Source organism: Myxocyprinus asiaticus, chromosome 7 (assembly GCF_019703515.2).
Source record: "Myxocyprinus asiaticus isolate MX2 ecotype Aquarium Trade chromosome 7, UBuf_Myxa_2, whole genome shotgun sequence".
NCBI lineage: Eukaryota > Metazoa > Chordata > Actinopteri > Cypriniformes > Catostomidae > Myxocyprinus > Myxocyprinus asiaticus.
In genome coordinates, this window is record NC_059350.1 from 5,230,850 (window position 1) to 5,465,929 (window position 235,080).

At 37.0% G+C, this 235,080-nt stretch overlaps 5 protein-coding genes across 11 annotated transcripts; 1 reads left to right on the forward strand and 4 right to left on the reverse strand.

Moving 5' to 3' along the window:
- Nucleotides 1-6,201: 6,201 nt before the first annotated feature.
- On the reverse strand, nt 6,202-38,137 carry LOC127443790 (homeobox protein Meis1-like). Of its 4 annotated transcripts, none has more exons than XM_051702694.1 (13): nt 37,656-38,137; nt 36,249-36,448; nt 35,467-35,605; nt 35,252-35,302; nt 35,042-35,092; nt 34,534-34,662; nt 31,401-31,500; nt 29,886-30,031; nt 21,277-21,353; nt 14,006-14,064; nt 12,537-12,623; nt 9,792-9,891; nt 6,202-8,232 (listed from the first exon to the last, which is right to left on the reverse strand). In XM_051702694.1, exons 1-12 carry the CDS (start codon nt 37,665-37,667, stop codon nt 9,833-9,835), a joined length of 1,110 nt encoding a protein of 369 aa, XP_051558654.1. In that variant the 5' UTR covers nt 37,668-38,137; the 3' UTR covers nt 6,202-8,232; nt 9,792-9,832. The 4 variants fall into 4 exon arrangements, with proteins under 4 accessions (XP_051558654.1, XP_051558653.1, XP_051558652.1 ...); XM_051702693.1 differs by having other exon boundaries at nt 9,792-9,894; nt 37,656-38,135; XM_051702692.1 differs by having other exon boundaries at nt 12,537-12,626; nt 37,656-38,123.
- A 6,278-nt stretch (nt 38,138-44,415) lies between these two features.
- Nucleotides 44,416-66,695, forward strand: LOC127443786 (sprouty-related, EVH1 domain-containing protein 2-like). Its single transcript, XM_051702687.1, has 6 exons — nt 44,416-44,822; nt 56,199-56,382; nt 58,128-58,296; nt 61,384-61,448; nt 64,110-64,259; nt 64,388-66,695. The coding sequence occupies exons 1-6, from the start codon at nt 44,797-44,799 to the stop codon at nt 65,075-65,077; spliced, it is 1,284 nt and encodes a 427-aa protein (XP_051558647.1). The 5' UTR covers nt 44,416-44,796; the 3' UTR covers nt 65,078-66,695.
- A 6,284-nt stretch (nt 66,696-72,979) lies between these two features.
- LOC127443787 (actin-related protein 2-A) lies at nt 72,980-87,391 on the reverse strand. Its single transcript, XM_051702688.1, has 9 exons — nt 87,258-87,391; nt 84,700-84,810; nt 82,815-83,030; nt 82,649-82,721; nt 79,972-80,108; nt 79,740-79,889; nt 78,283-78,428; nt 76,451-76,583; nt 72,980-76,077 (listed from the first exon to the last, which is right to left on the reverse strand). The coding sequence occupies exons 1-9, from the start codon at nt 87,303-87,305 to the stop codon at nt 75,907-75,909; spliced, it is 1,185 nt and encodes a 394-aa protein (XP_051558648.1). The 5' UTR covers nt 87,306-87,391; the 3' UTR covers nt 72,980-75,906.
- Nucleotides 87,392-94,444: 7,053 nt separating this feature from the next.
- Nucleotides 94,445-108,533, reverse strand: LOC127444055 (cysteine protease atg4da-like). 2 transcript variants are annotated; one of them, XM_051703219.1, is made up of 11 exons: nt 108,238-108,533; nt 106,086-106,301; nt 103,480-103,563; nt 102,825-102,998; nt 100,127-100,484; nt 99,824-99,888; nt 99,352-99,503; nt 97,505-97,583; nt 97,342-97,418; nt 95,123-95,242; nt 94,445-94,926 (listed from the first exon to the last, which is right to left on the reverse strand). In XM_051703219.1, the coding sequence occupies exons 2-11, from the start codon at nt 106,258-106,260 to the stop codon at nt 94,747-94,749; spliced, it is 1,464 nt and encodes a 487-aa protein (XP_051559179.1). In that variant the 5' UTR covers nt 106,261-106,301; nt 108,238-108,533; the 3' UTR covers nt 94,445-94,746. The 2 variants fall into 2 exon arrangements, with proteins under 2 accessions (XP_051559179.1, XP_051559180.1); XM_051703220.1 differs by having other exon boundaries at nt 108,149-108,533.
- A 4,151-nt stretch (nt 108,534-112,684) lies between these two features.
- Nucleotides 112,685-219,576, reverse strand: LOC127444044 (microtubule-associated serine/threonine-protein kinase 1-like). 3 transcript variants are annotated; one of them, XM_051703188.1, is made up of 28 exons: nt 218,727-219,576; nt 204,388-204,416; nt 159,714-159,802; nt 159,547-159,622; nt 149,598-149,670; nt 146,384-146,518; nt 145,181-145,338; nt 144,585-144,660; nt 143,329-143,538; nt 142,931-143,032; nt 140,109-140,241; nt 136,192-136,259; nt 135,561-135,637; nt 134,967-135,175; nt 134,308-134,446; nt 130,968-131,100; nt 130,699-130,864; nt 130,241-130,342; nt 128,491-128,613; nt 128,295-128,404; nt 124,000-124,160; nt 120,172-120,431; nt 119,507-119,740; nt 117,674-117,903; nt 117,435-117,557; nt 117,048-117,181; nt 116,714-116,901; nt 112,685-115,204 (listed from the first exon to the last, which is right to left on the reverse strand). In XM_051703188.1, the coding sequence occupies exons 1-28, from the start codon at nt 218,775-218,777 to the stop codon at nt 113,451-113,453; spliced, it is 5,343 nt and encodes a 1,780-aa protein (XP_051559148.1). In that variant the 5' UTR covers nt 218,778-219,576; the 3' UTR covers nt 112,685-113,450. The 3 variants fall into 3 exon arrangements, with proteins under 3 accessions (XP_051559148.1, XP_051559147.1, XP_051559149.1); XM_051703187.1 differs by having other exon boundaries at nt 204,388-204,419; XM_051703189.1 differs by lacking the exon at nt 146,384-146,518 and having other exon boundaries at nt 204,388-204,419.
- Nucleotides 219,577-235,080: the final 15,504 nt, after the last annotated feature.

Here is a 235,080-nt window from a genome sequence, read left to right on the forward strand (position 1 = left end):
ACGATACTGAACTCACGGTTCGGTTTGTTTCATGATTCTTTAAACTAAGTCTGAATCAAGAAAAGTTCAGATTGAAAGTTTTTTTTTAATTATTATTATTACTTTATAGACATATGCAAAACAGTTTGTTTCCTTAGAAATTTTGCTAAAAGCGCTGCATGATCCATCAGAGATGTACTGGGACTAAAAACAGCCCAGAACCAGGCAATGGTGACACCAAATGTAAATATTAGCTAATAATTCTGCTTACTGAAAATACAGAATTATGTTAGATACATATGCTGCTTACACACTGTCACTGATTACATCTAAATATTCTCTTCAAAAATACATATTTAATGGAAGTGCATGCTTATCTATTATTATACATAATTATACATAATATTCAGCATTATATATACAGTAATAGATTAATATGGCACTCTCATTAAATCTCTGTAAACTTTAATTTTCTCTCGCGCTGTCAGAGCAGATCACTCGCGTGCTTCATACGGACATTCGATCGCTTGCGCTGAAAAGGCGCGTCTCTCTCCCGCTGCTGAATTGGTTTCACTTTCAGTTTCAGCTGAACTCATCGTACAACACCTGTGGCTGCTAGTGTGCAATCGTATTTTAGAGCTCCTTGTGTCCATTGAAGCGATTTCCATTTGTATGCCCGCATTACGCAGAAGTAGGACGTCGCGTCTGTTGGATATATATTTTAAATATTAAAAACCGTCCCATCTCCTAAGACACCCCTAATTGTTACATATTGTTTTGTTTTCTTTCCTAAAAAGGAAATAAATGCATTTTGATAAGAAAAGAATATATATACAGTAGAGTCAAATTTCAGCACTTTCCAAATCTGTGATTAATCGCGATTAACTGGTAAAATTATGCGATTAATTGCAATTAAATCGACTGACAGCACTAGTTCTTACGACACGTGGGAAACAATGGCATTTTGCTGTCAACATTGAGTCATTTTTTAATCTGAACACATCCTTTTGCATTACACAGGAAAAAAAATAACAGTATTTGGGGGTACGTATGGCATGTTGTGAGTAAATTATGACAGTATTTTCATTTTTGGTTGAAATGAAGACGTCTGAAGATCTCTTATCAGACATAAAGGTGCTTTCTAAAATCACTGTAGCTGTTCACCCATATGATAAATAAAGAACATCTCATCGAATTATCAAAAAATGATATATTGTGGTTCAGCAATTTAGCTCAGTTTCCTGTGCACTCAGCCTATGTCAGAATGGGCCTCCCGGGTTAGGCTTATCAGTAAAGCCAAGTCAAACTAAACAAGAGCAGACTGGGGATATATTATTTGACCTGACCCGTAGCTAATAAATCTCTAGTGAACAGTTAAAGCATCAGGCTGACATGTAGACAGAGGCCTGATTGACTCCGCTGTCACTGCTAAAGCTACCTCTACAGATCACTTATTTTTATGTTGTAGCCTGGGCTGGGTGCGTATACACACACACACACACACACACACACACACACACACACACACACTGCTTTGCTAGGCCTATTATTTGATGGATAGCTCTTCACTGAACAGCCAGTTACTGGGACACTCCATGACTGAGTGCTGGTACAGCTCAAATTACCGGCAGCACTATGATGATGTCATCAGAAAAGGTACATAACGACCCCTAGTTGGCCTTTCTTGTGGTTGGTCCCTGATTAGAGGAGCTGATTGAATGTGCGAGTTTGTGTATGTGTGTTTGAAATTGCATAATCATTCACAGTCCTGTCTTTGGTGTGGTTTTGGTGCAGGTCACACATGGGTGGGATGGTAACTGCTTGTGCAACTAGGGTTGGGATTTAAAAAACAGTTATATATATATATATATATATATATATATATATATATATATATATATATATTTTTATATAGCACCAGAAACAATTAATTTTCACATGTTTCCGTTCCGTTAATGGTTCTTGAATGTCAGCATTTTTCCACCAAAGTGGACTGAATAGTAAAATACTCTGTAGTTTCACGTATTTGTAGTTCTGCACCTCAGCTGTCAAATTTTTCCACTAATACAGACAGTATTAACCAATGTGAGCCCAGGTGGAACATTCCATCTATTGATTAGCCACCATTCTTTATCATCTGATACACCATTACTTTGCCAAATTAGCTCAGTCAATTTTTGTACTGTGTATAAATGAGAGGAAACACTGATTTTTATTAGCTACAGCTAAGAAAAATATACACTTCAACTTCAGTGTTATTCTCTGCAAGCAATTACTACTCATCTGTAAGGTAATGGATGATCTGTTTCATGTGATTAATTGTGGCACTCAAGTAAATTTTAACTGACTGTTTAACATTTAACCTTTAAATGCCTGTTTTCAAATCATTTTCAAACACTCCACCTATCTTCCATTACTCAGACAAACAGGTAGTCCTGCCCCAAACTCAAGGTTTTGATTGAAACAATGTTGTTATGTTGTGTCCAGCCTACAGAATCCAATTCCACATGGTGCAACTAGGGGTGCAGAAATTACACACTTCACCTTTAACATGGGTTTTGTTGTTTTTCCATGTTTTGTGCTGTTCATATTTTATCCTTGGTTAGTAATTAAAGGAATTAATTAAAAAATAATTTCGACTGGTCCCTCCAAATTTTGGTGACAATGAGGCACTTACAATGGAAGTCAATGCGGCCAATCCGTAAATGTTAAAATACTCACTGTTTCAAAAGTATAGACACAAGACATAAACAATATGCGTGTTAACATGATTTTAGTGACAAAATCCCTAACTAACCTTTTATGTGTGAATTTTTGTTTTGTTTTTTTTTGTCAATTTTAAAGCTTTGTTGCCATGATGACCCTGTAATCCTGCAAAAATGATGATTTAACCCCTTAAACTATGGGGCATTTTTGGGCTGGCACCCTCAATTTTTCACACTCAAAAGCTCACCATTCACACATACTGTGGACTAATTGGTCTAATTTTTCAGAGAAGTATTGACGTTGACTACCACCCCTGGAGTCATGAGTTCGAATCCAGGGCATGCTGAGTGACTCCAGCCAGGTTTCCTAAGCAACCAAATTGGCCCGGTTGCTAGGGAGGGTAGAGTCACATGGGGTAACCTCCTCATGGTCGCGATTAGTGGTTCTCGCTCTCGATGGGGCACGTGGTAAGTTGTGCGTGGATCGCGGAGAGTAGCATGAGCCTCCACATGCTTTGAGTCTCCATGATGTCATGCACGACGAGCCACGTGATAAGATGCGTGGATTGACGTCTCAGAAGTGGAGGCAACTGAGACTTGTACTCCGCCACCCGGATTGAGGTGAGTAACCGCGCCACCATGAGGACCTACTAAGTAGTGGGAATTGGCATTCCAAAATTGGGAGAAAAGAGGAAAAATAATAAAATAAAAAAAAAAGATTATCAAGTATAAACAACTGTGATTGGTCCATCCTTTTCAGTGCTGAGAAAGGAACATGTATCACGTGACAGCGCAATCTCGCGCTGTTTCGGCTATAAAATCTTACAGCGTTTTATATCTCATTGGAGACATTTATACACTGGATAGTAATTTTTTAATAAAAACTGATAATTGCAAGGATTAATACCTATGAATGTACATCCGCCTTAGCAGGATCTATAAAAGCATTAATAAAATCCCCTTCCATTAATAAACGACTGTGATTGGCCCATCCTTTCCAGCACTGACAAATGGAACATGTACCATGTGATACCGCCATCTACGCTCTGTTTTGGAAGCGGTCTGAACCTCTGGATAATAATTTACACCTGATTAATGATACTGAAAAACTTTAATAACCATTAAATTAAAAACGGACCTTATAAAATTTTACAAATGCCGTCGCGTGGTGCCCCCTTGGACATGGTGCCCCTGGGCACATCCCCAATTGCCCATATGGTTAATTCTGCCCTGCTTGACAGCGAAAACCCTACAGAAGCGGACAGTACACACCAGTGTCCACAATAGCGCCTCTTGCGGCAGTGTTGAGAATGTGACGCATACTTGTGTTGCGTTATGAATTGTGGTCTGTCACATTTTGGAACACAACGACGCACAAAATCGATCTTGAGTAGCTAAGCATCTGTGTTCACTTACTTGTGTAGAGTATGTTTCAAACTTGAAAAAGACGTTAACCCAGCACAGCCTTTTAGAGTCACAGTTTACAGACTTCACCATGAAAAACATGATGTGGCCAATTAATATTCATGATCCCAAATTATGTCCTTCACTGTGTTCCATTAAAGCCCAACAGATAATCAAAACTCATGGCCGGGTTCACTGAAGTCTGTGTTTTTGGTAAATGAACCCAGTGTCTGCTTTAAACAAGATCAACTTCCTGTCCAGTTACATGCTTTCACAGGACAACCCGACACCAGTCTGTGTATGTGTTGTGTCTCTCTCTCTCTTTTCGTTTCATTTTTTGCCCTCGAACTGAAAGAGATCCAGAGAGATATTCAATCCCCTCGTTTCCTGTAGATTGTGGACAACCCTCATTATATGCATGATTTAAATAGTTAAAACTACATAGTATGGTGCATGTGTTTATAATGCATAGCTGCCTTATAAAGCTGAGGATCAAGGATGTCACTTTACATTTAAATTTACATTACTCTTAATCCTTAAAAACAGCCAACTCAAGGACATGATTAGTGCGTGGGTCATATTTCACCACGAAATAAGAATGTGTATATTTGCTTAAAGGAATATTCCAGGTTCAATACAAGTTAAGCTCAATCGACAACATTTGTCACGAAATGTTGATTGCCACAACAAAACTTTTTTTTTCTTTAATCCAGGTTACAGTGAGGCACTCACAATGGAAAAGAATGGAGCCAGTTCGTAAACATTAAAATACTCTCTGTTTAAAAGTAGCAAAAAGACGTAAACAATATACATGTTAAAGGGATAGTTCACCCCAAAAATGAAAATTCTCTTATCATTTACTCAACCTCATGCCATCCCAGATGTGTATGACTTTCTTTCTTCTGCAGAACTCAAATTATGATTTTTAGAAGAATATCTCAGCTCTGTAGGTCCATACAATGGAAGTGAATGGGGTCCAAAACTTTGATGCTTCAAAAAGCTCATAAAGGTAATCTACACAACTCCAGTGGTTTAATCCATGTCTTCTGAAGCGATCTTATCGGTTTTGAGGTAAAAATATTTTGTCATCAAAATAATGTCACAATGCATAAAAATGTAATAGTCCAAAAACTGGCTTAATTTCCCTCATGCAAAATATAATTTCTGATTCACCCGCACTGTGAAAATGAGAATACTGTACTTGTACACTCTTGGTAAGTTGAAGGTCTGTAGGAACTGTATAACCTTTGCAAAGAACTGATCTAAAACATACACCCATAATGCAAACAGAAAAGCTGCTGCAGTCTTACTGGAAGAGTAAAATATCTCAACATAAAACAGTTTGCCAGAATTGTAAACACGGTTTTGGATTAGCTTCAAAATTCTCCTCTGGTGAGATGTTGCTGGATTTGTTTTGGTTTTGGCTTTAAACAGGAAAGTGAATTAAGACAAAAATCAAGTATTAAAACTAAGAGTGCAGACGTTTTAACTACTGACCATCACTCTTGTGCCTTGTGGTTTATTGCCTAACAACCCATGTTCATAAACCGCTTTCTCTCTGTCATACTTATTTTCTGTGCTAATTCTTATCCCCTTCAATCCACGGAAATATAGATCCAATTCATTTTTTTATTTTTTTTTAATAGATAATTTCAGACGAGACATCACTTGATGTTTAGATACGTCTGTAATTATGTTTGGAAATGGACTAGACATTAGTTTATGCCAGCTGTTGAGGAAATTTCCAGTTTAACCACATGATCCAAACATGTATATACAGCCAGAGCCAGCAGTACCTCTTGTGTCCTATAAAGGGCGATGCATACCATCTCAGACAGCATGGGCTATATTCGTTCAGACTTGCATAGGATACTCCCATACTACTTGTACTATGTCTGCAGTATATAATATATACAGTATACTGTGCACTAAAAAAATTCTGAATGGATGAAATGACTGAATACATTTGCCTGAACACAAATGTGCAGTATAAACCAGAGCATCCTCCACACATGCAGTCGCTCCAGAAGTAATATAAACGGTGATTTTTTAACACATTATTTGATTGGATTTCCAAGAGTTAAGATGTTTAGTCACAAAACTTGATTCAAAATGAAAAAGAAACATATTTATTTGGGTGATGATAACTGGATGCCACTTGATTACTAAGCCTGCAAATTAGTTAGGTTAAGTGACAACATTGTAACATACTACTGTTTGAAATGTTTAATGTTGCATATTGCATACTGTGCCGCATACTATCTTAAACAAGTATGCAGTAAGTGAGTAATCCATTCTGAACATAACAAAGGAATCAGAGCAGATCTTCACAAAACCACCTATACACAACAATAATGATACACACACACACACACACACACACACACACACACATAGTGTGAAAATACATCTCAGCTCAAGTCAGTCAAATCCAGAACATGAACAATTATTAGTACCTTTCAAAGTCTCGTCATCTCCAGACTGTCCAAATGAATCTGAGCGCATTTATACTGCAGTAAATCAATGGAGTATGAGAAACATTTAGTTGTATTCACTGGGCAAAACCAAAGTTTATGAGCCTTGTATCATGTTTGACACATACAGCAGCATTATATACATTTACTGAGTTTGTATGCACTGCCAAAAAAAGAAGAAGAAAAAAAAAAGCATCTTAATCAGTATTTGTGTCTTGTTTTTCAGTAATAATATGTAAACATTCTTAAAACAAGACACATTTTGACTTCAAACAATATTTTAGCCTATTTTTGAGATTTATGCATTTCAAAATTCCATCAAATTCAATACATTTTTATCCAAATTAAATGAATAAAATTGAAAATATTTAGTTTGTTTTATTTTATTTAGTCAAAGATTACGCAATTTAATTTGATGCGAAATTGTTATGAAATTGAAATGCGTGAATCTTAAAACTATTTTTTGGGTGTACTTAAGAAGCTAAATTGTGTAAGATAATAAAACTAAATTTTGCAGACAATATATCTTGAATTAAGTGAATTTTTCATATGTGTTTTCTTGTTTTAAGCATTTAAATCAAACTAAATTTTGAGAGGTTTATACTTAAAACAAGAAAAAACTCTGCCAACTTTACAAATGGGGTAAGAAAAATAATTCAAGAGACATTCTCTGAAAACAAGTCTTACAATATCTCACAATTTTGCATCTTAAAAATATCCAAAATATAATATCTTACACAACAATTTACCTAAGAAGCAAAATTGACAAGAAACTCTAAAGTTTATTTTCTTGCCCCATTGGCAAATTGTGATTTCTTGTTTTAAGCATAAATCTAACAAAAGTTAGTGAGTGTTATGCTTAAAACAAGGGGGGAAAAAGCTTTGCCAGTGTTGCCAATGGGGTAAAAAAAAAAAAAAAAAAAAAAAACTTTATTCAAGGAATTACAGTAATTCAAGATACATTTTTTATTCTACAGTATAATAATTTAGCTTCTCAAGTAAATGTATCTTGGGGGGTATTTAGATATTTTTACTGAAAAATAAGTCAGAAATACTGATTAAGAAATATTTGCAGTGTATTCAATTTCTTTGCACAGACATTCAACAAAGATCTTGACGATCCTCCCTCTTTAGATCGCAAACTGTCGTAGATGTCTGCAAGTGACGTAGATGTTTGCTGGTGTGACGCCTACAGCAGAAAAACACGTCTTTTGTGTTTCTGAATAAATGACTCTTCATTTCAGGTGGCACTTTAGTTGAAACACAAGACTTTTGTTTTGACCTTTAAGGCCACTGGAACAATCACCTGGTTCCAGGTGAGAGGTCACATTAAAGAACCTCCTGGCCCAGAGGAGGTATGTCCAGGTGTTGAGGCATTTGTTTTCTATATCATTGTTTCTCTTCACTGATACGGTTGATCTGCCCATCACATGAAACACGAGTCCAGGCTGTCATGTTGAATGAGAGGGCTCTCGAAGCGTGCTGAAACTGTCTGTGTTGCGAGGACGGCGCCTCTAGGAATTTCCGAGAGTAAAGCTGTAGGAGTTTCTTGAGGGTGTTTGTACCGTTGACGATAGGCAATTTACTGTATAGTGGTGCAAGTAGTTCCCAATCCATCGGAAACTCATGAGCGGAGGACCAATCCTTTCAAAGGACCAAAACGCCTGACGCTGTAATCAAAAAGAGGTTAAATCATGTATGAGGAAAACACTAGTGGCGACAGTGTATAGTCACAAATCAATTCTGTTGACGTTTCTGCCAAAACAGGCCCTTTCATCTTTATCTTTTCCTATGAGTTGAGACATTAACTAATTCCGATGTCATAAACTGTCTCCACTGAGTAATCAGAGTGACTAATTAATCAGAGCCGCTCTGCGGTGCCTCATGAAGTCTTTTGCAGTAATGAGAACTGTTATTGTGAGCTATTAAACCATGAAGAACATTTTTAAAAAGAGACTAAAGTTGAACAAATGCAAAGAAATGAAAGAATGAAGGATGTCAATCTGCTGGAGGGGGCGTTCACACAGGATGCATAAAGAACAGCTAGGCGGAACAAAACGGTAGCCATGTTTATTGGTGCCTAAAATAAATATTCCAGGTTCAATTGACAGCATTAGTAGCATAATGTTAATTATCACAAAAATTATTTTCAATTGGTTATTTAAAAAAAGCAAAAACGGCGGTTACAATAAGGCGTTTGCAATGAAAGTGAATGGGGAGAGTCTGTAAACATTAAAATACTCACTGTTTCAAAAGTATTGCCATAAAGACTTACTATCCTTATATGCCTATCCAATAACTTTTGTGCAGGACGACGCAACCTTATAATAGATTTTATCATACTAAAATCATGTTAACACATATAATGTTTATGCAGTGTTTGGTGTAATCCAATTAAAAATTAATTACTGTAATCTAATTACTTTTAAGTCAAAATGTACTGTAATACATTACATTTTAAATTCTTGTAATCAGATTACAGTTACTGACAACAAGTAATTAGTAAAGTAATCTGATTACAATTTTAGAGAAATAATTAGTCATTTGTAGTGGATTAGTATTTTTAAGTAACTCCAGCACTGTTTAAGCCTTACTGTAACGCCGATGTTTGCTTATTTTTAAATGATTGAGGGGCGAGTCAGAAATATTTTTGAGGGTAATCAACATTATGCTACAAAAGCTGTCGATTGAGCTTAACTTGTTTTGAACACGGAATATTCCTTTAACTCCCAAACACGACTAATATAAACACTTGATGCACGTGTTCATAGGTAAATATGTTTATTCTGCCCCCAGAATGATCTGATTGGCCCATTGCTTTAAAACTGATATTGATCCGTTGTGCTGCATGTTGAAAGTTAAACTACTTTGAATTGACACAGTGTTGTCAAAAACTCGCTGGACACATCGTAACAGCCAAAGATGTCCGTTGGCACGTTCACCTAGACCAACAATTCAAATATATGCAAGAACTGTCCTTTGTGAACAGCCCCTAAGAGTTGTTTTCACATGGGTGGTGAAGATAGTGTTGGCATAAGCAGCACTTCATGACATGACAGTTGTATTGTTTCTGTGGACACCAGAGCTGGTGTAATATCAGAGCGAGAGAGTTCCTACCGAAAGACTAACAAACCAATGACTGGCAATGCCCTTGTCCAGTCTCTCTCTCTGTATGTCATACACACACACATGCCTCTGTCTCTGCTCTCGTCCTTGTGCAGAAACGTACCTCTTGTTTGCTGTGTTCAGCAGGATGGCAGGAGAGATTGTTTACATGTAGTGCCACTGACTCTCCAGCCCCATATTCACTCCCCCAAGACCACCCAGAGCTGCTGAGAAAAAGAGACTTTAATGAAACTCATGTATTACCTCAGAATTTGCGTGAATCTCATAAAGACATTGAAAAAAATATTTTACATACAGAAAATGAAGCCTTTATTTAGGACAATCAAGATTGTTAGCATTGTCACATTATTTTCATGACAATTATGAAAATAATGTCCTGAAACAAATGCTGTAATTGACTTTTTAAGTCTTTTTATTCTGATTACAGTTATTTTTTTACTTTATCAAATTAAAAATGATCAGAATAATTTTTATTTCCAAATCAGAATACATTACAGGCAGTATGACAAATACTACCATAATATATAAAAAAATTTCAATTCAAATTATATAATAGTTTTTTGGTTTACCGTAATGAGAATTGAGGGGAAAAATGTGCTTAAAGGAATGTTCCGGGTTTAATACAAAGTTAGCTTAGTCGACAGTATTTGTGGCGTAATGTTCGACTTGCCCCTCATTTATTTATTTATTTTTTAAAAAGAAAAAAAAAAGCAAATACCGCGGCTACAGTACACCGAAAACCCAAATAAGTTGAGTTTACTCGTTCCCTCAATTGAACTGAGTAATGGCGTCTCCAAAACTTGTGTAATTAAGTTCACGTAACTTGGTGTTTATATAGAATGAACTTAACTATTTAAGTTAAGGTAATTAAATGCAAGTAGACTAAACTAAAATTCGCTATTGAAATATTGTTGTTTCTACTTAATTTTAGTTAAATGGACTCAAAATATAAGTCATACAATAACACCGCTTAAATAAAGATTATTATAACTGATTCTTGTTGAATCATAAAATAAACTTAATTCTACACAGAAATGCATATATGTCTGCACTTCAGTTGTACATGGACAAGGAGAACTGAGATAGAGTTTACAGAGTCTTGACCAAATGGAACACAAATCACCCTAATGGTGACATCACACGAAACAACTACAGGATTTGCAACAAAACAACATAAATTATACTGCAAAAGAGCTAAAACCTCTATGAATTCTTATTAACAACTATTTAATGCCTCCACAAGTTTACTTTTACAAAGGAAACTAAGTTAAATAATTCAAGCGCAAAGGATTTTGGGTATTCCACACAGCCTCATTTTTGTACTCAATCCTTTGAGTTATTAACACTTAAAATCTTAGTCTATTTGTTTTTATTTTTATTTATTTTTTATATCCACTTTTCTCCCCAATTTTGCATGCCCAATTCCCACTACTTAGTAGGTCCTCGTGGTGGTGCGGTTACTCACCTCAATCCGGGTGGCGGAGGACAAGTCTCAGTTGCCTCCGCTTCTGAGACCGTCAATCCACACATTTTATCACGTGGCTCATTGTGCATGACACCGCGGAGACTCACAGCATGTGGAGGCTCATGCTACTCTCCGCGATCCACGTGCAACTTACCACATGCCCCATTGAGAGCGAGAACCACTAATCGTGACCACAAGGAGGTTACCCCATGTGACTCTACCCTCCCTAGCAACCGGGCCAATTTGGTTGCTTAGGAGACCTGGCTGGAGTCACTCAGCACACCCTGGGTTCGAACTCGCAACTCCAGGGGTTGTAGTCAGCCCCCACGCTGAGCTACCCAGGCCCCCAAGTATATGGGTTTTTAAGAAAAATAAGTTCAATGAACATAGATATTTGAGTTATGAGCCCAAAACTTGACATTTCAAGTAAATGAAATTAAGACAACTTAATTTTTCCAGTAATGACAACATTAGGGTTTACAGTGAGGCAGTCACAACAGAAGTGAATGGGGCCAGTCCATAAACGTAAAAATACACATTGTTTCAAAAGTATAGCCATGAAACAAAACATTTGACGTGTTAACATGATTTTAGTGTGATAAAACCGCTTACAATCCTTATCTGTGTAAGGGTATATCCAATGCCAACATGCCATTAACATGCCAAAAGTGCGCTTGACTACACCGCGCATCTGGATATATGCCATGTTATAACGCTCTTCTCTATTATTTGATAATTATTTGATGAATTACTGCTAATATGATCAACAGAAAATGTACACTAACCTCTCTTTTAGATCAAATTCATTTTACTGCCTACTTTCATCTGGCGGTAATAGCGCGATGTAAACTGCGTCAGGCATTTTTGTTGAATAAAGCGCAATCTATAACAGGCCTAATATACATAGAAAGGAGGCGTGTTTGCACGGAAAGGACAGATTTAAGACGCAGCACAATTTGTTTATGTCTTATAGCTATGCTTTTGAAGCTGTGTGTGTTTTAGTGTTTAATGATTAGCCCCATTCACTCCCATTGTAAGAGCCTTACTATAACTGCTATTTTTGCTTTGTTTTTGTTTTAATAAATAAAAAAATTAAAAAAAAAATGTGGTAATCAACATTATGCCACAAATGCTGTCGACTGACCTTAACTTGTATTGAACCCAGAACATTCCTTTAAAGTTCACGCCAATAACAATGCAAAACATCTTAATGATATGATAATAAACATCATTTAAAGTAAAAGTTAAAATAAATTTTATTAATTCTTTTGTTTTGGGGGTCAAATATGACCCAGACAAGTTCTTGACAGGTTCTGTGAGAATCCTGTTTTTGTTTTTCTTCTACCTCATACATGTAAACACTCAGACAGGGGGTTGATATACCTGGTGGTCTGATGCCCATGTGTGACTGTCCATCCATAACGAAACCTCCCATTGGCTGACCATCAGGAGTGTATGGGCCACCATGACCTACTGCACACACATATAAACATATATACATATATTACGCAAGAGACAGTTAAGAATGACACCCATAACTACATGGAATAGCCCATAGCTTCCCCATGAAAATGTGTAAATAGAAACAGCGCTACATGAGTATCCTCAGAAGATTTCACATAATTCAAAGTCTAGTGGACTAGGTAGGTATGCAGAATGTAGCTAATCATAATAGAGACTGTTTACAAATAGAAGTCTTAAAGGTACAGTACCAAAAACAGCCTGTTTGCATGCTGTAGTGTTGCTGGGGAAATTCTAAAACACGTGCTAGCATCCGTTTGTACTCAACAATTGTCTTTGAGTCCCACTGCGAACTTCAACCCTTTAATCGCACCAGACCTGCACGCCTCACACTTCATACTAAGCTCAGAGGGGTGTGTGTGTGATGGATAAGGCTGAGTTTGAGTAATTCATCCTGAAACCCTTTTTAGGGGGGCGTTCACACAGTATGCGTTATTGCATTTAAAAATAGCAAGACGGAACACAGTGAAACCAAACAGAAAACATATATGTACTTGTACTGATAATTTGGTTGCAAAACTATTTTCCCATAAATGTTTTACTATAATTTTTTCCCCCAGCAAATAGTTCTATAGAGAACTTTTAGTTCTATAGAGAAATATCAGTAATAGTTTGCTTTCACAAAAAAAACAATAAACTGTACCACAAGGTGTGAAGTCTGTCAGTGTACTTTTTTTTTTTTTTTTTTTTTTTATACAATTATGATTGTGTGTACCTACATTTTTTTTTTATACATTGGTACAACATAAAATTTTTTATTTAACTTAATTAAATAAATAAAAAATAAAAATTTACTTTTTATTTAAATTAATTGATTTGTAAGTATAATTGAAGTACATTGAAGTATAAAATTCAATATATTTGAAGTTTTTTGCAAATTATTCAGATATAAACAAGAATGTAAGTTGTTGCAAAGTGTAGGGAGACTTAAATATGTCTATTTCTTCAAATTAATGAGATTTTAACTTCCGTAACCAGTGCACAACACTTGAGATTTTTATCCCGCCCCCAGATTCATCTGATTGGTCCATTGTTTTACAACTGACATTGATTCATTGTGCTGCATGTGCAACATTGTGACACACTATCTTAAAAATGCAGTGCTCATGGCACAAGATGCTGAAAAAACTGCAAGATGCAAAGCAAAAAGGTCTAAAGGCATCGTCTGACACATCTTTACGTAGACAAATATAATCAAACAATTAAAAAAGAATGCAGAAGAATGCAGGAATACGTTCTGTGTGAACGGCCCCTTGCTGATCGATACTGCTTAGTGTGTAAGTTCTCAGAGTTCAACAAAAATGATCTCAGTACGTTTACAAGGCACTTGCCTGCACGGTTTGACTGGTCGATCATTGGTTGGACAATCCTTCTCCTGGCATTGATAAACCTGAAGTAGCAGAGGACAGAATAGAGATGAAAATAGTACAAAAAATATAAACATTAAAAAAATAAAAGCAAACAATTCCTTATTAGTGGTGCTTGCTACAGTAACTTTGGGTTAGAGGTTTGTACAAACCCCTAACCTTAAGTACTGAACTGTATAAAATTAACTCTGGGGTATTTTTGGGCTACCGTCTGCAGTTTTTCACACTCAAATGTTAAAGCTCACCCTTTACACATACCGTGGGCTAATTGCCAAAAATTTGTCTATTTTTTTCAGAAACCTCTAACTTTGTAAGCATGTAATTCTGGTTCTGTTCACTCCATCTCCCTCCAAAAAGTCTTATTTTATTCTATTAGATGGCAGCAAGTATTTTTCCTCTATCACATGCCATCACAAAATGCCGATTGGAAATGTAGGTGGTGCTCTAATGCATTTTAGCCCTCACAGATGTGCTCGTCCATAGACATTCAGTCTAATTTTCAGTTCATGCACCACCACCATTGTTTCATTGAATATCTCGGCCTCTGAGTGGACTAGAAGCTCAGTCTAGGTGTCATTAGAAAGCTGAGACCCTCCCCGATGATAGAAAATTGTATCCTCAATAGTCGATAACATATATTTTCAATGTTTGTTTAGCATGCTTCACCTGCTGGACTGCTGTGATGAGGAGGAGGGCATGGCTGGGCCGTGAGGATGCACACCCGGCCCTGAATTATTCTAATCAGCCGGGAGGGGGATAAAGATGAGCCGGAGGTGCCAATTCGAGAGAGAGATAGACACATGTGGCCACTGTGTGTTTAAGTTGATTTAAGTTTATTTATGTCATTAAAAGTTTCGTTGCATGCTCAGCCGGTTCCCGCCGCCTCCTTGCCCATGATTACCCGTTACATTGGTGCCGAAACCCAGAAAGGAGGAGGGATGCACTGTCATGGAGGCCTCGACACTGCTGTCCTCCAGGGTAGGAGTCACGGCCATCCACCAGGGGACGGAGGAGTCGCTGCCGGCCGGCAGGAGTCAGAGGAACCGTTGCTGTCCGCCAGGAAGGGGAGGAACCGTTCTATCCGCCAGGAATTGGAGGACTCGCTGTCATTCACCAGGGAAGGAGCGGCTGTCGTCTGCCAGAGGGTGGAGGAGTAGCTGAGGACCAGGTGACAGTGTGTCCAGGGACCGGCGAGCGAGTTTTTCTCTCTCTCTCTCCTCTCTCTCTCTCTGTCTCTCCCCTCGCTCTTTCCCTCTCCCTCCCCTCGTCTCTCCCAGGGCTCCAGAGAGGCAGGGAAGACCTGCCGGCAGAAGGAAGACTGGAAGGGAAATACCTCCCTTCCAGGAAGGGTGGGGAGGGAAGTATGTCATGCTGGAGGTTTCCCCAGCCTGAGTCGGATGGTGGAGGAATGTGACGAGGAGGAGGGCGTGGCTGGGCCATGAGGACACACGGCCGGTCCTGATTGTTCTAATCAGCCAGGAGTGGAATAAAGACCAGCCGGATGCACCAGTTTGAGAGAGAGAGAGAGAGAGAGAGAGAGAGAGAGAGAGAGAGAGAGAGAGACACGTGGCCGCTGTGTGTGTGTTTGTCTGTGTGTTTAAGTTGATTTAAGTCATTAAAAGTTTTGCTGATTGCTCAGCCGGTTCCCGCCCATCCTTACCCGTTACAACTGCATATTTTGTTCTGGACATCTAAGATATAATATTGGATTATTCAGACAAGCAAGCTCACAGACAAGTAAAAAATGGCTAATTTTTTAAAAAAATGCCTTAGGTAAAAGCAGATATAAAGTTTTTAGCTATTTGGGGCTTACAGCAGCAGTGATCGGCGCAGAAAAGAGACGTTTGTATTTGATGTCTTACAGAAATCATATTTCAATTTGTGATTCTTTTGAAAATCTTTCGAACTGTGGTATTAGAGCAACAGAATAAACTGTATTGTAACCTAATATTAGCTTTCATTTGATATTTGACTTGTCTATTTACATGCTATTTGAAAAACGTTTTTATTCATATTAATATTTCTACCACATGACCTCTAGGTGGCACTGATTTGCGAAGCGAATTTTTTCAGGCCATATTTTGTCATTTTTATGTAGCATGCAGAAGTGATGGTTATATATGAAAAGTTCAGATTCTAAGCTTTCAAACGATACCGCATACTCCTGATTTAAGTATTTGGAGACTTGAACATTTTAAGCTTAAACTTTTTTTGCGACATAGCATCCCCTTTTAGATCCACAGAGTTGAAGAGGTTAAAAATGAAAAATTATCCATATGGACTAGAATTTCATAGAGACTTGGAAGTGAGCTTTTTTGACATGGGCTAGTAAGCAACAACCTAGCAACCATCTAGAACACCCTAGCAACCGCGTTGCAACATTCTAGCTTCGTGGCTCAGACAAGCACTACTCACATTTTCTTCAGAAAATGTACAAATCGAGTTTATTTTTATCACAGAACATATATAAACCTTTTCCACAGTTCACAAGAACTTCAGTGCTTTCTGCTTTTATTCCCATGCAATGCTTGACCTTTCACCCCCTGACTCAGTGACCTCACACCCCGGGCAGCAACGCAGCTCTGCTCTTTCTCAGCCTAAAAAATTCCCCGTGACCTCTGACCGCTGAGTGCCAGGGCACAAGTCAGCACATGATTAATGACTGCTCTGCGACACCCCAGGTGCTTTGCTTCCATTTTAACCTTCACAAAGCAGGGGATGTTCCACTTTTAATTTATAGGAAGTGAATTATACATACAGCAAGAGGTGCCAGGATCTGAAACGTTGAAGAACATATGATGGTTCTTTACATTAGAAAAGTGGTTCTCAATTACCACTTTTGATCAAATCAGAACAATAATTTTTAAAATAATTATCTCTTTGACATCAATCAATTTTTAAAATAAGGGTTCCCACAGTCATGGAAAATCTGGAAATATCAAGAAATATCAATTTTAAAATTGTATTTTTCAAGCCTGGAAAGTCAAGAAAATGTATAAAATACTAAAAGTCATAGAAAAGTCATTGAAATGTGTGAATACGCAATTTTTCTAGTTACATTTTGCTCTGAAATATTTTGCTTTATACTGTATATATCTTGTGTAGAATAAAACTTGCTCGCAAGCCATAGTAATGTCTGGTATGTTAGTGAATCACTCTTTGAGTCAGTTCCACAAATCACTTCACAAACTGATCTGAATGATTCATTAGCCAATCTGTCTTACAATGTTTGTTTGTTTTTTAAATACTTTTCTATAATCACAAACAACTGAAAAGTTCATGGAATTCTTTTCAATGAATCAGACGAATCAGTCTAAAAATGAATCCTTATCAAGTCGTCTGAATTAAAATTATTTTTTAAAAACCTTTTCCAGTAATCACAAGCGACTGGAAACATCATGGAAAGTCAAAAAGAGTGGGAACTGGTATTCTGGCACAAATTCATCTATCATTTAGTAGAAGCCAGTCAAATTACATAGACTCTAACAAGGACTAAATCATACTCGAAAACCATGAACAAAACTATGACCCAGACTACATTAAATACGGGTTCACTTGCAACAAGGATAAACATGGTTTGTGCCGACCACAATGTGTTTTGTGTGGTGAATTATTGGCTGCTGAGAGCATGAAAACAGAGACATTTGAAACATCTAGAAATCAAATTTGTCAAATTTCCTATTCAGTGTGTCAGATGAAATAATTTTTTAACAGAATTTGTTTTTTTCCAATTTTCCAGTAAAACAATTATATATTAATTTAAGAAAACAATACAGATACACTGAAAAAATTACTAGTAAAATATAATAATTATTATTTTTTAAATAAAAATTACGTTTTTGCACACAGTTTTTCTAAGTAAATCTTAATGGTATAAAATTAAGTAAAATCTATTTAACCTCATGACATAATATTAATTAAAATGAGTAAGTTAAACATTTCAGTTAATATTGTAACTTTGACTTACAATCTGATGTACATGGTACGTAAATAAACTTAATAACCTTTAAATAAGCATTTTATTAAAACATTTGACATTTTGTTCTTTCCTTATAAAGACTTGTTTAATCTTGTACCACATGACATACAGAAGCTTTCCACGGGCTTTTTGATCTTGAATGGGTAATTTTGAGCAGAAAATGAATTCGTTACGAAACAAGCCGTGTAGATAAACTTGCAAACAGTGAAACCATGTAAGCTCATTAATTATTCAAACTCAGTGCATGCTGTGAACACCGGCTTCGAAAAGTTAAGTAACATTTACTTATTTTATTTATTTGTTTATTTGCTGTGAAATGTACTTAAATTAGAAAATGAATATGACAAGGTTTTCTACTTTAGGGTTGATACATGACAATGCATTGTAAATATAATAAGAAATCATAAATAATATTTACTTATTAGGTAGAGCATTCATGTTTGAATTGAGTACAAATATAGAATTTACTTCATATTTTCAAGTTTACGCTTTAACTTATTCAATGTACTGTAGAAAGAACTTAATCTTTTTTTGCTATTGTTACTTCACCACAAAATATATTTTTCAGTGTAATTTTACTGTAAAATATTAATTTTAACATGTTTGAATTGAGTACAAATATAGAATTTACTTAATATTTTCAAGTTTACACTTTAACTTATTCAACGTACTGCAGAAAGTACTTAATCTTTTTTTTGCTATTGTTACTTCACCACAAAATATATTTTTCAGTGCAATTTTACTGTAAAATATTAATTTTAACATGTTTGAATTGAGTACAAATATAGAATTTACTTAATATTTTCAAGTTCATGCTTAAACTTATTCAACTTACTGTGGAAAGTACTTAATCTTTTTTTGCTATTGTTACTTCACCACAAAATATATTTTTCAGTGTAATTTTACTGTAAAATATTAATTTGAACATGTTTGAATTGAGTACAAATATAGAATTTACTTAATATTTTCAAGTTCATGCTTTAACTTATTCAACGTACTGTAGAAAGTACTTAATCGTTTTTTGCTATTGTTACTTCACCACAAAATCTTTTTTTCCAGTGTAATTTTACTGTAAAATATTAATTTGAACATGTTTGAATTGAGTACAAATATAGAATTTACTTAATATTTTCAAGGTCCCACTTTAACTTATTAAATGTAGACAGTACTTAATCTTAAAAAAATGGGTTGAAAACAATATGAACATTCAGATCAGGTATTATTGTAAATGCTTTTTTGAGGTTGTTGAAGGGTAGCATCCCTCTCAACTCCGCCTGTTAGGTGACCAATCAGAGATAAGAGCCGTATCCTCTAGTGAGGAAGAGCCCGTCCCACTCTTTAAGGGGGTTAAAAGCTGACCCCTCACTGAACCCCCCCTTCTCACCACGAAACCGAGTTTACGAGCTTCATGCCTCGGCCTGTTCACTACAAACACACACACACGCACACACACTCTTTACTCAACCCAACATGCGCGCCAAACACATAACAAATCTACGCAGCAAGTAAAATATTTTGGGGCCCTTTCTCATGCACAAGGGAGCAAAGAAACTCATAGTACCTTTACTCTACAATGCAGCAGTGAATAAACCTGCTGTGCCATTGAGGTTGCTTATATATAGTGTACTGTATATATTCGCATATAGTGGAGTCCAAAAGTCTAAAGCGGTGACACTCAAAAATCGTATTTTTGGGAATAGATGTACTCACATGACACGAAACCCAAAGGGACAACAAACAGAAAAAAATACAGTATTAATACTCCAATAAAAAGCAAATATTAAGACATTAATTTTCCGTTTTTACTCATTGCTTCATACTGGTGCACCTGGTTATGGCCAATGAACATTGTTTTGCATTGTCCCAATGCAAATGGATTAAGTTAAATTCATTTTACAAATTTAAATTGATCGCACACAGTGAAATTAAGTTGTAACAAAAACTTCAAGAACTGTGTTACATTAGCTCGTTTTAAGTAGGAGTGTTGTACCTTTTTAACATTAAAAGTTATATATGTTTACATTAGTTAATGCAATATAAACTAACATTAAATAATGAATGCATGGAAGTTTAAATGTATAAATTGACATTAACAAAGATGAATAAACTCTGTAAAAAATATTGTGCATTATTAGTGCATGATACCTAATGCATGGACTAATGATAATAAATAGAATCTTATTGTAAAGTGTTTTAACTGAAGATCTTATTGACTGGATAAAAAAATCTTGTGTGCTTTAATGAAAGCAAGTAAATCTGAACTTTTGTACAAAGCAGTTAACATGGAACTGTCATTAGTGGCCTAGAAATAGTGCAAAATGTTTTTCATGTCATATTCCAGATTTTCAGTGTTGTCTTTTGGACTACAATGTACATCCAATAGATCTGATAGTTTATATTTATTCACCATATGATATTTGTAGCCAGTTGAACGTGAAACTCGCACACAAATGCCATAGACATAAAATGTTCCTTTAGAACTGTATTGTGAGGTCATTCAGAGGACAGTGTTCCTCTTTATGAGTGTGTATGTCTCCATGTTTAAATAAACCAGTCCAGCTGTTGCCTGTGATAATTTCTGTTTAATTTGACAGCAGCTCGTTTTCACCCCTGGCTCTCCCTCACCTGTTTCCTCTGTGCTCTGGAAATGTGGACATACACACCGCACATTCTGTGCTCTGTTTGTGTTGGGCTTTGAAGAGCACCTAATGTACTTTCACTCTGGTAATTAAGATGCTAATTAGTTGTGCTTTGATTATGAATGGCTCCGGAGGTCTAGATATTGTTTACAGTGATTGGCAAAATGTACATTTTAAAATGTTCTTCATGTATTAACTGGGTTTTATTCAAGCCAAAGACATTAATTGACATGACTGTATCAACCTGACTACATTGATGAATGAAAGTCAGTTTTATGGGTCAGATCAGGTATATATACTTTTTCAGCACAGCTGATTTTTCCAGTACGGTAATTAGAAGATAACTATCCTCCTGGGACCCAGCTAAAACTTTTTGGGATTTTTCTCCCCCCATGTCATTATAGTGTTTGAACCATAAGAAGCATTGTTATATGGAAAATATCTTCTTTAAGATTCTTCAAAACTTTAAAATTAACAGTATATGGATTTGGAAACGACATGAAGGTGAGCAAATAATGACAAAATTGTCATTTAATATATACTTCACATTAGATTAGCTGGTAGAGTTCGACTTGTGAAAGAAGTGAGATGCAGTTAGTCAAGTCTAGTCAGCTTACCAGTTGTTGACCTGGAGGATGGTGAGCCCTGTGTCCTGAGACAGCTGCCTCTTCTGTTCCTCAGAGGGGTATGGGTGCTATAAGCCACAAACATCAACAATTACGTTATAGATAAAAGCAAACATATGGGACATTTAGGAGGTGAAGTATGAAATTTTTATGTTCTAAGATTTTTTTCCTATCCTAGATTAATATGAAAAGCTCTATGGCGCTTTCAAAACATTGCTCTGTTTGTTTGAGCATCCTGACCAGCCCAACACAGCAACATTGGCTCAACCAATGGCATGAGTTTGGGGTGGGACTACTGTTTGGCTGACCAATAGAGACTGGTGTGGTGTTCAGGAGACCTGTTTGGAAACAGAGCCAAATTCTCAACATTAAATGATTAAATAATTTTTTTAATTTTTAAATTAACGCATTAATGCATGTGATTTATTTCAAAAGTTTAACTCGATAATTTTTCTTAATTGCGATTAACTTTGCGATGTGTTCGCCTGGAGTCATTACACTGACGCACACACCACAAACACACACAACAGTGATTCAGTGTCAGTGATAAAGTGATAGAAATCAAGGATATTTCAGCCTATGTAAGGCACAATTTAATTACCACAGAATCACCTCAAGTCTTAACTATCACAAAAGTACAGAATGAGACGTTTTTGTCTTCAAGCGCTTTTCATGTGGAGTTTATAGTGGCACTTGGTGCTGACGCCCGACGTGAATCATGAACGCGGCTTCATGATTCATGATGTAGGAAAGTGGATAGCCACAATCTGCCGGTATATTAATATTGTAGAGGATGAGAATTTAAGAGATTTAATGCCCATTACAATGAAAATGCAACCTATTTGGAGAAGTTTTTTTCTATTAGTCAAACTCCCACTTAGACTTTGGGAAATGTTTAATGTAACTTCAGTTGGTGCTATTTTAGAGCATTTCTATCTTTATACAGTGGAAGGCTTTGTTTGGAAAATTTTCATAAAGCATTATATTGTTACATTTGTTTTGTTTTATTTTCTAAGACGGAAATAAATGCATTATGACAGTAAAATAAGTATATATAGTGTCAAATTTCAACACTTTCAAAATCTCCAATTAATCGCGATTAACTACAAAAATGATGCGATTAATCGCGTTAAAGTTTTAATCGACTGACAGCACTAGTTTAAATAAATTGTTAAATACATAATTAAAAACATTATAAACTAATACAAAATGAAATCCATCCATTTTTAATTGACCAATCCTCACGTCTTTTCATTTTCAGGGTTACAGCGATCGGCACGTCAATTAACACAAGTGGCTGTCACTTTTCAAAATCGATTTCTAAGGGACATTTACACAGGACATGTCAAACATCCGTCTGCTGTGTTTTGGATCTGTTTTTCTTTGTCAACAAGTACTTGAAGAACATCTTTGAAGTCCGTTGCATCACGTCTTACTGATTTTAGCATCTTGTGCCATGAGCCCAGCATTTTTAAGACTTCATGTCAAGTTAAGACTTTTTTTAACTTTAAAAACGCATCTCGAGACACCTACATGCTGTGCCATTCATTGTGCTGCGTCTAGCTTTTTTAATGCAAGAACACGTTCTGTGTGAACGGACTCTTAGTGAGTCAAATTTAGAAAATTAGCAAAAGAGCAAAGCTTGTGTATGAATGAAAATCAACCTAGTTGATTTTATTAATCAGCTAGTAAAATTGAATACATGGAACACATTTAATGATTTAATGATTAATTTAATGATTTAATAGTTTGAAACTATTTAATTATGATTTATTTAAATGTACTATTTATTTATTTAATTTGGAGATTTTTGAAACTTTTAATGCTGCAATTTCAAATTACTGTAAAAGACACCTCTTACAAAAACAAAGTAATGTGGCGACACCATGGTATTGACATGGTATTCCAAGGTGCTTCAAAGAATACCATGGCATTACCATGGTACATGCCTACAAAAACATGGCATTACCATGGCACATTTTTGTAAGTGACTTTTGTTCAAATTTGCAGGCAGCAGCACCACAACAAAACAACAGGGTATTAGCAACAATGCCTCGTATATCTTATAACTGGCGAACAAAGCTGTAAAATCTAAAGGAAACCCCATGCACTAAGCAGAGAGTTGCCAGCTGGGATTAAGACACCAAGCCACAAAGTCATTACAAATTGCTATCCTGTAACCAGGGGTGACGACTCTAGCAACCACAAAAGCCTTTTTCTAAACCTAGAGGATATACATACAGAGACAGGGGAGGTCTTAACCTGTAATTAGGCAACAACTGATCCTAGTTCAGCTGTATATACCTCAACTAGATCCATAAATAAAGAGGGATGTGTATTAAAACTGATCCTGGAGCAGCAGTTTTACAGCAGCGACTATAAACACCTCACCCATGACCGACTCCTCTTAACACCTGTTGCACGCCGAGAGCTCTGGTAGCAAATGGTGGGTAACTTTACGAGCGAGCGAGCCATGCTGGCTGGAGGTATGTGTGTTCTGTGAAACTCAATGAAGAGTTAAAGGTGTGTGTGGGGTCATTATGCTGTTTACAGACGCAGTAAAACTGTTAAGGCTCTAATGACCGCTAATTCAGAGTGAACGGCACTTAAAAAGAGCTGAAAACACACCCAGCCTCACCCGCCACTGCAGCTGTGTGTGTGTGTGTGATGATCTCTGTATTGTACTCAAAAGAGGTGTCTAAACTTTAGATTGTACCAACATGATCAAGCGGGAAATTGTCATGCTGCTACAGAATGTGCATGTACCCTGAAAGCAACCACATTCTGCCAAATTACTGACAAGCGTCATCCCCGATTAGACATTTTTTAATAAATTCAAATGTGTTCACCTTTCCCTGTAGTGCTACTGACTGTGCAAGCAATCTCCGAGACATGGTTTCTTGTCTCATGGAAACCAGGGAGTAATCACGTTCACATGAACAATGGTTGCAATGGTTGCAATTCGGAGGTTGCATTTTCGCACTACTTCACTGACGGTTAGGTTTAGGGTTGGGGTTTGGGTTAGGCCACAAATGACGCATACCTGTTGACTGTATTACATCAACTCGCTTTTGGCGCCACCCTTTGGACATTTCAACAACACTTCCAGCTTCGGCCACCAAGGACTGCAGTTTTTATGCAAAAACTGGTCTATAAATATGATTAATATTTTTATGATTATTAATACAATTTAAAGATGAATTAGCAGAATATACCATAACGTTTGATTTTGATGTCAACAAAATAAGAGGTTTTTTTTAAGTTGATAAGCCTATTTACTTTGCTATGCTAATAATGCATGATTAGATGCTTAGTTGCATTTTATTATTATTTAATATTTTATACCCTATCAACACAGACCTGTGAAGAACTTAATGAGTAGAAACGCTACTAATTTAACTACACTTTTCAGTAGCATGACAGCTAAGCTGTTTCTTGTTTTTGTTTGAGGGTTTATTTATCAAAAAGTTTAAGATGTGTCAATCTTTTATTATTAGTAGTAGTATTAGAATATTTATTACATTGTAATTAACTTTTGTTTTCAAAGTGGTGTCACTTTTCCAGAAACAAGCTACCTTTTCCAATGAGTAGAGAGGTAAATTATGCTTTTTTTAGACTTTAGTAGAATTTAGTGTAAATGTATCTATTCAAATGCTCTTTAATGTTGTCTTTAAAGAGCTTTTAATTAGTAACTTTTGATTACTACTTTTTATTAGCATTTTGTTAAAAGTGGTAACCTGCAGTTGTTACCTTAAGAAGCTATTTCTACCGGATCTCACCCTTAAAATCTGTTTTGTTGGTGTAACCTAATACAGTAAGGTTGATTCAGTGTTGCTAAATAATATTTTTGACTTGAATAAAACCAGTTAATTTAGATGTTCCCACATGAAGCACATTTTTAGGTTAATTTATTTTATTTTATTGTAGCATGTAGTGTAGCCAACTACTTTTTCAAAAGGTTAGCTTGACTGTACTTGAACTCATTAAAATTCTAAATAACTTGTAGCTTGACAAGCCACAGTTTCAAAGTAGCTTCCCCAATGCGGTGTAATGCAGAAAAATCTAACAAAAAACAGATTTTCATTTTAGGAGAGATGTTCCCACAGCAGGCCTACTGTGATTTTCATTAAGTTTTCAGCTACAGTCTTGAGTGCATCGCAAAGTGAGGCCTGACTTTTCTGTCCAACGGTTCTCAGTTTCATCTCTGTATCTCCTCACCGCCCCCCTCTTCTCCGTTTACGAAAAAAAAAAAAGCCTGGCCGTGATGAATCACCTCGCCTCTCTTTCATTCTCTCCAGCATTTTTCTTTCTGCATCCCTTTCTTTTCACGGGCAAGAACGGAAATTCCCTGTAGGTCTAGGAGAACCCAGGTCTCCAGAAGGAGCTGTCAGAGGTGTAATGGATGGTGTTTTGATAACAGTGAGTTCGACCCTGGAGAGACCCCTGGGGTGGGGGGGTGGGGGGGTGGTCAGGAGCCCCATCAGATCCATCCTCACAGAACATGCCCGTGCAGTCGGGATAAATGAACTCCATCGTGCCCCCCCAGCCCACTCCCATGAAAACCCCTCTGCTTCTCATTTCTTAAGACTGACGCTAATTGCGCCTCCCTCATTACAACCAAATGCTCCGACACTTCAAAGAAAAGTATGCCTGCAGAGAAATCGGCTAAAAACAGTAGCATGAAAAGCCCAGAAAGTATAAATAAAGCCCTAAACAAAAGGCAATTTTGTGGGTGGCTGTTAAATCAGAGTTCTCCTTGTGTAGTCCCAGCTGTCTTATATCCTGAGTATAGACTGAAAATGAAAGTGAATTCAAAAAGTGTTTTTTTTGTCCATTATTTACTCACCTTCATGTTGTTTCAAACCTATAAGCTGTTACTTTTCTTTCTTTCTTTCTTTTTGGAACCAAAAAAGGAGACATTTTGAAAAATATTTACGCAGCTCTTTTCCCTGCAGCACAAATACAGCTGTCAAGTTCCCAATAAAAGTATCATAAATGTAGTCTAGACTTGTGCGCTGTACTCCAAGTCTTCTAAATACATATGAAAGCCTTGTGTGAGGAACAGACCGAAATCGTTATTCACTGATAATCTTCCCCTGCGGTAAAGCTCTTTAATGTAATTTACGATCAGATTCAGAGTCAAAAATGTCTTTGATGTATATGCTGAATTGTGCCACGTTTGATGTCATTGACACAAGTTCTTGCGTGTGTTGAAACTGAACATGACAAGCCACTTCCAATAAGATTTGAAAGCTGCAATGGAGAGGAAGATTTTCAGTGAATAATGACCTACATTTCAGTCTGTTCCTCAGACAAAGCTATCGTATGGCTTCAGAAGACTCATATGGACTACTTTTATGGTGTTTTTGGTCCTTTTTTGGGGACTTGACAGCTGTAGTCACCATAAAGTGTTGTTTTATGGAAAAGAGCTGTGTAAAAATTCTTCACAAGTTCTCTTTTTGGATTGCACAGAAAAATATTGTACAGCATACATTATTCGGAACGACATGACGGTGAGTAAATAATGACAGAAAATTCATTTTTGGATGAACTATCCCTTGAATTCGATTAAAGGGAGGACTGATGGGGGCAGGGGTATTCTTTTACACCCATGACCTTTGACACCCTAACGATCTCAGGGAATGTCATACTGTGATCTGTTTGCATGCTGACCACCTTGATCCACGCCTGAAGGAAAACCGTCACACTAAAAGTCTAAACGTCTCAAATTCACATTCTGTCTTCAATGTTTACATCCAAATCCCTACAAAGTATGTTCAGGAGTTTACAAGGTTATGCCATTCCAAAAAACTCATATCTGAACGCTATTCAAACATTACTTATGTGATGTTCATGTTCCTTCTAGAGTTTATTCTTGCTTCATACTTCCAAAAACACCACAGTATGTTAGTGTCAGTCACCATTCACTTTCATGACATCTTTTTTCCATAGTTGTGTGGTTGACATCTGCTATCAAGAAGGGATCAAACTATTCTAATTACCTAATCCAAATCCTGACCTTAATGTGGGATGTACAATATATGAACAAGTGTTTAGGAGTTCTGAGCTGTGCCCGCCCTCTTTACTATGGTAATAATTATCACACCGTACACATGACAACAGTAAGGAAACCCTGCCTGTGTTTCATCCCAATATAATGTTACATCAGTCATTAGTGTTTGTGTGAGAGTGTGTGTGTGTGTGTGTGTGTGTGTGTGTGTGTGTGTGTGTGTTCACTAACTAGCCTCTGGGTACTCTGGCATCACTGAGCTTTAAACAATATGGGTGTGCAGGTACAGACACGCCTGAGCTTCTTTAGCGATTCACCTAAAATAATGAAAACATCTATACATCACTGTGCCTGTTTCAGCAGTTCAATATGAAATATACATTGATTACTACTGCAGCCGACAGCTTATTACAATAACAAACAGCAGCATTTAAATAATGTTACACTACCATGTAAAATCGTGCCTTCAAAGACCTCAAGAAAATACTTGACGAAAACAAGTATTGTTGATGTATTTCGTATTGAAATAGGAAGTTGGGACGGGGCATATCAAAGGGCCAATAGGATTTACTTTACATCATAATCCTACACCATGCTTGATTACTTTGGAGGGACATTCTAATTCTAGACAGCATTTGACTGGACAACAACTTGGTTCCTGAGTGTGAGATGCATCATCAAATATTTTGGTCCATTTTAACAGAAGAGAACAACTGTACATTTTAAATGCATATATGCCTATCTACACTGTAAACCCTAATACTGTCAATACTGGAAAAATCAAGTTGTTTTAATTAAACATTACTTGAAATGTCAAGTTTTGGGTTCATAACTCAAATATATTTGTTCATTGAACTGATCTTTTTTTTAGTATTAGTCCCTTTTTTCTCCCAATCTGGAATGCCCAATTCCCACTACTTAGTAGGTCCTCGTGGTGGCGCGGTTACTCACCTCAATCCGGGTGGCGGAGGACAAGTCTCAGTTGCCTCCGCTTCTGAGACCGTCAATCCGCGCATCTTATCACGTGACTCGTTGTGCATGACACCGCGGAGACCCACAGCATGTGGAGGCTCATGCTACTCTCCGCGATCCACGCACAACTTACCACATGCCCCATTGAGAGCGAGAACCACTAATCACGACCACAAGGAGGTTACCCCATGTGACTCTACCCTCCCTAGCAACCGGGCCAATTTGGTTGCTTAGGAGACCTGATTGGAGTCACTCAGTACACCCTGGATTCGAACTCGCGACTCCAGGGGTGGTAGTCAGCGTCAATACTTGCTGAGCTTCCAAGGCCCCCAAACTGATCTTTTCTTAAAAATCCATAGACTTAAGATTTTAAGTGTTAATAACTCAAACGATTGAGTACAAAATTGAAGCAATGTGTAATACCCATAATCTTTTGCACTTGAATTATTTATTTATGTTTCTTGGTCAAAAGTAACATATGGGGACATTTAAATGGTTGTTATTGAGAATTCTTAAAAGTTTTAGCTCTTTTGTTATATTATTTATGTTGTTTTCTTGCAAATAGTTGTTTTGTGTGATGTCACCATTAGGGTGATCTGTGTCCCCAAGTCGTTCAGTTTGGACCCTCTCAGTTTTCCTTGTGCATGTGCAAATGAAGTACAGCTGTCTATCTAATTCTGGGGAGAAATACTTTTATTCAATGATTGACCTAGAATCAGTTATAATTCTCATTATTTAAAGCTGTTATTATATGATATAAATTTGAGTCCATTCAATTAAAATTATTAAGTAGAAACAACAACATTTAAATAGCAAATCTGTGTTAAGTCTACTTGCATCTAGTTAGCTTAACTTAAATAGGTAAATTCATTCTATATGAACACCAAATTAAGTGAACTTAATTGCCAAAGTTTTGGAGACACCATTACTCAATTCAGTCGAGGGAACGAGTTTACTCAATCAATTTAATCAATTTTCAGTCTACTAAAAGTTAATTTTGTGCACCTTTTTTATTAACTGTTTCTTTTTATGCTAATACACATGGGTTATAAGCCGGAGCAGACCAATTTGGATTTTATGGGGTCTTTAAAGCATAATAAAATACATAAATAGTGCGAGTCGCAAGAATTTCTTTAGTACACATTAAGTCCATATCAAAAGACAGATTTTCTGATGCACTAAGAAGAACATAAGGCATGTTTCTGAAAAGCATCGTTATCTGAGTAGTACGTTAAAACTTTTGTAAATCAACAAGATTTAGAACACTCATAAGTCCATTGCAAGCAGCTTACACATATCTTTATCATTGCATTTATTGTTTAGTGGGACAAAAGGACACAAAGTAAATGATAATAATGCAAATGTAATGTATGATATACCTGACAATGTTGGGGAAGAAAAAAATCTTTTTTTAAAAGAGTTCAACTTCGGCAGTATTTTCACACAATTTCGACAAACTCCTGGAGATACTGGCAAAAGATTTGGCTTAAGTTCAGCACTTTGGGCCTGACATATAATAATGAGCGATCTACAGGTCCGTGCTAGTGTGGGAAACAGGTATTACTCCATTGTAAAATAATTTAAGATAATCTTAAGAGCGAGAATTGTTTTTCTTTACCGTGAGGTGCTGAAACAGCCATGCCCTCATGATGTTGGTTGCCACTTTGGGAAAGATCCCTCTTTTTTTGTTGTTCTTCCGTTCTTTATCAGGGTCCTCCTCTTCTCCTGTGCTTGGAGAGGCAACACTCTGATCCAAAAAATCCCCTGAAAACAAGAAATAGATTACACAACATTAAAAGTCTTTCAAATTAATAGACTTGAATGCCAAGTATTTCAATATTACATGTATAATATTTTAGTAATTTTTATTAGTATTTTATATAATTTTATTATAATTTAATACATTCAAAAATAATATTTGTAAAATTAAATAATAAAAATTACAAATATAATATTTACTATATAATGTGATCATTTATTAACTTTTATAAAATGTTTTTTTCAATCCTCTAAACATTGCAAATGCACATTAAGTATTTCCCAAATTAAAGTACATCAAAAGTACATTTCTCTCTTTCCATTTTTATAAACATCATCCAAGAATGATCTCACAATTATGATTACACTCTCATTACGTCGTCAGTACATCTATGATTATCTGCACTCCTTTGATTTTGTACCAACATGACCAGAAATATATAAATATATATATATATATATATATATCGCAAAAAGTACAATAAAATAAAATTAACAACTGGACCTCAAGCTGAAAAAAAAAAAAAAACTATAAAATGGGAAAGTACAGCCAAAAGTTTAAATTCTGTCATTATTTAATCACCCCAATGTCATTCCAAAACCGTATGACTTTCTTTTTTGCATCGAACACAATAGGAGATATTTATCCGAATGTCCAAGCTGCTCTTTTCCATTGAATGAATGTGAGCTGTCCCTGGTCGCCATCCACTTTTATTTTATGGAACAGAGCAGCTTGAATATTTTACTAAATATCTCCTTTTGTATTCCACGGATGAAAGTAAGTCTTGGAACAACATGAGGGTGAGTAAATTATGTCAGAATTGAGTTTGAGCTCAAACAATTCTTTACGGTACATCTAACACTCAAGGACAGACGCTGTTGTTCTTTCAGGTAGTGAAATATTCTGTCAGAGCCAGACTCACAGCTGCTGAGCTGAGGCAGAGCGCACAAAACACACACACACACACACACACACACACACACACACACAGATGCAGTGCTTGGGGAAGTATGTACTCTGGTTTTTATTGGCCATGGTTGGTGCTCAGAGCTGAGGAGCAGAGAAGAGTCTTTATATCCACCATGCACCATTTCCTGTCCAACACACAACCACACACACATGTTTGTGCATATACAAATACACACACACACGTATGCACACAGAGCGGCTGCAGTGTTTTAGGAGCAGTCTGCTGGCTGGACCTGGTGTCTGTGTATGTGTGTGTTTGCGTTTGTGAGTATTTGCGTGTGTGCAGTAGGAGACCCCCGTGGTGGTGCTAAAGTGTAAATGTATGCTAGAGATGACAAACCTGCTGCAGCTCTGTTTCACTTGGCACACACACAGCATGTGTGTGTGTGTATGTGAGTGTGTTACCGTGCTCGCTGCTGTTGTCTCCATTGTGTGAGTGTCTTCCACAGGGAGCTGGAGCTTCAGAAGAATGAACAGATGCAGCATCATCCTCCCTCCAGCACACCTAGAGAGAGAGAGAGACAGGCAGAAAGAAAGAGAGAGAGCAAGAGAGAGTAATAAGCTGTGTTTGGTGTAATATATTATTGGATAAATACAGTATAGAGGCACATACCAGAGCAGTGCTGTAAGCAGTAATATGGAACACATGCTCCAAGAGCAAACAGTTTAAAAAAGGTAGAGACATGAGCTTTGACACAAACACGCATCTGTATATAAACACACACATGCATGCACGCACAAACATTTGTACATGAATGAACAGACAAACAAACACATACATGCACAGGACATTTTGAAAAGCATCAGGTTACTAAAATAAAAACACAAAAAAAAACAAGCATTAAGCGTTCTCAGACAATGGAATGTTTCTTTGTATAAAACTGATATTTCCGGTCCCGGATGTTGGTCAATATGGCGTTCTAGCTGTGCTAAAATACAAAATACAGTAACGGCTATGACGCAAAACACCTGTTCACTTAGCTACTCTGCAGCACCCATAGAATAACATTGTGTTATTCTATGGTGCTTACGGTGGTGTTCGATTAATTTTCTTAATAAAACAGACACTTAAAGTGATAGTTCACCCAAAAATAAAAAATAAAATTATCATTTACTCACACTCATGCCATCCCAGATATGTATGACTTTCTGTCTTCTGCTGAACACAAACAGAGATTTTTAGAAGAATATCTCAGCTCTGTAGGTCCATACAATGGAAGTGAATGGTGACCAGAAAATTGAAGCTCCAAAAAGCACATAAAGGCAGCATAAAAGTAATCTATACGCCTTCAGTAGTTTAATATATGTCTTCTGAAGTGATGCAATCACTTTGGGTGAAAAACAGATCAATATTTTTATCCTTTTTTACTATAAATCTCCACTTTCACTTTCAGATTGGGAAAGTGAAAGTGGAGATTTGTAGTAAAAAAGGACTTAAATTTTGATCTGTTTCTCACCCACACCTATCATATCGCTTCTGGAGACATGGATTTAACCACTGGAGTTGTATGGATTACTTTTATGCTGCCTTTATGTGCTTTTCTGAGCTTCAAAGTTCTGGTCACCATTCACTTGCATTGTATGGACCTACAGAGCTGAGATATTCTTCTAAAAATCTTTGTTTGTGTTCTGCAGAAAAAAAGAAAGTCATACACATCTGGGATGGCGTGAGGGTGAGTAAATGATGAGAGAATTTTCATTTTTGTGTGAACGGTCCTTTGAACCACCTTGAGAGAAATGTCTAATCCAGGAGTTAATCTTGTAGCAATACGTCCTTATCCTCATGCTGAAACCAAACATCCCGAAAAGTGACTAAGAGACACTTGGTCTGCTTTTTAAATGCATTTTGCTCTCTGAGAATAAACAGTGCTTTGTATAGATGAGGAAATGTTACCGCAAGCAATGTTTTAAAATGAGGATCTCTGCAGAATTAGGAGACGACATCTGGCGATACGCATATAATAATAAGTCAAGATTTTCAACACAGTCCTTAACATTCCATACAAAAAACACAATGATGGTGACACTCAAAATCACATCATTAAAGTTATCACCACCCCTGCCAGCGAGACAACCAGCCTAAAATGGTTGGCTTGTATTTAAGCTAGTCTTAGCTTGTTTAAAATGGTCTGCTAGCCTGGCCAAGCTGTTGTTCAAGTGGTTTAGCTGGTCGGCAAGCAGCCTGATCAGCTAAAAAGTGCCCCAAACCCCTCTAAAACCAGACAAATGACTAACATGGTCAGCTTATGCTGGTTTTAGGTGTTTTTCTGTTGTTGTTTTTTCAGCAGGGAAAAGACAACATCATTTCAAATAATGAATCAAACCATAAACAGTAAAAAACAAGGGGGAACTTCATGTGAATATGAAACGGTCAGTCTAAACTGATCTATGGCGACGGCAGTATGCTGTTTGTCACCAACAGTCAGGCAGGACACCAGTCTGTTATCTCAAACACTTTGTTTACCCTTCTCCTCCAGGCACCAAATATAATCAGAAATGCAGGAGCCCCGAGCCTGGAATAATAATCTTTTTCTTAGATCCAATAAACCTATCTTTCAGTGAAACATTTAGTCACACCTCACTCAGTATGCAAGATATGCAATAACTTTCTTCTTCTAAAAAAAAGAAAGAAATCTCAGTGTATTCTCTACTTGCGCTTCTCTGAGCAATTTGCAACTTTGTATTACAGCACTTCTTTTATTACTTCCTCCTTAGATGAATCGCTTCTGTTGTATTCCTCATTTGTAAGCCGCTTTACATAAAAGCATCTGCTAAATGAATAAATGTACTGAGTACTTAAAATGAACAGCATACACTATGTAATTATTTTGCTCATTTAAAAATGACAGAGCAGTGATTATCTGCTGTTATTTAATATAGACGGATGGGACAGATAGCCTGTGGCTGTATTGTCTCGCATGAAATAAGAGTTTCAGGCCTCCCCACAAAAACAAACTCTCCGCCATAGTGTTTCCAGTTTGCTTTGCAACTGTATTTGACAGATAGCTGATAAATAACATGATCTTATTTAAAACTGCGCATTTAGATTTTGTTAAAATTCATTATTATTTTATATCTTTCTTTGTCATTTTTAATAATCTTTTAGCTTTTTGCAGTTCATTTAAATGGCCCTGGATGTGACACATTATTACAATTATTAAAAGTTCAGATTGTGTCAAGTAAAGTGAGGTCATAAAAACTGAATGTATAATAATTATACAACAACTTGCAAAAAAATACTATTTTTTTGCAAGTTGTTGTATAATTATTATACAGGTTTTAAATGACGTACACCATGTTCACCACTGTCAATGCATGACATTTCATGTCAACTATGCCCATTTGCTGGTAAAATTGTGAGTCTTCTCATTGCAAGTGGTTAACTCTGTTCTTTTATCTTTTCTTTTCTTCTTTTTTTTTTCACCTTTACTCTGCAAAATGTTGCTGCATTATAGTTCCGTGCATGAATATTCAACTCGATCCATAAAAGGCATTCAAGTGAATTAATAAAAGCAGAAAGATAAAACTAAAGACTTGCCTGCTGTGTAAATTCCTCGCCATCAGATCTGGATCCCCCCTCTTTATCATCGACCACCAGATCAATGGGCATCTTTCCCTTCAGACAGCTGATGTAGCGGTGACAGAAATTATCACACAGCTCGTGCACCTATGATAGGAAAGTACAAATACATTTAACATTGATAATAATAATAGTAATAATAATAATAATAATAATAATAATAATATTATTATTGTTATTATTATTATTATTATGAATAATAATAATGATGATGATAATAGTAATAATAATAATAAATAATTATAATAATAATAATAATAATAATAAATGTTATTATTATGAAATAAAATAATAATAATAAATATTATTAGGGACAATAATAAAATAATAATAATAAATATTATTATTATGAACAACAACAACAATAATAATAAATATTATTATGAACAATAATAATAATAATAATAATAATAAATATTATTATTATGAATAATAATAATAATAATAATAATATACAAAACCCAACCTTCTCTAATTCGAGCAGATGAAATCGTAACACTTGAATGGCTTGAATCATCTAAAACGAAGGGAGCACTCATGTCACAAAATTTCTTGGTTATTTCATTTTATCAACAACAACAAACAAAACTAAAAAGTGTTGAATGGCATATAAAGTAAAAACAAAATTGACTTTGAAATAAAATTGTCTTTAAAATAAAAATGTGCTTCGACCTACCAAATTATCTAAGTCTGGATTCGACGAGAAGAAGGGTTTTTCCGCTCTTATCTGAAACAGAAAATAAATAACGCACAAAATCATATATCGTTACACCGGAACACAACTTTCAGATGCATAACAATAACTTGGGCTGTGTAGTTGATTTCTATCCTGCTATTAAAATTCTCCTTCATTTTAATAAAGCGTTTGAGAGAAAAGTGGGCTTGTTTGACCTGTTTTGAGAATACTGTAATATCTTCATCAAATGACTCCGACGAGCAGACATCACCGGTAACCCCGGTCTCTCTCGGCGTACAAGTCGCCAATTCACATTTTTCGAAAACTAGTGCAAGCAGAGGGAAAAGGGGGTGTCTGAAAAAGAAAACATATAGATTGGAGTTTATATCTGTAGTAAAAATAAGGTTTTGCCTCCTCACTCAGGCTCAAGGCCCTGTATTCTTCCGCACAATCTTTTTATTTATTTATTTATTTATTTTTCTCCAAGAATGTAAAAAAAAAAAAAATCAAATTAAATATTGAGAGAAACCAAAGCTAAAAAAACTTTTTTAATTAGTTAAAACCCCATATTAATCGACCACTAGGCTGATCTGACTATTGGGTCCCCCCTACGGCCTCCTACAACTTTAATCCCTTTCAATAAAGGGGGTCATAAAAAACACTGATGTCAGGCAAGTAACCAATACAAAATATTTTCAGTAGGCTATTTATAACTATAACAATACTTCATAAAATACAGCCTACTTCCTCCCATAAGAACCAAATGGATCTTTCTATCCTGATGTTGATCTTAAGGACATATAATGTAACTTTCCATCTCAGGCCTAAAGCGAAAATAGTTCTTCATGAAAAGAGGGTTCTTTTTAAAACTATAGGTGCCTCTAACATACTGAATAAACTATTTTTATGAGTCTATATATCCTATTTGAAAAGCCTAATGAAGTTCTGCCCCCCCTGTCTAACTTATTGTCATTATATACCTCGTAAGGACACATACCCGTAAATGGCGTCTTTGTCCCGTTTTAGTGCGTCGTTAACGGGCGACGGGACACCGGGAGCCGCGGGGTGCGGGTACTGGTGCAGCGGCGGGCCGTGACTCACATGCACCGCCTGCATCGCTCTGGCAGCGTGAGGATCCCCGTACATCGGGGACGGGATCCCGACGGCATCCATACCGTAATGGACCAGATCCTGGTACTGAGGGAATTCAAAACGTGGAAATTAAAAATCGTATTTGTACTTTGGTGTACACACATGAAATAAATCGTATCGTACGAATGTCGATATAACTAAAGTTGACGCAAGAGAAACGATCGAAAGAAAATGAATTGCGTATTAAAAACGTAATTACCGAATTAGCTACACGTCAGTAGTTTTATAGCTACTTATAACAAATTAATTAGAAGACCAGCTTTAATTTTAGGCCCTCATAAACGTCAACAGACAATTTGGCCCAAACATACATCTTGGACTATTAATCGAAATGTCGGCTAATTAGTTTAATTTTAGCATTTTAATATCGCGTTTGTCTTTGAAAACATTTTTGGACGAACTTTTAATTTCGATAAGTCTAACACATGAAAACTTTCACTGGCAGCTGACATCCAATTTAAACTATTTTTATCTTATTTAAACTTTTTTGTTATCTGCTGTTTTATTTATTATTATTATTATTATTATTAATTTTATGTATTTGTATTTATTTTATTATTTAAAGTTTTTGCAGTTTCGCTGATTTCTAGTTTGTGGTAGCCGAGTTTCTAAATACAAAATAAAATGTAATAGGCTAAAAAAGTATAGGCTAATTGCACCCATTAGGATTTAAATGTGCATAATTACTGAATTAGTCTTAAATTGTGTAGCTTTAGTAGGCTAATTTTAATGTTTTGGATGTTTTTAATTTACCGCGTTGAAATGTCGGTAAAACGGTCTCGCACAACAATCCGATAGAAATATGAGTTATGAAAAAAGTGTAAGCATCAAGTTAATGTTTTGGCTGTCGAATAATTAAGGAATTATTTTACTGAAAAATGCTAAATAAAATACAATTATCCACACATCTTAATTTGACAGTGGATAAAATCAGGAGTGATTTTTAAAAGTGAATAAAAAGTCTAAATAATAATAATAATAATAATAATAATAATAATAATAATAATAATAATAATAATAATAATAAATAGGTCAAAGTTTCACTTGTTGCTGTGTGTATTCCAAAACCTCCAGAATCGTGTGTAAACACACACACACACACACACACACACACACACACACACGCATAATTAAATTAAGGAATTAAAGGACATCTGACTGTAATGACTTCCTTTATATTATCAGCGTTTGAGCAGAATTAGTCTTGTCGGTCACGTTTGAGGTCTTTTTGTATTCTGAGGTTTTTACGCACCCGTTGCGCCATGAGTACTCCGTGTCACCGACTCCCTGTTCTCAACACGTCCCGATCTCAGTGCTGCGAGCCCGGGGAGCACGACTCCACACCGCACATTAAAAAAAACACTCTCCAGAAAACTCAACTCAAGTGCCCGTGATGAACAATAACATTGTAATCCACCCAGATACTCCTGGTCAACTCCTCCTATTTTTAACAAACGCAAAGATATCAGTAAATTACAAATCCAGTTCTCGACGTTCCACCAGGTATAAATCAATAACCAGTGTGTTCTGGTGTTTGCTTCTGTTTTCAGCCGAAGATTTTGTAGCCAAAAGGTGACGCGACATTAAGAGGAAACTCCATTCGACTCTTTGATCGCTTGCCTGGTTTATTCTCAATGCAATAACACCTCTATGAGATGCGAGGAGCGTGGAGAGTGAGGTGGAGGAGAGGGGGCATCTGGACTTCTTAAAGGAGACGTAGAGAGTTCAAGCAAACCCGTGCGTAAAAGGGCACGAAACTGTGTTCTTAAAGGAATATTTCGAGTTCAGTACAAGTTGAGCTCAATCGACAGCATTTGTGGCATAATATTGATCACCACAAAAAATATTTTTGACTTGCCCCTCCTTTTCTTTAAAAAAAAAAAAAGCAAATATCTGAGTTACATTTAGGCACTTACAATGGAAGTGAATGGGGCCAATTTTTGAACTTTAAATTATACTCATCTTTTCAAAAATTTAGCAGCAAGATATAAACAATATGCATGTGAACATGAGTTTTGTGCGATATAATCGCTTACTAACCTTCTCTGTGTAAAGTTATAGCCAAATTTACAACTTCTTTGCCATGACGATGTAGTCAACAAACCCTAAACCCCTAAAATGACCGTAAAAATGACGATTTAAGTAACTTTTAAGCTCAAATAATACACACGTTTTAACAGAAGAATTAATGTAAGTGCTTTTATTACATTATAAGCTTCACATTTCTGCTGTTAAACACTCCAAAAATTGGCCCCATAGACTTCCATTGTAAGTTCCTCACTGTAACCTTTTATTTATTTATTTATTAAGGAAAAGGACGTTATGTGGTTATCAACATTATTGTCGATTGAGCTTAACATGTACTGAACCTGGAATATTCCTTTAAGCAGAGCAAGCCATTGGAACCAAGTTGATTGTTTTTGATTCACCATACAGGAAAAGAGACAACTAGTCGATAAATTGTTCATAACGAACAATATGCATACCTTTTTCACTAGTTTGTTTGGGAAATGCCACTGTTTGCAATAAAGGCAAGCTTTGAGACCACCATACGACTTGAAAGATGATCATTTACACAGTTATCATTATTATAATGTTACATGACATCACAAAATTTCAATACAATCAGGTTAATCTGGAAAGCTGATCGAAAATGTCTATTGGTAATGTAGATACTTCATTTTTTAAATAATCAAACGTGCGACTCTGTGAGGCTCATTGGATCCAGTGATTTTCCCCTCTGTGCTTTTACTGTATTAACTCTATGAAACAGAGAAACACTTGAAAGACAGATGAATGAAACAAAGGAAGAAAGAAATAGGCCCGAAAGGCCTTTTTGTTCAAACTTATAATGGCGCTTTTGGTTTTGTTAAAAAAATAAACCAGTCGTTAAAGGGTATAGTTTAGACTTTGAAAAGTTTTATATGTGTTATAAATATGATATTAATAGTTTTTCATTTAAAAAATGACAATATAGTTCATTATGTCATGGCTTTAGATTAAAATGCTCTCAGTGGTGATTTTATTAACTTATGCTAGACCTACTGCTATAGAAATTCTTCTTAAAAAGAAAAAAAGGAAAGTAAAAAAGGGGTAAACAACAGTAGTCATGTAGGCTGTTATAAGGTATACATTTTAACAATCCACTTGGTGCCATCTGCTGGCCAATGTAGGTCATTAACAAATAGGCTCGCTGAATTGGCACTGATTTGGGACTGTGCAAAAGTCTTAGGCACATAAGATTGCTTCATAAAAACATTTGTCTTAATATGGTTATTTACATCTTCAGCTTTAGTGTGTCAATAGGAAAAATACATTTTAGACTCACAAACATTAATTTTGCAAATAGAAAAGATGAGAATAGAAGAACAGGGAGCCCTGCAACAGATATCATGGCCCCCACAGAGCCCCCCACTGAACATCGAGTCAGTCTGAGATTACAAGAAGAGACAGAAGCAATTGAGACAGCAGAAATATATAGAAGAACTGTGGTGAATTCTCCAAGAATCTTGGAACATCCTATCAACCAACAACCAAGAAAAACTGTGTCCAGGTGTATCTAGGAGAATTGGGGCTGTTTTAAAGGCAAAGGTGGTCACACCAAATATTGATTTAGCTTTTTTATGTTTACTGGACTTTGTATGACATTAATTGATAAATGAAAACTATTTATGGCATTATTTTTGAAGACATCCTCACTATGCAACATTTTTCACAAGTGCCGAAAACATCTGCACAGTATTGTAAATATATATATATATATATATATATATATATATATATATATATATATATATAAATGTACCGTGTAAATTTTATAATTTGTCATTATAATTTTATAAATGACTATTATAACATCTATCAAATGTGTTTAAGATGTTTCCATAAATCTATCTATAAATCTATAAATATTGACGTCTGTTTGATTTAGATATTTGTTGTTGCACACATTTTTGCAAGATGTAAAATTACTCGAACGTGATTCGTTTTTCCATCTGCTATCAATTCCACGTCAAAATGTTATTAACGTGACCGCTTTATTTTGCCACAAGGTGGCAGGATTGAAAAGGATTTGACTCAATAGAGCACGAATTGAGTTTGGGTTTGGCACTCAGTTCACTTCAAAATGCTTCACTCTCTCGACCATAGTTTTACCGATTATTTTTTACCGATTTTGTTTAAGTGAAACTTTGGCCTGTAAGTTACATGCAATAACAGAGGTTTCAATTTCCCTAGTTATGTTTTTAGTGATTTTTTCAAACAGAACTTACGGATGTACTTGGTTCATTGACAAATAAGGTTGTCTGAGGTGATAAAAATGAGAAAAAAAAAAAAATTATATATATATATATATATATATCAAGTTCGTAGATATATAATCTTTGAGTTCATGTTGTTTTTACAAATTTTTTGAAAAACATTTATTGCATTTTGTACCAAAAAAAATGTATTTAATGACTTTAAAATTGTCATGTGGCGCAACTATCAAGGTATTAAAATAGTTTCCTTGCACCTCGAATACATGAGAGTATACGCAACTTAATAATTAATTTCAAAAAAGTTTTCAAAATATTTTTTACAAATATCATGAATTTTTGTCAAGAATGTCAAGAAGTTTTCTCGTGGTTGCCCCAAATGACATGAACCAAATGTGCCTTTTGTAGTGGACAAAAGTTTTTCAAATATTAATTATATTTTAAAATAAAATAGTTTCACTGCATTTAAAAAAAAAAGAAAAAAATTTATTCAGCACAACTCGTGCCAATTTTTTTTTTTTTTTAAATTTGAATTTCAGCTTTTAATAAGACTTATTTTTACTGTCTGTGGACGGTTACACATGACATTTTTTTTTATTATTCAAATTTTTTTTATATATATAATTTTGCATGCCCAATTCCCACTACTTACTAGATCCTCCTGGTGGCGTGGTTACTCGCCTCAATCCGGGTGGCGGAGGACAAGTCTCAGTTGCCTCCACTTCTGAGATCGTCAATCTGCGCATCTTATCACGTGGCTTGTTTTGCATGACACCACGGAGACTCACAGCATGTGGAGACTCATGCTACTCTCCGCGATCCACGCACAACTCACCACGTGCCCCATCAAGAGCGAGAACCACTAATCACAACCACGAGGAGATTACCCCATGTGACTCTACCCTCCCTAGCAACTGGGCCAATTTGGTTGCTTAGGAGACCTGGCTGGAGTCACTCAGTACACCCTGGATTCGAACTCGCAACTCAAGGGGTGGTAGTCAGCCCCCACGCTGAGCTACCCAGGCCCCCACATGACATTTTTTACTTTAAACCCAAGAAAAAATATCAAAATAACTTTGAATTTTGTCGTTTAAAACATGTTCATCATAGCAGAGGTATATTCAAGTAATTGTCATATGTGAATATAATTTGTAATGTATGTTTGAATAATTAATTAGATGGGGACAAAAACAATTAGCGTCATGTCACTGACCCACTGTTGTTGTTTCAGAAATGATCTTTCTATATACCAGAGGTACCAGCAGTAACAATTTAAGGCTTTTGTGTCAGGCTGTACTTTTACTCTGCTGAAAGTTTGGAAACTGTAACCACATTTTAGCAACTTCTTTTTTGTCAGGTGTGTTTTGTGGTTTAGCATGAACATTTGTTTTTTCTTCAATTTTTCAATAAAACAAAAGTTGTTGAAGGTATTTGTTGAATTCAAATGAACAATATTATGTCAGTTTAATGTAGCATTTCAATAAATGTATATTTTTATAATGTAACAAAGTAATTTTAAGTAATCTTGCAGTCCCTTAAGATTATTGAGGCCCCCTAGTGGATAGATAAATCAAAAATTAATAAATTACATGCATATATAAATGTAATTCAACTGGGGGTGATTAGTTTATTTAAATAATTGTAATTGTAATTCATTATTTCATTTCCATTTCTGGCATGCACCTGCTAATAAGGTACGTAGTGTAGTGGACTGGCATGGCTATGGCTTCGAAGAAAATCTACTGTACCTGTCAGGAGCAGAAAAAAGGAGGAAGAAACCAGAAACTTCAAATGAGAGAGCAAGAAGAAGGTATGTACTTTGATCATATTTAATATTATTATTTAATCTTTACATACTCATTAGAAAGATCATACTTCAGTTCTCCAGCATGCAAAATCAAAATGCATTTTATAATGTAATAAAGAAGCGCATACCTGTTCATTCATGCAAGCTCTGCTGAATATGTCATGTCAATGCTTCAATAAACAATATCCATTAGAACCTTTAGTCTAAAGTTTGCACATTTAGAGAAATATTGATGGATTGTCATATGCTACTTCAGATTTCTTGAGGAAAATATATGCTGTATATAGTATATCTTTGATGTTTTCCGGTAAATATGAGGTTGGATTATTTCATTCAGCATTGAAAGCTAGATGGTTATTTTTGGCAAGCATTTAGCTGTCAAACAAAATTGTATTTCATTTTTTTTTTTTTTTCATTTGTCTCACTGACATTTTAATATGTTTCTATCTGTCTTTCAATCTTCATTCAGTTACTCTTATTCAATGTTTTATCATAGTTAACCTCTTTTATGTTTAAGAAATATCTAGAAGCCTAATTCTTGTATCAACTGTACTTGTTGCTTTTAACCTGCTATAAATATTTAATTTGACTTAATTAAAAAAATCTAAATTAAATGCAAAAACTTTGTCATTAATGTAAATGCTGACATGCACTGTGTAATGGCTTTTTAAATGAAGACTCAAATAGTTTTTTATCTGCCATTAGGGACAATTCTTAAAGGGATAGTTCACCCAAAAAATGACAGTTCTCTCATAATTTTCTCACCCTCACGCCATCCCAAATGTGTATGACTTTCTATCTTCAGCAGAACACAAACAAAGTTTTTCAGTAGAATATTTCAGCTTTGTAGGTCCATACAATGCAAGTGAATGGTGGCCAGAAATATGAAGCTCCAAAAAGAACATAAAGGCAGCATAAAAGTAATCCATACAACTCCAGTGTTTAAATCAATTTGCTCAGAAGAGATATGATAAGTGTGAGTGAAAAAACAGATCAATATTTAAGTCCTTTTTCACTATAAATCTCCACTTTCACTTTCACATTATTTTTCTTTTTTGTTTGCCTGATTCACATTTTTTGTGCATACCGCCACCTACTAGGTAGGGAGGAGATTTAATAGTAAGAAAAAGGATTTAAATATTGATCTGTTTCTCACCCACACCTATCATATCACTTCTGAACATATTGATTTAACCACTGGAGTCTTATGGATTACTTTTATGCTGCCTTTATGTGCTTTTTGGAGCTTCAAAGTTCCGCCCACTAATCACTTGCATTGTACGGACCTACAGAGATGACATTATGTTCATTTTCCTTTTATTTATTGAAATTTGACACCTTATTTACCGCTGACCTATTGTCAGTTTAATTATTGTTCATTATAAAATAAATAAATAAAATAAATAAAATTAAGAATTACTAATGTTCCTTAAAATTAACTCAAGTTTTGCTTAGGGACTGGTGTTGTACCGAAATCTGACTGCCCGCCAGATTCTGACTCCCCGCTACCTGATTGGCCCTTATCCCTAAAGCCCAACCCCACACCTAACTCTAATCATAAGGATACTAGGGAGTCAAAATTCGGCACTGCCACCGTATTCCAGGAGTTCCCATGTAGGCTATGCAGGACGCTTGTTGGCTTGCAACTTCACTAATCAATCATTTAAATCTTACTTTTCTAAAGGAATTCATGCTTAGACACAGTTTATACTTGTCTACCAAACTTCAGTTCAAAAGGATTTTAAGATCACCAAAAACACCGACTTGAAACGGGCAGTGTGCATCCATTAGAATTCCACTGCATTTGAGTTTAGAGGAGACACTAGGCGGCGGGCCGTTGGCACATCCCGACAAGCGGAGATCCCTTCGTCCAAAACGGGCTGCAGTCGTTCCAATGTGACGTCATTGCTTCCGCAACCCCCTCACCACCCTCCACCTCCAGTGTCGGCGGCGCTCGCCTGCTGCTGAGTACACAATCCAACATGGAGTAACGAGAGAAGGGGCTCCTCACCGAGATCAGCGCGCAGTCTTCAGCCACGGCGAGCGACGCGAGGAGAAAAAGCATCGATGCAACCACTGGCATGATGCATAAAGGCTGGATTTCAGGCTCTTTAACAAGATGCATTGCAACTAGTGAGGAATAAAATGCACTGCGCGGAGAAAGAACGAAAATAAGGCTACGCTGAAACGGATTTGGGGTGAAACCCGTCGCTGCGCTGGACTTTTAAAAAAAAAAAGAGGCGAGGTGGAAAACCGAGACGACATGAAGCCTGAACGCCGCGCGCCCGCTGTGGGATATTATTACTACTGTAGGTGAAACGAGGGGGAAAATGACTGAGGAATCGCACCCAGACGAGTGAGTATTGTATATCCCCCTTCACTTTTCTCGAAAAGGACGCTTTCCGCGCATGTGGTGGACACGAATGGAAATCTCACGCCGTGTCCGAGAATGCGCTCCCGAGCTATTTGACGGGTCATTTCAATGCAGGGAATCCGTGCATTTGTGTCGCAGACAGCCTTTGGAGATGTTAATACTGAGAAACAATGCAGTGTCAAAGAGATTTGAGTGCTGGGCCCCTGCTGCAGGGCTCTGGTCTCAAACCGAGAGGGGAGGGGAGGAGGGGCCGGAGCGGAAACATTTTGTGAAGGGATCCTTCACTGAACACTTTGTAACATGTCGACCCTAAAGACGAATTGCCGCTCCGAGGAAGCAAATAGACGGCAGCAAAGTTTCAAAGCACGCAAAGCTTGAGCACTGAGCTTGTGTAGGCTCTCAAAGCGGGCTACTGTGGTCGTTCTTGGTCTCTTTCTTTGTGGTGGTCTGACATGCCATATCCGCCATTTCTTTTTCTTGAATCGCTCTGATTTGCATACTGTCCTTCATTCATAAAAATACAGACGGGGGCGCGCGCCGCAGAGAAAGAGAGCGCCTCGGAACTATGCTGATGTTAAAAGAAGGCCTATAAGGCATTTCATGTTCTGTAGCCTATGTGCTTTAAAATGCAGATGTATATAATCATCATTCCAAACAAAAAACGCGAATATATACACGCGACGATGCATTGTACAGTAGCAGTATGGTCTCGTGCATCAGCTGGTTTTCATAACCTCATATTGTATTGTTTAGTGTGCAAACACCTTTTGACCAATCAGTTCTCATGACTTTCGAGTCGCTCATAAGTACTGGATAAGGATTTAAAAAAATAAAGGTAATCATTTACAATAAGGTTGCATTAGTTAACCTGAACTAACAATGAACAACACTTTTACAGCATTTATTAATAGTGGTTAATGTCATTTTCAACATATATAGGCTAATAATACAGTACATTTTTAAAATCAAAAGTTATATATGTTAACACTTAACCGTAGTTAATGCACTATGTACTAACATCAACCAACAATTGCATTTTTATGAACTAACATTAACAAAGGTTAATAAAAAAATAGCCAATATTGTTCATTGTTAGTTCATTATTCCCAGTGCATTAACTAATGTTAACAAATGAAACCTTTATTGTAAAGTTTTACCAAAATTCATCATTTTATAGGGCTTTCACTCACATCGGATGACTTTTACGCAATTTATTCATTTGACTATTTTGTTTATTTCCATGACTTTTCCAGATCTGGAAATCGCTTTAATTTAACTTCCTGATGTATCCATGTTTTCCATGACCCCCTATGAATCATGTAGCCTACTATAGATTCTGTCTTTGGCTTTCAAGGGCGTAGCCAGGAAATTACTTTTGGGTGGGCCTCAAATAAAAATGACATTTTATTTTGTACCAAATTTTCCTTAACAGCAGCGAAGCGGCGCATTCAAGCAGTTCGTTCACACTTTCAGAAATCAGAATTTATGCATTTTTTTAAACTGTTTTATAAATATATATTTGAAGTCAAAGAATAATCTAAATTCTAGGTCTTATTTGGGTGGGACCAGGCCCACCCCGGCCCACCCTTGGCTACGCCACTGTTATGTAGAAATACTTTTTATTTCAGCACAATCTGCTGTATTAGCCTACATAAATATCCATGTTTTTGCTCACAGAATTTTGACTCTCTAAAGCCGATCAAAGTCCCTCGCTAATAGCATTAGGATCGAGTTAAATGGCCCGTATACTTAGTGAGCTCTTTAGGGGGCTTACAGTTAATTTCTGTAATATATAGTCTGCTCTAAACCTGTATTAACATTGGCCAATGCAATTGGATCAAACGACTAAATTGTCTTGTCAATGCATGTTATTAGTTATAATAAACATTATTGAGGAAATATTATGTCAGGCTAAAAAAACTGATTCAGTTTAACATCTATTTCCTCTGCTTGAGATGTTTTGCAAGAGCAATGATGGTGGGGTCATTTCTCTTATTTTAATTTATGGTGCACACACACCCGTTTGAGTAAACACGTCTGTCAGACTGGGATGTAAAGGCTCATATAATAGCCCGAGGTTGTGAAATGTTGACTTTTATCAGTGCAGAGGAGGGTGACGGACCACTCCAAATTGGGAGGACGTTTCTGAGAAGGCGCTCCCGAAATGATTGTGAAGGGAAACAATGGTGAGAGGATTAAACAAAGATCCGGCGGAAGTGGAAGAGGTCGCTGGAGCGGTGAAGCTTAACTCCTCTGTCACGCCCCCCGATTGTTTGATTCTCTAGTAGTCTATGGTGTGCCAATAATGAATGGAATATTATTCCGCGAAATTAGTTTCTTAGAGAGGGAATCGCTCTCTCTTTTACTTTATATCTCTGATTTAATGTAGTGTAAACTGTTTTGGCCCATTGTAGCTATTCACAAATTGGAGTTTTTTTTAACACCTTGTGGCATTAAAACATACAGTGTTCCCAAAAAGGAATAGTTTACCCAAAAATGAAAAATCTCTCATCATTTACTCGCCTTCATGCCATCCCAGATGTGTATGACTTTCTTTCTTCTGCTGAACACAGATTAATATTTTTAGAATAATAGTTTAGCTTTGTAGGTCCACACAATGCAAGGCAACAGGGTCTGAAACTTTATAGCTCCAAAAAGCATATAAAGACAGTATTTAAGTAATCCATATGACTCCAGTGGTTAAATCTAAACCTTCAGAAGTGATATGATAGATGTGGGTGAGAAACAGATCAATATTTAAGTCCTTTTTACTATAAAATCTCCTCCATGTCCAGTAGGTGACGATATGCATGAAGAATACGAATCACCAAAAACAAAAACGGCCTCTTAAGCCCGCAATACACTGTAGGATTTTTACAGTCCTTTAAGAATGTTACTTGTCAGACTGTACGATATGAACACATTGAAATCGCCATGGCACACTGTGCGACTTTGTCAGACTGTACGATATACATCGGTGGTCCCAATCATCCCGATCAGTGATCGTTAATAAAATAGATGTATATAGATCGTTAATAATGAATAGAAGCGAAACGGCAGGATTTGCCCGGAGGAACATTTTTTTTTGTTTGTTTGTTTTTTTTTGTTTCTTTCTGAAAGTCAGAACATCAGCATTTCTGTTGCTCCAATACCACTTCATCACCTGTCAAACAGGCCTTTAATAAGACATCCTGATCACAAATACGAAAAATTACAGATGTTGAGAATGAACGCGAGTGTGGGAGGTAGCCTACAATAATAAATATCTATCGCAAGCAAAGACTCATTGTGGAAAAAAAAAGACATGTGGCCTGAAAAATGACAAAGTTCTGCGTTCACTTTGGGAAAACAAAAATGGTGGGTTGTAGTACCTCTTTCTCCTCTTTTAGATTAGTAAACAATAGGACACGCAAAATTTTGAAAATTCATGTAGACTAATAATATATATCGTGCTTGTAAATTCCCTATGGATAACACACAAACATAACATAGATTTCTATAATTGTATCCAGTTGAATCTGCTGATTTGGATTAAAACATCCCATAAATACTTAACAATATACATTTTTCAATTTTATTTTTTGCCACTGGAGTGGTGTGAAGTTTACAGATGCTTAAAGTAAATTTATTAAAAGTAAAATAGTAATTAAAATAAAGTTGCAAAGAAAATGCATGATAAATGTAAAGAAAAAAACGTGGGGCTGGGGTAACTCAGTGAGTATTGATGCTGACTACCACCCTTGGAGTCGCGAGTTCGAATCCAGGGCGTGCTGAGTGACTCCAGCCAGGTCTCCTAAGCAACCAAATTGGCTCGGTTGCTAGGGAGGGTAGAGTCACATGGGGTAACCTCCTCGTGGTTGTGATTAGTGGTTCTCGCTCTCAATGGAGCGCGTGGTAAGTTGTGCGTGGATCGCGGAGAGTAACATGAGCCTCCACATGCTGTGAGTCTCCGCGGTGTCATGCACAGCGAGACACGTGATAAGATGCGCGGATTGACGGTCTCAGAAGCGGAGGCAGCTGAGACTTGTCCCCCGCCACCCGGATTGAGGTGAGTAACCGCACCACCACGAGAACCTACTAAGTAGCGGGAATTGGGCATTCCAAATTGGGAGAATAGGGGATACATTTTTTAAAAAGAAAAGAAAAAAACGTGTTAAGAAAATGCAGTCATTTATTTATTTTCGTTTTGTAAGCTCTGTATTTAATTTGGAGAATAATGCTTTCATATTGCTAAAGTGTAACTTACACGTTTCTCCAAGTATTTTCTGCTTATTTATTCATTAAAACTTTTTATATAAAATGAAAAGAAGAAAAAACATTGAAAGAGCTTGAGTAGAGTGATAACTGGGCACAAATGTTGCTATGGTGCAGACACGGAGCAGGTTTCTTTCCAAGGAGCATATCAGAGGGTTTCTCTGAAGACAGTGAATTGGGGTGCGAGAGAGGAGTGGACTATCCCATCTGGCCGTCGTAATAGCAGTCACACTATACACAATGCAATGCTAAATTTCTGACACTGCCAGAACTTCGTCAGAGGCTAAAGATCATCGCAAAGGCTATTAATCGGCGTCGGTAAGCATGTCACACTAAACGTTGTAAGATTGCCGATATTGCCATACGACGACAGAAATCATTTAGGATTCCAGAAATTTGTCTAAGACGGCAGAATCGTGGCCAAAATCGTACAGTGTGCTTTAGGAGAGAAGATCGCTTGGGCGGGCTGTTTGAAAGTGGAGATTTATAGTAAGAAAATGACTTAAATATTGGTCTGTTTCTCACCCTCACCTATCATCTATCGAGTCATGTGGACCACCAGGATATTCTTAAAAATCATTTTTTGTATGCCAAGTGGAATCTGCAAACACCTAATGCTAAACCTTTCCTCATAGTTCTAGCTAACTTCACCTTTCTGAGCCATTTTTGCAAGGACTTTAAACCAGGTGATTTTTAATGGATGTATAAAGCCAGTTCCCCTCAAGTTCATACAGGTGTCATTGCAGAGTAACCTCAGGTGTAGTTCAGCAAATAAACTATGGACATGTTCCATTAACAGTGTCCAAATGCTTTTCGTCTTAATTTTGTTTAGTATATCTCTTGCCTTATAATTTAAAACTTAACAAACCTCTATTTGTTAAATGTTTTGCCTTGAAAATGCTGCTATCTTTCCTTTATATATATATATATATATATAATATTTTTTTTTTTTTTTTTTTTTGTGGTATCTAATGCAATGACATTAACTTGACTTGAGTTTTCTTGCAATGCATACATAATTTAATTTCTGTCACAAAAACTTTGTTGTTTTGGGACATTGGATCGTATACCTAACACTTTTACCATAATAATCTTTAGACAGTACCTTCACACTCGACACCATTGGTGGCCATTGCCTGTTTTATATGTTTTGAGTTTGTTTCACCGATATTTCTTAAATAGGTCACCGTCCTTATTACTTGGACACAGTTTTGCCCTCGGTACTTCCTGTGTGTTACTCCAAATGACCTCTGGGCCATTAGGCATTTTGTGTCATCACAGAGTATATCTGTACTGACTGTCACACAAAATAAACTGGAGGTGCGTCCCAAACCACACACATCTGCACTAATCTACGGCATTTTGTAGTGTAAGTAGTGCGAGTAGTACATTTACACTGAAAATGCAGCAAAAAGAAGTGTACTTTAAGTACCCGGATGATGCACTTTTTCAACCGTCAAAATGGAGTGTGGAATGTTGGACACTTCATGCAGTCAGCGCACGCGGCGTGCCGTACGTGACGGAAGTGAACTGACAAAACAGTTGTAAATAATGAAGAATGTAGCTACTGATGAACTTCAGTGTATACAGCACCTTACAAATGTGAGCTGAATGCTTTACTTCTGTTAGCTGTTAAACGCAGAACACTTCCGTGTAGTAAAAACCGTTAAGTGTTCCATTTGGGACGATTCTACACTTTGAAAAATTCATACAATACATGGCTGAGTGTATAGTATATTTTATATGTGCGTAGTATATAGTGTGTCATTTGGGACACAGCTTGGATCATTGTGAGTAGCTCGTTCTGAATTTTAAAACTTTTTTTTAGAGATAAAAGTATTTGGAATGGGGAATATTAGGAGAAAGATAATAATAATGTTAAAGACAAAAATAATTATGTTGTCATGTTGTTTCAACCCTGTAATTTGTTTACTTTTGTGAAGCACAAAGATGATGTTAGGGGAAATGTCCAAGCCTCTGTTTTCCATACAATGAAAGTGAAATGGGGGAAGACCGCTTATCCTTTGGAGCCTGAAATAGTTGAAATAGTTTTGCATGCCCTAGCAATAAATTTACTATGGTTTTACTACAGTTACCATATTTTAACCTTGATATTTATAGTAAAACCATAGTAATAATACAGGAAATCGAAAACTAATAAGTCGTAATTTTGTGATTATTATGGTTTTACTACAAATACCATTTATTTGTAGTAAAACCATAGTAACCACAAGATTAACCTGCTAGTCTATAATAAAACCATGGTTACTATATGGATACAGTATACTCTATTAAAACCATGGTTTCTGCCAAAAAAAACATGGTTAACGTAAAAAAAATCACGGTTACTACAGTATTATTATAGTAAAACCACAGTTTCTGCCAAATAACTATTGAAACTACATCCTACAGTGAGGGAGTTTACATGCACACTCTTACACCGATTATGCTTAATAAGCCGTCAATGTGTGTGGTCATGTTATCAAATTTTTTCCACAGTAACATTATACCTTTATCAGTGTAAGGTCATAAACAGTGTAAGAATAAACCGATCAACACGGGTAGAATTTTGCCCATTACCCCGATTTCGTGTTGCATGTAAACACCTTTACAGGCATTCTCACTTGCTTATCCAATCTGTGCACGTGTTGAGAGCATGCCTCTTCGCGGTTTGACATCAAAAGCAGAGAATAACGCAATTATTTAAAATGTCATGTAAACGCAGACTTCTTAATTAAGATGTTTTTTGGGAGTAAAAAGCCTATTGGTGTGCATGTAAACATGCTCAATATTACTATAGAAAAAACATGTTTTCCGCAAAAAAAAAAAAAAAAAAGGAACTGTCATGGTTACTACTATAGTAAAGACAGGGCTTTACTACAGTAACCATAGTTAAACTATGGTATTTGTATAGTTAACCATAATAACCACAATAGTATGATTTTTATTACAATAGTTTTTGTTTTCCTGTATGGTCACACTACGAATATCATGGTTGTTGCTATAGTAAAACCACGATAAATTTATTGCGATGGGACACGAAGCTATTGCAAGGGCACGTAAGACTTAAGGCCCAGGTATATTTTGTTTTTGCGTGTTCCGGATCGGCTCGCGCCTGGTCAACCGCGTTGTCTTTGAGTATACTCTTCTGACCGCGAGCGAATATGAATGCGTTTGACCAAGGGTGTAGATTTGGCTTGAACTTTGGGGGGGTTGCAACGTGAAGAATTTACATGTTTCCATTTATCATGGTATAAATATTGGGGGGGTTGTACTTGCTTGTTTTGATTATTGGGGGTGGGGGGTTACCTCCCCCCTGAAAAGTACGCATGCCCACTACAACTTTTATGTGATATTCTTTAAATACAGTCATTAGCAGGCACATGCATCAGCGACAGAGTGCGCGGGTCAAGAAAATCTAGGCGGCTCGCGGTCAAGCCGCGCGGCTGTGCTGATGATGCAATTTGTGTCACACATACAGTGGGCGGAGCGATCCGCAACATGGCTTTCAATTGGTTTTGGGCTAAAACATATGAAAGTGTTACTCCTTTTTCACTGTACATCTTGCCATTGCAGTCTTTTGGCACAATCATAATTTCAGGCTCGATTACACTTCCTAGTGCTTGATGCATGCGCAGAGCGCTAGATGGCGCTAGGAAGTGTTATCGAGCTTGAAATCATGTTTGCCAAAGAGACTGCTGATGTGAAGATGTACAGTGGAAAAGGAGTTATATTTTGGTCTGTTCTTACCCAAAACCATTTCTAAAGACATGGATTAAACCACAGGAGTCATATGGATTACTTTTATGCTGCCTTTATGTGCTTTTTGGAGCTTCAACGTTTTGGACCCCACTCACTTGCATTGTATGAACCTACAGAGCTTAAATGTTCTTCGAAAAAAAAATTTGTGTTCTGCTGAAGAAAGAAAGTCACACACATCTGGGAAGGCATGAGGGTGAGTAAATGATGAGAGAATTTTCATTTATGGGTGAACTTTTATTGTGCAGCCTTCCTTTCATGGTGTTTTGCTGTCCTTTTTGGAGCTTGGCAATATAAATCCCCATCCACTTTCATTGTATGGAAAAGAGCTGCTCAGATTTTCTGCCAAAGATCTCCTTTTGTGTTTCACAGATGTAAATAAGGTAATACAATTTTTGAAATGACATGAGGATGAGTAAATGATGACAGAATGTTCATTTTGCATATTTTGGTTGAACTATCACTAAGATGATCGATTTAGGGTGCTCTGCTTCCTCTAGAATTCTGGTGTGTTAGTTTGACTGTTTTGGAATGGAATGTGAGTTGCTCAAAAACGTGCTGAGCAAACCAGTGGCTCCCCATGAGTAATGACAGTTGCCTGAAGGTGAGTGTACGTGCTCACGTGAACTGGCTGGTGCCCAGACCTCACACCCGGATGCCCTCTCCTGCCTCTGGAGGGGAGGAACGTGATCTATATTGATCAAACCAGCATGACCTACATGCAACACCATTACGGGTCAATAATATCTGAGAGAGGGAGTGACATTAAGTTAGGTCAGTCCAGCTAAACTTTACGCTGGTTCCTCTCATGGACTTAGAGGAGAGATATTGATCTTTAGACCAGCCACTGCTGGTTCCATTTTACAGTTTTCTGAAACATAGAATGGAGAGAATGCAACATTGACCAGTTTAAAAGAGTCAAAGAAGATCAGATTGAAACAAGTCATTTTGTTTCTTTGTGTGTTGTTCAGTTTGTGTGGGTGACAGTGGTTGCTATGGCAGCTGCATATGTCATTGCATAATGTACACAGTGAGTTAGTTGCTTTCACTTTCACATTGATATTCACATTTTATATTTAATCATTTAGCAACTTGAGGAGTACAACAAAAGCATTACAAAATATTTTGTTTTCTAGTAACAGATTGACCAAAATCGGATATTACAGCACGAGTAAATTTATATCACAGGTTTATCATGATATAGTTATGTTTTTGCTGAGAGTTCAAAGAAAAATGGTTTCAGAAACTAACTGTAACGCAGATGTGTGAAAATCTTATGCACCACCACAGTCATTATGTAAATTACATTCTGAGCAATCCTCATCACAGGTTTTGAATTTGTTACATGGCATGTCATATTTTGCACATAAAATAGGTTAAAATTGTTTGAATGGTATTAGCATATGTCCTTGTAAGAATCGCTATCTTTAAATAATGACAAAAATTCAATTTGCATACAGAACATCATCCTCTTTAAAATTTCAGTTGAAACCTCATTTGCAGTTTGTCAGCTCGGGCATTTAAAAGAATGTATTATGATGTCATCAGACTGGGCCCAATCACACTGCTTGGGTTAGATGCTCATGCATTAGCATAAGCTTTGGCACCGTCACTAGATCTAAAATTGACAAATTTGATATAAATGTCTGCACAGAATATGTCAACACCAGATGCGTAGCAGTTATAAATGCACGTACAAATACATATGCGTGTATGTATGTTTTCTTTGTATAAGTTTGTTTTTAATATGTGCCAGTCCAAAGAGGTCACCTTTGGCTTGCTCACTGGGGGTAAAGCACTACTTCTTGTAAAGCTGCTTTTTAACAATATGTAATGCAGAAAGCACTATCCAAATAAATTGAATTGAAAAAATTTAATGATGGAGCTTAATCCATTCACGTTTTCATTATATTCCCATTCCTTAAAATAAGTCCCTTTTATTAGTGGTCAACTGATATGTTGATGGTAGGGCTGCGGTTGGAAAAATATTTTATATAAGTGATATAATGTAATTTCATTAAAGCAAATGAGATCTTTATGTAAAATTGCTGAAATTAATTGAACACTAATTTTATGCAATGCAATTTACTAAAAATTCATTCAAACTGTTTGTCGAGATCAGAAAGTGGCATGGCAAGCTTAGTTTAGGTTGTCAAATAAAATAACCCTAAGAAGACCTTGTGAAAATCATTGTGATATTGATAAAAAATTGATGGCATGTGTAATAAAATCAAATGTTTTTAACTTGAAAAATGTGTGTAAAAACTGTTCACTGATGTGCATTCAAGGTGTAAGAAAAAGTGATATTACTTCTTACTAGAATTGTTAAAACATGTTAACGCATCCGATTAGTTTAAAAAGTTTAACGCGTTAATTTTTGTGATTAACGCATTTACCGTTAATAAAGCGTAAATCAGCATAAACACTTGTTGGAAGGACGAAACCTTTGAGATGTGTCCGCCCGAAATCATTACACTGACGCACACACCACAAACACACACAACAGCAATGGGAAAGGACCTCTTCATGCTATTTGTATGTACAAAACAAGCCCAGATGGGACTTGTGACAGAAAGCAAGAACTTTGCAGCCTCTGTAAGGCACAATCTAATTACCACAGAAGCACATCAAGTCTTAACTGTCACCAAAACGCAGAATGAAGCGTTTTTGTCTTCAAGCGCTTTTCATGTGAAGTTTAAAGCAGCACTTCACACTGGCGTTGACATCTTGACGCAAATCATGAATGTGGTTTATGATTGCCATAACAAAGAGGACAGCCACAGTCTGCTGGCATATTAAAATTGTGGAGGATGAGAGTTTAAGAGATTTAATGCCCATTGCAATGAAAATGCAACCTATGTGGGGACTAGTTCTTTTAATTAATCAAACTCCCACTTTGACTTTGGGAAACGTTTAATGTTACTTGAATTGGTGCTATTTTAGTGCATTTCTATCTTTATACTGTGGAAGGCTTTGTTTGGAAATGTTATAAAGTATTATAATGTTACATTTTGTTTTGTTTTCTTTCCTAAGATGGAAATAAATGCAGTTTGACAGAAAAAGAAGTATATATAGTGTCAAATTTCAGCATTTTCAAAATCGTGATTAACTATGAAAAATTATCCGATTAATCGTGATTAAAATGTATCGACTGACAGCACAAATTTTTACTTAATGGTTACACCATTTGACAATTTCAGTCTTTAAAAATTGTGTATTATTGAAATGGTACTGACAGTGCTATAATTTGTTTTTCAAAATTGCATAAAACCAACATAAATACAAAGGTTACATTTATAAGAATTTGATACATGCATTTTAATCTAGATATCTCTCCCCATGCAGTGACAGTTATATAGTGCGAGTGAAAGCAGTGGTTATGACGCGGGATGAGTCTAGCGGGGGCTGGCTGGCTCAGGAGGGCGGTGGTCTCAGTCGAGTGGGCGTCTGTAAGGTGGTCCCGGCTGATCTGGAGCTTCTGGGACGGAACGGCTTCCTCATCTATGGAGAGAGACTCAAAGATAAGCAGGTGAGAGAGCTGTGTGTGGGATGTGCCTGTATGTTAATATGTGTGTTTGTACAGAAAAAAAATGCCTTACTCTTACTCTATGTATTACACTCCAATAAGGGGCCACTTAGACCGAACACGTAGCTAGGTGCAGCGAAAAGAACAGAACGCATGCGTCACAAGAAGTTGACTTAAAAGTTGACTTTAATCTGACAGGGCATTTAAAAACATGGCACTCGTGCTCAAGATGTTGATAAAACAAGACACACTGCAATGGTCAAAGACGTCCATCTAGTGCATGTTTATATAGAAAAACAACTGAAAAACAGTGCAGATGGACACAAAAGTGACAAGTTCCTCTATGACTATTATTTGTGAATAATGACACTAATATTGGATTTCTCCACATTTCTTTTTGCTTTTACATGTAAATAATATAAAGCAATCCTGCTCACTACTAGCCTCACATCAATGTTTACCACAGATGTACAGATTACAGAATACATGCTGTAAAATGTCATTTGTAATGTATTCCGTTAGATTACTCAAGGCCAGTAATGTAATCTAAATACTTTGGATTACTTCTTCAGCACTGGCAACTTTTTTCACTTGTTTTGACTATAACTAAAGTAAATAAAGAAATTTTACTTGCATAAAAAAAACATTCTCTCAAAAAAAGCCTAAATATCTAATGCAGTTTTTTTTACTCAAGTAAATGTATCTTGTTTTAAGGATTTTTAGATATTTTTACAGAAATGTTTTTTTAAGTTCATATTAAGAATAATATTTTTGCAGTACATCTTTGATCTAAAATCAAAGGTCCTACTAGAGTAAAAAAAATGCCCCAACGTGCATTTTCATCATAGAATAATATAATCGCGACTGGTAACAGATGCATGTAAAGCAAGAAATAGCATTTTAGCTTAGCATAAAGCTAAATGTTCACATGACAATTTACACAAGATTAACTATTTTTGCTGCTCCAAACTTTAAAACCAAACAGTGTGCACAACGACATCCTTCTCTGATCGTATGTGGATTCTGTTCATATAATGAGGCAGAAAATATATTATTTGTGGCTTTCTATACAATGTTAAAGGCTACATTGATTAGCGTTTCTTGTAAAAATACTCTAACTGCATAAAAAACATTGACAAGTCATGTAATCGTGAATTTATTGGATTTATGTTTCATCTGTCAAAGCGTTTCTAACTGTTTTTTGTTAAGCTGTAGAAACATTATGTAGCTCATCTATTAATCTCCCAAGAGAATGTTCCTCAATGACGTCATATTTCACTCGCAACAGTGTGAATGCACTCGTATAAATGAAACAAATCATAAGAAAGTGTTTCACCGCTGTTCAAATGCACTTTGGTTCGCATCATTTATATGTATAAATGTTTTCCATCTGATAGGACTAAATATTAAATGAAACAAATGACAATAAAATGCAAAGTAATCTCTTCAGTAATCCAAATACTTTTTGAATGTAACTGTATTCTAATTACCAATGATTTAAATTGTAACTGTAGTGGAATACAGTTACTTATATTTTGTATTTTAAATACGTAATCCCGTTACATGTATTCCGTTACTCCCCAACCCTGACCACGGTATGAAATGGATAGCAAAATCTCTACTGGTTCACATTTCTACCATCGCACAAAATATACTATCATACTGTCCTGCACTTGGTTGTGCATATCTTCTTGTCTGTCTGTATATTTGTGTAACAGCCCTAATATCTCTCTCACTGTGCTGTGCAGGTGATCCTGCAGTGCTTTCTGAAGAAGGATCTGGTGTACACTAAAGCCACGCCCACTTTCCATCATTGGAGAGTTGACAACAGGAAGTGTGGACTGTCGTTCCAGAGTCCTGCAGACGCGCGAGCGTTTGATCGCGGTGTGAGGAAGGCAGTCGAGGACCTCACAGAGGGTGAGTAAATCCTTGAGCATTTTAAACATATTTTTGATGTTTTTCACTAATCTAGGAACACACTTTAAATACGTTTATTTTTTTTAAACTACATCTACCAAAATCAGGACAGACCACGAGCCCTTTGCAACAGCCAGTGTTGGGGAGTAACGGAATACATGTAACGGGATTACGTATTTAAAATACAAAATATAAGTAACTGTATTCCACTACAGTTACAATTTAAATCATTGGTAATTAGAATACAGTTACATTCAAAAAGTATTTTGATTACTGAAGAGATTACTTTGCATTTTATTGTCATTTGTTTCATTTCATATTTAGTCCTTTCAGATGGAAAACATTTATACATATAAATGATGTGATCCGAGGGGCGTTTAAACAGCGGTGAAACACTTTGGTTTCATAAATACGAGTGCATTCACACTGTTGCGAGTGAAATATGACGTCATTGAGGAACATTCTCTTGGGAGATTAATAGATGAGCTACATAATGTTTCTACAGCTTAACAAAAAACAGTTAGAAACGCTTTGACAGATGAAACATAAATCCAATAAATACACGATTACATGACTTGTCAATGTTTTTTATGCAGTTAGAGGATTTTAACAAGAAATGCTAACCAATGTAGCCTTTAACATTGTGTAAAATGCTATTTCTTGCTTTAATATGCATCTGTTACCAGCGTGATTTTATTTTATAATGAATTCTATGAAGAAAATTCACGTTATAACTTTTTTCTCTAGTAAGACCTTTGATATTAGGGCAAAGATATACTGCAAAAGTAAGAAAGTAAAGTGAAAAAAATCTACCAGTGCTGAAGAAGTAATCCAAAGTATTTAGAATATGTTACTGACCTTGAGTAATCTAACAGAATACATTACAAACGACATTTTACAGCATGTATTCTGTAATCTGTAGTGGAATATATTTCAAAAGTAACCCTCCCAAACCTGGCAACCACTCAGAGCACCTTAGCAACTGCTTTGCAGCACTTAACAAACAAATAGTTTGTCTTGATGAAACTTCCATTTTAATTCTAATTTTGTTTGCCATTTTTAATGTATAGTTGTGCTCAAAAGTTTGCATACCCTGGAAGAAACTGTGAAATTTTGGCATTGATTTTGAAAATATGACTGATCATGCAAAAAAAACTGTCTTTTATTTAAGGATAGTGATCATATGAAGCCATTTATTATTACATGGTTGTTTGGCTTCTTTTTAAATCATAATGATAGCAGAAATCACATAAATGGCCCTGATCAAAAGTTTACATACCCTTGAATGTTTGGCCTTGTTACAGACACACAAGGTGACACACATAGGTTTAAATGGCAATTAAAGTTTAATTTCCCACACCTGTGGCTTTTTAAATTGCAATTAGTGTCTGTGTATAAATAGTCAATGAGTTTGTTAGCTCTCACGTGGATGCACTGAGCAGGCTAGATACTGAGCCATGGGGAGCAGAAAAGAATTGTCAAAAGACCTGTGTAACAAGGTAATGGAACTTTATAAAGATGGAAAAGGATATAAAAAGATATCCAAAGCCTTGAAAATACCAGTCAGTACTGTTCAATCGCTTATTAAGAAGTGGAAAATTCAGGGATCTCTTGATACCAAGCCAAGATCAGGTAGACCAAGAAAGATTTCAGCCACAACTGCCAGAAGAATTGTTTGGGATACAAAGAAAAACCCACAGGTAACCTCAGGAGAAATACAGGCTGCTCTGGAAAAAGACGATGTGGTTGTTTCAAGGAGCATGTTGAGTATGTCGTATATAACCAGGGTTGGGGAGAAGTGGAATAGTCCACTGTCCACATTTGTATCATTTAATTTTTAGTCTGCTTTGTTGGAAAACATCCATATAAAAGATGTGATCCGATGAATGTTTGAACAGCCATGAAACACTTTATGATGTTTAACATTCATACGAGCAAAAAAGAGGGCGCTTTCACACTGTTATCAGGAGATGATGTCGTTGTGTACACTCTGGGGTTTTGAAGTAAGTTTGGAGCAGCAGAAATAGTTAACCCGTTATGCTAAGTTAAAATGCTATTTCTAGCCCTTTTTTCTTTTCTTTTTTTTTTCTCCCTTTTTCTCCCCAATTTGGAATGGCCAATTCCCAAAGGCCTCGTGGTGGCGTAGTGACTCGCCTCAATCCGGGTGGTGGAGGACGAATCTCAGTTGCCTCCACGTCTGAGACCATCAATCCGTGCATCTTATCACGTGGCTTGTTGAGCGCGTTACCACAGAGACTCGGCGCGTGTGGAGGCTTCACGTCATCCACTGCGGCATCCACGCACAACTCACCGAGCGCGAACCACATTATAGCGACCACGAGGAGGTTACCCCATGTGACTCTACCCTCCCTAGCAACCGGGCCAATTTGGTTGCTTAGGAGACCTGGCTGGAGTCACTCAGTACGCCCTGGATTCGAACTCACGACTCCAGGGGTGGTAGTCAGCGTCAATACTCGCTGAGCTACCCAGGCCCCCTTTCTAGCCCTTTTACATGCACCTGTTATCAAGCACGATTATTTTTTTTTTCTATCAAGAAAATCCACAATAGATGATACATTTTTTTTTCTCTATTAAGATAATTAAAATTAGGGCAAAGTTATACTGCAAAAATCTTATTTTTGATGAGAATTGTTGGTATTGTTTTCCTGTAAAACTATCTAAAAATCCTTAAAACAAAATACATTTACCGTGTTTTATAAGCAATGCTGTATGAGATGTTTAGGATTTTTTTTTTAGAGAATTAATTTTTAATATAAGTGTATTTTGTCGTATTTTTTTTTTTTTACTTTACAGATTTCTTGTCACTTATAAACTTTTTTTTATATATATATATATATATATATATATATATATATATATATATATATATATGCCAAAGTATTTAGAATACGTTACTGACCTTGAGTAATCTAACGGAATATGTTACAATTACATTTTACTGCATGTATTCTTTAGTGGAATACATTCTAAAAGTAACCCTCCCAACCCTGTATATAACACAAATTTTATATTTATGTGTGTAACACTGAAAACATGACTAATGTTTATAACAATTTTTTTGACCAGGCTCCACTACTTCTTCGTCTACGCTGCAGAATGAGGCCGAGCTTGGTGATGACGACGTTTTCACTGTAAGTTTCTTTTCACTATGTCTATGACTGGCTGAATCAATTCAATGAAATTAAGAGTTTGAACTCTCTAATGAGAATAGATGCTGTTAAAGGGACAGTCGCTGTTTCTGATGGCTGGTTTTAAGTGTGTTTGTGTGTGTGAGAGAGAAAGCTGTGTTCAGGAAGTGACCTACACTCTTTTTCATCTTACTATTCCTCTTAATTCAACACAACAATACCGCACAAAAGTCTTCTGACAGAAGAACCTGCTCACAACACACAAACTCAAGGTTATCCACGAAACACTGAAAAACACTGAATATGTGAGCAAACCCTTAAAAATACATTCCTGAGGGCAAATATATAAAATAGTTCATTTCTGACACTGGTGTGAACACTGTTTCTTTCAGTTTCAGGTGTTCAGTGTTTGTCAGAGTCTCTCAGCAGTGCTGTTTCTCTAATCGCTAACTTTAGAAGTTTATGACTCACAGCTATTCATAAAAGCCCAGCCAGACACTGATTATTACTAATCAGAGTAGTCAGTTACTCCTAAGTTTAGAGAGGGAGAGCTGGGATGTGTGAGGTAGGTTTAGAATGGGCAGCAGCTGTTGGTTGTCTGATTCTAAAATCTAAAGTGATAATTAGAACAGCCACAAATACATTTCCATCCAGACATTACACACACTCACTCAACTCTGTATACATGTGTTTACACACAAGACACTTTCATATCTATGTAAACACTTGGTCTTGAAATGCACAAATAGTTAAATGTTCATTTACGCTGTCTTAAAATTTTCTTTCTTTTTTTCTAGCTTTCTTTCTGCTGTGTTGTACACTAAACATTATTCGTTTTTAGCTGAAAAACTAAAAATGCTACAGTAAAAATGTATTAATAGGTTAACAGTATGTTACCATACACGGTGAAACATTTTATAATTGTAAACAAGACAATCCATGTACTTTTACTGTAAAAGTTTGTAAAAATTATGTTTTAGCAGTAAAATGTATAAACGACCTGATTTTGTGTTATTTCATTTAACAAGACAGAATATGTACTTGTACAGTGAAATATTGTCGAAAGTATGGTTTTTAAAGGTAAAAAGAATAACTTTTATTAATATAATATAACAAAAAAAATTATGTTTGAAAAATGCTACAGGAAAAACCTACTGTACATTACCTCAACAAATATGGTGAAGGTTGTATTATTTTTAACAAGATATTCCATGTACTTTTAATGTAAAACTTTGTTAGTAAATATGTTTTTAGCAGTAAATATACCTGATTTTGTTTTAATACATTTAACAAGACATTATATGTACTTGTACGGTGAAATATTGCCAAAGTATGGATTTTAAAAGTAAAAATAATACATTAACTTATTGTTATGAAATTGTAATTAGAAAAAATTGAAGAAAAAAAATGCTACAGGAAAAACCTACTGTACATTTCCACACCAAATGCAGTGAAAATGTTATTATTTTTAACAATCCATGTACTTTTACTGTAAAATGTAGTAAAAATTATGTTTTAGCAGTAAAATGTAGGAATTATCTGATTTTGTTTTATTACATTTAACAAGACAGAATATGTATTGTACAGTAAAATATTGCCAAAGTATAGATTTTAAAAGTAAAAATAATAAATTAACTAATTGTTGTGAAAATTTTAATTGAAAAAAAAAAAAAGCAATGCTACAGGAAAAACCTACTGTTCATTACCTCCCCAAATGTGGTGAATGTTGTATTTATTTTTAACATGACAGTCAATGTACTTTTACTGTAAAACTTTGTAAAAAGTATGTTTTAGAGTAAAATGTATGAATTACCTGATTTGTTTTAATGATATTTAACGAGACAGTATATGTACTTGTACAGTACGTTATTGTCAAAACTATATTTTTTAGAGGTAAAAAGAATAAATTATGTAATAATTTTGTATTTTACTGTAATTTCTTTTGTTTTCAAATGTTTTAAAAGTAAAATGTATTACCTTATTATTTTCAGTGAAATTGTACAAATTATATAAAAAATTAATTATATTTAACCACACAATCTATGCAGTTTTACAGTAAAATAATATTACAATTTTGTGTGCTACCATGCAACTAAAAATATTGCTACCATAATATCAAAACTGACCAATTTTTACTGTAAATTTAAGAAAACAATTTTTTTTACAGTGTAGTGTAGCCTTAGTCTTAGCAAGAGAAAGGAATCAGTTGAGTTGGAAGAGACGAGCTGTGTTTGTAATCATCCCATACACACAAACACACACTCATGAGTTATTGATGGCCATGTGGCTCTGTGTCAACTCTTAAAGCAGATGCTCACACACACATTGCTGGCTCTCGATTCAGTTTTAGGAAGAGCCACAGGAAGGAGACGGTGTGGATTTCAGGGGTTGAAGGTCACAGATAATAGTGATGATGATAGTGCTCAAGCACTTCATTTGCACACTAGGACAGACCTCACGCACTCAGAATCAGGGGTCAAATGTCAAGCAGAGGGGCTTGTGCAGTGTTGTTGTGGGGCTAGATGTTTTTTACAGACCAGAGAGGACTTTTTTGTAAATAACAGTATGAGTAGGGGTGTAGATCTGATGTCATTTAGTTTGTGCCAGGTCAACATGCTCAAATTGGAAAACAATTTCTATTCTTGCTCTCTGTTTGTCCGTCAGAATGCCACCGACAGCTCGTCCAACTCTTCTCAGAAGAGAGAACCATCAATGCAGACGCTTGCACCAATCAGCTTCTCCGAGCCCCATCATTGCATTCTGGGACATTTATATGACCATCACAGACACTCTGACCGTTACTATCTGGACCAGGTATGTGTTTGAATAATTTGTGTGCCCAACAATACTCATTACTGCAGTATAACTGGCATTCCATTCCATTCTTCAGTTACTGTGTCCAGCTGATGTAACTCCATGGTCTCTTTGTCTCTGTCGTGCAGACGGTGCCCATATTCCCGTGTCCACGTCATGTGCGATTCCATGAGGAGGAGGAGGAGATCGTGCGGATTAACCCACGTGAGCGCTCTTGGCTAACGGGCTATGAGGACTACCGCCATGCTACCACGACGACACGTGGCAAACCTCTGCGACCCGACTCCACGGACGCTTACGTTCACCTCGCTAAGAGCGAACCAGCAAAACACGACTACACTTACACTTACCCACTCAGTGGGGATGGACACACAACCCGCGACGGCAAAACGGGCATCGGCGGTGGCGTAGTCACTGGGCAGCCACGGGCGCTAACGACAAAATGGCTGCCACGCCGTGTGGAGGACAGCAGAGAGCGCTTGCGGTGCGTTTACTGCCAGAACATGTTCAGTCCCATTGAAAACAGGCGCGGTCGCTGTCAGGAAGCTCCAGACCCCGTGCAAACATGCATTCGGCGGGTTAGCTTCATGTGGTGCGCGGACAGCTTGCTCTACCATTGTATGTCTGACCCTGAGGGCGACTACTCGGACCCGTGCTCCTGCGACGCCAGCGAAGAGCGGTTCTGCCTGCGCTGGCTAGCACTCCTGGGACTGTCGCTGCTAGCACCCTGCATGTGCTGTTACGCGCCGCTGCGAGCGTGCTACCACTGTGGCGTCGCGTGCCACTGCTGCGGCGGCAAGCACAAAGCCGTGGGGTGAACGGCAGGACACAAACATACCAGCAGCTGGGAAAAATGTGCAAAATTCAAATCAGACGCAGCAAATTAACTTGTGACTGCGTTTGTTTTTTTGCGCTATCTTTGTCCCCTTCCCGCTGAATTTCAGAGGGTTGGTCCATTTATATATTTTTTTTCTCAATTTAATTGTGCTGGACAGCTGTCCTGGTTTTTGTTAAATTCAGTTTTTACTTTATTTGTTTTTAAAAGAGTAACCCTCAGCTTCCATTTAAAAGACTACACGATAAATATTCATTTATATATGAAAAGTATATATAAATATATGTAGATATAAATATATAAATCCAGGTACTTTATATTTTTATGCTTATGTGCTTTGAAGGTTTGAGTTATCTTCCCTTTCATCTTGTCTGTGCTTTTGTTTGTCTTATATTATTTTCGTTTTCCTGTCCAACATCGTTATGTCTCTCCAATCAGAGGCGTCTCTTCTACTGTGATCCTGTCCCTCTAGACAAGACAAACCCAGAGGAATCCAAAATAACTGACCTGTAGGGTGGTATATCGTGTGTGTGTTTGTGCGTGTGTGTGAGTCAGTGAGTGAGTGATATTATTATTATTTTTTTTTTTTTGGCCCTATTTGCTAATATTAATTTTATGTGTGGAAGATGGCAAACAAATTACTGCCCAAATGTAAAGGTTTTTTTTTCCCGTAAGGATAATGATGCGTATTTTTTGCATTGTGACATTATTTTCATGACAATTAAGCACATTTCCCCCTAAAATTCTCATTATTGTAATGTGTCTTGATGAAGATTTTTTTATTTGTAGTTTGACAATAATTGTAAAATGTATAAAAAAAATAATGATTTAAAAAAGCCTAGCTTTTAAGCAGTACAAAAATAGTACCATGATGTATTAATAATAAATAAATAAAAAAGCAATATTATTTTTTCACGTTATAGTAGTTAGAATGAGTTTTTGGTGATATGGTAATAAGAATTAGGGGGGCAATTTGCATAATTTGATTATAATGTGAAATATTGGTTATAAAAATTTGTAATTTTTTTATTTAAGTAAAATACTTAAAATATGACCTGGACATGTTCTTGACAGGTTTTGAGAGATTCACCCATGTGTTATGTAGAATGAATGTGTCTCTTATCGATATTTTGAAACGAAAACCAGCCTCAAAATTGATGTACTCTTCCTACAGGATGATAAAAAAAGATGTCTTTTTCTCTGCCTTTGTCTTAAGCACAACACAAACTTGTAAAACTAACAAACATCCATCTGAACACTGTGCAAGTTGTTGTGAAGTTCTTGAAATATTTCCAGTTGTTGGCCTATCAGTATCATCCTTCAAGAAATCATCGAGCCAATCGGTGGACTTTGACAGCATTGTCATGAAGACTGTGATCCTGTTTGTCAGCTGATGTTTTATGTCCTCTTTCTCTCTCTCTCTCTCTCTCTGTCTATATCCTTTCCCTCTCTTCCTGTGAAAAGCTTTTGCAGTAGTACTATCTATCTGATGTGTGAAAAAAGAGGAGCAGTTTTATTTTTGTATCAATGTGCAGGAGAGAGAGTTGTCTGTCTGTCTGATGCTCCTGAACACATTCTGAGATTAAAGGAAAGTGCCTGAATCAGCCATTGCGGTTTCACTCCTTCTGTGCATCTCAGAATCACTGCCATTACTGTTACCTTTATGCACTTATTTCTTCAGCGTGATGCCAAGAACAGGGTTCCCATAGGGATGGAAAATTAGGAATTATCAGGGCATGTTTTAAATTGTGTTTTCCAGCCATGGAAAAAGTCATGGAGTTTGATAAAATCTTAAATGTTATGGAAATTTCTGTAGTGTAATAGTGTAATACTTAATCAGCTAAATATTGAGTTTGTGTAGTGTAAAACTGGCAAGATATATTGATGTCTGGCTTGTGATTGAATCGTTCTTTTGTTCTTTGATTTGGTTGAAACAATTCTCAAATCAGTCTAAAGGATTCATTACTGAATCAATTTGAATCAAAATAATTTTTCAAAATCTGTATCCAGTAACCACAAATGACTGAAAAGTTAATTGTAAAGTCATCAAATTTCATTGGTCAAAAAGCGTGTGAACTGTGAAAGAAGCATTTGGGACTCATGTCTGGGACATGGATGTCTTAATTACAAACAGTACAATTTTGTCATACTACGCAATGAAATGACAATCGTTAAATCCCACTTTTTCATGTTAATCAACAAGTTTTTACTCTATGACTCGTCAAGATTATCTGTCGATCTAAAAATCTCATACATTGTCTTGATAGAGAAATTGATTTTTAGCAGTAAAATATAAAAGCCCTGAGGTTGTCCAGAAATTCTATATGCTTAATCGTGTTAAATAGCCAAATTACAAAGAACGACACCACCCAGAATCCTAAAGAGTGTTCCACCAATCAGGGAAATCACAGTTCCTATGGTAATGTGAATCATTGACTTCCTGCCTCCTGTGTGTGTGCGCCCACATGCTCAAAGTCCTGCATCTGCTGCCATGATACCATGTCCCATTTTCCAACACCAGTGATCCACTGTTACTCTGACTGTGCATTATCTAATATATCTATCCAATGCACAACCATTGTAATGCAAAGTCATAAACATTTAATGGTGAGCTTTTGAATGAATAACAGCTTGAGTGAGACACATAGTGAGATAGAGAGACAGGGAGGGTGTCCCAAAGGCCTTGTCCAGCTTTGGAACTGTACCTACAAATAGCATAAAATTTCAGCATGCGCAGACATTTAGACTGCACTGGAATCAACAGGAGTCCTTCTTTGTCCTCTTCCCACTGTTAAAGCTGAGGAATCAGGTAACACCACACTAATGCATATACCATAACAGAGTGTTACACCATGTCTACACTGCAAGCGAGCTATACAACGAAACTAGAAAGCTTCCATTGTAATCAACAAAGTCACCTTCTATCATTGCTGTTTTGTCTGTTTACAACTTTGCTGATTATATTTGGAGTGTTCTAGTTTTGTTGTTTTGTCTGCAGACAGCTTTGTTGATTATATTTGGTGTGTTCTAGTTTTGTCTGCTGACAGCTTTGTTGATAACAATGGGAGTGTACTAATTTTGTTCAACTTTTGTCTAATTTTGTTAACTGAAAGCTTCTTTGATAATAATGGAAGCATACTAGTTTGTTCATTCTAGTTTTGTCTGCTGACAGCTTTGTTGATGATAACGGACGCATGCTAGATTAGACAAAAGTAGAATGCACAATCTAGTATTTGTCCGTTATCATCAACAAAGCTGTCAGTAGACAAAACTAGACAAACGTAGAATGAACAAACTAGTATGCTTCCATTATCATCAAAGAAGCTTCCAGTTAACAAAATTAGACAAAAGTAGATTGAACGGTTTTGTCTGTTGACAACCTCATGACGATAATGGGAATATACAAGTTTGTTGTTCTTTTGTCTAGTTCTGTCTGCTGACAGCTATGTTGATGATGAACATACTAATTTGTTCATTCTACTTTTGTCTAGTTTTGTCATCTGAGAGCTTTGTTGATAATAGGAGCATTCTAGTTTGTTCTATTTTTGTCTAGATTTGTCTGCTGAAAGCTTAATAATGGGAGAGTACTAGATGATTCATTGTTCTTCTTTATTCCTTCTACTTTTGTCTAGTTTTGTCACATGACAGCTTAATTGATAATAACGAGAGTGTACTAGTTTATTCACTCTAGTTTTGTCTGCTGACAGCTTCATTTATACAATTGGGAGTGTACTAGTTTATTCATTCTAGTTTAGTATTGTCTTTTCATCTACTGAAAACTTAGTTGATAATGGGAGCATACTTTTGTTGTTCTACTTTTGTCTGCTGACAGCTTTGTTGATAATAATGAGAGCATACTAGTTTGTTCGTTCTACTTTTGTGTAGTTTTGTCTGCTGACAGTTTTGTTGATAATGGAAGTGTTCTAGTTTGTTCTACTTTTGTCTAGTTTTGTCTGGGACAGCTTTGTCAATGATAATGGGAGCGCACTAAATTGTTCATTGTAGTTTTGTTTAGTTTTGTCTGCAGACAGCTTAATTGGTAATGGGAGAGTACTAGTTTATTTGTTCTATTTTCGTTTAGATTTGTCTGCTGACAGCTTAATTGATAATAATGGGAGTGTACTAGTTTATTTGTTCTAGTTTTGTCTCCTGACAGCTTCATTTATAATATTGGGAGTGTACTAGTTATTCGTTCTAGTTTAGTATTGTCATTTCGTCCACTGACACCTTTGTTGATAATGGGAGCATACTTGTGTTGTTGTTCTGCTTTTGTCTAGTTTTGTCTGCTGACAGCTTTGTTGATAATGAGAGCATACTAATTTGTTAGTTCTACTTTTGTCTAGTTTTGAAATTTCCTCCACTGATTCCTTTGTTGATTTTAATGCAAGCATACTAGTTATGGTAATTTTTTCTGCAGACAGTTTTTTTGGATTTTAATGAGAGTGTTCTGGTTTTGACGCATTGCTCGTTTGCAGTGCAGAAGGGGAGTTAGCTGTCAGCAGCTTAGTTGCAAAAACGTACGTTTTTCTGCATTATTGTCCGAATAGCCTGTGCAGCTGAATCGAGATGACCCCCTGCCTTCATTCATTTAGGATCCTCTTGTGCTATCACACAGATTTGCAAACGAGTGTTTGTGCAACACAGCTTCCTCCCAGTAGGGAACACACAGATACACACACCAGGATGTTATTGTGTGTGACACACAAACTAGGGGTTTGAAGTGTGTGTGTGAGTGAGAAAGCGTGAGACACATCAAGGTCAAAAAGGATTAAAAGGACATCAATATCAACATGTAAAGCTCGACACAAAAGAAAAAGAAAGAGGGAGGAAAGAGATTTTCAGAGAGAGGGGAGTGAAAGCACCATCCAGGTTCTCTGTAGAAGTCTTCCCACACTAAGCAGGGACCTCGGAAGGATTTGTGCGTGCATGCATGTGTTTGCAGGAAAGAGAGGGCCGGGTCAGCATTGTCTCTTTCCCCGTGTACACCCTTGTTTGTTTACTTTCAGCAGCAGTTATCTGGCAACCTGTCTGTAGGGCAGGGGAGTTCACTTTACTGAATTGACTACTCAGACTAATTGATTAGTCTGGGGGTCAGTTGGAAGTCTTTGTGACTGAGTGTGTGTCTCTGTGGAGGGATGCGGCACTTCAAATCTGATTCCAGGGAATTTTACTAGTCCACGTCTGGAGTCTTTGGTAGTCTCTGGATCCCTCAACCTAAAGTACTGAAAGAGACACAGTAAAAATGGTCTCAATAGGGTCGTGGGAGCAGTTTCTTAGGAGCCGACATGATGGGAAACAGATCCCGATTTGAGCAACTGAGCTGTTGGAGGAAGAGGATAAAAAGATGTTGCATGTTAAAGTTTAAACTTTGCGTAGTTAACATGAAATCAAATTGGACCGTATTTTCTTAGCTAATAATTAAAACAGTTATTTAATTATGGTTAACGGTAAAATATATATATATATTTTTACTGCAATAATTGGCTTGTGCTCTGGATGTGATGGATGTGTTCAATTGAACAGAATTTTACCTATAAGAGCGGTTCAATCCATACTGTGCAGTACAGTGGAATTGTGGAAGATGTAGTATGTGGATAACAATGTTTTCTGTAGGTTGTAGCATGAATTACGTTCTGTTACTTAAGCAAATGATTTATCAAAATGGCTAACGGCACACAAACCGCAAGTATTTTGAAGAAATAGTTGCACACAAACATGAAAAGTCTGACATTTTCACTCATGCCATTACAAACCTCTGACGTTCTGTCTATAGTAAACATCGAAAGGACGATTGTTCTGAAGAATGTTCAAGCTTCTCTTTTCAATTAAATGAAAGCAATACCAGAGGCTAAAAAAAAGCACCATACAACTCATTCACACTTGCATATTCAAACTTCTCACATTACAAATTGGTTATTCGACAAGCAAAAACCAATTGCATTTGACATGATTGACGTCAAACCATTGAATATGTGTAAGCATAAATGAGATTTGAGAGCTACAACAGAGAGGAAGATTTTTTTGTTAATCGCTGCTTAAATTTTGGACTTTTTCTCACACAATGCTATCAAAGGACTTCAGAAGACCTGGGTAATGGCGCACAAATCATATGGACTACTGTTATCGTGCTTTTTTGGAGCTTGACAGCCCTGGTTTCAGTCAATATTTTACTAAATTTATAATGTTCCATTTGTGTTTGGAACAGCATGAGGGGGAGTAAATAAAATAATTTGTATTTTTGGGTGAACTATCCCTTTAATAAAGGTCACAACAGTGACAAAGGGTTGTGATTTCTGTAACTCATCATTTCCAAAGCTTTGACCGAATCTGCAGGTTTGGTTTCCTTTTTGCGAATATATCAGCAATCTCAACAGTGCAAACTGTGTAGTATGCAGCATGTAACATACAGCAAGTGAGTTGCTGTGTGCAGAACAGCCTGGCCTTAATTTCAACAGGCCCCACAGAGTCTGACAGCCCCCCTGTTTACATGAATAAATCGGAAACAAATGTGAACACAATCACCCCCCTTCCTTTCCTCCACACACACACACCCTCATCAGGCCACAGCTCTGTACTGCTATGCAAGATGATTGTATCACTCAGACCTCGAATAAGCAAGAACATTAGACTAGCATTGTCCACAAACTAACTGATATAAAGATATAAAGAAAACTCCTGATTAGCTTGACAAAAGATGTGGAAAGTATTTCATATTTCAAAAATATTTTATTTATTTATTTTTTGGTGCAAATTATATTATTTGCATATTTTTTTATTTTAAATGTTAATTAAAATCATTTGTATTAAAATTGACATGAACTTCTCAATTTCTAATAGACTGATAAAAAGATAGATAGATATAAATTTGTATGTGTGTGTGTTTTAGTACATTTTTATATATTTATATATATATATACATATATAGCTCCAAAAGTTGAACTGAGAGAAAAACACTACTTGTTTACAGCACATCTCCATGGTAACCAAGATGGTCAGTCATTTCTTGTGTGCTTCCATAGTTAAATGTCATCTTATAAAACACCCGTCTTTCACATTACAGCGCTGGTTCAAAAAACTCAATTTAACCACTGAGTTATAAATCAACTTGCTTTATTTAAAACAGTGATCTGGCAGTATGCTACAAACAAAACAAAAACAAAAAATGCAGAAAACAAACAAACAAATACTGTCTGATCCAACTACAATACCCAAACATGGCACTGGAAGAATGCATGTGAGTGAAGTCAACAGTCATTAATTACATGTGTGAAGAGTTTGTGTGTATAAACCCAAAGTTAAACACACAAACATCTCTGATCCACCTTCCAAACAACTGTCATGAGTACAAACATGAAAATGATTTTTATTAGTATCGTAATTATGTCATTCTTATTAAATCATTACACAGCGGCTGCCTTTGGGTCTGGGAATGAAGCGTCTGACCGAGTGTCTGAGCCTCTCTGACACTCTCTGGCCATTTGCTGGAGCTCAACTAGAATGTGAAAACTTGCTTCCCGACAACCAACAGAAAAGAAACAAACATGAATGCAAAAATGTAAAACATACAAAAAATAAGACAATGTGAACAATCGTGAGCTTCCTCTGGGGAATAGAGCAACACTGAGACTCATTAGAAGACTAAATAAACGAGTTGTGCATGATGAGAAGAATGCAGGGTTATTGTGATTGAATGCCGACACGCTAATTAAAGCCGCAGTCAAGAACAGCAGCTCAGCCGTTGCAGGCATGAAGGTGTATTGGGGTAACAGATGCATGCATGAGCTGCAAAAGGTTGCACTTTACCCCAGAATTTAAAGAAATAAAAATAAGAAAATATATTTTAAATAAGAAACCTATTTTTAGGACCATCAAGACTTTTTTGCAATGTGTCATTTTTTTCATGACAATTAAGCACATTTCCATTCCCATAATTTTAATTACCCTAAATTGTCCAGATATTTTATGTTTTTTTTGTAATTATTACTCTTAATGGTGATTCTCATTTGCTTCTCATTACTCTATTAATATGTTTTTAACTAATATTTTTTACTGTATTGCAATAAAAGATTATGTATTGAACTTTTTTCACTTTACAGTAATAAGAATTTTTTTTAAGTATCGGTAATGAAAATGCCTTTTTTTCATTATGATAATCAGAATAGCATTTTTTCCCAAATTATGGCAATAAAAATGGCATTTTTGCTACATTACAGTAATTAAAATATAATTTTTTTTTCTCATTACGTTAATGAAAATGGTATTTTTCCACATTATGGTAATGACAATTGCATTTTTGCAACATTACAGTAATGAATTTTTTTTTCTCATTACTGTAATGACAATTGCATTTTTCCCTACATTACGATAATGACAATTTCATTTTTCCCAGCATTACGGTAATGACAATTGCGTTTTTGCTGACAGTAATGAAAATTGCATTCTTTTCTCATTATGGTAATGAATATGGCATTTTTCCCGCATTATGGTAATGACAATTGTATTTTTGGCACATACAGTAATGGCAATTGCATTTTTTCTCATTATGGTAATGCAAATGTATTTTTTCCGCATTATGGTAATGACAATTGGATTTTTGCTGCATTGCAGTCATGAAAATTGCATTCTTTTCTCATTACGGTAATGAAAATTAAAAAAATATCCCTGCATTATGGTAATGACAATTGCACTTTTGGTACATTACAGTAATGAAATTTTTTTTCTCATTACGCTAATGACAGTTGCATTTTTCCCTGCATTATGGTAATGAAAATTGCATTTTTGCAACATTACAGTAATTAATTTTTGTTTTTCTCATTGCGATAATAACAATTGCATTTTTCCCTGCATTATGGTAATGGAAATAGAATTTTTTCTCATTACGGTAATGACAATTTCTTTTTTTCCCACATTATGGTAATGACAATTGCATTTTTTGCTACATTACAGTAATTAATTTTTTTTCTCTCATTACAATAATGACAATTGCATTTTCCCCTGCATTATGGTAATGACAATTGCATTTTTACAACATTACAGTAATGAAAATGTAAAAAAGAATTCTCATTACGATAATGGCAACTGCATTTTTGGTACATTAAAGTAATGAAAATTTTTTTTTTTTTCACATTACAGTAATGGCAATTGCATTTTTTCCTCATAACGGTAATGAAAATGTAATTTTCTTCCACATTATGGTAATGACAATTGCATTTTTGCTACATTACAGTCATGAAAATTGCATTCTTTTCTCATTACGGTAATGAAAATTGAATTTCCCCCCCATATTATGGTAATGACAATTGCATTTTTGCTACAATACAGTAATGAAAATTGCATTTTTTCTCATTACGGTAATGACAATTGAATTTTTCCCCCAAATTATGGTAATGACAATTACGTTGTTTACTACATTACAGTAATGAGAATTGCATTTTTTTGCATTATGGTAATGAGAAATGCATTTTTTGCATTACCGTATTGAGAGCTGGGAGGGGAGAATGTGCTTAATTGTCATGAAAATAACGTTGCTATGAAAAACTCTTGTTTAAAAATTTTATTATTTCTTTTGGTGAGATTTACACAGCTAGTGAGGCAGCTTTAATGGTGAAAAATTCACAGAAAACATATGCCAGCATGTTATCCCTTCCCTTTCAAATAAAGTGTGAAATTGATACAATTGTTTATGAAGCTCCTTTAAATTTCAAGGAAAAACTGTTCCAGGATAAGCAGGAATGACATTAATAGAAAGTCTATATGTTAGACATTCTCTACCAAAATAAGGTCGACTAACACTGCTCATCATGAATTTGGACTTGAGTGCTTTTAAAGTGAATCAAATTACATGAGAGCACTCTTAATTTTCCATTAAATGCTGTATGGGGAAATTTGGTCCCAGTTGCTCCTGCATTTTCTGTCAAGCACCCCAAACACAACAATTAAAGATATAGAAAGACATTACCTTAAGTTAAAGAAAGGAGGTAGACATTTCAACAAAAGTAGTTTGCTTTCAGATCAATGTCTGTTTGATACCATCGGCCACAAATATTTTTAATTTTTTTTAATTTTTTTTAAAGGGATAGTTCACCCAAAAGTTAACTAAAAAATCTATCATCATTTACTCGCCCTCATGTTGTACCAAACCCATATGACTTGAGAATGTCCAAGCTGCTCTGTCCCTGGTCATCATTCACTTTCATTGCACTCCTTTTGCGTTCCACACAGAGAAAGTCATACTGGTTTGAAATGACATGAAGGTGAGTAAATAAAGACAATCATTTCATTTTTTGGTGAACTATCACTTTAATAGTAAGCTGGCTGCATTGATTTGAATTATTACAAAAACAATGTTTTACCAAAGCAAATTTTTTTATTCTTAAAAATACCTTTTTGTATTGTTTTACCCCTCTACTCCCACCCCACCCCACAATCCTTATGATTCTTGCCAAGTTTTGAGCGATATTTCTCTTCATGAGGGTCAGTGTTAATTGATGAGCAAACTAAAAATGATGATGCATGAGGATTAATTTTGGCAGCATAAATGGATAGTTTCGTTATTAACTTGTTTTTTCATAAAATTTTTGTTTTCTGTTCTCAGGTGGCGATTATGATCCGTTATATTTGGAATGTCGTACAAACACTGATCACTTTTTTTGGATTGCGAAGGAAGTTCAAGTATTTTATTGATATCACCAAGTATATTTTCATATCTACCTGCCAAACAACCTCTGCTTGTTTACGCTGCCAAAATGCCACCCTGCATGACTGCGAGTGTGAGTTCAAGTACATGACGTTGTGCGTGTATGCGAGTGTGATTTATCTAACGGTGACCCCCAGCTTCTCCAGAACACGCATTCCCTTCTCCTGGTACTCCTCTCTGGTCAACCAAAAATTGTCTTTGTCCTTCATGATGTCAGCTAGCACGGCACCACCCAAAAACACCATGTGTTTACGACGAGGAGGATCTTCAATACGGATCTTAAATTTCTACAGAAAGAGAAACAAAAGTTTCAGTAAAATAGCAATGCTAGGTATGTGAGCAGCAATTACCAAAATAATTGTTATGGAAAAACAAGGAAAAAATTTCCTCAAAAAGGTCAAATAATGTCCCTGAAAATCAATTCTGGGGGAATATATTGAGCCTTCATAAAATAAGTTACTATCTGAGACTGCACTTCCATAACAGTTGATAAAAAAAACTCTAACAAACTGCTGAATGATTGCAATACTGCCACCTTATGGACAAGAGAAGTTCTTCCTTGTAATTTCTAGATAAGTGGAAATTTACAGGCAATTTCAAAACTTGAACTCTGTATCATGTGCTGATTGTGTTTATAGATGTTTGTTGTGTCGTCTGTACCGAGAGTTTGTCGACGTCTCCCTTCAGCACTCTCTCCAGATAGAGCTGCTTCAGTTCACGCTCCAAACGAGACGGCAGACCAGGATACATCGTTGAGCCACCCGACAACACGATGTGTTTGTAAAACTCAGCCCTGAAACAAACACACAGAAAAATGAATAATATAAAGTATATGCAAAAATATAATGGTAACTTATATACAGTTAATTACGGTTTTGGGATCTTCTGATGTAACATACTATACTCGATCTATATCTATTTTAAAGGAATAGTCCGGGTTCAAGTTAAGCTCAATCGACAGCATTTGTAGCATAATGTTGATTACCACAAAAATTATTATTAGTTTTTTTAATTAAACTCTTAAAAAAAAAAAAAAAAAAAAAGAAGCAAAAATAGTTACAGTGAGGCACTAACAATGGAAGTGAATGGGGCCAATTTTCGGCAGGTTTAAAAGCAGAAATTTGAAGCTTATAATTTTATAAAATGTTATTTTTTCTTCTGTTAAAATCTGTCCATTATTTGAGCTGTAAAGTTGTTTAAATCATAATTTTTACGGTCGTTTTATTGTTATGTCATAATGGCAATAAAGCTGAAATTGTAAAATTGGCTTTAACTTTACACAGAAAACTTTAGTAAGTAATTTTATTACACTAAAATCATCTTAACACACAAATTGTTTATGTCTTGTGGCTATACTTTTGAAACACAGTATTTTAACGTTTACAGATTGGCCCCATTGACTTCCATTAAAAGTGCCTCACTGGAACCCAGATGTTTGCTTTTTTTTAAGAAAAGGAGGGACGAGTCAAATTTTTTTTTTGTTGTGGTGGTGATCAATATTATGCCACAAATGCTGTCGATTAGGGCTGATACAGATTTCCCGATTCAATTTTACTAATATTTTATTAGTATTTTGGTCATATTTTGGCTTTTTAAAATGAACAAATTCATATATTCAATCAATAAATAAGATATTCTATTTCCTATATTATTTTTTGTTACTTGTTTATTGTTTAATAGCTTAATTTGTACTATTTACAAGTATTTACATTTGTTGTGCTAAAAACGGTACTGTCTCTTTAAGAAAACTGGCATTTCTGTAAAGAGTGTCTGTTGATGAGCTTATATTAACAAGAGAGGGCTCAATTGGCTTTATCTCATCTGTGCCATGCATGATTAGAATTAAATGTTTATATTTTTTTGTTGTTCAACAGCTGACTGTGGAGAACAGAAATGGTATTAAATGAGACTTATGAGAAATGAGATTATTCAATGAAAAATGGGTCACGTGTATCTTGTCTTTTGGACACGCAAAACAACTTTTTTTTGTATTGAACACGGAATATTCCTTTAAACAGAAGCTTGCTAATTCTTTTAAAAACAATAGGAATGTAGTTTTATGACCACATATAAAAAAAACATCATGTACAAATTATTTTGGAGGACTATTTAAAATGAACTAAGGTGGAAATGGTGAAAATCACAGCATCTAAAATACACACTTTCATACAATATAAATTTATACAGTGTATACTGTAAGCTAAAATCTTTATGTTGCTACAAATCAAGTTCATGGACTTATGGCACAAAATCAGCTTCCCTCATATTAGGAGAAAAAACTACATATTAAAAAAAAATTTATTTTGTAGACGGTCTCTATATGTTTGATTATCGATTATGTCACTTATAACAGAGTAACGTTTCAGTTCCTAATATAGTTACTGACCACTGGTGAATAATAATAAAGATGGATGTAATGTTTTCTTGCATTCAGTGCTTGGCACGTGTTCATTTTTTGCCACTAGCGTCTCTCGCTGTATGAAAACACTGACCTGGTGTCGATGTCAGCTGCCTGGATGGTGTTGAAGAGCAGTTCGGCCACGCCCACTCCCTCAACGTTAATGAGGTGAGGCTGAAACAGAGCCTCCGGCGCCTCGAACCGCTCTCCGCCCACTTTAATCACCCTCCCGTCAGGCAGCTGCAAACAAACACACACACACACACACACACACAGTTAGAAACAAGCTAGAATTCAAATTTTCTTATCAATGGAATGTTCCTGGTTCAATACAAGTTAAAGGGATAGTTCACCAATAAAATGAAAATTATCTCATCATTTACTCACCCTCATGCCATCCCAAGAGTTTCTTTCTTCTGCTGAACACAAATAAAGATTTTTAGAAGAATATTTCAGCTCTGTAGGTCTATACAATGCAAGATAATGGTGACCAGCACTTTGAAGCTCCAAAAAGCACATAAAGGCAGAATAAAAGTAATCCATAAGAATACAGTGGTTTAATCCAAGTCTTCAGAAGTGATATGATAGGTGTGGGTGAGAAACATATCAATATTTAAGTAATTTTTTTTTACTATAAATCATTCACTTTCACATTCTTCTTCTTTGTTTTTGTCGATTCACGGTTTTTTGTGCATATCGCCACCTACTGGACAGGGAGGGACCTAAATACTGATCTGTTTCTCAACCACAACTATCATATCACTTCAGAAGACATGGATTTAACCACTGGAGTTGTATGGATTACTTTTATGCTGCCTTTATGTGCATTTTTGAGCTTCAAATTTCTGGCCACCATTCACTTGCATTGTATGGACCTACAGAGCTGAAATATTCTTCTAAAAATCTTTGTTTGTGCTCTGCAGAAGAAAGAAAGTCATACATGTCTGGGATGGCATGAGGGTGAGTAAATGATGAAAGATTTTCATTTTTGGGTCAACTATCCCTTTAAGTTCAAACAAAAGTACTTGTGGCATAAAGTTGATAACCCAAAAAAATTATTCTGACTTGATTTTCGTGTGAGAAAATCGCTTACTAACCTTATATATGTAAAGTTATATCCATTATTACAACTTTGTCGCCAAGACGATGTAACACTGGTAAACCCTGCAATCTGGTGAACGCTATAACTGGTATAAACCCTGATTTTATCACACTAAAATCATATTAACAAGTATATTGTTTACGTCTTGTAGCTATACTCTTAAAACAATGCTTATTTTAACATGTATTGACTGGCCCCATTCATTTCCATTGTAAACGCCTTAATGTAACTGCAATTTTTTTGTTTAACAAAACGTTTATTAACATTCTCCGTGAAGGATACATGTTATGTGATTCACCCAAAATGAGGTACCTAAGAAGGCAACATCATCTCGCCTACCTTTTGGAACAGCCTTCACATCGGGAGCACTCCAGTCTTAAAATGCTGCCTACAAAGGAAGCAAACTAGGTTTTGGAACAGAGCACGTGTGTAGAGTAGTCCGAACTCACTGTGTAAGACTCCACCAGCACTGTGGTCTCCAGCGCCAGCTTCTGCTCCTGCTCGATGTTATAACCCACGTAACACAGCTTCTCCTTCATCATCCTCACTGTCTCGAAGTCTGCCGAGTGATTGAAGGCGTAACCCCTCAACAACAACAGCTAGAGAGACAGAGAGAATGTGTGTTAAGGTTCATTTTTCTCTTGATACAGTAACGAGTGTGTGTGCATTTATGGCTTGTACCTTGATGAGGTAGCGTGTGATGTCTCTTCCTGCGATGTCCAGTCGGCGTGTGAGATGAGGGAGAGAAAAGCCTTCGTACACTGGACAAATATGAGTGACACCATCGCCAGAGTCCACCACCACACCTGTCAGCAAACCTGCAAATGCACACACAACCAAAGGGTTGATTTATTTTATTTTTATTAAAACTAACAGATTTCAACATTTTTCTTTATGTTATATAAAGGCCACGTTAAAACTAAACTGGAAACTTTTTACCAGGCCATCATCATTTATTTTTGGTACTTTTCAAATGCTTTTTATGTGTAGATTTGACTGTTTTAGCCTTGTCCCAGACACAGACAAATTACAAAATACAAATTATTACGTTTAAAGCTGAGATAATCTCAACAAAGAGCGAAATAAACATAAACCATAAAAAAAAAAATAATAAATTAAATCGCAGAATTTTGCACTTCAATAATCACACTGTGTCATATAACCAATGTATTATCCGGAAGTGTGAAACTACCGACCTCACGTCAAAACAAAAGTTTCAAAATAAAAGCTTGACGCGCGAAATTTACGAAATTTACGAAAATTGCAAAATAAATAAATTACTAATGTTTAGTTAAATGTATTTTATTATTATTATTATAATTATTATTATGTGGAAAATATATCTCACAAGCAAGTGTGCCGTGTTGTGCAGCACTTTATTTGACAGAAATAATGTTGTGAGGATCTTTACCAAAGATTATTTAGCAGAGACGGGCCACTTCTATTAAAATGAATGGGAGAAATTGGAACGCCTAATGGCAGCCAACGGTCAATGGATGTAGAAAGGAAGTCCCGCCTTACTGGTAAAAGAGCCAATCACCTTTTAGATACAGACACCACCTGCCAATCAACTCGACAATGCGCATGCGCATTAGCTATACAAACCGAGAAAATTACGTGTTTTAGCGTAATATGAGGTAAAGCAGCACAATTTATGATTCCAATATTATCAAATTGAATTGCTGATTTGAAATATGGTCTTTGATCGTAATTTTGACCAACCGTTTTGGAGATTTTGGTCTTTTCTCCTTTCAGACAGATAGGAGCTGCACTGGCATGATTGGAAATAGCCTCCCGAGAGCGTCCCAAAGATGGCCGACAGTGGACTGACTCTCTAGAAAGACTTTGTCTTTACTAAAGCACTTTGTTTTGTTTTTTTAAAGTAACTGTTCTGTTTTTATTTGACTGAAGTTTTGATTAATTTAATTAGACACATTCTGATTATGAAATTAAGTAACATTTAAATTATGGAATTCAGGAAAAAAAAAAAAAGGAAAATGTGGAATTTGTGGATATTTTAAATTGAATTTAGAAAAAAGATAAGGTCCTACTAAAAAAAAAACAAAAAAAACTTTGTTTGGGGGCGCTGACTACCACCCCTGGAGTCATGAGTTCGAATCCAGGGCGTGCTGAGTGACTCCAGACAGGTCTCCTAAGCAACCAAATTGGCCCGGTTGCTAGGGAGGGTAGAGTCACATGGGGTAACCTCCTTGTGGTCGCTATAATGTGGTTCGCTCTCGGTGGGGCGCGTGGTGAGTTGTGCGTGGATGCCACGGTAGATGGCGTGAAGCCTCCACACGCGTCAAGTCTCTGTGGTAACACGCTCAACAAGCCACGTGATAAGATGCGCAGATTGACGGTCTCAGACTGAGATTCGTCCTCCGCCACCCGGATTGAGGCGAGTCACTACGCGACCACGAGGACTTAAGAGCGCATTGGGAATTCCAAATTGGGGAGAAAAAGGGAGAAAAATCCAAAAAACTTTTGTTTACACAATGTTTACTTAAGAATTGAGAATGGTTTTAGGCCACGTTCACACAGCAGCAGAATACGGTTGTCAGACCTGTTTTGATTGCTAAATACGGTTGCGTTCACACACAGGACGGTTATTTACGAGAGTAACAACCACATTCTATAACCGAACTGAAATAACCGACCCGCAAATTTTCAGGTCCAAGATCCAACCGCTGTCTTTCACAGAAGCTGCTCGCAAAAGCTGCGCTCTGCACCCGGTTAAAATGCATTCAAAGCTGCTGTCGGCTAATTATGATCTGATGAATGAACTTGTGCCTCATTTGGACTTGTCTATTCAATAACGCGGCGTTATTTATGCCGGTGTTACGGACGTCGCCATCTTTAATATTTACTTCAGTCACTGTCACAATGGTTATAGGTGTTAGAATACGGTTGTGAATTCATACAGACAGTATTCAAGCCGCTACTGTAAGCTGTTGTATGAATGGGACATCAAGACTCACACCTGTAAATAAATGTGGTTGTCAATCCCAAACACTGACTGTGTGAACGTAGCCTTAAAGTATTACTTACATTGAAATGTAAAATTTTAATAGGCTACAGGAGTGTGTTCAATAGCAAATTAAAAAAAAATTCTGTGGTATCCAAATTGGTACCGAGAATCATGAAATTTTACTGGTATCGGTACCGACTACTGACATTTTGGTAACGTGACAACGCTAATCCAAGATATCACTTGCATATCACTGCCAACTGTTCACAATCCAATCAAATGCTGATGGATACAATTAAATCCCATCCTACATTTAATCATTTAATGTGAAAGTTTTACATGGAAAAACATCAAAAAAAGGTGTTTAATCTTCATTAAGTGGTTAATTACCTTGAGCGTAGAGAGTGAGCACAGCCTGAATGGCGATATAAACCCCTGAGAACTGATAGGTCTCAAACATCACCTACAGGGAGACAAGAAGATCAAAATTCAAATAAACACAAACCTTATTGAGACAGCAAAGTCAACAGAATGCACCAAATAGGAGCACACACACCTCAATGATCTTCTCGCGGTTCTTGGTGGGGTTCATGGGCGGTTCTGTGAGCAGGATCTTGCAGTTTCTCGAGTCGATGTTGAGTTTCTCGGGGCCAAAGGTGTAATCCCACAGGTGCTTCATATCGTCCCAGTTTCTCACGATGCCGTTCTCCATCGGGTAGTTCACCTCCAGCATGGAGCGCAGCTCGCTCGCCTCGTCTCCCACCATCAGGTCCTAGAGGTCAGAGGGGCAGAGTTCAAAGGTCAGCAGACTCAATGACAAATGTTATCTTTTATTTCGAACTGAGCTGAGGCTGTTTATGTCGATAGAGGATTTCTTTTTTTCCTGATTTTCTCCCCTTTTCTCCCCAATTTGGAATGCCCAATTCCCAATGCGTTCCAAGTCCTCGTGTTGGCGTAGTGACTCGCCTCAATCCGGGTGGCGGAGGACGAATCTCAGTTGCCTCCGCGTCTGAGACCATCAATCCACGCATCTTATCACGTGGCTTGTTGAGCGCGTTACCGCGGAGACCTAGCACGTGTGGAGGCTTCACGCTATTCTCCGCGGCATCCACGCACAACTCACCACGCACCCCACCGAGAGTGAACCACATTATAGTGACCACGAGGAGGTTACCCCATGTGACTCTACCCTCCCTAGCAACCGGGCCAATTTGGTTGCTTAGGAGACCTGGCTGGGGTCACTCAGCACGCCCTGGATTTGAACTTGCGACTCCAGGGGTGGTAGTCAGCGTCAATACTCGTTGAGCAACCCAGGCCCCCATCGATAGAGAATTTAAAGGAATATTCCGGGTTCAAAACAAGTTAAGCTCAAATAACAGCATTGTGATTTCCACAAACAATTATTGACTCATCCCTCCTTTGTTTACAAGAAGAAAAAAAGCTGTAACATGAAGGCACACAGTGTACAATGGAAATGAATGGAGCCAGTCCACGAATACTAAAATATACATAATTGCAAACGTATAGCCACAAGACGTAAACATTATACGTGTTAACATGACTTTAGTGTAAATCGAAATTATTTTTTGTTGTAATCATTGAGCCTGTTTACATGCACATAAATACACTGATTACTCTCCGAAATCAGCTCATTTTAAAAATCTTACAAGGCAAGAAATCCGTGTTTACATGAAATTTGAAATAATCGCATTATTCTCTACTTTTGACATCAAACCGTGAAAAGGCATGCACTCAACACGTGCATACATTGGATGAGCCGGTAAGAACACCGGTAAGGTGTTTACATGGCCCGTGAAATCGGCGTAATGGGCAAAAATCTACCCGTGTTGATCGGGTTATTCATAGGCCGTTTATAGCCTTTATGTCGATAAAGGAACACGGTTTAATGCTTTTACATGACCGCACGTGTTTGGAGATTTGCAGTTAATTAGTCTCACAACCACACACACACACATGCACACACATTCCCCACTTACCATCCTTCTATAATCCAACAGCACCTCCAAATTGTAACACAGAAGACAAAGCCAAATATGGAGAAAACAGGAATAACAGGGTTTTCAAGCCTCTGCGAACTGAGAGTGAAATTCAGCTGTACTCAAAAGTAAAAACTGATCCAGGATCAACGCTCCCATCCAAATCATCTCTTTTGTTTATGCTTATAACAGATCTAGGATCAACAACTTAAGTAACATCAAGCCAAACTCTATTGAAATTGTGAGTCAAGCCTTCTGTGTGCTATTTGTATGACGCACAGTGTTGACGCACAGTCACTTATGAGGTTCCATCTCTGTCAGGGTGCTGCCTTAGAAGGCAGCTGCCTATGTAGGGAGTAGACAGCATGACAGATAGGACACTAGGTTTTGGAACAGAGTGGTCTCTGTGGGGAAAGGTGTAGGATGCTGTTTTTAACAAAATACCTTGATCTCAATGTTTCCCACTTTGGCAGTGGAACGGATGATGGGTCTCCCGACCAGAGCCGGAAAAATGTGTTCCGGGAAATTAGAGCCGGCATACCCACACTTTACAAACTGAAAAAAAAGAGAAAGAGTTGAATGACATAATCAGAATTTTACAACGACAATGTTACCATCCTAAAAATGTCACCAATAGTAATCCTTGTTATAGATTTTGGACTGAAAATACATGATGCACATCAAGACATTAAATATGAGGGAAAACAAGTGTTCAGTTGAGAAAGTAAATTAAACAAACTAAAGTACTGCATTATTTGCATGTGTCTGAATCTGTTGTGTAAAGTGTGATTTGATAACTAATCCACTTCCTGTATGTTTAGCACTTAGTTTGGTGTGAAAACACCAGGCCTACATAGTGATTCATTCATACAACTTATGACTTTTTTATTATAAGAAAATACCATTGTATTGTGTGTGTTTTGTGTGTGTGTGGATTTTTATTTTTTTACATGTACAATAGTAATAACGTGTTTTCAGACATTTATCATAGTAATGTTTTCTTGGACATATACCACGGTAATACAATGTTTTGTATTATGCAGTATTACAAATGTAAATGTAGTAATATTTTTTAATATTTAAAAAAAATTGTTTTTTTTTTGTTTTTTTTTTACATTTACCGCGATAATATCATGTTTGTCTTGGATATACAACGTAGTACAAGTTTTTTTTTTTTATGTAGTAATATTTAGTAGTAAAGTAATATTTTTTTCATATTTACAATTTTTTCAGACATGTACCATAGAAAAACAAAACTATTAAATATATATATATATGTATGTACCATGGTAATACTATGTTTTTTAGACATTTACTGCAGTAATGCACAATTTTTTTTTGTTTTGTATGTACTATCTAGTAGTAATGTTACATATATATATGTATATATATATATATTTTATTCAGGCATGTACAAAGGAAATATAATATTTGCTTGTTTTTGGATGTAGTAATATTTAGTTGTAATAGTAATATTTTTTTAAAATATTTTTTTCATATTTAAGTTTTTTTTTTAGACATGTACTATGGTAAAACCATGATTTAAAAAGAATTTACCTTGGTAATACTATGGTTTTTAGACATTTACTGCAGTCCTAATGTTTTTCTTGGATATACAAGGTAATACAGTATTTTTTTTTTTTTTTTTTTTTTTTTGGATGTAGTAATATCAAGTAGTAATAGTAATATTTTTTCATATTTTATTATTATATTCGGACATGTACCATTGTAAAACCAAAATTTTTTAAATATGTACCATGGTAATACCATGTTTTTTTTTTTTTTTTTTTTAGATTTACAGCGGTAATATCATGTTTTTCTTAGATATACAAGGTAATATAATGTTGTTTTTTTGATGTAGTGATATATTTTTTTAAATATTTTTTTTTATCATGTTTACATTTTTGTTCAGACATTGTACATTTTTTTATTTATTATTGTTATTATTATTATTATTTTCTTTATTTACTGCAGCAATATTTTGTTTTTTCTTGGATATACAAAGTAATAAAATATTTCTTTGGATGTAGTAATATCTAGTAGTAACAGTAATATGAAGTATTAGTAGAATTAGTAATATTTGTTTCATATTTCAATATTTTATTCAAACATGTACCATGGTAAAACCATACTTGTTCAGTATGTACCATGCTAATACCATGTTTCTTGTGACAACCATAATAATACATTTTCAGACATGTCCTGTGGCCAGGGGTGTAGATTCCGAGGGGGAGGTAACCACCCCAATAATCAAAACAAGCAAGTACAACAAAGTGGACACAATGACATGGCAATACCATGTTTTTGGGGACATTTACCATGGTAAATATTTTTAAAGACATGGTCAAATTGTGTTTTGTAAACATGTACCACAGTAAACCCATCAAATTCTTTGAATTATCCTATAGTACCGTGTAAATACCACAATACATGAATATATCTTTCTGCACCATGGTACTAAAATATTACATGGGAGAAAGGTGAAGAAATGTGTTTCTATGGTTTAGCATGTCACTTCCTCTCTCGGCCAGATGTGAGATTGCAAACTCGGAAGTTAGTCTGACATTATCTTTACCTTATCTTTTTATAGACACAAATGCACATGCATCATTGATCTAAATGTGCAGAAACATATAAGATTATCAATAATGCACAATCTGCCAGTGACCTAATTAAAAAAAATAACTGAAACCACTTAAAAATATCAATCATATCAAAACGAATAGATAGATCGGTACAGTTCATGCAAATGACATTCATTTATAACCTATCCTGGTCTATATTTTCAATGCACATGATCATATGTGTTGTACTGTATGTTTTGCATACTTCAGGTCGTGTTTAAATCACAGATAATCACAGTGTAAAATAAGGTGCCATCAGAACACACTTCCTGTTCCGCGCATCTCTCTCATACAATCCCTTATAAAAACACGAACAGCCTCCAGATAAAGCATAATCCGGGCGGGATAGACCCGTGTGAGGTCCCGCGACAGACTCACCCCGGTCCCGTTGTCACAGACCACCACTTTCCTGCCCTGACTGTCCATGATTCCTCAGTGTCGGTGAATCCGCCCTGATATCAGCGCTGATGCTGCTGTCTTTGAGCAGGCGGAAGTCAGCGCCCAGCCCTTCCCACCACGCAAAAATAAAAGTCCTCGACGCAACTTCATAATAAAAGTCGCTACAAAATAAAAGTTTCCCATACGGCTACGGCACAAAAAATAAAAGTCCTACAACTCTCACATACCTCCTCTGCCAAAGAAAATTCACACGCTGTTTATTTTGTTTATACCCTACACCTACCCCTAAACCTAAATCTAACCTGACCACTAAATCTAACCCCTAACCTGGGGTTGCCACCTGTCCCGTAAAATACGGGATCCTCCCGCATTTGAAGATAAAATTATATTGAATCAATTCGGGACGCGATTTGTCCCGTATTTAAGCTGGTCAGATGGATGAAATCGTTCCAGATCGCCAATTTAACATTAATATAAGTTGGAAAATTTGCCTAGGGTGTGTCAGGGACCGTCTGAAAAGTCCACAAATGGTGGTAAAACTGTGTAGTTTTTTTCTATATAAATGTTCAATGAGATCAAACAATGTGTGAATACAATCATAAAGACAAGTACAGGTGAAGAAAAAAATAAAATAAAATTATAAAAAAATTTAAAAAATATGTATACATAAGATAAAGAAGACAAATATTCGAAAAAAATGTAAATAAATATATTTTTAACGTATAAATGATGTATTTTTTTTTTTTAAGTCATGGGTCAGGAAAGTTCTCATTTTAGCATATAAGACAGAATATAATTTTTTTTATTAATAACGCATATTAACTCAACGCATTTATTGCTAAAACTGTGGAGGATGTGGTTAGTGTCCCTTATTTTAAAACTTCAAAAGTGGCAACCCTACACTAATGAGACTCTTGCAAGACTTTTATTGCCTAGACACAATCTTCAACATTATGTTTTACACTTAACAATCTTAACACTTTAACACTTTTCACATCTGGGATGCCACGAGCGTGAGTAAATGAGGAGAACATTTTCTTTTTTTGGATGAACAACCCATTTTAAAAAAATCTCTGCCTTCAAATCACATTAAAATAAAAGCCTTTCACGGCTACAAAATAAAAGCTCAAATCAATTCAAAGTAAAAGTTTCTCATACTTCTATAAAAGCAGATTCTTCCACACAAGTCTTCCAAATACCACATCCACATGAAATGATGAGCACAGTTATGGTTTCATATATTGGTTTAGAGCAGCGGTTCTCAACTCAGGGCCCATCAAAACGTTTACCATACATACACTGGCGGCCAAAAGTTTGGAATAATGTACAGATTTTGCTATTTTGGAAGGAAATTGGTACTTTAATTCACCAAAGTGTCATTCAGCTGATCACAAAGTATAGTCAGGACATTACTGATGTAAAAAACAGCACCATCACTATTTGAAAAAAATAAAATAAAATTCCAGCAGCCATCACTCCAACACCTTATCCTTGAGTAATCATGCTAAATTGCTAATTTGGTACTAGAAAATCACTTGCCATTACAGTGCATCCGGAAAGTATTCACAGCGCTTCACTTTTTCCACATTTTGTTATGTTACAGCCTTATTCCAAAAAAAAAACAAAAAAAACACCCCACACACAACAACATGTACATAAGTATTCACAGCCTTTGCTCAATACTTTGTTGAAGCACCTCTGGCACCAATTACAGCCTCAAGTCTTTCGGAGTATGATGCTACAAGCTTGGCACACCTACGTATTTTTGGGCAGTTTCTCCCATTCTTCTTTGCAGGACCTCTCAAGCTCCATCAGGCTGGATGGGGAGCGTCGGTGCACAGCCATTTTCAGATCTCTCCAGAGATGTTCAATCGGGTTCATGTCTGGGCTCTGGCTGGGCCACTCAAGGACATTCACAGAGTTGTCCCAGAGCCACTCCTTTGTTATCTTGGCTGTGTGCTTAGGGTCGTTGTCCTGTTGGAAGATGAACCTTCGCCCCAGTCTGAGGTCCAGAGCACTCTGGAGCAGGTTTTCATCAAGGATGTCTCTGTACATTGCTGCATTCATCTTTCCCTCAATCCTGACTAGTCTCCCAGTTCCTGCCGCTGAAAAACATCCCCACAGCATGATGCTGCCACCACCATGCTTCACTGTAGGGATGGTATTGGCCATGTGATCAGCGGTGCCTGGTTTCCTCCAGACATGATGCTTGCCATTCAGGCCAAAGAGTTCAATCTTTGTTTCTCATGGTCTGAGAGTCCTTCGGGTGCCTTTTGGCAAACTCCAGGCGGGCTGTCATGTGCCTTTTACTGAGGAGTGGCTTCCGTCTGGCCACTCTACCATACAGGCCTGATTGGTGGAGTGCTGCAGAGATGGTTGTTCTTCTGGAAGGTTCTCCTCTATCCACAGAGAAATGCTGGAGCTCTGTCAGAGTGACCATCGTGTTCTTGGTCACCTCCCTGACTAAGGCCCTTCTCCCCTGATCGCTCAGTTTGGGCGGGCGGCCAGCTCTAGGAAGAGTCCTGGTGGTTCCAAACTTCTTCCATTTACGGATGATGGAGGCCACTGTGCTCATTGGGACCTTCAATGCTGCAGACATTTTTCTGTACCCTTCCCCAGATCTGTGCCTCGATACAATCCTGTCTCGGAGGTCTACAGACAATTCCTTGGACTTCATGGCTTGGTTTGTGCTCTGACATGCACTGTTAACTGTGGGACCTTATATAGACAGGCGTGTGCCTATCCAAATCATGTCCAATCAACTGAATTTACCACAGGTGGACTCCAATCAAGTTGTAGAAACATCTCAAGGATGATCAGTGGAAACAGGATGCACCTGAGCTCAATTTTGAGTGTCATGGCAAAGGCTGTGAATACTTATGTACCTGTGATTTTTTTTTTTTTTCGTTTTTTTATTTTTAATAAATTTGCAAAGATTTCAAACAAACTTCTTCCACGTTGTCATTATGGGGTATTGTTTGTAGAATTTTGAGGAAAATAATGAATTTAATCCATTTTGGAATAAGGCTGTAACATAACAAAATGTGGAAAAAGTGAAGCGCTGTGAATACTTTCCGGATGCACTGTAATATCAAAAAAGCTGAAAGCTATTTGGTTCATTAAATGAAGCTTAACATTGTCATTGTGTTTGTTTTTGAGTTGTCACAGTATGCAATAGACTGACATGTCTTAAGGTCAATATTAGGTCAAAAATGGCAAAAAAGAAACAGCTTTCTCTAGAAACTCATCAGTCAATCATTGTTTTGAGGAATGAAGGCTATACAATGCTTGAAATGGCCAAAAAACTGAAGATTTCATCCAAAGGTGTACACTACAGTCTTCAAAGACAAAGAACAACTGACTCTAACAAGGACAGAAAGAGATGTGGAAGACCAGATGTACAACTAAACAAGAGGATGATTACATCAGAGTCTCTAGTTCGAGAAATAGACGCCTCACATGTCCTCAGCTGACAGCTTCATTGAATTCTACCCGCTCAACACCAGTTTCATGTACAACAGTAAAGAGAAGACTCAGGGGTGCAGGCCTTATGGGAAGAATTGCAAAGAAAAAGCCACTTTTGAAACAGAAAAACAAAAAGAAAATGTTAGAGTGGGCAAAGAAACACAGACATTGGACAACAGATAATTGGAAAAGAGTGTTCTGGATCTTAACCCCATTGAGATTTTGTGGGATCAGCTAGACTGTAGGTGCGTGAGAAGTGCCTGACAAGACAGTCACATCTATGGCAAGTGCTACAGGAAGTGTGGGGTGAAATGTCACCTGAGTATCTGAATATATGCGTATCAAAATATGTACATTATTCCAGATATATATATATATATATATATATATAATTGATTTATTATTATTTATATATTTTTTCCTCTCCTGTCTGCAAATCACCAGTTGAGAACCACTGGTTTAGGTACTATTTTAAAGTATTTAAAGTGCAGATATTCCACAAAATAAAGAGGTGATGAAAATTCAGAAAACAATCATACCTCGTAATATTATTAACAGGACCTAAAGCAAGCTTAACTTTAATTTATCTATTTGCTTGTTCTAATCTTAAGACAATTTTGTAACATAATACTTAAAACCAGCCAGCCAGTTCACTGGTCCTATATTGCATGCATGCTCAGGGGCGAAATGCAAAAGACAGCTTTTTGAATTACTCAATTTAAAAACAGAACATACAGTATTCAAATGTACATTTAAATACTAATTATAAGGTATTTTAAAGGGGTCATGACACGAGGAACCAAATTTTCCTTGATTTTTTGACATATAAGAGGTCGTTGTACTATAAAAACATACTGTAAGTTTCAGAACTGAAAATTTCCTTCTTAATAGAAAAAGAGTATTTATTTGAACCAAGCTGTAAAAATGGCTCATTTGGAATTTGTGGAACTTGTGACATCACAAGGACAAAATACATCTGCATATGCAATGCCTATTTTTCCATCATTGCACCCTTGGCCCCGCCCACTGGTCACACAAATGAAGAGAGAGATTGGGCCTGTCATGGGAGATTCATCCAAAGTGGATTTACACAGCACACATTCATGTGCCTGTCTGGATTTAAATGTTTTTCTACATAAACGTGCACTAGATGAATGGCTTTGACCACTATCATCTTGCACCACTTTTAAAAGATGCAATGTCAAGTTATAACTCTAAAATGGAGACCCCCATTGTGTTTCATTCAACTGCACTGTCTTGCTGTTTGGAAGGTGTCCTGGACCGTTTTTGCACCCATCTGTGCTATTTTTAATTGTTGGTCTTTTGTAAATATACACTCGATGGATGTCTTGGATCGTTTTAACATTTTTCCGGCAATATGCACCACATTTTAAAAGAGGCAAAAAACACGACTCATTCTGCTGCTGCCACTGACCGTGAGAAACACATGCCCTTCTGTGTGTTAACAAACCAGGAAAATTTGAGGTGTGAAGACCAGCGTCTCTGCTTTGGCCTGTTGAAGCCGGTTGAAGCGCTCAACATCACTGAATTATGTTTGTGTATTCAGAAGATTTCAGTGTGAATTGATTGTGAAACAGTCACAGTATGATTCAAGCTTTGCAAAGGAACTGTTATTGAAAGATGAGGCAGTTAAAATTGGACTATTGGATGAAAAACTGGAATGAATTTTGATAGTTTATGGTGCTTCTTGAGTGAACAGTTTGATACATTCAGATAAAATGTGTTGAGTGTACATTATGTGTTAACCCTGAAATGTAGTTTTAATGTTGTGTGAAGTTGGAAACTTTTCATATATGCCTGTATTGGCTGCACGCTGTTAGCCAATCACAACAGTGGGCGTATACATTGAAGTCTTAAAGGGCCAGGCAGCTTAAAAACGAGCATTTCAGACAGAGGGCCAGAGACAGGGTGGGAAATTATTATATATGACTAAATTATGACTGTTTTGTGCAACAACAAAAAAAAAAACTTTAATAACATTCTAAGTGGACCTCAGGGAAGATAATAAAATTATATATATATAAAAAATAAATAAAATTAAAATTAAAATAAAAAATGTATGGAGTATGTCATGACCCCTTTAAGGGCAGCTACTGTACTAAGTGTGGACAATTAAGAACTTACAATCAAATTCACTTCTCATATTGCAATATTTCTTAAATAAAGCTTACATTTAGTTTATTTGTTTTTATGTTTTAATTCTGAAAAAAAACAAAAAACAAAAAACAATAATCCACAAAGACAGGCAAATTGCCCTCATGTTCACTGGTCCCACAGTGCAAACATGTTTAGATGGCAAACACAAATAAATATCTACAACTTCTCAGTTCAAAAACATTTGTTCAAATGGTGACAGCAGTTCAGCTTTATCAGTTGCATCCTCAGACAGATTAGTGCTATAAACATAAAATAAACTGCTTTAATTTAAAAGTAACAGCTCATACTGTTGACCTGAAAGAAAAAAAAATCTGAAAATCAAACATTTACACAGATTCCGGCATCAAAAATCGCTGACACACGATCTTCAGAGTTTGAGGAGGTACTAAGGCTGTGATTCCCATTAAAAGACAGAATTAAATGCAAGACAAATTCAAATACAGCACACTTTTTGTTTTAAAACAAAAACACTCAGTTCAAGCACACAGCTGTGAGAACTTACACAACTTTACAAAACTATGCATATCATACAGCAACATGGAGGTTTACCCAGACCAGAGGTCTTATTCAGTGTCATAACTACACACATTATCCACCAGTTCTAAACAAGGTCTCAGAGCAAAATACTTAAAATACCCGTTTACCTTCAAAAAGACAGCAACACAACAGCAGGATAAGTGTGAGAAAGAATAAGCATTTAGTATGTGTGTGGATTTATGCATAAATTTGGCCAAATCAGTTTAAAAATGGAAATTTTTACAAATTGTCTATAAATGGAGATGATTTAGTACTGTGGGTACTCTCCCTAGAAGTGGCCATCCAGCCAAGATGACTCAAAGGGTACACCGCAGAATGATCAATGAGGTAAAAAAGAACCCTAGAGTGACAGCATAATGACTTGAAGGAATCACTGGAACTGGTTAACATCTCTGTTCATGAGTCTACTATACAGAAACCATTAAACAGTCATGATGTCCATGGCAGGACACCATGAAGGAAGCCATTGCTTTCCAACTAAAACATTGTTGCATGCCTGACATTTGCCAAAGACCACCTTGACACTCCACAACGTTACTGGTAAAATGTTTAGTGGACTGATTTTATTGGGAAGAACACGCAGATGTATTTATGTGTTAATGTGGCTGAATCAGTTTAAAAATTGCAATGACACAGAATGTTCCACATATATTTGGGGATCAATGCCACAATTATGGGTGACTCTCACAAAGAAATGGGATATTTAACCCCCCCCCCCCCCCCACTTTTTATATATAAATAAATAAAAAATGGTTTTAGGACCATTAAGTTTTAGGCACTGTGATATGTACATTCCCCACTCAAACTCTCATTACTGTAATGTTCAAAGAATTTCATTCTTATTACCGTAATACATAAATGTAAATCATTCAGTCTGGACACGATGAGTTTTTACAATTTAAATCAGCATATGCACAATTGTATAAATACTTAACTTCAATAATATTTAATAGCTTTTGCATAGTTTTGCATTACGGTAATGACAATTTGGAGTGGAAATGTGCTTAATTAACATGAAATGAATGTCACAATGCAAAAAATCTTAATGGACTTAAAGATAGGCTTTGCTTACTTTATGCAAAATATAATGTCTTCTTTTTGTCCTTTGAATTTGGGGTGTAATATGACCTGGACATGTTCTGGCAGGTTTCTTGAGATTCACCCTTACACAAGTCAACTTTGCATGAGGCAATGTTTGTAAGCAGCCATCATGTTTTGCAGTGCACAAACATCAGGAACAGTAGTTTCATTTATTTCAGTGCAGCAGCATTTGGGGGTTATATGCTCCTCACAAGAGCACAAACTCATCTGTGCTTCCCCTATTTGTATTCCTGCTCAGTCTGTTGCATGAGAAAATGTTTACTGGATCATCCACGGCCCCCCCGCTCTGCTCCTCCAGCCCATAGTTCTGCCCCCTGCCCTCCACAAATGTGAAGATAGGATACTTCTCTTTCGAGGACAACAAAGCCTGCAAAACAGAGAAAAAACACATGCTATTATGAGTAGAGTGCCACTGCGAAGATCTTATATTGCACATCCTGTATATTCAGCGCTGTATATTTAGAATAAAAAAGGTAAAAGAATGTGAAAGAGAACCAAAATAAAAATAAAATGGGGAACCACAATGCACTTCAAAGTTTCTTACTGGTTAACAGGACACTCACTTCACTGACCACTGAGCACAAAGACTGAAAATCTTCCTTAGTTCGTGCGTAGAAGCCAATCGTACAGCTGGGATCCATGCGGCTGAAGTTCATCTTCCTGGGCGAGTTACAGTGAAATGACTACAAGGAGAGAAGAACAATGAAGATTCAGTTTCTCACCGTTATACATAGTCAAACTTATAGTTAAAGATGATAATGCAACAATAACAAAGTCCCTTTATAGAAGAATCAATGTAAATGTGCTACTTTTATGTTTCAAACTTGTTTAATTGTCAAATAGTACTTATTATCCAGAACTTTTGATTTATCTAGAATCATTTCCTGGATTTTTCAGTCATATTTCACCCCCAAATCAAAAGGAAATACAACATTTTATTTTGCTATAGAAAATGAATCATATTTTCTGCTAAAAATGCCCGATTTTTTGTAAAAATTGTATATATCATGGTAATATTTGTTGTGGTAACTTTGGTAATAATGGTAATATTACTGCCTTTAATTTATGCTGATTTTAAAAATCTAATCAGAATTACAGTGGCAAGAAAAAATATGTGAACCTTTTGGACTTAGCTGGCTTTCTGCATTAATTGGTCATAAAATTAATCAAATTATATTCATTTCACTTAAAGTATAGACAAACACAATGTGCTTAAGCTAACAACACACAATCAGTTATAATTTTTCATGTTTTTATTTAACACATCCCATTAAACATTCACAGTGCTGTGGAAAAAGTAAGTGAGCTCCAAGGCTAAAGATGACAAAAAAGTGAATTAGAGTCAGGTTAAAGTTTAGAGTCAGTTAAGTTCGCCATTCACAAGAAGCATCTGCTGACGTGGGCCATGCCTCACAAAAAAAGATTTCAGAAGAATCGTTGCTTTGCATTAAGCTGGAAAGGGCTACAAAGTTATCTCAAAGAGCTCAGATATTCATCTGTCCACAGTTAGACAAATTGTCTATAAATAGAGATGATTTAGTACTGTAGCTACTCTCACTAGAAGAGGCCGTCCAACCAAGATGAGTCAAAGGGCACACTGCAGAATGCTCAATGAGGTAAAAACGGACCATAGAGCGACAGCTAAAGACTTGAAGGAATCACTGGAACTGGTTAACATCTCTGTTCATGAAAATACCACACTAAAAAACATTAAACAGGCAGGACACCACGAAGGAAGCCGCTGCTTTCCAACAAAAACATTACTGCACGCCTGAAGTTTGCAAAGACCATCTTGACACTCCACAATGCTACTCTGAAAATGTTTTGTGGACTGATGAATCTAAGGTTGAATTGCTTGGGAAGAACATGCAGCACTACGTATGGCGTAAAAAGGGCACCACATACCAACATAAAACCATCATCCCAACGGTGAACTACGGGTGGAGGGAGCATCGTGATTTGGGGCTGCTTTGCTGCTTCAGGGCCTGGACCACTTGCCATCAGAGGAAAAAATGAATTCCCAAGTTTACCAAGATATCCTACAGGATAATGTCAGGGTGGCTGTGCACCAGCTGAAGATCAGTAGGAGTTGGCTGATGCAGCAGGACAATGACCCTAAACAATAGAGATGCTCTGCAATGACCTCAAGAGAGCCGTTCACACCAGACATCGCTGGGCTGAATCAGTTCTGTAAGGAAGAATGGTCCAAATGTCCTTCTGAACGTTGTGCAGGTCTAATTCGGAAATTACCAGAAACGTTTGGTTGAGGTTTTTGCTGCCAAAGCAGGATCGACCAGTTATTAAATCTGATGGTTCACTTTCTTTTTCCACAGCGCTGTGAATGTTTAATGGGATGTGTTCAATACAGACATGAAAGATTATAATTGTTTGTGTGTTGTTAGCTTAAGCACATTGTGTTTGTCTATACTTGTGATGAGATCACATTTTATGACCAATTAATGCAGAAAAACAGCTCATTCCAAAGGGTTCACATACTTTTTCTTGACACTGTAATAAAAAATCAAAGTAAAAAAAACCAGGACACATTATGGTAATGAGAATTTGGGGATACATGTGCATAAAATGTTAAAAATCAATTTCCTATTTTTTCTTTTGATTTTGGGGTGATTATTTTTGTGAGATTCACCCTTTAACCCACACACAAAACATCACATTTCCTTCTTGGATGATTCAGTGACAATTCAATTAGAGTTTCTGATGTAACCGAAACTTCAGGTTTGATCTTTTTCTTTATGAATAAAAAGGTTGTTTTCAGCCATACCTCCAGAGAGAAGTTGCCCTGGGTGACATCCACCACCGGCTGACAGTAGTGCGGGTCTAGATACAATAGCTGCTCATCTGGAAGACAAGTAGAACCAATCAGACAGCAGATAGGAATGCAATGTCAAATCAACAAGTAGTGCTTAACAGACCTTTTTACTAACCTTGAAAGCCAATAAAAAAGAGGGAATGCTTGGGTTTCCCTCCAATAATTCCTATACAGCATTTCATTTTGAGAATGTTCTAGAAAACAACAGATCTTTCATAATCAACAAATGTCAACGAGACCACTATAACAGAACACATATAACATAATGGTAACACTTTACAATAAGTTTATATTCATTAACATTAGTAAATTAATTAGACTTCATGAACTATAAGTGAACAATCATTTTTTACAGCATTTATTAATCTTGGTTAATGTTAATGTCTAAATATACTTTTGTTCATTGTTAGTTTATGTTTGTTGATAATGCATTAACTAAGGAAAACATACAGAACTTTTAATGTTAAAAATGTATTAGTATAAGTTGAAATGAACCTTAAACAAGATTAATAACTGCTGTAAAAGTATTGTTCATAGTTAATGTTAGCTAATGTAGGTAATTAATGTGAATTAAATTGAACCTCTTAGTAAAGTGTTACCAAGATAATATACTGTTTACATTGTGATATTAACACAGTTAGAAAAAGTTATAAAGTTATAAGAAACTGCATGTAATAGGGTATGGAAGACTAGGAGTGCTTCTTACAAAATTAAGATATAAAGTCAAAGCTAATGGCAAATGCTTTTTAAAATTATCTACTTATTATTTAATTAATAGTTATACTTAACTACATTTGTAAACATTACTTAAATATTTCTAATATAAAAAGTAGCAATTTTAAAATAAAATAATATTGAACTTTATTTGTAAACACAAACAGAGTACATTATTTTAATATAAAAAGCATTATAAATTTATTATAAAATAATGTCTATTTGTCAGTTTAAAAAGTGAAAAATGTTGAATGACATTTGCCTTAAATTAATTTAGTTATTTTTTAATTATTTAATTATTTGTAAACATTACTTAAATACTTCTAATACAAAGAATAGCCATTTAAAAAATAATAATATTGTACAACATTTGTAAACTAACTGAATACACAATTTTAATATAACAATCAATATAAAGTTAATATAAAATAATGTATATTTATTTGTCAGTTTAAAAAGTGAAAAATGTTGAACTACATTTGCCTTTAAAAATTATTATTATTTTTAATAATTTAATTAACAAATATACTGTAACTACATTTGTAAACATTACGTAAATATTTCTAATACAAAGAATAGCAATTTTAAAATAAATATTGTACTACATTTGTAAACATTAACCAAAGACATAATTTTAATATAAAAATCTATATACATTTATTATAAAAAATGTCTATTTGTCAAATTGAAAAGTGAAAAATGTTGCATTTAAAAAAACTAATATTTCTTTTAATTATCTAATTAATAAATATACTTAACTACTTTTGTAAAAATAACTTAAATATTTCTAATTCAAAGAACAGCAATTTTAAAATAAATAATATTGTACAACATTAGTAAACATTAATTGAATACATAAGTTTAATATAAAAATCAATATAAATGTCATATAAAATAAATGTCTACTTGTCAATTTGAAAAGTGATTTAAAATGAAAGATGTTGAACTACATTTGTAAACATTAAATTAATACATAATTTAAATATTAAAGCTATGTAAATTAAATAAATCAATACAATAATAATATTATTTTAATATTGTAAACTAATAAAATGTGTTGATTTGAACAGGGATTTATTCATTTACACTTATTAAAAATAATTGATACACATTATAATTTATTTTTATTTTGTAAAATTTTTTTTTTTTTAAGTAGCACACATTGTCCTCCACACTAAGGTACTGTTTTTTTTTTTTTTAAGCACAGATTTGAGGGAACACATTTAAAGTATATGTTTGTACTTGTACCTTAACACACTCAATGTATGATGGGTTTAATGATTCTCCACCCAGCCGTACTGGCACTAGAATGATGACTGATTTCCACGCTGTACCACTGGACTCTGGCAGCTCTTGTATCAGTGACGAGTCACACAACCGCATGACATCTCCTTTATATACTGCACAAAACAACACAAAAACAGAAGTGTAAAATAACAGTCTTTTACAAACATGCACAAGATAAACGTGCAAAATCAAAGCAGAATGCAAAAGCCATAAGAATAATTCAATAAACATTTAACTATGGCTACATTTGGATTTGATCCTACCATACTACTCTGTCTGCTGTAATAATAAACTGCAGAATTAGTAAGAGATATAGAATGCAATCTCTACGATAAATGGGTCATATGAGTTCTCCTACTATGCCACTATGGGAAACTGAACTGTTTCTATGATGATCTTTGCAAGTTATCATAAATGCTATTTTCAAACGTACCAGTGCAGTCCTGAGCCACGTATACAGCAAGGTTGTGAAACTCTGTGGTTCTAGCCACTGCTTTTCTGAAAACACACATACAACCACACTCATAAAGGTCATTAATCCCTCAAAAGAAATTACAAGTTAATAAAAAGTGAAAGTCATCCAGGTTTGGAATAAAATGAAGGTGAGTAAATGAAGAGAGAATTTGCATTTTTGTGAATTTCGTGAAGAATTTCTTTGAAAAGAAGAATTAAAAACATAATTTCAAGAGAATGAGATTACCAAAGGTTTTATTATCTGCACAGAACTCTCTCTCACCTCAGCATATGTGCCACGACTGATGGGCCGTACCAGTCCCCTGCTCTCTTCCCGGACTCTTTTCCCAGCTCCACCAGCTGGTGTACGCCAAACGGAGCTGAAGGCTGGTCCCCAAACCAGGACACCACCTTCCGGTGCAGAGCTTCCACCTGAGGGTCATGGCTGGTTGCAGGGCATTGCCCGTATGCCTGTCTGAGACCCTCACTGATGCCAGAGGAGGGGTCCTGCTGGGAAATAGGGCTGCTCCAGGATGAAGTGAAGGAGGGCAGGGACATGCCTGCAGGACGGGACGGTGATCGGGGCTTCAGCACCTCAAAGTCAACATCTGTCAGCGGGTGACAGTCGGGCCACCTCCAGTCTGGATTACACAGAGAAACAGAAAGAATTCTTGTGTAAGATTTTCACACTGGCATTACTGTTTTAAGATCTGTACTTAACAAAATATCAGTGTCCACTGAATTTCTTTGTTATCCAGATTAAAAGGCAATTTAATAAATTGGATTGTTACGGAAGTCCTGTAGTGGTCAACCTATATGGGTTTTTTAATGACAAATGCAGATACCAATCTAGAAAGCAGGGTGGACGATATTTTTTATTTACAGCTAATTTTCTAATTATATATATATATATATATATATATATATATATATATATATATATATATATATATATATATATATATATATATACACAGTACTGTGCAAAAGTTTTAGGCACTTGTGAAAAATGTTGCATAGTGAGGATGTCTTAAAAATAATGCCATAAAAAGTTTTCATTAATCAATTAACGTCATACAAAGTCAAGTAAAATTAAAAAAGGCTAAATCAATATTTGGTGTGACCACCTTTGCTTTTAAAACAGCACCAATTCTCCTAGATACACCTGGACACAGTTTGTCTTGGTTGTTGGCAGATAGGATGTTCCAAGATTCTTGGAGAATTCACCACAGTTCTTCTGTCTATTTCTGCTGTCTCAATTGCTTCTGTCTCTTTATGTAATCTCAGACTGACTCAATATTCAGTGGGGGGCACTGTGGGGGCCATGACATCTGTTGCAGAGCGCCCTGTTCTTCTGTTCTCATCTTTTCTATTTGCAAAAGAAATGTTTGGGAGTCTAACATTTATATTTCCTACTGACACACTAAAGCTGAAGATATAAATAACTGTCTTAAGACAAATGCTTTTGTGAAACATCTTATGTGCCTAAAACTTTTGCACAGTACTGTAAATATATATATATATATATATATACACACACAAACACACACACAGTATATATACATACAGTATAAATAAAGAATAAAAAAAACAACTCTAAATAAAAAAAAGAATTAATATTAAAAAAGAAGATAAAAAAATAATTTCTTAAAATTATATATATATATATATATATATATATATACACACACACACAATAAAAACATGAATAGCTGTACAAAAAAAAAAAAAAACATATTCAGACACCTGTGACCGCACATCAAGAAAATTCTTTAGTAAAAAGCTAAGTTGCTACATACCATTAAAACACCATAAACAGCTGACAGTTATGCTAACAGAATACATTACTTGGTGGAATAATGTTTATTGTGATTATTTATGGTAAATAAATGTAAATATCTTTAGAACATTGGTGTATTTTATCATATTGCTGTTGCTACTGTTTTATCAAGTAATAAGCAGTGTTGGGTAAATTACTCAAAAAGTAATCCACTACAAATTACTAATGACTTCTCTAAAATTGTAAGCGGATTACTGACTTTACAGATAGCTTCACTGAAAAAGTAATCATATTACTAATTATTTTTATGTTACTTTTTTTTTCTCCCCTTTTCTCCTCAATTTTGGAATGCCCAATTCCCAATGCACTCTAAGTCCTCGTGGTGGCGTAGTGACTCGTCTCAATCCGGGTGGCGGAGGACGAATCCCAGTTGCCTCCGCATCTGAGACCGTCAATCCACGCATCTTATCACTTGGCTTGTGGAGCGTGTTACCGCGGAGATGTAGCGTGTGTGGAGGCTTCACGCTATCCACCGTGGCATCCACGCTCAACTCACCACGCGCCCCACCGAGAGCGAGAACCACATTATAGCGACCACGAGGAGGTTACCCCATGTGACTCTACCGTCCCTAGCAACCGGGCCAATTTGGTTGCTTAGGAGACCTGGCTGGAGTCACTCAGCACACCCTGGGATTCGAACTCGCGACTCCAGCGTCTTTACTTGCTGAGCTACCCGGGCCCCTTATGTTACTTTGTAAAACTCTTTCATAGAATTGTCTGTTTTTCCGCTTAACGAATTTAAAGTATATTTCCTCCTTGACCATTGATGTACTCAAGACATACACTCAGCACGACACATTGTATGAACATAATTCATGTTTTAAATGTATTGTACATTATTATTTTAGAAATATGGGTAAACTAAGTAATGTATTTTAAAGTAATTAACTTAACTGAAAATCAGTAACTGTAATCTGATCACAAGAATTTAAAATGTAATGTTACACTACTTTTTGTACAGAGATTAAAATAATTAATTATTTTTAATCAGATTACACCCAACACTGGTAATAGGCCACTCGTGTCTGTGTGTTACAGAGATTTTAGCATGATTAGCAGGAAGGTTACAGGAACTTTGACACATATTGCTTTATTATATCTGCAATTATGTCCCAGAAAACAATTTAAAGGTAGATTACACCTGAAGGCATGTGGTGCTGCATTAATCCCTGCGCCAGTAGCATTTGTCCACTGCGCAGCATGCAGCCCCAGCCGCAGTCTGTGGTGAAGCCGGACCCGTCCAGCTGAGGAAACTCCCTCCTGTATGTGAGCCACACACAGGACACGAAAGCACGCCGGAAACGATCCACCTCATCTGTCCAAGAGAGAACCCATCATACAACCTTCTCAAGACAACAGTATCACATTCCTATTTTTATTTATCAATTAATTAGAGGTGAAGTGTTCAATTTTTCTATGTTAAAATATCCTATTAGTTTAATGTGCAGATAACTATAAGCCATTAGATAACTGAGTCCCCCGAAAACTTGTTTAAGCAGCCCGACTCAATCAATTACAGAATGTAACACCCACTTTTCATGATCCAATCAATTCTGATGGATAAAGTCAAATTCCGCCCTATATTTTTCTCATTGAATATCCTGTTTCACTCAGAAACACATCAGAATACAAAAGGACAGTGGGTTGCGTATGGTGTTTCTTGTTGACACAACTATCTTGTCACAGGTTGGGCATGATACCATCACCATCTAATTTACAGTCATAAAGAAAGTTACAGTATATCAGCTGTGGAAAGAGTCTTCCAGTGTGCCTGTGACAGAGATCACATGACTTACCTTCACTATTGAACAGATACGACTGGCCCATGAGTGTCAGAGGAGACGTCTTGTTGAAGGTAGTTTTAGATTTAACAGACCATCCTGGGTAAACACAAGAAAACACAGGAACTTGATAATTATTCACTACTACTACTAAAAATTTTCTTCATTAGTATTATTGTCTTATTTTCCATAAAAATAACTAAACATCCTTCAGACAAGCTAAACTTATTTAAGAAGCAATATTGTAAGATAAGACTTTTTCAGAGAATATATTTTGAATTAAGGTTATTTTCCTTAACATTTTAGATTTTTTTTTAAGGAACACAAACAAAGATATTTTGATGGAGATAGGGTATAAATATATATCAGTACAATGCAAGTCAATGGGGTCCAACACATCCAAGCTCCAAAAAGGACATAATGGGAGCATAAAGGTAATCCATTATTGAGCTTCAATTCATGTCCGCACCAAGGAGAATGCAGATGTCAAAATTTATTATGAAAAAGTGGTTCGATTTTCGTCTATTCTCCCCAAAACCGATCATGGAGACTGTTTTGATGGAGCTCGAAAGTTTGGTCCCCACCAACTTGTATTGTTTGTATATATTCACAATATAACTCCAAAATTTTACTTTATTCTTATTTTTCTGATTTGACATTATATATCTCTGGGTGTAAATAAGGTGGCTCAGAAAAACTGATTTTGATTTGTTCCCAATCATATCAACTGCAAATGAGTAAAATTTTGTGTTGCTTCAACAAAGCAATCAAAAGTTACAGCATTACAAAAATTATTTATCTTAGTGTCCAAAAATGTCTCCAAACAAATAAACATAATCATTGTACATAAAAACTAATTACACATGCAAACATAACAATGCCTAAAAGTATGCATAGCATGGAGACATGATTTTAGTAATGAGATTTCACAGAATGATTTTCATTCTGTGTCATTTGAGTCATTATTGAGTCAGTGTCATGCACTTGGCACCATCTCCTGGTGGCCATATGTAACCGGCACCAATCAAATGTCTTTCTGCCCAAATATGTATGACTTTTTGCACCAATCTGAACCCAATCCGATTGGTTTAGCATTCCATGATGCTACATCATTTCTGATGATGTCATCTGATCCAGGAAATCTAACGTATTTTCAGCCAGATTGCAATTCGTGTCAATTATCTATTGATCTGTGCATCTGATTACCTTGTGTGTGAGCTTGTTTGAAAGATAATTCGCCTCTTCTAAGTAATGTTATGAGATATTTAATGTTCTCTTTAATTTTCGTGAAGTTATAAGCAAAAACGTGGGTTATAAGCAACACCTTTTTACATGTAACATGTAAAAGACATAGGGCCCTATTTTAAGAGCACAAGCATATGCGCAACGCAATGCCTTAAGTCATAAGCACAAAGTCAATGGGCAGGGCCATGAAGTTTTGGTATTTTCTTTAAGTCTAGCTGTACAATGCGCAAAAGGCTGGACCAAGTCCAATTGAATTATGATTGAATTATGATTGACATCTGTGTCCTATCATACAGTCCATTCCCTCAAGCACCAACGATTAAAAAAAAAAGGCAGAACATTAATAAGTTGGTCGTGTAAATGGACTGTATGAAATGAATTAGAAGAATTGAAAATTACGTTCTTCTGTGCATTAACTGCATCCTTGATTTTTTTAGACACATTTCTATGACAGCGACAAGCTCCTTTTATATACATGGAAAATGTTATTCTCGTCAGAATTTATGAATGTATGCTCCGTTAAATTAAGTAATTATTATAAATCATTTTCATCCACTGACACACAAATCATGGCTAGTATTAACATTGATTGGATCGGCACGCACTTCACTTCTACCGGTCGATCTTGATTTTGAAAACTTAAATTCATTTATTGAAACAAGAAAAAAATTAAACCAAAAATATTTTGAAAATATAATCAATATAACGAAGTGGTCCATTTTTTTTATTTAAATCCAAACATTTGATTCTGTCCAACTTGTTCCACCGGCTCCTTTTACAGTGACTTAAAAATCACTCTACGACAACAGGTGGAAAATTACTAATAAAAATTAAATCATAAATACAAATGTAAATACACAAGAATAATAATACATATAAACATAACAATAAACATAATAATTGAAAAAATAAAACATGACCTCAAGAAAGTTTAACACAAATCTCCTAAGTTTTTGTTTGAACAAACGGCTTCAACAGCGATTGAAGGGACATTATTTGATGTTCTGTACTTTCACAATTTGGACATGAACTTTATTACCACCTGCTGGTGAAATCTCTAAACTGCAAATGCAGGAACTGAAATTGGACTTTGCACTGAGATAAGATGTGGTATTGAAAGTCTTAGCGCAACGACCAAATATGGTCGTAGCACGTTATGCAGCACTTGAGTCCATATACTTAGCTATTACTTGCTATAGTTTCTTCTGTAAGTAAAACAAATAGTCTGGTTGTATTCTACTCTATGAGAGCTTTCCAATGACATATGACACATGGCTGTTTGATGAGTTTGATGTTTTTACTGATTACAATAATATGTACAGTGCAAAAACTGGTTACTAAACCACAATAATCCTGATCATGTGCATAAAACCAACCATATTTGACATTGTTCCATGCTGACATGAACTTGACTTTGAGACGATCCACTTCAACGGGTTCTGCAGGCGCTGAGCCATGGCCAATGTGGCGTCTGGACTGTGGTGCAGGCTTGTCCTCATGTGCTCCGGCACCTACTATATACTGAACGGCACTTGGAGACACGGAGTTCATGCTTCAGGCTGTATTCAACAGCACTACAGAACAACTCCAGTCTGAAAGAGAAAAAGAGAAGGTGTGCTATGAGGACATGAGATGAAAGTGTGAGGGAGACACTGAACATAAGACCAGGTTCATCCATGGCATTACATCTGCTATACATCTGACAGCATCACTGTAGCACACTACAGCCACAGTACTTTTTCTAACAGTCACGAAACTTTAATTGCTCACTGCATGATGATGTCGTTATATGCACTTTTCAAACTTCAAAACATTCCACCTGTGTGTTGTGTAAACAAACAAGCAGTCTGGAGAAAATGAGCCTATCACATGAGACCTGACTGAAGGCAGGTGTGGTGACTACCATGAGATTTTTAAGCACATATTAAATAGGTCATATTATGACTTCCCTTTTCCTTGTAAAAGTAAAGCTCTATTTTTTCTCAAGGAAGTTTGAGCTTATGGTCAAATAGAAGGAAACGAGACATGTGACTAGTTTAGAATAGGAGAGAACTTTATTACGCAACAATGCAAATTCTGAGCTGCCAACCAAATAAATAATAATTGGGTTCATCCTCGTGCACTATGACTGCTTAGTAAAAGTGGATGCACATGGAGAATTTTAAACCATGTGACTACTGATTACTCAACAAATAAAGTGAACATCCAAGTTCATTACAATGGCTATGTTTTGAATAGAACACTACCGTAGGTATTGTACTAGTCCTGTAGTATGCAGTACGTGTATTGTGGAATAAGCATACTGTTTCACTTACTATTAAAAAAATGTAATAGTAGGCAGTACACAGTAGTACATACTGTGTGCAGAATTCAGTAAGTAGTAAACTAATATTCCATTCGGAATGGCATACTACCTAGTATATATGGCAGAAATATTAGATCAGTCAGCTATTCTATGCATACAGAACATTTGCACCCTGTGCACAGTATGCATACTACATACTGCAGCAATAGTCAGTTTTTACCTTGACTCATTATTTGATTGGACCGCCAAAACTAAAGACACATTTATGCAAAATGTAATAATTTTTTTTTTAAATAAACGTTTTTATTTCAGAGATATTAACTAAACACCATTTGCTGAATTAAGCATGCAGCACAGCGAGGTCATGTGACAATGTAGCGACGTATATCGTTACATACTACTGTTTTGCATACTATTTATAACTCGACAAATAAAGTGAACACCCAAGTTCATTGCAATGGCTATGTTTGGAATAGAACACTACTGTAAAAAAATATATATAGTAGGCAGTATACAGTAGTACATACTGTGTGCAGCATTCAGTAAGTAGTAAGTTAATATTCCATTCGGAATGGCATACTACCTATCTAGTATATATGGCAGAAATAGCAGTAGCATGGTAAAAATAGTAGATCATTCAGTTATTCTATGCATATAGAAAATTTGCACCCTGTGCACAGTATACATAATACATACTGCAGCAATAGTAAGAATAGTATGGTAGTATGCTATTTCGAACACAAACTGAAGTCATATGCACCACGATTTTCACCTTGATTCATTATTTGATTGGACCGCCAAAACTAAAGACACATTTATGCAAAATGTATTTAAATAAACGTTTTTATTTCAGAGATAATAACTAAACACAATTTGCTAAATTAAGCATGCAGCGCAGACGTATATCGTTACATACTACTGTTTTGCATACTATTTTTAAAAAGTAGTAGGCAGGATACTGTCCGTACTGCACAGAATGTAGTACAATGAATAGTAGTAATCCAGTGTGAACACAATCAGTGAGAGGAAAATTGTGTGGCAGAATGTGCAATAATTTAACTGGAAATCTGCATACTATACTGTCGCCTATTTTCCCATCATAATACCTTTAATGGGTTACACCCCAAAAATTACCTCATAAATGGAAATTGAAGACCTCCATGGTAGCAAAAAGCCTTTATAAAACATTTGGTCCAGCAAGACTAAACTATTTAAGGTGTTACCTTCACGTTAAACCCGGCATTTCTGTATTTCCTCTAGATATTTCCCCATTTTTCCAATAGATAGTACGAGATGTCCAGTGCCGAGCTGCCCAAGCGGTTGTCTGGATGTCTGGCAAGGACAAGCGCAATGTGAGACCGATTTCAGGCCTCGTCAGACACCGTCATCTGGTCGAGTATCGATAAAAGCTGAAGTCATGGGATTTAGGCCTCTTTATAATCTCGCACGGCGGTTGGGCTGTCAGCTGAAATAAACAGTGCGTAAAACAGTGAGCGATTAAGAAGTACACAGCCGCTTCCTGTTGTCATTGAGTATACACTCCCTCGGCCCGCCCACCAAGCGACGTGATTGGTCAGATTTGACAGTGGCCGTTTGATGATTGGAGGACTTTGCCATCGATCCACACTTACGAGACACTGTGATCAATGAATTGAGTTTTTTTGTGTGTGACGTCAAGCACATAGAACAGGATCAAATTTCAATTAAAGAGAAATATAAGCAAAACAATAATTTGCGAATCAAAAAATAAATAAATCATACATATGGAAAATTATCAAACATTTACCAGTTCAAATACTTTTTAGTTTGTTTTTCCTCAGTTCTACAGTCATAAAAATGTGGTTAATATGATATTTTTTTTTAATTTTATTTATTTATTTTTTTTAATAAAGAATATAAAAATTATCTTATAAACAATGTATTGGTTATGTGTCAGACCATGCTTGAATTTGTTAACTTTTTCATTTTAGTTTATTTGTTTGATAATTTTACATTATTAAGAAATCTTATTCACAATATTCATAATAATTTAAAAACACCAATTTTATTGAATCCTTTCAAATATATATATATATATATATATATATATATATATATATATATATATTTTTTTTTTTTTTTTTTTTTCTACAATACAAATATTTTATGGTTGTATGGAAGTATGGTACAATGCAATTTTGTTGTATTTTGCAGTATTATGTAAATTTTTACTCTGACATTATACTTAATGGGAAAATACTGTAAGTAATGTGTCAGTCATTTACTAATGCACACCTGAATAAATACACAGTAGTAATCAATAGTCAATAAAGCGTTGTGGCAGTGTAATGCTTTATTTACACTCGAGTAATTCTGTTTGCAGAGCACTAGTAACATCATCATTTTTTTTTTTCATGGAAACAATGTCTACTTCACTCAGTATGATAACAGCAGCATCTAACCTGTTTTTGCAAAAGCTCAGTCCAGTACTGTGAACTAATAATCAATAACTCATAGTGTGATAAGGGAGGTCAAAGGGTCAAATCAATTAACATCTTATTTTCCAAAAGCAAAAGGAAAGAAACATGTAGTTTTATACAATCTCTTTATTAATAACTTCACCATGCACCTCAGGTTATGGTTTGATTGATATTTGCTGCAAGTAAAAGTGGTGTACAGAACAAAATAAATAGAATAAATAGATTCATATTGACACAGTCTGTCCAAAATGCCACATGAGTGAAATACTGTAGATATTACGATTCAAGACTCCTCTGAAGGACATTCACATTAGAACAGAAATCTGTATGTCTTTACCTCTATGTACATTACTGTACTGAATTTTGGACAGTTATGTAATACAACACAGAACGTATACAGTATATACTATATAAAAACAAATCTGACACAAAATAAAGTGCATTCTCAAAAAATAATAAATATCTTAAATATGACCTCAAAAACGGAATTATAACACAAACACATACAAGTGGAGAACATACTTTTTATGTGTGGATTCTTGTTTTCCATTGAACACAGTTCACTCTGATAATGTTTTCTGCCGTTTTAAATCAAATTATTCACAACAGAATAAGACACAGGTTTTATAGTAGCTTAACTGAATATTTTAAAACATTAGTTGCGCTTGTTTTCAATAAACTATACTGTTAGACATAGTATAGAGTGGAAACATTCAGGCCAGTGAAGTGTTAGCTTTCTGAAACCACAAATGAGAATTTGTGAACGTAAAGGAGCCAAATATGTAGAGAACGAAAGCATAAAACCAGATTAGCATTGAATAAACATAGTCAAAATGACTTGAGTTTGTCTGTCTGGGTCAAACATTCAATCATAACATTAAACATGTTAACACAATCACCCGAAGAGTAATCTTTACATTTTTGTGCATATGTAATTGTCACTACTCCATTTCACTGATATGTATATACCTATTTGTTTCTGTATAATACAATATACTGTAAACCTATTGTGATTTTAATAGATATAAAGAAATATACACAAACACTGAAACAAGATACAAAATGGCAAAACATATCTGAGAGAACTGTTTGAGAGATACAGTGTGGAAATACATTTACGGAAGAATTAATAGATCCCAAAGGCATTATCATGATACTGTAAATCCATATCTATGTATGGTATTATGAATTACAAATTAATAAAGCACTCTTGGTAACATAAGATGTAAAATAACGACAGTGTCAATGTTAGCCATCAGATGGCAGTATAATCCAATCTATTCCTGCCATGCCTTAAATATCTTGAAGTTACATTTGTATTCTTAACCAATATGTTTATATATACAGCTCTGGAAAAAATTAAGAGACCACTGCAAAATGATCAGTTTCTCTGGATTTACTATTTGTAGGTTTGTGTTTGAGTAAAATGAACATTTTTGTTTTATTCTATGAACTACTGACAACATTTCTCCCAAATTCCAAATAAAAATATTGTCATTTAGAGCATTTATTTGCAGAAAATGTCATTGGTCAAAATAACCAAAAAGATGCAGTGTTTACAGACCTCGAGTAATGCAAAGAAAACAAGTTCATATAAATTGTTAAACAACACAATACTAATGTTTTAACTTAGGAAGAGTTCAGACATCAATATTTGGTGGAATAACCCTGATTTTCAATCACAGCTTTCATGCGTCTTGGCATGCTCTCCACCAGTCTTTCACATTGCTGTTGGGTGACTTTATGCCACTCCTGGCGCAAACGTTCAAGCAGCTTGGCTTTGTTTGATGGCCTGTGGCCATCCATCTTCCTCTTGATCACATTGTAGAGGTTTTCAATGGGGTTCAGGTCTGGAGATTGGGCTGACCATGACAGGGTCTTGATCAGGTGGTCCTCCATCCTCCCCTTGATTGACCTGGCTGTGTGGCATGGAGCATTGTCCTGCTGTTAAAAAACAGTCCTCAGAGTTGGGGAACATTGTCAGAGCAGAAGGAAGCAAGTTTTCTTCCAGGATAACCTTGTACGTGGCTTGATTCATGCGTCCTTCACAAAGACGAATCTGCCCGAATCCAGCCTTGCTGAAGCACCCCCAGATCATCACCGATCCTCCACCAAATTTCACAGTGGGTGCGAGACACTGTAGCTTGAAGGCCTCTCCAGGTCTCTGTCTAACCATAAGACGACCAGGTGGAGGATTGGTGATGATCTGGGGGTGCTTATCCAACTTGATATCTTTGCATTATTCTAGGTCTGTAAACACTGCATCTTTTTTGTTATTTTGACCAGTTGACATTTTCTGCAAATAAATGCTGTAAATGACAATATTTTTCTTTGGAATTTGGGAGAAATGTTCTCAGTAATTTATAGAATAAAACAAAAATGTTAATTTTACTCAAACACAAACCTATAAAAGTAAATCCACAGAAACTGATAATTTTGCAGTGGTCTCTTCATTTTTTCCAGAGCTGTGTGTATATATATATATATATATATATACAATTACATAAACTGTTAAACCAAGAATAATAATGTCCTTATGTTTTGAGTTAAATAAATAATTTTGATTAAGTGTAAATTACTATTCTGTAATTTTGTTCTTGAAGCTGATTTGTTTCTGATCTTGTATAGTAGTGATAGACCGATATATTGGCCAGGCCGATTAATTTGCCTGTACTTGGCCATTCTGAGATTATCGTATGGTAGGCCTAAAAAGTCGCATTTTGCTTGAACAGTTCCAAAATTCACCAAAAGCTCTGTCAATGGATAATGAACATCTTTTTTCTCATATGTTTTGACAGTCATGAGTAAATATGTGAAAAATGATTGTTTAAGCAATTGCATTTCTCATTTAGGCGATATATCAGCATTACATCGTCCATCAGTTGCCATGCTCTAGTCATTTGTATTTTTATTGTCAGATTTTTTAAAATTAGATGCTTATTGGTAGTTATTAGCATGTTGCATGTAAATGCGCTCAATGTTATCATCCACAAACACGTATCCTAAATTTAAACAAAGGTAAAGCTTTCATATGCTTGTATATTAACTGGTCGTCTTGCCTTCACAACATTTTGCTAGTTCTAGTGGTGATGTTTCAGTGATTTTGGAATGGATCTTGAAAAATAACAAAAGCTGAAATACTGTACAAACACTTATGCTTTTCATAAAGGGCGCATATGACTCAGTGTTATGAAAACAGACAGTGTGGAAATTGCTTTAAAAACAAATGTTTACTGATATTTTCTTTGCTTGTTAGTGAACAATAATCAGATAACACAGAGTAACGCCAACAGACTGCAGGCTATACTGAGCCCAAATTGCCATATCAGCATTGACATTTACTGATGCTTGAATAAATAGTGTATATATTTTCACTCCACAGATCCCTAAAACCAACATAAATGTGCTGTTTAAACAATCTCTGCGATGTTTATAACACAATACTCATGTAGGATGTAATCTAAAATCGTTCCGATATGTATCACTTAAATCCTTGTGATTTTTCTTTAATGATCTCATCCGTTAATAGTCATAGTTCTATAGACATACCCAGAGCCTTGCAAAGGTATTTAATGTATTTGAATATTTCTGTTTGATTGTTTAAGGAAATAGTGTGTTTTGTCACCTTAGAAAATGGAGGGACATTGTTTTGGTGTTCACAGTATTCAGCATCCTTTGATCTGTTAAAGCACTTTGACCCTGCCTTTATACCTTGATACCACACCAGGCACCACAAAACATGCACACATTCACTCTCTTATACAGTATACAAACACCCAACACACATTCATATACAATACATCTGTCATCATTTTCAGCTCTGAATGTACAGTAAATAACAGCCTTGTAGTCATTTTCTTTTGTTCAACGTACTTGTCTTCACTGGCTGGAATGTTCCTAAATGTTTAAGTGCTTGAAAATACAGAATTTTGCTAAACCACTCAATAAAGGCATTTATTTCCAAGACTACTATGAGATCAAGAGCCATTCTTAGGAGTGCTGGCAGTCTTCACATGCAGAGAGGTGCAAGCAGGGCTTTGATCGAACCCTTTGGAGCTCAGCCGACTCCCAGAAGCGGCCTCAGTTTTTCCTGGTGCACACGCTTGGGTCATCTCCAATGTAATGGTGGCATCTTTGGCCATAGACCCCTCCTGAGTTCCAACCTTAAACGGGCCTATGGATTTCCCAGGGCTCGTCAACTGTGTGGGCCATCCAGATCTTTCACCAGGAAACTGAGGTTGAGATTTGGCAATATCTGGAGACAATCCGGTTGGAGAAGGTGTAGGAGATGGAGAATGCTCCTCAACAACCTCCAAGAGACATTTGTCCTCCCAATCAAATGTTCCACGGTAGCAGCTGACTGGAGCGAGACCCTTTTCCTGCCTCAGTTTGCCCAAAGCAGAGCACTGCACCTGGGGTGGATGAGATGGTACAACCCCTTTGGCTGGAGATAAGGCAGTTCTCACCCTTACATCTGAAGTTCTGGAATGAGGATCTAATGTACCCTTTTTAAGACTCTCACTATCAAATGGTCCTTTACTTGCTTTGGTTACCTCGTTGCCTGTTGTCTTTCCAGAAGCAGAACATGGTGCAGTTTGCTTGATTGAGGTTGATGTCTTCCCAACTTCTTGTTTCACTTCATTCTTGCCAGCATCCATTCCCAATTCTTTTTCCAATGAGTCTTTGATTATGGCACTTGACGTACTCACAGAGGTTGAAGGTGTATTGGTTCCTACTTGTTGGCTTTGGGTCGTCTTACTTGGAATCTTTGAAAGACTTCCTTGTTCATCATTGCCTGTTTGCTTGATGATCCTTGGATCAGTAGTTTTGGCAGAAGACACTGTGGTCAGGGGTGATGGAATAGTGGAAACTACACTAGGTTTGGATTCTGATGCTACTGGAGAAGATTTGATGAAAGAAGGCTGTCCAGTCTGGGGTTTGACCAGGCAACCTTCTTGTAGAGTGTAAGAAACTTCTGCACTTGGAGATTTCCCTACTTCATCAATTCCAGGTGGACTAATTCCACCAGAGGGAAACTTCTCTTTGACCAACCCAAGTTTAGGATCACTAGCTTGGCTTGGTTCACCAGTCCTCTCCTTGTCTCGTTCCTTTTCTCTCCCAGCAAGCAAAACATCTCGACTCAAAGGCGACTCCTGTCTGCCCAACTTCCTCACTGGCTTAAACATGCCCGTTTCAGGTGGTGATGGAGAAGTTGCCGGGGCAGATACCAGATTCTCACCTTCGATTTCCATCAGACTCTGCAGGCCCAGCTCGCAGTGGAACCCATCCTTACGGTAATCCGAATGTCCAACCTCCAAGCTATGCTTCCTCATCACCCCAATACCTTTCTTCTCAGATGACGCTGAAAGAGGTGACACAAGTTTCTCTGCTGACTGCACTCTTTTGAGAAGTGGTGACCTGGGTGGCTCAGCACTCTTGGGTCTGGGCCGAATGATCGGTGGGGATGAGTGAAGTTTGGCTGGGAAGGTTTGGGTGGTATTGGAACTCCCGATTGTGTGCCCGGGCAAAGGAGGTGGAGAAGACTGAGTGGGTGATGGTGTATGAGCCAGCGGAGAAAGAGGGATGTTGCCGGCAGACTTGCAGCGGGCTGACCGATATTGGCGGTGTAGTTTAGGGGAAAGTCCATGCAGGGAGCTGGGCCGCATGTGCTGGGTTGTTGCAGGGGAGTTTGGGGTACTTGAGGCTGGAGAGCTGCTCGGAGAGGAGGCACCTTGGATAAAAACACCAAAAGCCAATTATACTGATTCTAAAATTACATTTGAAATGTATTTGTATATTTAACTTTTTTTTTCTTGTGAATGAGCTCTACTTCTTATTCACCCATTACGTTTCCTAAACACAGCAACCAATGAGCATGAGAGCGCTAAGACAGAGGTATTATAACAGCATCTCTGATTTAAACCTCAATACATTTCTATCAATCAGTTCTTTCAAACTATTCATTTACATCATCATTCAATAATGCTCATGGCAATTTACATGTTATTGTAGATGTCAAAGTAGATGTTATTTATTATTGTATATTTTCAAATCGGTGCATAAATAAAAATTAAACTTCATTAAATATCATTCTTTCTTGTGCATAGTGAAAAACATGCCTTGATCGTTTGTAACTATATTTTAGAGTATTTTGTTTCTTGTTTTCAATAAACAACCTAACTCTAACCCTAACCCATTTCAGAGATAAATATCAAGATATATATATTGGTGTTTCTACAACTCTGGGCAATTTCATGTCCCATGAGTTGATTTGTTTTTAAGCGAACAGATTATACAACTTTTTTTTATTTTTGTTATATGAAGGACACATAAAAACTGACTTGGAAAACCATTTATTTGATCAACATGCCTTTTATGTATAAATGTTACTGTTTTAGCCTTGTCTTAGACCCAGACTTTCAATATTAAACTATTCAAATCCATTATAAAAATACAAATGATTAAACATGTAAAATTATGATAATCTAAACAAAGAGTAAATTAAACATAAACCATTTCAATATTTACTGTGTGAAAATTATTTCTATAAATCTTTCAAAAATTATGACTATCCCACAGTTGTGGCGTCATTTCAACCACACCAAACAAATTTGCCCCTAATAAAGTTTTTTCTTAATAAAGAAAATTTTATTTAATTGTATTTAGGATCATGTAAGCGATGAAATGAGCCTTGGCAAAAAAGTAGGCCATTTTATTCCAAAAACTTTAAAAATGTAACTTTCTGCTGAGTGACTCCAGCCAGGTTTCCTAAGCAACCAAATTGGCCCGGTTGCTAGAGAGGGTAGAGTCACATGGGGTAACATCCTCGTGGTCGCGATTAGTGGTTCTCGCTCTCAGTGGGGCTCGTGGTAAGTTGTGCGTGGATCACGGAGAGTAGCACGAGCCTCCGCGTGCTGGGAGTCTCCACGGTGTCATGCACAACGAGCCACGTGATAAGATGCGCGGACTGACGGTCTCAGAAGCGGAGGCAACTGAGACTTGTCCTCCGCCACCCGGATTGAGGTGAGTAACCACGCCACCACGAGGACCTACTAAGTAGTGGGAATTGGGCATTCCAAATTGGGAGAAAAAGGGTATAAAAAAATAAATAAATGTATCTTCCTTCACCGTCATTTCCACCACAGAATTCTACTAAATACAATACAGAATTTAAGATAGTGGAAATGACACTGTGGTGGCCCTTTTAAGCATCTTTTTTGCTCTGTTTTTATCTACTCACCAAGGTGGGACGAGTCGGGGCTTGAGCGATAGCTCTGTGTGGGGGAGTGAGCAGACAGACTGTGTGTAGGAGAGCCAGGGAGACTTTCACTGGATGACAGGGATCTGTTTAGAGATGACAGACTACGACTCGTATGCAGCAGGTTGGACTGCTTAGTTAATTTGCGGAACAAAGAGCCACGTCTCTTACTGCAAATGACAATTGAGAGAAAGAGGTTAGAAAAGAGAAAACAAAAGGAAAACTAGCTTGATAAAAATAAAAATAGACAGAACAAGATTTGCTTGATGATGATGTTCTTCAAATGAGATTATTAGAGTTGTCAAGCACGTTGTACCTCTCCTGTCCCTCTTTGACTGTCCTCTTACTGAGTCTGGCCATCTTGGACTTGTAGCTGGACTTGCGTGCTGGTCCCACTTTAATGGATGTGTTCTCAAAGGGCGTGGTGGTCACGGTCACCTTGTTTCCACTCTGAACAGAGAAAAAAGAAAGAATTATGGAGGCCTTTTTGGATCTTTATCAGTGATGTTTTATAGGGCAAGCTTGACTACTAGTATTGCTTATACTAAGGGTTAAGTATTTGAAAAAAAACCCTAAGCCCAAGTATTAAACTTCTGTTCACACCTTGTACCATGATTGACATGACATGATTGGTATTTTAAATAATGTGGCTTATGCTATTACTTTTTGAGCTGTAACTTATGATTCTGATCTTACATCTTACCTTAAGAATGAGCTCTACAACCTCGGTATGGACCAATCCATGCACAGATTCTCCATTGACGTGAGTGATGAGGTCACCAGCACACAGTCCCGCCTCCTGGGCGGGGCCTCCATCCTCCACATGCTTGGATAAAGACAGTTATAGCAATTAAAAATTATATCACCTTTTTTTTTTTAACGAGTACAATACAATTATTGCTTCATTGAAATTTTCTATTCTATCATATTTGTCTTTCTCACCCAGACGATGTGATGTACACTATAGACGTCAGTATCTCCCATGTACACTCGAATGGCCCGCAGGGTGAAGCCGTACTTCTTGCCAGAGCGGTGGATGGTGATTGGTGACCGGGGAATCGTGACTGTGGGACAGTAGTCACGATTCGGGGAGGAGTCTCGCGATGAGGGGTTGGATGAGAGAGAGCTAGGGGACATGGGACTGGCCAGCGGAGAGCTACTGAGCTGCTCAACTAGATATTGATAATTTAAAAAGCAATATATGTATAGTATAGCCTTATGTGTAATCAATGGGCAAATCTCACGAAAACATGTCCATGTCACATTTCACCTCAAAACAAAAAGAATATATATATATATATATATATATATATATATATATATATATATATACATATATTTGCGATGTGTTTGCCCGGAGTCATTACACTGACGCACACACCACAAACACACACAACAGTAATTCAGAGTCAGTGATAAAATGATGAGAAAAGGAGCTCTTAATGCTATTTGTTGTACAAAACAAGCCCAGATGAAACTTGTAAGGTGCATTTTAATTACCACAGAATCACCTCAAGTCTTAACTATCATTAAAATGCAGAATGAGACATTTTTGTCTTCAAGCACTTTTCATGTGGAGTCCAAACATTGACGCCCTGATGTGAAGCGTGAACATGGCATCACGATTGCTGTAACAAAGCGGATAGACCCACTCTGCCGGCTGATTAATATTATGGAGGATGAGAGCTACAGAGATTTAATACCCATTGCAATGAAAATGCATCCTATGTGGGGACTATTCTTTCAATTAGTCAAACTCCCACTTTGCGAAATGTTTAATGTAACTTCAGTTGGTGCTATTTTAGTACATTTCTATCTTAATACTGTGGAAGGCTTTGTTTGGAAAATGTTAATAAAGCATTATATTGTTACATATTGTTTTGTTTTCTTTCCTAAGAAGGAAATAAATGCATTCTGAAAGGAAAAGAAGTATATTTAGTGTCAAATTTCAGCACTTTCAAAATCTGCGATTAATTGCGATTAAAAAAATTATTCGACTGACAGCAATAATTGTGACATTATTTTCATGACAATTAAGCACATTTTCTCTCCAAATTACATTACTGTATCCAGATGGTTTATATTTTTTATTTTTTTATTTTTATTCACATTATTTTTAATTAGTGATTCTCATTAGATTCTCATTACAGTAATTGTTTCTTATATTACAGCAAATAAAATAATGTAATAAAATGATTTTTCTATTTCAATCAGCATAAATTTAAGGCATTACAATAAATACAAGCATTGCATTAATACTTTATAATTTCAGTCATATGTAATTATTTCTGAATAATGTTAATTGTCATAAAAATTATGTAACAATGCAAAAAGTATTTTCCGATCTTATTTTTTTACAAGCTAAATATGCAGTAAGAAGTAATTTGTTTGTTGATTCCCCAGAAAAGTGTGGATCTGTGGCTACATCAAAACATTGTATCGGTTTGTTTGAGCATCCCAACCAGCCCAACAAATGGGGTGAGTTTGGGGAGGGGCTATCTGTTTTTTGACAAATGGCAGACTGTCTGTAAAAAAATACTACCTTTTTCTTTACAATTTTGGTGACGATATTGGCCCTAAAAATTATACATTTTACACCTTTCATGTTTTTTTTGTTTTTAATGGGGGTGAATTATAACCCAGATATGTTCATGAGAGGTTTCGTGAGATTCGCCTTCATACAAAATGTTTAAAAACATTATTTTTCCAATAATCCCATAATAGTGTTCAAGAAGAATGTATATCTCCCCCTGGTGTTTGGAGGCTGAACTTTACCTCCAGGTATGATGACAGACAGCGCCGTGGTAGATGCAGATTTGATGACCTTGTTGCCGGGCCGCGAGGTGCGTTTCTCCCCATCGCTGGACAGTTGCTGATGACGAGCTCGCCGCAACACCAGATCCTTAGTCGCTCGCTGACTGATGGGGTCACCTACGGCAACCGTATCCCTGGAGACTGCAGCAGGTATGGCCTGTGCTGCTGTTATCTCACCTGGTCTGGATGGCTTATCTGCCAAATTTACATTTAAAGATTTAAACTTCTCATAACAAACTCAGAGTAAGGTGTAAAATCTAGTCTGATCAGGCTCAATCAGTCCATTTAACTGACATAGTCTGATGCATACTGAACACAAAAATGGGAAGCACTTTCTCCATCTGGCAAGCTCTAATTTTATTGGCTAGCTTTATGTAACTGCTGTGAGTAATGAGTAATGTTTTTTTATCGGTCTAACTGGAAACCAAGTTGTGTTACAAAGTACCGGGTTGATAAAATGAGCGCTTTTGAGGAATAACTAATCAGTTAGTGGCATTACTGTAAATCTTTGAAAGATACTCAGAGCATTGTTTGAGGCTTTTAGTAGCAAGAAAAATAGATATCCACAAGCACAATCTGTACATTTTGTGAAATAATCAGTACATTTTGCTTTAGCATCCACTCACCTGCCCCTTTACAGGCACTTATCACTTCCTTCACAGCGTTTCTCTGTTCGTTAGCACTGGGAGATGATGGAGCAGCGACTCCCTCTACAGATGATCCGGGGGCTTTAACGCCAATCTGTCGCGCGATGAGCTCTCCATCATCCACTTGAGGAGGGGCAAACCGGTGCGTGTCCATCAGGGCTGAGAACCGACGTCGGGCGCCCATTGGAGGACTGCAGTCTCCCTCTATATACAGAGACTCAGAGCACGACAGACGCTTCCTATGGAGATAAAAAACAGACAGAGAGAAAGAGAATGTTTGAATGTGCCACTCTATAATTTTAGGGTAATTAAGGTGATACTTAAAGGGATAGTTCACCCAAAAATGAAAACTGTCTCATCATTTACTCACCCTCATGCCATCCCAGATGTGTATGACTTTCTTTCTTCTACTAAACAAAAATGAAGATTTTTAAAAGAATATTTCAGCTCTGTAGGTCCATTCAATGCAAGTGAATGTTGGTCAGAACTTTTGAAGGTTCATAAAGCATATAAATGCAGCACAAAAGTAATCCATACAACTCCAGAGGTTGAATCTATGAGTTCAGAAGTGATATGATAGGTGTGGGTGAGAAACAGATCAATATCCAAGTCCCTGGCATATTGCCATCTACTGGGCAGGAAGGAGAATTTATAGTAAAAAAGGACTTAGATATTGATTTATTTCTCACCCACACCTATCCTATCGCTTGGACCAACAGAGCTGAGATATTCTTTTAAAAATCTTCGTTTGTGTTCTGCAGAAGAAAGAAAGTCATGCACATTTAGGATTGCATCAGGGTAAGTGAATAATGAGAGAATTTTAATTTTTGGGTGAACTATTCTTTAAGGTGACATTTTCATTTGAACATTAAAAAAATAAAACTCATTAATCCTATATTAAACCCCAGATGCTATTTTAATTATATATCTTCTTTTTTAATTATATTAAAATCACTAAATAATTCTAGAAAATAAAAAATAATAATTTACTATTGGCAGACCTCCTCTTTTGATTTATAACTCCTCATTCAACGTAATTGGAGCCACTAACACCACTGGGAAATTTCATTATTTAAGTTGATTTTCAAGATGGAGGAAGGTATAAAAAACTAAAATGCTACCATTAAGCTTAATATCACTGTTAAAGGTGCACTCAGTAAGTTTTTCCTCATTAAAAAAGTTTAACTCCTAAAGACATGAATTGTAATTTTGGAATATATGTAGGAAATCATGAGCACTCACATTAAAATGAAGACTCCAGTCATATCAGTAAACTTATAAAAGCTGTTTTATTCTACATGGAGAGGGTCCGCACATGGGGGCTGCCATGATAGAATCACATGACCAGCCGAATACTACTCGCTTAATCTCAGTAACCATCCTGTTATTGGACACGTTCACTCATTGATTAAAGTAATTATGGCTGACTGTGAATACTACATTTCTACAATGGCATCTGAAACTGAAAACTATTGATTTTAAATGATGCTGCATCCAAGCCACTAGGTGTCAGTGTCAGTCCAAGATGACACAAAGACAAAAGTTAATGAGTGCACCTTTAAGTATAAATGTTTGCACAGAAATTTTGATTAACAATCAATTAATTGTTTGATTAACAATTCACTTTCATTGTAAGTGCCTCACTATAACCTTGATTTTTGCTTTTTTTTAAAAGAAAAGGTGGGGCGAGTCAAAATGATTTTTTTGTGGTAATCAGCATTATGACAGATGCTGTCAATTGAACTTAACTTGTATTGAAATATTCCTTTAAGTGTTTTTTTTGTATCAGGATCCTGTCACTTTGGTCAGTCATGTTTATTGTGTGATGACAGGATCCTGACGCCCATGTTCTGTGTTTGTGTTTATGTTTGGAGCGTAGTGTCTGGATCCTGACTCTTCAGTCTAGTTCGGTTTTAGGTCTGGGTCAGGATCCAGACACTCATGCTCCATATCTCGTCTTTTGAGAGTGCATGGCTACGGGTTCAGTTCTCTTGAAGTAATAGTAATCAAATAATTAATCAACAGAAAATAACCTATTATGAAAACATTGTTTTATAATGTGTTGTATTGAATCATGAATGGATGAATGGTGTCATACCAGCTGGGAAATATTACCCTTGCAGGCTCACTATTGGCTGATTCAGTGTTTGAGGGCAGTCATTTTGGGTCAACATCATTGAAGTCCTGATTTACAACACATAAGTGTCATCTCAGTCAGCACTCAAGAATCAGTCTTAGAAGTTGCTGAAAGTTGCTTTTAGCATCTTTACAAAAAAGCTCCTACTCCTACACTTAAGTCGAAGCATAAGGCTATTCTTAAGAGCATTTCTGAGAAGTTTTATACATACAGACTCTGATGAGTTTTTTCTCTCCCTTGTGAGAGCTTTTGTTTGTACTTTGTTTTATTTTAATAAAGCCCTTCTTGAAAATTGCTTCTGCACTCGGGTCCTCATTCAGATTCTGTGACATTTTGGAGTTTTTGAAAAATTAGTGACAGTAAAATTAATGATTGCTTTTATGTACATTTTTAAATACAATTTATTATTTTGCTTACTTTTTACCAGTGTTGGGTGTATCTGATTACAAAATAATTAGTTACTGTAATCTAATTACTTTTTAGTCAAATAAGTAGTCTAATGCATTAAACTTTAAATCCTTTAATTAAAATAATTACTTTTAAGTACATTACTTGTGCTAAAGTAATATGTGTAATACTTTTAAAATATAAATTCATATGTACGTCTGGAAAGGTGTGCAACAATGAATGAGGAAAAATAGACGTTTTGAATTTTAGTGGAAAACCAAAAACTTTTCTAGGAAAAGTGATTTAGAAAGTTACTTAAAAGTAAAATAATTAGTAATGTGATTACTGTTTAGATGAAGTAATTAGTAAAGTAATCTGATTACACTTTTTTAAGAAAAGTAATTAATAATTTGTAGTGGATTACTTGTTTTGAGTAACTTACCCAACACTGCTTTTTACCTTTTCAGCAGTATCAAAGATACTATGTTTCACCACAAATCCTACTACTTTTATGACATTTTTGTTAATTATTTTATTTTATTTTATCCCTTTTTCTCCCAAATTTGGAATGCCCAATTCCCACTACTTACTATATCCTCATGGTGGCACGGTTACTCACCTCAATCCGGGTGGCGGAGGACAAGTCTCAGTTGCCTCCACTTCTGAGACTGTCAATCCGCGCATCTTATCACGTGGCTCGCTGTGCATGACACCGTGGAGACTCACAGCATGTGGAGGCTCATGCTACTCTAAGGATGCAAGCACAACTTACCACACGCCCCACTGAGAGCGAGAACCACTAATCGTGACCACGAGAAAACCCCATGTGACTCTACCCTCCCTAGAAACCGGCCAATTTGGTTGCTTATGAGACCTGGCAGGAGTCACTCAGCACACCCTGGATTTGAACTCGCGACTCCAGGTGTGGTAGTCAGCATCAATAATCAGTGAGCTACCCAGCTGACATTTTTTAATTGACAAATTTCACTAATCAGTTGCAGTATGAAGCAGACATGCATATTTTTATGCTCTAAGAGACTTTCAAAATTAATAATATTTTTACAAATATTATTATAATATATAAATATTAATCATAAGATCACCTTTATTGTTCTGAGTAAAAAAAGTGTTTTGAAACGTGGATTTCTATATGAACTCTGTACGTTGCAGTTAGATTTTCTTGCCACCTAAAATGAGTGACTACTGCAAATGCATCTTCATGTGCAGTAGTATAGTGATATATCAAACAAACAGACATGTTTTCTCCTGTCTCACACACGTACATCTCAGGTGATCCTGTTCTCCAGCTCTTATCCCTCATACTGAAGCTCCCCAAACTCTCTCTCTTGGCCATCTTGTCATCACGGCGACCTGTGTGCTCTCGACGGGTGACTACAGGGGTCTTCTGCTCCAGTTGGGACAGATGTTCCATACTGCTGTACACCTGAAAGACACACAACAGTGCCAAAGACTGCTTTGACTACACTTAACATGTATCGTATGCTCAGGGAAGGTTTGATTTTTGCAAGTAACGTGTCATAGAGCAAGCAAGGTAACCTTATGTTAAGGGCTCAGTCATGTAAACTTTTGCACAGCGAAATTCCGCAAGTGAAGAAGGTATGGCCGGATGTGAAGCGAGTGTAAAATCTGCAAAAACTACTTGCCAATCATTCTCTTTTTAAGTTCTAAAAAAAATCACCACAATAATGATTTCCTCGTCCATTGTGAATATTCACTGTAGCGATGTACAAATCAGTGCCAACACTGAGGTATTGCGCTGTGCAAAAGTAAATGTAACAGTGCCCCCATTCCACAGGATTTTACTTGTATAAAGTTAAAGGAAAACCACTGCCCCCAGTCGGGAATATTCTATGATATTTTTCTAACTCGATAGGTACAAATTTTGATGTTGGCTTGGCAAAGCCTTAATCTGAAATCTTAAAAAAAGATACGTGTTTTCCTTAGTTTCAAACTTTTTTAACTTGATACAATGACAAAAAAGCAGTATGTTTATTCTTTAATGCTTCACTTGTGTACCAAAACAATGTTATGCATTTTATTTATTTTTTTCCCCAATTTGGCATGCCCAATTCCCAATGCACTCTAAGTCCTCATGGTGGCGTAGTGACTCGCCTCAATCCGGGTGGCGGAGGACGAACCCCAGTTGCCTCCGCGTCTGAGACCAACAATCTGCGCATCTTATCACGTGGCTTGTTGGGTGCGTTACCACAGAGACCTAGCGCGTGTTGAGGCCTCACGCTATTCTCCGTGACATCCACGCACAACTCAACAAGTGCCCCACCGAGAGCGAACCACATTATAGCGATCACAAGGAGGTTACCCCATGTGACTCTACCCTAGTCACTCAGCACGCCCTGGGATTCAAACTCGCAACTCTAGGGGTGGTAGTCAGAATGTTATGCATTTTAATTATCTGTATTATTTTTTTTTATAATATACTGTATATATTTTTTATTTATAATTATTTAATCATTACAGTATATACATTATAGAATTATTGTTATTTGAGGGGCTTTCTCAGCAAATATTTATGTATGCGATTAATTGTGATTAATTTGATTAATTAATCGGCATACCATATAATGAATTTAATTAAAAATTGTAATCGTTTTGGGGGCCTGGGTAGCTCAGCAAGTAAAGATGCTGACTACCACCCCTGAGTTCGAATCCAGGGCGTGCTGAGTGATTCCAGCCAGGTCTCCTAAGCAACCAAATTGGCCCGGTTGCTAGGAAGGGTAGAGTCACATGGGGTAACATCCTCGTGGTCGCTATAATGTTGTTTGCTCTCAGTGGCACGCATGGTGAGTTGTGAGTTATGTCTCCACGGTAACACGCAAGTCACGTGATAAGATGCGTGGATTGACGGTCTCAGACGCGGAGGCAACTGAGATTCGTCCTCCGCCACCTGGATTGAGGCGAGTCACTACGCCACCACGAGGACTTAGAGCACATTGGGAATTGGGCATTTCTCCAAAAAGGGAGAAAAAAAAAAACTGTAATCGATTGACAGCCCTAATTGTAACCTAAAGCAATAATATGCCTTAATCAGTTTGCCTGTTGCTTAAAATGAACATTCTGGAGGGGAAAGCATTTATACAGTGGCAAGAAAAAGTATGTGAATCCTTTGGAATGAGCTGGTTTTCTGCATTAATTGGTCATAAAATGTGATCTCATCTTCATCAAAGTCAGAAGTATAGACAAACACAATGTACTAAAGCTAACAACACACAGTTATAATATTTCATGTCTTTATTGAACACATCCCATTAAACATTCACAGTGCTGTGGAAAAAGTAACTGAAACCTTGGGTTTAATAACAGGTCGATCCTCCTTTGGCAGCAATATGCTCAATCAAATGTTTCCGGTAGCTGCGGATTAGACCTGCACAATGTTCAGAAGGAATTTTGGACCATTCTTCTTAGGATGTCTGGTGTGAGCGGCTCTCTTGAGGTCATTCCACAGCATCTCTATTGGGTTAAGGTCTGGACTCTGACTGGGCCACTACAAAAGGTGGATTTTCTTTTTTTGAAGACATTCTGTAGTGGACTTTGATTTTTAGGGTCACTGTCCTGCTGCATCACCCAACTTCTACTGATCTTCAGCTGGTGCACAGCCAACCTGACTTTATACTGTAGGATATCATGATAAACTTAGGAATTAATTTTTCTCTTGATACTCCCTCCATCATACCATTGAGATGATGTTTTCATGGTTTCATGTTGGTATGCGGTGCCCTTTTTACACCATATATAGTGCTGCATGTTCTCCCCAAATAATTCAACTTTAGTTTCATCAGTCCACAAAACATTTTCCCAGTAGTGTTGTGGAGTCTCAAGGTGGTCTTTGGCAAAATCTTAGGGGCGCAGCAATGCTTTTGTTGGAAAGCGGCTTCCTTAGTAATGTCCTGCCATGGACACCATGCCTGTTTAATGTTTTCTGTATAGTAGACTCGTTAACAGAGATGTTAACCAGTTCCAATGAGTCCAACAAGTCTTTAGCTGTCACTCTAGGGTTCCTTTTTTTACCTCATTGTTCATTCTGCGGTGTGCCCTTTGAGTCATCTTGGCTGGATGGCCACTTCTAGGGAGAGCAGCCACAGTACTAAATCATCTCCATTTATGGACAATTTGTCTGACTGTGGACAGATGAATATCTAAGCCCTTTGAGATAACTTTGTAATGTTTCCCAGCTTTATGCAAAGCAACATTCTAGCTTTTGTTCATGTCATTAGCCTAGGGGTTCACATACTTTTTCCAACCAACACTATGAATGTTTGAATGATGTATTCAGTATGTACAAGAACAATACAATAATTGGTGTGTTATTAGACAAACAGATTGTTTGTTCATTATTGTATCTTAGATGAAGATCAAATCAGATTTTTAGACAAATATATACATAAATGCAGGTCATTCCAAAGGGTTCACATAATTTTTTGTATCATACTGCTGTATGTAGGCAGAGACAAATCATATGGGAAAGTGAAATCGCTCATAGTAACATTAACTTCCTTTTTGATCTTGCCGACACTCAACTACAGTATCTCACAGGAGACAAATCATGTAAGCTCCACTGTCTTCACTCCTACTTGTAGTCGAATTATTGCACCGTGGCTCATTTACATAAAGTTAAACTTTTCTCACCTCATCAAACCACTGGAAACGTCCACATATTTATTTCTATGTCTCTATTATCACCAAATGGAATTACAAAAATAATGACTGTTTTACTTGTAGTCGTCTCTGCATATTAAGCTGAGATAGATAAAGATTTTTTTAACATCGAAACCATGACACACTTCACGTTTTATGAAGTTTATCATGCAATTGCTTTGTTGTTTACATAATTGTGCTTGTCTGGTTGTTTTTATAATCTAAGGTCTTTGTTGAGTAAGAGTTTCTGAGGAGGGTTGCCATGTTTTGAGAAGAATACTCAGGATAATACTCACTTTAAGGAAGATCAGAGGATGCATATTACGAGAGCTTATTGTGTGTGTGATTATGCATGCTCATTTGATGGCCACTGCTTCAAACAAGTGTGTTCATCAATCGTCTGCGTTCAAAGCAAACACATGAAATTCCTGCCAGTTCAGGTAAAGGAAAGTTTATGCAGAGTAAATTAACTGTACAAAAGTGAGGAGATTAGACTACGAGAAAGACTGAAGTGTGCTTGTGTTAATGACTGAATGAATCAATCAATTAGGAGGATGCGTGTGTTTGTTTGTTTCTATGTTTGTTTGTTTAGCTGTGTGTGTGTTTTCTATGGACGAGTATGATAAATATGCCTAAATTCATTCAATATCCAAAAGTATCCACATACTGTCATTAAAAACTGACAGCGCTATTTGTGTAGATTTGCTGCCTATGTAGAACATTCCAAATCAGTCACTTACAGTATGAGGATCCATTTCAGTCAGGATGCTCCCTATGTAGTCAGTAGACAGCAAGGCAACTCACAAAGTTTTTGAAAACAGCCCTTGTGTGTGTTTTTGTGCATGAGAGGGTGTTTTTGGGAAAGAACGGATGAAATATGGATGCGGTTATGTGTCAGACCGACCTTGCTAAAACGCGGTGAGCATGACGAGAACTGTCTTATCTCCACCGGCTCATCATCGTTCGTGTCATCTTCATCGTATGAGTTGATGTGCCGATAGCGCTCGGACCGAGCTGATATAGAGGGAGGGAGAGAGATATGATGAGAGATGCAAGGATGAATCAAGGGCAGAGTTAAATGCAAATGTGAGTGTCCTCACTGTCGAAGTAGCTGGTGTCCTCTTCCGACTCCAGATGAGGGATGAACTCGGCTTTATGACGGAGTAAACCGTTCCAGTCCAATCCCGAGAAAAACGAATGCTGCTTCACTTCAAACGCTCCACCTGTTCGCAAGAAAACAAATGTCAACAAACACACAAAAGACGATGTAAACAAATAAACTGGCAATTCTAGTTAGATATAGCTGCTATGTTAATGCATTGTGGTACAAAATATTTAAAGGAATAGTTCAACCAAAAATGAAAATAATTTACATTTACTCACCCATTCCACCATGGAAGAGAAAAGGAGATATTTTGAATGCATGCAAATGAGATTTGAGAGCTACGGTGGACTAGACTTGTAGTATAAGGGGCCGTTCAAAGCTATATGCAGTGCTGCGAATAGAACAGAACGCAGATTTCTTGAGACATATTTTTAAAAGTCGAAGTTCATCTAAAAATGTTGCGCTCCCGCATGAGATGCTAAAAAACAGAAAGACACGGCACAGCCATTAAAGACATCTTCATTTACGATAGTTTACGATAAAAAACAAATGAGAAACAGCACGGATGAATGCAAAAACGTGTCGCTTTAGGTCTTATAGTGAAATATAGTGCATGCGTTGAAATAAAGTGCAATATAGTCAAAACATTGGTACATTTTTATTGATTTTGGAACTCGACAGTCTCTATTCACTTTGAAACAGCAGCTTGGACATTCCGCAAAAAATCTCCTTTTGTGTTTCATCGAAGAACGAAAGTCTTGAAAAGACATGAGGGTGAGTAAATGTTGAGAAGATTTTTATTTTTTGATGAATTATTCCTTTGACATTATAATACCCAAGTAGGACACATCAATCATCAGAATGGGGAAAAAATGTGATCTCAGTGATTTGGACCGTGGCATGATTGTTGGTGCCAGACGGGCTGGTTTGAGTGTTTCTGTAACTGCTGATCTCCTGGGATTTTCATGCACAACAGTCTCTAGAGTTTACTCAGAATGGTGTCAAAAGCAAAAAACATCCAGTTAGTGGCACTTCTGTGAACGGAAACATCTTTTTGATGAAAGAGGTCAATGGAGAATGGCAAGACTGGTTCGAGAGTAGAAAGGCTTCGGTAACTCAGATAACCACTCTGTACAATTGTAGTGAGAAGAATAGCACCTCAGAATGCACAACATTCTGTCGAACCTTGAGGCGGATGTGCTACAACAGCAGAAGACCACGTCTGGCACTTTATTAGGATCATAGCATTCCTAATAAAGTGCTCAGGGATTGTATATATTTTTAAATATAGTAAGCTTTTTATAACAAATTATTATTAATTCAGATTTTAGCATTTTAAATTTCTGATTATTGACCAACACAAATGATTCATTATTTAAAAGTCATATTTTAAGATCCATACGGTTGTATCGGCGGGATTTTAAATCGATGCATCAAGAACATGAATGAATCATTACACCTCTAGATAAAGATATGGTTTGGCTTGTACTTGTTTGAATGTCTTGACAGATTTCATAAAGGCCAAAGCATACTTCGCTTTCCCACAATTTCATCATCACGTCTATGCACATCATTTGCACATGCACCTGCCGTTGACTGTACTAAAGAGTATCACAAAGTAGCCATAGTGTGCATGCGCCAAACGTGTTCATCTGCTGAATATACTTAAAGATTTTACCTTGAAAGGCTGAGCACTTGACTGAATGCAAGAGATGAAACGGGACGCAGTACAGGATGTTGTTTACCTGTACCAAGTCGCACTACTGGGTTGGTCTGCAGCAAGGCTGAAATCAGGCTCTGAGCATCACTAGGCAATGCCTCATCCCCGTCCGGCCATTCAATATCATCTACGTAAACAAACATACACAAATCTGTATTGTGCAGACCTAAACTGCTAAAGCTCTTCAACATGTTTAAAACCATTTCCAATCCTATGCTTTGGAAGAAGCTTTTGGAGGAAAAGAGTATTAAAACATCACCTGTGTTTTTTTGGCATTAATCAACACCTCTGTTACTAATGTTAGTGCTGGTGTTGCTTGGAAGCACCGATGCGAAAGCATATTAGCAGCAAAGCTCAGAGTGAGACATGTCAGGACAAGACGTGTGAAGCCTAATTACACTTTAGGATTCCCCTTAGTGTGAGAGACAAGATTCAGTCACGACTACTTCTCTGTCATTGACTCATCCTCTCTTCTTTGCTTACCTGTGATCACCTGGCCGAAAAGCTCTTCGGGTGTGTCTCCAAAGAATGGCACACACCCCACCAGGAACTCATAGAGGATGATGCCCATGGCCCACCAGTCCACTGGTTTCCCATAACCCTGCCTGAGAATCACTTCTGGAGCAATATACTCCGGTGTGCCGCACACCTGAGGACACAGAGAGATAACGGCCATACACATAGATAATTGGCTATACATAATATTTTAAGATTATTGTTTAGACTCGTGTTTGCCACATTGAGCTACATACCTGTTTGTCCAGGAACTCTCTGGTGTCCTTCTCGATGTGTCCCTCATACAGGTTAGTGGTGAGATTCATGAGTCCCATCTTTGACAGGCCAAAATCAGTCAGTTTAATGTGACCCATCGATGTGATCAACAGACTGTGAAGAAGAGGTATGAGTTGTAAGTGTACACTTAAAAATAGATTACATCAGTGTATTCGAAAATAAAAAACAACTAGCTTGATTCTTTTCTAACACTTTACAGTAACTTTTCTTAATAAGTCGTTAACATACTGTGTTATGCTTAAAGCTGAAGTGTGTTACTTTTTCAGTGTAAAAGTACTTTCTCCTATCCCAGCTTAATATGTAAAGACAACCAGTGCTGGGTGTAATGCGATAAAAGTAATGCGCGTTACGTAATCAGATTACTTTTTTGAGTAACGAGTAAAGTAATGCAATATTTTTTATTTTAGACCACAATATCTGAGTTACTTTTTAAATAAAGTAACGCATTGATTTTGTACACCTCTACTGTCCCTGTATTGCATGATGGGCATTGTTGTTCTATAGAGAGTGAGGCCAGAGTCACTTCTATTTAAATGAATGGGAGAAACTGAAACACCCAACCAAGAAGCTCTAGCACCCAACAGTCAATGGATGTAGAAAGGAAGTCCCACTTGATACAGACATGGCCTGTCAATCAGCTCACTAACGCGCATGCGCATTTCATGTTTAAGAGTACATTCGGTTGAGTGAATCACGGTTGATTCATATGTTAATATACACTGCATTGAAAAATCCGTAACTGCCTTTAGGCAGAGGGATTATAAGACTGGTCTTCCACTGGACACGACATGATACACGGGGTGAAATACTTGCTCAATTCACTGACTTATGCAGCCGAACTGCTCCATGACTGCTCCCTGTAACTGGGAGAATAGGATAAGAAAAGCTGACTCTGGATCAGTGGCTCCGAACAACGTTCTACATCGATTGTGTATGCAGAGAAAACGTCTTAATTTCTAAAAAGATTCTACAGTTTTATAATAAACATGTAGTTTGATTCATGAAACAAACTGTTTATATGACATTTTGGTAGCATTAAAAACGATTCCATTCAAGTTGTATCAGAATGCACATTTGAAGTTGTGGCATCTGTACTCACCATGGATCAACTCAAAACAAGCGTGCACTGAGATGACTTAAGTGAAAAATATTCATTTATTCATCAGACTTATTCCTTGAACATGTTAGGCTGGCATTCCCCACTGAATTTGATCCTGACTTCTGAAAAACATCTTAAGTTGACTCTGACATTGTCGATGGGCACCGCATATGATGACAGATATGATACAGGTTCAAGTGTTGGACTTTGCTGCTTTAGGTAAGACTTGGTTATTCTTCATTATTCATATTGGCTGCCATGTTGATGGAAAAACAAATCATGCATATTCATGTTATTGATTCTTTATTATAAATATGATGTTAAGACCTACTTTCTAAATATCTGTTTGTTTACTATGTTGTTTTAACATGAGTGTTGTCACAGTAGCTAGCATGACCTGTATTGTCTCTTGTATGCAATGCATGGCTTATTTGTATGGAATGCATAGCATAGCAGAAGAGAAAGTGTCTGTGAGAAAAAAGTAACACAAAATTAACACTTTACTTTCCATAAAAAATAAATTTTTAATTAAGTTACTTTTTTAAGGAGTAATGCAATATTCTAAAGAGTTACTTTTAAAAGTAACAATACCCAACACTGAAGACAACTATAAGTAAACCTCTGTGGCGTTTTAAAAATTCCTCTTTTCCGCTTTGAGCGACATATCTAGCCCTACACAACAACAGCAGACAAGGAGGCGTATTTGGAAAAATTTTATTTTTACCTTGTGTGTGAGCTTGTCTGAAAGATAATCACCTCCACTAAGTAATGATATGTGATATTTTATGTTCCGTAAATTTTTCATGAAGTTATAAGCATAAACGTGGCATATAAGCAAACAAATATAATTGTCAAAGACATATACTTAGATATTACTCGTTATATTTTTGTCTGCGAATAAAAAACATAGGCTGGTTATTTTCTACTCTTTGAGAGTTTTCCAACAACATATGACACATGGCTATTTGATAAGTTTGATGTTTTTACAGATTACAATAATATACACAGTGCAAATTGTTTTATAAATTACCAAAACGGAACACTTGTGATTTGTCTGCAAATTTCAAAGCACTTGTTCAGTTTTGGTCATAATGCCTACATGCATTGTTAAGTACAAACATTACTTATTTTGTGTTGGTCAAGACTGTAGTTATTCATATTTTTACCATTTTCTTTTTCTCTCGGGCCCGCTGGCGGGCGGGCCCATCCGAGCTTAAAGGGTTAACAGATCAGTGGCATAACTACATAAAATATTCAGATTTCCCAAACCTTCTGAGCAATGAATTTCCAGGACTTTTCCATTATTTTACAGTCATTTTTGATTACTGGATAAGACATTTAAATATTTTTTAATTTCATACATATTGAACTCACCAAAAGCAACGTGTAGACTATGAAATATTTTAGAGCTGAAAATTTTGAAAATACACTATGAACATTTTCATGACTTTTTATGCATTTATGAATTTCCATAGCATTTCCAGTAAATGCATGTAAATCATACATTTTAACATTCCATGACCATGAGAGCCCTGAATTTACTTATTTTGGAAAATATATTAATAAAAAGTGCATGACAAATAGACAGACTGACAGCCAGAAAGACGACGCTCGAGACTTTTGGACTAAATTGAGAAATGGAAAGGCAATTAGAAATAATTGCTATAGGCATTATGAAATATAAAGGTGGAGATGGGGAGGTGGAGGGATGCCGGAAGAATCATCATCAGCGCAAGGGAAGATTTGGGATATGATTGGCAGGCCTAGATGAACAAGCTCCTCCCAAACTTACATATGGAACTTAATTAAAATACTTTTCTCCAATCTTAAAATGAAGAGACAACTATAAGTAGCCATTCATAGGTTGATTTCCTCAAACACTGTAACATGCGGCTCTGTAGCGCTTTCCAAAATTGGTCTGTTTCTTTGAGCAGCCCATCCAGACCGACACCACAACACTGGCTCAGCCAATGGCGTGATTTTGGGGCAGAACTATCTGTTTTTTCTACCAATGGCAGACGGAGTATGTATTTGGAAATCTGTCTGAAAACAATGTTTATTTTTGCAATTCCATTTAGTGACGCTAATGTTATACAGTAATTACACTCTTCAGCTTTAATTACAAACTGAAGCAACTCAAGTAAGCTTTCATTATCTATTTTAATAATGGCAGAAATTTGAGGATATTCTCTCTCACTCACTTATCTGGTTTGAGGTCTCGGTGTACGATACCATAATTATGAATGTACTCAAGAGCCAAAACTGTCTCAGCAAAATACATGCGAGCCATCTCCACAGGCAGCGCTCCAATGTTCTTCAGCAGAGTCGCACAGTCGCCCCCTAGAGGACAAAAATATAGGGGCTTTTAATGGTTACAACCATCGTGAAATCGCAAACTTCCTCATCCATTCGATTAGGCAATCTCTAGTCTACAAATTCTCAGTCTGGTCAAGAACTGCTCTTTTTACACAGAGTGAATAATTGCAGCAAGCAAGACTTTTAATCGACTGAAAACAAGAATATTCCCTCAAATATTCCCTGAAAATTTTTAAACTGAAATTATCCATTGTCTGACAAGACTGTTGGTAAACACTGGAAGTGACACAAGTAAGACTTAGTGCAGTTAGGCAGTTATTGGCCGATGCTGATAATTACAAAATGGCCAAATATGAATTTTGATATCTATTACTAGTAATGACATCAGTTAAAAGGCCACCACATGGTGATTGATCCCAAGGAGAATCTGTTAATACAAATGAGCTTATAAAAATAAGATAAGCTATGCATCTCTCATCTGTGCGCTTGAGACACTCTGCTGAGAGACTGCAGAGAAAGTGTGTGAGTGTGTGTGATGTCTTACCCTCTACATACTCCATGACCATACACAGGTGTCGGCGAGTCTCGAATGAGCAGAACATGCTGACTACGAATGGGTTTTCAGCGAAGGTCAGAATGTCCCGCTCCACAAATGCCTGCTGGATCTGGTTCCTCAGGATCAGGTTTTGTTTGTTGATCTTCTTAATGGCGAAGCGCTGCCGTGTCTCTCTGTGTCTCACCAAATACACAGCTCTACAAAGAGAGATTTTTAACCATATATAGACACATGCACAGCTCCAAAACCTAGCAGGCTCCCAATGTAGGCAGCATTTGAAAGATGATGTGTGTAATTTTTTTCCCAGTAAGTAATTTGAAGGTTGATTTCCCCGAAAACTGTAAACACTGTGGTTCAGTAGCACTATTAAAGAGCCATTCTGTCCACCTGAAAGAACTGCATAATAAAGAATCACAATATTTTAGTTGCACATGGTTGCTAAATCTAAATCTAAATTCACTGTGTGCCATCATAGAATGTTTAAGTATTTTTATTTAAGTAATGTGCATGTTCATATATGTTACAGCTGAGTAGTTTCAAAGTGTTTTGAGAGGAATAATGATAGTGTTCACATCTTCTCACCCATACGCTCCATTGCTGATGAGTTTGATAGTCTGGAAGTCTGATTCACAGGGTGGTTTCATGGCTTTGAGTTTTCCCTGAGAGGAAACCAGAGAAAAGTGAGAATTAATAGAGGGAAAAAGTCTAGTGCAGCATAATTTCTCTCTCTGTGCCGTTTCATTTCTAACACTTTCATCCTGAATCTCTTCTGCTGGAATAATTGCTCCCGTTGTGCTGTGAAAGTTCGCAAAGTCCTAATTAAAAATATGTTTCCATGTTAAAGAATAAGAAAATTGCAAGCTCACACACTAATTTCTCTATAATAAACCATAAGAAAAAGACAATTATAGAGGAAGTGCACCCAAAAATGAAAACTTTTACTCTATTTACTCACCCTCATGTTGTTCCAGTGGAAAATAAAAGGAGAAAAGTGTTGCTCCTTCTGTCTTTTTTTAGTGGTTCACTAAATCAATAATAGCATACAGGTTCGGAACGACATGATATTGACTAAATAATGACAGCAATTTCATATTTGGGTGAACTTTTCCTTTAAGATTAATTTTTTTTTACACATTATTATGCCCCACACACACACACACACACACACACACACACACACACAAACATACACACACACACACACAAAACTTACTTCTGCTGAGTCATCTGTCTCTGGTGTGTGCGGTCCTTCGCTGTCATAACTCTCCAAATTCACCATATCTGGAAGTGAGGATGCTATTCAGTTAATAAACATTTTATTACAATGTAATAAATATGTTTTAACACCAAAAAGGGAAATCTTTACAGCCTTTGTGGACTAAATGTATATGTTTGTGTATATATGGTTTGATAAACTGTGTTATTCGCACAGTCTGCTTATGTTTTGACCTTTTTTAGATTTGTAAATCAATGTTTACAAAAAAGTTTTGTTATGGTACCACAATGATAATGGCCTCTATTTTCATGAGTGCGCAAATCGCAGCACAACGTGCTACGACCGTGCGCAACATCTTATCCAATTTTAGTGAGAGCGCAAATTGTAAGTGCAATTTTCGTGCCAGCGCAAAGTGCAAATGGCCGTGGGTGGGACTGTTTATGCTACTGTGAGTGTAGGTATGCAAACTGTGGGAGTAATGTATCTAAATTAAGTGGCGCAAAGCACAATTTGCTATTTTCTAAGAATTTGGTTGTTGCACTAAGACGTTTCAATACCACCTCTTAACTCAGTGCAAAGTCCTGCATTTGCAATTTGGAGATTTCACCAGCAGGTGGCAAAAAAGTTCATGTCCAAATTCTGAAAGTACAGAACATCAAATAATGTCCTTGAGGATCACTGTTGAAGCCGTTTGTTGAAACAAAAAATTATGAGATTTGTGTTACATTTTCTAGAGGTCATGGTTTATTTTTTCAATTATTATTATTATTATTTTTATTTTTATGTTTAAGTCACTGCAAAAGGGGCCGGTAGAAGAAGTAGAATAAAATGTTTGGATTTGGTATGATTTTTTTTTTACCACTTAGTTATTTTGATAATATTTTCGTTTCGTTAATTTGAATTTAGAAATATTTGTTGCTGTTATTATGATGCAATAAATTAATTAAATTTTCTTTAATCAATGTCGGCCGGTGAAGTGCATGCCGATTCAATCACTGTTAATCCTAGCCATGAATTGTGTGCCAGTGGAGGAAAATGATTAATAATACTTACATTCTCTGTAATTTAACGTGAACCACATTTTCCATGCGTATAAAAGAAACGTGTCCCATTTAACAATTCCAATTCATTGCATACAGTCCATTTACACTACTAGCTTCTTATGAATGTACTGTCTATATCACTGGTGCTTGACAGGGAATTGACTGTGTAATAGGACAGAGACAGTGCTGGAGAAGAACCTCCATTGACCCGATTAGCACCTTGCTCAGGCAATTTCACCAAACCCACTTGCGCCTACACTTAGCACACGCTTGCACAAAAAGACCAATACTTCATGGCTATGCCCATTGTCTTTACACTTATAAGTTAAGGCATTGCGTTTAGCGCTTGTGTGCTTAAAATAGGGCCCAATATCATATATACACAGAATACACAATATACCATGGTGTGAATGACTACCTTATTCATATGCTATGGTATACCAAGGTACTTCAAAAACATGGTGTTATCATTTTTAAGTGTACTGTAATGCTAAACATATTCAACGCTACAACTTCATAGACAAATTGAAAACATTATAGACACAGTGAAGTAATACCATGGTACTTTGTTATATACAATATTAATATACCTTGGTATGCCAAGGTACCTTTCCAGAAAATCATGGTAATACCATGGTAGATATGATGAAGCAAAATGCATCATATTTAATAGATGAAGAAAGTTGTCTTAATACATAAACAATTAGCCATTTTTTTGGCCTTAAAGAAGCAATTTTGCAGCATATTGCACAATCGAGTCTAAAAACAACATCTCAAAAGAAACACGGGAAGCAGGCTTTCTAGAAAGAAAAACAGTGAAGCATCACTGATCTAAATATAGACTATAAAATAATCAACAACAAACACACAAACAAAAAGAAATAGCATATAGGGTTAAAACAGCACTTTCTTTTACAGTCTTTAACAGCGGAGTTCACTGTAACAGTATGTGGAAAATTACAGCTTCAAAATATTTGGGATTATAAATTTAATTTACTGGGAATCTTGCACATGAATGAAACAAATTTTGTGAGGTAGGTCAAAAGAGTCTGGGCAATTTCACACTAGATTGGAGTGACCCAAGCTAATCCCAGTGTCCCAGTTTCCCAGTGACGCAGCTGACTTAAAAGACAGCTGCCTTTGTAGGCAGTAGACGGCAAGGTAGCTCACAGAGCCATTGTGTTGGTGCACCAATTTACAGCATATCTGTGTGGGTCTCGATCAATTATTTTACGTTTATGCAACATCCGGTTATAGCCAATAAGAAATTCCGGTAACACTTTCTGTGAAGCCCATATTTATAATGCATTGTAAAGGCATTATAATGCATTATACTGCATTTATAATGTCTCATAATACACCTTATGATAAGTTATAACTTCTCATAAATAATTATAACTACAGCTATAACACATTATAAGACTTTCCCTGTTCATAGTTATACTTTACAGTACAATGCATTATAACACAAGCAACATCCAATTTTAACACAGCAGAAGCTAAAAAAGTTAATCGTATAAGTGCTGTATAGTGAAAACAGTCAAAAGGCTTTATGACGTGGTCATATTATTAGTGGTCTTTGCCTGCTTTAAGTAAAGTTACAAAAGAAATATCTTCTTATAAACAGCAACATAAACATGTAACATACAATACTTTACAAGTCAAACTTATATAATGGAAGTTATTTATAAAATAAGTCTTCAAATAAGATGCACAAACATGAAACTTTTTTGAATAGTGTCCATTATAGAATCAGTTTTATTTTAGTTTACACCCAAGAAGATTGGCTACATGTGTGATCAACATACATATTTATTTTTTATTCTGATATATTTAAACCTTGTAGCTTTACAAGTGTTTTTCGCAATCTCTCAAAATGTACATTGAAAGTGCGTTATTTTGTATTTTGTGCATATGTAATGTATATAACTTCCAGAATGACTTGTAATGTCTTATAACCAATTAAAAATATCTTATGGATGTTTTTGTCACTTAAAGCATACCTTTTATATATATTACAAATATATATATATATATATATATATATATATATATATATATATATATATACACATTATAATTTCTGCAGATGAAATTGGATGTTGCTTTTGTAATAATGCATTATACTCAAAGGAATAACTATGAATAGGTAAGAATTATAATGTATTATAATTGTGGTTACAATTATTTATGAGAAGTTATAACATATTATAAGGTGTATTATGAGACCTTACTAATGCATTATAATGCCTTTGCAATGCATTATGAATATGGGCTTCATAGAAAGTGTTACCAAAATGTCATGTAGTTCTAGTGCAAATGCATTAAGTATACTTCCATTCTAAAAATGTGTATTGATTGCATGCAATGAAATATTCAATTGTGTTGCATTAGCTTATTTTAATTAACTAAACTGACCAAGCAGCAAAAATCCATTTTATTAGTGCTTTTGTCCCTGAAATACTATGTGTTAGTTGTGCATTGAGGGCAGAGAACAGTAGAACAGAGGGGCGGTTTGTAATATCTTTATAAAACAGCCCCATTACTCTGAGCTGGCTGCGTGTTGTCAGGTTCACAACAAAGTTAACGCCTTTCCTGCGCTCTTGGCACGAATACAAAACTCCCAACAGCTCGAGTTCCACCTTCACCTGTTTTATAATCTCAACCTTCTCTTAGTATGACCTACATTTCCCTGCCTACCTCTAGTCCTCTTTCAGACTTTTTATACTTTAGATGCTGTCAATACATTAATATTGTATGTTTCAGTGTCTATCCAAATGAACAAAAATGTATGTGCGCACGTTACATAAAATGCCAACAAATTCAAATGAGATTCCCTCTTGTTCCTTCCACTGAGTTTGCTTCTCTCACCTTCCAGAGGGTCTCTGGTCAGACCGAGCTGGCTGATGATGTATCGTGGGATGTCCGTTTTAATCAGATGCCCCTCTTTAGCGTGGTCTTCTGCTGCCTCCAGTAGATGGTAGAATTCTTCAGGGTTAAACTCCTGAACAAACAGAGACATTATTTAATGGCGCTGATGAATGCTTGATTCGGATTGCTTGACGTTTCAAGTGTTTCAAGTGCAAAGTGATACAAATAGTGAAACATTCCAGTACCGATATTTTAAATATCAGCACACTTGGAATTATGCTTGTCCAATCAGATTAGAGGACCGAAACAAACTGTTGTATAATATTTGATATATAATTGTTGAATGATGTTTGACCTCCTAAACGTGTGATTCTGAGAAAACCTGTCAAGGAAATGTCCTGGTCATATTTAACCCATATCAATAAAAAAAGATGAAATTATATGCATAAAGAAAATGAATAATAAACAGATCAAAATCAAAGTCCTTTTTACCCTAAATCTCCACTTTCACTTTCACATCTGAAAGTCACATGTGGTGCCTGTTTAGTTTCACTATGACATCTGAAAGTGAAAGTGGAGATTTAAAGAAAGAAAGGACTTAAATATTGTTGCGATCTCACCCACACCTATCATATCACTACTGAAGACATGGATTAAACCACTCATATGGATTACTTTTATGCTGACTTTATGTGCTTTTTGGAGCTTCAAAGTTCTGGCCACCATTCACTTGCATCGTATGGACCAACAGAGCTGAAATGTTCTTCTAAAAAGCTTTGTGTTCAGCAGAAGAAAGAAAGTCATACACATCTGGGATGGCATGAGGGTGAGTAAATGTTGAGACCATTTTCATTTTTGGGTGAACTATTCCTTTAAATAATATATAATTTTTTCACTGCGATAATGACAATATCATAATTACAATCTTTTTTTGCATCGCGGTAATGAGAATTGTGGGGTAAAATGTATGTAACTGTCATAAAATAATATAAGAATGTAAAAAAAAAATTGTAATGCCTTCTAAAATATCCTTCATTTTCTATATGCAAAATATTATTTCTTTTTTGTTTCTTTTGATTTTGGAGTAAAATTGCACCAGGACATTTTCTTAACAGATTTCGTGGGAATTCACCAAATGCGCTTATATATATTTCTAGGAATAATGAATATAGGCCACAAAAAGGTGACTTTCACTAGTGAAAACAGATGTCCAAAGATGACACCTGACATGGCAACAAGGTTAATTTTCCATTTTTAAACATCCCCCCCCAAAGACGACTACACACAAAAAGAACAGGAGTTTCTCAGCATTCTCATGCCCGCTCTACAGATCTATACTGCCAATGAATGGGTCTGCATTTACACTGACAAACAATTCAAATTTTTTCACTGACACCAGGTGCAGATCGGATCAGATGTGTGTTAACAGCACAAAAAGATATCAGATTTTTTTCGCATTCGATTTTGGCCACTTTCATATGCGTCTCTAAATCCGATTCATACCTGATATTCTAAAGAAGAAATAAACTTTGGTCAGACCAAAATGCTAGGCGATTGCGTGCAGGTTGCGTGACGCAAATCTCGTCATCAGCAGTGTGCTCGAGCACTGAACACATAAGGCCTGATTTTTCTAAACGTGCAGTATGTGCACGTGCCTGGAATTATTTGCACTAATTAGTGGGTCCACAAGGTGGCAACACTCAAAGTTGAGCCGTTGCTGTCACGAAGAAGGGACATTAATAAGAATTTTATCATTTAATTTAATTTAATTTAATGTGCATAATTATCAATATGTGGCATAATATGGTATGAGTAAACATTTCCAGTATTTCCAGAAGAGAACAGGAAAATAACAAGCATGCTTGTTTAATCTTGGGCCAAAAACACACTTTACGCAAGTAAGCGTAGGCATATGCAAGCGCGTGGCCAGCGCGAGGCCAGCGCATTTCCAACGCGCTCAGGTTGAACATGCTTAACGTGCATTCTTGCGTTACTGTGGCGGTAAAAAAACTCAGTGCTCAAGGGGGCGATAGAGTTACCTTCAAAAGTCTGTGCCATTAAACTAGATGTGTTATTATTCAGGTATGTTGCTATAAATATACTGACTTTGACTTATTTGCTCGGCAATATTCTTTTCAAAATGTCGCTGCGCCATGACAGTAGCTGATTTGAAAGAGAAAACTCACGGTAGAAATGGACAGTTCAAACTAATGTCCATTATAGCGGCACCTGTGGCAACATTAAAACTGCAGCGTATACTCCTGTTATGATTTGCGGTCTGTCACATTTTGGGATGTAACAACGCACAAAATACAGCTTGCATAGCTAGAAGCGTCAGCACTCACGTACTTGCATAGAGTACATTTCACCTTTAATAACCACGTTTAGAAGAATATTCAGCGTTTATGGTGGCAAACTACTCAAAAAAGTTAACTAACAACACTAGATAGTGCTGACTGTCAACCTTGTATGTCTTGGCGAGGTATTAATGTAAACACAGTCGGTAATGTCGGAAGTGAAATCAAACAGGAAGGACAAAAAACTTTGATGTGTGTTTAAAAAAGATAGGATTTGTATGTTACGCCTGCAGACTGGAATACTAAACACATGTTCCGGGGGCTTTTGTGTTTGATAACACCAGCTGTGGGTTTTGTTACTCTGAAGCTATTCAGCGCATCGTACTTTCTTCTGCTGACCCTTGGCGACCCCATCAGACAGTTGCCATGGCGACCGCAGAACGTAGGTTAAGGAGACGACCAAGCCAGTGACAGGCGGTTCAAGTCGCATTTGTTTCAGTGTGTGTTTGTGTGTGTAGCTCTTACCAGGCATTCGAGCAGTCGGGCAGGGCGAGAGATGATGATGAAGAGTTTCTTCACCAGCTCTGTGATGAAGGTGAGCTCTGAACTCTCTGATCGCTCATACGCCTGACAAATAGATCGAGAGAGGATGATCATTACAAAAATAAAGATACATAAATGGTTGATTCTTCAACAAAGAGCACTTTGGACTACTTCTTCAAACTACTGCATTTTATCAAGAGGACAGAAAAGTCCACTTATTGTAGAGTCACTCACTTAAAATAATAAAAACCCAAATGATAAACATTGAGCTAATGTAATATTACCTTTAATAAAGTGAGACTTGACTTTATATACAGTATATACAGTATCAGATGAAAATCACACGCATAAACTGACTATATATATTGGCACACGCTCACATCATTCAGTAGTTTCTCAAGGTTTTCCTGGAGTTCATAGAAGTAGACGGTGGTGATGAGGCCTTCACGAGATTTGGTCAGACAGTTTCGGGAAAGCTCGGCGATCTGATGGTGGATGAAGCTGAGGACCCCATCGGCCAGCGGCAACACGTTCTCAGGTGAATATGATTCGATAAAGTCTGCCAAACGCTCCTCCATCTGAGCTGTGGCCTGAACACAATGCATGGACAATGTTTAAATAACATTTCATGGGGGATATTTTTGGGGTTACAATCACACAGACAAACCATCCTATTTGTTCATTTTGGGGTTGAAATCAGGGTCCAAAATTAACCACCAAGTGTCAAATCATAATGCATGGAAAATTTGGCTTTGGTGCATAAAAATTTACATTTTTATTTGAATCAGTATAAATTGAAGGCAGTACAACAAATATTAACATGATACGAAACTACTTTACAATTTAAATAACATATTTTTTAATGTTTAGAATTAAAATGAATTTATTTTATTCATTTTATAATTAATATAATTTATTTAATTTAATAATTGATAAAATTAATTTACAGCAATTGGCTGATGTTGCAAAATTTGGACCCTGAGCCAAACATCTCACCAAAATATAAGTATGTCCAGTAATTAAATAACATTTGGCAGATATAAGGTGTGTCCCAAACCGCACACTTCTGCACTAATCTATGTAGTGCGAGTAGTATGTTAACACTGAGAACGCAACAAAAATAAGTAAGCACGAGTACCCGGATGATGTACTTCTTGTACTGTCAAAACGGAGCATGGAATGTTGGACACTTGGCTTGCCAAATGTAGCGGAAGGGGCGTAGACAAATAAATTGTAAATAATGGAGAATGTAGCAACTAGTAACCTTACAAATGTGAGTTGAATGCTTTATCTTCACCCCACGCTGTCTGAATATGTTCGTTGTTTGACATACAAGTTTTGAATTGAGGTTTGCTAATGCGCTAAAGCTAACGGCAACACATCGCATACTTCTGTCAGCTGTTAAACGGCGAATGCTCTCACGTAGTAAAAAAGCTCTGTGTTCCATTTGTTCCAAAATTCATACATTTAATGACTGAATGCATATTGTATATTGTAAGTGCATAGTGTTTAGTGCATCATTTGGGACAGCTAAAATTTCTGTGCTATAACTTATACACAAATTATAAGATTTTAAAAACAGTGAAGACACTTAATGATCTTATATTAGGCTAGAGAATGCATGTGTTTCTCTAACCTTAGGGAAGCGCTCCTTATAAACATGGTTCATCATAACAATCTCATTGTCACAGCAGGATGGTGAGCGCCCTGGACTACAAAAGAGTCAGAGAGAGGAAGAATGTTAAGTACAGGAAGGAGCAAGTGAGGTGTTCTAAAATGATTATAATTATTTATATTTAAATCACTCTTTGCATTTGAGAGCATATACACTACCAATCAAAAGTTTGGATGTTTTCTCATTATTTATTTTTTAGATTTTTAACATTTTAGTATTAAAGTCATCAAACTATGAAATAACACAAAAGGAAGTATCGATATTCTTCTTATATTATTAGCTTCTTCAAAGTCCCCTGCATGAGGTGCATCCCCAGATGCATTTTAAACAGTATTGAAGGAGTTCCCCACATGCTGGGTAATTGCTGGTAGTGGTGGGTTTCTTTCACAACAAATTCAAAGAGAGAGAGAAAAAAAAGACTTTCATAAAGAAAATATAATATAGTCACAATTTATAATTGTCTACAAAACCAATTTCAAGCATTTAAGCATAAGCCTTTTGACTGGTTGTGTATGTATGTACCTCAAGTGAGTTTGCTTAAATGTGCAGATGTTTACCTAAGACTCCGAGAGCGTGGCCGCACATGTGGTGATCTACGTCCATCATCATCAGTGATGCTCTCAGTGCTGCCGAAGTGTTTGGATAGAAAATGCAGCTCGTCCAGAGTGGGCTGAAACGGCAACTGATGCAGCCGCTCTTGAGACGAGCTGGAAGACTTAAAAGCATAACAACAATAACAGAGTAAACAATAACTCCATGCATATGAATGCTACACATTATACTTCAGTGTAGGGCTGGGCTGTAGGATGGTATACTATGCAACGGTAGAAATGTGGCAACCAGTAGAGATTTTGCTACACTGTTCATACCGTAGTAGATCTACAGTGGCAAGAAAAAGTTTGGAATTATTAGCATTTATGTATAAATTTGTCTTAAAATCTGGTTTGACCTTCATCTAAGTTACAATAATGAACAAACACAATCTGTTTTAACAAATAACACACAAATTACTGTATTGCTCTTGTACATACTGATCATTTAAAAATTCACAGTCTAGGTTGGAAAATGTATGTGAACCGCTAGGCTATTGACATCAACAGTCAGGAGTTGGCAAACCTGGCATCCAATTAATGAAAAAAGATTAGAGGTGTGGGTTAGAGTGACTTTGACTTATAAAAAGCACTCAAACATTTTGAGTTTGCTATTCACAAGAAGTATCTGCTGACATGGGCCATGCCTTGCAAAAAAGAGATCTCAGAAGACCTACGATCAAGAATTGTTGCTTTGCATAAAGCTGGAAAGGGTTACAAAGTTATCTCGAATAGCTTAGATATTCAACTGTCCACAGTTAGACAAATTGTCTATAAATAGAGATGATTTAGTACTGTAGCTACTCTCCCTAGAAGTGGCCGTTCAGCCAAGATGACTCAAAGGACACACCGCAGAATGCTCAATGAGGTAAAAAAGAACCCTAGAGTGACAGCTAATGACTTGAAGGAATCACTGGAACTGGTTAACATCTCTGTTCATGAATCTACTATACGCAAACATTAAACAGGCATAGTGTCCATGGCAAGACACCATGAAGGAAGCTGCTGCTTTCCATCAAAAACATTGCTGGGCATTTGAAGTTTGTCAAAGACCACCTTGACACTCCACAACACTACTGAGAAAATGTTTTGTGGACTGATGAAACTAATGCTGAATTGATTGGGAAGAACACGCAGCACTACGTATGGCATAAAAAGGGCACCGCATACCAACGTGAAAACATCATCCCAACGGTGAAGTACGGTGGAGGGAGCATCATGATTTGGGGCTGCTTTGCTGCTTAGGGGCCTGGACCGCTTGCCATCATCGAGGGAAAAATGAATTCCCAAGTTTATCAAGATATCCTACAGATGATGAGATCACAGTTTATGACCAATTAATGCAGAAAACCAGCTAAATTCAAAAGGTTCACATACTCTTTCTTGCCACTGTATTTGTGTGGATATTTACATGTGAGAGCAAGAAGCATGGAGTAATGTAAAAATACAGAGCAAGACATGTTCCAAGATGTTTCAACATGTTATTAAGGGTTGTTTGTTAGGCACAACCTGAAATGGAGTTTATTTGTTTGTGGTTTCTAGAGAGAGACAGCCATGTCGCACTTGAGTTGTGTATCTTCATTTATTTGTGCATTTTCTGTGTGTCTTTTAAGTCCAGGGCAGACGTATAAATGAAGATTACCGACCCAAATGAGTCAAGTGAATTGTGAACAAAAGAACCAGGCCAGTGGTAATGATTTTTGCTTCCACTTGAGAATCCCTTGTGTTTGTGAGTGAATGCCTTTGGCTTTCTACACAAACATCTCACTGTAGACTCAATGAGAGGCTGTAAGCAAATAAACATCTCTTTCTCAGTATCAATGCCTCTGAAAACACATTAACCAATAAATTTCTTCCAATTAAACCATCAATTCAATCAACTACATCCTCCATCGTTGGCCACTCAGATTCACAGATTTGGTTAGAGAGTGATTAGCCATTAGCATAGTCACCTCAAAACTAAACAGATTAAAGAACCCATGAAATGGTTTGACAAACACAATTTTCTTTCCTGTGTATTGAAACGGGACATATCGAAGAGCTTGTGCTTGTTTTTAAGGAGCCTATAGATTAAGACACAATGCCAAACCATGATTTGCTACATGATATTGCTAGTCAGAAGCAGGTGATATTGGGACAGGTACATACACATTTTAGAAAGCAGTGTCATCAATAATTCTGGTCTGCAAGAGAAAGACTGTGTATATTAATCTGGTAATAGTTAATGTTGTTAATTTTTAGGCCTACACTGGCATATAGCATAAATTATTATTAAAATATTAATAACTACAGTTTTGACCAACACATAATAGGTAGCATTTTAAAGCTACCTGAAGCTGTACATTACAGTGCATGTAGGCATTATGACCAAAACTGAACAAGTGCTTTGAAATTTGCACACAAATCAGAAGTGTTAATAATAATTAATAATTTTGCACTGTACATATTATTATCAAACTGATCAAATAACCATGATTCATTTGTCATTGGCAAGCTCTCAAAGAGTAGAATACAAGCCTATTTTTATTACTCACAGACAAAAATATAGCAAGTAATAGCTAAGATTGCTGTATGCCTTTGACATACATGTTACATGTAAACAGGTGTTGTTTATATGCTGCGTTTTTGCTTTTAACTTCAAGAAAATTAAAAAGAACATAAAGCATATCACATATCATTACTTATTTATTTTAAACAAGCCCACACACAATGTAATCGAATGCATAGATCATTAGATAATGCACACAAAGCACAATGTGCACAGCACATAATGTGCTATCTGGCTAAAAATACGTTAGCTTTCCTGGATCAGATGACATCATCGGAAATGATGTAGTACGTTGTCCAGCATCCTGGAATGCTAGACCAATCGTATTAGGATTCAGATCGCTGCAAACAGAGGTGGAAGTCATCCAAATATGGGCAGAGAGGACTGTTCACTGTAATTGCATATGGCCACCAGGTGATGGCGCCAAGTACATGACACAGACTCAGTGATGGCTCAAATGACACAGAATGTAACTGAATGAGATCTTGTTACTCATGCGTGCATGCTTTGGGGAGAGAGCATACCTTTAGTCGTTGTTGTATTTGCATGTGTAATTAGTTCTTATGTACAATTACTATGTTTTATTTGTTTGGAGAGGCTTTTAGACACTTGTAGATTTTTATGGACACTAGAATAAATTATTTTTTGTAATGCTATAACTTTTGATTGCTTTGTCGTATCAACCCAAATATTTACTCCGTTACAGGTGACATGATTGGAAACAAAACAAAAGCATTTTGAAGCTACCTTATTTAAACCCTGAAATATATCATGTCAAATCAGAAAAATAAAAAACAAATATATATATTTTTTTATTTGTCTGCAGTTTCTTAGGCTGAGTGTCTGAGTGTCTTATTTCATTAAAAAAAAACAAAGAGGGTCCTTTAATTTTGGGTCTGCCACTGAAACAGGGAATCTTTAAAAACACCTTCAGGGCTTAAAAGTTTAAAGAATGGAGAAGAAAATAATTGTTTCAAACATGTTTTAAAAAATTGGCTTCATTTTATCATCTGGGGTCTACACCTCCTCCTTGTTTTTCATTGTGTTTCTATAACAGGTTTGAGAGTGGTTGAAGAAAGAAACAGTGAGAGTTTTCTGAAAATGAAGTGACAAGTCTCTTTTTTTTAAATAAAAAAAGGAGGATACAAAAAAAACCCTAAATATTCTTATATGGTAAATGTAAATCAGAGGTATCCATATTCATGAGCAGAATGTGATGTTGAGCTCATTATCTTCAGTGACGGTAAAAATTCTTATTAAAGCTTTCTCAGCTTCAGAAGTTTTATATAACAGATCTTTAATATCAGAAAAAAATAGGTGGCAATGATCAAAATACAGTATTTCATACAATTAATAGAAGATTAATTAATCTTCTTCTCTATTCAATCTACTATTTTTAAATTCTCAATTCATTTTGCTTTACTCTATTTTGACTCCAATTTGAACCCTTCCCATATGTTCACTTTACATACAATTTCCAAGGTTTAAATGTGCCGTTAATGTCCGTATTACCTTACAGATATCACTCAAATAGGTGTCCTGAGAAATAGGGCTGTATTAAACAGTAAAAAAAGAGTAATGTGGAGTGGCCAACACTTTTAAACCAATCAGAAACACTCTCTGCCTGTCAGTTATTTTGTGTGTTCAAGTTATCTGACATCACGTTGGTTGACATATCATTGGAGGGCGGATTTTAGAGACAGAGGGCGTGTTGTTGAAGGGAGTGAGCAGTCTAATGCAGTAAAAATGAAATCGCTTACAGCTTTTTTAAATGACTATTTAGATTAAAAAAATTTAAACTGCACTACTCTATAAATTAGTCTATTTCTCTTTTACCGTTGAGCTGGGTGTGTTGGTGCCATATCCAGAGGAGGGCAGAGAGGCAAGAGACCAGCGCCTGCCATCAGCCCTACAAAGAAAGATAGAGAGAGGAAGAGAATTCATCAGCATACTGTGTGCAGTGAAGCAACATACTGTAACCCTTGTGAAAATGTAAAAATGTAAGTAACCAGAATTTTTGCATACACATTTATAAACTACAACTGTCTGTTGTTATAAAACAGTAAATTTTATCACTTCCTAATAGATTTATTATGAACATGAAGATTTCGGACAAAAAAAACAAAAAAAAAAACAATAATTACTGCACTTAGGGGCAAATTCATTAAACAGTAGTGCCACTTTTGCATGGGGTATTTCAGAGCTAAAACCTGTGATCAAATTGTGTTCAGCAGCAAATGCAAAAAATCGGCGCTTTTAATGGCCGCAATTCATTCTTAGTAAATCCCCCCTAAAAGTTCAGTCTTTGTTATTTCAACTAGAGGTATACTGATATATCGATTTTACAAATTAATCGGTGCTGATAGTTGCTTTTTGGAACTATCAATTATCGGCAAAAATCTATAGCGATAGTTGCGCGACATATTTTTCTTTTATCTTCCCTGTTCCTCCTCTGGAGGATTCTACAATTAAAATGACTTGGTTCCTGAAGGGGAAAATGTACCAATCCACCACTATAGAATCACAGAACACAAACCATGGTGAGCTCTGCAGTGACCACCCACTTCCATGAAGCACTATGAATGAGGCAAACGAGTCGGTCTTCCTAAAGGCCCGGGTATACTTAGTTTTTCCGCGTTCCGGATCGGATCGCACCCGGCCGACCGCGTTGCCTTTTCTGGGCACAAATGAATAGGAAAGCATGTGCAGACGTCACGCACAGATGAGTACTGCATGCATGAGTCAAGAAATTTTAGGCTGCGCATGGTCAAGCCGCACGACATTACTGATGACGCAATTTGCGCGACATATAATGTGCGTGGAGGAATCCGCAACACGGACACCTGAAGTATACTTTGGCCTTATCACTCTCAAACTACTTACTACTCAACTACTACTACTGAATATTTTGAATTGTACTTTAAATGTAATCAGAATCAGAATGAAGTTTATTGCCAAGTATGCTTACACATACAAGGAATTTGTCTTGGTGACAGAAGCTTCCAATTCACAAACAATACGACAGAGACAATGAAAAAAATAGAATAAAAATAAAAAGCGAATAGAAAATATAAGTATATATAGAAATATACAATAAGACAAAATATATATATATATATATATATATATATATATACACATGTACAAATACAAATCTGTTATATACAGTGCAAGGGAATGTAATGGCAGAAGAGGTAGGATATGTTGCATAAATATAAATAGACTAAGCTGTGTATTGCAATAATTATTCATCAATGGGGCAGTTTTAACTGTTCATAAGATGGATAGCCTGAGGGAAAAAACTGTTCTTGTGCGTTGGTTCTGGTGCTCAGTGCTCTGTAGCCCGGCCAGAAGGCAACAGTTCAAAGAGGTAGTGGGCAGGGTGAGTGGGGTCCAGGGTGATTTTTCCAGCCCTTTTCCTCATTCTGGAAGTGTACAGTTCTTGAAGGGAGGGCAGGAGGCATCTAATAATCCGCTCAGCAGTCCGAACTATCCTTTGTAGTCTTCTGATATCTGATTTCGTAGCTGAACCAAACCAGACAGTTATTGAAGTGCAGAGGACAGACTCAATGACTGCTGAGTAGAACTGTATCAGCAGCGCCTGTGGCAGGTTGAACTTCCTAAACTGGAGAAGGAAGTACAACCTCTGCTGGGCCTTTTTCACAATGGAGTCAATGTGGGTCTCCCACTTCAGGTCCTGTGAGATGGTAGTGCCCAGGAACCTGAATGACTCCACTGCTGCCACAGTGCTGTTTAAAATGGTGAGGGGGGTCAGTGTTGGGGTGTTTCTCCTAAAGTCCACAATGATCTCCACTGTTTTGAGCGTGTTCAGCTCCAGGTTGTTTTGATTGCACCAGACAGCCAGCTGTTCAACCTCCCTTCTGTATGCAGTCTCATCATCATCTTGGATGAGGCCGAAGACAGTAAAGTCATATGCAAACTTCAGGAGCTTGACAGAGTGGTCCTTGGTCATGCAGTCATTTGTGTACAGGAAGAAGAGTAGTGGGGAGAGCACACATCCCTGGGGGGCACCAGTGCTGATTGTACATGTGCTGGAAGTTAATTTCCCCTGTCTCACTACCTGCTGCCTATCTGTCAGAAAGCTGGTGATCCACTGACAGATAGAGGTGGGAACAGAGAGTTCGTTTAATTTAGTCCAGAGAATAGCTGGGATGATGGTGAACTTATAATCAACTACTTTAAATCAGTAGTTTTCTATTTTCCATTGTTTTTATTTCGATTACGTCATTATGCTTCATGGGATTGTAGTTCTTTCCTTAATTAAAGAAATTACACAGTCTTGTACCTTTGTCTTTTTATGTGATTTTCAAATACTTTTTGCTTCATATCAATGTTTGTCATGTTGTGATTCACCTTGGAGTTGGTTGGTTTGGTTCATGGCTTACAACTATTTTATGAAGTACTTTATGAAATCCCTACGTAAAAAAAAAAAAAAATGAATGGGTAAAATACTTACCACTTATTAGCAATATAATCCCAGAACCAAGGTGGCTGAAAAAGTGGGCGGGCACTGTTGCGCTCTGTTGTGCTAGACATAATGTCTCAACCAATGGCGTGATTTTGGGGCAGGACTACCCGTTTGTCCAAACAATAGAAGATAAGTGGAGTGTTTGAAACATGTTTAAAAAAAACTTTTTTTTCACTTTATCACAATTTGCTTTATACTTTATAAATTTTGTTTGGGCCTGCTAGTTGTACAAAAATTGCACACTGCACCGTTAAGCAATTTGTTTAATGTTAAATGTAACTGGATACTTCAGCTACTAACTGGAGTTATCACAGTGCTTCTTTGGCAGAGTTTGTAAGTGTGTTTCATGTGGTGGGTAGCATTCTTGTGTGGTTGCTAAGCAACCACCATATTTCTGCACTGTTTAGTGTAGATTTTAGTATGGGCAGCATTCCCAGTAGGGTCATTAAAACTGTCGTCCTACGACATTAAGGAGAAAGCGCATTCAGAGGAGAAACTGCGTGGGTCCACATAAAAGACAACCAACATTTTGGTCTTAACTAACCTAAAGTAAACTAAAATAAATATATTTTAATTTTATTGTAAAAAAAATCAGACATATATAAATTTATAAGTAGGTTGAGAGTGTAGGGAAACTGGCTCGATTGTGTCATTTGCAGTGCATCATGGAACTGGCCATGCTGCAGAGCTCTTTTGACACAAATTGCTTGCAGAGATACTCTGATTTTTGGATCTTTGTCTTAGTATGAATAGTATGGTTCTTAACCAGGAATTCTGCAACTAAACACTTTTTTTTTTAAATGAAGTTGAAAAAACACAGACTAATGACTTCAACAGAAGCATATACCATCGACTGACAACCTCAGAGCTCACAATAGGTCTGTCTTTTAAGGTTTATAAGTTATCTTTAAGAATCAATTCGCCTAAGGAGAAAAGGAGTTGAAAGGAGTTGCAGTTGTTTTTAACTGCTGGGTCACAATCCAAAAATGGGTGGCAGGTCCATTCTTATAGGGTTGCAAACAGCAGGGAAAAAATTATGCTAAATACAGATGAAGAAAACATTATCAATCAAATCTGCATCATTAGGAAAACAGTTTTGGTACTGTGTTGGTTTGCCACTTGATATCAATGTAAAATCTAGCTCCTGCAGAAAAAAAAAAAAAAAGCTTGATAGTATTGTTGTTGTCAAGTTCAACTGTATGTTTTATTTTCCTGCATTTCCTCTGTGGCAGTGCTGTTAAATGAACTATGACAGAATTGAAGATACATGTGCAGCTATCTCAAGCTCAAGATTTATATTAGCAAAGACCAATATTAGTCCTCGGAGGGCACGGGCACATCAGACAGGAAAGAACGCACTGATCGATCAATCAACTGCCTCTCTTCCCTCAATCTCTCCTGCACACTCATCTTTCCCTTACAAAAATGAACTGCAGTTAAACTGAAGTCTGATTGCAGTATTACAGCAATCTATGTAGTAAAAGGTGCAGTTTTGTGTAATACAATGATGTTGAACTGCACAATGACAAACTGTACTGTACTTACAATGCCTTTTAACTGCAGTACTGATATAGTGCACTGAAGCACAATTGCAGGTCAGTGTAGTACTACTACAGTTCAGTGAAGTATACCTGCATTCCACACTGGTATAACTGCAATACATTGCAAAACAACAGGAGTTCAGTGTAGTACAATCTCAATTCAATGCAGTTTGTGTAGTTCACCTGCAGTTCAGTGCAGTTAAACAGCTGTATTGCATTATAAATGGAGCTTCAGTTGCAAATGCAGTTTTCACATTGAACAAAACTGCAGTTCAAAAGCGTCTAAACTAGGGCTGTCGAAATTAACACATGCAATTAATTTACAATGTTTGACACATTGTTTATTTTTGTAACGTGATTAACGTAATGACCAATTTGACATTAGATTCTGGCATTCTATTCTATTCTGTGTGAGATCTATCTAAACACTAGCTGCAATAGGGTGGAACCTTTGTGATGTAACCTGGTGGACCTTACACAGAGAAAGGTCCCGGAAACCCGGAAATTTGCTTCTCACGTGGTCAGTTGCATGTAATATCTGTATTAGAGGGTGTACAGTTTAGTTGACTTGTTGGTTAGTTCTCCCACTAGTCAACGCATTGGGTTGGTGCCTACTAGTCAAGAATCACATTAATTCAGTTGCGCTTATTCCATATGGTGATAGCAAGAGGAATAATCCTTAGTCCACATACTGCATTCTGAAACATTTTCAAATATAGGCTATGCAAATATATTTGGAATAACGCTAAAATGTAAAAAGAGTGAACACGGAGCAATTTGCTCAAGCTTTCATTTCTCTTGTGTTGAAATGAGAGCACATCATCAGTTGCGTGCACGCTTTCTCTCTCTCTCTTTGACGCAGTCAAACACTTACACTCTCTCCAGGGAGAGAGAGAAAATCCACACATATACCACATACAGCAGAGAAAATGTGGAAAATATCGTGAAAGATAGATTAGCGCAACCTATTTTTTCTCTATTTTTCTTCTACGTAAGAGCTCCCACTCAGTGTGGTGTGGTGTGGAAATGTAACTTTATAAATATGAATAATGTCCAATATTTCTACACATGCACATTAATATACATCTTGACAAGTAAGACGTATATATATTGAGTCATATTTCAGCATTTTCAAAGTCTGTGATTAACTATAAAAAACCATGCAGTTAAATATTTTAAACAATGATGGGTGTTCTTTACATTACAGTACTGTATTATAGTGGGCACGTACTGTACTGTGCACTGCATGTACTATATCATATGTTCATGACTCTTGCTTTTATAATTTGTGAAAAAGGATGCCTTTAACTTTTTCATGTTTTTAACTTTTTCATGTTTAACTTTTTCAATTTTTTTTTTCATGTTTATTTTATACTTTTATATTTGCTGGTGAATGTTTCATATGAAATATTGCATTGCTGATGTTCAGGTGTCTTAATGGCCAGACACATCTTTAAAAGCTTTTAAACCTTTTTAAACATTTGAATGTCAATAAATTGCTGATTGCTAATAACCCGCATTGTGTTTGCAGTCACTGGTCAAGTTTTGAAGAATTTACAGAAGTACAGCACATGTATTAAGTGTGGGAGTGCAGAGTGCAGTTCTAGAGAACAACAGTAGAACTGCAGTACAAGTGTGGTAATTTGTACACAGTATTCCTGCAATATTCAGAACTGCAGTACAAGTGTGGTAATTTGGATGCAGTATTCCTGCAGTTTTCAGCACTGCAGTATAAGTGTGGTAATTTAGATGCAGTATTCCTCCAGTTTTCAGCACTGCAGTACTAGTGTGGTAATTTGGACACAGTATTCCTGCAGTTTTTAGCACTGCAGTACAAGTGTGCTAATTTGGACGTAGTATTCCTGCAGTTTTCAGCACTGCAGTACAAGTGTGGTAATTTGGACGCAGTATTTCTGCAGTTTTCAGCACTGCAGTACAAGTGTGGTAATTTGGACACAGTATTCCTGCAGTTTTCAGCAATGCAGTACAAGTGTGGTAAATTGGATGCAGTATTCCTGCAGTTTCCAGCACTGCAGTACAAGTGTGGAAATTTGGACGCAGTATTCCTGCAGTTTTCAGAACTGCAGTACAAGTGTGGTAATTTGGACGCAGTATTCCTGCAGTTTTCAGCACTGCAGTACAAGTGTGGAAATTTGGACGCAGTATTCCTGCAGTTTTCAGCACTGCAGTACAAGTGTGGAAATTTGGACGCAGTATTCCTGCAGTTTTCAGCACTGCAGTACAAGTGTGGTAATTGGGATGCAGTATTCTTGCAGTTTTCAGTACTGCAGTACAAGTGTGATAATTTGGACGCAGTATTCCTGCAGTTTTCAGTACTGAAGTTCAAGAGTGATAATTTAGACGCAGTATTCCTGCAGTTTTCAGTACTGCAGTACAAGTGTGGTAATAATTATTGGACACAATAATGTCTGTATTGTACTGCAGTACACACAATAATGACTGTACTGTACTGCAGTGCATGTGTGGTAATGTGCACGCTGTATTCCTGCAGTTTTCAGTGCTGCAGTAATACTGCATCCAATTTACAACACTTGTACTACAGTTAAAAAATGGCAGTTATTTTTTAAGGGTTCAGACAAACGACTGTGTGACAGGCTGTCGTTTGCTGAGGAATGATGGTGAGATGATGCTGTTTAGAGAATCTAATTTCTCTCTCTCTCTCTCTGTTGTCTTACAAATAGATCAATTTAGCTTTGCCAAACCACTGAACTGGAACAAAGCCATGCTTTATCTTTATAATCTCTGACTTAACAGAACATCTTTAAAGCTGAAGTGTGTAATTTTTATTTCAATGCTAAAATAATTTCTCCTATTCCAGTTTAATATGCAGAGACAACTATAAGTAAGTATGTTAATTTCACTGAAAACTGTAAACACGGTGGCTCTGTGGCACTTTTCAAAATATTGATCTCTTTCTTTGAGCATCCTGACAAGCCCAACACAGCAATTTTGGCTCAACAAATAGCGTAACTTTGGGGTTGGACTAACTGTTTGTTGACCAATAGGAGATTAGTTGAGTATTTAGCAATCTTTTTGAAAACCGTAATTATTTTCGGAATTCCAAAGATGAGGACTGAACATGATGATGTCTAATGGGGTCTGATATGGTTTCGAGGGGGTCTGATGAGGACTAATGTGGTCTGATGTGGTCTCTAAGGGGTCTGATGAAGTGTAATGTGGTCTGATGAAATGTAATGTGGTCTGATGTGGTCTAACGTGGTCTAATGTAGTATGTAGGGGGTCTGATGACATCTAAGGTGGTCTGATGTGGTCTCTAGGAGGTCTGATGAGGTCTGATGTGGTCTCTAGGGATTCTGATGGGGTCTGATGTGGTCTGATGTGGTCTCTTGGGGGTCTGATGAGGTCCAAAGTGGTCCGATATGGTCTCTAGGTTTTTGATGAGGTCTCATGTGGTTTGATGGGGTCTGATGAGGTCAAATGAGGTCTGATGTGGTCTCAACAGGGTCAGATGAGGTCTAATGGGGTCTGATGTGGTCTTGAGGGGTCTGATGAGGTATGATGTGGCCTAATAAGGGTCTAATGTGGACTCTAGTGGGTCTGATGAGGTCTTATGTGGTCTGATGAGGTCTCATGGGGTCTGATTAGGTCTAATGGGCTCTTATGTAGTCTCAAGGGTATCTGATGAGGTCTAATGTGGTTTCTAGGGGGGTCTGATAAGGTTTGATGTGGTCTAATGGGGTTCTTATATGGACTGTAGGGGGTCTGCTGAGGTCTCATGGGGTCTAATGAGGTCTAATGGGGTTTGATGTGGTCTCTATGGGGTCTGATGAGCTTTGAACGGTAGCTAGTAGATATATCTATTTATCTGTTTGTCTTCAGGGCACCTTTAGATAAACTATTCTAAACTTCCAGACAAGGTTTTGTCAAGCGAATGATGTAGTCTCAAAGGGTCTGATGAGGTCTAATGGGGTCTGATGTGGTCTTGAAGGACTCTTATGAGGTCTAATGTGGTCTGATGTAGTATATAGGGGGTCTGATGAGGTCTAATGTGTTCTTTAGGGGTGTGATGAAGTCTAATGTTGTCTGATGATGTCTAATGGTGTCTGATGAGGTCTAATGTGGTCTAAAGTGGTCTCTGTGGGTCTGATGAGGTCTAATGTAGTCTGATGATGTCTAATGGGGTCTTATGAGGTCTAATGGGGCTGGTTTGGTCTTTAGGGTGTCTGATGAGTTCTAATATGGGGGCCTTATGTGGACTTTAGAGGGTCTGATGAGCTTTCAAGGGTAGATAATAGATAGATCTATCTATCTTTCTATCTTCAGGGCCTGTGAAACCTTTAAACAAACTATTTTAAACTTTCAAACAAGGCTTTATCAAGTGAACATCAACGTTTGCCTTGATAAACTTAACCTATGTATTTATGTTTGCTAGTGGCTCAGTAATCAAACACTTCACCTTGAAGAAAGTAATTAATATTTATGAGTCAAGCTGATACGTTTTATAATGCACGCTCCCCAATTTTCAGATCACAAATGGTGGGATTTTAGAGACTGAAGGACAAGTTTCTAAGGGGAATGTCAGTATTGATTTTAAGCTTTGCTCTTGATATCAGACATGTTTGAGTCTGAGATTGTTGTGCTGTTGAACAGAACAGCTCTATTTCACTCAATATTTCAGTATAGTATTTTTTTTCAATAATATATAACCCTAACTCTAATCCAGGTGCAATCAAGGGTCTTATTCACATTGCACACAAACCCAGTTTGTCATTCAAATCTGATCTTTAGAACTGACTGTCCCCACTGTCATTTTGCAAGTGCTGAAATCTGATCAGTTTGGTCAGTGTGATCCAAATGAGGTATATCTATATCCGGTATTGGCGTCAGCACAATGCAGAGAGAGAGCCTTTTTTCTAAATCAATTAAGAGTAGCTGTCAGTATGGAAACAGAAGACGGAAAACTGAAATTTTGCTATAATTAAATCTGAACTCAAGAAATGCATAAGAGAACGTAAACGACGATGGCATTTCAGTGTTTTACACATTCACGTATATTTGGTGTCTGAACTTGCCTCACTTGTTCACTTATTCGACATTCACTACATTACAAATGCCACATTGTTCACTTTATCGGGAAAAGTACTAAAAAAATGAGTGGATTCAGACAGAGCTAGACACACTACCGTGCACTTTCTTTTTAAAATTCAATTTGACAGTTCAGACTCAAATTTTAGCCAGACTTCAAACAATCTATCACTTTGGTATGGATCAGGTTATTAAAATTCTGATTTATTTTGTTTTTTGCTTAGTGGTTCTTGCGCATCTCATGACCAACCGCCATGACATCATGCTTCAAACCAATGAGCTTTAATGTTATTGACGTGTCACCATATTTGAGTTGGGCTCTGTATACAGTACATGAGTTGATCAATGATTTTAATTTAGAGTGAATAACGACTTAAATTTGGTCTGTACATCATACAAAGTGATCGTATGCCTTCAGAAGACTTGGATTATGAAACACAATTCTCCATTTTGACTACTTTTATTACAATTTTGGGTGCTTATTTAAGCTTTAAAGTGAGTCATTTTCAACTGCTACTGTATGGAAATCAGATATCGTGTCATTCTTTAAAACCTTTCTCCTTTTGTGTTACACAGAAGAAAGTCATAAGGGTTTGGAATGATATGAGAGTGAGTAAATTATGACAGAATTTTCTTTTTTGGGTGAACTATTCATTTAATGGAGTGCAGGATCTTTCTGTTTGTTTACCTTCTGGATGATGCAAAAGAGAAATGGGCTGGGGCGCTGGGGGAAAATGTCCTGGGACTGTCCAATGGGCTGCTTCCTGTCAGACAGAGTGAAAGTAGTTAGTACTAACTTGAATGTGCAAGTACTTCACATGATGTCATAGTTGCAGATCAGTGATGAGTACTCACCTATGTGTCCAGGAAGAGGAGAGTGTGGGCGGGGCAGTGTGGGAGATGTGCTGGTCAGGATCAGACTCTTCCTGTTACTTGTACGGCAACTGAAAAACCAACACAACACATGATGTGAGGCATGTGGGGGGAAAAGTTACAGCCAGACATGAAAGGCGAACGAGGAAGTAAAACGAGATGCTGCCACGGCAACAACGGTGACAGTCTCAGCCGGAAATACCAGCACTGCAATTGGCTGGTTAGGTCACATCCAATAAAACACAAAATAGCGTGAGGCGACAGCCAATCAACTCACTAATGATATGATGCAATATTGTGAAAGTTCATTTGCATTATGTGAAGAATGAAATGAGGAATATTTAACAAGGATTTAGCTGATCACAACTGATCATTCATGTGCCTGTGTGTGTCTTGGCGAGTATTGATTGCAAACTGGTCTGATCATCTGTTCTGCTGCTTGCCTTTGCTTTGCTATTGTTATTGTAGTATTTTGAATATGTTGTGCAGTATGCAGTATACAGTGTACAAGTTTTCCATTCCAAAAATATTGCATGTGAACTCTCAAATTTAAATATAAGTCAAAGTTTGAGTCACACAAACAAACACACACAAATCCCGATGTAGCAAAGTGTCAGCTTCAAAACAAGTATATCTGAAGAGCACAGAGACACAACATGAGGGGAAGAGAACAAGAAAGAGGTGGAGGAACTGGCATAAATATATAATTTAAAAAAAATATACATATAAAAAAGTAAGCAGTTGTCAGACTCTCCTTGGCTTTCTCTTTCATTGTGAGGAGCGTTCATATCCCACAAACGCTCTGTGACAAGAAATCACATTGTAGCAGAACAGGGAGAGTGAGAGTTTAGTGAAATATTTAGCAGTACTGCATTAGCATCAGACTGCAGGAAGAACTAAGTAATGTTTTCCTCCAAATCCCCAACACAGAAATATTCAACAGAGAGAGAGAGAGAGAGAGAGAGAGAGAGAGAGAGAGAGAGAGAGAGAGAGAGAGAGAGAGAGAGAGAGAGAGAGAGAGAGAGACGTCCAGCTGAGATAAAACGTTAAACAGACACAAACACAGATCAGAAAACTGTATGATGTTTGTGTTTGAAGGTCCACAGTATTTTTTTCATGATCTTTTTGCTTGCTGGCATTTAGTTTATATGTGCATTATTTGCTTGACAAATATTTGTACATTTGTATTTCCAAAGAATTTATAGCTTCTCGCTCTTTCCTGTCTCCCTCTGCCTGTCTTTCTCTCTCTATCTGTCTTTGTCTCTCTGCCTGTCTCTCTCATCCTGTCTGTTGCTCTCTACCTGTGTAACATCCAAGGTTGTTACCCCTCCTACCAACCACCAGAGGGAGCCCTCTCCCGAATACTAACTGTACCATTTCTTCTTTGGTGACTTCCTGTTTTGAACTATATAAATTCCATGCTGTTCCATTGTTCATTGTGAAGTATTGCCAGTTTACCTTGCCTTACCAAGCGGTTTTCCATTGCTGATTGTTCTCTTGTTATGACCATTACAAGTTTTCCTGGATTTACTGCCTTTTGAATACCCCTTTGTTTTGTTTGCCTTGTTGGACTGTCTTTTTAGTTTATTGGATTATACCGCCTGCTTAACAACTACACTGTTTGCCTGCCGATTTGTATTGTTTGTTTGTTTGTGTACTTTTATAAACTTCCTGCACATGGATCCTAACACCGTTTCCATGGCCAGTTCGTTACAGAATACTTCACCTAACATGGATCCAGCGGAAGTTTCACAGCTCCAGGCTGCATTCACGCACCAGTGCGAGGTATTAAGGGGTTACCAAGACCAGCTGAACAACCTACGAGCTGCCAACGAATGTTTGACACAATACATTCACTCACTGCCAGCTCCCCATGCTAAACCGGTAAGCTTTGCTCTACCTGATAAGTTTGATGGTTCTGCTGAAAAATGCCGGGTTTTTTTACGACAATGCAAAGTATATTTCTCAAATCAACCTGAATCATTTGATCAAGATGCCAGAAAATGTGCTTTTATGATGTCACTGCTTACTGGCAAAGCTCTCGATTGGACCGCCTCTGTTTGGAATAAAGATCCTAAAATCCAGGTTTCATTTAATTGCTTCGTTCAACAAATCCACGAAGTCTTCGAATATCCAGCGGGCGGCCAGATATCTCTGTTCAGCTGCTTCATCTATGCCAGGGTCATCGCAGTTCTGTTCAGGACACTAGTGGCTCAGAGTGGATGGAATGATGTCGCTCTGAAGTCTGTTTTCTGTGAGGTGCTTAACCTAAAACTCGGGATGGAGCTGACCTGTAAGGGTGAAGGTACTACTCTTTCTGAATATATAACCATGGCCATCAAGATGGATAACCTGCTTCAAAATGCTTCATGGCCTCAGTTTCACTTCGCCTCAAATTCTACAGTCTCAGTACAGGCCCAGGCATCCACTGTATCACCCGAACCCATGCAAGTTGCTTACGCTTGCGTTTCCATGGAGGAACGTTGAAGCAAGAAAACCTTTGCTTTTATTGTGGCTCACCAGGTCATCTCAACGCTGCATGCCCATACAAGAAATCAAGTTCTCCTGAGTCAAGGCAAAATGTGAGTACAATGAACACTGTATCACATGTTTCACAAAATTCTGTTACCTGTAGAGGTCTCCATTGGTGATCATGTAAAGTGTTTTACAGCTTTAGTGGATTCTGGTGCTGCTGTAAATCTCATTAATCAGGAGATTGTACAAGAACTCAACATATCCACCATTCAATGCTCCCCAACGATTAACATCACCACTGTTGACAACACTGCTACTGGTACTGGCATAAACCAACAGACTGTTCCGATAACCATCAAGGTTGGACTTTTTCAAAAAATCTCACTATATGTCATCAACTCACCCAAGCATGCTCTTATCCTGGGTCATCCCTGGCTGGCCATCCATGACCCATTGATATCTTGGAACCAAGGTGAGCTCATGCAATGGTCAAGTTTTTGTCACAAACATTGTCTCCATGTTTCTGTTTCCATGCCTTGTCTTATTGCCAGTATTGAGAGCCCTGAATCACAGAAGGAGCCCATGATCCCCAAGGAGTATGCACAGTTCAGTGAGGTGTTTAGCAAACTCAAAGCTACACAACTTCCTCCTCATCGTCCATGGGACTGCTCCATTGAACTTCTGTCCAGTACAGCCCCACCGAGAAGCAAGGCATATGTATTGTCATGCCCTAAGACCCTCGCCATGGAGAATTACATTGAGGAAGCCCTTGCCTCCGGTTACATCCATCCCTCTACCTCCCCAGCTGCTGCAGGGTTCTTTTTCGTAGAGAGGGATGGAGGTCTACATCCCTGTATCGACTATTAAGGCCTGAACTCTGTCACCATAAAGTACCGTTACCCATTACTGCTTATCCCCTCAGCCTTTGAACAACTCCGTGAGGCAAAGATCTATACCAAACTTGATCTGAGAAGTGCTTATAACCTTGTCAGGATCTGAGAAGGGGATGAGTGGAAAACTGCTTTCATCAACACCAGGGGGCACTATGAATATTTGGTCATGCCGTATGGACTCACTAATGCCCCCTCGGTTATCCAGTCTTCTATCAACGAGATATTCAGAGACTTACTGAATCATTGTGTGGTGGCTTCCATTGACAACATCCTCATCTACTCACAAGACATGGAACAACATATCCAGCAGGTCAAGACAGTTCTATCATGTCTCCAGGAACACCAACTATTTGTCAAGGCAGAAAAATGTGAGTTCCATACCTCCCATACCACTTTCCTAGGCTACAATATCAGCCATCAAGGTGTAGAAATTGATGTCTTTAAGATAACAGCAGTCACTGAATGGCCTCGACCTTCAAAAATCAAGGAACTACAGTGGTTTCTGTGCTTCGCCAACTTCTATCGCCATTTCCTCAGTAATTACAGCATCATTACAGCCCCGCTCACGTCGTTGCTCAAGGGAAAGCCCAACAAATTGCCTTGGAACAATGCCGTATACCAGGCCTTCATCTCCCTCAAGTCAAGCTTCATGACCGCTCCGATACTGAAACATCCTGACCTCAGTCTTCCCTTTGTCATTGAGGTAGACACTTCAGATTGCGGGATTGGAGCAGTCCTGTCACAACGTCTCGGAACACCAGGCAAGCTTTACCCTTGTGCCTTTTTTTCCAGAAAACTGAACTCTGCAGAATGTAACTATGATGTGGGAAATAAGGAATTACTTTCCATGAAAGCAGCCCTTGAAGAATGGCGTCACTGGTTAGAGGGGGCAGTCCACCCTTTCCAGGTTATCACCGATCACAAAAATCTCGAATATATCAAGGCAGCTAAGAGATTGAACCCACGTCAAGCCTGATGGTCATTGTTTTTCACCAGATTCAATTTTACAGTCACTTACCACCGTGGCAGCAAGAACAGCTAGGCAGATGCACCTTCACGCAGACATGATCCACACTACCTCCAACCTCACCCTGGGTCTATTCTGCCACCATCTGTCATCATAGCACCGATTAGTTGGGACATCATGGAGGAGATGCAACGAGCACAACAGCATGAACCGTCACCTCCTAACTGCCCCCCGACCAACACTACGTACCCCAAGCTCTAGGTCAGAGGACTATCCAATAGGTCCACACTTCCTTGAGCACTGGACATCCTGGCATCCAAAGAACTGTTACCCTGGTGCGTAATTCCTATCTGGTGGCCAACTTTGATTCATGATGTAACTAACTATGTAAAGTCTTGTCAGGTGTGTGCCCAATCCAAGACCCCGAGAGAACTGCCCATGGGGTTGCTTCAACCACTGCCAATACCATAAAACCATGGTCCCACTTGTCCATCGACTTCATCACAGACCTGCCAAACTCCCATGGTAACACTACCATTCTGGTAATAATAGATCGATTTTCTAAATCATGTAGACTTGTCCCTCTCAAGGGTTTACTCACTGCCATGGAAACTGCTAATGCTTTGTTCCACCAAGTCTTTAGGGTCTATGGAATACCAGAGAACATCAAGTCTGACAGAGGTCCACAGTTCAGGTCCCGAGTTTGACAGGCTTTCTGCAAACAACTGGATATCAATGTGAGTCTCCCCTCTGATTACCACCCTCAGGCCAACAGACAGGTGGAACATCTAAACCAAGAGACAGGCAGATATCTTCGAAGTTATTGTAGCCGTGAACGGGAGAAGTGGAGCGATTTCCTGCCCTGGGCCGAATATGCACAGAATTCCCTCACTCATACCCCTACGGGTCTAACCCCCTTCCAATGCGTGCTGGGCTACCAACCCCCAATGTTTCCTTGGTCAGGAGAACCTTCTACGGTGCCAGTGGTGGACAATTGGATGAAGCGAAGCGAGAGGGTGTGGGACAGCGCACGTCCAGCTACAGCGAGCGGTCGGAGCACAACGCTTCCATGCTGACCGATGGAGGCACCCCCATCCCAACTATCAGCCAGGACAGAGGGTCTGGTTGTCCACAAGGGATCTCAAGTTGCGGCTACCCTGCAGGAAGCTCAGTTCAAGGTATGTGGGTCCTTTCAGAATTATCTGTCAAATAAATCCGGTTACCTACCGTTTAGAGCTTCCTGATAACTACCGCACCTCTCCTTCCTTCCATGTGTCCTTGCTGAAACCCGTCCATCCGGCGTCTGGCTCTGGAACCATGGATTCTGAGCCTCCACTTCCATTGGAGGTAGATGGAGCCCCAGCGTATATGGTCAGAGACCATGGACTCAAGATGACGAGGGAGCCAGATACAGTACTTGGTGGACTGGGAGGGCTACGGACCAGAGGAGAGAACATGGGTAGCCGCCAAGGACATATTGGACCCATCCCTAATCCAAGGATTTCATCATGCTCATCCTAATCGTCCACCACCACGACCAAGGGGATGTCCCAGCAGAGGAGCACCAGGAGTTGTTCATGGGGGGGGTTCTGTAACATCCGAGGTTGTTACCCCTCCTACCAACCACCAGAGGGAGCCATCTCCCGAATATTAACTCTGTACCTTTCTTCTTTGACTTCCTGTTTTGAACTATATAAGTACCATGCTGTTCCATTGTTCATTGAGAAGTTTTGTCAGTTTACCCTGCCTTACCAAGCGTTTTTCCATTGCCATTGCTGATTGTTCTCTTGTTATGACCATTTCCTGTTTTCCTGGATTTACTGCTTTTGGATAGCCCTTTGTTTTGTTTGCCTTGTTGGACTGTCTTTTTGGTTTATTGGATTATACCACCTGCTTAACAGCTACCTCTATTTGGATTGTTTGTTTGCTTGTACTTTTAATAAACTTCCTGCTCATGGATCCTAACACCGTCTCCGGCCAGTTTGTTACAACCTGTCTGTCTCTCACTCTTTCCTTTCTTTCTGCCTGTCTTTTTCCTTGCTGTCTCTCTCATCCTGTCTGCCTCTTTCTCTCTGTTTGTCTCTGCCTGTCTTTCTCTCCTTTATCTGTTTCTCGCTCTTTACTGTCTCCCTCTGTCTGTTTCTCTCTGTTTGTTTGTCTCTGTCTTTCTCTCTTGTCCTGTCTCTCTCTCTCTACCTGTCTCTCTCTCTACCTGTCTCTCTCTCTACCTGTCTCTCTCTCTACCTGTCTCTCTCATCCTGCCTGTTTCTCTCTCTCTGTCTTGCTCTTTCCTGTCAATTCAAATGTGCTTTATTGGCATGAAAAACGTTAATGTATTGCCAAAGCATTTGCAATGTTTACAATGAATCTGGAAGAGATGAGAACAAACTATGGAATGACTAAAAAGCAAAACGAACATTTAATGTAGAATTGTGTGTTTGTGCATATGGGTGTTTGTAAATGCATCACTGATTGGTCAACTCCTCCCTCTTTTTGTGGCAGGCATTGATGTACTATGTCGCTAGTAAAATGCAATCTATTCTTTCACTTAAAATTACTGAAGTTGTGTATTATTGTCCAACTTTCTGAACTGGCTAATTGTTTCAAATTTGGGATATATTTGTTTCAGAATTTCTGCATAGTTAGGGCAGATGGTGAGGAAGTGTTGCTCTGTCTCTGTATCTCCTTGGCTACAGTATGGGCATACTCTGCTCACTCTAGGCAGCCAGTTCTCTCGATATCTGCCCGTCTCTATGGCCAGAGTGTAATTTCTCAATCTGTACCACATCATTGTCTTCCTTAACTTGCAGTCTTTCACTGTGTTCAGATATTCTGCTATTGTGTATTCTCTGTTTAGGGCTAAATAACATTCAAATTTACTTTGTTTTTGTGTTGTTTCAGTCCAGTAATTCAGATAATTTTCTTTTTGTGCTTTGATCATTTGGTTAGGCCGAATTTGTTCGAGTTTGTTCGAGACTAATTCGTTAGTCTGTTTTTGGAGCCTCAGGACCATCTGAATGAGTTTTTTTTTTTTTCAATATTCATTTCATGGTTTCTAAGGGCTATAAAATAAAATTTGATGGCTCGTTTCTCAATGTGAATCAATAGAGGGTATAGGCTTAGATTCGCTGTGCATGCATTGTTGTTGTGTTCCTCTGGACTCTGAGGATACTCTTACAAAACTCTGCATGCTGGGCTTCAATCAAGTTTTTGTCCATTTGTCAAATTCATGATTCAGAAGAGGACCCCACACTTCGCTGCCATATAATGCAATAGGTTCTATAACTGATTGGAATATTTTGAGCCAGATTCTAATTGGTATTTCAAATTGCATAGATATTTTGATGGCATACAAGGCCCTTCATGCTTTCTCTTTCAGTTCATTCACGGCCAAGCTGAGGTTTCCAGCTGCACTTATTTTCAACCTGAGGTATGTGTAGTTTGTGGCTTGTTCAATTTTGGTCATACCAAGGGTGAAATTGGGTTTATTTCCCTGACATCTGTGTCTTTTATGAAATGTTAGTACTTTAGTTTTGTTAGGATTAATAGTCAGGGCACCGGTCTGACAGAACTTGTGCAGGAGATGTCTAGGCTCTGATGTAGACCCTCTTCTGTCAGCAGGACCAGATCATCTGCGTACTGCAGGAACTTTACAGTATGTTGGAGTCATACAGTATGAGGCCAGGTGCTGCTGATTGTTCTAATAGTTTCGCCAATTCAATAATGTAAATATTGAAGGGGGTCAGTGATAGAGGGCAGCCCTGTCTCACACCCCACCCTTGAGTGAAGAAGTATGTTTGTTTATTTGTTTCTATTTGTCAATCAGGGTATGTAGGGTGAAGATATGGTCTGATGTTCTATAATTTGTCAAGAATCTAATCTGACCTTTGCTTAAGACATTATGCTCTGTAAGGAAGAGTATCAGTTTGTGTTGATGATACTGCAGAACAACTTCCCCAGATTACTGCTTACACAGATGCCTCTGTAATTGTTTGGGTCAGATTTGCTCCACTCTTGAATATGGACATTATGAGTCCTTTATTCCATGTGTCAGGGAAATGACCAACACTCAGAACAAAGTTGAAGAGTTTTAATATGGCCAAACTAAATTTGTGGTTTGTATTTTTGAGCATTTCGTTTAGAATGCCATCTGGTCCACTTGCCTTTTTGGCTGGCAGGGCCTGTATTTTATCAGTTAATTATTTTTCTGTGATTGAGTATTCTAAAGGATTTTGGTCCTTGCCAATTATGTATTCCATATGGTTTCATTTTTCGTATATCTGGGTTTGTTCTGTATTCATGTTTATTTGATCATAAAGTTGTTCAAAGTAATTTTTCCATGTATCTCCATTTTGTGTGGTTATTTGTGCATGTGTGGAGTTTGCATGTTCTCCCCGTGTTCGTGTGGGTTTCCTCCGGGTGCTCTGGTTTCCCCCACAAGTCCAAAAACATGCAGGTTAAGTGAATTGGAGACTCTAAATTGCCCCGTAGGTGTGAGTAAGAGTCCCCCAGCCACTGGGGGTTGTGCAGGAAGGGCATCCGGCGTAAAACCTGTGCCAAGTCAAATATGTGGATCACGGATGATCTGCTGTGGCGACCCCTAATGGGAGCAGCCGAAAGAAGATTTGTTCATGATGCTTTTTATTCAGAAGATTCCAACTGTCCCAGAAACTGTTTGAATATCTAGATTCCTCAATTGTTTTGAACCGATTTTGGATACACTGTCCTCTCTTCTTTCTGAGTGTATTTTTATACTTTTTAAGTTCTTCACAATAATCAAGGCATAAATCTGCACTGTCTGGTTGTCTACGTTTTTGGTTTGCGAGTTGTCTTAAATTTGTCATCAGTCCAAATCAAACCATTTTTTGTTCTTTTGTTTTTGCTTATGAATTTTCTTAGTGGTTTTAAGGTTAGATATTGTTGCCAAATAATCAGATATGTAATTTATATTTTCTACAGCCTGATTTACGCCATCTCCATTGTGAGGATGAATGGTTTCTATAAAATGATCAACAAGTGAACACACTGTGGGATGGCCAATTGCTGTCAGGTTTTTTTCAGTGCTGCTTTGGACCCATCTGTAAAGCTTTTTAATGTTATACAGCTTACTGGATTGTGGATGCATGTTAGTGTTTTTTGTCCTTTTTAGATATACAGTAATTTGGCTGTGATCTGATAGGTGTGTTAGTGGTTTGACCGTGAATGCTTTGAAAGAGAATAGATCTAAATCTATGATCATGTAATCAACTGTTGAGCAACCATAAAATTAACTGTAGGTGTATCTTCCAAGATAATCTCCCTCTCACCCTGCCATTGATGAGGTACAGACTGAGGCTTCAGCAGAGCTGAATTAGAAGCTTCCTGTTTTTATTTCCTTGGGGATCAGAGTTAATCTTTGTAAAATGAATGCTGTTTTGTGGAAAGCTCTGTCCAAATACATGGTTATTCCCACTGTCTGTGGTGAAGTCGAGTAGGGATCCTGTTCTTGCATTTATATCCCCACACACCAGCACACTTCCCTGGGCCTGGAAGTGGTTGATTTGCCTGTGGAGAGTCTCAAAGATGTCTTCATTATAGTAAGGAGATTCTGAGGGAGGCATGTAAAGAGCACATAAGAATACATCTTTTGTTGTTTGACTAAGCTGTTTATTTGTTTTTGAGCCAGATATGGGATTCTTCTTTTTTGACTAGTTGGATATTTTGATCAATTTCTAGTTTGTGCCAAATAGTTATGCCCCGTGTAATCTGTTCATGTTTTCGAGATGATATAGATATTTCACGATATCCCGGGGAACAAATAGTGACCTTATCAGTTCTGCACCATGTTTCCTGTAATATTATTTAGGGATGCACGATATCGGCGGCCGATATATTATTGGCCAATAATCGGGAAAATCAAAATATTGTTATCGCGCTGATAATGGAATTACGCCAATATTTACACCGATAATTACGTGTCTTTCTTTCAGGCAGAGACTCGGGCAGCCTCAAGCAACAGTGTGCGTGCATACACACAGCATGTCTCTGTGAATGAAAGCCAAGCTCATGCTGCTCTGTGAGGATTGTTTTAACATCTCTGCACCTTGTTACATTGTTTTGGGTCTGGTTTTAATTTGGGATCATCTGCTGTAAGTAACAACATGCCATTTCCCATATTCTGTTTATGAAAACTTGACAAAAACATGTATGTATGTTACTTGGGGGTGATCATTTTCACGTATTACTTCACGTAAACATAAACAGAATGTTTGAAATAGCACATTGTTACTTGCAGCACAGCATTGCAATTAAAACCAGCACCAAAACAACCTAACACGGTTCATAGAAACATTTTCACAGAGTTACTCAAGATGGCTAAAAACACTAGTTTGTAATTTAAACGAATCTGCTTGTTGTATTTTACGAGTTGAGACTTTTCTAACATTGACTCATGATGACTATTCGATCTGTATGATGTTATCTATTCCCATTATGATTGTTGTGTTCATATTTCATAAGTTATACAGTGGAACTGTCACAGATGAGCGCTGAAATATGCATCTGTGAATGAGACGCACATAAGCACATGCAAACACACTAAAAAAGTCACCCAACAGCAATGTGAAAGACTGGTAGAGAACATGCCAAGATGCATGAAAGCTGTGATTGAAAATCAGGGTTATTCCACCAAATATTGATGTCTGAACTCTTCCTAAGTTAAAACATTAGTATTGTGTTTTTTAAAAATGAATATGAACTTGTTTTCTTTGCATTACTCGAGGTCTGAAAACACTGCATCTGTTTTGTTATTTTGACCAGTTGTCATTTTCTGCAAATAAATGCTCTAAATGACAATATTTTTATTTGGAATTTGGGAGAAATGTTGTCAGTACTTTATAGAATAAAACAAAAATGTTCATTTTACTCAAACACATACCTATAAATAGCAAATCCAGAGAAACTGATAATTTTGCAGTGGTCTCTTAATTTTTTCCAGAGCTGTTTGTGTGTGTGTGTATAATATATATATATATATATATACACACACACACACACAGTGTTGGGGAGTAACGGAATACATGTAACGGGATTAAGTATTTAAAATACAAAATATAAGTAACTGTATTCCACTACATTGGTAATTAGAATACAGTTACATTCAAAAAGTATTTTGATTACTGAAGAGATTACTTTGCATTTTATTGTCATTTGTTTCATTTAATATTTAGTCCTTTCAGATGGAAAACATTTATACATATAAATGATGCGATCCAAAGTGCATTTGAACAGCGGTGAAACACTTTCTTATGATGTGTTACATTCATACGAGCAGACAGAGAAGTAAGTTTGAAGTAAGATTGGAGCACAAGAAATAGAAATAAACCTTGTGTAAACTGTCATCTTTTCAAAAAGTAAAAAAGTAAATTTCAAAAGTAACCCTCCCAACCCTGTATGTATATATATATATATATATATATATATATATGTACATACATACATACATACATATAGGCTACTTTTTACATATTATTATTATTATTATTATATTTTTTATTTACTTGATTATTTTTACTATTATGTGTATTAGAGTGTAATTGTCCAGTTCGATGTCTTTTACTCACAACTGGTCCATCAGCATTGTGCATATTAGGTTGAGCAGGTCCTTGATCTCTCTCAGGTTGGTGTTGTTGGTGTGGTTTGGACCTTTTTGGACCTTTGGAGGTGTGGGTGTGGAGCAGGCTGCTGCTCTGTCAAGGTATTGCTACTCAAAGCTGGGGCTGCTCTGGGTCTTGGTTGTTTTTGCCGCTGCTGGTATGGTGCCACGAGGTCCTGGGGTTGCTGACGGTGATGGGGCACAGGATGCTCATGTCTAAGATGCGGGTGTGGAGGCCAAAGGCGTGGGTGATGGAGTTCAGGAAGCAGGTGCAGGGGGGCAGCATGGAGGTGCTGAGACACAGTGTGCCGGTGACAGGACCTCCAGGATGCTGCAGTGTAGGGCTCAGCTGGGTGTGGAGAGTAGATGCTGTGTGGTGATGCTGGGAGGAAGCGTTTAATTGGCTGAGGGGGGCTGGGCTCTCTGTTACTTTTTGAGGGACTGCCAATCACTTTCTGTGTTGTTGGAATGTTGGACTCAGGGGGTGTCAGAGGTTGGTGTGCTGGTGTCTGGGTAGTGTTTGAGCTTGTCTCTGTCTGCTCTCTCAGGCTCTGTATATCTCTCTCTCTGATGAGTAGCTCCTCCTTGACACTGTTCAACCCTCTGTTCAGGGTCTCTTCTCTTCTACAGGTGCTCCTGCTGCAGCGCTTTTATTTCTCCTCTCAGCTCCTCAACACTGGCTTTAAACTCTCATGTGAGGTGATTGAGTTTGCCTGTCTCACTCTGCCTGTCTTTCTCTCTTCCTGTCTGTCTCTCATGCTTTCCTGTCTCACTCTCTGCCTGTTTGTCTCTCTACCTGTGTTTCTCTATTCCTGTCTGTCTCTCATGTTTCTTGTCTCACTCTGCTTGTCTTTCTGTCTGTCTCTCTGTGTCTCCTACCTTCTGCCTGTCTCTAATTTTTTCCCTGTCTCTCTCTGCCTGTCTCTCCCTCTTTTTGTCCTTTTCTCTTTCCTTCAGTATATTTACTTGGGCAGTTATAATTGAGCTACAGTGGGGTTTTGTGTAGTTGAGCTACAGTCTTCATTTGTCTGTCAAAGTATACACATCACAATGTGTAATGGAATATTGTATAGGCCGCACATCACCTCTGAGCAATTCCAGCATTACTGGCATAACATTTGCAGTCAAAATGTGAAATTTAACTTCTCAAAGTAGAAAGTACTCATTACCAGTATTAGAGGCCAACCGATATAGCCTATTGGTTTTACCTGCTTACACAAATACATTTTTAAAACTTTTTGCTGACTGATCAGTTATCAGCATTTTCCACCACCTTAGTCCTCGGTTTCAGCAAAGTCCAATATCCATTGACCTCTAACCACTATACCAAACCATTGATATGTATAATCATAAAACCCTTCAGATAGCTATGGAAGCATGGAAAGAGCAAAAAACATACAAAGCGCTTTGAAACCTGCAGACTTTGACCTCTGAGACACTGGTTTGGTATCCATTAAGGCTGCATGATTGACTGAATTAATATTAAAAATTGCAATATGGCAATTATTAAACCGCAAAAGGCTGCATTTTAAAATATAGTCTGCATTCAACGCTTCAGTCTGAGTGAAGGTGCAGAACACGCTGAGCAGCAGCAAAATCAGATGATAAGTGTTTACCGTACTACAATTCAAATCGCAAAGTTTTTCGAAATCATCACTTCCCAAATGTCAGTATAGATGCAGTAAGCTTGAAACACGTCACAGATCAAAGTAATCATTAGCGATCTATTTGAACCATCATGGTACAAGAACGAGTGATCGAGGTTTTTGATTCTCCCATTAATATCCATATGATTTGATATGAAGTGTCTGTAACTGTCACATCCGTAAGGCATTATTATAGGCATTTAAAGTAGAGAGAGCATTTGTTCATCATACTTAACATACGCACAGCACTGAGGCCAGTTATGGTCTGATTAAAGTGTGTACATGCTGAACGAAGTTGAGCTACAATCGCATTATCTAGGTCTGTATGTCCAGCTAAGCACAAATCGGACTGGTGCGATTCCGTGCGATTTCAGTAGGACTAAAGTGTTTGCATGACTTTTTAAAAAAAACAATTTGTCTGAGTCCCACTGAAATCGTACTTCTACAGCGCATGTAGCCTGTCTCTTGCTCTTTCCTGTCTCTTTATGTGTGTTTTTCTATCTTCCTGACTCTTTCAGGCAGTAGGAGTGTGATTGTCAAAAAAGCAAATGTGTTTGGATAAAAATGTCTGCTAAATGCATAAATGTTTCATTTTAATCCAAATTAGCATCTTTAGGCATTATAACTCACAAAACAAGCACTGTAACATGAATGCATGAACGTTACATTTATATATCGCTTTTCTGACACTACACTCAAAGGGCTTTACACAGTGAACAGGGGACTCTCCTCAACCACCACCAGTGTGCAGCATTTACCTGGATGATGCGACGGCAGCCATAGTGCACCAGTACACTCACCACACACCAGCTACTGGTGGAGAGGAGATGGTAGAGTTATTGAGCCAATTAATGGATGGAGATTATTAGGAAGCCATGATTGACAAGGGCCAATGGGGGGAATTTGGCCAGGACACCAGGGTTACACCCCTACTCTTTTTGAGAAGTGTCCTGGGATTTTTAATGACCACAGAGAGTCAGGAACTCGGTTTAACGTCTCATCCGAATGGAAGACAAAAATGGATAGTGTCTGTCATGGTTTTTTAAGACTTGAAGTGTCTTATAGAGTAAAAATATTTGTTCCCGCTCTAAAACATAAAGACTGACAGCATGAAGCAGATTTCATTACAACAGTTTCTGCTGTAGAATAGTTTTCATGCTGCAAGTCTGCTGTTAGTTAAGAATACAAGTGTGTGTGTGTGTGTGGGTGTGGGTGTGCATATGCTTGATCCCTGCTGGATCTTGGCTCTATCCAAAGAGGGCCATAAATCAGTGACAAGCAAGCAACTCAAACACACAAGGCCGCCCTTGAAGAAAACAAACCCGCCTGATGCTACTCTGATGCTGGAAATCCTGGACTGTATTATGCATCACCACACACACACTAACACATACATTATCATTCAGTAGCACTATAACCCACTTAGCAAAAATCTTCCTGTGTCTCTAGTTGACTCATTCTCTCAGTAAGTGTTAACATGTACAAAAAAACTCTGATAGCTTCAAAACTATAAAAATTGAAACATTATAAAAAACTGACAACGCAAAGAAAACGTGACTGCATTTTTTTTTAAATGTCTGGATTTCCTCTAGTATTAAGTCAATCCGTATATAGACATATGCACATTGACTAAGCCACCAGAACACTGTACACAAGGTGTTTACATGCAAAGTGAAATCAGGATAATGGGTCTAGATCTGCCGTACAGAATTTGCTTAAACAATTTATGATTTCCCCAATGTAAGAACACTGTTTAAGTATTTTATATATTGTTGGTTTAAGTTTGTGTAAGTTTGTGCATGTAAATACACTCATTGCCTGTCTCTCTGTCAGAGGGAATAGTAGTGTAATGAACTAGCTAATGCAAACACCAAGCATCAGTTTGCGCCAAGGAGGTCTAAAATACATGGACATGAAAGCTATCCATTCCATTCCCAATCATCTCAATGGCAGTTGCTCAGCTGGCACATGGCACTTGCCCTCCAATCTTGTTCATGGGCACTCAGATCCAGACACAGAACATTTTGAGCCAATCACCTGAGACATAAAATCATGGAGCCAAAAGAAAATGACATCAGGACAATGCTGACTGGATGTTGGGACAGTCCCAAGCCCTTCACTAGCAACTATCCTGAGCTGTGACATAAAAGGCAGCAGACATTAAAAAACATAAGTCCATTTCATGTTTTTAAGAGCCCCTCATAAAATAGTAATATCTAGTATAAATATGACATTTTTGCTATTTATTTTATGCTTGACAAAATGTTTTTTAAAAAATCTGAATACACGACTAATTTTAAATGTGCATCAGTGGAGAAACAGGCTTTTTGGCCATATCATGGTGTATTCGTATTTCATAGTGCTCCATCTAACTTTTTTCGATGTAAATATGCGTTTGGTGTGAACAGCCCTTAACAGTTCTTAGAGTTGTAGAATCTGATCACACCATTTTCACACCATAAAAGATCCTGCAACACTTTATAACAAGCACCAAAGTATGCTTTGCGTAATTTGTGCTTGAGATGAACAGTTTAATATTTTCGGATGCAATGTGTTGGATGTGCATTATGTGTAAACCCTGACATTTAGTTTTATAATGTTGTTGAGCTGGTTCATTCTCTTCAGAGTTTTCAAAAATGGCTCTATTTGGCTGCACAGTGTTAGCCAATCAGAACAGTGGGCTTTTATGTTTAAGTTTTAAGGAGGTGCCTAGGCCAAAACTGAGCATTTCAGTCAGAGGGCCAGAGACAGGGTGCAAAATGATCATAGAGCACAGAGATTCACCTATCAACATTCAGAATTAGTGGTGGGCTAATGTCATCTGTTACTACAGCAACTGTTGAGAGTAGAAATGTAAAGTGCTCTATTGTTTGTGAGCAAAACTTTTCGCTTCACTTATGGCTGATGACCTGTAAACAGTTCAACAGAGTTTTAACTTCTCAGTGTTAGTCATCAGCACAGCGACTCAATCCAAAAGAGGAAACACTCATAAAATACTGACTTATATAAAGGACATAGTGACCACATTTCACAAATCTGAACTATTGCATACAGTAAATGCTCAAATTACAGCCCAGTACAATACCTATCTTTCTTTCTTTCTATCTATCTATCTATCTGTCTGTCTGGTCATATTTCACCCCAAAATTATAAGACATGCAAAATATTTTTTGCTCAAAGAAAATCTTGCCTATTTTTAGCAACAGGACGCTTACAAAAATTTTGGAGGGAAAATTGTACTCACTGAAAATAATGTTAAAATGCAAAAAAAAAAAAATAATAATAATAATAATAATAAATGGTTCTAAAAAATAGGTTTCAACTTATTTATGCAAAACATGGTTATGTGAGATTCACCCAGGAGGACCATGCAAATGCAAATCTGAAAAGCTGGAGATTTTTTTCTGTCAGTTTCAAAGGATTGTGGGGGCAGTGAAGCAGAAAGCTAGCAGAAGCTCAATGTTTCTTGATCATATATATTCAGGGATATAGAGAGAGAAAGATCTGCCAAAATAAAATGGTATAAAGGGAGGAAAGCAGAGAATAAAGTAGAGGTGTTAAATAAAATGTATTGTTTTTTTGTGATATATTAAATAGTTTTGCTCCTACTGTACTGACACACACACACACACAAATTCGGTTCATTTTCTTGAAACATGAAATCTATATACCATCACAAGGTGAGAGGTTAATTCTTTTGTTGCTATGGGGAATGACCCTGTCAGCACCACAATTATCCCCTGATTAGGATGTCAAAAGACGCAGAGAAACAAAATGACAGAATGAACTCCACATACAGCAGGCATTAGCCTGTTAAACACAAAATACAGCACAGAGATTGAGCAGTTATCCACAGCATAAAACACAAAGATTCACCTTTCAAACACAAGATACAGCAGAGATTACTATCAAACACAACATACAGCACAGAGATTCACCTATTAAACATAACATACAGCATTATCCCCTGTTAAACACAACATACAATACAAAAGCACAGAGATACACCTTTTAAACACAACATACAGCACAGAGATTCACCTTTTAAACACAACATACAGCACAGAGATAGTCTGATAAACCAACAAACAGCACAAAGACTGACCTGTTACATACAGCACTGAGATTCACTGTTTAAACACAGCATACAGCACAGAGATTCACCTATTAAATACAACATACAGCATAGAGATTCACCTATTAAACACAACATACAGCACAGAGATTCACCTATTAAACACAACATACAGCACAGAGATACACCTTTTAAACACAACATACAGCACAGAGATTCACCTTTTAAACACAACATACAGCACAGAGATAGTCTGATAAACCAACAAACAGCACAAAGACTGACCTGTTACATACAGCACTGAGATTCACTGTTTAAACACAGCATACAGCACAGAGATTCACCTATTAAACACAACATACAGCACAGAGATTCACCTATTAAACACAACATACAGCACAGAGATTCACATATTAAATACAACATACAGCACAGAGATACACCTTTTAAACACAACATACAGCACAGAGATTCACCTTTTAAACACAACATACAGCACAGAGATAGTCTGATAAACCAACAAACAGCACAAAGACTGACCTGTTACATACAGCACTGAGATTCACTGTTTAAACACAACATAGAGTACAGAGATTCACTATTTAAACACAGCATACAGCACAGAGATTCACCTATTAAATACAACATACAGCATAGAGATTCACCTATTAAACACAACATACAGCACAGAGATTCACCTATTAAACACAACATACAGCACAGAGATTCACCTATTAAACACAACATACAGCACTGAGATTCACATATTAAATACAACATACAGCACAGAGATTCACCTATTAAACATAGCATACAGCACAGAGATTCACCTATTAAATACAACATACAGCACAGAGATTCACCTATTAAACACGACATACAGCACAGAGATTCACCTATTAAACACAGCATACAGCACAGAGATTCACCTATTAAACACAGCATACAGCACAGAGATTCACCTATTAAACACAACATACAGCACAGAGATTCACCTATTAAACACAGCATACAGCACAGCGTTTAAATAGTGAATCTTTGTGCTGTATGTTGTGTTTAAAAAGTGAATATCTGTGCTTACATTCACTGTTTAAACACAACATACAGCACAGAGATTCACTGTTTAAACTTAAACAGAACACAACATTCAGCACAGAGATTCACCTTTTAAACACAACATACAGGACAGAGATTCACCTATTAATCACAACATACAGCACAGAGATTCACCTATTAAACACAACATACAGCACAGAGATTCACCTATTAATCACAACATACAGCACAGAGATTCACCTTTTAAACACAACATACAGGACAGAGATTCACCTATTAATCACAACATACAGCACAGAGATTCACCTATTAAACACAACATACAGGACAGAGATTCACCTATTAATCACAACATACAGCACAGAGATTCACCTTTTAAACACAACATACAGGACAGAGATTCACCTATTAATCACAACATACAGCACAGAGATTCACCTATTAAACACAACATACAGGACAGAGATTCACCTATTAATCACAACATACAGCACAGAGATTCACCTTTTAAACACAACATACAGGACAGAGATTCACCTTTTAAACACAACATACAGGACAGAGATTCACCTATTAATCACAACATACAGCACAGAGATTCACCTATTAAACACAACATACAGCGCAGAGATTCACCTATTAATCACAACATACAGCACAGAGATTCACCTTTTAAACACAACATACAGGGCAGAGATTCACCTATTAATCACAACATACAGCACAGAGATTCACCTATTAAACACAACATACAGGACAGAGATTCACCTATTAATCACAACATACAGCACAGAGATTCACCTTTTAAACACAACATACAGGACAGAGATTCACCTATTAATCACAACATACAGCACAGAGATTCACCTATTAAACACAACATACAGCACAGAGATTCACCTATTAAACACAACATTCAGCACAGAGATTCACCTTTTAAACACAACATACAGCACAGAGATTCACATTTTAAACACAACATACAGGACAGAGATTCTCCTATTAAACACAACATTCAGCATAGAGATTCACATTTTAAACACAACATACGGCACAGAGATTCACCTATTAAGCACAACATACAGCACAGAGATTCACCTTTTAAACACAATATACAGCACAGAGATTCACCTTTTAAACACAACATACAGCACAGAGATTCACCTATTAAACACAATATACAGTACACAGACATTTATTTAATTATATATTTTATTATTGCTCAATGCGAACATTTCAGGTTCAGTTTCACCTTGTGTAAAACATTTGTAATGTCAAGTGATCCAATTCAGAATACAAGACTTGTAATAATAATGACAATGCTAACAATATTTAGTCTAATCTTTATACATACGATTAAAGAAATATGTTTTAATTATTTTATAATACGAACTCAACCGCTAACATTGAGAATTGCCTCTGTTTACTGTTGCCATTCGTTACTGGTTTATCGATTGGCTGCTGTGTCTGTTTGGATGCTAATGATTGGCGGCTGCCAGCAGCAAGTTCCACCTACTCTTCGAAAGACATCGGCAGGCACTTCCTGCTGCCAGCTGCCGTTTTTTCGCTGAACCCCCTCTCACATAAATTCTGGTTGCTAGGCAATTGGATGTCAGTACTAGAGCAGATACTGGTTTTCACAGATTCACAGAAGAGAAGAAAAGTCAAAGAAGAAAAGAACAGATGAGTGTGAAAATGAATGAGTGAAAGAACAGGCTCAGAGGAATATTCTAAGAAGAGGTGAATGGGATAAATTTAGACTCAGAGGCAATGTGAGAGAGCAAAGCAAAAGAACCATCTTCACTTTCTCTGCTCATGGTAAGTAGGTGGGAGGAAAGAGTGATAGAAAGGACAAAAATAACTGTTGGGTGACCATGTGTCCCAATTACCCCAGAACAGTCCCGGTTTCATAAAGTGTGTCCCGAAAATGTTCTGCCATCACCTGGCACACTGATTTTAAAATTAAATATCCTCAATGTCCTTCTAGCTACCATCTCTGGTATCATATGTGGTTCTCAATAGGATGACATTACAGAAGCAAAGCTGTTTCTGTGCCACTGGAAGTTGATTTGCTGACTCTTCTAAAACATCTTTAGAAAAATCAGCTTGCAATATATCTGGTTGATAAAGCAATAACTTCATGCACTTGACACTGCTTGCTGTCGTCCTCTCAGTGAAAGCAGTTTCTCATGTTATCTAGCTAGCTAAGCTGAAGAAATGCCCAAACAAAAATGCGTATTCAACAATGAGCTGTAAGAAGCCTATCAACACATGAAAATGCAAATGAGGTGTTTTGTTGTCACTGTAAATGTTCATCTTCCATTTCCCACAGAGGTAAACAAGAATATGCAGGTCACCATTTACATATTTAAAGGCAACTGATTTTTATTTATATAAGGGTAGTTTCAACTAGCCTACCGAGTTAGCTATAGTTAACAAGAAAATGTTGTTTGTCTGAAGTGTGAAGAATTTTTTTATACTTCCCATGTTAAGTAAATATTATCTGAGGTGGGAAATCTGATTTGAGGACCAGTTCTGTATCTCATTAACACAACAAACCATTGTTAGCCAATGTGCTAACATAACAGCACAGGGCTTAAGGGATGTGTCTGAAACCAAAGGCCTTGCAGTATGTTACTTACTATGCTATCAAACCAACCAAACGAACAAAACTCTGGCGTCTACCAAAAGCTAAAGTGTGAAAGTGCCTTAAAGGGATAGTTCACCTAAAAATGAAAATTCTCTCATCATTTACTCACCCTCATGCCATCCCAGATGTTTATGACTTTCTTTTTTCTGCTGAACACAAAGATTTTTAGAAGAATATTTCAGCTCTGTAGGTCCATACAATGCAAGTGAATGGGTACCAAAATGTTTAGGCTCCAAAAAGCACATAAATGCAGCATAAAAGTAATCCATACGACTCTAGTGGTTAAATCCATGTCTTCTGAAGCAATATGATAAGTGTGGGTGAGAAACAGATCAATATTTAAGTCTTTTTTTAATATAAATTATCCTCCCTGTCCAGTAGGTGGCGATATGTACGACAAATGTGAATTACCAAAAACAAAAGAAGAATAATGTGAAACTGAAAGTGGAGATTGATAGTAAAAAATAGTCTTGATAGTCTTCTAAGTTAAATGGAAGACTAGTTAACTTAGCAGTAATGCCAGGTGCACATAAAAGATGAACTGAAAAATCAGTATTGGCATATTGAGCAGTGCTGAAGTCTTTTTTATTTGGATTCAGCTAGCATATCATGTGATGCATTTATTATTTTAGGCTACATGAAATTTATGGACAAATTTAAAACAGTAGAAATAGATTTGTCACTAATGCTGTGAGGCCACAAAGTGAATTGTTTCAGACTAACAATAGCAGAGGCGGTTTAATCAGATTGTTTTCCAGGTTTGTGCACAACTGTTCCACATGACAAGTGGTCTGCCAAACGCTAATCCTGTTCAACCTGATGTTGGCTGTATTCATCATTTTCCTTATGATATCTATTTAATCTCTTGGTAGCAGAACAATTATTGTTTGTGGAAAGGAAGGACATTGTTCCATCTTTATCTGATTTCTGGTGTACAATAATAAAATAGTCAGACATAATAAATCCTATTAAGCTTTAGATCTGTGTTGCTCCTACAAACTGATCTAAAATTAGTTTGGCAGTTTCTCACTGGAACACTAAGTTCAGGATTTGATGCAATTCACTAAAGCACAGATCAGCTAAGCTGGTAACTTTTATCCAAAACTTGAATGTAAAGCCTTGTTCTGGACATACAAAGTTGGGCCAGAATTTAATCTGACTGGAAGTGACAAACCGATATATACATATGACAAACCAATAATTCAACTGATAATTCAAAGGTTAGCAGAAGTCTGAACTTCAGAATGCACACTTTAAATTTTAAACTTTTCTTTTTTCTTTTTTTCTCTCGATCATGCACTCAAAATGATGTAGACTCCACAAGATTTAGTAAAATGTAATGATTTATGTCATCCATCATGTTTTGTGAATGTTTCAAAGACCATTTTGTGAGCTTCAATGAAAGCAAGGCCTTTTGTACAAAGGAGGGTACAGTTTTATTTACATTTAATTAGTGACAAAAAAATTATTAAAAAATATTCCTTGTTCAAGACTAGTTAAACTCAATCGACAGCATTTGTGGCATAATATTGATTACCATAAAAATTTATTTGGATTTGCCCTACCTTTTCTTTAAAAAAAAAAGCAAAAATCTGGGTTAAAGTGAGGCACTTACAATGGAAGTGAATGGGGCCAAGGTCTTACATAAGTTGGGACGTAAAGTTCACACTAAAGGCTTAGTAACTACTAGTTAGTTTGTAACTAAGTCAGTGCTTAATTTGGTTGCACCACCTGTTCTTAAGGCAAGACTTAACTAGTAGGTCGTAAGCTCTCCATAAAGTAATTCGTAGTCGCATAATATGACGTTTACCTGTACTGATCCAATATACACCCTTCAAATTTGACACAGAAGTGTTAAAAAGCTGTGAATTTCAGTTTATCTCGCTATGGTTGATGTTCAAACCTTGTTTGCTTTCGTAACTGTCAGCTGTAATAAATTATATCCCCATTAATATGTGATACGTAATAAAAGTAGATTTGATAAATCATATATTTGCCCTGTGTAAATAACAATATATAGGAACTGGTATCTAAAATAAATAAGAGGTGATAAATAAATACTAATACAACAGGCTGGAAAAATAGACACTTACTCATTTTAATCATTTTAATATCCTAGATATATTTTGAATGTGTTGAAACTTGACACCGGGCGACACACCCTGAAAACTGCACCGTTAGATCGGTTTCATGCTGAAGAGCTGCTTAAAAGTACGATTTTTTTCTCTCTCGTAAATGTAAACGAGTGTAAATGCCAACATCATACTGTATGTCGAAATGATTGATGCAAATCACGCAAAACATGAGCTCATTGATGTCAGAAAATATCAGCCTGCTTTTTTATTCCAACCGATGCTCCTGGTCGGAGGCTTCAGTAAATATTTAGTTTATATGTAGGGTTACGTTCTACCTAAGTTTCATGGTGCAACTCTCAAATATTTAGTAGTCCGTAAATTGTGACTTAGTGCCCATTTACGCCACAACTAGGCTAAGTTGTAACTTACGTACAGCTGGTGCAACCGGCCCCTCAGTGCTGAATTAATCGTGTCCTCAGCAGGTCAGTCTGATAGTGCCATAAACTGATTCAGGGTCAGTGACTTGAACTCTGCACTCTACACATCAAAGGATCAACATCAACTCAAACACTAATCTGACAGATTACAAAATCACAAACCAACAGGTTTATGAGAGCAAACAACAAACAAGTTTATGCCGCAAGAATATCATCCTGTCATTTTTCATGCTGTGCTTTAATTTCCTGAGCGGAGGTTCTGCAGGCAGTGAAGTCGTGCCGGTGTGTATAAAATTGTGTGTGGAATGATATATTAATGCTATGTGATCTCTAGAGAACTCTGAATTCATTTCACACTTATGATTTCGCCATATGAGTGTTTTGGCAATAATTTTTCTTGTTTACAAAAGACTCTTTCATATTCTTAATTATACACAACATGTTGACTTCAAGTTTAAATCAGAGACACTACTAAAAAAAATTCTTAAAGTCTCTCTTATCTTATCTTTTTTGTATATTTTTATTAAGGATCTATATGGTTAAATCGTAGGGATATGGGGCTCTCAACGGCATCCAACCATAAATGGTAACATTTTACCAATTTTCAATGATTGAAAACCAAACATTGGTCACATGGTATGAAGCAAGTTTTTCCAAATGAAAAGCACATTAAAATCATTGTAATATTCACAATGTTGCTTAATTTCATATATCGCCAGCAAAATCAATGCAAATATATTGTGAATATTCGATATATCGCCCAAATCAATTGCTGAGTCCTGTTTTTGTTTTGTTTTTTTAATCCCAGAGCATGCTCAGCACTTGTGGACATACTTTACTTTTTCTGACTCTCTCTTAGAGTGGCTGTTCCAAACTCTCTCTTGTACAGTCTTTGATATGTGCTGGCAGAGAGAACTCGCATTTCATGTTGAGTTAAAACACTTGTTAACGACTCACAGAGAAGTGCAGGATAAAAAGAGAGCGAAAGCAAAAGGGAGTAGCAGGTGTTGTAGAGGAACTCCGTTAACCCACTCTGATGTTCTCAAATATAGGCCAAGACATCTCCTCAGGCTCTTCATTTCCCGCTCTCTCTCTCATTCATATTCCCTCGCCATATATCTCTACGTCTGTGTCTTCCATAATAGCATTTGAGGCTCAAAGCAGCTCATCTCAAGTTACAGACTAAAAGACCCTGTCAAATATCAAAACATACATACATTAAGCCTTAAATACACTCTATTAAATTACATGAATGCAAATACTTCTAGCTGCACAAGGTCCTTATCACATATCATTGTATTCCAAACATTTCAAAGCGCAATTCACAATGCAAAGTCCATATTGCATTCATGACGTTGGCATTTAACTGACCGTCTAATGCATATTGCATATAAAACTGGCAGCCACTGTCAAAAAATCGGCAGTTCTAATCAGATTGTCTGGCTTTATGCAACTTCCGTTGCTCAAACAAATTTTCTTTTATTTATTTTTTATATCAGATTCATACAATGACCACTTTCTGAGGAATAACTAGTCACTGTATTTTTCAGTTTTCTTGGTTAGTTTCATCAAATCTTTTTTTGTTTTGAGGCACCAAGCAGCAAGTAAACTAGAAATCCACCAGCAAATTGTATATTACATTTAAGTTTTTAAATTACACTTGGCTACAGTGCCAAGAAAATGTATGTGAACCTTTTGGAATGAGCTGGTTTTGTGCATTAATTGGTCATAACATCTGATCTCATCTTCATCAAATCACAAGTTTAGACAAACACAATGTGATAAAGCTAACAACACACAAACAATTATAATCTTTCATGTCTTTATTGAACACATCCCATTAAACATTCACAGTGCTGTGGAAAAAGTAAGTGAACCCTTGGATTTAATGACTGATCGATCCTCCTTTGGCAGCAATAACCTCAACCAAGTGTTTCCGGTAATTTCCGAATTAGACCTGCACAACGTTCAGAAGGAATTTTGGACCATTCTTCCTTACAGAACTGCTTCAGCTCGGCTATATTCTTAGGATGTCTGGTGTGAACGGCTCTTGAGGTCATTCCACAGTATCTCTGTTGGGTTAAGGTCTGGGCTCTGACTGGGCCACTTCAAAAGGTGGATTTTCTTTTTTGAAGCCATTCTGTAGTAGATTTACTTCAATGTTTAGGGTCATTGTCCTGCTGTATTACCCAACATCTACTGATCTTCAGCTGGTGCACAGCCACCCTGGCATTATCCTGTAGGATATCTTGATAAACTTGTGAATTCATTTTTCTCTCTGATGGCAAGCAGTCCAGGCCCCAAAGCAGCAAAGCAGCCCCAAATCATGATGCTCCCTCTGCCGTACTTCACCGCTGGGATGATATTTTTATGTTAGTATGCGGTACCCTTTTTATGTCATACGTAGTGCTGCAGGTTCTTCCCAAACAATTCAATATTAGTTTCATCGTTGTGGAGTTTTAAGTTGGTCTTTGGCAAACTTCAGTCATGCAGCAATGTTTTTGTTGGAAAGCAGCGGCTTCCTTCGTGGTGTCCTGCCATGGACATCATGCCTGTTTAATGTTTTTTTAGTATAGTAGATTCATGAACAGAGATGTTAACCAGACCCAATAATTCCTTCAAGTCTTTACCTGTCACTCTAAGGTTCTTTTTTTTTTACCTCATTAAGCATTCTGCGGTGTACCCTTTGAGTCATCTTGACTGGACGGCCACTTCTAGGGAGAGTAGCCACAGTACTAAATCGTCTCCATTTATAGACAATTTGTCTAACTGTGGGCAGATGAATATCTAAGCTTTTTGAGATAACTTTGTAGCCCTTTCCAGCTTTATGCAAAGCAACAATTCTTGATTGTAGGTCTTCTGAGATCTCTTTTTTGTGAAGCATGGTCCATGTCAGCAGATGCTTCTTGTAAATTGCAAACTCAAAATGTTTGAGTGCTTTTTAGAGTAAATGTAGCTCTAAAGGCCCAAATATACTGTTTACAAAATCGAAGAACAAACAAGTGTGATGTAATTTAGAACAAAATCTGGCCAAAAAGAAGGTGTTTTTGCGTTCGTTTTGGTGCTTCGAAACAGCTCGCCTGGGTGAACTTTTAGGAAAACTTCGAACTGACTGCTTAACACCTTATTACTGCCACTGGTCCACATCATCGGTTGGTGTGACCTGGAGCTCCACCTACCTTAATGCTGACAGCTCATTCTGTTTATGTTGTTCAGTCAGTCAAAATCAGTCAACAAGAACACACCGGCATGTAGAGTTATTAGAGCTGTACAATCGTTCATGTAGTGAAATGTTCCAAGACCATGTCATGTGATTTTTTTTATTTTTTTGTTTTGTTTAATTAATCTACAAAAGGAATCAAATCTACTCAAATACTCTCAAATGCCCATTCACTCATGTGCCATCTGCAGTGAAAGCCATTTACACATCTACCCAAAGTAAGATATGCCTCTATCATCATTCTTTTGTCTTTATTATGAACATTTAACACTTTTATACACTGATCTTTGCAGCAGTATCAGTGTCATCATAAATGACAAAAACAGAGTGTAATCAGCGCATATTGTGGCTGCGTATAGTGTGTTAGCACATTAGTGCCATGCATTCAAAATATAAACAAACAAATTAAACATTTTCTACTGCATATATATTATTTTAAATCATTGAGTGATTAAAACAGCTTCTTTTAATGATCTAGTGTGACTTCTACTCATAGAATGAGGCATAAAGTCATTGATAACACATTTCAATGTCATATTAGTTTAGGTTTTACATGTAGCGTCCATATTTATATGTACTTCTAAACGCCACCCACAGCGGCGTGGTGGGTGTCAATGGTATACTGTTCGCAAAAATGGTATACCCATTGCTCGGCTGTTTAGAACTTCTTTTTACCTTTGAACGAAGAATGAATAAGAACTCCTCCGGAAGTATATCTAGGCCTTAACCCACACGTCTAATCTCATTTTCCTAAACAAGCTTTCAGTGTTTTCTGTACAAAAGTTTGCAGAGACTACCGCATAATTTTTTTAATACATTTTTTTCTAGTGTTGGATTTTTGATAAACCTGTCCCTAAAAAGCAAATACAAACAAAACAAACTGTGTTTGTTCACTTTACATGTAGGTCAGATGGTCTATTCCTGTCTCAGTTGGTGGTTTTCTGCAAGAATTAGCTGCAATCTGGACCAGACTTTATGTTGGTCAAAGGTCTGGCTTCATGATACTACAAATCACTTAGTTGGTACAGTTTTTTATAATGTATCAGTTGAATGAGTCCGAATCAATCACAGGAGTCATCCGTCTGAATCATGGACAGAATCAGTCATACTCACTGAATCAGCTCTGTTGACTCACTCAATCACTGAGCCACAGGTTATTTTGTCTGACTCGAAATGAGCGAGAATAATACTGTTTTAAACGTACTTTTTGATGCTAAAAATGCTAATTGGCTAATTACTTTAAATGCTAGTTACGGACAGGGGTTGCGATAACAAAAAATTCTCTGTTATTTACAGACGTTTTTAAACATTGATAGATAATTCAAATTCTGTATGTCATTTTGGCAAATAAAAAAGAAACAAGAAACATGTTTTACCTAGTGCATCAGTTTTGACTTCACTCTCTCTCTTACTCCCGCAGTGTGTGTGTGTGTGTGTGTGCCCCATTTATTCCCTGGTGTTAAGGATTGGTTTGGGCAATCCAATCACAAGTTGAAAGGCGCCATTGCCATACTGTACCTGGTAATATGCATCTTTTTTGACCAATTGTGTTCAGATTTCGAGGAAACATTTTCTCACAAGCTGTAAACCAGGTGTTTCTGTGGCGCTAAAAAATTCCTGTGCTTGTTTTAAGCAACCTGCTTAGACCCACCCCAACAATGTTACTTAACCAGCGTTAGTTGGGGGTGGGGCTATTTGTTTGTTCAACGGCAGATGAGGGACGTATTCAGAAAGCATTGTTTATTTTTGCAATTTCATTCGGTGTCGCAGAAATTACATATTTAAGCTTTAACTGAGATACAGATATGTGTCTGTGTCACTTTATGTTGATATCTGGCACCCTGAAAAATTTCCACAAACTTGTGTATGTATGCAGGGGCAGACTGGCCATAGTGAGAACTGGGACTTTTCCCTGTGGGCCGGCCATGAAATGGGGCCGAATGGGGCGAACGGGCCGCGATAAAAAGAAACGGGCCACCGCGTTATGCTGAACGGCCCACGACGAGCTGAAGAGGGCCGCAAAATGGTGCCGCAGTATACCGAAGAGGGCCGCGATATGCAGAAAAGGACAGCGACTCCACTTGTGTTTATGGCATTCTAAACCAAAGTTTAAGAGCAGCGCAGATGTGTAACGCCGGATTCCTATATCCTCTGTGAGCGGGGTGTGAGCAACGCGTTGCGTATGGGCTTTCACCAAGGGCGTAGATTCCAGGGTGGATGGGGGGAAGCAACACCCCCAGTAATCAAAACAAGCAAGAACAACCCCCCCCCCCTCCCCCCGATTATACCATGATCAATGGAAACATGTAAATGCTTCACGCTGCAACCCCCCTCAGTTTTCAAGCCAAATCTACGTCACTGGCTTTCACATTGGCCGCATCTCTTTTCAAGGTTTATACAGCAAGGCCGGGCAGTCACTTGAACTTGTTTATCAGCGTACTTGGTCGTGATTGGTTAATATATCAAAGCCTATTTCAAGGCAAGCCAGTCCATTATGTCCACTTTGTAAACAAGCAGCATAAAAGTGCAGCTCCTATCTACTTGAATGTGGAAAGACTGAAATTTCCAAAATGGTTGGTCAAGATTATGATCAAAGAAAATATTTCAAATCAGCAGTAAAATCTGACAACAATAGTACCATAAATTGTGTTGCTTTGCCTCAATATTATTATTTTTTTAAATGGCTGGATCAGTTAATGTGCATGCGTGTTCTTTTTTTTTTTTTTTTTTTTTTTTCAATTTGGAATGCCCAATTCCCAATGTGCTCTAAGTCCTCATGGTGGCGTAGTTACTCACCTCAATCCAGGTAGCAGAGAATGAATCTCAGTTTCCTCTGCGTCTGAGTCAATCCATGCATCTTATCATGTGGCTTGTTGAGCACATTACCGCAGAGACATAGCGCGTGTGGAGGAGTCACGCTGTTCTCCGCGGAATCCACACGCAGCTCACCACACGCCCCACTGAGAGCGTGAACCACATTATAGAAACTACGAGGAGGTTACTCCATGTGACTCTACCCTCCCTAGCAACCGGACCAATTTTGTTGCTTAAGGGGACCTGGCTGGAGTCACTCAGCATGCCCTGGATTTGAACTCGCGACTCCAGGGGTGGTAGTCAGCGTCTTTACTCACTGAGCTACCCAGGCCCCCTGCGCATGTGTGTTCTTGAGTTGACTGACATGCGATGTCTTTATCTAAAAGGTGATTGGCTCTTTTACCTGTAAGGCGGGCGTTCCAGTTTCTCCCATTCATTTTAATACCAGTGGTCGGTCTCTTCTAAACTGACTCTGTATATAAATAACACGGGCAAAAGTCCTGCAGTTTATTTCTTTATTCTTTCGTTATTTAGTTATTTTGTGTTTGTTTGTATGCAGACCAATAAATTGTAATGTATAGTAGGTTCAATTTAAATATTGTTTATTTGTTTTTGCATCTTTTCTAAAATCTCCTGATTATTTCCGTTTTCTACTGCACCCAGCAGAGGCGGACTGGCCATCTGGAGCACCAGGCATTTTCCCAGTGGGCCGCTGGGTAATTTAGGCTAGCCTGCTGCTGCGCAAGTACTGGCCCGTCCTAGGCTCCAACATTGATGTGCGGAACCCATAACAGAGTGAGAATTCAATAAATTTAGTAAGGTCAAACAATACAAAGTCTTTTATTTTGAAATCATGTACTGACTCTTATTTTGAAATCACTTACACAGTGGCACGGTTTCCACATGCGCATGTTCACTTCATAACTCGCATGGACTTCATTATTTGACATACAAATCACAGTAATGGTGACAACCAAAAACAGCATATTAAGTATAAGATGAACTCAGAATAATCACAAAATGACAAATAACTGCAAGTTACATCAAATTCAATAACAGCAGCGTAAATAAAATCGGCAAACAGTAAAGCTATGAGTAGTAGTTATTTGCATAATTGATTCATACAGCAAAGCATTACTGGGTGCAGAATTGCGGCTTGCTGAATAATGCTGACGCCTTATAAAAATGCTGAAAATAAGTCATGAACAATATTACTTGTGGCTATTTGAGTCTTTGAGGCTTACTTTGTTTAAAGGATTGCAGAAACAGTGCTTGTCAAAGCATAGTGCTTTTCACTTTTTCTCAAGAATAATCTGGGGAAGGAATTAAAACACTGCAGATATAAAGAGGGAAAATATGAGCAATTAATCTGCAAAATATCTGCAAAGATCTACATTTTAAGAGGTATGTTTATTATATATTATATTTTTTTTTTTACATATATTTGTTTATATTTATATATGTACATATTCTGTCCAACTTTGTTTTTATTGATTTTAAAAAAATAAACATTTACACACAGTTATGTGGGTAATAAACCTTTTTCACACTCCTGGTTTTGGAACGCGGAAGTTTGCAAGGTAAACTTCGACAGCGGTGAATGAGAGTGAATGGGAGATCACAGCAAATATTATTTTCACTTACCCATTCGCTCCAAGACCAAAACAAAATCCACTATTACATATGAATGACTTTCCAGAAAAAAAGAAATAGAGAGTGGTGGATTAAGCATAATATTATAAGTTTGCACTCAATATTTAAAAATGTATAGAGAAAAATGAACTGGCTACCAAGAAAAACTTGGCTAAATACGGCTATTTTTACACAGAGAAAACAGGATGTATTGGACCAAAATTCCATTATCTTCAGCAAGCTGACAAACATCTTTAGCTTTACTCTTCATCTCTGCTTGGGAGTCGCGACAGACTAAGGTAATCACACATGCTCAATCGGTCTCTCTCTCTCTCTCTCTCAAACACACACACATCCTTGTTTCTCCAAAAACTTGTCAGAAACAGCCTAACCTGTTGTTACTAGTTCTAAAGTGACGTTTTTTAATTAGTAACGGAGGATTGGGCGCATCTTTTAAACTAGCAACGGCAGATCCTGATCAGTGGCGTACACAAGTGCGTTTTTTTTTGTTTTGTTTTTTGTGTGTGTGTGTGACAGTCCTTATTTTATCTTAGTTTGTGTATTTACTTGTTTTTTGGACTGTTGTATAAAAGCAATATCACACTCACAATCATGCTGTATGGCCCTAAATCAGCACAGCTGTTAATACCTGCAACATTCGGCCTGTGGCCAAATCACAGCCGTGCTGTAATAGGGCCATACAGCACTCTTGCTCATGTGATATTGCTTAATAATGGATGCCACACCCCTGAATTTAGCCCTAGTACTTATAAAAATGAAAACAATTATGACAGATAAAAATAGACTATTTTACAACTCAATTCGTCATGGTGACGGATAAAGATTTTCTTTCTAGCGCAATCTTTGGTTACAGGACTAGTTGTAAATATGACATTGTGTAGTAAAATAAACATCTGCAACACAGTTGCAGAGTTTTGTTGTTATAAATGTTTTTTAATAATAATAATAATAATAATAATAATAAATTCAAACATAAAAATGTTAGGGGGTAGCTGCAAAGCGAAATCCTGTAGACATCACTGACATGCACAAACACACACACATATTGCAGAATGTGACTAATCTAAGCTAACCAGCATCAGTGTAGACAGCATGGAGCACCACAGGGGACATACAGAGATAAAGAAAGAGAGAGAGAGAGAGCCACTTTAATCTCTCCTGTAACACACATCACACACACATACATACAGACACACACAACGCACACGACGGCCACAACACACAAACACAAATATAGTCAACATGATCACACGGGAAGCCAGAATGTTACTTATGAATGTTCCAGTACCCAGACATTAGTCCCATTATGCCAAGTTACTGACAAGTGCCATCTCACATCAGACATTTTTGCACCGGTTCAAGCATGTTTACCTTTTCCTGCAGAGCAACCGGAAGTGCGTTGCGACCTGGGTTTGCGCCCCTCATTGAAACCAGGAAGTAATCGCGTTCGCATAATCAATGACAAGTGTGATTCGGAGGTTCCATTTAATCTCTAAGAATACATTTATACTCTATTGACGGTAAGGTTTAGGGTTGAGGCTTGGAAATCTAAGAACGAATGGGTATGACGTAATTTAGAACAAAATCTGTTTTTGTGTTTGTTTCTGAGTTTTGTAACAGCTCGCCCGAGCAAACTTTTAGGAAACTTCTAAATGACTGCTTAACACCTTTTTACTGCCATTGGTCCATGTCATCTGCAAGTGTGACCTGGAGCTCCACCTACCTTGACGCGGACAGCTGATTCTGTTTATGTTGTTCAGTCAGTCAAAATCAGTCAACATGAACACACCGGCGTGTAGAGTTATTAGCAAGCTGGTGCAAATTTACCTACATCTGTACGATCATTCATTTAGAGAAATCTTCAAAGACCGTGTCATGCAATTTTTTTGTTTTGTTTAATTAGTATAAAAAAGGAGTAAAATCTACTCAAATACTCTCAAGTGCCCATTCACTCATGTGCCATCTGCAGTGAAAGCCATTTACACATCTACCCAAAATAAGATATGCCTCTATCATCATTCTTTTGTCTTTATTATGAACATTTAACACTTTTATACACTGATCTTTGCAGCAGTATCAGTGTCATCATAAATGACAAAAACAGAGTGTAATCAGCGCATATTGTGGCTGCGTATAGCGTGTTAGCACATTAGTGCCATGAATTCAGAATGTAAACAAGACAAATTAAAAATGTTCTACTGCATATATATTACTTTAAATCATCATCAGCTTCTTTTACTGACCTCACAGAATAAGGCTTAAAGTCATTGATAACACATTTTAATGTCACATAAATTTAGGTTTTACATGTAGCGTCCTCATATTTATATGTACTTCTAAACGCCTCCCACAGTGGTGTGGCGGGTGTCTGAATGTTCGGAAACAGTATACCATTGTTCGGCAGTTTAGAACTACTTTTTACCATTGAACGAAGAATGAATAAGAACTTCTCTGGAAGTATATTGAGGCCTCATTTTTGGCGCCCCTCTGAGGACATTTGACCCAGAAACCCGCTTTGGCCACTGGGGGCAGTGCTTTGAATTTCGGTAAGCACAGACCAATTTTAGCAGCTAAACTTTCGACCTACTGTTGATGAATTCACTGTGAAATCAGTCTGTATTGGTCACAAATCGGCCACATAATCAGCCTGGCCAATATATTGTATATACTGTAGTTAAAGGAACAGTACATAAAAAAAATCTGTCATTATTTACTCACCTTCATGTCATTTCAAACCTCTATACTATATATTTTTTCCATTGTACAGAAAAGGAGATTTTTAAATAAAATGTACATTTGTAAGTTTTCAAATTCAGTTTACGTTTTTAATTGAATAAGCTACCCTCTGTCGCAGCATCGCATTTTTGAATATGAACACAAACACAAATGAGATTTCGGAGCTGCTGCAGAGCAGATGGAAGATTATCAGTGAATAAAAACTTATATTTCAGTAAACATGATCCTCACACAATGCTATCGTATGGCTTCCATAAGACTTGAAATATAGTGTACAAGTATTATTGACTATTTTTTTAAACTTGAACAGCCAGAGTCTCCATTCCCTTTTATTGTATGGAAAAGAGAGGCCAGTACATTCATTTCCTCATTTGTATTCCACAGAAATAAGAAAATCATACAGGTTTGGAATGACATGAGGGTGAGTAAATAATGATAGATTTGTCATTTTTGGTTAAACTATTCCCTTAACAAAGAGAGGATATAATTGCTTCACATGTGCAAACATATTTGCAAAACTGTCAACCTTCCAAGAAACAGCATGGAGGAGAGAGATGCTGACATCACAGTAAACAACAACAGTGCATCATCATCAACATCATCATCATCATCAAAAACAACAAAGTCATCATCATCATCAATTTCATCATAAGAGAAGCAAACATCAAATCAAACAGAAGCAGCATATTACTGATAAGTAAAAATTCCACAAGTGATCCAATAATTACCTTTTGGTTCGACGGAACATGTTGCTAGACAAGATGCCCGTTTGGCAGGCGTGGACACACACACACACACACACGATGAGAGGGACAACGGTAGCCGAGTGTGTCAGCACACACTTTAACACAGAGTCACAGAAAGCAGCCGTCTATGCCATGATGACACACTCACATCCTCCTTCACACATGCTCTGAGCTCGTCTGACTGTGTTCGGCTGTCCACGAACAGAGTGATGGAGAGCAAGCAAGGATACAGAGAGACAGAGAGAGAGAGAGAGAGAGAGAGAGAGAGAGAGAGAGAGAGAAGGTGGCTCTCAAGGGTAATGTGCCAAGCCAGGAAGTAAAGACAGCAGGGTGGGGGGTGGGGGGGTACTGAACAGGAGTAACCATAGGAGGGCTGTCAGTGTGTGTGTGTGTGTGTGTGTGTGTGTGTGTGTATGTGTGTGTGTGGCCATTAAAAGCCTATCAGAGCTGAGGGCTCAGGGCTGTGGCAATGGTAATGGAAATCTAAGTGACACATGGGAGGGGTAAAAAGAAAGAGAGAAAAGGATTATACTGATGTTGTTCATGTAATATCCCACAGGTTTCTTGTGTCGATTTCATTTTTATGTCAACTAAAAAATTGTCTTTTTATCATATAATATAATATAATCTTGTTTATCATATATCATCCACAGTAATTTTATAAAACATAATTTTTACATTAGTATTGTTATTCAATTATGTAATGTAATACTATATTCAAATAATATAATTATTATAATATAATAATAAATAATATATGACAAATACAATTAATTATTATAATAATAATAATAAATAATATATAAAAAATTATATTATTATAGCAATGTTATATTAAATATATAAAATTAAATAGCTATATTAATGTAATATAATAAATATAACATTATAAAATAAATATGCAAATAATTAAAATATATATATATATATTTGATCTTGTTCAGGCAATATTCCAGAGGTTTCTAGGACCATACAAGATTATTATGGTTGTGTAATATAATGTAATATAATATAATATAATATAATATAATATTTAAAAATAATTATATTATTATAACAGTAAAATATAACAATATAATTGAACAACAATATTAATGTTATAATATAAATATTATAAATATAATAAATATATATAGTAGATAATACAAATATATAAAAGTTATGTTGTTTATGCAATATACCACAGGTTTCATGGGCCTTACAAGATCACTTCAATTATTAAATCCATCTGGCCAATTTTATTAGCAAATATATAGAGAATAAATACAGAAGATATACAGAATATATACACTGGCGGCCAAAAGTTTGGAATAATGTATAGATTTTGCTCTTATGGAAAGAAATTGGTACTTTTATTGTGTGTGACATTCAACTGATCACAATATATAGTCAGGACATTAATAACGTTCAAAATTACTATTAAAATTTGAAAAACATTTTCAGAACTTCTTAAACTACTTCAAAGAGTTCTCATCAAAAAATCCTCCACGTGCAGCAACGACAGCTTTGCAGATCCTTGTAATTCTAGCTGTCAGTTTGTCCAGACACTCAGGTGACATTTCACCCCACACTTCCTGTAGCACTTGCCATAGATGTGACCGTCTTGTCGGGCACTTCTCACGCACCTTACAGTCTAGCTGATCCCAAAACTCAATGGGGTTAAGATCCAGAACACTCTTTTCCAATTATCTGTTGTCCAATGTCTGTGTTTCTTTGCCCACTCTAACCTTTTCTTTTTGTTTTTCTGTTTCAAAAGTGGATTTTCTTTGCAATTCTTCCCATAAGGCCTGCACCCCTGAGTCTTCTCTTTACTGTTGAACATGAAACTGGTGTTGAGCGGGTAGAATTCAATGAAGCTGTCAGCTGAGGACATGTGAGGCGTCTATTTCTCGAACTAGAGACTCTGATGTAATCATCCTCTTATTTAGTTGTACATCTGGTCTTCCACATCTCTTTCTGTCCTTGTTAGAGCCAGTTGTCCTTTGTCTTTGAAGACTGTAGTGTACACCTTTGGATGAAATCTTCAGTTTTTTGGCAATTTCAAGCATTGTATAGCCTTCATTCCTCAAAACAATGATTGACTGACAAGTTTCTAGAGAAAGCTGTTTCTTTTTTGCCATTTTTGACCTAATATTGACCTTAAGACATGCCAGTCTATTGCATACTGTGGCAACTCAAAAACAAACACAAAGACAATGTTAAGCTTCATTTAATGAACCAAATAGCTTTCAACTGTGTTTGATATAATGTCAAGTGATTTTCTAGTACTAAATTAGCAATTTAGCATAATTACTCAAGGATAAGGTGTTGGAGTGATGGCTGCTGGAAATGGGGCCTGTCTAGATTTAATAAAAAATGACTTTTTTCAAATAGTGATGGTGCTATTTTTTACATCAGTAATGTCCTGACTATACATTGTGATCTGTTGAATATCACTTTGGTGAATTAAAGTACCATTTTCCTTCCGAAAGAGCAAAATCTGTACATTATTCCAAACTTTTGGCCACCAGTACACACACACATATATATATATATATATATATATATATATATATATATATATATATATATATATATATATATATATAGTGTGTGTGTGTGTGTGTGTGTGTGTGTGTAAATACATGTTTAATAATCTAATCTAATAATAAACTAAACTTTATGCACTACTTTTATAATATATATTTTCTTTTTCAATAAGAGAACCATCATCTGAAACAAACAGCCATTGCTGCCAAGTACATAGATTCAAAATGTTTAATGCAAGAAGTAAAACACAGGAAATCTAGTTCTGATTGGTGGATTTTATTTTGACGTGTGCACAGAGCCCCACCCATCTCTCTCATTATGCCAGGGTCTGTAAAATCTGACATCATCTTTGTGCCCTAGATAGCTCACTCGCCTCAGTAAACCATGCCTGAACCTTCACATCACTTCATGTCACAGTTTGGAGGGTCTGCTGGGATTAGGGGCACCTTCTCCCAAACCACACACACACACATATGCGCCTGCATACAGGCCCGAACAGACATTAAAAGATGTTCATTTCAATAATGAATGATCTGGATAATGGAAAGAGAGATGAAAAATAGATGAGAGAGACAGACAGAGAGAGAGACGCAGAAGAGGTTTTAGGAGTTACTGGGTCAAATTCGTAAATGGGAAAATAAGACCTGGAATAATGTATAAAGTGTGTGTTTGTCCTGACAAGTCTATATGGCTGTGCGATACAGCTAAAACAATTATATCTCAATATACTGTATTTTGACATTGATGTATTTAGTCTGAAATTACTCTTTTTTTTTTTAACCAGAGGAACCATAATTTCGACCAAACAGCCACTGTAGCCAAATAGATTCAAAAGGTTTAATGCAAAAAGTAAAATCCAGTAAAAATCAGGTTATCTAGATATTAATATATAACCTAGACTAATTTAGAAAAGGTATGTTTTCACTACAAGAAGGAAGAATGACATTTAATCATTTTCATTTGGTAATGCATTTGTAAACATTGCTAAAGTTGTGAGCTTCTTTAGATTTCTAGGTGATATTATGTTGTGAAAGTCATGGCAGTCCAGACAATGATGAGATCAGACACTGACAATATCCAGCCCGGTTCAGCAGTCCTGGAAATGTCATATTGATTGTCTGCTGATTAATCTACTGTATCAGCCCAATTAAACAGTGTGACCTGTACTGGGCACAAAGGTCTTGTATAAACAGACTCATCTGTTATCAGCTGGTATATATATATATATATATATATATATATATATATATATACACACACACACACAGTATATCAAATACGTATCCCTCTTTTTCAGCCTTTTAAGCATATTCAATATAAAGTTTAATTCAAAATGTATAATATATTCATTTTTACATTAGCTAAAAACATCTTTGTATTATAACATAATATAATATTCATTATTTTTGTACAAAGGTATATTTTATAATAATTCTATTATCATAATAATGTAGATAATAGAAATTGTAAGAAAAAAAAACTTTTATATGATAAAAAATGAACCTTTTAAGTCTTTTCAGCGCAAATACATTAATATGTATTACAGTTGCAAGAAAAAGTATGTGAACCCTTTGGAATTAGCTGGTTTTCTGCATTAATTGATCAAAAAATGTGATCTCATTTTCATCAAAGTCACAAGTTTAGACAAACACAATGTGCTTAAGCTAACAACACACAAACAGTTATAATCTTTCATGTCTTTATTGAACACATCCCATTAAACATTCACAGTGCTGTGGAAAAAGTAAGTGAACCCTTGGATTTAATAACAGGTCAATCCTCCTTTGGCAGCTATAACCTCAACCATACGTTTCCGGTAGCTGCGGATTAGACCTGCACAACGTTCAGAAGGAATTTTGGACCATTCTTCCTTACAGAACTGCTTCAGCTCAGCCATATTCTTAGGATGTCTGGTGTGAACGGCTCTCTTGAGGTCATTCCACAGCATCTCCATCTCCACTGGTCCACTTCAAAAGGTGTTTTCTTCTTTTTTTTTTTTAAGCCATTCTGTAGTGGATTTACTTCGATGTTTAGGGTCATTATCCTGCTGCATCACCCAACTTCTACTGAGTTTAGCTGGCGCACAACCACTCCGACATTATCCTGTAGGATATCTTGATAAACTTGGGAATTCATTTTTCCCTCGATGATGGCAAGCGGTCCAGGCCCCGAAGCAGCAAAGCAGCCCCAAATCATGATACTCCCTCCATCATACTTCACCGTTGGGATGATGTTTGCATGTTGGTATGCAGTGCCCTTTTTACTCCATATGTAGTAGGGGTGTAAATCAGACATTAAATCACGATACGATCTTGTATCTACTCTCTTGGCCTGCAATGCAATATTTGCAGATACTTCAAAATCTGCCACGATACGATTTGATTCAGGGCCCTACGATCGATATTCCGATATTATGTGCCTATTTTACAGAATCAATTAAAAAAATTTGCCCTCAAATGCAACCAAAATATAATTTGATTAGGTCTATTAGCTGGAATAATAAAACATAAACCCCCTTTCATATTTCTGGACATAAAAGCATTTCTTCATCTTTTCAAACACCTCCCAAAAGGGCCCTATTCATTTGGTATGTGTGTGCATGTGCATATGGTTTGAGCACCTGTACAACCAAAAGACATGGGATACTTCATATGCCACTCCCTGAACCTTGGTTTTAGGATAGACCTCACCGAAATGACCTGCCAGTTGAACTGCGATGCATCTCACTGATCTTTGCCTGCATCACCTTGGTCTAATGAAGGACTACAAAATGGAATAAACAGACTTTCAATTAATTGCCAACAAAAGCTTTCATCAGCCAACTAACAAAGGACAATGCATCTATGTGAACTTCTGCAGTTAATCCAGTATGGACTTCAAAGACATTAGTCATTAATCTTACAGTTCATACAAAATCTTTGTTTAAACACTGGCCCTTAACACTTACTTTGTTTACTACTCTCACAGAGGAACTGAACCAAGCAAAGGTAGGATCCAATCGTGGGATTTTATTGACTCAACTGGAGAAGCAATAACAGAATGAACGATAACAGGAAAATAAAGATAGGAAGTAATCCACAATGAGGATATCTAGACACCACAAGGAAGATATATATCCACACAGTGAATATAATGGGAGACTAGACAAAGAATGACTGAACTAGGAAGTCTATATATACAGATGAATAGCTGATAGGGAAATGATGAACAGGTGAGAATACTACTCAGGAGTCCGGGGAATTAGATTGAGGAAGGATGGGACTGGAGGAGACTGATGAGGGAGTGACAGAACCCCCCCCCCCCAGCGGGCCGCTATGGAGGCACAGAGACCCCAACGCCGAGGTCAACAACGTGGAAGTGGAGCAGGGCGATCTGGGTGGTTATGATGGAATTCAGCGAGGAGATTGGGATCCAGAATGTCACTGTGAGGAATCCACGACCTCTCCTCAGGACCGTTACCCCTCCCAGCTAACGAGGTATTGGAGTTGACCATTTCAGCGCTGAGAGTCAAGCAAGGATCACACTGTGTACGCCATATAGTCTTCCAGGAGCAGCGGCAGAGGAGGGCCACATTCCTCACCAGTTCCTGGTAAGGAGTAGATAGAGAGGGTTTGTAAGGTTTCAAAAGGGACACATGAATGTTATGGGTGATACGATACTGAGGGGGTAATTGTAAACGGGATTAATCTGCTGTGTTATGGAGAAGGAGGCCAATATAACAGGGCCTTAGCTTTTTTGAAGGGAGTCCTGAGTTGAGAGCCACACTTTCTGCCCGGGTTGGTACATCGTCGAACGTCGAGCATCAGTGTGGATCTTCTGATTCTAAATGGCTCATTGTAGATGAATGTGTGCCGAGTTTTACAGACTACAGAGTAATCCACTGCCGGAACATCTGAAGGCTCCCCCATCCACGGGAACAAGGGAGGTTGAAACCCCAAGACACACTGGAACGTGGTGAGCCCCGTAGAAGGATTTTTGAGGGAATTTTGGGTGTATTCCGCCCAGGGTAGAAATCGGCTCCAATCATGCTGATCCCGGTGACAGATCTCCTGAATCTTCCTCTCAGATTGCCCATTGGACTGGGGATGATATCCAGAAGACAGGCTGACCGAAACTCAGAGAATATGGAAAAAGGCCTTCCAGACTCTGGATGTGAACTGGGACCCTCTGTCCAAGACAATGTCTTCAGGGACCCTGAAGTTACGGAATACATGCTGGAATAAAGGTTTGGCGGTCTCTAGCGCTGTAGGGAGCCTTTAAGGGGAATCAGTCAGCAGGCTTTGGAAAAAAGGTCAACTGCCAACAGGATGCAGGGGTATCCCTGAAACGGAGGGAGGTCAGTGACAAAGTCCATGCCATTGTGGGACCAGGGCCGCTAAGGGATGGGAAGAGGTAGGAGTTTACCCCCCTGGAAGGTGACGAGGAACCTTGGAGATGGCACATTCCTCACAGGAAAGTATGAAATTACTGACTTCTTGAGTTACCTGGGGCCACCCGTATCTTTGTTCGACTAGGCAAAGACAGGGCATTGGCTTTCAGGTTTTTAGAACCAGGGCGATAAATGACGATGAACTGAAACCGGGTAAAGAACAAGGCCCATTGTGCCTGACGGGGATTCAATCTTTTGGCTAAGCGAAGATATTCCAGATTTTGATGATCTGTGAGAACTTGAAACAGGAACCGGTCCCCTTCCAACCTGTGTCTCCATTCCTCCAGAGGCAATTTGATGGCTAGCAGCTCTTGGTTGTCGATATCATAGTTTTGTTCAGTGGATGTTAGTTTCTTGGGGAAGAACGCACATGAATGAAGTTTGGCTAGGGTTCCCTGTCGTTGAGATAAGACAGCCCCCACACCATTATTTGATATGTCTACCTCAACAATGGAGGGGAGATCCGGATTAGGGTGTATCAAGATTGCGGCACTGAAGAAGGTAGATTTAAGCCACTGGAAGGCTTGACTGGCTGCAGGAGTCCAGGAGAGGATTTTAGGTTTATTTTTTAACAGATCAGTGAGTGGTGAGACCTTTTTACTGAAGTCACGGATTAATCTACAGTCGAAATTAGCAAAGCCAAGAAAACTTTGTAATTCTTTGAGGGTGGTGGGCTGTGGCCAGGATGTAATTTTTCTGGGTCCATCTGTACTCCTGATGTATCCTAAGAACTGGACAGAGTGTTGATGGGAATGACATTTTTCGGCTTTGAGGTAAAGGTGCTGCTCACGGAGTACCTCTTGTACATGGTGGATATGCTCGGTGAGGGAGGACGAGTAGATTAAGATATCATCGATGTATACAATAACAAATCTGTACAGGAAGTCCCGGAGTACCTCATTCATAAAAGACTGAAAGACGGAGTGGGCATTAACCAATCCATAGGGCGTGACTTGATACTCGTAGTGACCTGTCACAGTGACGAAAGCGGTCTTCCACTCGTCGCCTCTTTCGTTCGTCAGGTGGAACTAAGCTGCATGGGCTCCTCTGAAAAATCTGTCACTGGATCAACAGACATCCGGCGCAGCTCAGGGAAGAAATACCTGGACACTGGTACGGGACAGGCATGCAGACGATTATTGACTTGAATAGATAACTGAATGAACCTTTCCAGCCCCATGGCGTCATCGGCACAGGCTAGCTGGTGTTGCAAGGTGGTACTGAGCCCCTTTCGGTAGGTGGTTAAGAGGGCAGGCTCATTCCAGTTTCTGGCCACCACTAGGGTCTGAATCTTAAGGCATAATCGAAGACAGAAAGTTGCCCTTGGTGGAGACGAGTTAGTTGCTCCCCGGAGTGGAAGCCTGACACAGGATGTTCGAATACCTCCCTCGGAAGTGTTGCATGAAAGCTCTGTAAGAGTGAATGATTGCCCCATTTTGATTCCAGTTGGTGGCCCCCCACTGGAGCACCCTGCCAGTCAACAGAGAGATGAAGTATGCCACTTTAGCTCATTCTGTAAGAAACCGATCGCAACCGGCTGAAGCTTGAATGCAAGGGAACATTGAAGAAGAAAGCCATTACATTCCTCGTAGAGGAATGTCTATATATACAAATGAATAGCTGATAGGGAAACGATGAACAGGTGAGAATACTAATCAGATGTCCGGGGAATTAGCTCGAGGAAGGATGGGATTGGAGGAGACTGATGTGGGTGTGTCAGCTACTTTTAAACCATGACTTGCATTGCACATAAATAACTAATATTGGCATTATATTCACGCTGTTTGGCGAGAGGGGAACTGGCCCCCACAGTGAGTCTGGTTTCTCCCAAGGTTATTTTTCTCCATTAACCAACATCTTATGGAGTTTTGTATTCCTTGCCACAGTCACTTTTGGCATGCTCACTGGGGTTCTAAATAAAATTATTATTTAATTATTTATTTCAATACACAATTTACAATCATATTTAATCAAACTATACAATGATGACTCTAAGACTTTATAGATATTACAGTTTCATTTTCTGTTAATGCATGATTTTCTGTAAAGCTGCTTTGAAACAATGTGTGTTATGAAAAGCGCTATACAAATAAAAATGACTTGACTATTGTATTTGTGTGCCCGTGAAGAGGGTCTTAGCAGGTAACAGTGAATATTAATGCTGGTGCCACTGTCCAAAATATAGCCCATCATAAACAACAGCCATTCTAAACTGATCAGCATATAAAAGCACAAAACTCTCACAAGATCTAATAATGCCCACATACTGACACAGTCAAGAGTGTAAAATGAAGGTGTTTTGGTGCTATATCTAAGCCATAAACAGGCATACGATTACACAAACGACACAGAGATAGACACAGAGGAAACAGTCAGAGTAAGTCTATCATCACAGAGCAAAGTTTAGCACCATGGCCAGCGCCTCACTAACAGTCTCTACAGCAGTGCTTCAGGATTTTACAGGCTTATTGAGAAATGGACACAAGTGTTACATTGTAGTTTGTTAAGGATTGTGCTGGGGAAGTGCTTTAAACATTAGGTCTCAGCATTAACGTGTTCATAGAAAACATCTGGACAATAAATGAGCACTCAAATCAAGTAAGGCAAATTTGCTCCACTCACCCACTGCTCTTCCTGGGCAAGGGAAGATCCTTCTGGAAAAGACAGAGATAGAAATTATAGACTGAGTGATTATATTACACAGTGTAAAATAATACCATCAATAACTGCTCAATACCAGTTTGCTTTAGGACATAAATATCTGGATGAAACCAAACAGGAATAATCTTATGCCAACTGCCATTCATTATGAGGCATAATGCTCTTCTCTGCAATAGTCTGAGAGGAAGGACAGCACTTAAGGGAGAGCAATCCCCCAAATATTAAACTGGCCAATTACACAAACAAGGTCACTGGCGAGAGAGAGAGAGCGAGAGAGAGAGAGAGAGAGAGAGAGAGAGAGTGCATGTTAGAGAGCGGGAAAGAGGCTGTGCAGGTGCACATGATGGTACACTAAAGGCTTGTGTCGGGGGGGAAATGACTTCACCCACCGTGACTCACTTTGATGACATTGTGTGTGACAAGGGTTTCCCTGCCAGCATGACTGGCGCCACTGAGCAACTAATGGAGGATTAAGTGGATAAACAGACTTTGTGTTCTACACTTTTCTGCCTAAATCACATTTTGAAAAAAATAAAAATGTAATTAAAGGTCAATGAAAAATAAGATGATTATAAGTCTGAGATGATTATAAGGAGAAATGTTTTAAAAATTGACTTTCAAATGGTTATGCCAAGTTCTTAAAAATGTAATCTATGAATTTATGTTGGTTTCATACAATTTTTGAAAAACATTTATGTGTCACTGCAGTAAAAATGATTAGTTATTGTTAAACAAATCGTTTACTCAAGTTAAGCTTAAGTTTGTACTATTCTTATTAGTTTTAAGTAAGTTACCATTACTCTCTAAATCCTTTTAGAGGAGTACAAAGTTGTCATTAATAAAAACATTTAAGTGGTCCTAATTAAACAGTACTTGAAATGTCACATTTTGGAATCATAACTCAAATATATCCTTTCTTTAAACTTTGGCTTTGAGTACTACTAACTTAAAACGATCAAGTACAAAATTGTGGCTGTGTGCAATATCCATAAGCCCTTGCGCTTGAATAAATCATGTATGTTTGGTCAAAGCAAGGGAACTTATGGAGAAAAATAATAGTTTTTAGTTGTTGTTGTTTTGTTGTAGCTGGTTGATAGATTTGTAAAGTCAGCATTAGGGTGATTAGTGTAACATCTGGTGAACTTGGAGCCTGTAAAATTTAAGACATCCTTCTTTACTCAATTGAACTTTACAACTTTACAAGTGCAGCTTTATGTGAACTAATTACTAAGAAGAATCCAATATGTCATTTGGCTAACCTAGAGTTATAATTTCCCTTATACTGTATAAGATGTGCTATAACCCAATTTAAATGATTAAATAAAAACAATGATTCTTTAATCACAGATTAGTTAAGTTTACTTGTAACTAGTTAACATTACTAAAAAAAATTAAGTTCAGTTTACTTGAGCCAAATAAGTATGTTTACTAAGGTAAACTAATTAGATTTTACAGTGGTTGTCTTTTAAAAATCTGGTTTAAAACACAATTCAGTTTTGTAGAAATGCAAATCTTTGTATCCATGTTGGTTTCATACATTAAAAAAACATCTACAAAAACGTTGATTGAATTACTTTAAAAATGTCAGTTGGTGTAATCATTGAGTAAATACAGTATTAAAACACTTTCCTTGCACCTTGAATGCACTTGAGTGTACACAACTTAAACATTCATTTAAAAAAATGTTTTCAAACATAATTTTTAAGTCACAAATATCAAGCAGTATCCTTAGTGAGCTGAGCTGAACGAAATGTGTCTTTTCATAAATGTTTTTAAATATCTGATATTGTTTTAAAAACATTATAAACTTGACACTCAGTCATGAGGGTCCTCTCTGTTTCTGTTTTTCCTCTATGTTTTTTTTTTGTCACATGACAGAAAAAAAGTTACCTGGATGTTGGTTACACCACCTGACTTTGATTTGGTGGACAAAAGTTTAATATGAATAATATATGTATAATATATAAAACATAAAAAATAAATAAATAGATTATTTTTAAGAAATAATAATAAAAGATTATTCCAAACTACTTATGCTTACTCCATGGTTACTCCAACACCTTCAAAACTAAGTTCAGATTCCCACTCCATGACTGCGTCATGTTGTGACAAGCGCTCTTTGTGTCTTTCTGCTTATCGACTGTCAGCAGGAAGTGAAAAAAAGCAGCTGTTATTTTCTCTACAACACCAGTGCATTTGCATTTTCTTGTACTTTTCTTTCCTCTTTAAACTCTATTCCTGGAACTGCAAAAACAGGCCAGAGAGATTCTGTGTTTGTCCTTAGTAATTTTAATTTCTTTTAACTAGATATTCCCCGCATCTGAATATGCATACTTCTTTGCTGCACAGTATGCAAAATGCAGTATGTCAAATGAGTAGGATGTCAGAAAACTAGGGCTACAGTAAGCAAACAATTCTTAGATGAACTACTGCACTCAAAAAAAGGATTTTTACTGCATGTTCAATTTACTTAATTAAAATGAACTAAACCAACACAATTCTAAAGCATTTAGTCACAACTTGATTCCATTGCATTCTATTTATAAAATGGAAGTTTACTTAATCCATTTGAGTTGTAACTACATGAATACTTTTTATGGTGTTAATGTACCATTGATGAAACTGGGCAGGGGATTTCCATTTCCCAGCATGCTTTGCATGGGACTCGATAGGGAGAGTAAATGTTCAAATGTTATTTTATGTGTTGTTGTGCAAGATAAACATAAAGGGGGATTCTTGTTAGTGTTTAATGTTTTGTTATGTTGAGATTCAGAAGAGTTTCTGTTTTGTTGGAGTTTTGGGGGTTACCATTATAGTGAAGAGTGGAGCTCGAGCCAACGATGAGGACAGGGAAGTGTCACACATGGAACTGATTGCTTACTTCGTTGAGGAAATGCTTTGCTAACCATAGCATAGATACTACACTACACAATGTAGTGCTTCCAACCAGCATGTATTTAGCATGCTAACAATCACTTTCACTAGTTAGTACATATAGAAATAAAAGAGATTAATTTGAGTTACACTGACATGTCTAATTTTGTTGGGTTTACCCAATTCAAACACTGTAAAATCTTATTAGTTGACCTTACTTGGGTTTTTCAAGGCAATTGGTTTGCATGCTTTTTCTTAGTAAACATACTTATTTGCCTCAATTAAATTTAACCTAATTTAACTAGTTACAAGTAAACTTAACTGTCTGTAATTAAAGTATAGTTGTTTTTATTTAATTATTTAAATTGGTTTATAGCACGTATTAAACAGTATAAGGGAAATTATAACTCTAGGTTAGACAAATGGCACATTGGATTCTTCTCAGTACTTAGTTCACATAAATCTCCACTTTTGTAAAGTACAACTGAGTAAAGAAGAATGTCTTAAATTTAACAGGCTCCACGTTCACCAGAGGTTACACTAATCACCCTAATGCTGACTTTATTATTATTTTTCTACACAAGTTCCAAACACACATAATTTATTCAAGCACAAGTGCTTATGGGTATTCCACACAGCCACAATTTTGTACTTGATCATTTTGATTCAGTAGTACTCAAAGCCAAAATGTAAAGAATGTACAGTACTGTGCAAAAGTTTTAGGCACTTGTGAAAAACTTTCAAAGTGCGGATTTCTTAAAAAAATAATGCCATAAATAGTTTTCATTAATCACTTAACGTCATACAAAGTCCAGTAAACATAAAAAAAGCTAAATCAATATTCGGTGTGACCACCTTTGCTTTTAAAACAGCACCAATTCTCCTAGATACACCTGGACACAGTTTTTCTTGGTTGTTGGCAGATAGGATGTTCCAAGATTCTTGGAGAATTCACCACAGTTCTTCTATATATTTCGGCTGTCTCAATTGCTTCTGTCTCTTCTTGTAATCTCAGACTGACACGATGTTCAGTGGGGGGCTCTGTGGGGGCCATGCCATCTGTTGCAGGGCTCCCTGTTCTTCTATTCTATTATATTTACAAAAGGGATGTATGGGAGTGTAAAATGTATTTTTCCTATTGAAACACTAAAGCTGAAGATATAAATAACCATCTTAAGACAAATGTATTGTGAAACATCTTATGTGCCTAAGACTTTTGCACAGTACTGTATATATTTGAGTTATGATTCCAAAATGTGACATTTCAAGTACTGTTTAATTAGAACCACTTAATTTTTTTTTATTAATGACAACTTTAGGATTTAGAGAGTAATGTTAACTTAATTAAAACAAATTAAAATAGTAAAAACAAGCTTAAGTTGAGTAAACTATTCTGTTTATTTTTTTATTTTTTTAAAAATTTGAGACAACTTTTATTAGTATTTACAGTTCTTTCTACACAAAGTGTTTATGTTGAGATTACATAGTAGTTTTAAGTTAAGGGAACTAATTTCAAACACGCTGAACCACTGTTCACAATTGAATCAAGTTCAGCCAAAGAGCTTTTTTTTTTTATGTGTGTGAATCAGCCAAGATTCTGAAGTATGCAATGAGGCCCATAAGACCACAGGAGCTGAGGAGTCATCAGATTCAAAAGGTTGAAATTTTAAATTTCTATTTTATATATCCTAAGAAAGTTCATTCTTGTGGTTAAATTGTACTTGTTTAACAACACCTGAGTAAATGGTTTACACAGTTTTTGTTAGTACATCATAAATAACACAATGGTCAAAGGGAAATACCAACAAGGTGCGGTTACATTTTATACAACATACCAAAAGGACATGCTTCATTAACAGCAAAGAAGTAAAGAACATACTCTAAAAGTACATTCACTGAGCACTTTATTAGGAACACACTGGTTCTAATAAAGTGCCCGATGTGGTCTTCTGCTGTTATAGTCCATCAGCCTCAAAGTTCGACGTGTTGTTCATTCTGAGATGCTATTCTGCTCACTACAATTGTACAGAGTGGTTATCTGAATTACTGTAGCCTTTCTGTCAGCTCGAACCATTCTGGCCATTCTCCATTGACCTCTCTCATCAACAGGGCATTTCCATCTGGAGAACTGCTGCTCACTGGATGTTTTTTGTTTTTGGCACCATTCTGAGTAAACTCTAGAAACTGTTGTGCGTGAAAATCCCAGGAGATCGGCAGTTACAGAAATACTCAAATCAGCCCATCTGGCACCAACAATCATGTCACGGTCGAAATCACCGAGATCACATTTTTCCCCATTCTGATGGTTGATGTGAATATTAATTGAAGCTCCTGACCCGTATCTGCATGATTTTATGCATTGCACTGCTGCCACACGATTGGCTGATTAGATAATCGCATGAATAAGTAGGTGTACAGGTGTTCCTTATAAAGTGCTCAGTGAGTGTATGTGAAATTGGACATAGCTTTTGTCTTGTAAGTTAAGGTCAAATGTCAGGGCTGTAGAGTGATCTATACTAAAGCCCATAAGCGCAGTAAGAGGAAGTAGGACAGGAACATCTGGATCTCTGATACTAAGTCAATCGTGTAAGTTTATCAGATTAACTGATAAAAATGGGTTGCAACCCCTGTTTAATGTCTACATTAAGGTAATTAATTTAGTTAGATGCTAAAGCTAACATACAAATTCTTTCAGTACGTGGAAGAAGTATTGCAATTGGTATGCAGCCATCTTCAAGTTTCTCCCTTTGTCTCCAGTCTGATGGAGTGGCCACAAATTGAATCAATATAAGATGCAGAAAGTAACGTATCCATAACATGCACTTGACATAATGACATAAAACAATATTGACAAACACTGGGCTCATTAGGTCTGTGAACTCCAGTGATGAATAACATATCCAGCCTGCAGCCGAGACTAATGACACAGATTGGGCTCCAAGCCCGGAGAGGAGAAAAGGCCCTTTTGTTTGAGCAGGAGATAAAACAAGGCATGGAAAAGAAGGATAAGTGTAATAACGGTGATGATACACTGCCAGAAAAGACTGTCAAAACAGCAAGAGAGAGATTCAACAATAAGTCTGAAGTTACTCCACTAAAACACTTTTGTCAACTTAGTTAACAAGTCCGCTAACTTTTGATAACATTTTATTAGGGGCAAAATAGTTTGGTATGGTGAAAATAACGGCAAAACAATGGCTATTGGCTATTTACCATTTTCACACAATAAATATTGAAATGGTTTATGTTTATTTTACTCTTTGTTTGATAATCATAGTTTTTTTAATGAAATAATTAGCATGTTTATAATGTATTTTTATAATTTAATATTGTAAATCTGGGTCTAGAACTAGGCTAAAATAGTACAATCTGTACATAAAAGCCCTTTGAAAAGTACCAAGAATAAATTATAAAGGCCAGGTATAAAGTTTCCAAGTCAGTTTTAATGTTACCTTCATATAACATAATAAGTAAAGAAAAAAAAAAAAAGAAAAAATTGGTGGCCATCTTGGAAACACTACCAAGCAGCTATTTTCTATGGATACACGTGGCATAAAAGTGCAGCTCCTATCTACTTAAATGGGGAAATAATTACTTATTTCAAATCAGCAGTAAAATCTGGTATCATAACAATGGTATCATAAATTGTGCATCTTTAGCTCAATACTGCAAATGACCAATCAGAAACAAATATTCCAGAGAGCCTTGTATATATAATATTGTTAAGGCTAGAAATATATTTTTTTTTACTATAACTCCCAGACCATATACATGTATTCACTGGTGAGCCAAAATATTATGACCACCTGCCTAATATGCTGTTGGTCCTCCGCATGCCGCTAAAACAGCGCCGATCCGCCGAGGCATTGGTTCAGCACATCCCACAGATGCTCAGTCGGATTGAGATCTAGGGAATTTGAGGGTCATGGCAACACCTTGAACTCTTCATCATGTTCCTCAAACAATTACCGAACAATGTGTGCAGTGTGGCAGGGCGCATTATCCTCCTCAAAGAGGCCACTGCCATCAGGGAATACCATTGCCATGAAGGGGTGTACCTGGTCTGCAATGATGTTTAGGTAGGTGGCACGTCTCAAATTGACGTCCACATGAATGGCCAGACCCAGAGTTTCCCAGCAGAACATTGCCCAGAGCATCACACTCCCTCCACCGGCTTGTCGTCTTCCCATAGTGCATCCTGGTGCCATCACTTCCCCAGGTAAACAGCGCACACATACACGGCCATCCACGTGATGTAAAAGAAAAGGGGGCTCATCGGACCAGGCGACCATCTTCCACTGCTTCAAGATCCAGTTCCGACACTCACGTGCCCATTGTAGGTGCTTTCGTTGGTGGACAGGGGTCATCATGGGCACTCTAACCAGTCTGCGGTTACACAGCCCCATACGCAGCAGGGTGCGATGCACTGTGTGTTGTGACACAATCTTCTCGTAACCATCATTAAAATGTTCTGTGACTTGTGCCACAGTAGACCTTCTGTTGGTTCAGACCAGACAGGGTAGCCTTCGTTGCCCATGTGCATCAATGAGCTTTGCGCCCAACACCCTGTCACCAATTTTGTGGTTTGTCCTTCCTTGGACCACTGTCGGTAGGTACTTACCACTGCTGACCAGGAGCACCCCACAAGCCTTGCCATTTCAGAGATGCTCTGGCCCATTCGTCTGGCCATAACAATTTGGCCCTTGTCAAAGTCACTCAGGTCTTCACTCCTGCCCATTTCTCCTGCTATTCAACACGTTGACTACGAGAACTAATTGTTCGCTTACCATCTAATCTACCCAGACCTTGAAATGTGGCCTTATTAAGAGATGATCAATGTTATTTGCTTCACCTGTGAGTAGTCATAATGTTTTGGCTCATCAGTGTATTTACACTCTCTCATATTCTTTCCCCAAGGCTTTGAACTGTTTGTGTGTCATTAATTTCCAAATGGGACTTTTCCATCCCAGTAAAATCAGACCCTCCCTGAAGTCCATCTCAATATCCAGCACAGAGGGCTATGATGACTTTATGGAATAAAGTGTGTGCACACTTGTGTCTCTGTAAGCATTTCCTGTAAGCTAATGCCAGAGTTAGCATGTATAAGAATCAAAGTGGTTGTAGTGAAATCTAAGCATACATTATGGGCACACACACACTGATCTGGGTTGTATCCTAACCCTTATCACTGTTGGTTTGGCACAGCTTTGCTGCACCTTCATACAATAAAGCTGTTTCCAATCGTTAAGCTGCCTTCCCAGTATTACTGAGGGGTCATATCCCAGATGGACATCTTTCTCAGAAATACTTCTAAAATAAAACCTGCTTTGGGTTCCTCAAAACTCCCTGGCATCCCTGAAAGCAACAAAAAATTGTGGTCTCCATTTAATTACCCTTAATGCTTCACAGACTGAAAGTCACTGCAAACTTTGCATCTCTCAGATCCAAATGGCATTTTGGCAGATAGTAGAGCTACAAACCTGGATCACAGAGGGTGGATCGTGCATTTAAATGGCCATTCAGCTGAATATGAAAAATGTAAGAATTCTTTCATTAGGCTTAAAATGTTGAAACACAAGATAAGAACACTGTCTTGCATTCAACCACAGCTTGATGGAGCGCAATTCCGAATGCATGGATCTCAAGACATGTTTTTCTAAGTTTCAAACTTCGTTAAACTTGACACAGTGACCTAAAAATGGTGCGTTTATGACACGACGCAACCGAGATGCTCCAAAAGTGTCCGTCTGACGCAGGTGTACATTGACGCGTCCTTAAACAAGCCCTTATAATAAATCTCAGACTGGCTGAAAAATTAAATTACAAAATGGATTGCTGTGAACTGTAGGACAATAATAGGCTTATGTTCAATAATATGCAAATAAACAATATATTGCATTCTAAATCCCCTTTTTGTATATTTTTTAATGCTTGTGTGCCTAAATACTATAATGCATTTTAATTATCTGTATTATTTTTTATAATATATTTTATTTAGAATTTAAATATAACTATTTATAATTATTTCATTATTATAGACTGAATTATTGTTATTTGAGGGGCTTTCTCAGCAAATATTAATTTATGCGATTAATTGCGATTAATTCGGTTAATTAATCGGCATACCATGAAATTAATTCAATTAAAAACTTTAATCGATTGACAGCCCTTATTTTGTATATATATATATATATATATATATATATAGATAGATAGATAGATAGATAGATAGATGGATAGATATAGATATAGATATAGATAGATAGATAGATAGATAGATATTTTCTTTAAATAGCTTCAAGGTAGTTAGCAAATTTTTGTTAGTAGCTTGTAGTGTGGCTAACTACTTAAAGAGTAGCTTGACTGCAGTTTGACTACTTTAAGTTATGAGTAGCTTGGAAAACTAGTTTCACAGTCATTTCCCCAACACTGAGCATGCACGTTTTATGCACGTTCTTCAAACCTATTATGTTTAATAAGCCGACAACATGTGTTGTCATGTAAATGAATTACACGGCTTTCTTTTATAGGTGTGAGGTAAAAAATGGCTTAAGAATAAACCAATTAACATGGGTAGATTTTTGCCCATTACCCCGGGTTTGCGTTGCATGTAAACACCTTAACCAGCGTTCTTACTGACTTATCCAGTGTGCGCAAGTGTTGTGCACACGCCTCTTCAGGTTTGACGTCAAAAGCAGAGAATAACTCGATTAATTTAAATCTCATGTAAACGCGATTTTCTTGCTTTGTCGGATCTTTTAAATAAGCTGATTTTTGCAAGTTATCAGCGTATTGGTGTGCATGAAAATGCGCTTACTGCATGATTCATACTGTTTAATGACAGAAAGTTGAGGAAGCACTTAATTAGGGCTGGGCGATATGACGATATATAAAGTGTCGATCGATAGAGATTTACCTATATTGTGTATATCGCGATATATGTTAATATCCATGTGCGCGGCGTGGGCTTATATATCAATTGGCAGGACTTCACGTGAAAAATGGACATTTTTCTGGCATTGAACATTGTTCTGCTGCCACCCAAGCAAATTCAATGACATTCATCTCATGATCAGCACTTCAAAAGCACTAAATTTCTCATCTGACACATGCATGTGTTTCACGTGAGTGTTGCGCGTGCTATCTCTGATGCACGCAAGTGTCTGAGTCCAACAGGCTTCCCGATATTAGTGCTCTACAGACAGGAGAGCACAGAGCGGGATCACTTGCGCTACTCAATCATTTTTTACCCTGGAAAACCCCTAATGGAGAAAGACACCTCCACAGAGAGGGACAATTCCCAAACAAGTCAAGAAAATGACAAGGAGCTCATTATTAAAACAGGTTCAACATCTGTGGTGTGGGTTCACAAAAGCCAGCACAGAGCAGAACAATTTTCATTTTTTCCATGAAGAGGGAGTTCTGAGTTGAGTCAAGTACAGTGAGATTTTTTTTTCTCAAAATAAATCCATGAATCCTCAATGAAGTCCTTAACAATATATATACCCCTTTAATTTTAAAAGTAATACAACCATAATAATAATTAATAATTATATAATAATTAATAATTATAATTAATTTTCTTTATTTATCACACATTATACATTTGCACATATACGGTGAAATTCTTCTTTTTCACATATCCCAGCTAGGCTGGGATCAGAGTGCAGGGTCAGCCATGATACGGCGCCCCTGGAGCAGATAGGGTTAAGGGCCTTGCTCAAGGGCCCAACGGTGGCATCTTGGCGGTGCTGGGGCTTGAACCCCCGACCTTCTGATCAGTAACCCAGAGCCTTAACCGCTGAGCTACCACTGCCCTGGTTTTTTTTTTATTTTTATTTTATTTTTTTTATTTTATAATACCATATACCATATATAATAAACCATGCTCCATTAGGGATGATTGCAGACACTTGCTTCTAGTTACTAACTATAACAAGTAATTACTAAGATCACTGACAATCTAGCAGCAAACCTGATGACCAGTAGTAAAGGCTAAAATTGTTTTCCAGTACAGGGGCTGAAAGGTGGTGACCTTTTTGCGAAATGTCTAGCTGTCTGTGGTGGAGCCAGATGGTGTTCTGAAACCCAGATCAGCTTGAGCTTGACAACTGCTTGTTTATTTTCAGTTGGATGAAAAGGGGGAAGTGAAAGTAGCACATACACATGTTTTGTCTTGACTTTACAGAACAGCAGATGGTTTCCGCACTGTACCGACAATGATGTTACAGCTCAAAACCTCTTTTATACTTTTCCCGTTTTTGTTGCTTTGGGCAAGAACAGGAGAGGTGAAAACAACCACCAAACCTCAAAGAAAACATTAACTACTGTGTGCACCCTAGTGCAGAAAATTAAAACAAACCGAATCCTAACTGTTATAAAAGTTAGGTGTTATAAATAATCATTTGGACAGCACTTTATATTACAAGAAGCTCCAAAAAATAAATCCATTCTATCAAGCAATGAATGTCTTTATTTGTTAGTAAATTGCATTGTGTAGTCTCAAGCTAAAATAATCAATATTAATAGACATGTTGAATACAACCATGCCTTCAGAAAGTAACAGGGTTGACAGATTTCCCATTTATTTAGCCATTACTGGCCTTGTGCTCTTTTCCCATGACACATCAAGGTGTTAATTAGAAAGAAAATGCAATACCTATATTTCTACAAATACCCAGTCCTGACTCTTTTTGCTGTTAACAGAGCATATGGCTGTGACAAACCAGGTGTGATTTCTCAGGAGTGTCATTCCTATCATGCAGTACATTTTCATGTTCGCTTTGCACAAATAAGTGAATATCGGAGTGCATTTTAAAATTATTTCACTACTTTGGTTTGGGCAAATATTGTGATTTTTGCCATGTCCCTGAGTGCACTAACTACTAAAATGAAAATGGCAATTTATTAAAAAATATATAATATTCTTCATCAAAATGTTTCAAACAATCCTCTAATTCATTTTCCATCATGTCAATTTTTGTAATATCACTTTAAAGGATTTCATCCAAAAATGAAAATTCAGTCATTGTTTACCCACCCCTGTGTTGTTATAACCATATATGACTATCTTTCTTTTTCTTAACACAAAGAGAGGAATTGTGAAATTGTTAGGCTGGGCATAGAAATGCATCAAATCTTCAACTACAAGTTCTTCAGACATGTTTAGGAAGTTCTGTTCTCTGGTTTGTGTGCAGCTGTGTTGTGTTTTGTTGTCTCTATCGCTGTGGCGGACCTGTTTTTGAATTAAACAAATGAGTTTTCACTTGAACGCCCCAATGTCGCGAGGGGCTGCATGAACTGTTGCTCTCGTGCACTCTCATGAACGCGCGCAGGAGATCAACGGTCAGTGAAAATTTTCACTAAATAATACGTTAGATTTTGGTTTGTTTCTCACCAAACTTTATCGTATGCTTTCATAACAATCATGAGTCTCATGGAATAATTGATTAGACTTCTGAATTATACTTTTGCGTTCTTTTGGAGCTTGTAGAGGTGGTCACCATAAGCTGCCATTTTACGACATCGCTGAGCACAAAATTTTTTCACAACTTCTCCCTTTGTGTTAAGAAAAAGAAAGAAAGTTATATAGCGTTATAACAACAGTAAACAATGACTGCATTTTCATTTTTGGGTGAACTATCCCTTTAACTAACAAATGCCAAATGGTCCAAGAAGAGACATTGGTTTTGAGAAAACTAGTGCACAAAAATCATTAAGTATTAGCAATGGGTTTAATGAATTCTGTTATGTTTTGTGTTATTAGTTGGTTTGTGTCCCTCTAAAAAAATCTGTCTTCATGCTCTTTATTTGCATCCTGTTAGGTTCAATACAGTTAATTTTCCCTCCATTTTGTAAATAATCAAGTTATAATAAATTCAGTTTAAGTGCAGCTTGACCAGTGCATATTTCTGAAAGTCTGGTATACCACTTATAGAACTACTTCGAATTAAAATGGTAACAGATGTGTCCCATCGCACCTATTTACAGTGAAAATTGTCAGGTAAGGGGTTTAAAAAATCAATTTAAAAAATAGCTTGCAGCAACTTCAAAGGAATATTCCAGGTGCAATACAAAGGAATAATTCACCCAAAAATTAAAATTCTCTCATAATTTACTCACCCTCATGCCATCCCAGATGTGTATGAATTTCTTTCTTCTGCAGAACACAAACAAAGATTTTTAGAAGAATATTTCAGCTCTGTAGGTCCATACAATGCAAGTGAATTCTCCAAAAAGGAGATAAAGTCAGCATAAAAGTAATCCATAAGACTCCAGTGATTTAAATAATGAGAACAGACAAAATATAACTTCTTTTTCACTGAACAACTTGTCATTGCAGTCTCTAGGCACGATCATGATTTCAAGCTCGATTACACGTCCTAGTGAATGACGCATGCACAGCGCTAGATGGCACTTTAGGAAGTGTAATCGAGCTTGAACTCATGATTGCCAAGGAGACAAATGGCAAGATGTACAATGAAAAAGGAGTTATATTTTGGTCTGTTCTCATCCAAAACTAACTGAATCGCTTCAGAAGACATTTATTATACCACTGTCTTATGGATTGCTTTTATGCTGACTTTATGTCCTTTTTGGAGTTCTGGTCACCATTCACTTGCATTGTATGGACCTACAGAGCTGAGATATTCTTCTAAAAATCTTTGTTTGTGTTCTGCAGAAGAAAGAAAGTCATACACATCTGGGATGTCATGAGGGTGAGAAAATGATGAGAGAATTTTCATTTTTAAGTGAACTAACCCTTTAAGATCAGTCAATAGCGTTTGTGGCATAATATTAATTACAACAAAAATTACTTAAACTAATACCTTCTTTTAAAAAAGGAGAAAAAACTTCGAGGTTGCAGTGAGGCACTTACAATGGAAGTGAATGGGGCCAATTTTTAGAGGGTTTAAAGGCAGAAATGTGAAGCATATAATTTGATAAAAGCACTTAAATTAATTCTTCTGTTAATACTCATATATTATTTGAGCTTTAAAGTTGTTTAAATCGTCATTTTAGGGTTTTAGGGTTTTCAGCGTTATGTCGTCATGGCAACAAAGTTGTAAAACTGGCTATAACTTTAAACAGGTAAGGTTAAGCGATTTTATCGCACTAAAATCATGTTAACAACACATATTGTTTATGTCTTGTGGCTATACTTTTTAAACAGTGAGTATTTTAACGTTTGGCCCCATTCACTTCCATTGTAAGTGCTTCACTGTAACCAATTTATTTATTTATTTAGCTTTTTTTTTTTTTTTTTTTTTTTTTTAAGAAAAGGAGGGACAAATCGAAATGATTTTGTGGTAATCTATATTATGACACAAATGCTGTCGATTGAGCCTAACGTGTATTGAACCCGGTACTCTCCTTTAATGTGAACATTTGGGAATAGTAAACTATGCACGACAACGACAACCCACCTGAATCCTCCGCCTGCGGATAATCCCGGAGTCATCCATGGCGTCGCTCATTGTGACTGTCTGTCTGTCAACCGGTCACATCTGTGTCCATGTGTAGACAAAACCCCTGAACCAAGGGTCTTCTGAAGGCAAAACAAACTAGAAAGAGTCGTTCAGCTGACTCATGCACCCTTTTTGAACGCAATTAGGCTTAGTTTAGGTTTCAATCCCTTTTAAAAGTTTAAACCTTTCCAAATGTCCAAATCAAATCCAGCGCAGGTGTTTAAAACTTTCTGTCTGTTTGTATAGCTCTCCTCAAGCAGAGAAAATCAAATGTGCAACATAGTTGAGCATCAACATCCAATGGGCGTTGAGGGGATGCGCGAGCCACGTCAAAAATCCAGCTGACATCAAAGTCGAAAATTGTTACACAAACAAGACGATTAATTAATAATGATTAAAATGCTTAAATCTCAGCAACCAGGGTCCAACGTGCCTGGTTTATACGGTCAGAAAAGTAAAAATGATTTATCTTGATGTGTCCGCGCGGGCATGATGGTGGCAGGTGCGCCACATCCCAGGCGCGTGCGATCGGAGAACGGTCCTTCTGGACATCTGGAGCACTAGACATCCAGCCGCACTAATGGACCAATATCTATCCCCCAGGGGACATCGCCATCATATCATATTCGCCGCCAGCTGGAGCAATGTCTGACTCGTTAAGAGCATCATTTATGTGAAATGCATCCTAGTTTGATTCTCTTCAGGGTTTCTGAATGAAGTCCAGTAATCATTGCTTCCTTCCTGTGATATAGGCTACTAATGGAGTAGATCTGACATCTGCACTATAAGCTGCTGCCTCTGCTGGTAGATCCACATGTATAGTGTAATACACTGGAGAATGCATGTGCAGTGTATCTTATAGCAGAGAAGCATTAACCCCTTAATGTCTAAATTGGAGTAAACCGTAATAGGTGGTGGCAGGGGCGTAGATTCCGGGTGGATGGGGGGGATGTACCCCAAATAATCAAAACAAGCAAGCAGGCTACAACCCCCCATTATTTATACCATGATCAATGGAAACATGGGTAAATGCTTAATGCTGCAACCCCCCTAATGTTCGAGCCAAATCTATGCCTTTGGTTGGCACCCAGCAGTATTTTATTACAGCAATGAAGATATTTAGCATTTTCATTATATTAGGTAAAATTATTAAAGGAATGGTTCACATAAAAATGGAATATCTGTCATTATATACTCACCCTCATGTTGTTGAAAATTCTGTGTAATGGTAGTCAGCTGGTAGGTAGATGTGCAGTGTGTAACCCTCACTCCTTTGGCCTCAAGAGGCGCACTAGCGACTGAAGCTAGGGGCTGTAGCCTTTAGCCTCCTCGTTAGTGCGCCCACCTTTCACTCCGGAGACGCCAGTTCAAATCCCGCTCTGAGATCGGTTACAGTGGTGCCGTGACCCGGATGGGAGTGAGGTTTAGGGGGTGAGTGTAACGGTAGCCAGCTGGTAGGTAAATGTGCGGTGTGTAACCCTCACTCCCCTGGCCTCAAGAGGCTCACTAGCGACTGACACTAGGGACTGCAGCCTTTAGCCTCCTCGTTAGCGCGCCCACATTTCACGCCAGAGACGCCGGTTCAAATCCCGCTCTGAGATTGTTTACAATGGTGCCGTGACCCAGATGGGAGTGAGGTTTAGGGTGTGAGTGTAATGGTAGCCAGCTGGTAGGTAGATATGCAGTGTGTAACCCTCACTCCCCCTGGCCTCAAGAGGCGCACTAGCGACTGACGCTAGGGGCTGTAGCCTTTAGCTTCCTCGTTAGCACACCCACCTTTCACGCCAGAGACGCTGGTTCAAATCCTGCTCTGAGATCGGTTACAATGGTGCCGTGACCCGGATGGGAATGAGGTTTAGGGTGTGAGTGTAACGGTAGCCAGCTGGTAGGTAGATATGCAGTGTGTAACCCTCACTCCCCTGGCCTCAAGAGGCGCACTAGCGACTGACGCTAGAGGCTGTAGCCTTTAGCCTCCTCATTAGCGCGCCCGCCTCCCCGGTTTGAATCCCGCTCGGAGCGGGTCGAGCAGGACCGGTTACACCTGCATGACTTTCTTCTGTGGAACACATTAGGATATGGTTGGTAGAATGCTTTTCAGTCACTTTCACTTTCATTGCATGAAAAAACATGCAATGAAAGTGAAAGCATGACTGAGGCTACCAGTTCCTAACATTCTGCCTAACATCTCCTTATACAATCCAATGGGTTAAGTGTGATATGTGTTAGCATGTTTAAACTCAGAAGATGTCCCCTCTCTCCAGCCCCTAAAATGCTCTCACTGTTAAAACACATTAATAAAAGTGTGATGGATAAGTTTCCATCATTTATTAAGAGCAAAAGTGGAAATTTTAGACTTCCCCCAAGCTAAGACATGGGTTCCTTGTTTGGTTTAGATTAAATCTGTTACCTATTCGATAACAGACAATATGTTCCTCTGAACAATGTTTGTGGGGTGTTGTCAGCCTGACAATGTGTCAAACTGAATGGTAGAACATGTTGTATCTTAGAAACATCACTGAAAACAGAAACTATTCTCTCTCTCTCTCTCCAAGTCTATTGACATCACGATGCAACTTCAAGCAACCATCTTACTCGATAGGTTTTGGGAGATTAATCTCACAAAAGATTAACATGTATGGGTCATATTTCCCCTCAAAATTATATAAGTATTTTGTTTATTGGACCATTAAAGTTTTTTGCATTAATTGTGACTCATTTTCCCGACAATTACACACAATTTCCCCAATTTTTATTACCATAATGTAAAACAAATCTCATTCTCATTACTGTAATGACAAAAAAATAATGATATATTATTTAAATGTAAATGTGATTATTTAAATGTAAACAAAAAATATATATAATTGTATAGAATAATAGCAGTAAGGGTCTAATAAGAATCAATACTGAGAGTATTTGGATTTACAAAAAAAAAAAAACTTAAATGTCTGGAGCCATATATATGAGTGGAATGTGCTTAATTATCATCTTTATGGTGCTAAAGCAGTCTTTATTTTTTTAAAAGCAAAATATTATTTCCTCTTTAATTTTTTTTTTCCTTTTGATTTCGAGATGAAATGTGTGGCTTAACATGTGCAAGACACAGATACAATGATAAGAAATTAAGTTACAATCAACAATATATATATATATACAGCTCTGGTCAAAATTAAGAGACCACTGCATAATGATCAGTTTCTCTGGGTTTACTATTTATAGGTATGTGTTTGAGTAAAATGAACATTTTTGTTTTACTCTATAAAGTACTGACAACATTTCTTCCAAATTCCAAATAAAAATATTGTCATTTAGAGCATTTATTTACAGAAAATGACAACTGGTCAAAATAACAAAAAAGATGCAGTGTTTTCAGACCTCGAGTAATGCAAAGAAAACAAGTTCATATAAATTGTTAAACAACACAATACTAATGTTTTAACTTAGGAAGAGTTCAGACATCAATATTTGGTGGAATAACCCTGATTTTCAATCACAGCTTTCATGCGTCTTGGCATGCTCTCTACCAGTCTTTCACATTGCTGTTGGGTGACATTATGCCACTCCTGGTGCAAAAATTCAAGCAGCTCGGATTTGTTTGATGGCTTGTGGCCATCCATCTTCCTCTTGATCACATTTCAGAGGTTTTCAATGAGGTTCAGGTCTGAAGATTGTGCTGACCATGACATGGTCTTGATCCGGTGGTCCTCCGTCCACAACTTGATTGACCTGGCTGTGTGGCATGGAGCGTTGTCCTGCTGGAAAAACCAATCATCAGAGTTGTGGAACATTGTCAGAGCAGAAGGAAGCAAGTTTTGTTCCAGGATAACCTTGTACGTGGCACCCCCCGATCGCCAACGATCCTCCACCAAATTTCACAGTGAGTGCAAGACACTGTGGCTTGAAGGCCTCTCCAGGTCTCCGTCTAACCATCAGATTACAAGATGGAGGACTGGTGATGGTTTTTCCAGCAGGACAATGCTCCATGCCACACTGCCAGGTCACTCAAGGTGTGGATACATTAACGCAATTATTTTAGCCCAAACGGCGTAACCCTCCTATGGTATTCAAAAATGGCACCTCCTCTTGGTATTCGCGGTCTTTTTTGACCGGAAGGTTTAGATGTGTAACCCTTTTTTTTGATGATGATGATAATGATACGATTTTTTCTTCTCTGAAGTAAGAACAATAAAATTCTGCATTTTTGGGTGATTTATGCTATTTTGATCTTATTTACATGTACATTTTTTAATTTGACCATTCATTTGCATATACAAAATAAGCACATAAAAATAAATAAATAAATAAATAAAAGGTAAAAATTCAGAACCTACACTATTATAAGTTGAAACATGAAAAAAATATCAGAATGTGACATAAATTGGAAGCAGATTGCTGCCATCAGGTGAACAAAATATAAATAACATGACTTGAAAACCATGTCATGCCAGTAACAGCCAGTAGATGGCGGTAGCCACCAACTGTGTAGACTGATGGCTTGTTGTAACCTAATTTTATATTTTATCACAGGATTTGCATTTGGATATATATTTAAACATTATCAAACTATTATTTTTCAAGTTTAGCATCTTAAAATCTATTTGAAGTGTCAGATTTTTCAGTTCATGTCTTTATGCTTGTCATCAAACCTGACCATGGTGTTACAAAGAGAAGACATAGAATAATCACTTTCCTACCAATAATTTATTTAAAACATAAAAATTTAATAACTCAAAGTAAATGTATAATAATGTCAAGAAAATGAACTTCAAGAAACAGAAATTCAATTAGAGTATAAAACAGAAGAATCAGAGTAAACATTTTGCAATTTCCATAGTAAAAATGTATGTGTGTGTGTGTGAGTGTGTCAGATTGCTGTCATCAGCAGGAAAACAACAGATGACTTGTAATGCCAACAATGACCAAAAGATGGCTGTAGAGCTCCACTGTGTGTGTGTGTGTGTGTATTCTGCTTTGTGAGTGTGTTATTGTCTCAATCCTTCATTTCTGAGTGTGTGTTTAGCACTGTGGCTGATTTATTGATTTTATTTGACAAATGTAAAAAAAAAAAAAAAGTGTTATGTTAAAGTCTCACTAGTTAATTATTGTGTGTGTGTAAGTGTGTTTGTGTGTGAGTGGTGTGTATATTTTGCACTGAGGATGTTTTAGAGTCTCACCCTGTAATTTCTGTCTGTTTTTTTTATTTGTATTTATTTATTTTTTTTTTTTTTGTGCATTGTGGCTGATTTATTTATTTTATTTGACAGATAAAAAAAATAAAAGATTGTTCTGTTTTTTGGTCTTACCCATTCATTTTCAATGGTCGGTCAATTTTGACCACGAATACCAAAGGTGTTGCTTTTTTTTTAACGACCACTTAGACTTAACGAATCAAGCCCACATTTTTTTTATTTTTTTTTTTTTATTTTTTTTTGTATGTTCAGATGGCAAATGGAGAAAAAGTCACCAAGTCTTGTACTGGTCAGATAAAGGTAACCTTTTAAAAAATTTATTTTGGTAAAAAAATGACAATACCATAGGAGGGTTAACAGTTAGCTCCCTTTATAGGGCTCCATTTATCAGCCTGATCTCATGAAAATCCCGAGATTGTTGCGACATTTTTCCAAAATGACATTACGTGGTTCGCTGCATGTATCGCGGCAGTTCAAAGTTGAAATGTTCACTGTTTGGTGCTAAAAGTTAAATGTTCTCCCAAACACAAAGTTTTTAAGGTTAATGATCTATTGAGTTTTAAATCAACAAAACATACCTCCCTACCCTAAACCTATGTTTTTATGATGTCATAAAAATCAAAAGTTGGATGAAAAATGCAATTGCTAAAGCAACCACGTCATTTTGTAGTGTGTCACTTTTGTATCATAAATTGTGCTTCATTAGTTCAGATCACACTAAACTATGTTATTTTTCAAGCTGGTCAAGCTAATGCGCATGCACTTTCTTGAAGCAACTGAAAGGCGATGTCTGTATCTAAAAGGTGATTGGCTCTTTTACCTGTAAAAGTTGGGTGTTCCAACTTCTCACATTCATTTTAACACAAGTGCTCTGTCTGAGGTAAACGGTCTCTGCTATGACTGCAGTGAGTTCAGAATGGCATACTACTCTTACTATTATGGAAGAAAAAGCAAGAGTAGTGTGGTATGACTTAACATCAAGCAGTAACTTCTGTTGGTAGAAAGTGCAAATAACAAGTCTTTGGTCTCAGTATAGAATAAGGGTGTTTTGACACTTAAATTCCCTTTAAAAGAACCAAACTCAGACCTCTTTAAAAGTGGACCAAAAAATACCCATTTCTCTTTGCATTCACACTTTCACTGCTATTGAAAGTGGACTATTGGGGTCCACAAGTTCAATAATCAAACATATCAAAAATCAATAAACTATCAATTATGAAAGTAGAAAGTCATCCTAATGACCGTAAAGAGCTTTGACTCCATTACTAATTGTTGTGTCACTGCGTTAATTGTTCTGGAAATAAAACCTTTCCATGAAGAGAGCTGACAGCGCAATAATGCCTGCACCGGCAGTGCCAAGCATGCAAAACCGCTCTCATTAGCTACAGTTGGCTTGCTTTCCTGGTACAGATAATTAGATTTGCCTCAGACACAGGTGAAGTATTAAAGCCTAATCAAAACATTCATATTATTTCTCGATTAATTATTTATAAAGAGTCGGAGTCAACAGGAAGTCTGATTCATTTAGTGAAAGGAAAATTAAATAAAGAAAAAATATACAGTATATTGCACATTTTTTTAGGCAATCTATTTCAGTGATGTCAGTAGTGGAGGCATTTTCTATGTGCTATCAACAAAAAATATACATATAATAAATAAAACATAATTTAAAGAACATTTAAAGAGTGATGCAAAAAGGCCATTTACATGATTATCACTATTAAAGTTAAAAAGTTGGTCTCAGAAATGAAGCACACACACAAACACACATTTAAACGTCAAAAAGGATTAAGGATCTAATGTTGACTGCACTGTTTCCTGGGTCACCTGATTATTTACAGCTGCACGGCCTTGACTGACATCACCTGTTAATGTTCTTTCAGGCAGATCAGTCAGAAATTGTGTTTATAAATAATCTACTGACGAGTCATTCAGACCTCACCTTCATGTTATTTGGGTCAGTCCATTTTTATGCCTCCATCATATGTGTTAATATATTGGATAAAATATTAAACTCACAATTATTAAAGATGGAAATCATATGCACTGAAAAGAAATCAGTGGGGTTTACTTAACCTAAGAAACAATTTCCATGCAGAAATTGCTAGTAAATTTAAAAGACCATATTTTCAAGTAAAGGCTACACACAACTCTTGGTGGCTTTAATTAGAAATTCTCAAGTAAATTTGACTTTGCAATACCATGTTTCAAGTAATTTACTCAAGCAATGTAGCTCTAAATTAAGCCATGTTTTTAAAAGTTCACTAGCATTTAAAAAAAAAAAACAAATATGTATTTCCACAGCACAGGGACGCATGCTTTGTAGTCTGTTAGACTATTATCACCTTGTTATAATGACGAAGAAACAAGCTCCTGAGCTGCACACACAGACCTGAATGCTTGGTGCGCAAAACATGATGACGGTAACAATCAACAGTTTTTACTTATTTTTATTTTATTTATTTTTTTTATCATAAATTAGTAATTGGAAGTAGAAAATGAACTTCAGACTTCACAAAACAAAAAGTTTTTAAATGTAACAACAAAATTGACAATAAAAACAATGTAAATCAACTTACAAACAGTGAAACCATGCAAGCTCATTAATTATTCAATGCTGAGAACAGCAGCTTTGAAAAGTTAAGTAAAATGTACTTATTTTATTTACCTGTGAATTTTACTCAAATTAACAAATAAAAATGACAAGGTTTTCTACTTAAAGACTGATACATGATGATGCATTGTAACGATAACAAACAATCATAAATAATATTTACTCTTAGAGCACTAATTTTTACGTATTTGAATTGAGTACAAATGTAGAATCCACTTAATATTTTCTAGTTTATTTTTAAACTAACTTATTCAATGTAGAATGTACACTGAAAAAAAAATCTGGTTTAACTTAATTCATTTGTGGACATTGGTTCCACACAATGAAAATTTGTTTATTTGATATTAATTTAAAATTAGGCTCCAGTCAAATACTTTGGGTAGTGAAAACCTAAATGAATTGAGTTTACCTAACTTAAACTTGGTCTGTTCTAATAACTCAACAAACACCATAGCATATTGAATATATATTTTTGTACAAGTATGTTGCTGCTGAGAGTTTACTCAATTAGTCATTATACTGATTATCCTTCAGTATTTGCTTCATAAGAAAATCAAAACACACAGATTTTTTAATTGTACCATACCCAATCTCCACCCTAACCATTAGCTCCACTCTTCTCCATAATGGTAACCCCCAAACAAATTAAACATGTCAGAAACTCCTCTAAATCCCAACATAACAGAACATTAAACACTAACAAGTCTCCTACTTGTTTTTATTTTGCATACAAATACATTAAAATAACACCTCATTTTACAATCTACTCTACCAATCCAGTCCTATACAAAGCAGGCTGGAAACTGGAAATCCTCTGCCCGGTTTCAGCAATACATTGATGAACAAAAATTATTAACAGAGTCCCAACACAATTGGATTAAGTCAAGTCAAGTCATTTTTATTTGTATAGCGCTTTTCACAACACACATCGTTTCAAAGCAGCTTTACAGAAAATCATGCATTAACAGAAAATGAAACTGTAATATCTATAAATTCTAAGAGTCACCATTGTGTAGTTTGATTAAATATGATTGTAAATTGTGTATAAATATAAATAATTAAATAATAACTGTATTTATAACCCCAGTGAGCAAGCTGAAGGTGACTGTGGCAAGGAATACAAAACTCCATAAGATGTTGGTTAATGGAGAAAAATAACCTTGGGAGAAACCAGACTCACTGTGGGGTCCAGTTCCCCTCTGGCTAAACAACATGAATATAATGCCAATACTAGTTATTTGTATGCAGCGCAAGTCATGGTATAAAATTTGTAAACTAAGTAAGTGTTAAGGTCCAGTGTTTAAACAATGATTTTTGTATGAACTGTAAGATTAATGACTAATGTCTTTGAAGTCCATCCTGGATTAACTACAGAAGTTCACATAGATGCATTGTCCTTTGTTAGTTGGCCGATGAAGGCTTTTGTTGGCAAATAATTGAAAGTCTATGTATTCAGTTTTAAGAGTACAGTCCATCAATAGACAAAGGTGATGCAGGCAGAGATCAGTGAGGTGCATCGCAGTTCAACCAGCAGGTCATTTCGGTGAGGTCTATCCTAAATCCATGGTTCAGGCAGTGGCATATAAAGTATCCCACGTCTCATGGTTGGAGTTGGCATCAGTTCATCTCCTGAAGTCCATCATAATAGAATGAAGTGATGTCTAGCTGGCACTGGTTGAGTTTAGTCATCATTGCTCAGAGACACATAGCAGTGGAGTCCGACATCAAACAGGAACGGAGGTGGATCTGGCTGGCTCTGAATCCCGAAGTTGAGACAGGTAAACAAATAGAATAATATAACAATTTTTGCAGAGTTATAGAGCATGATAAATTTACATTTTACATTTACATTTATTCATTTGGCAGATGCTTTTATCCAAAGCGACTTACAAGAGAGGAAAACATAAGCGAATCATCTTAGGAGACAGTGGTATGAAAAGTGCTGTATTACAAAGTATCACTAGCATCATAATAGTATTCAAAACAGAATAAAGTGCAACAGAATTTTTTTTTTTTTTTTTTTTTTTTAATGACTGGTTAAGTGCTCATGGAAAAGATGTGTTTTTAGTCGTTTTTTTTTTGAAGACAGAGAGTGAATCAGCTTCACGGATGGAGTTGGGAAAGTCGTTCCACCAATGTGGTATGATGAAACTGAAAGTCCGGGAAAGTGTTTTGGTGCCTCTATGTGTTGGTACAACAAGGCGACGTTCCTTAGCCGACCGCAGACTTCTAGTGGGCGCGTAGCTCTGCATAAATTATTTTAGGTATGCTGGAGCAGGCCCAGTGACTGTTCTGTATGCCAGCATCAGAGCCTTGAATTTGATAAATAAATGTTTCTGGTTCCGGCAGACCTAACTAAAGCAGCCTAATTGTGAGTTGATGGATAAATTAGGTGTATGCTTGGCTAAATTGATGAGTCTTTAGTCTAGACATAAACTGTGTGAGTGTGTCTGCATCCCGAACAGTGTTAGGGAGACTATTCCATAGTTTAGGAGCCAAATAGGAAAATGATCTACCTCCTTTTGTGGATTTTGATATTTTAGGAACTATTAACAGGCCAGAATTTGCATGCTGAGTGACTCCATTAAGGCTTCCTAAGCAACCAGTTGGCACAGTTGCTAGGGTGGGTAGAGTCACATTGGGTTAACCTCCTCGTGGTCGCTATAATGTGGTTCTCACTCTAGGTGGGGCACGTGGTATATTGTGCATGGATGCCACGCAGAATAGTGTGAGCCTCCACACGCACTAGGTCTCCGCAGTAACGCGTTCAACAAGCCACTTGATAAGATGCGCGGATTGACGGTCTCAGATGTGGAGGCAACTGAGATTCGTCCTCCGCCACCCGAATTGAGGCGAGTCACTACGCCACCACGAGGACTTGCCAAATTGGCAAAAGTGTCAGAGGGTCACTTAAGTACTGTGGAGCTAGACCATTCAAAGCTTTGTATGTAGTTAACAAAACTGTAAAATTAATATGAAATTTAACAGGTAGCCAATGTAACAATTATAAAATGGGGCTAATATGATCATATTTCTTGGTTCTAGTCAGCACTCTGGCAGGTGCATTTTGAACCAATTGAAGTTTATTTATTGAAGTTGCAGGAGATCCTCCCAGTAATGCATTACAATAATCTAGTCTTGAGGGCATGAACGCATGAATTCGTTTTTCAGCATCAGAAACAGAGAGCATGTATCGTAACTTAGCAATATTTCTGAGATGGAGTAATGCTGTTATATAATCATTGGAAATTTGATTTTCAAAGGACAGATTGGTATCAAATATAACACCTAAGTTCTTTGCTGTAGAAGACGATGTAACAGTACATCCATCGAGAGTCAGATTATATTTAAGCGGTTTTTGGTCCAATAATTAGTACCTCTGTTTTGTCGGAATTGAGTAGAAGGAAATTTCTGGCAATCCAATCTTTGATTTCATTGATACACTCTGCTAATTTGGAGAATTGTGAAATTTCGTCTGGTTTCGAAGAAATATAAAGTTGGGTATCGTCGGCATAACAGTGGAAATTTATTCCACGATTCCTGATAATATCTCCTAGGGGAGCATTTACAAGGAGAAAAGCAGAGGCCCTAAAACTGATCCCTGTGGCACTCCATACTTAACTTTTGTTTGATTTGACAATTCCTTGTTTACACAGACAAAGTGGTAGCGGTCTGCTAAATAGGACCTAAACCATGCTAATGCATGTCCACAAATGCCAACATAATTCTCAAAATTATCCAAGAGATCTATGGTGTCGAAGGTAGCACTAAGATCTAAAAGCACAAGAAGAGAAATGCAGCCGCGATCAGATGATAAGAGCAAGTCATTTGTAACTCTGATAAGTGCAGTCTCTGTACTGTGGTGGGGCCTAAATCCTGACTGAAATTGTTCATATATTCCATTTCAAACATAGTTGGGAGGACACTACCTTTTTCTAGTATTTTCGACATAAATGGGAGATTTGAAATCGATCTATAATTAGCCAATTTCCCAGGATCAAGCTGTGGCTTCAGTAAGCGGTTTGATAACTGCTATCATAAAGTTTCTAGGGACGTGTCCTAAGGATAGCGAGATTAAGCATAGATGGATTGTACACAATTAAATTAAGTTGAGACCAAATGCCAAAGAATTGTGTTGCATTAACTAATTTTAAATAAGTTAATTGAGCATGCAGTAAAAATTACATGGAGTGAACACCATCTGTTTGTAGTCTGAAATTGAATCCATTTGAAGATTTCATAGCATTGTGATCATATCCTTTTTTGATGACAGTGTTGAAAATCACTTGGACTTTATGCAAGATAATTATGTTCTCATGTCAAACATAAATGTGTTAAGTTGATTGCAAGTGTTCTGGTTTAGTGTCCTTATACAGTGATTTATACTTGATTATTGTAAAGCACATCAGTCAACAGTCTAATGATTACTAAAATAAAATAAGTTGGACCAACATAAGAAAATGTATTGTATAAAACCGTAGTAAAATGAGTTTGATGAACCTAATGAAGTTGAGTTAAAACTACTATAGTACATTGATTAGACCTAATCCAACTATATTATGTTGGGCCAATGAAACTGACTTAATCTGAATGAACGAAATTAAATTGCTTGTAAAAATGTTCTCAAATTCAATTAAGGGTAATGACTTTATTTTTTGAGTGTACACCCAATCTACCTTCTGTGGTTCCTGTTAATGTTCTTTATAGAGTAATGGTGTTAGTGTGAGACTTCCTGCTGTCCAATCCCTTCTCTTCATTACAGAGCCTCTGAAGGACTCCTCTAACTACATTAAACTCGGACGTGTCTGACCACGCGATCCAGGTTTAGCTGATCCTCTGTTGGGCTATCTGTGCCAAATACCATTGACGCACACAGACACTGGGCTAATTAAGGGATTTGATCCATGTCATGAGGATGGTTGAGAATTATAAAGGAAGAAAAGGATTGAAGGGACACATTCTTCATGAATGGTAACTACAAAGCCATCTGAGACTGAAGTTTGACTAACTGATAACTTTAATTTCACATCATAACATCATCAGCACAAGCCACGATTGTGGGAAGCTGCCTCCACTAAGGTTATTATAATTTGGAATTTTTAATTAAGTTCCTATTTCTATTTTATTTATCTTTTAAATTGTTTTCACTGTACATTAGTTTTAGTTTCAGTTTAGTTTTTCAGTATCTTCTTTAGTTACATTTATGTTTTTTTGTATATTTATTTTAGTTTTAGTAATTTAGTTTAGTATCTTATTATTTAGTTTTTTTAGCACCATTAGATATCTCAGGGCTGTCTAATGTTATTGCTGTCTTGTGGTGTTTTCATGTTTAATAAAGGGGGGTTGTAAAGGTCTCACAATTTAAAAATATACGGTGCATAAAACAACTAAAACTAAAATTAATACATTGTTATTATTATTTTATTTTAGTACATTTTGGAGTCATGAACATACAGTTTACAGTAGTTTACTTCATTTACTACAGTAATTTTCGAGTCCGATCTCATGAAAATCATGTGACCGTGGTGACATTTTCGCAAAATGAGACATATCGCGGCAGTTCCGAGGTGAAATGTCCACTGGGTGGTGGCTAAAAGCAAGAGATTTTTATGGTTAATTCTCTATCTAGTTTCAAATAATAATAAAAAAAAAACTACCTCCCAACAATAAATCTTAAACCTAATCCTAACCAATGGTGTCATAAAAAGCAAATGAGATGGGAAAAACGCAATTGCTGAGGCAAAAGCGCCATTTTGTGGTGTTTCTTGGGCACTTTCGGCTTTCATGCCAACTTGTGGGCTTCTCAGGACTCATCGTACTGTAAGTGCAATGCTGTATCAGTTGAGGTGCACTGCACAATTTAATCACGCTTGAACAAGCATGTAAATTTAGTTGATTATGTAATGCAATTGCAAATGTTAAAATGTATCACGTTACAAATCATGCACTAGTAAGAGTGTGACGAGAAACAGGGTGAAAAGTAAGTGTTTATGAACTGATAATCTACCGTTTTATTCGTGATTTTAATGAATGCAATTAAAGTCGTTGTTGTAGTGCCTCCAGTGTTCATTTTACCAGGAAAGTGCCACAGTATGTACAACGAGCCGTAAAAATAATTAAAAAAAAGTACAGTAATGTGATTCTACGAGACAAAGTTGGTCTCATAGTTGTTTCAAAATGTTTTCATTTAGTTTTAGCTTTTTAACCTAATAACACTGCTCCACTTTTGTTCCTTTAAATATCCAGAAGAAAGGTTTGCGTGAATCATGGAATCTCTGTCTCACGCAGTACCTCGAGCAGACGCCTCAACACCACGCAGAACCCTGAAGGTCCCGGCTCGCGGGGCCTCCTCGCATTTTGTGGGTTCCACCATTATCATCCTGTCCTCTTATGCTGTAGCGACGCTGGCTATGAACTGTGGGAAAAAAATCCAGGAACAGCGGATGGGCACTGGGCATTTAAAAAACTGAAGTGAGGACAGTTACTCCAGTGCAGGCGTTGATATTACACACTGACCACGTTACTATGGACTGATGGATGACCTGCACTCTGAAGCACTTTAGCTCTAATGGCTCATAATGGAATTATATTTGAGAATGCCTTATAATTCTCTAATCTCAGTTCATCTGTTTGATCTGGTGTGAACAGCATCTGTCGTCTCTGCCAATGCTGCGGAAAAATATCAACTGCTGAATAGAGTGAGTCTGATATCAGTGGACTATCATGATACGTACAGTATGGCTGCATGTTAAAGACAAAGGATGGCATGAATGGATTCACGATGCCATCAGAGGCAAAGAGACAGCTGATTGCATACCACACTAACACCATGTATGAATAAATATTGTCATATATATTTTTATATATTGTTATTGTTCTGGATAATGAATTTATTCTTTAGTAATTGTAATGTCTAAATTTAATACATTAATAAAATTATTAATATTTCTCAATTTATAATTACTTAAAAAAGTTAATTAATATAAGAACTATATTTTCTCTGTCCTTGTTGATACATCTAGACAGATTAAATATTTTACTAATCATGAACTGCTGTATAAATGCCTCAAGTTCCATGATAAAAGAGACAAACCCCAGTGTTCTGGTATTTAAGAGAACTGCCCTTCCTATGCATCTTTTTAACATATGTTTTAGAATAGAATAGAATAGAATAGAATAGAATAGAATAGAATATAACCAGGTTTTTCAGCTAGGGGCTAATGAAGGAACAATTTTTTTTTTTTTACATATACAGAAACTATTTGAACTCATGAGCCCTTCATGTGGAGTCAGTAGCATAATTATGAGTTCCAAACACATGAATGAGTAAAAGTCACATTTACAAGTGGAATTCTACATGATATCCAAGTTGCCAAGTTGTGACATTGGAAGGGGCGTGTCGACATGAAAGATGATGGAAACCAGTGATTTTGCAGAAAGATTTCAACTGCTGTACTTTATTTCAGTAATATTAATTTGGTTTGTTTGAAGCAAATTAATTAATAATTTGTTAGATACCATGCATTAATAAATTATATGTTATGCATAAGTGTTGCAGATTTCTTTTTATTATTATTATTAATGTTTATTCAATGGTACAACAGAAAGAAAGCTTTTGCCGTCGTGCATTGTGCATTTGTGTAAGTTTGACTTCTTCCGTAATTTGTTTCCCACTTGAATGCGTGACATGTCGTAGTTAAATAATTTAAAATTTTAGTTTGTTTGGAATTAAAGAGGTAGTTCACCCAAAAATGAAAATTCTCTCATCATTTACTCACCCTCTTGCCATCCCAGATATGTATGACTTTCTTTCTTCTGCTGAACGCAACTGAAGATTTTTAGAAACATATTTCAGCTCTGTAGGTCCATACAATGCAAGTGAATGGTGACCAGAACTTTTAAGCTCCAAAAAGCACATAAGGGCAGCATAAAGATAATCCATATGACTCTGGTTAAGTCCATATCTTCAGAAGCAAAATATTAATTTATTTAAGTTATTTTTTACAGTAAATGGCCACTTTGACCAGCCCTCCTATGTGCGTTTATAAGAGGTCTTCCTCTTTTGTTTTTTGGTGTTTCGAATTTCTTTGCACCACCTACTGGGCTGTTGTGCAAATATGATTTATTTATTCTTTTCTTTTCCTTTATCCCTCCCATTTTTTTTTTTTTTTTGAGACTCTGCAGAACAAAAAATGGGTGTTTCTCAATCAGTGGCCGTTTTCAAAACAGGATGGGTGTTTTTCAGCTGCTTTACACAATTAGCCTACTACATATAGATTTCCTACTTTCACTGGAGAGTTGAGAAACGCCCATCCTGGTTTGGAATCGCCCACTGATTACTACATTGAGATTCCCTACTTTCATTGGATTGTTGAGAAATGCCCATCCTGGTTTGGAAACACCCACTGATAACTACACTGTGATTCCCTACTTTCATTGGATAGTTGAGAAACGCCCATCCTGGTTTGGAATCGCCCACTGATTACTACATTGAGATTCCCTACTTTCA

What these genes read in the sequence shown, in the direction of transcription:
- LOC127443786 (XM_051702687.1), top strand. Translation starts at nt 44,797, where the DNA reads ATGACTGAGGAATCGCACCCAGACGA. An exon ending in AGTCGAGGACCTCACAGAGG is followed by an intron (nt 58,297 to 61,383) that starts GTGAGTAAATCC and finishes TTTTTTGACCAG; the next exon opens with GCTCCACTACTTCTTCGTCT. An exon ending in ACCGTTACTATCTGGACCAG is followed by an intron (nt 64,260 to 64,387) that starts GTATGTGTTTGA and finishes TCTGTCGTGCAG; the next exon opens with ACGGTGCCCATATTCCCGTG.
- LOC127443790 (XM_051702691.1), bottom strand. An exon ending in ATCCAGACTTAGATAATTTG is followed by an intron (nt 35,093 to 35,251) that starts GTAGGTCGAAGC and finishes CCTTCGTTTTAG; the next exon opens with ATGATTCAAGCCATTCAAGT. An exon ending in GGCTGTTTCAGCACCTCACG is followed by an intron (nt 21,354 to 29,885) that starts GTAAAGAAAAAC and finishes TGTGGCTTATAG; the next exon opens with CACCCATACCCCTCTGAGGA.
- LOC127444044 (XM_051703187.1), bottom strand. Translation starts at nt 218,777, where the DNA reads ATGAGCGACGCCATGGATGACTCCGGGATTATCCGCAGGCGGAGGATT. An exon ending in TTTCGGCCAGGTGATCACAG is followed by an intron (nt 130,343 to 130,698) that starts GTAAGCAAAGAA and finishes TTGTTTACGTAG; the next exon opens with ATGATATTGAATGGCCGGAC. An exon ending in GTCTGTCATCATACCTGGAG is followed by an intron (nt 117,904 to 119,506) that starts GTAAAGTTCAGC and finishes ATCAATATCTAG; the next exon opens with TTGAGCAGCTCAGTAGCTCT.
- LOC127444055 (XM_051703219.1), bottom strand. Translation starts at nt 106,260, where the DNA reads ATGAACTCCGTGTCTCCAAGTGCCGTTCAGTATATAGTAGGTGCCGGA. An exon ending in GCAGCACCACATGCCTTCAG is followed by an intron (nt 100,485 to 102,824) that starts GTGTAATCTACC and finishes TGTGTAATCCAG; the next exon opens with ACTGGAGGTGGCCCGACTGT. An exon ending in CTTTTTTATTGGCTTTCAAG is followed by an intron (nt 97,419 to 97,504) that starts GTTAGTAAAAAG and finishes CTTGTCTTCCAG; the next exon opens with ATGAGCAGCTATTGTATCTA.
- LOC127443787 (XM_051702688.1), bottom strand. Translation starts at nt 87,305, where the DNA reads ATGGACAGTCAGGGCAGGAAAGTGGTGGTCTGTGACAACGGGACCGGG. An exon ending in TGGGAAACATTGAGATCAAG is followed by an intron (nt 83,031 to 84,699) that starts GTATTTTGTTAA and finishes TCTGACCTCTAG; the next exon opens with GACCTGATGGTGGGAGACGA. An exon ending in TGCTGGTGGAGTCTTACACA is followed by an intron (nt 78,429 to 79,739) that starts GTGAGTTCGGAC and finishes GTTTGTTTGCAG; the next exon opens with CTGCCTGACGGGAGGGTGAT.